The 258440-nt window shown below is 43.7% G+C and overlaps 1 protein-coding gene and 2 long non-coding RNA genes across 4 annotated transcripts; 2 read left to right on the top strand and 1 right to left on the bottom strand.

Moving 5' to 3' along the window:
* Positions 1–25676: 25676 nt before the first annotated feature.
* LOC309538908 lies at positions 25677–103481 on the top strand. The gene is made up of 4 exons (XR_014222486.1): positions 25677–25719; positions 31324–31461; positions 101551–101624; positions 102847–103481. It is a non-coding gene; the product is annotated as an uncharacterized lncRNA (long non-coding RNA).
* Positions 98170–251486, bottom strand: CDH20 (cadherin 20). Of its 2 annotated transcripts, none has more exons than XM_082234332.1 (12): positions 251414–251486; positions 143390–143766; positions 130539–130833; positions 127743–127862; positions 124847–125014; positions 121687–121874; positions 117468–117721; positions 112995–113131; positions 110542–110663; positions 108245–108362; positions 100587–100838; positions 98170–99778 (listed from the first exon to the last, which is right to left on the bottom strand). In XM_082234332.1, exons 2-12 carry the CDS (start codon positions 143642–143644, stop codon positions 99279–99281), a joined length of 2409 nt encoding a protein of 802 aa, XP_082090458.1. In that variant the 5' UTR covers positions 143645–143766; positions 251414–251486; the 3' UTR covers positions 98170–99278. The 2 variants fall into 2 exon arrangements, with proteins under 2 accessions (XP_082090458.1, XP_082090457.1); XM_082234331.1 differs by lacking the exon at positions 251414–251486 and adding an exon at positions 249463–249701.
* Positions 180271–180747, top strand: LOC309539875. The gene is made up of 2 exons (XR_014223018.1): positions 180271–180462; positions 180621–180747. It is a non-coding gene; the product is annotated as an uncharacterized lncRNA (long non-coding RNA).
* Positions 251487–258440: the final 6954 nt, after the last annotated feature.

The raw sequence follows: 258440 nt of genomic DNA, 5'->3' as shown, positions 1-258440 counted from the left end.
TGACCCCCCTTTTTGCCCCCCCCATGTTTGTTCCTTTGTGATCCATTTTTTAAATATACTTCATGGGTCCTGCTTTCACCATCCTTTGTGTCATTCCATGTTCCTTGGATTCCAAATGACTTGGTACTCAGACGTTTTTACTCCCAAACACCACAAACCTGGAAGTGACTGTTCTGGTTTACGAACGTTCTTTGGAACCCGAACATCCATTGGGGCTTCTGCGGCTTCTGATTGGCTGCAGGAAGCCGCGCTTCGGTTTCCGAACATTTTGGAAGTCGAACGGACTCCCAGAACGCATTCTGTTCGACTTCCAAGGTATGACTGTATAAGCTTTTCCCATGGAGTAATCTTACTTGTGTTACTCTGGAGGAGGCTCAAACAGATTGGTTTTCCCCAACTTTGAATCAGCCTAGGCAATTGGAAGAATCGCATGGTACCATTCTCATTGGGCTCAGGACACTTAGGACTGCAAGTGAGGGATCAGGTCTTTTGGGGGATCACACATCTCATTCAGTAAACTTCTTGCCCGTAACCAGCCTCAGTTGCCATAATAATAATAATAATAATAATAATAATAATAATAATAATTCATTATTTATACCCCATCCATCTGGCTGGGTTTCCCCAGCCACTCTGGGCGACTTCCAACAGAATATTAAAATACAATAGTCTATTAAGCATTAAAAGCATCCCTAAAGAGGGCTGCCTTCAGATGTCTTCTAAAAGTCGAATAGTTGTTTATTTCCTTGACATCCGATGGGAGGGCATTTCACAGGGCGGGTGCCACTACTGAGAAGGCCCTCGGCACTGGACCTCAGTGTCCGGGCAGAACGATGGGGGTGGAGACCTTTTGCTCTCCCAACACAGTCCTGTTATCTGTGGAGCTCCGAAGCCTGCTTGCTAAGCCGTCACCATCAATAGTGTGTGTGTGTGTTTCACCACCTCTCCCAACGCTTCCTTGGCTATTCTCCCTTTCTCGTATACCCAAAGGGGTCCTAGGATAATTAAAGTTCCACAGCTCTTATCTCAGTGGTAAGAACTATCTGCAGCTCATCAACATAGTGCCTGTATGGCATAAACTGGCAGGACTAGGAGGTGAGGGGTGCAGCCAGAACTGGTTGCAAGCAGGAGGCGGGGAAGTACTCACAGAGTGACGGGGGATGGCAAGGAGATGGAGGTCAGTGCACAGAAGCCAGAGGGGCCCCTGTTTCCAAGAACAGGGCAGGCTCTTAGAATCATAGAATCATAGAGTTGGAAGAGACCACAAGGGCCATCGAGTCCAACCCCCTGCCAAGCAGGAAACACCATCAGAGCACTCCTGACATATGGTTGTCAAGCCTCTGCTTAAAGACCTCCAAAGAAGGAGACTCCACCACACTCCTTGGCAGCAAATTCCACTGTCGAACAGCTCTTACTGTCAGGAAGTTCTTGAGGCATAGGGAGCAGGGGGAAGCTAAGGCAGACAAAGGCCCACAGCCCAGCTCCCCAGCTGGCCACAGGTGGGGCTCGCTAACTCTGGAGGGCTGTGATTCCTTAGCTGGAGTAGGTTTGGAACAGGTGAGGGTCACCTGCCTCATCAAGCCCAGGTGCGGCAATCAGCAGGCAGCAAAGTTGAAGCAGAGCTGAGGAGCTGTGTCTGCTCAACTTACCCATGTTGAGGGACCTCGGCTTGCAAGCCCCAGGATCTCTGTGGAGACTGTGCTTCACTTTGGGTACATGGATTGACTGGGGACTTGACATACTGACTTGCTGCCAGGTAGGCCCAGAAAGTGATTAAATGGCATATTGTTTCCTTGCTTACTCTGTATAGCATTAGCAAACACAGAAATACCCAGAGAACAGTTTCACTAGGTAAGAGAGTCCTGACTATTGGGTTCTTTAATGGGAACAGTTGCATTAATATGTGTGCTATGTCTGTGGTTCACTATGGGTGGTCTGCATAATGCACCCGGGGGTTAGTGGCACCATCCACATAACAAAAACTACCATATAGATCCCCCCCCCAAAGTAAGGGGTCCATTGCTTGGCTCAGTACTTAACTAAATGGGAAACCCTGCTCTATATTGGTGGGCAACTGCTCCTTATTTCAGATCATTAAGAAGTCTCTGGGGTTTGCTTGCAATGTATTTAAACTTACATTGGTTTGTAATTTATTATATGGGAATCACAGCTCTATACATCCATTCTTGAGCCTCAGTTTTGTAACCCACTACAATTCACTTTTGCTCCCTTCAAACGGTGGTCTAATTCAGTTTGCAACCGAAACCTGCAGTGGACTTTCCATTACCTATAATCACGTTTGCCAGGATAGCTCCACTTATGTATGCCACACCTCATCGCTTTTCTCCACAGGCCGACGTCATTTTCAAGAGCGTGTGGTGTTAAGCAGGTTTCGCGTGTAGGCTTCTTGCCAGAGGGATTGCAATAAGGAGATGTTCTTCTAATTCCTAATGCAGCGCACATGAAATGTTAAGTTCCTTTCATGTTGAAAAAGTCATTTCCATATCCTTAAGAGAAACAACAAAAAACCTGAAAAGCACCGTCGCTTAGCTTGCATAATATTTTAAAGCATGGGTACGGAACCTTGGGTCTGACGTCTGGATGCAGCCTGTCTAGGCCTCTCTAGCTGGGCTTCAGGACTGTTGCCAGCCATATACCTTATTCCCGGGCTACACCCCCTGAGCAGCACTGCCTGGCATTCTGGGTGCTTTTTCTGGCTGGAATGTCTCCTTGAACTGTGATAATGTCTCTTGTTCACTTGAATGGAGTAGAGATAACCTCTTGTGGTGGTAGACCCTCTGACCTGTGTAGGTGGAATACAGTCCACTGCACAGAGGGACCGACCTCTGCAGCTTCCCCACACCCGAGTTTTGAGGGATGGATCCCGGAGAGGATTTGTGAAGCAAGGCACGCAGGTGGCGCTGTGGTCTAAACCACTGAGCCTCTTGGGCTTGCCTATTAGAAGGTCGAGCTCCCGTTGCTCTGTCCCAGCTCCTACCAACCTAGCAGTTGGAAAGCACACCAGCGCGAGTAGATAAATAGGGATCACTTCGGCAGGAAGGTAAATGGTGTTTCCATGCGCTCTGGCACTTGTCATGGTGTCCCGTTGCGCCAGAAGCGGTTTAGTCCTGCTGGCCACATGACCCAGAAGGCTGTCTGTGGACAAACGCTAGCTCCCTCTGCCTGAAAGTGAGATGAGCGTCGCAACCTCATAGTCTCATTTAACTGGACTTAACTTAGCTGAAGCTTTTCTCTGCAGTTGGGTGGAGAGGAAGAAGCTGGTTTGTCATTTTCTGAGGTCGAGAGATTAGTTTGAGCAATGCTTTTGCATACCTCTGTTTCTAGCCTCTTTGACATGTTGTTTCCTGCTTCAAGAATGAGCTTGGGCAAGCCTTGGAGTTGCATGCTGCCATATCTGCTGCGCACACGCCCAGAGGTTGACATATAATGCTGTTGGTTTTTTAATTTAAAAAACGGCTAACTAATTTCAGTTCCTCACTGGATCCAATTTTGGGGAACTGTGACCTGTTTAAACCAAGAACTGAAACTGTGATTTGATCCTGTCTTGAACTCACAAGTCATAGTTAAATCAGTTTTTTTGTACACCACTTATATATATATATTTAATATATCAATCAATCAAAAGTGTGAATGCAGTTGGTCAGGGGGCTGGGAATTGGCTGTGGGTTCCCTTGTTGAGTGGACCCAGTGACCAGTCTGGATTTCTTACTGTATGTAATGTGAAATGGGCTTGTTGTAACTAAACTGGTTTGGGGCTTGGCTTAAGGAAGGGATTTCACCTAGGAATCTCACCTTGGCTGCTCTGTGGTCCTCTTCCAGTGAGGGTGGGGAGCAAGAATAAAGGAATAAATGCAAAACTTGCTCCCTCCTTCCAAATCCTCGGTTAGAAGTCTGGCATCCAACTGAACCTGAAGAGTCGGAGACAGGTGTCAGGCGGTATCTCCTGCAGCTTCTCTTTTTTGACCTTTTCAGATTTTGTTTGTCAAGGCATTTCTTTGGGAGGTCAGCTGAAGAATCTACAATTTTTACTTTGTGGTGAATGAAGTCTTTTCCAAGCACAATAGGGATGTATGCACATAATCTGGAGGTTCTAAAGAGAAGTATAGACGCCTGCCATAAAACTCTTAAGGCGACACATGGTTGGAGAAGCTTCTCCAATGCTTGCTATGGCACAGGATTAAGCCCCCCCCCGCTTTGAACAAACGAATGGTGTTTTTTGTTTTTTTTAAAAACCCTTAGATCGAAGTATGGTATTTACAGGTTCTGAGAATTAAGGTGCTCTGAGCTACTATGCATCCTAAGGCTGAGGCTTCATGCTGAAATAAATTCCAGGATTTTATCTGCCAGAAATGAAGTATAAGTTAATATAAGGCTGTGTACACACCATACATTTAAAGCACATTGCTTCCCGCAAATAATGCTAGCAACTAGTTTATGTTCACAGAGCTATTGTTCCCAGCACCCTTAACAAACTACAATTCCCAGGATTCTTTGGGGGTAGTCGCGTACTTACAATGTATTAGTGCGAAGGCAGCTTCAAATGCATCAGAAGAACGGTGGTTCTTTACAAATGTTTATTTCCCTTGAAGCTTATGACCAGTCCCGTTGGTGTAGTGGTTAAGAGCGGTGGACTTGTAATCTGGTGAATTGGGTTCGCTTCCCCGCTCCTCCACATGCAGCTGCTGGGTGGCCTTGGGCCAGTCACACTTCTCTGAAGTCTCTCAGCCCCACTCACCTCACAGAGTGTTTGTTGTGGGGGAGGAAGGGAAAGGAGAATGTTAGCCGCTTTGACACTCCTTCGGGTAGTGATAAAGCGGGATATCAAATCCAAACTTCTCCTTCTCCTCCTCCTCCTCCCAGATATTTGATGACTCTGTCTCCGCAAAGATGTATGAAAATCCTAAGTGTCTTTTTGAGATACAAAACTTGAAAATTTCCTTCTCCTGTCTTTTCTTTGGTCCATACAACTATGGCTTTATAAGAACAGACAGACAGACAGACAGACAGACAGACAGACAGACAGACAGACACAGACACACACACACACACACACACACAAACCGTGCTCCTTTTCACTCTTTCAGACAGTGTGATAATTCCCTCCCAGAAATAAATGTAGTGGGATTGTAACTGCTTTAGGCCTCATTTGGTCAATTTAAGAAAATGGCTAAATAAGGAGCAGGAATGTTTCAAAAATGGTGGTCCCTGGGTGATGCCAGGGGTGTGTAGTGGGGTATCTTGGTGTGGGGCAGGAGACGGAATTTCATGGAGAAGTGGGGTCTGGGACTGTTTTCCCAGTCCCAGCAAAGTACGACTGCTTTGTTACCACCTATACTGCCTCTGTCTGCTAACTTGGAGGGCAAGGAGGTTTGTCTGAAGAAACCTCATGCTTACATCCTATCAGTCATATAGCAGTGCGCGAAATGTGCTGGAATGATAATAGAATGTTGCAAACTCCTGCAAGGGGGGGCATTCTGACAGCTGGGCAAAATCTTAAGAGCTGCAGCTTAGGAAATTCAAGAGTTGGAGTATGCCTGAGGGCTCAGCTCACAGAGAGCACTATGTTCGTCTCAGATGCACAGCCATTGCATCTACTCCCCAGTGCCCTTCTGCTGTTGCCCTACCTACCCACTGCTTGTCTCATGAGCTCCTGTTCCAACCAAGATACCAGGGAGAACCAGAAAGAAAACGGAGACTTGTCCCTTGAGCAGTCTCTGGCTTCCTGCCACCCCGACTGACTTGCGCTCCTTGGGGACGCCTTGTTAAAATTTATTAGTGTGATTTGCTAACACTGTCATTCTTCAGAGTTCATCTCCCTCCCCAGGGAGTTGAATACCCGAGGGGGGAGAGGCATCTTGTCTCCCAGAAGCGCACATGCGCAGATCATTTTACGTGCTGGTGGGCTCACTCTGAATGGTTACTTAACAGGCTGCTCGACAGTTTTCCTTGCTGCACCTCCTCTGTTACCTAAAGAAACGGTCTTGGGTTTTCTAAGAAAAGCAGGCATGTTCATGCAGAATACAGAAGGTGCAATACAGCCATCAACAGTGTGTAAAAAGTGTGCATGGCCACATTCACACCATAGAGCACTAGGCTACTGCTTGTCATGGCTTCCCCCAAAGAATCCTGGGAGCTGTAGTTTGTTATGGCTGCCGAGAGTTGTTAGGGCAGGCACAGGCAAACTCCGGCCCTCCAGATGTTTGGGGACTACAATTCCCATTACTCCTGACCACTGGTCCTATTAGCTAGGGATGATGGGAATTGTAGTCCCAAACATCTGGAGGGCCAGAGTTTGCCTGTGCCTGTGTTAGGGGACCCTCTTATTCCCCTCAGAGCAACAGCTCCCAGAGTTCCCTCTGAAAAGGGATTGAGTGTTGAACCACTCGGAGAATTGTAGCTTTGGGAGAGGCCTCCTTGTCTTCAGAAAGGATATCACTCCCCCCCCCCCCACACACCTTGAGCTACAAACATTCCCTGGTGAGCACAACAATACAGGAGGATATATATCTTGCTATACATCCTGCTATTTTTAAATGAAGCAAAACAATTTTTTAAAGCATGTTACCTACTCCCAATATCAATAATATTTTTTGCTCCCAGGGATTGCGAATGCATTTGTACCTTTGTGTGTGTAATTTAAATTTTCACGCAGTTGCATTGTTTCCTTTTTATTTCAATCAATATGTTATTGAGTTTCATGTTTTGATTTTATACATGGTGGTGACAATGCTACTGCAACTGCTCAAGAGTTAGAAAACACTGAGGTTAGAAAGGAAGGGGAGGGAATCTTGCCTGGTATCCAAGTACAATGATTTTTAAGGAGAAGAAGAAAACAGGAATGGGAAATGAGAATCTTAGTTCTTTCCAGTAGGTTAGCTGGTAACCCTGCCCTGTGCACATGTAAACAGCCACCCTAAGCCTGCACGCGCAACTAAATGCTGATTTTTACCCAAAAGGCATCGCATGTCTTCCTCATTTGGAGCAACGAGTCCAAATTTCTGTCTTCTGTATACAAACCCATGTATATAGCTGGCAACCGCTATATGAAGCCTGAACTTCTGAAGCTTGAAAGGGGCTGAATGTGATGGAGATGCCTGGCCTTACCTGATCTTTATTTGAAGGATTGTTCCTTCTCCAGGTGTAGGGCTAAGGCCACAATACTAGACCAAAGGCAAAACTCCCTGAGATTGGCTCCTGAGAGCGGCCTGCAACGAGGCAGCTTCCAACATGGGGAGGAGGCCTTGACTGAACGCTGTCTGGGATTGATACAGCCAGGATGTCCCTTCCCTGGTAAGGATGCTCAGCTTGGGCAGAGTGACCCTATGAGATGCTCATTTAGGCAACAGAACAATGATCCCCGTTGCTTCCCTAGCTTGGACCTACCCTCTTTTCCCATTCGGTTGCTCCAGTTGTATGGATCCATGAATCAGAATGAGGTGGTAGACTCCTAAGGTAGTGCCATGTATTGAACCACCTTAAGAGTGAAATTGGCGTAGTGGTGTGTGTGTGTTATACCACTTATGCTCTTCTAGAGGAAAGAAAGAAACTCTGGAAGTAGAAATGCACCACTTTAGGGCCTCATTCAGTCTTCTCCCTGCTGTATTAGTTTTTCGATTTTAGGAAGGTGGTATTTTAGTGCAATGGAGAGCATTTAGGATTACGGTGGTACCTGGGGTTACATATACTTCAGGTTACAGACTCCACTAACCCAGAAATATTACCTCGGGTTAAGAACTTTGCTTCAGGATGAGAACAGAAATCGTGCTCCGGCGGTGAGGCAGCAGCAGGAGGCCCATTAGCTAAAGTGGTGCTTCAGGTTAAGAACAGTTTCAGGTTAAGTATGGACCTCCGGAACAAATTAAGTACTTAACCTGAGATACCACTGTACAGTAGGGGTGCCAACTTGAATAAAATATTGGGGGTACATAATCGAACACAAGACATTTGAATGGCAATGCCCATCAATTTTGGGGTGGAGGGGGGTTGGTGGTTCACTCAAATATTTTATTGGGGAGGTGAAGGGACCTCAGCTCCTAGGAGATGGCTCCTATGAATGTGTGGTACATTCCATTACTGCTCCAGGTCTCTGCTGCCTCATTGAATCCCCTGCTATTGTGTTGCCCGTGTGAGGAGCCCATCTCAGAAGCTGAAATTTGGTCTGTCAGGTATGATTGGCAAGCCCTGTTTCCCTCAGCTTCTGTTACTTTATAATGCAGATGAACACATGGCGGGCCTAACCCCTGCTGCTGTCCCACACATTCTCGATGTGACCCTTTACCATCCCAGTTAGATTCGGCTCGTTAAAAAATGTGAGCTTGCTTTTTGCAAAGGATTGTGCGGGAGATTCAGTGCATGACAAGAATATATATTCCGAAGTCATCATTTCTCTCTTGGCTCCCAGTTTTTTTTCCTTTTTAACATGGTGCCTTTTCTGTATTGCAAGGCTTGGCAGCAGAACACGTTGTATAGTGCTCATTAGTTAAGCTGTGTAAAATATTCAACATGTCTCTGTTAAAGGGGGCATGTCTACTGTCTTCCTCAAATTGAAGTGAGCCTGGCTGTTGGTTACACAATATTGTCTCTTGGAAGCCAGACAGGAGGATATGTAGCAATCTTATTTTTAGTTACCGGTACTTGAGAAATGCATAGGTGCAGTTCAGTTCCTACGCCATGCGGCAGGCAACTGTAAGAATTCTTCTTGTACAAACAGCCTCTTGTTATATTGTATTTATCAGGCTATGAATCTGTTGCAGTGGAATTTCAGTATATTAGTGACCTTTGCTTTGATGGCATACAGTCCTTAGGCTTTACAAATGATGATGTTCACTCGCCTTTCTCCTTCTGTGTTTCTGGCTTTTCTCTATACAAACAAAATGCAGCAACAAAGATTTTGCAAGCTTGTATTGACCCGAGTCAGAGCAAATTGCACCACACCTCTTCCAGGTATTGGATAAGCCGGCATTTCATGTGCACTTCTTCACATCTTTATGAAGGATTTATTTCGTGTTTAAGCAACAGAAATGTAAAGCCTAATAAATATTCAATTTCCAATCATACTTGAAAGCATTTGATCAAATGCATGTGCAGTTTTCTTATTTTTAGAAATGTTTTTTTTTTTAAAAAAAAGACTTTGCTCCTGTCTCTTCATCAGGAACATTTCCTGGGATTACGTATGATTTGCATCTGAAAGAAAAATGTTCTAAGGTGCCAGATATACTTCCCCCTGCTTTTCTTCACCATAGCTGCTCCAACACTGATTGAAATTCTGAGGCCACTCTTTTATAATAATAAAAAAGAACAATGAAGCTTTTTAAAAGGGTATTATAGATAAAACACCAGACATAAGGCGACTAGTATTTACTAGTAAGTTGCTTGAGGCCAGTTTGAATGCAACAAGTGAAGCTACAGGGAACCAGGCAGAGGGTCTTCTCAGTAGTGGCACCCACCTGTGGAAAGCCCTCCCATCAGATGCCAGAGAGATAAATGATTTTAGGACTTTAAAAAAACACATGAAGGCAGCTCCTTCAGGTATACAGGGCCGAGGCCATTTAGGGCTTCAAAGTTCAGCGCCAACACTTTGAATTGTGCTTGGAAACCTACTGGGAGCCTTTAGGACTGGTGTTGTATGGTCCTGGCAGCTGCTCCCAGTCACCAGTCTAGCTGCCACATTCTGGATTAGCACTCTGTAGTTTCCAAGTCGCCTTCAAAGGCAGCCCCACGTAGAGCACATTGCAGTAGTCCAAGCAGGAGGCAGGTAGCATCTCAGCCGGCTTACTAGATAGATCTGGTAGACAGCCACCTTGGATGCAGAATTAACCCGTGCCACTCTGGACAGCTGTGAGTCCAAAATGACCCCCAGGCTACACACCTGGTCCTTTGGCAAAACCAGAGTCCTGAGTTTCAGTTGTGTGCCGGACAGGGAGACCCAAGACAGGTGGTTAATAGGACTGGATATATGTTGGTTAAAAGGAATGTGTGTGCATGTGGTGAAAGAGTTTGGGGTCAGCACTTTGTCACGTGATAAAGAAAGGCGGGAGGAGTCGAGAGGAACCCAGTTGCTGTGTTGATACACTAGCAGCTTCTAACACACAAATGTGGTAGAACGTTTTCAGTGCTTGAGCTCACGAAAGGTCTGTTTCAGTTAACCTTCTGTCTGGATTATTTGTGTTTTTACTGGGTTAGATGGAGCTGTTTGTTATTTCCACTTAGCAAGACGTCAGCAGCTGCAGAATATTTATAATGTAATGTTGGTGGCGTACAAGATAATTGCATTACTGTTTAGGAAAGCAGTCGTCCACGCAGGACAAACACAGCAAGTCTGTCCAAATTTTCTCTCTAAGCACTGCTTCAGTTGTGATACAGTCTGCATTTGTTACTGCTGAGGCATCTGCCATTTTTTCTTTTTCTTTTCTTTTTTTGAGCATGTGTACTTCTGTCTTCCACAGCGAGGTCAGCTTCAGAAGATGCTTATATGATTCCTCATTGTGAGACGGTAGCTGCTTGTCTCCATTTCTTCTCTTGTTCTTAAAAGCCCTGATCTTGCAACTTCCTCCCTGTCACGATGAATTACACACAAATAAGCAGAAAGCTTGTTTCTTTGAAAAGCTTTGGATGCTGGAAGTTAAGCAGCCAGCAGTTCAGTGCAGAGCAGTGGATTTTTGCAAATACGTTTCACAGAGATCATGGCTCACCAAGCTTTTATTTTGTTTTTCTTTTTTGCCGTTTTCAGCGCCGCACTCCCATTATGCATTTTTGTCTTTGGAATCGTACGCCCTTAATTTTACAAAGTAAACCAGAGAGCGAGAGCTATTTTTCAAAAGCTGCTAACACACAAAGTGACACTTTTTAGAGAGCTGGTTGGCAAATATATATCAGTGCTCTCCATTTTGAGTGCTTTTGGCAACTAAGAGCTAAACCAAATGTGACATTATTTGTGCAATAATAAATTGCATGGTTGTTTGGGTGGATTTTGGAGGGGAGGGAATTGAAGTCACTGGGGGTGGGCAGGCAGAGAAACCATATTGGGGATTTGCCCCTTTCCTTTGCTGTCAGCCCAGCCCTGATAGATGTGTTCTTCCAATGGCCGCTGTTTGCTAGAATAAGCCAATCATGTAATTGATGGTTGTGTAAATGCTCTCGCGTATAATCTGGCCCTGACTTAACTCCCCTTGCTTTAAATAAGGTTCAGTCACAAATAACCTTTTAGCTAAATGGTAGCCTTACTGCTGTAGGCAGGGATGGGGAAGAAATTTGATTCAGTTCGCATTCAAAGGCGGACCTACTGAAATCGTGCATTCCAAAGCAGTATGCTGACCGAAATGCAGCAAACTTTCTAAAGTCGCCCTTCTCTGAATTTTGCAGCGCAGTTTTCCAGCCATGAACTGTGCACACAAAAAAGGAAACGCCTTGAGTAAAGGGGTCCATAATTACTTTAGGGGAAATTGCTTTGCCAAAAGATGTGTATGTTGTGGGGAATTGCACACAGATGTGCACGTTAAAAGAAATTCTCGCTGAAATGCTGATGAATTTTCACAGGGATTTCTTGCTTTAAAAATTGCATGTGGAAAACTGAACTTCAGATTCGAAAAATGAGCAAGCTGAAATGGACTTATTTGCTCATCCCTAACTGTAGGGGATTGGGCTGAATTGTTTTGGTTGCTGACTAATTTCCAAATGTATGTGTGGACCCCTGTGTCAGATTCCTTGCCTGCCTAACTTAATATCTACCAGTGAATTTTCAGGGTTTTGGGCTGGGGTATTTGCACATCACTTGCTGCTTCTCATCTTTTCACTTGGAGTTGCAAAACTGAGGTACACTTCCTTTCCCAAAGTATGTACAGTGGTACCTCGGGTTAAGTACTTAATACGTTCCGGAGGTCTGTTCTTAGCCTGAAGCACCGCTTTAGCTAATGGGGCCTCCTCCTGCTGCTGCTGCCATGCTGCTGCCACACGATTTCTGTTCTCATCCTGAAGCAAAGTTCCTAACCTGAGGCACTATTTCTGGCTTAGTGGAGTGTGTAACATGAAGCGTATGTAACCTGAAGTGTATGTAACCTGAGGTACCACTGTACTTCTAACGATCTGTGGGGGGGGGGGAGCCTGATATCCCAAATCATGTTGAATGAAATGAATGAAAGAACATTCCATTTTCAAATGGAACACAGAATGGAATTCAGAGGCAGGGATGTCTAAGCCTCTGCATGATGCCGCCATGGGGTATGTCTGCCTCATATCCTTTGAAAGTGAAATGAAAAATGGGCATCTGTCACTGCAGCTGCAAGTCTGCAACGGCGGTTGCATCCGCTGAGGGTTTGGACATCCAAGTTGCCCAGAAAACTCCGTTGGGAAGCCTGCATCTGAAGAAGTCTCTGTGTTAGTCTGCAAATTGGCCGGCTGGTTAATGTGAGCTGTGTGTTCATGAGCAGCTGAGTTATGTAAACTGCACCTTGTGGATGATAGTGGTTTGGGTGCAGAGTGCCTGGTGAAGTAAATTAATGCATGGATTCTACATTTCTTAGAAGTATTTTTTCTGCACTCCGGCCAAAATAAATGAACAAATAAGGCTCCCAGACTGGCTTACAAATAGCAACAGCAATAATACATCCCTGCCCTCAAGCTTATAATTGCAAAGACTCATCATAAAAGGAAAAGGGGGTTGTGAAGGAGGAAGAAAAGAGCAAACGTAGGTGCTCGTTCTTAGTTAAGAAATCTTGTCATCACCAGCTGGAATGGAGAGAGTTCAAGGAGAGTAGCCAAAATCTGCTAGCCTGACTGAAACTGCATCTCTGAGAAGTGTGATGCCCTCCATCAGCTGGAATGAGAGAGAGTATTACCAGTCCCTGGGTGGGGTGGGGAAACTTCAGTGCTACAACATGCAGCAGAGTTTCTGCTAACCTTCACTTTCTCAGTGTAAAGGCGAGAAGGGGGATGCTACCTGCATCCAGTTGGACACAATTAGAATTCTCCACATCATCAAGATTCTTGGTTGAAAGGAGATTTTGGTGAGCAGGGAGAGTCTGTGGCAGATAGAAGTCCAGAAGCAGAAAAGGACGAAGGTCAAGAGGTAGAGATGGGTCAGGCTGGTGAATAGTCATGAGTGTCTCCCCCTCCTGCTGTGACAAGCGCCCCTCTCCCCTGGTATCCCAGGACCAGGAGAGGTATGAAGAGGATGGAGCAGAGACAGGCATATCAGCAGAGTCTCAGATTGCTTGGGAAAAACCCTGGAGAGAGAATGAGACTTAGGTAGCTGAGGGAAGGTGAGGACCTTTAGTCTCTGCCTTATAGGGGTAAGACATACTGAGAAGAGCGGCTGTGCACATTAGGCCTGGCACCCCTGAGCAGGCCTTGTTTCTTCTAATAAAGAGTTAGCTTCCCTTAGTCCATGTGATTTTTATTTTTTGCTGGCTGGCTCCTTGACAGGTAGTGGTCCTCACCATTGGTTCCACCTCTATCATCACATGTAGGAAAGGAGCTGCTCACAAAGCTGGTCTAAATCTGGTGTGGTCTTTGCTCCTCTCTGCCGCCTCCTGACACTACAGCAGCAGCAATGGATTGGGAGAGTTTCAGGGTGGGTGAAATTGAAAGTAGTGCCTTCTTGCATTTCACAGCAACTCTTCCTGCAGCTGCCATTGCCAGGAAGGTTGTAGGAGTGGGCTTACTAGCCCTAAACCGTCACTTTCACTGGGGAGGCAACTATTACAGAAGGTCAACTAAACCAGGTTCCTGGCAGGTGGTGGCATTGTTGCAGGGAACAATGCCACTTAAGGGAGCCATCTGAGGAGCATCTTCCACATGTACCCCTAACCATTCAAAAAAATGCATCCAAGAAGAAATGAAATTGGCCAACTTCTTTAGGTCCCTGGCTCTATGAACTAACAGAAGTAGAGTTTGCCATGGTTTTAGAGCTGTCACCCAAGCCCTCCCAGATGTTTTCGACTAGAATGTATGGATAAGGCTCTAGAGTTGCAGCCCAAACATCTGGAGGACCCTGTTTTAGCAAAAGCAGACTTGGAGGGACCAGTTCTGAGACCTTGCTTCATGTCTGCATTGCAGATACACAAAGGGCCATTTTGCAACATCCCTTATGTCCCTGCATGCAAGCAGCACTCAATCTTTGACCCTTGAACCAACACTGTGGTCTAGACTCGTGGTCAACAAAGATATATGCAAACATGTTGGCAAGGTATATATCTGTGATACCATCTGTGCTTTATTGACCATCTGAAACGACATCCTTTGCCTGGCAAGAATGGATGCGCCATAAATTGACTCCACTGGAAGCATGTAGAACATCATAAGAGCCTGCTGGATCAGGCCAGGCCAGTAGCCCATCTAGTCCAGCATCCTGTTCTCAGTGGCCAACCAGATGCCTGTGGGAAGCCTGTACATGAGTGCAACAACACTCTCCCCTCCTGTGGTTTCTAGCAACTGGTATATAGAAGCATTACTGCTTTCAACTGTGCTCGAGTGTTTCATTCATCCAGTCCGCTCTGGGCAGGCTGCAGAGACAACACAGGCAGGAGCCCCTCCCTGACTTCCTGTCCCAACATTTCCTGTTTCTAGGTCCCGAGTCTCTCCACTTAGTTCTAATACGCCTGATACATAGAACATAACAGAAAGATGTTGCTTATAGCTTTATTCATTTAAAATATCTGTTAATCACACCTTCCATCAAAAGATTCCAGGGCAGTGTATAAAAGTGTGAATAAGAGACACTGTTTTTAGCAGTTGTCTCTCCTGTGTGTTCCCTCCGCTAGTCTTGTCTTTCTTCTTCTGCTGCTGCTTGTTCCCCTCCCCTCCGTACCCAAGAAGAGCAATATGCACTGGGGAGGGAAGGGAAGGTAGAGACAAACAAAGCTATTCTTAATTCAGGTCATGCTTGTGCCATCTGCTCTGTATCTATTTAAATGCTATCTGAGGAAAGCGGCGGTGCCACATTTTCTTCGTCTGTGTTTTCAAGTGTTTGCCCCCATAGGATCTCCGTTGAAATGATTGAACTCTATTTTGTGTGGGTGTTTTGGAAGTTGGAAGATTTCAGACGGCTGATTTCAGCTTTGATGACCTCACATCTTTAAAACTGGTGTTTGGGTGTAAGGCTTGGGTGCTAACTCAGGGGTATCAGTGTGCAGGCTTTGCCTGAAGAAAGATCTCAAATTCTGTTCCCGGCATTCCCAAGTAGATGTTTCCAGGTGTCCATTGGACATTCATCTTGATCTATTTGCACCATGTTTGCTTTGCACTTGTATGATGCTCAGCCTTTCTTTGCCATCATACCAGTGGAGGACTTACACAACTTCCTATTTCCTGCTACTTTTGGGGATGCTATTGCAAGGTGTGAACAGGGAATCCCTGATCAAAACTCCACATGCATTCCATAGGTCCTCCATACCACAATGGAGCTGCTGGATGAAATAACTTGGCAGTGTATTCAAAGTTGTGTGTTGGTGGTATTATTGCTGAATGAAGGAGGAAGAGGAGGAGGAGGAGGAGTAGTTTGGACTTGATGTCCCACCTTTCACTCCCCTTGAGGAGTCTCAAAGCGGCTAACAATCTCCTTTCCCTTCCTCCACCACAACAAACACACTGTGAGGTGAGTGAGGCTGAGAGACGTCTGAGAAGTGTGACTAACGCAAGGTCACCCAGCAGCTGCATGTGGAGGAGCGGGGAAGTGAACCCGGTTCACCAGATTACGAGTCCACCGCTCTTAACCACTACACCACGCTGACTCTCCCATCATAGGCAACTTCACCTAAGATAACATTTAGAACATGTTGGGGAACGACAGATCCATCTGTTTCCATGCCAGTGCCGGATAAGCTAAACAAGCTATAGCTTAGGGCCCCACTTTCTTGGAGCCCCCCCCAAAATTTTAAAGGAAAAGAAGCTGGATGTACATTTCCAAAATATAAGATAAAAACAAATGAAATAAAACCTACATACAGCAACAGTGTTTTGTGTTGTGTATGGACCTATTAGGTCCATAAATTACCATATAGCATATATTCAACACAAAAAACAGCAACAATTTGTTGTTGACAAAGGACAGCTGGACATATAAAGGGCCCCATTACCTTCAGTAGCTTAGGGTCTCATCAAACCTAAATCCAGCCCTGTTCCATGCCATTTGTGTTCACTCACAAATCCATTCTATCCTGTTTTTGCATTGATCTGTAATGTTTACAATATTTGCCTGAATATTCTTATGTACCTGCTTCATCTCAAAAGTGAACTTAATCTCTGTGTACGCATTTCTAAATGCGTTTCATTCTAACATATGATTTTTGAAATGCCGTTGGGTATGTTTTTCGGGCTGAGAACCATGTTGCAAAATTATGTTCTGATCAGCACATGAGCCCAGGAAGCATGGATCTGGTTAGTTCACATTGGAATTCACAGAGACTGATTTCCTGAAGCATTCCTAGATCAGCCAAAGATAACCATTCTGTGGGATTTGTTTTTTAAACCTGTGCCTACCCTCCCATTGAAATTTATAGCACGTAAAAATGCTCAGCCTGGGCTGGATTGTGGCCCAGTATTTCAAGATGTTAATTGTGCAGTCCCAGGTATGTATTCTTTAATACAGGGATAGGCAACACGGTGCAATCTGGAAGTTGTTAGACTCTGACTCCAACAAGTCCTATCTAACAATGCCAAAGGCCAGGGGGGATAGGAGTTGTAGTCCAACAACATCTGACTGGCACCACATTAGCCAATCTTTCTCTAAATCTCACTGTCTCCTATGAAGCTTAAAGGTAAAGGTAAAGGGACCCCTGACTGTTAAGTCCAGTCATGGACGACTCTGGGATGGCGGCGCTCATCTCACTTTACTGGCTGAGGGAGCAGACGTTTGTCCACGGACAGCTTCCAGGTCATGTGGCCAGCATGACTAAGCTGCTTCTGGCAAACCAGAGCAGCGCACGGAAACGCCGTTTACCTTCCTGCTGGAGCAGTACCTATTTATCTGCTTGCACTTTGACGTGCTTTCAAACTGCTAGGTGGGCAGGAGCAGGGACCGAGCAACGGTAGCTCACCCCATTGTGGGGATTCGAACCACCGACCTTCCGATTGGCAAGCCCTAGGTTCAGTGGTTTAGACCACAGCGCCACCCACATCCCTCCCTATGAAGCTTTGTTGTTGTTGTTTAGTCGTTTAGTCGTGTCCGACTCTTCGTGACCCCATGGACCAGAGCACGCCAGGCACTTCTGTCTTCCACTGCCTCCCGCAGTTTGCTCAAAGCTTACTGCCTAGTAATTATGTTTTACAACTGCAGCCTAAATAATGGTTTTTGCCATGCTTCTTTAGCAAAACACTTCTAAAAAAATGCATTTTCTACTTTCCTCAAAAACCTTGCTTTTATGTTGACAGTTCACGTAGCCTGCCCACCCTTAAAACACCTACATTTCCAAAGACCCTTTCAAGCATTGTTGGCTGGCAAATGATAAGTTGTGAAGGTTGATACTAGCTTGGGGGCACTCAAAGGATGGCTATGTGTGGCATCTCGCCTCATGTTAAAATCAGAGGACGCGTTTTCTTCCTCTCGGTCTGTATATCTGTGTCTCTCTCACTTCTGTTCATTTCATAATAGATACAAAAGGATTAGGCTCATACTCCTGGATGGCTGTCCATTGATGTCTTCGATGTGTTTCATTTGCAATAATGTATGTAATTTATCTTCATGTGTACCTTTTTTTTTTTAATGGTCAAGGGCTAAGTGGCCCTGCAGATATATGAGCTGTTGGACTGTCTTGACAGAATGCTGCCAAATATTGACACTGTAAAGTGTGGTGGGGAAGGGAATATATCAAATGGCTGCTTATAAATCTGAATGTCTAAAACACATTTTCTGCTTGTTCGTAAGTAGTGTCTGGAAATCCCAACAAGCTTTTTTCTCCCAGATATTTTAAGATGATGGTATTTTTTTGTATGCCTAACTTTTACGTCTTGTCCTTCATATTTGGTGAAAATGATGGCATTTCTGAGAACTGTTAGATACGTCCTTTTGTTATGATTAAATTTCTTAAGAATGAATAGGCTTCTGTGGGATTGTTATTTTTTTACAATGGAAGAATCTTAGCTCCATGTGGCCCACTTATTCCACTCGAGTGTAACAAAACTTTAATATTTCTTAAAGGTAAAGTTAAAGGGACCCCTGACCATTAGGTCCAGTCGTGACCGACTCTGGGGTTGCGGCGCTCATCTCGCTTTATTGGCTGAGGGAGCTGGCGTACAGCTTCTGGGTCATGTGGCCAGCATGATTAAGCCACTTCTGGCAAACCAGAGCAGCACATGGAAACGCCATTTACCTTCCCACTGGAGCGGTACCTATTTATCTACTTGCACTTTGAGGTGCTTTCGAACTGCTAGGTTGGCAGGAGCTGGGACCAAGCAATGGGAGCTCACCCCGTTGCGGGGATTCGAACCGCCGACCTTCTGATTGGCAAGCCCTAGGCTCTATAGTTTAACCCACAGCGCCACCCGCATCCCTTATAAACCGCTTAGAGGTTATCAATTAAAAAGTTAAAAACATGTCGTTCAAAACCAATTAAAATCAGCACTAAATTACAAAACTATCTTATGGTGGAAGGTGGAATACAAACTGTGTAAATAAAGTAACCTATTTTTTCCATACTCCCAGCTGGCCTGTTCTGACAGCTCATAGAAGGCTGCAATCGGTTTTTGACTTGAAGTATGCCTTCAACCTCATTCTTTGTATCGTTGGTGTGATGCAGCTTTCTACATTGTCACTTTGTTTGCTTTTACATCACCAGTGACACATCTCCCAGTATCTGTACATGACAGGAAAGAACAAGGTGTTTAAATTGCCAAAGAACAAAGCCCTCCTGAACAAAGGCTTTATTTATTAGCAAAGCAAACTAGCATCAGTAATCTGCCACTCATGGCTGATTAGGAGGTATGTGGTTAGCATTCAGGTAGCATGGTTTTTCCTCGGCAGAAGGATATGAGACTTCCTCGGCAGAAGGATATGAGACTGATGTTTTGGGGATCTTGTTAAGGAACGAGCAGATATCTGCTGCCCCTGCTCCTGCCAACCTAGCAGTTCGAAAGCACATCAAGTGCAAGTAGATAAATAGGTACTGCTCGGGCGGGAAGCTAAGCCGCGTTTCCGTGTGCTGCTTTGGTTTGCCAGAAGCGGCTTAGTCATGCTGGCCACATGACCCAGAAGCTGTACGCCGGCTCCCTCAGCTAGTAAAGGGAGATGAGAGCCACAACCCCAGAGTCGGCCACGACTGGACCTAATGGTCAGGGGTCCCTTTACCTTTACCTTGGCATCTGCCTAGGAACTGCCACATTCCGCAGATGGAGAAATATTTCTAGAGCAGGTCTGGGCCCCTCTGTGTTCTCCCAGATCCCATAACTACTCTAAAAGGGAGTTAGGAGGGCACCTCTACCTCTAGGGTGGTTATGCGCCCTGCTTTACAGAGGATGGTTCTCTATTTGAGAGCTGTCCAGTCTGGTTTAAAGATAAAAACCCATAAAAAGTCAGAGCAGAAGCCCATCAACAGTTTGCAGCTAGCAGCAGCTGGTCAGCAGACATGGGGTAGTGCCTGGTGATCGGCTTATTGAGCATTTATCCTGATTTGCTTGCAGGGAGGTTAGATTGGGGTTGCCAAACAGTGTCACTTAACTGTCTGGGAAAATCTGGACGTATGGCAATCCATGTCAGAAGTCTAGATTTTGGCGTATTTCCTTAAAAATAGCTCAGAAACTTCATTCAAGCTCAAGAACTTTTGTGTCCAGATTTTTCATTTTTGAAATATGGCAACCCTGGGTTAGATGACATTGTCTCAATGCAGATTCACCCCAGCAGTCTCTATCTCTTGCCTATTTCACCTTTTGCGTAGCCATGACAGTGTAAACTGCTAGTCTCTTTTTATATCATTTTGCATTGTTTGTCCTCGTTGGCTGTGTGATTACTTTAAAAATATTTGTTTTTACTTGTTCCAGGAAATCTCTTCCTGGTTCCTGTATTAGTGATGTTAGATTTTTCTGGGTTCAAGGTGATTTTGACATTTTTGGATGTCGAGACGCTGTTCTGATCTTTACTCCTGTGAAATGCCAGAACGAGAGGACACACTCAGTGGTTCCGCTCTGTTGCTGTGAACAAGTAGCTGCGTGAACAAAGGAGTTTATACATGTGGAGATTTACCCTTTTGTCAACAGCACCAAAAACCAGACTCTGCTGTGCCTTGATATTATATAATAGCATGCTTGGTTGTCCTATGTGATAATACCTTATTACTTACATATTGATCGGAGGGTGCTAGTCCTAAGCTGTGAGTTTGCATTGATTTGTAGCATACAGTACAGGCACCCTGAATATAGGATATTGCACCAATCTGTTTCAGTAATGTTTACCGGGGAGTTCGTGCCAAAAATGTAACTGAAGAAATGGTAATTATTGGTATAACTCAGCAGACTGAAACAAACTAAACAGCAGGAATGGATTTGGCACAGCATTTCCCCACTGCAAGGGTGAGAAGTAAATTCTGTATTACAAACCTGTTGGAAAGGGAACGGTGGTGAAGGAAGGATTGCATTGTTTTTATTGATTTGTAAAATGGGTTGGAACACTAGAACACAAATTGCTCTCAAGATGATCCTCGGCTCAGACTAATTAATTGATGGCAGGTGAGGCTGGAACATTAATTGCAAACAATATATCACTGATTCATGGTCATTCTTACTGCAGCTGCTGAAGCAAAGTGTGGTTTTCTTCCAATTCCGCAAATAGCGCAAGGAAGTCAGGGTGGTGAGGTTGTTTCAGTGTGTCAGACTAGGATGTGGGAAACCTGGGTTCAAATCCCCACACGGCCATTGGATGAAGCTGACTGAGTGACCTTGGCGAACCCTCACACCCTGACCTCCTTCACAGGGTGGTTGTGAGGATAAAATGATGGTGTGTGTGTGTGGAGAGACTGTGTGTACCACTGAGCTTCTTGGAAGAAAGGTGGGATATAAATGTTATAAGCAGTTTAAAAACACAAGTTGCCCCAACTCCTTTGTAACACTATTTCACAATTCCCCTCTAACATTTATGCAACTAACCTAACACTTATCCATGACCTATTTTGACCCTATTAGAAAAAGAAAATGACAGCAACAAATTTATTCTTAATGGCCAAAGACGAAAGGTTCAGGTGAAAGAGGTTGGAGTGTAATGTCCCCTAAGCCATTTAAAGTTTTTTAAAACTTGGGACTTGCCTCTGTGAAGCAAGGATCTTGCCTCAAGTGCCATAAAAAGTCTCTCTCCCACTCTCTCTGTGTGTTTAATATAATCTGATACCCACTCAAATGCAATAGTTTTCTGTGGTGTAGTTCAGTGTTTCCCAACCGGTGTTCCGCGGCACACTACTGTGCCGTGAGACGTTGGCTGGTGTGCCGTGGGAGGGAGGCGGGCGAGTCGGGCGGTGAGAGGCGGCGGCGGCGAGGATCCGCGTCGAGCCGGGGGCGGCTCCGCGGTGGTGGTGCTGAGCGGCGGGGCAGCGCGTGCAAAAGGGAGGAGCGCGAGACAGCGGAGGAGGAGGAGGCCGGCATGTCCGGGCAGCAGCAGCAACAACAGCAGCAGCAACTCCCGGCGACGGCTCCTCAAGCCCCGCCGCTGCCCCCTCCTCCGCCCGCTATCGCCGCCACCACCACAACAGCCGCCGCCGCCTCAGTTGCCGCCGTCCCTCAGTCCCTCGCTCTGCTGCCTCCTCCCACCCCCAAAGCTTGGAGGTTCCCCGGCAAGGGGGAGGGAAAAAACTTTCACTTTCGTGCGTCCCTCCCGGCGTGACGCTGCGCGCTGACGTCACGGGGCTGTAATGGTGGTGTGCCGCGAGATTTTTTTCAGTAAACAGGTGTGCCGTTGCCCAAAAAAGTTTGGGAAACACTGGTGTAGTTGAAAAATTTGGCCGTAACATACTGAGTGATGTGTACATATAAGCATGCCAAAGTAGCCTTTTATTTCCTTCCTTTGAATTTCCTAGAATCATAGGAATCATAGAGTTGGAATAGACCACAAGGGCCTGCTGTGGTCCAAGCAGGCAGTTTGCTCTCTGGCAATAGTATGCATTATGCACACCCCACTGTATACTGTAATAACACCTGTTTATCCAACTTTCATTATTTCACATGAACTTCTTGCCATGGTGTTGCAGTATGAGCCAAGGGGTTACGGTCCCAATGCAAATATGAACAAGCAGCACTTGTGCTACAATGGTGCTTTTCTGATGCCAACACCAAGCTTGGAGCACTTGTTGTTGTTGTTGTTTTTGCACATTTCCATCCTTTTCATAATTCCTGGCACACAGTCTGGGAAGCGCTGACTTAAATGGACTTCCCGCTATTGTAACTAGTCAACAAATCACTCTGTTATGATATGATTTTGTTTGCTCGTTTGTTTGAGGCGCATCGCAGGTTTACAGATAAAGCAATTTGAGATGAAATCTAAGAAACCTTGCACAACTTTGGAAGGAAGAAACCCTGCTCCTATTCCAGTGGGGAGCACCTGCAGGATACGAGGATGAATTTTGAATGAGTTCCTTAAAAATGGTTTGAAACAGTGTCATGCATTATTTAACTCCATAAAGCATTTTTTTAATGTGACTTTTAGAAAAGATACTAAAGAATCAAACTGTGTTTTAATGGCCTGAACTGTGCATTACCCCCACCTATGAGAACATTTTAATGCCTTGATGAATCAGTCCGAAAGCAAACAGTAGTAAAAGTCTCAGGCTAGACATGATTTTGCTATCCGCTCTGCTAATGTATGTAGCAGCCTTAATGGACTTATCTTCATCTCTGACTAGGCATATATAGAGCTATTACAGAAGACATTAGATAATCCTAGGTTGTTAACAGTTACAGCTTTGACTTTATCCTAGTAATTTTGCCAGTTATTAAACAAGCACCAGCATGGGTTCTTCCACATTGGCTGGGGTGTACATTGAGATTCATAATGATTGCCAACCAAACGGCTGCTGTAAAATCTGCAGCAACTATCTCGGAGAATATCCTTTGGAGAGAATGAATAAATCTTGATTCTTTTTAGGAAACCTGTAGATTAAACGAATAGATTACAGCATGATGAATAGATAGCCTTACATGTGCATTCCAAAAGCCTCCATTTCAGTCTTACTGTCTCACAACCCCCTTTCTCTTCCTTCCATGAATTTGACACAAGTGTGGAATTTATTGGCTTGGGGGTTGGACTAGATGACCCCCAGGGTCCCTTCCAGCTCCACAATTGTATTATTCAAATATCACTTCAGCCATGAGCTTGGTAGTCAACCTGACATAAGATACTCTCCTCTCACCCTTGGCTACTTGGTACCTAAGGCTGCATAAACACAATATATTTAAAAAATTGTCCAATAGCACCTTAAAGGTAAAGGTAAAGGTACCCCTGCCCGAACGGGCCAGTCTTGACAGACTCTGGGGTTTGTGCGCCCATCTCACATCTATTGGCCGGGGGCCAGCGCTGTCCGAAGACACTTCCGGGTCACGTGGCCAGCGTGACAACGCTGCTCTGGCGAGCCAGAGCCGCACACGGAACGCCGTTTACCTTCCCGCTGGTAAGCGGTACCTATTTATCTACTTGCCCCCGGGGGTGCTTTCGAACTGCTAGGTGGGCAGGCGCTGGGACCGAGCAGCGGGAGCGCACCCCGCCGCGGGGATTCGAACCGCCGACCTTTCGGTCGGCAAGCCCTAGGCGCTGAGGCTTTAGCCCACAGCGCCACCCGCGTCCCTTAGAGACCAACTAAGTTTGTTCTGGGTATAAGCTTTTGTGTGCATGCACAATATATTTAAAGTACATTCCCTATCCCCCAAGAATCCTAGGAACTGTAGTTTAAGCACACTGGGAATTATAGCTTTGTGGGGGACAAGCAACAGGGTTTGGGGGGTCAGGGATGTGCTTTAAATCAAAGCAGCCAATGTCTGGGAAGAATAACACTATAAAGATGACCGAGTGTGATGTGAACCACATAATCTATTTTGAATATGTCTTCCATGCCTTTTTCGTTGAACGACTGCCAAGGCGGCTTACAATAGATTGCAAAAATACAAGAGAAAACAAAACAGAAACTTCTCCAAGATGCACACACACAACGCAAAAAGCCACACTGGACATGAAAACACATGGAAGGGCACATAGATTCCTCAGGAGTTACCAAAATATCACAAAGTCATTATGGGTAAGCTTCCCAGTTCTCCAAATTTTAGCTAGCTATACATAGAGCAAAACTGAGAGTAGACAGCAGGCAAGGAGAAGCTTGGTATAATACCAAAGCCACACGGCCTGCAGCTTTCAAAGCTTTAAAATGGAGCACAGGCAGTGTTGTGGAGACTTAATGGTGTTGGCCCCTGTGGAGCCATTCAGCCTTCAGTGTGTGCAGGGCAGTGGGGCCAGGAGATGAGGAGCAGGGCCAACAGGTTCACCCTCACTCTTCCTCATCATGTGAGGGGTAAAATGCCTGAAGAGGGCATTGATGTTTTAGGAGTTTAGGCCTCCCCCTACCCTGAGAATCCAGGAGAAGATGCAAGGGAAGGAGTGCCGTTGCCCGTGCATAACTTCTGCAGGCCCACACCAACCGTGAAGCAAGCAAGCAGGGTGTCCAGAAGGTAGCCAGTTTGCCACACCTCATGTCCATTGCCCAAGACACTTTGATCAGTTTGCCTCATGAGCAGGCGGACCGTGGTCAGGTTATGCCCCGTTAAGGCGTATCCCTGGTTCCCACTAAGCTCCAGTCTAGCCCTTCATGCTTCCCCCTTTCTTCCAGACACCTCCACATGGGGTCCGAGACCTGGACTTCTCATGGGGCTGGTGCAAATGTGTTGTGATAGTGGATATTCCCTGTGCCAGTTTTCCCAGTGGACATAACTCCTGGATAAAGGTAAAGGTAAAGGGACCCCTGACTGTTAAGTCCAGTCGCGGATGACTCTGGGGTTACTGCGCTCATCTCACTTTACTGGCTTTCAGGTCATGTGGCCAGCATGACTAAGCCACTTCTGGCAAACCAGAGCAGCACATGGAAATACTGTTTACCTTCCCACCGGAGTGGTACCTATTTATCTACTTTCAGTTTGACATGCTTTCGAACTGCTAGGTTGGCAGGAGCAGGGACCGAGCAACGGGAGCTCACCCCGTTGCGGGGATTTGAACTGCCGACCTTCTGATTGGCAAGGCTTTGGCTCTGTGGTTTAGACCGCAGATTTAAGAGAGTGATAAATTTACCCAAAATGGGGAAACTAATACTTGGTTCATTCTCTCTCTCTCTCTCTCTCTCTCTCTGTGTGTGTGTGTGTGTGTGTGTCAGACACAGGGCTTTTTCCCCAGCCAGAACTCAGTTTTGGCACCTCTCAGGTGGGCGCGGAGGGGGCAAGGCAGGGGCACGGCACAATTGGGCACCGCTTCCCCAGGGGGCAGCACTTACCATGGGGCCTGCAGTGTGCCCGAGCCATGCGTCTCTCCTGGGAGTGACTGGGTGACTTGCGCACCTGCAGGCACCGTGCCCCTCAAAAGGGTGGTGTGGGGCTCATGTTTGCCTGCCGCCTTCCCCTCAGCTGGAGGGCAGCTGAGGGGGAGGCGGCAGGTGGACTCCATGCAGGCTCCTCCCAGAGTGCCCTGCCCCTCCCGGGTGCCTGAGCGGCTAGGTACACCGCTGGCGCCGTTATAAGAGAACAAGGGAGGCATTCATGGTGGGTTCTGGCACCTCTTTTTCTAGAAAAATAGCATGTGTGTGTGTATAAGTATATGTATATCTGTGTGTGTAGAGAGAGAAAATGGGGCTGGGGGAATCCCATCTGTGCTATACTTTTAAAGTGGTATCATATCACTTTAAATAGCCACAGCTCCCCACAAAGAAACATAGAGTAGTTAGGGTGTTGAGAATTCTTGAGCGACGCCATCTTCCCCTCTCAGAGCTGCAATTCCCAGAGTGGTTTCACAATCACTCCTTCTCCCAAGGGAACTCTGGGAATTGGAGCTCTGTGAGGGGAAGAGATGTCTCCAAACAACTCTCAGAATGCAAGGAGGCAGCCTTTAGCTTTTATTTTTTATTTTGACAAAGTAATAATAATAATAATAATAATAATAATAATAATAATAATGTGCACCCCACTCCCAAGACCATTCCATTGTAACTATCCAACCTCACAAAATTTCAATACTGCTTTTGATGGTTTAACCCTTTTCCGTTTTAACAGTACAAATTCTACAAACACCCTCCATATCGCCTCAAACTCATTTCTCCTGCATTTTCCCCATCTTACCTTAACAGCACATGTTAACTTATCATTAATAGCTGTGTACCCCACAGCCTTTAGCTCTTGGCAAAGGCTTCTTTCTGGTGTACCTCGGTGCCACCTATTCAGAGAATTTAGTGCAAGGTTTGCTGCCGCTCAACGGTTTTGTCTACTGAAATAACCATGGGGTGAACCCTGCTGAAGTGAAGGCCTTCTAAGCGAAAGCGCATGGAGGTTATTTCTTTGGTTTGCTTTTTCCAGATTTAGCTCTATGTGAAGCTCCTGTCTGTAGCTGGCTATCTCTCTCTCCTTGATTAATGTGAGCTCCTCTCTTGCCGCAGTGCTCTTGGCTCTTCTCTCCTGAGCCTGTCCAAAAGACTGCTGCTTTAGTAATTTTCCTCTTCTACTCCCCTGACGGTCACTTCTCTTCTGGTGGCCTTCTTTTTTTTTGTTTTTTATCCTTGAGACAATAAAGCTCCTCTTCCACCCGCTGTGCAAAACGTTTTCCTCACAGTGATGGATGCCCTTTCCTCGGAAAGATACTTGGTACATTTTCTCCATCTTAAGAGTCAATAATAGCCCTTAACAGACACCTGACCAAGTCAAAGGAGCCTGATAACATCACTCTCATGGATTTGACCACACCTGCCAAATTGTTGCGTACATTTATGGACCCAACGTAAGTATAGGACCTGAGGTAAACCACAATCATTTTCCTCATGAGACATATATTCTCAAAACAGAATGAGAACATTGTCCTGGGTAAAATCAGAGCATCTAAACCAGGCATGTCCAAAGTCCATTTCAGTATACAATGGTACCTCTGGTTACGAACTTAATTCGTTCTGGAGGTCCGTTCTTAACTGAGGTGCCACCTAGCTAATTGGGCCTCCTGCTGCCGCCGCGCCGCAATTTCTGTTCTCATCCTGAGGTAAAGTTCTTAACCTGAGGTATTACTTCCGGGTTAGCAGAGTCTGTAACCTGAAGTGTTTGGAACCTGAGGTACCACTGTATGTCCTGGGGTAAAATCCTAAAACAACGTAGATCGGCCCTCAACAACGTTGATCGGCCCTCACGCATGTTCATTTCGTCAAATCTGGCCATCTTTAAAAAAAGTTTGGGCACCCCGATCTAAATCAAGGCTCTCCAGCTGTGGTCAGCAGGCCATGGGCGTTCTGTGAGCTTCATTCAGGTGGTCCATGGATTTGTGCTTGAAGATGGAAAGTGGCACATCTGTGGGATTAAAAATTTATATATTTTTAATAGCTATTGCCTTTTTTATTTTTATTTTTCTGTATTGTAATTTGAATTCCAATTGTCATGCAATATGGAAGAAGAAAAAGAAGCATTAAAAATACAATTAAAAACCAAAAACATCTAGCACAGTGCATTACGATTGCTACATCAGGCTGAAAAGCCATGGGGGGGGGTCTTCCAAGACCCCCAGCAATTCTCAAGTGGTCCATGGGGGAAGAAAAGTTGGGGAATCGCTGATCTGAATGAATTTTAGTAGGCTGTGCTCCCTGAATGAAATAGGGACCAGATGAAAGCTCCAGAATTGGGTATAGCTGAAGACTTAAATCAAATAGCTTCTCCTCAACCTGCCAAATGCAGCAAATGTCATGTGTTTAGTGACTCTTTCCTCTTCGGTTTGGGGTAGGTCTGAACTCATCCTGTGATGTACCCCTTGTAGAACAGCAAATACTCTGGGCCATTTTGCAGGTAGCACCCATAGAACAGAAGTGAGAAATTGTTGTTGACAATGAATGACAAATGAATGTTAAAAAAAGGGGAATGTAAATAAGATTTGTGAAATGATGCTTGTAGAGGCCACTTTGCTCATGCGGAAACCTTGGTGAACTACCACTTTGTCATTGTCAGGAAGGAACTTTTGATCTACGAAGCTGTTTCTGTTCTTATTGTCTTTTTATGCTCAGCGCTTCTGTTCTGGGCTCCTGAAGCCCATCTCTGTGTTACAACCCTGTGCTGGTTTCACTATCGTGGCTCCTCTCAAAGAAGCCTTGGGGTTTTACTTTTATGAAAGCGATGCACAAGCTTAGTCAGGCTCAGACTGCATTTTTGTTGTTGTTTAGTCATTTAGTTGTGTCCGACTCTTGGTGACCCCATGGACCAGAGTACGCCAGGCACACCTGTCTTCCACTGCCTCCCGCAGTTTGGTCAAACTCATGCTGGTAGCTTCGAGAACACTGTCCAGCCATCTCGTCCTCTGTCGTCCCCTTCTCCTTGTGCCCTCCATCTTTCCCAACATCAGGGTCTTTTCCAGGGAGTCTTCTCTTCTCATGAGGTGGCCAAAGTATTGGAGCCTCAGCTTCATGATCTGTCCTTCCAGTGAGCACTCAGAGCTGTTTCCTTCAGAATGGAGAGGTTTGATCTTCTTGCAGTCCATGGGACTCTCAAGAGTCTCCTCCAGCACCATAATTCAAAAGCATCAATTCTTTGGCGATCAGCCTTCTTTAAGGTCCAGCTCTCACTTCCATACATCACTACTGGGCAGATTGCGTTTACTTTGCATTAAGTCAAAATATTTCCTAAAAAAGAAGAGAATGGGGCGGGGGGGGGGGGAGAGATAAGAACCAGGAAAGATATTGGCTTAATCTGAGCCGACCCTATCCACCCTACATTTGAAGTACTCTTATTCCACTTTAGAATCATAGAATTGTAGTGTTGGAAGGGATCCCAAGTCACATCTAGTCCACCCCCCAGCAATGTGGGAATAATAATTCCTCGAAAAAAATCCTGAAGCTTGTAAAAGATGCTGAGTTTGTAAAGGGCACTGAGAACTTTAACAAACTACAGTTCCCAGGATTCTTGGGGGACAGCCATAATGGTTAAAGGTAAAGGGACCCCTGACCATTAGGTCCAGTCACGGATGACTCTGGGGTTGCGGAGCTCATCTCGCTTTATTGGCCAAGGGAGCCGGCGTACAGCTTCCAGGTCATGTGGCCAGCATGACGAAGCTGCTTCTGGCAAAACAGAGCAGCGGATGGAAACGCCGTTTACTTTCCCGCCGGAGCGGTACCTATTTATCTACTTGCACTTTGAGGTGCTTTCGAACTGCTAGGTTGGCAGGAGCAGGGACCGAGCAACGGGAGCTCACCCCGTCGTGGGGATTCGAACCGCTGACCTTCTGATTGGCAAGTCCTAGGCTCTGTGGTTTAGACCACAGCGCCACCCAGGTTAAAGGGTGGTTAAAGGGTGCTTTAAATGATTGGTGTGGCTCCATATCAGTTTGGATTTCTTCCCATTTGATCCCATCCATCCTTCCTTCCTCCAATCCGTGGCCTTGCTATCCATGCATCCACTCAAGATCTTTCGAACCACTTTCATTCCCTCTCGCTCACTTTCCTTTCTCCCACCGTTTCTCTTGCCCATTTCCTGGGACGTTGCTACACTCTCTGTACTTTTCAGATTAGTTTTACTGGATCGAGCTCTCGTACTTTTACTCAGATCCCTTAGAAAAGCAAAGTGAGCTTTCGTGTTTGTTTTCTCTCTTTATGCCTGGGGATGGGGAGACAAGTGAACAAAGTACCGGTGACCCACGGCACTCACTCAGAACTCCAAATGTGCCCATGGAGCCGAAAAGGTTGCCAGCTCCTCTTCTGCATAATCACTGGCAACATAAATGTGAAGAAGACAAGCAGAAAACCGAACAATGAAGCGTTCTGCTCGCTACAACTTTTGCTTGCTTTCCAGTGAGACTAAGAACAAAGCCCTTTGTCTGAATCTGACAGGAGTATCAAGATTTATTGATCTGAGAGAGAAATCTTTTTAGAGATAATGTTTCACCTTGAGAAGTAATACAGTATAGCATTTTACCAACAGAAGAGGCTGTTGCATATACTGTTACATAAGTTCAGGATTATATCCATTTGAGCAAATTAGGCTGGCACATTAGTTAATGGGAAACCAGACTAGCTCTTAAAAACAATGTTCACAGGGGTTGTTTATGTGATCGGGGACTATTTGGAGGTTGTTTAAATAAATTTATGACCTTCCAAGTTGGCAAATAATTTGTTATCCTGCTGTGATTTCCTTGCGCGTGTTTTTTGAAATTAGGTTTTCCAAATTGCTTATATTTTGGGATAAAGCAACGAAAGGAGGGCAGCACCAGAGAATGGGACTTTGTTGGAAATAAAATATGATGCTATACCATAATAGTTCAGAGTCAACAATAAATGTGTTACATACAGGAGGCTCGATGTGTTTACATTGTTTTTAATGCATTTAATCAACAGTAATCAAAACTGTATGTAAAACTTTATAGGATTAATACTTTGCCATCAATACTGTCCAACTTTATTGCACCCCTCTAAGGTTGGTCATTATTAACACCATTTTACATTTGATAAGAGAGGAAAGGTTGGCTATGACATGTTTTTGGGTTAAGTTTAACTCTATATCTGCTGGGTTACACTCGCTTTTTTCAGTCGGAACATTAATTATCTGTATAGATGTTTCATGTCTTATTCTAAATTTAGTGTGGGAGATACCATATGATAATCAAGCCAAAGCAATCTGCAGCATGTAATTATTTCATTGAGGGGTAATCAACATAAACAACTTCTGGGAAATGTTCAGGTGTAGATCTCCAACAGGTGGACCCAATAGTGCGAGGTTGAATCCCAGAAATTTGGGATTTGTCATGTTGCATGAATGAGACAGTCAAAAGTAAAATCTGTAAAATCTTGCTTATTGTGGTTGGCCCTCAGTGCAGATGTATTAAGGTATGTAGGGCCTTATAACCCAACTATATGCACATTTACTCGGAAGGAAGCCCCACGTGTTTTATTGAGCCTTTGTCTCAAGTCAGTGTGTTTACGATTACCACCTGAGCTAGTTACGGCTTTAGAGGTTAACACTAAGACTGTGACAAATGTTTGCCTGTTTCAGTTTTCAGGTTGAAAAGAGCGCTTTGGGAGGGTGAGGATATTTTCTGACACCACCATTAATGCTAACTTTGTCCCCTAAAATGGTTCACTGCCCTTCCCCTACTCTTTGCACATAATTATTTGCTTCTTTCTATTTTATTTCTATTAGGACTTCATCCAGTCACGGGATCTCACCCAATCACAGTCGTGGTTCATATTATGAACATGATGATGTCCATGATGCTAAGCAGCTAATCACACTGGGCTTGTGCTGATGTTGCTGGGGGTACGCACAGCCAATTTGCAGGTAGGGAGATGCTTCCTGGACTGGTCATATGGGCAAACCTAGCCAACCAGGGTCAGGAAGGGCAACAAAGATCTATTTAGCTGGAGGGCAGTGCTTCGTGAGCAGCCAACCTCTCTCCTTTTCAGTGCTAATGAAAGCATTCCCCCAAATTGCCCTTTTGCCCAGCCATGCCCTTGCTAAAACCAACACCTTGAATTGCTGCCACTGCATTTTGGGAGAGCTGTAAAAAGGATGGCCCCTTGGCTGGTTCATGACCTTAAGTTTATGAAGGCATATATATGCAGGACCTAAAACTGTCCGCTATTCCCACTAGCAACAGTCCGAATCGTAAAACCAGGAAGACGGATTTCAAGTATGGTTTATTTGCGCTGTCTGTAACTTCAGTAGCGATCATGTCAAACCAGTGAAATATTCTCCTTATAGGTGCGAACGGGGCCACAATGCCATCATCCCTGTCACATTGACACAAGCTGTATGTTTAGGAACGCTTAATGAATTGCACTCTTTCCCCCTCTTTCCCTGACTGACACATCTTATTGTCACTTACCATTTCAGGAAGTCCCATAACCTTGGGCCCTCTACTTGAAATGCCACTGTCTTATGATTAATGAACATAATGTGGCAATTTCTGTTATGGAACATGTTCTGCGAGAGCCAGCCCTTACTCCCATAACAGTGGGACAAAAGTGCATCACTCAATACATTATCTATGAACTGTATTATGACTGATTTTAGTTACCAGCCAGGATTCTTAAATGGCAGTGATTTTTGAAGATTAGCGTTTTAGGGTTGCCATCGTTGGTTTTACTAATACTGGATATCTGGGTGTGGCTCAGGATCAGACCCAGTGCAGACAAACGCAGCTGGGTCAGGGGCAGAGCCAAGGCAAAACCTTGTGGGTAAGGGAAAGAGCCAGGGCAGGATTTTGGGTGTCAAGGTCAGAGAGCAGCATTTGGCAAGTATTTTCAGAAGCAGAACCTGGATTATCCGATTTCTACACATTCCGGTAATAGTTAGATGACAGAAGATGGTTTTAGACTAGCAAAATACTGGTTGGTTGACAATCCTTTTTTTTTTTTTCAAGTCATTCCCAATGGCTTTATTCCAAACCTGAAAAAGAATTACAAACATCAAATTCAAAATCCATATTCATTCTGTAACATAAGCCTATTACATAGTTGACTAGATTAAAATATACCTAATTACTATAGACTTCCCTTTTCTATATATAAATGCAACGTAATTAGAAATATTGTATTAGAAATTTTTATAAATTCCCCTATACCCTCCACTCCCCTTCACCCATGTGTGATCTCAATAATTTTTTTTTTTACTTCTTCCATCTTGTTGTGTTGTTGTAGTTTAATAATTATCCAATTATTCAATTGAGTATTTTGATTCTTTTATTACTTCCTTGCTTACCCCTGCACGTTTTACACATTATCTATTAATATTCCAGTTCCGGAACCATATTTTTGGTTGGTTGGCAATCCTATGAGCATGTTGCTTTAGCAAGGATGATCCATACAGATCTCTGTGAATGGCTTGGCTTGGGTCCTGCATTTGCAAAAGGGTGAACACACCCACATCCATCACTCTCAGTAGTGACTGAAGTCTGGTTGATGACTGTCTATAGCCTATATAAATTGGGCATTGCCAAAATTGACCATGTGCCTTGGGATGGGCGCTGTATCAGGACCTCTTCCAACAGATGGTTTGTTCTGTCAGAGCTGGTTGCACTGCCAATATATTTAGCTGAACCGTGTACGCTTGTGTGTGAGAGGATCTGTGGATCTTTTTCTTACTTATGGACTTCATTGCAGCAAACTGCTCACAACCGATGTTGGCATACATGACTTTGAAGGGGAATTAGGCAGCTACATGGAGAATAGGGCCACCATTGGCTATTGGGAGCCAGATTCAGAGACATTACTAGTTGGTGCTCAGGAGGAGCATCAAGAGCTGACTATTGTCTTCTAATCTCTAGGTTAGATTACTGCAACGCATTATACATAGGGCTGCCTCTGAAGATGGTTCAGAAACTTCGCCTGGTGCAGAATTAGGCAGCCAGGTTGCTCATCGACGCAAGACGGTTTGAGCACGTAATGCCAATACATTAGTTTCCAGGCCCAATTCAGAGTGCTGGTTTTTACCTATACGGCCTTAAATGGCTCAGGACTGCAATATCTTGAGGTCTGCCTCTCCTCATATGAACAGACCCTGACCTTACAATCATTATCTGAGGCGCTTCCTCGTGTTCCTGCTCCGTGTGGGTGGCAACGCAAGAAGGGGCCTTTTCTGCAGTGGTTCCCCGTTTGTGGAATGTTTTCCCCAGAGAGGTCCGTCTGGTACCTTCATTGCATATGTTTAGGCACCAGGCAAAAAACACTCCCCTTCTTCCCAGGCCTTTGGCTAATTAAAAAATCTATAGCCTTTTAAACTGAGAGGGTATTGTTTTTGTTTGGTACTCTGTTAAGCAGTTTTGTATTTTTATATTGTAAACCACCCTGCGGTCCTTGGATGAGTATAGAAATTTAATAAACAAATGAAAAAGAAAAAAATATCACGCACTGCTTGTGGATTTCCCAGAGCCACCTTGGGTGGCCATGGTTAGAAGCAAATTAAACATAGCTTTCAGTAGATCCAGCAGAGCTCTTCTAATGTCCTTACGATCAATGCCATAATGTTTTGCCCATTTAAAACAAACACTTTCTTTTTTACACCAAAGGTGCTCCGTGATTGATGAGTGGCTATTTAGCTTCCTAGTGAAGCATTGAAATGTAATGTGTGCCAAGTAACCAGCACCCCCCCCCAAATCTCCTGCTACTACTGAAAGAAGCAATTCTCACAGCATACAGACAATCTTGTTTTACAACGCCGGCCTGCTTGGCGTTAAATGGTTACGACCTTGAACAATTTTAATTGGGTTGTTTGGCGGTCAGTTCACATGGGAAGGAGGGAAATTCATGCAAAATTATTACGATGTTGTAGTAAAACCTCTTCATTAAGACTGTAAGCAACATTCCAATGTAACAATCACTTCTCCAGTTTTGATAAAAAAAGACCCTTTCTGTACAAAGTTCCCACTGGTATTCCACAAGATTCTTCTTATGCCACAAATGTAAACAACACACAAAATTTGAAATTTGATTATAGTTTGGAGACTATCTGTTCCATTGACTTCTAGCTTGGATTTTGGAAGTTCTGTTCTTTCAAAAACATGGGGGGAAATGCACTTCAGAGTCAGAATGATTATTCATTTTTTAGGGGCACAATTCAGTGTGTATACTTATCACACTTAGTACCTGGCACAAAATAATGTGGTTTATTTTATTCAGCTCAGATCGGTGGCAGGGTCGAAGGGCCAATATTTATATATGTACCTGCAAGTGAATGAGTGAGCTCTCTCACGATGCCAACTTATCCATTGCGCTTCACGGACATTATGCAGTAAATCCAGCCCTGTCACCATATAAGGCCAATCGGAACACCAAATCCCTGCACACTGAATTTTTTTGAAGTGAATAAACATTGTTCCAACAGCTACTAGTGCATTAGAAAGATTGCTATGGCGGAAACCATGGGTATGCTCACATTTGTGGCTTGAAACATTGTGAGTTTGTTCCTCCAGTTGCATTTTCAAGTTGCTTTTTCCTGCCAAATTTCACACTGAAACGGGGTCAGGAAAGTCATCTTGGGTTGCCATATGTCCTCTTTTCCCCGGACACATCCTCTTTCTAAGGATTAAGGATTTATTTCTTTTTTAAAAAATATATTTTTATTAGTTTTACAAAAATTTTTAAGACAATACTAACATATAAAAAGACATACAAACATGTATAGTTTCATAGATAAATTTTCATGAACTTCGTTTCTCAGACTCCCCCATACCTCCCCTTTCTGCATCCCAATGCCCAAAGTTTTTCAGCAACTTCTAACAGTTCTGTCAAGGATATGTCTTACTAGTATTTCCTTCAATCTAATATTATCTCGCTGTAACCCTTTCATTCTGAAAGCCTTGACATTTTAACCCTCATCAAGTTTATAATAGTCCTTTAAGTAAGTTTTAAATTTCTTCCAATCTTCCTCCGTCGTCTCCTTCTGCTGATCGCGGATTCTGCCAGTCATCTCGGCCAGTGTCATATAGTCCATCACTTTCATCTGCCATTCTTCCAAAGTGGGTAGATCTTGTGTCTTCCAATACTTTGCGATGAGTATTCTTGCTGCTGTCATAGCATACATAAAGAAAATTCTATCCTTCTTTGACACCAATTGGCCGACAATGCCCAAGAGAAAGGCCTCTGGTTTCTTAGAGAAAGTACATTTAAGTACCTTTTTCATTTCATTATATATCATCTCCCAGAAAGCCTTAATCTTCGGGCACGTCCACCAAAGGTGATAAAACGTACCCTCAGGATTAAGGATTTATTTCTGGGCAGATTTTTAAAATTTGACAAAATGTCCAGGTGTTTTTTTTTGTTTTTGTTTTTTTGTTTACAAGAAACAAATTCTAGTGCATTAGACTCAGATCTAAGGCACTCTGCTAAGCTAGTCTGCAGCAGAGAATCACAACAGTGCAGCATCTTAAACTAGCTACATACTATAGAAATCCCTTCTCCTGTGGCTGAACTAAAAGGACGCTGACTCAGCTACAAGATCTTGGAGAAGGAGTCTGGGAGGGCAAGAGTTAACACTGCCGCCCCCCCGCAATGTGAACATGAGCCCAAATGCTTTCATGTGGCAAGGGAGGGAGCAATATGCATTTTTATTATTTTGCTGTTGAAAGTTAAGAGCATTGCTACTACCAATATATCACAGCTTCAATAGCCTACATATAGTAGGGGTATTTAAAATGAGCGTCATCACAGCAATCTGTAGTTAAAAGTAAAGTAAAGGTAAAAGAACCCCTGACCATTAGGTCCAGTCGTAACCGACTCGGGTTGTGGCGCTCATCTCGCTTTACTGGCCGAGGGAGCCGGCGTACAGCTTCCAGGTCATGTGGCCAGAATGACTAAGCCGCTTCTGGCGAACCAGAGCAGCACACGCAAACGCCGTTTACCTTCCCGCCGGAGTGGTACCTATTTATCTACTTGCTTTTGAACTGCTAGGTTGGCAGGAGCAGGGACCGAGCAATGGGAGCTCACCCATTCAAACCACTGACCTTCTGATCGGCAAGTCCTAGGCTCTGTGGTTTAACCCACAGCGCCACCCGCATCCCTCAGTAGTAAAAGTAGAATTTGGCAAATGTGTCCTCTTTTTTGCTCTTCAAAATATGGCGACCCTAAATTGTCTTCACTTGATGATTTCCTTCCCTGGGATGAACTCCAGTTCTCTGCATGCCCCAAAGCCACCTGAACTGTTCACCCCACAGTGTAACTGCGGCTTCTGTTTCGAATTTCCATGGAACCTGGTTTGATATCAAGTACATCGAAGAGTGGTATTTCTCTAAAAGCTACAGGACTTTAATGCTCACCTGCCCCATTCGGTAGAAAGGTGATGAGCAGGGTCAGCAGCCCTGTGTGTGTCTATGTATTCAAAATGTTTTTACCAAGAAAAGCTGAAAAGATACAGGAGTATAGAGATGAAGGCAATCTTTCTAGAAGTGACTCATTTTTATAAACGAATGTAAGTCTGCAGGGTATTAGCCGGAGAGTTTTCAAAGCAAAGAAAAAGGTTGGTTTTGCAGATACCAAGACCTAAATATTAATCGAAACCTAGCTGCGATTCTGCTGACACACATAATGAAGTTTTCCAGCTGTCACTCACTTTTGCTCCTGACAGTTCTAATGAAATGCTGCTGGCATAAAGGGTGTTCCTCAAGGGCCTGAAAAACTGAAACAGGTTTCTGGCCTTTAAAAAAAGATAAATTGCCGGCTATCTGCCCATTTTCTTCCCGTCTAGAAACTCAGAACGCTTTGTGCGTGCACTGGGCCAAGAAGCAAAAATGAGAGGCTTTGTAATCCAAGATGAGTTTGAGAAACCACACATGCCTACCTCGGTTTCTGCTCCTTCAGAAGTCCTTATGGAGGGCATCGGGAATAAACTGCGAGTGTGGTATTTAGAGCACAAGTCTAATTAAGGAAAGCCATTTTTGTTTCCTTTTTGAGAAGATGGAAATGTCACAGATAATAGCCATTAGTTAAACATTGGCAGCTGGTGGTAATAACACACCAGCCGCAAGGAAATATTGTCTGGGAAAAGGTTGCTCTGTAACCGAACTGCGTTAGGAGCAAAGCGTTGGCTGCCTTGAAACTCTTAGCAATGGGGTATAATCTCAAGCTTATAACATGAAGAAGGGCAGGTACATATAAGCAGCTGTGACAATCAATCCGGTCCTAGGATTGTACAGAACGAAGCAGCTGCTTTAGGCACGTGATTTTGGATTTCATGATCAGATTGTTGGATGCTTAGTTTATTACTGTTGTGGTTTTACTCCCAGGGAGTGGAGAAGAGGCATTTCTGGTGGTGGTTGAGGTGTGGAGGTTGTCTTATGACTTTCTTCTTCTTTGGCAATCACTTGTAGCCGGGTAAGATTGCCTTCTATTGTTGTTGTTTAGTTGTTTAGTCATTTAGTTGTGTCCGACTCTTCGTGACCCCATGGACCAGAGCACGCCAGGCACCCTTGTCTTCCACTGCCTCCCGCAGTTTAGTCAAACTCATGCTGGTAGCTTTGAGAACTCTGTCCAACCATCTCGTCCTCTGTCGTCCCCTTCTCCTTGTGCCCTCCATCTTTCCCAACATCAGGGTCTTTTCCAGGGAGTCTTCTCTTCTCATGAGGTGGCCAAAGTCTTGGAGCCTCAGCTTCAGGATCTGTCCTTCCAGTGAGCACTCAGGGCTGATTTCCTTCAGAATGGAGAGGTTTGATCTTAGAATCATAGAATCATAGAGTTGGAAGAGACCACAAGGGCCATCGAGTCCAACCCCCTGCCAAGCAGGAAACACCATCAGAGCACTCCTGACATATGGTTGTCAAGCCTCTGCTTAAAGACCTCCAAAGAAGGAGACTCCACCACACTCCTTGGCAGCAGTCTTTTAATTTCGTGGCTGCTGTCACCATCTCCAGTGATCATGGAGACTTCTATAAACACAGTTTTAACAGTGATTCTGTAAGTGACTGTGGAGGCCAGTTCTGGATCCAAACATCCTTCCACAGTGGGTACATAATTTCCCGGCAGGAGCTGATCACAGTGAGGGTTTGCCAAGTGTGCCTTCCTCTTAGCACGTTTCTCCTTTTCGCCCTGAGTTTGAGCGTCTTCAAAGCCCACGACACTTTTGGTAAAGGCTGTTCTCCAGTTGGAGCACTCGCAGGCCAGTGTTTTCCAATTGTCTGAGTTTATACTAGATTTGCCTTGAAAGAGTCTTTGAACCTCTTTTGTTGACCACCAACATCACACTTACCATTTTTAAGTTCAGAATAGAGTAGTTGCTTTGGAAGACAATAATCAGGCATCCGCACAACATGACCAGTCCAATGAAGTTGATGTTGAAGAATCATTGCTTCAACACTGGTGAGCTTTGGTTCTTCCTGTACACTGGTACCCATGACTGAACTTGCAGTGGAGGCATCCTAGTGTGCTTCCAGACTGTCACTATTGTTGGGGTGGGATTTAATCACATACTGGCAAAATCAGGTCGTGCAGTTATAGATGATTGGGAGGCCTTGTGCCAACAAACCTGCTTCCCCAAAAGTACGGGGTAACATTTGCTCTGATGCAGTGTCATCTAGCCTCCCGCTGCAAACAAATTGGAACAAAAGCTCAATCGCTAGCAACATCGTCTAATTCTTTTGCAAGATCGATAAACAGATAATCGGGAAGCTCCCCTATTCAGCATTTAATAACTTTTAATGTTTGGTCTGACCAATAACATCATCCCAGTAACTCTCATGGTCTGGTTGGATGCAGAGGAGTGCTAAGAGGAACGAGCTGGGGAGCCCCAAGGGTAGAAGGGTCAGAGCTCATGGATTGGTGGTGGGACAATGGTGAGAGGGAGAAGACTGGGAGGAGGACGTGTCGGATGCTGAAGTGGTGGCAGGGTTTAGTGAGCAGGAAGAGGCTGTGGCAGAGAGCAGTCCAGAACCAGAGGCAGAAGCAGAGGCTGGAGAAGAGGGAGGCCAAGAGGGAGAGATGAGTGAGGCTGGTGAAAGAGTACAGGGATCTCCTGCTTCTACCACAACAAGCTCCCCTCCCGCTGGTCTCATAAGACCAGGAGAGACATGAAGTGGGAGCAGCAAAGGCAGGCACACCTGTATAGTCTGATTCCTTGGGGAAAACCCTGGAGAGGTGGAGACTTAGGCAGCTGAGGGAACCTTTAGTCTCTGCAACTGCCTTGTAAGGGGCAAGACGTACTGAGAAAAGTTGCTGCGCTCATTAGGCCTGGCACCCCTGAGTAGGCCTTGTTTCTTCTCAGAAAGAGTTAACTCCACCTACTCTGTGTGAGTTACTGCGGGCTCGCTTCTGACAGCAGCAATCAATTAACCTAGATTGTTATAACCTGACTTGTAGCATCACATCTGTGGTATCTGACATCACCTACAGCTGCATTACACACTGTGATTGCTGTGGCAAGCCTTTATGCATCAAATATGTAAAGGCTGAAGTTAAAAACACAGAGAAATGCACTCCCCCCCCCCAACACTCTGGGCCAATCAGTTTTCCCAGACATGAGTACATGGGTGTTTAAAGATGTTCATACACAGCCTTTTACTAATACACTTGACATGTTTGTTGTCGAAAAACACCGGGCTCTGCAAATGGCTGCAACAATGATTAGAAGCAAAATGAACGGTGCATTTGGAAGTTGAGCATAGCTTCTCCGTTCTCAACTGGAATATCTGGGCGGCACAGCCTCTCTTCTACAAAATGAAAAAGTTATTAATTTTTAAAGCGTATTAACATATAATGAAGTGCATACATAATTCAGCTCGGTAAGCTCTGCTGTCCATGCCTCTTAGTGGTTATAAAGTACCTATTTAAATATACTCGGTTTTACATTTGGAGGCTGGACACATTCCTGCAGATGTCACAGTTCTGTTTGTGTTGTTAAAGCTCGTGCAGAACTGGAAATATTGGTACATATAATGTGATTCCCAGGGTCCTGGTGCATTTGTTTGTTCACTAAAAATAAACACAGAGGTTCTGGTTTTTACAACGACCTTCCTACATGGAATGTAAGTTCTCCCATCTCCTCTAATGTGGCTGCCATTCCTGCTCAAAGGTAGTAAACATCTCAGGGTGTCTAGGGAGTCTATTTCCTAGAACAGGGGAAACCAATCAGGATAGAGATAGTGGAGAATTCCAACAGGAACAGAAACGGCCGTGGAAATTGCCAGAATTCCAATGATCATCCAAGGTGTGGAACACAAGCAAATACAGTCGTACCTTGGTTGCCGAACACCTTGGAACTTGTACGTTTCGGCTCCTGAATGTTTGAAAAGCAGAAGTGAGTGTTCCAGTTTTCGAATGGTTTTCTGAAGCTGAACGTCTGGTGCGGCTTTGGTGGTTTCCAATTGGCTGCAGGAGCCTTGGTTTCCAAACAGTTCCGGGAGTCGAATGGACTCCCAGAACGCATTCTGTTTGAGAACCAAGGTACGACTGTATGACTGGTACAGTGGTACCTCGGGTTAAGTACTTAATTTGTTCCGGAGGTCCGTTCTTAACCTGAAACTGTATACAAAACTTCAAGTTTTACATAATTATGTTACATAATTATAAAGACTCTTTTGTGCCAACTAAGGTCTGAGGACTAGGCAAAGGAGTAAAAAGAAGGGCGGAACCTTTTCTTTTTCAAACACTGTCAATTCCAAAGCTATTATTCTAGCACGAACGCCTTCCTTGTTCTTCTATGATGGTAACGGTGCCTCCCTCAGAGGTTCCGGAACTGAGTTCCAGTGAGTTTGGGCTGAAAAAAAGCCCTGTGTGATTCTATGATTCTATATTTTGGATCCAATAGGAAAGGATGGATCCATTAAAGTCCAGTCTGTATCATTTCTGCATGGAGACTGGACTAAGTCCATCCTGTCCTGTTTACACACAGATTTTTAGCAGAACATCTAAAATCAGCATGGAAACACTTGTGCTCTGAGGGCCTCTGCTCTTGTCAAATACATGTTCCATGCTCTTCACCCCCTCCCTTGGGAATATTTCCTGAGCTGAAAGCTGGACCATAAAGAAGGCTGATCATCGAAGAATTGATGCTTTTGAATTGTGGTGCTGGAGGAGACTCTTGAGAGTCCCATGGACTGCAAGAAGACAGCCCTGAGTGCTCACTGGAAGGACAGATCGTGAAGCTGAGGCTCCAATACTTTGGCCACCTCATGAGAAGAGAAGACTCCCTGGAAAAGACCCTGATGTTGGGAAAGATGGAGGGCACAAGGAGAAGGGGACGACAGAGGATGAGATGGTTGGATAGTGTTCTCGAAGCTACCAGCATGAGTTTGACCAAACTGCAGGAGGCAGTGGAAGACAGGAGTGCCTGGCGTGCTCTGGTCCATGCGGTCATGAAGAGTCGGACACGACTAAACGACTAAACTCAACAACAACAAATATCACGAAGCTTGCATGCAGATGTTGCATAAAACATCCTTGAATCTAGATGATCCTCAGAGTCCCTTCCAACTCTACATTTCTACACTTCTACGACCCCCCACCCCATTTTAGCGGCAGCTGAGGCCTGCCGCATTTGTGTTCCATTTCTAACTGCATTCCAGAAGAAAGTTTCTCATGCCCAACTTGAGTGAGGTGGCTGTCTAGTTTAGCCTCGTTTAGTACAGCTCCATTTGCATTATTTTGTAGCAATCGTCATGATAAGGAAGGAAAATGGAAAATTTAATACAGTACTGGCTTTTTTTTCTAATTGCTCTGCTCTAACATTTGTTTTGCCACGGGCTATTTCCAGCTGTACCGAAGTTCGGCAGCACACTATCGCATTATCTAAATTTAGAATTCTGCTAAGATAACAGAGTGCTTAAGCACTTTTAATTGGACATATGTCTCCCTGTGTCTCCTTGTACTGATAGCACACTCTGAAATTTCCCTTTTCGCAAGGAATCAGAGGAGAGTGGTATGACCTGCCTTGCTGCTTTCAATTTAATGAACAACTTCTTTACAAAAAAAAAGGGAGAGAGAGATATTTTTGTGTCATTTTCAGTAATGTTCAAATCATATTTCATCTAGGCCAATAAGTGAAGAATCCTTGGGTCAAACACAAAGGGAGTCATTCACTGCGAGATTATTGCATTGCATGGTAATGTAATATAATGTAATGTAATATAATGTAATGTAATGTAATATAAACCACAGATGATGATGATGATGTTCCTTTCTATTAAGAAATAGTAATTATGTCAGAATTTCCCTAACTACATATAATATATGTAGTCCTTTGAAATAATATATGTAGTAGCTTTGAAATAGGCCAGACAGGAGCTGACATTGACTGCATATACAAGTTTGACAGCAGTTTGAATCCCCTCAACAGGGTGGGATCCCATTGCTCTGTCCCAGCTCCTGCCAGCCTAGCAGTTCAAAAGCACACCAGTGTAAGTAAATAAATAGGTACTGCTGTGGCGGGAGAGTAAACAGTGTTTCTGTGAGCTCTGGTTTCTGTCATGATTGTGCCAGAAGTGGTTTAGTCATGCTGGTCACATGACCCGGAAAAGCTGTCTGCGGACAAACACCGGCTCCTTCGACCTGAAAGTGGCGATGATCGCCGCACCCCATAGTCAAATTCGACTGGACTTAATCGTCCAGGGGTCCTTTACCTTTCCCTATAAAAGTTTGTGTAGAAGTAAGTCCTATTTGGGACGTGGGTGGCGCTGTGGTCTAAACCACAGAGCCTAGGGCTTGCCGATCAGAAGGTCGGTGGTTCGAATCCCCATGACGGGGTGAGTTCCCGTTGTAATGTCCCAGCTCCTGCCCACCTAGCAGTTCGAAAGCACATCAAAGTGCAAGTAGATAAATAGGTACCGCTCCAGCAGGAAGGTAAACGGCGTTTCCGTGCGCTACTCTGGTTCGCCAGAAGCGGCTTAGTCATGCTGGCCGCATGACCCGGCAGCTGTTTGCAGACAAACGCCAGCTCCCTCAACCTATAGAGCAAGATGAGCGCTGCAAACCCAGAGTCGTCCGTAACTGGACCAAACGGTCAGGGGTACCTTAACCTGTTACGTCCTATTTATTTCAATGGGCTTTTTCTAAGGTGAGTGGTTTTGCTCTGTAGGTGGCTTGACTGTGTCCACCCAATGAGTTCATGTCTCTGTTGAGATTTAAATCAAGTTTGTTCAGGACTTGTTCTCTTAATGATAATGTTACACTATGGCACTAAACCACAGTTAGCTCAGCACCATTTGTTTGCAAATCTACTTCAACCCATGGCTTGCAATTCTGGTTTGCTGGCTGACCATGAGCTATGGATTAGCCAGTTCAGGCACCACCCTTTCTTCCTTGTTCAGCATGTTGTCTCAGATAAGCCACAGTCTTGCAAGGTGCTCTAATTTTGAATTAGTAATTTGTTCTTCTGAATTTTCTCTATTCACTTGTAGAGGTGCAGGTTTGTTTTTTTAATTGAGAAAAACAAGTGACAGAAAAAATGAAAAAGCACTGAGTTACCATACTGGCCTCAATATTGTTGATCACTCAAGGGCAAAGCTGGTTAGTATGTGCTTAACTCCAGGCTGGATAGTGAGATAATTAAAAGCACTGAATTAATTCATATAAGTGAAAAAAAAAAGGTTTCAAAAAAGAGCCTTGGACAATACATTTTATGTTCTGTGACTTATTGTGGTTATTTTTTTTTTTTTTTTTACACCAGCAGTAGATTTGAGCAAGGAAAGAAGAAGAAAGAAAAGAAAATATTTTTGGATGGTTCTTTCTGCTTTGTCCTGGTTCTGCCATGTGCAACAAAACAAACTCATTTGTTACTCTCACAGCAAGGGATGTATTTGTAAGGCGTGACACCGAGAGTACATTGCTGCTGCTCCCTTCTAGTCCAGCAGTTTGGTGTTCTTCCATCTCTCTCCAGAAAGCAAAGGCAGCCTGGGTAAAATTATTAGAAGAAAACAAACCTATTAGGATTTTGCTTGCGTCCTTCTGAAGGGCGGAAAACAGAACTCAATGGCCTTGTTGACATTAACCTCAAAGGCTCGGCTGGCTTTTGTTCAATTCACGCTTCAATCAGTTCAAAAGGAGGGTCAGTCTCCTGCTAGGGTAAAACCGTGCACATCTCTTGCATAGGTAGTCTTGTTGCCAAGAATCAAGGAGGGATGAGTGTGAGACCCTTGTCTGGGCTTTGCTTGGGAAATTAGAAAGACAAACAAGCCTTGAGAAACTGTCTTGAAATTTTGCTTCTCCTAAAAGCTAATGAGCACACAGTGTTGACTGGCATGGCAAGTTTTATTAGTTTAGAGACAGTATGTGGCATCAAAATTCAGCAGCACTGATGAATAAAATAAAGCAAGGCATTTCATCACCAGCTGACGACATGGCTCCCCAAATCTCTTTTTTGATGAGAGCAGCTTTTGCATCTCATAAGGAAACCAAGGACCCAGAGTCTGGAGGAAGAATGGGTAGGCACACAATGCCAGATGCTTGAAGTCCAGTGTGAAGTTTCCACAGTCTGTGTTGATTTGGGGAGCCATGTCATCAGCTGGTGTTGGTCCACTGTGCTTCACTGAGTCCAGGGTCAATGCAGCCGTCTACCAGGAGATTTTGGAGCACTTCATGCTTCCTTCCACAGATGAGCTTTATGGGGATGCTGACTTCATTTTCCAGCAGGACTTTAGCACCTGCCCACACTGCCAAAAGTACCAAAACCTGGTTCAGTGCCCATGGGATTACTGTGCTTGATTGGCCAGCAAACTCGCCTGACCTGAACCCCATAGAGAATCTATGGGGCATTGCCAAGAAAAAGATGAGAGACATGAGACCGAGCAATGCAGAAGAGCTGAAGGCTGCTATTGAAGCATCCTGGTCTTCCATAACACCTCAGCAGTGCCACAGGCTGATAGCATCCATGCCACGTCGCATTGAGGCAGTAATTGATGCAAAAGAGGCCCAAACCAAGTACTGAGTACATATGCATGCTTCTACTTCTCAGAAGTCCAATATTGCTCTATTTGCAATCCTTTCACCTGTATATTTCTACAACAGATAGTTTGTTCTTCCCACTCAGTTCCTGTTTCCACTGGCTCAGTTTTTCTTACAAAGGCTTCAGTCATGACCACATTTCACTGGATATCAGGATTAGACACCCACTCAACCCTTCTGGTCTGAACAGAGGAGAGGTGTAAAGCACTCCTCTCTGAGAGCAAGTATGGTAGGTGTTTATGTAGGTACCTTTGGCTATATACACACTAACCCATATGTAGCACAAAAAATGCACCGTATACAGGACTTCCGGGTTGACGCGATCTGGAAATGGCGGATTCCCTCCGAGCTGCGGAGGGAATCGGCTCAACTGAGGACGGGTCTTGCCGCGCCGGCGACGCGGGGACCCCCAAAAACCGCAGGCGCTGAAGCCTGCGGACTGAAGACTCGGTGGGCACCTTAAGCGCCCCCCGATTCACGAAGAGCCTTTTAAAAGGCTGCGGAGAGGATACGGAGGGTGGCGTGGTGCTGAGAGTCGATCGCTACCTCGGTTGAGCGAAGCCGCGAGCCATAACTGGAGAGCGCTGACTCCCTTCCTTGAAATTCGGACTGAAAACAATAATCCGTGAGTAAAAGGAAATTGGACTTTATGAATATTTTCCCGTGAATTTGAGACGACCGGGGTGTGTGCTAAAAGGAAGTCCGCACCCCCCCTTCTTGCAGACGATCTAAAGCAACAATATAAGAACTAAGCTGGAGTGCCTACCCTTTGTGGGTAAGTTGAAAAAGACATTAACTTCCAAGATTTGGCAAAAAGAAATTTTGAGCTGGAGAGTGGAGTGTTGGAAACTTTCTTTCTGTTGTAAACAACCCCCCCCTCCCGGGCCCGGGAGCATCCTGCTTTTGAGCTTGTGGAAGAGGTGCGGAGTTTGACAGCTGTCAAAGCTGTCAAACCGACAGTTTAAGTGGAAAAATTGTTACTTAAGATCCCTCTGGACTAAAATGAGTTACAATTGAGTTAAAATTGTTGGAAACAAAGTAATAACAATAAGTTGGAGGATTGTTGGAGAAAGATTACCAAGTAACCAGATTCCCTCTAGGGGGAAGTCTGTGAAATTACAATGGCTGTGGATGGAAAGTTACTAGTGGAAATCGAAAGAATGTTTCATCTGGTGGGAATCTTACAAGAGCAGAGTCTGGCTATGAATAAACAACTCATGACCTTGACTTCTGGAACAAGCAGCTCTGCTGAATGTATTGAGGACCTGGATGAGAAAGAATCCACAGCTGAATTGGAAATGATATCTAAAGAAGTGGAAGAGACTAAACAAGAAAAAGAGAAAGTAAAGTTGGAAAGCACCAACCAGGAGCTGGCATCTGTGGAATATAAACAAGGAGACTTTTGGATTACATCTACCACAAATCTGCGAAAGATGCAAAAGATGAAGGAGGAGGCCCCGGGAACTTATGGAATACAGGAACTTAAAATAAAGAAATATGATGGGGGCCTCCACTTTGACTTTGACTCTGAAGATGCAGACTTTGTGGAAATTTTCCAGCAGTTGCTTCCAAATGTCCTTGTGGGAAGAGAATATGGTTGGATGGTGACAGAATTTTTTCAAGATTTGATGACCGACATAAAGGATTACCAACAAGACCGGCGGAGAGGAACTGAAAGAGACTTGAAAGCCTCGGACGTGAGGAATCCAGGCTAAGAACTGATATTTTGGACATGTATTGGGAAGGGACGAAAACCGGGGATGGGAGGGAGGGAAGAATAGAATTGTAAAAACACTCAAGACCTTTGGGTTTAGTTAATATGACTCTTATTTAAGACAAATTGGGAAATCAATGGAAGAGAATCTGAGTCCAACTTAGAAAAAATCTAATTTACTTTTCTTTATAAAAGAGGTAACTTTAAGACGATTAAGAAGAGAAATACCAATTTGCTGACATAACTTTGGGAATTGGGATGCATGAAGGGGGGTGGGGGGAAGTCAGGGAACAAGGTTAGGAAAGTAGGATTTTCTGAAACTATACATGTTTTTGTCTTTTGTCTTTTTTGTGTGTATTTGTCTTTATAAAAGGTGAAAAACCAATAAAAATTTCTATTAAAAAAAATGCACCGTATACAGTGGCACCTCGGTTTAAGAACAGTCCTGTTTACGAACGATTCGGTTTACGAACTCCGCAAAACCGGAAGTAGTGTTCTGGTTTGCAAACTTAATTTTGTCTACTATGGAAGGGCACCGGCAGCGGGAGGCCTCATTAGGGAAAGCGCGCCTCAGTTTAAGAATGGATTCGGTTTAAAGATGGACTTCAGGAACGAATTAAGTTCGTAAACCAAGATACCACTGTACTTCAAATAGCAGCTGTTCTCCATGGTCTGTGGTGAATGAGCACCCCCAGCCCCACTTCCACGTATCTTTTAAACAGGAAATCCTAAGGACTGAATTATCTTCAGCATGCAAAATAAGTTCTTTGTCCAGTGAGATACCAACCCTCTCCCTGAAAATTGAAATACTTTATTGTCATTTGTACAACTTGTATACAGTGAGATTACACCCCCCACTCAGCATTCTTAGTCTTAATTCCCCTCGTTTACTGACGCACACCCACCAAACCCGAAAGTCAGTTGCCCTGTTGTTATCTTTTCCTTCAGCAGCCTAACAGCCCACGGATAGAAGCTGTTCTTTACCCTGTTGGTGCGACTAATCATGCTTCTATATCTTCTGCTTGAGGGCATGAGATCAAGAAAGTGCCGGCCAGGGTGTGAATCATCCCTGAGAATTTTCCTCACTCTCCTGAGGCAACGTTCTTCCACTATTTCATCCAGCGGATTCATGGGAAAGCCCATAATATATTGTGCTGTATTCACCACCCTCTGTAGGCACTTCCTATCAGATGATGTCAAACCAGCGTACAACACCGTGATGCAGTATGAAAGGACACTTTCTATTGTTGACCAGTAGAAGGAGATCATCAAATGTTGATTGACATCATTTTTCCGCAATACTCTGAGGAGATGGGTTTTCTTAACCAGCTGGGTTGTATTTATTTTCCAAGTAAGGTCTTCACTGATATAAACTCCTAGGAATTTAAAGGAAGAGACTCTCTCCACACAGCCCTCCCCGATGTACAGCGGGGCTAGTTCTCCTCTCTTCCTCCATCACCATCTCCTTTGTCTTGCTGATATTAAGGTGCAAGTTCTTCCCTAGGCACCATGTAGATATTTTTTGGACCTCCCCTCTATATGCTGATTCGTCTCCACCTGTTAGTAAACCCTTTATGGTGGTGTCATATGCAAACTTAATAATTGTAGTAGACGGGTCAGATGATACACAATTGTATGTATACAATGAATACAGGTAGGGACTTAGCACACATCCCTGTGGTGTGCCAGTGCTGATTTTTAAGGAATTAGATGTTACATGTCCAATCCTCACTGTTTGAACATACCTGCTCAAAATTCTTCCATCTGGATGTTACAATTCATCAAAGGAGGCCAAAGCTCCATCTCCAGATCTTTCTTTGGTTCTACCCTTCCTGATGTGAGTGACACTCCTGGGATGCAGGCTTCCATCTCTGATACAGTTTGCCAAAGGACGTGCCAGAACATCTTTTGGAAGCATCTCAGGTTGTATTTGTTTGAGCTGGCTTAGGTAGGTCAGGGTCCAGCCTGCAGAGAGCTAAGGGCTTTTGATGGTATTGTAATTTGATTGGATCTTATTCTGTTGGAGTAGGATTTTAGTATTTTAAAAAATGATCTGCCCTCAACCTTCAGGCTGGGAGCGAGTGATAGCTCTCAGAAAATCGTCATTTTAAAAAGTAACACTTGAAGTTGATGTAATCGCTGACCTAAGCCTTATCTGGGTCATCTTTGTGTCCTCAGCTAGACTTTTTTTTGCACATTTTCATCTAGCAGATCACTGCCTTGATTGCTGCAATATGAAATTGCATCCCTTGAATCGCAGTTGACTCCCCGCACCTGCCTTCAACGAAGACTTCTCTTCGCTAAAAATCCCAGAAAAATGACAGTGGTTGCATCAGGATTTGGGGAGCCCTTGGGCAATATTTTCCCCATTGGCTTGCCTTTCCTGGATGGGACCCACTCTTTGCCATGGTTGCCATTGCCCTACTTGCAATCACCTTTGAGGAGACTGATTATTTAATTTTTATACTGCTTCATATATTGAAGGTACCTTGAAGCGGTATATAAAAAACTGAAGCAACAACAGGCAACTTAGACAAAATATTACAAAAATCCACAGTTGCGTATAAAAATGTTACATTAATATAAAGTTACTAAAATATATATACATTGGTATCGATTCATTTTCCTTCTGGCACACCTTCCCTCTCAGTCCAAACTAACCCTCAGCTCACCGACAAGTATCACAATGTGAAGAGATCCTGGAAACAGCGGACATCACCCTAGTCCCCCACTCTAGACTTGCCAGTGTAGTGGTTAGGAGCGGTTGTCTTGTAATCTGGTGAACTGGGTTCGCTTCCCCGCTCCTCCACATGCAGCTGCTGGGGTGACCTTGGGCTAGTCACACTTCTTTGAAGTCTCTCAGCCCCACTCACCTCAAAGGGTGTTTGTTGTGGGGGAGGAAGGGAAAGAAGAATGTTAGCCGCTTTGAGACTCCTTTGGGTAGTGAAGCTCAACATCAAAAAAACGAAATCATGGCCACTGGTCCCATCACCTCCTGGCAAATAGAAGGGGAAGAAATGGAGGCAGTGAGAGATTTTACTTTCTTGGGCTCCATGATCACTGCAGATGGTGACAGCAGTCATGAAATTAAAAGACGCCTGCTTCTGGGCAGAAAAGCAATGACAAACCTAGACAGCATCTTAAAAAGCAGAGACATCACCTTGCCAACAAAGGTCTGTATAGTTAAAGCTATGGTTTTCCCAGTAGTGATGTACGGAAGTGAGAGCTGGACCATAAAGAAGGCTGATCGCCAAAGAATTGATGCTTTTGAATTATGGTGCTGGAGGAGACTCTTGAGAGTCCCATGGACTGCAAGAAGATCAAACCTATCCATTCTGAAGGAAATCAGCCCTGAGGGCTCACTGGAAGGACAGATTCTGAAGCTGAGGCTCCAGTACTCTGGCCACCTCATGAGAAGAGAAGACTCCCTGGAAAAGACCCTGATGTTGGGAAAGATGGAGGGCACAAGGAGAAGGGGACGACAGAGGACGAGATGGTTGGATAGTGTTCTCGAAGCTACCAGCATGAGTTTGACTAAACTGCGGGAGGCAGTGGAAGACAGAAGTGCCTGGCGTGCTCTGGTCCATGGGGTCACGAAGAGTCAGACACGACTAAACAACAACAAAGCGGGATATCACATCCAAACTCTTCTTCTTCTTTTTATGGGCAGGCCCAAGGTGGATGGTGCTTCCTCACACTGCCCACGGGTGTGTCCCATTCAGCTGCTCTTTCCACACCCAGTTTCAGGAGTTTGGGCTGCCTCCAGTTGCTCCAGGGGAGGACGCCCAGAATAAGAGGACAGTGTGAGTGGAGGCAGCTAGTACTTCTTCAAAAGCCAGTGAAATGGCACTATAAGTGGAGTCTCTCCAGGATAGAAGTGAAGCAGCAGCAGCCAGACCATCAGGCTCCTTGGGTTGGCAGGGGACCCCTCTGCGGTGTGGACTCTAGCGGGCGAACAGTGATGCTGACACTGGCCCTGATCAGTGACATCTCTCTGCCTCTTTAAGACTTGCTTACATAATTATAAATGGATAATGGTTACTGACCAGGATGCTTGGCAGGATGTGAGCTGCATGACATTGATAGTTAAAGCCAGCCCAGCCCAGTTAAGCCCAGTACTTTGAGAGAGTAGAAGGACTGGCTGTATTCTAGTAAGAGAGGTCTAGTCTCAAAGAAAGCAATCGAAGAAAGCAATCTTTCTGAGCTTCCCCTAGCCCAGTGGTGGCCAAACTCAGCTCTCCAGACGTTTTGGGACTACAATTCCCATCATCCCTGACCACTGGTTCTGTTAGCTAGGGATGGAGGGAGTTGTAGTCCCAAAACGCCTAGCTTGTTCTCCCTGGTTTGTTTCTTTATAGCAGAGCTTTCATACCTCTCTCTTCTAGATCGGAGCACAGGACAGCTTACAACACAACATATAGTATAGGTAGTTAAGGAAAACAAAACAAAACAGCACCCTACATCCATTGTAAAACCAGAGACGCCAAGCCTCAAGTCCACCCATTATCAGCATCATCAGGTTCAAAAGTGTTGTGCAAATAAATATATGTTCATCTGTGGTCTAAAAATAGCCAATGTGAAGGAATGCCCCATTAATGGTCTCTGTTTATACTTGGCTAATATTAAAATAGTGGTAGCACCAGTGCAGTCCTAATAATAATAATAATTTAATTTATATCCCGCCCATCTGGCTGGGTTTCCCCAGCCACTCTGGGTGGCTTACAGCATACATAAAAACACAAGTAAACATCAAACATTAAAAAACAGAATATTCTATGCAAGCAATCACGATCAGTTTGAAAACATTCCTATTTACCCAGGCATTGTATGGCTGGAGAATACTGTTCCAGGCAAACTCAAGATCACTGGATGGAATTATATGTTTAACTGTAGCTGCTATAGATGTTTTTAACTGTATATATATATTTTTGGAAGCATTTTAATCTTTTTTGAATTCTTTTTGGTTTTGCTTTTAAGTCGTATATCTGTTTGCCGCCCTGAGCTCTTTGCCTCTTCCAGGAGTCAGCAAAACAGCCCTTTAAATGGGACACAATATTTAACGCAGGTTTTATACCCTATACAATCGTAAATAACTTTTCAAGCCTTTTAGGCTCCAGTCTTCATGGAAACAGATATACAGATACAGATGAGGAGAGATCTGTAGCAAGAAGCTTGTAAGCATTAGCTTGGTAGCATTAATCAATAATACCATATATTGAGGGTACGTTTAGATTAAATCATTTTGGAAAGCGTAATATTAAAGTGGGGCTGAAGCCGTAGATGGAGAGGAAGGGAGGGGGGGGCGAGATAAAGTTAATCTTACAGGCATGGAAGCCCTTTAAAGGAAAAACCTCACTCTAGTAGGGTGAGATTGTCCTGAAATAACCATCAGGGACTAGAATACAAGAAGGCTAGGTTAGAGACACTGAAAGCTGTAAATAACAAAAAGACTAGAGTCCTAAGCCAGGGAAAATAATGAAAAGGGTTTCACATTCTCTTCAAATTTTTTCATTCCACAGAGATATAAAAATAGCCAATTTTTCTATGAAGTTATTGCGTGACCAGGCAGCGACAGCCCCAGCCCCCAGGGATCATAAGGAAGGAATAAAGACTGTGGCAATGTTATATGGAATTAAAATTAGGCCACAACTTTATTAAACTTCCGAATGTAGGAAGACCTTGGCTTAGGCCTTGGGCGTGTATCCCCCCCAGCCCCCCAGCCAGGGGGAACAGGGGCTCATCAGGGTAAATGGAATATGGGGGTCATCTGCGAGACGTAAGTGTAGCAGGCAGCCAAGCCCATATTCCCACACGCAGAGTAGTTCACTGACGACCTTTCAGTGTATGGCCAGTGACACCCATATATATAACCCCTTTAAGAGGGGGACCCTGGAATTGCTGCCGCAGGGGGGTGAGTCACCACTTCATGCGCCCCCCCCCCAATAGGGAAGAAAAGACTAAAGGATTCCACCCAAGGCCATAACTGCCAAAGTTGTGACAAATTGCTACGGGGAAGACAAAACCTTCCAATGCAGGAAAATTTATTCCCGGTCCTTCAACAGCAACCAGTCAAAGACCGTAGCAGCGCCCGCTAGGCAGGGAGAAAAAATGAACCTGCAAACAAGAAACAAAGGAAGTGTAGGAAGGCTGAATCTCCAGAGCCAACTGCCTGGCTATTGTCAGCTCTAGCCCCTATTTATAAATGGGGCTGGCCCCACCTCCCAGCAAGAAACTTGATTAACACTGAGAGGCAATCCAGCCCCTGTTTGCCAGTAAGCTCCCTGGGAACTGTAGCACCAGGCGCAATCCTGCAAAAGGCACCCACAATGTAAAGTGTGAGTGCTCACTCTCATATATTGCATGGAAATACAGTGGTACCTTGGGTTAAGTACTTAATTTGTTCCGGAGGTCCGTTCTTAACCTGAAACTGTTCTTAACCTGAAGCACCACTTTAGCTAATGGGGCTTCCCGCTGATGCTGCGCCGCTGGAGCACGATTTCTGTTCTCATCCTGAAGCAAAGTTCTTAACCTGAAGCACTATTTCTGGGTTAGCGGAGTCTGCAACCTGAAGTGTATGTAACCTGAAGCATATGTAACCTGAGGTACCACTGTAATAAGCAAATTTATACAAAACTGCAGCGATGGTAATTCTACCTCCCCCACCATGTTTAGCTATTGTCATTTTTTGCTGAGATAAAGAGAACAAAAAGCATTTCATATCCACAGTTTCAACATATCCTTCCAAATAATTTAAAAGTATATTTATCGGATCTACGGGTAATTCACAATTTGTCCCCACTCAGTCATGAAGTTCTCCTTGGGTCAATCGCTGTGTCTCAGCCTGACCCAACTCACAGGGATTTGAACCCTGGTTCTATATTGTAGTGGCTCTCAAAATGGAATATTAAGGAAATGACAGATTATGAATTTCATCCATGCCAGTGTGCTCAGTGTGACACAACAGTGGACGTCAGTGGACACCTCGCTGCCATTTATGCATGGGCATGCCTCTGTCCCCCCCCCCATGAATCCCCTGTGAAAACGGTGGGGAAATTGAGTCCTGGTGCTGAAATCCACTCTGAATGTCAAGCAGGTATGGTTTGAGATTTTAGACTGATAGCTGCACGGTAGCTGAGTCAACGTACAATCAATCTTTAGTACAACCAGGAGGTTGGTAGGTTAAACCGACGTTCTGATTGTTGAGACTATTATGAATTGCTGTGTCAAGCGTTTACTGAATGACATGCTCATAGAGGAATCTGAAATGCAAATTATAGTTCCAAGCTGTTCATATTTACACCCTGCTGGTGGGCTTTCGCTCAATTAGCGCTGGGGGTTTCTCTCAGTGTCGTGTGTTTCGGAGAGGACGGTGGCCTTTCTTTTCTGCTTGGGACAGATAAATGAGCCTCCACCAAGGAGAGCAGTGTTTATTACATAGAAATGCGCCTCTTAGAAGCCTGTTTTGCACCAACGTGAGTGTAAGCCTCATAATTCACCGAAGTTTTGTGTGCGTTTCGCCTGACGCAGCCTTAGCTGGGAAGATGCATCTCTGAAAAACACCCAGAGCTGTTTGCTAAATCATTGAGGCCCATTCTGCTGAAGCCTTCAGTTATGCCTGGCCTTTTCAGTTATGCTACCCTTGATATTTAATTAGCATGGTACGTGAATGGCCTGGATTCTATTGTGTCTTTGCTGAGTGGGAACCTTGTTGCCTGCTCATCCTCTGCAAAACACCCCAAACCTGGAAATACGTGTCCCGGTGCCAGAAAGTGAGTGGCACCACAGTCATTGTAATATTGCTAAATTGTGGTAGTCCTTTATTGTCTTGACATGTGACCTCTTTGGTGCGTGAACATGGTAGTGACCAGGAAGTGTCAAGGACTCAAGGTCAACCCCTGGTTATGGCCACCTTAATCTATGTGGTCAGCATGACTAAGCCGCTTCTGGTGAACCAGAGCAGCGCACGGAAACACCGTTTACCTTCCCGCTGGAGCGGTACCTATTTATCTACTTGCAGTTTGAAGTGCTTTCGAACTGCTAGGTTGGCAGGAGCAGGGACCGAGCAATGGGAGCTCACCCCGTCGCGGGGATTCGAACCGCCGACCTTCTGATCGGCAAGTCCTAGGCTCTGTGGTTTAACCCACAGCACCACCCACGTACTTAGTCTTAGAAGACACCTAAAAGCACCCCCCCAATTGTCTTTGTTTTCTGGAGGAATAATCACAGAAGGAATGTTTCCTTTCAGCCTCTGGAGGGTCCTTCTGTAGCGCTTTTGTATAGTGCTACTCCATCCCAATTTGCAGTGGAGATGAATGAGGAACTGACTCACGTTGTGTGATTGTCCTTCTGTTGCTGGCTAAGCCTTCACATTTCCCCTGCAATTCCAAGGGATCCTTCTGTCTCCAAGTAGCCAATTACTCCTGGACAGCAAGCAAAAGCACAGCGTGTGCCACCCATGTATGCCATGTACGCATTTTGCTTCCATGACCTATTTACGGCACTAACCACATGCCATATGTTTTCCTTAGGATAGATTAGGAGAAGGGGACGTATTAAAGAGTCAGGAAGGCCATAGTGTATCTTAGATGCCTTTTTTCCTGCCACAATCTTTGTGTACTGAGCAATGCTTAATGCAAAATTTCTGCTTTGTAAATACACTTTAGCTATACTTATTTTATTTATTGCACAGGGAAGATAAAGGAGTAGTTCAGACACTTAACTGTGAGCCTTCTTTTTTTTGGGAGGGGGTTTACGGCCACACACACACACACACACACACACACACACACATTAACTTCCTGCCATACGGACATGTGCAGTGCATGTCTACGTTCATTTAGTTATTATTTGCCCTCACAAGACAGTTTACAAAACAAAATACTTAAAACTAATACTGTATTGTTGTTGTTGTTAAATAATGCTGTTATCCATGAAAGTGCACCAGATTATTTTTTTTAATAGTGAACCAGACACAGAACCTTCTTTCCTTCTTTTTAAAAAGGCTTGATGGGAGGAAAGAAAGTTTCCAGGATCCATCTAAAAACTGCCAGACAGAGGGCTAAACAAACTTCTGAGAGGAAGAATTCCAGAGATTGAGGGTCCACCACTGAAAAGGCCTTGCCTCTGGTATTTCCTTAATGGCAGACAGGGATGTTGGAGAATTCTGAGGGAACTGGGAGCAGAAAATGTTGACGTTCGCTTATTCACCCCGTGTCTCAATTGTACTTCAAAGTGGAATGTGTAATATGCCTGCTTTCATGGCAAGGCCATAAACCCCTCAAACTGCTGTAGCTGCACATAACCTATCTTGGTCTGCACCAGTATGAAAGTAAGGACATGGGGCTTCTTCTGATGGTGAAAAGCTATCCCTCAAAGTGTTGTGCGGGCAGATGACTCTCTCCCAGAAAGTGACAAAGTCACAGCCACTGGGGGTTAGTGTTCATGCAAGGAAAATCCTGCCCCCCCCAAAACACCTGTTTCCCCCCCTCTGCTGGGAATAAGTGGTGCTGGAGAACAGGAAAGGTTCAGTCAGGCCCCTGAAGCACAGCAATACCCTTGCGGAAATGGGGTTTGGACAGGAGAGTTTTAATGGAGCCAGACGTACGGCTAGAGAGAGACTCCCTTAACAGAAGTTGCCGGGCAAGTTTGTCTGTTAAGAGAAATTACAGGTAAGTGGCTTGGGAAGGCTAAGAGATGGTTGAGGAAGATAACATCCTTGCCATTCCCACTCTTACCAGCTAGAGGGAAGGGGCGAGGTAGGAGTGTGAGCATCTGTCAAAGGAAACAAAGCGAGACAGAGTGCAGAGTTGGGTGGTGGGCTCTGTAAGTTAACATTGCCAGGGGGTGCCACTCTCTAGACATCTGATATGGGGAAATGGGCTCTTCACTGGAGTTTTAAAATTGAATGTTTTCACCTACGCTCAGTCCTTTTGTTTGCAAATGAATTCAGAGGGAGGAATTCAGTGCTACACCAGCACAAGTATTTTTTGCTGAACTCTCTCTGCTGTCCTCCCCCAGCACTGTTCTCCCAACTTCCCAGAGCCAATTGGAGAGGTGGGGAGCACAAAAATTATAGTAAAGGCAATGATGACTATAATCATTGCGTATTCTAATTTTTCTGAAGAAAGAGCAAGTCTAATGTCATGTTAAACTTTCTGTGCACCAAGGTATTTATGGATCGGCAGGGACACAAAATCGGCTTCCAATGACACACTTGGCTGACAGGCATGGGCCAGGAAGTGTGTCAAGTGTGCTAGGAGTGTAAAAAAAGAAAGAACAAGGGAGATACAATTAGAAAGTTACGGACTTCTGTCCGTATGCTATAGCTAACCAGTGTAAGCTAGAAAATGCAATCACAGACCATTGTCGATTATTCTGTACAGTATTTGTTTTCCCATTTACATATTTGAGGCTTCCCCCTTACTTCTTCTCCTCTCTTGTTGTTGTTTAGTCGTTTAGTCGTGTCCGACTCTTCGTGACCCCATGGACCAGAGCATGCCAGGCACTCCTGTCTTCCACTGCCTCCCGCAGTTTGGTCAGACTCATGTTTGTAGCTTCAAGAACACTATCCAACCATCTCGTCCTCTTCGTCCCCTTCTCCTTGTGCCCTCCATCTTTCCCAACATCAGGGTCTTTTCCAGGGAGTCTTCTCTTCTCATGAGGTGGCCAAAGTATTGGAGCCTCAGCTTCAGGATCTGTCCTTCCAGTGAGCACTCAGGGCTGATTTCCTTCAGAATGGATAGGTTTGATCTTCTTGCAGTCCATGGGACTCTCAAGAGTCTCCTCCAGCACCATAATTCAAAAGCATCAATTCTTCAGCGATCAGCCTTTTTTATGGTCCAGCTCTAGTCTTCTCCTCTCTAGACAGCCTTAATCACCCTGTGATTCCCAGTTCAAAGACTTTGTATAATGCCTCCTGCAGCCGAGGGGACATGGAGTATTGCTTCCTGGGAAATTAAGTTGATCCAACTCAGAAATGCTAGGCATTAGGTTTTGTTGATTCTGAAACTCGTTGGTAATCCTACTGCTGTATGGGAGTTCTGAGAACAGCTCCCCTTCCCTCCTGGCGGCATTTGCTACAGAAGCACAAGTTGCTGTTGGTAATCAGTATGTAACTACGCAATCATTTGTACTTAGGAGCAATTATTTTACACAGCTACATAATGGCTATTAGGAGAAGCAAAGCATGCAATTGGCCTTTAACTGAGAAAGATATGCTTGGCTGGGTTTTTTTACCATGTTGCCTTTGCTGGTGGTAAATTCAAAGTACGTGTAAAGAAAGAGACAGATCCTAGCTTGTGGATAATCCAGGCAAAATCTCATTTGGCAATGCCTTATTTCTCATATGAAACCTACCGGTACCCATCAAGAGGCAAATCTTGTCTTTTGAGAGTCCTTCATTGATTTTGGCATTGTATATTTTCAGTGGAAAACAGGAAGTAACTCAGGAAGTTGGGTGCTCATTCCCATATTACCAAACCATGATGTTATAAGAAAATATTGCTTCTTTTCCCTTATGGGGTATCCAAGAGCCCGTATAGAGTCCTTAAGTACCCTATCGGAAGGAGAAAATAACAGAGGCCAACCAGAGAATATTAAGAAGCGAGGCAGCTAGTAAGCCTGATCTTCATTAACTGTTGCAACAGGCAAAATAAAAAAATTCCTTCCAGTAGCACCTTAAAGACCAACTAAGTTAGTTCTTGGTATGAGCTTTCGTGTGCCTGCACACTTCTTCAGATACGATCTTAGTTGGTCTTTAAGGTGCTACTGGAAGGAATTTTTTTATTTTGACTATGGCAGACCAACACGGCTACCTATCTGTAACTTGTTGCAACAGGGTCCTCACTCACCACATGCAGGAGGGGAGAGGGACCCAGAACAATGGTGTGCAAGCCCTTATATAGACTTTTGAAATAGCCCACCCTGTAGCTCAAGACCACCCCCCAAAACATCATACATACATCACAGAAGAAGGCGGACTACAGCAGAAATATATCACAGGGGGTGGTCTACAACAGAAATCCTGTTTGGCAGGATACTGATAATGGCCACATGATTGCTTTACAGCCTGGCCATTCCTTTTGAGTTGCTAAATACTTAGTTCCTGAATCCAGGTCACAGGCTCACCCTATTCATACACAAATACGCCCTAAAGACAGGATTTGTAAGCAAAAAGACAATGGGAAGGCTTTCCCCATTTCCTTCCTTACTGCAGAGGAATATTTGAGGTCACTGGGGGAGTCAAAATGGTTTCAGGATTGCTCTCCTGTACTATGTCAGATACGGGGTTTATATACTTATGTATGTGTTTGCCTTGTAAATTTATGACCATCATATATATATATATGACCTTAGAATTCCTATAACAGTGGTTTAATGTTGAATTTAAATTATCAACAACCAAGCAGTTTTTATGTGTTCTCAGAGGATCTGTTTCCTGTTTAGATTGGAAAATGAAATGTAGGGGCATGCTATAAAAAAAAAAATTCTAGTTGGCGTGTTTTACCCAGCCTGGTATGTAAAAATTATTTGTCCCCCTGTGAAAGCTGGATATATTTTACTGCCACTTTTGCCAGGTGAGAGTAGAACTTTGATTAAATTTTCATGGACGAGTGGGTGAGTGAGTGTTCATCTCTTTCTCTTACTTAGAATAGTGTAAGTTAATGTTTAAGATTATTGAATGTTCATTAAACAATCAACAGCTTCCTGGAATGGCTGTTTGTGGATGGAAGGTGCCCCCAGTGGTTGGGGCAACCCAGTCAGAAGGGTGGGGTACAAATATAATAATAATAATAATAATAATAATAATAATAATAATACAGTCATACCTTGAATCTCGAAAGCTTTAGCTCCCGAACAAATCGGCTCCCGAACAATTGAAACTTGGAAGTGAGTGTTCTGGTTTGGAAGCCGAATACCTGTCATGGCTTCCGCAGCTTCCGATTGGCTGCAGGATACTCCTGCAGCTAATCAGAAGCCGCGCTTTGGTTTCTGAGCATTTTGGAAATAGAACAGACTTCTGGAACGGATTCAGTTCGACTTCCAAGATAAGACTGTAACAACAACAACAACAACAACAACAACAACAACAACAACAACAACAATATACTAGCCTTCCAGAAGACCATCTTTAGAGCACTGAAGAACTCAGTTTGATTTTTTTTTAAGCAGAGCAGCATAATATTTTATTGAAAATTAAATGAAGCTTTTCACTAATAAAATAAAATAAAAATCCTGGTTACCCAGAAGGTTCCCCATGTGAAAATGTTGCCCTTGGGCTGTTAAAGCATGCCTTGCTATAGAAAATAAGTGAGTTTAGATTGCCATCTCAAGACATGATCCAAATAGCTCCAGCCCTCCAGGGCCTTCATATTGTCTTCTGCCCAAAGAAATGCACCATCTGTTCCAGAAGATAAGTACAGAAACAAGGGAAGCTGGCCTCTATCAAGTGTTCTCTACTCTGACTGCCAGCAGCTCTCCAGGGTTTCAGCTCCCTGGAGATGCCCAGGGATTGCACCCAAGTCCTTCTGCATGCCAAGCACCTTCTCTGCCTTCCCCAGCACAGTTCTCTGTGCACAGAATCTTTGCCTGTGTTAAGCTCACCCTCTCCCAACATTTCTCTGGCGAAAACAGGGACGTCCCAAAAGCTTTCAGTGGTGTATTAGACAGCTGAATCACAGCATTAAGCTGTGATAGAGTGGGCGGAAGATTAAGAGTCTTTAAATATTTGAATTAAGTTTTCAAATACTGCTCTATGGCGAGCGATAAATACACATGGCAGACAATGACAACACATTCTTGCAGATCGTTCTGACGCAGGGAGAAAAGCTGCTCCCAGATTCACAAAGAGAGTTCCCATGCTTTTTTTGTTTAGTTTGTCTTCATCTTGGTCATGCTACAGGTCTATCCGGACTCGATAATATTTCTGTGGTCTTTTTTTTTACTATCTTTGTAATTACTATGTAAATTACAGACTACGCTTGAATGTTTGAAGGGAGGCATTACAGATAATTTCTGGGATGCAGGTCCAGTTTCTATGGCAATCTGAATAATTATGAATTAATTGCTGGCTGCTGTTACGGCGCTTGGCGGTAATTCCAAGTTGATAATATTGTTAACCTACAGGGTTATGCTTTATTCATGTCTTCGGTACCTGTCAACATGCTCTCTAGGATTCTTCAGGAATCTTTTAAGACTCCTAATTGGGATGTTTAAAAAAAGATAGTGAAATTATCCCCAAAAAGCAACAAGCAGCCAGCTGGCATATAACTTGTTTTCTCTAGGCCAGATGTAAGTTTGATGAAGGCACGTGAAGCCTTTCTAGAGTAACAGAGGCTACATTCACACTATACATTTGAAGACCCTTCAAATGTGCCTATTTTCCAGGGACAGTCCCGGATTTCCAAAAGCCATCCCGGTTTCTCATTTGAACCCGGAATGTCCTGCTTTTTTCCTTAGGGACGTCCCTATTTTCATTGGAGAAATGTTGGAGGGTATGGAGTTATGCGACCCCCGAGACAAGGAGATCAGTAACTATGCAACCTTTATAAGACATCTGAAGGCAGCCCTGTATAAGGAAGTTTTTCAATGTTTAATGTTTTATTATGTTTTAATATACAGTGGTACCTTGGGTTAAGGGACGCGGGTGGCGCTGTGGGTTAAACCACAGACCCTAGGGCTTGCCGATCAGAAGGTCGGCAGTTCAAATCCTTGCGACGGGGTGGGCTCCCATTGTTCGGTCCCTGCTCCTGCCAACCTAGCAGTTCGAAAGCATGTCAAAGTGCAAGTAGATAAATAGGTATCGCTCCAGTGGGAAGGTAAACGGCATTTCCGTGCGCTGCTCTGGTTTGCCAGAAGCGGCTTAGTCATGCTGGCCACATGTACGCCAGAAGCTGTACGCCGGCTCCCTCAGCCAATAAAGCGAGATGAGTGCCGCAGAGACCTCTGGGAAGAGCCATTGCTCTTGAGATTGATGCAGACATAGACTTTTAGGGGTGTGCAGATAATTGACTTTTAGGGGTGATAGTTTAGAACTGGTGGAGTTGTTCCTTCCCACTCCACACCAGCAAATCCACAAGAGACCCCCTGTCATGATCTAGAATCCTTTCATGAAGCGAACCTCCTAGGAAAATTTATGGTCCAGACGTGCATCTTAATCCAGGAGAGACATAATAAAAAATATTACTATCCATAATTTACAGAGCATTTAGCATGCAATGTGTGTTCGTTCTTATCTTCACAGGATTCCCATGTGACAGGTTAATTTCTCCCTCTATTGTACAAATAAGGAACTGGGGCTGTGAGCTCAGGCCTTAGCCTGTAGTTTAGCTGGAATCTGAACTCAGATTTTGGAGATTAAAACCATCTGTTTACATGCAGCAGGCTTCAATGGGGCAGGTTTTCTTACCATTCAGAATGGTAAGATATTTCTTTCATATTTAAATATTTCTATTGACACCTATCTCTGCATACAGAAAATGAATTCACCAGGGAGGTTAAGCTAGACTAGAGTCTACACAAAGGATATTTGGGGGGAAAGGGATTAAAAAAAAAAGAAGCTGTCTCCCTTGTGATTTTGGTTTTTGTGTAGATTGCAGATTGCAGTTGGCCCCTGTTGACTAGTCATGTCACCCTAAGAAACTGAAAATTAAATCTGGGTGCTTGGATTGGTCTTTCACATGATTTTTGGTTAGCCCAGAGTGGCTTTTCCTTGCACTGCTGTGGGCTCATAATGTCATATTTTGGATTCACAGCTGTCCATGGAGGCGCAGGATAATTCTGTGTCCAGGGCAGCTGTCTACCAGCTCCACCTGGTACTCAGGCTGAGACCCTATGTACCTGCAGACTGTCTCGCCAGAGTGGTGCATGCTCTAGTTATCTCCTGCTTAGACTACTGCAACACGCTCTATGTGGGGCTACCTTTGAAGGTGACCTGGAAACTACAGCTAATCCGGAATGTGGCAGCTAAACTGGTGACTGGGACTGGCCACCAAGACCATATAACACCGGTCCTGAAAGATCTTCATTGGCTCCCAGTACGTTTCCGAGCACAATTCAAAGTGTTGGTGCTGACCTTTAAAGCCCTAAACTGCCTCTGTCCTGTATACCTGAAGGAGCGTCTCCACCCCCATCATCCAGCCTGGATACTGAGGTCCAGCACTGAGGTCCTTCTGGCAGATCCCTCCCTGCGAGAAGTGAGGTTACAGGGAACCAGGCAGAGGGCCTTCTTGGTAGTGGTGCCTGCCCTGTGGAACGCCCTCCCAGCAGATGTCAAGGCAATAAACAAGTATTTTACTTTTAAAAGACAACTGAATGCGGCCGTGTTTAGGGAACTTTTTAATGTCTGATGCTGTATTATTTTTAATATTCAGTTGGAAACCGCCCAGAGTGGCTGGGGAAACCCAGCCAGATGGGCGGGGTATAAATAATATATTATTTATTATTTATTATTCTATCTAAGAGACCACCTCCTTCTCAGGTGTTAAGATAAACAGAGGGGTCTGTCTCTTGGTAGTTCCACCTCCCTCAGAAGTTTGTTTTTTGGGGGGTGGGGTGGGGAGAGGGTGCTGGCCCTGGAGAAGGGATTCTCTGTGGCAGCCCTTACATTGTAGAATTCCCTCTCCTCAGAGATGTGTCTGGCTTCTTCGGTACAGTTACAGCTTTCTTCGAATGGAAACAAAAAATAGAATGGGAAGAGACCACAAAGGTAATCTAGTCCAATCCCCTGCAATGCCGGAGTCTTTTCCCCAATGTGGGACTTGAACTCACAACCCTGAGATTAAGGGTCTCATGCTTATTGGCTGAACTATCCCAGAGTTCCCAAAGATAAGGCTCTTTACACTGGACACCTGGGACATGTGTTTTCAGGACGAACCCTATCTCCGTGACTGTAACCTGTTTTAGCTGCTTTTAGTTCTGAGTGTTAAATCACAGTAACCTGCCCCAGGGACATGCTGGTGAAAGGCGGGTGATAAATTACATACAACTCTTGTACCTAAGTGCTGTTTCTGGCTTTGCACTGAGCAGCTGCTTTTCTGGGCTGAGTTCAAGAAATGTGTTTATTATCGATTCAACAAGAGGTGTTTTTATGGCTGTGGCAGTGCAGGGCGAAGCTAACCAAAAGTTAACCCAGCAGTACAGAGGACAGCTCCCTGTTTGAAAGGTTGTTCTAGCCAAGTCCACTTTATAGACAGAGAACCATAAGAAGACAAAGAAGACCCTTGACTTGACTATTAACACTTTGCACTTGAGCAGGAACACCAGACACCTGGTCACCAGGTCTTCCCTGGTATGGTGAGATGAGGAGGAGGATAATACTAATATTATTATTTATGGCCCACCCATCTGGCTGGGTTGCCCCAGCCACTCTGGGCGGCTTACAGTACATATAAAACACATTAAAACATCAGACATTAAGAACCTCTGGATACAAAGCTGCCTTCAGGTGTCAAGGGAGGGGAGGAAAAGGCTATCTGTTTTTATTCAGTTAGTTCTGTGTTAAAGTAGTAGTAGTGCTGCTAATAATCATAAAGTAGGAAGCTCTGCTCTTCTAGGTAACCTTTGTTGGGATCTCTCTGTCTCTATTCAAATTACAGCCACAATTTCTGAATTTGGAGGTCTCCGTCACATTTTGGCCTGGCGTGCATAAAAGCAAGTTGCGAAACTTATTGAATGCCAAAAAGTTATCAAGTGTCATAATTTGAGGCCCCCTTTGAGCCTGAGGCACCAGGCCAAATGGCGCTTCTGGCAGCAATAAATAAATAAATAGTATACACCCCTATACCCACAGGTCTCAGGGCGGTTCACAACATAAAATCACAATATAAAAACACAAAATACATAATATAAACATGTCAAGGCCTGGTTAAAGAGGAATGTTTTTGCCTAGCGCCTAACGGTGTATTATATTTCAATAAGTTGCATCTTGCTTATCCAATCCTGGTTCTTTTATGCCTCATTCTTAGGGTTTTTTTTAAATTTTGCATTGATATTATTGTTTTGTTATGGCTGATGTGATGGCCAATCAGTTTCTTAATTAAATTTTAAAATTCTCTCTGTGCTCTGAGGTAAAAAGCGTCAGGCAGACCAACATAAGTTTCCAAATAAAAGGAGTCATGATTACTGGGTATGGGGCCATTCTCTCTCCTTCTATTCAGCGATTATATTCTATGTATTGTAAGTTTTTTCTTCCTTTCTGTTGGAATTGCTATTTAGAGTCCCCCCTTTTCATTTTTATTAAAGGTTGTTGTTGCTTTTTTAATGGCAAATGGGGGCACAGCTGGGTGCTGCTGCCCTACTTGCCAAGTATAGGATAGTACTTTAGCTGCCGTAGCACAAAACACACACACTGATTTTGCTTGTTTGTTTGCTACAGCAGTACAAATTGATAAATAGCATGAGGTTGTTAGTGGTTATTTATTTCTCTTTCACTCTTGCCATTAGAAATTAGTTTATTGTATAAAAACATTGTGGAGCTTAGAAAGTTCATTCTAAAAAGGAACTAGTTCTAGTTCAACTTCGACACGTCCCAAAAGGAACTAAACCAAGTTCAGATTTGTCCCTTTGCAAAATGAACTAGTTTGCTTCAGGTTTAGCTCACAGTTCAATTCAAGTTCATCCAAAGGATCCTCGGTTCAATTTCCTTCACAGGATTTAGAATATTAGCAGCAGCTGTGCTGAAGTATAAAACATACTTAATGACACTAAGAAAACACACTGTGGGATGTGAATTGTTTAATTTGTTTTCCACAAAGCTTGAAGCGTGAAGGTCCATATTGTTTAAAGCCTTGAAATGTAACATGTAAGAAAATAGCCCTGAAGGAAAGCTAGAAGTTGTTCAAATTTCTACAGCAAAACCAGCTTGATTCATGTTCAGTTCAATTATGGGAACTTCTTTCCGGTGTAGTTCAGAGATTTTTGAACTTCTTCAGTGAACTTTGTTTGAACCAAGCTACCGTAGTTCTTTCCAAGCACTGAGGGAATTGACATTATTCTACCTTTTAGGCGGCTTTGTGCCACATCCTTTATTGGAATTTGCATGAAGAAAACGGATGTCTGAAAGGTTGTAGCAACGTGTCCCGTCCTCCACAAAAAAAACACCAATGTGGAGAGGCCTAAAGAGAAGAACACATTTGTGTGCTTTTTTGGTCACTGTTGTGTACTTTTTAACACCCTTCTTCTCACACTGCATGCTATGTTAAATACACATAAGTCACACACAAGGAGTGGGAAACTCATTTGATTTTGAAGGAACAGCAACTCAGACTAGATGAGGCTCCTAATGCCAATTTCTTGCTGAAAATAGCTCCCCCCCATTTCCTGGCTTCTGTTTACCCCGAACAGCCTTTTTTTCTTGCAAACAGCATTTTTGAGGGCAAAATAAATAACAAGAGGCAGGCATGGGGAAGGGTTTCCTGACAGAAAACCTGGTCTAGAAGGAGAAGGAGACACAGAGGCCTCAACTGCCTTCTCTCCACTAATGAATAATGCTTTCTACGGCCATAGCACCCTCTGCCACATGTTACTTTTATTAGGCCTCCTTGCTAGGGCTGGGTGATATATTGATATATCGCCCAAAACCGGTTTGAAGTCCATATCATGATATTGGTTTTATAAATTTTGACCTGGCTATATATCACAAATCATAGTGTGTGTGTGCTATGCAAAAATCACAACGTGGAGAAAAACCGTGAAGCTAGCCCTAACCCATCCTTAATTCAGACATTGTGATATGTCGGAATATCACGATTTTTAGCTGGCCACCTATATCGCAACGTTGAAAACCAGATATCGCCCAGCCCTACTGCTCGCCTCTACGTAGCTCCATCTTTACTTCAGACGTTGTAATACATCAATGTATCAATATATTAAGCTTGTGATATATTGTGATGTTGTAAAATCTTCAATCTAAGGCTCCCTCCAGTTTGGTTTTTATTGTTAAAGGTGTATTCTGCAACATATCATTGACTCAAAAATAATGCATTGGTGGTGGACACATTCTGCTTTAATTGTTGTTCTGCACTACTTCCCCTGCATTACTGCATTATTGCTGTTGCACTCTTCCCACCCTGGATCAAATCTATGCTTCCAGGTGCCATAAGAAAGCTGCAGAGATAGCGCAGGACAGTGCGCACCCCGGAAATGATCTCTTTCAGCTTCTGACTTCTGGAAGAAGGTACAGGGTTATAAAGGCTAGGACCAGCTGCCTGAGAAACAGTTTCTATTCAAATGAGATTTTGGTTTTAAACGCAGTGTAAGGAGTCTCTATGGGAGTATATTGTATTTAATTATGGGGTATCAGAGTTTTTAGGGGCCTAACCAGGCTGGGATAGCTGGGATAGCAAGCTTGAAAGTCTTACGTAATTTTTTCAATTTCATTGTTCTGTATGGGACAATGACAATAAAGATTATCATATCGTATCGTATCATATCGTATTGAACCGTACCATACCGTATCGTTGGAGGAGGTCACTTTTGTGCTATAGTGAAACAAAACCCACACCCACCCACAGTGTGGAACATTTGTGGTACGAAATTTTCAGCGGGGAGCAGTGGGGCCTGCAGCGACTGGGAACAAAGCAAGTCTGTCCACTTTTGCAGGCGGAAACAGTATCGAAGGCAAGATCACATATAACTGCCCTGAGATCACCAGGAGCACAAATCATGATAAATGCACAATAAAACGAATGTCCGGAGGGACCTTAAAACCATTTCCGTAGCTACACGACCAACCCACCTGCCAAATAACACTGATCAAGAACCAAAAGGGGCACCCTTAGGGCTACTGGAGGGGTGGTCCTGCCAGCAGCCACCACAATTTCTAAGTTGGCATTGCTGTTAAGCCTTTGCCCCCAGGAAACCGAAGCACGCTGATGTAAACAGGAGGCAGCTAGCCGGAAATTGCTGTGTCAAACTGGTCTCCTCTAGGAGGCCAGACTCCCTTGGAGAAGGAAGCACAGGTGTAAGGCAGGCAAGCGGCAGATGGCCCAGCATGCACTGGGCAGGTGGTCTGACGGTCTCCATCTCTGACTTGAGTGTGCGTGTTCTGGACTCTCTCTTATTCCATTCAAAGCCTCTTCGCTCAGAATTTATTTGGAGTACTGCCTGCCTGCCTGCATGTGTGTGTGTGTGTGTGTGTGTAAATACAGTGAGGGGAAAAAGTATTTGCAGGTTTACAATCTTGTCCCTGACATCCTTGGACAGCTCTTTGGTCTTGGTCATGGTGGCTATTTTGGAATCTGCTGGATTGATTGCTTCTGTCGACAGGTGTCTTTTGTACAGGTACTGTAATGAGCTGGGATTATAGGTAAGACCTCTCCCTTACAACACGTGCTTCTAATATCAGTTCGTTTCATACAGTGAAGATACCAGGTAGCCTGACATCGGGCTGGTTGATAGGGGATCAAATACTTATTTCACTCATTATAATGCACATCAACCTGTGGCTTTTGTCTTCTGGGTTTCTGGGGGTTTTCCTGTTGTCATTCTGTCTCTGACAGCTACAATAAACCTACTATTAAAATTATGGACTGGTCATTTCTTCGTCCGAGGGCAAACGGGCAAATTTAGCAGGGGATCAAATACTTTCCCCCCTCACTGTACATACAATATATAAAGCAATAGTATTCTCTTCTCCCATCCCCAAGGGATACAGGCATTAGTGAGAATGGGGATCAGCTGCACGAGACACTAAATTAAGTCAGACTTTTCTTTTCTTTTTAAAAAAGCAGTAATAGATATCAAGGGTTGTTCTTAACCCTTCCCACTCCAGCCTTAGTCTTGACACCTAATGCTGCTATTACTGTATTGGCCAGAATATGAGCTGCACTCCCCCTCCCCCCCAATTCCGATCGTGAAAAGTGCGGCTTAAATTCGCGACCTTACAGAAACGGGCTTTTACGATATCACTGCTGAAACATACATATGGTAAAACGGAATGGGTGTGAGCGCCTGTGGAATTTTAAGGGAACAGCTTATATCCGGGTATTGTAACAACAACAACAACAACAACAACAACAACAACAAATTTATTATTTATACCCCACGCATCTGGCTGAGTTTCCCCAGCCACTCTGGGCGGCTCCCAATCGAGTGTTAAAAACAATACAGCATTAAATATTAAAAACCTCCCTAAACAGGGCTGCCTACAGATGTCTTTTAAAGATAGGATAGCTGCTTATTTCCTTCACATTTGAAGGGAGGGCGTTCCACAGGGTGGGCGCCACTACCAAGAAGGCCTGCTGTCTTTTTTTCTCCCCCCCCCCTGAATTTTAAAGGTGTGGCTTATATTCGGGCCAATACGATAGCTTTAAGTGGGGGAGGGGGGGACTTCTATCAAGGCCAGTAGAACCTTTTTTCCTAATTCCTAATTCCATTAGCCACACGATTTTAATAAAGATCAGCATTGTGAATAGAAAGGATAACTCTCCCCCTTCCTAGTTGTTGAAAATCAGCCCTCTCTATCTCCCTGGTTTATTTTCTAATGTTGCATATAGTGTCAGATGCTGTTTAGCCCCTGGGACACAGGCAGACTTCGGTCTTTCTAATTTCAGCCCAAAATTTGGCACCCCCCCCATTTTCTATTCTGCTCAATTCACTACATCATTGTTGAAACATCCTGTGACACCCCCTAGGCTTGGTGCCCAGTGTGGCAGAACCAGTTGCGCTGCCGTAAATCTACCTCTGCCTGGGACATTAGGCATCTTCTTCTCTTTTATTATTTGCATTCAATTGAACTTCATACGAAAGGTCAGACTCTTGCTGCTTTAATCTGAAAGGAAGAGATTGATATAGAAGATTGAATTGTACCTCTAATTTGACCTGTGATCTTTCAAGCTAAATGCTTTCTTTGAAGAGCTTTATCAACAAATGAAGTTACGGTGTAAAACAGAAACATTGAAAAGAATGTGGATGGTGATTAACAATCTTAGAAAGATAAATTGATGCGCCAATTAACCGGCAGAGAATCTGAGAGTGTTTACTGTCTGGCATCTTTTCTGGGAGCTTTCGTAATGTCGGGGGAAAACCAGATATGGTGACTTAGGGATAGATTTAACTTCTCTTTATTCAAACAGATTACCTCGCATAATGAGATCCTAGTGTTTATGGACTGCAGCGCACAACTATAGTTGAACTCTAACCTCTATCACTGAAACAATCCATGACTGATATTGAGGCAATCCTTTTGGAGTGTTTGCCAAGATCTTAAAAGGATTGAGATAAAAATTGTATATTATAGTTAGGGGGAATAATTTCTGAACCTTCAAAGCCACAGATCCCATTTGGGTATGTGAGTGAGTGAAATCCCTCACCCTCATTTGGGAAAGTAGAGGTTTAGAACTGTATAAAGGTAAAGGGACCCCTGACCATTAGGTCCAGTCGTGACCGACTCTGGGGTTGCGGCGCTCATCTCGCTTTATTGGCCGAGGGAGCCGGCGTACAGCTTCCAGGTCATGTGGCCAGCATGACTAAGCCGCTTCTGGCGAACCAGAACAGTGCACGGAAATGCCCTTTACCTTCCCGCTGGAGTGGTACCTATTTATCTACTTGCACTTGACATACTTTCGAACTGCTAGGTGGGCAGGAGCAGGGACTGAGCAACGGGAGCTCAGTGAAATCCCTCACCCTCATTTGGGGAATAGTATACTCAAAGGTTTGGGTTAGAACAGTATACTCAAAGGTTTATATTTCACAGCTTTGCACATGCACCAAGATAGTGCCCGACTTCATAGTTTCATGTAGATTCACAGCAAACAAGAAGAGCTTCCGTGAGAGCCTCCGTGAAAATTAGGGGAGGAATTCAGTGTAGCGCTAAGTTAAAGTCACTTGGTGGTATACTAGTTGTGCTAGCAGAATCAATTGGGCAAGAGAAGCCATCGTGGTTCTCGTGGCTGGTTACTCAACAGATTTCACTAGCCCCAAAACTTCCTCTTGTGCACACCCTCCAACATTTCTCTGATAAAAATAGGGACATCCTATTCAATTCATTGAATCATAGAATTGTAGAGTTGGGACACCAAGGGTCATCTAGTCCAACCCCTGCCAATGCAGGAATCCATGTATACTACCATGTAATACCATGTATACTACCATGTAATACCATGTGGTATTATTACAGTGGCACCTCAGTTTACGAACTTAATTTGTTCCAGAAATCCGTTCTTAAACCAAAGCGTTCTTAAACCGAGGTGCGCTTTCCCTAATGAGGCCTCCCGCCGCCGGTGCCCTTCCATTGTTCGGCTTTGAGGCAAAGTTCGCTAACTGGAAAACCTACTTCCGATTTTGTGGAGTTCGTTGCCCGAATAGTTCATTAACAGGACTGTTCGTAGACTGAGGTACCACTGTTTTATTTATTTATTTATTTATTTATTTATTTTATTATTACACCTCACCCATCTGATTAGGTTGCCTCAGCCACTCTGGGCAGCTTCCAACATATGTAAAAATATAATGAAATGTTTGAAAACTTTCCTACACAGGGCTTGCCTTCAGATGTCTTTGAAAGGTTGTATAGTGGTACCTTGGGTTAAGTACTTAATTCGTTCTGGAGGTCCGTTCTTAACCTGAAACTATTCTTAACCTGAAGCACCACTTTAGCTAATGGGGCCTCCTGCTGCTGCCGCCGCGCCGCCGGAGCACGATTTCTGTTCTCATCCTGAAGCAAAGTTCTTAACCCGAGGTACTATTTCTGGGTTAGCGGAGTCTGTAACCTGAAGCGTATGTAACCTGAAGCGTATGTAACCCGAGGTACCACTGTATAGTTACTTATCTCCTTGGCTCAGGGGTTGCGTGACTCCATTTCTCCAATGAAAACAGGGACCTCCTAAGGAAAAGCAGGACATTCTGGGATCAAATCAGAAACTGGGATGGCTTCCGTAAATCCAGGACTATCACTGGGAAATAGGGACACTGGAGGGTTTGCTTGCTCAACCTGTTGCACAACAAACTTCCATTAGCATAGCTGTTGCACTGAATTTTATTTTGAGCAATGTGATTCTTACCTATACACTAATGTAACAGACCTTGCTAGTCAAGAGAACACTGAATCTGGACTCAGGGGCTTACATTAAACCACTTCTGGTCATGCACCTACAAAGCGAAGTGATTTTGGGCCTCCCAGTCTGCCAAATGCTCTTAAAGATGCACACGCAGAATCTCACTTTACAGTCTAAGCAGAAGAACAACTTATTGGTGGGTGGAGGTACATCTGACTTGTACATCTGAGCAATACAAATTTCTGTCCTGTACCGGGTAATTACGAGCTGCAGCAACATTGGTAGATGTAATTAGAAGAGCAGTAATGGAGGCATCTGAGCTCCACGCCAATTGGTACCGTCAGAGGGGCCCTGTTTTCTAACTCGGTAAGCACTAGGTTCTTAAAATGTGGAGTGGGCCCCATTATTGCGGAGCACAGGATGTCAGGGTGGGGTGGGATTTTGAGGGTTGGAGAGGATCCCGAGGCAGGAAGCAGCGGTGTAGCAAAGTCAGGTGGTACCCGCTGCAGAAAATTTCTTGTCCCCGCCCCCCCGTTTAATTTTAATTTTCTTTTGCCTGCATGGTTTGACTTTATTTCAATATTTTCTTACAAAGGAATGTGGATTCTGGGCCTCTGATAACAAGTAGGCGACTGTGGATAGATACTTAAATCTACAGGATGTTTTGGCTTGTGTTATTTTATTTATAGCAGGCATGTCCCAAGAGACTCCGATCTACTCCCACTATAAAAAAACCGGCAGTGATTCACCAAAGTTGTTGAGCTTTTTTGGGGGGAGATTATGTGCCTTGCAATGAGCAGTCTGCCTGCTGCCCTACAGCTGAGGGGGACCATTTTGGCAGCGGGAATCATGATGCATGCGCTAAAGCCACAGCGTCTTACAGATGTTGAGTGGCTCACAGCATTTTGTCACCCCCCCCACCGCCCCCAAGTTCCCCTGGCAGGAAGAATAAAAAGGTAAAGGGACCCTTGACCATTAGGTCCAGTCATGACCGACTCTGGGGTTGCTGCGCTCATCTTGCTTTATTGGCCGAGGGAGCTGGCGTACAGCTTCCGGGTCATGTGGCCAACATGACTAAGCCACTTCTGGAGAACCAGAGCAGTGCATGGAAATGCCGTTTACCTTCCCACCAGAGCGGTGCATATTTATCTACTTGCACTTTGACATACTTTCGAACTGCTAGGTGGGCAGGAGCAGGGACCGAGCAACGGGAGCTCACCCCGTCTCAGGGATTCGAACCGTTGACATTCTGATCGGCAAGTCCTAGGCTCTGTGGTTTAACCCACAGTGCCACCCGCGTCCCTCTAAATATTTGCCTTTAAATATGGCACATTGATTCAAAATAAATAAAGCCTAATTGGAGAGCAGAAGTATAAGTATAAGTACTTGGTATACTTACTGTATCATTTATTTTTTGCATTAGAGCAGGATGCTATGTGGCAGCCTCTTTCATGTAGACATTGACTGCACCCGTAATCCTTCAGATTACAACAATGTGGTGCAGCCATCGAAAAGAACAGTAATTTTGCATCCGTCCTATTGCCCTGGTATGTACCTGCAATGTTCTGAAGTACTACCATCTAGTGGCAGCACTGAGCTTCTTGGTTTGGAACATTATCAAACTGAGAATCACATGCCCAGATTTCTTTCCTATTTTTCAGCATTTTTATGCAAAAAATTATAAGGGAACCAGAGCATTATGTACCAATACAGAATGTGTAGAGTGATTTAATTCTGCTATGTATTAATTGTTTTTTTAAGTGCAACTGAGTTCAGAGAAGATTAGTCTCTGACGATTTCTAGAATCAGGTTCGCACTCCTTTTTAAAAACACCTGGGGACACCCCTACCCATGTTAATGTTTATTATTTTCTTTGTTAAGCATATCACACCATTTCCAACTTACTATGTAAGAGGCCCAGTTTGGCTAACAAAGTACAGAAGATGATAACTGTTTGTCACACTCATTTTTTTTTTATAATAATTTTTATTACATTTTTCCAAATTACAGAAAGAACAGAAAGAAAAAGCAGAATAGAAGAAAAAAAGGAAAAAGAACAGAAAATCACATCCATTTCAATAGCTTATTTCAAATTTCCATTGGACTTCCCCACATCTCCCGCATAATGCATTCTTGATAATAAAGTCATCAGCAAATTATACCCTTATTTCGTGTGTTTCTTTATATTTTCAGTTGCAATTTAAGTTTAGATCTCTTATTCTCCATTTACTCTAAAAATATCATTTTTACCCATTTAAACTTTGATTCTTTCACAAATGTTAGCAATTTCATAGATAATTAAATTTCATTGCTGGGGCTAACGTTCCAAATCATACGACGTCTTATGTTTCATACAGCTTATAATACTTTTGCAAATAGTCTTTAAATTTTTTCCAGTCCTCCTCCATTGCCTCTTCTCCCAGGTCTCGGATTCTTGCAGTCATCTCGGCCAGTTCCATGTAGTTCATCAATTGCGTCTGCCACTCCTCCAGTGTGGGCAAATCTTGGGTCTTCCAATGCTTGGCGATAAGAATTCTTGCTGCAGTTGTAGCATACATAAAAAAAGTTCTATCCTTTTTTAACACCTTCTGGCCGACAATGCCCAGAAGGAAGGCCTCTGGTTTCTTGGGAAAGGTGTACTTAAACACCTTTTTTAACTCGTTATAGATCATTTCCCAAAAGGCCTTCAATCTTGGACAAGTCCACCAGAGGTGAAAGAATGTCCCTTCAGCCTCCTTGCATTTCCAACATTTATTATCAGACAAATGGTATATCTTAGCGAGCTTGACTGGGGTCATGTACCACCTGTATACCATTTTCATAATGTTTTCTTTCAAGGCATTACATGCCGTAAACTTCATACCGGTGGTCCATAACCTTTCCCAGTCCTCAGACATAATATTGTAACCAATGTCTTGAGCCCATTTTATCATGGCTGATTTAACTGTCTCATCCTGAGTGTTCCATTTAAGCAGCAAGTTGTACATTCTCGATATTACCTTGGTCTTTGGTTCTAACAACTCTGTCTCAAGTTTCGATTTTTCCACCTGGAATCCTATTTTTTTATCTAGCTTAAAAACCTCATTAATTTGGGCATAATGTAGCCAATTTTGCACCTTATCCTTTAATTTTTCAAAGCTCTGCAACCTCCAATTACCTCCAATGTTTTCTATTATTTCCCAATATTTCGGCCAATATGCCTCCATATTGGATGTTTTCCGAGCTTTGGCCTCTATTGGTGAAATCCACCTCGGGGTTTTACTTTCCAATAAGTCTTTGTATTTTTTCCAGACCATAAATATTGCTTTTCTGACAATATGGTTTTTAAACATTCTATATGTTTTCCCCTTGTCATACCACAAATACGCATGCCATCCTAACGAATTATTAAAGCCTTCCAGATCTAGGACATCAGTGTTTTCCAATAAAATCCAATCTTTCATCCAGCAGAAGGCCGCAGCTTCATAATATAACCTTAAGTCCGGCAGGGCAAACCCCCCCCCCTCTCCTTTGCATCAGTTAGTATTTTAAACTTTATTCGGGGCTTTTTGCCCTGCCAGACAAATTTAGAAATGTCCTTCTGCCACTTTCCGAAACAATCCACTCTGTCCACAATCTGCAAGGCCTGGAACAAAAACAACATTTTTGGCAAAACGTTCATTTTTATAGCTGCAATTCGGCCTAACAAGGATAGTTTCAATCTTGACCAAATTTCTAAATCTTTTTTGACTTCTGACCAGCATTTTTCATAGTTATCTTTAAATAGATTCAAATTCTTAGAAGACAGATTGACCCCCAGGTATTTCACTTTTTTAACAATGTTTAGTTCTGTTTCCTTCTGAAACCCCTCTGTTTCAGTAACCGTCAAGTTTTTCCCTAACACCTTAGTTTTTTGTTTGTTCAGCTTAAAACCCGCCACCCGACCAAATTTCTGAATCAATTCCAAAACTCTTTTTGTACTAGGTTCTGGCTCCTGTAATGTTAAAACCAAGTCATCTGCAAATGCTTTCAGTTTATATTGTTTCGCTCCGACCCGTATTCCTTGTACCTGCCGATCCTCCCTTATCATATTCAGCAAAACCTCCAGGACTGAAATAAACAACAGAGGGGATAGGGGGCACCCCTGGCGTGTTCCTTTTTCAATATGAAGTTCTTCTGTCACCACATTGTTCACTATCAACTTAGCTTTTTGTTCTGAATAGATTGCCTCTATTCCATTCTCAAACCCCCTTCCCACTCCCATCCCTTCCAAGTTTTTCTTCATAAATTTCCAAGAAATGTTGTCAAAGGCCTTCTCCGCATCAATAAAGATTAACACTGCTTTGGTGTTAATATTTGTTTGTAAAAGTTCCAGAATATCGATAATGTTCCTGGTATTATCATACAAATGTCTACCTGGGAGAAAGCCTGCTTGGTCCTTATGGATTACTTCATTTAGTACTTTTTTAAATCTGTTAGCCAAAACATCCGCAAATATTTTGTAATCCACGTTTAGGAGTGAGATGGGGCGGTAGTTCTTGAGTTGAGTCTTTTCAGTTTCCACTTTAGGTATCAGTGTGATGAATGCTTCTTTCCACGTATCTGGTGCCCTCCCTCCCCCCATAATCTGGTTGCAAACCTCCATTAATGGTTGTATCAAATAGTCTTTTAAAATCCTGTAGTACTTGGAGGTGAGTCCATCAGGACCCGGAGATTTGCCTAGTTGCATATTCTGAATGGCATCCTCGATTTCCTGTTGTGTTGTTTTACAATTCAAGATTGATCTCTTCTCTTGAGATAATTTTGGTAGGCCGTTATCTTTCAAGAATTGTTCTATCTCAGTTGCTTCCTCGGATTCTTGTGTGTACAGTTTTTTAAAGTATTTCTGGAAACACCTTCTAATTTCTCCCGGTTTCTGAATGTTTTTCCCTTCAACTTCTAAGTTGGTGACATAATTTAATTTTTGTCTCTTTTTCAACTGCCAAGCGAGCAGTTTCCCACATTTGTTCGCAGATTCAAAAGATCTTTGTTTCATTTGTTTGATTTTCCATTCCACTTCTTGGTTAATCAATTTCGCATATTGTGACTGGTGAAATTTGATTTCTCTTAAAGTCTCTTTTGATTTTGGATTCACTCTTAATTTTTTCTCTCCATCACTTATCTTCTCCAATATCTTGTCTTTTTTACTATTCCAAAGTTTTTTCTTGATTGTATTCTGTTGTATCAGAAACCCTCTCATAACAGCTTTGCTTGCGTCCCAGATAATTCTTTTTTCCACCGAGGTATTCAAGTTAATTTCAAAATAATCCTTTAAAGTTTTTTGGGCCTTCTTTACGATCTCTTGATCTCTTAACAGGTTGTCATTCATTTTCCATCTGAAGGAATCGGCAGTAGTAAATCTCATTTCCATTTTCAAGGCGTTATGGTCGGAGCAAGTCTTTGGGCAGATTTCTATTTTTGTAGTCTTAGGTGCCAGCCCTCTAGTTGCCCAGATTTGGTCGATTCTTGTCCATGACAGGTGGGCCTCAGAAAAGAAAGTTCCTTCTTTACCTAGGGGGTTTCTCGTCCTCCATAAATCAATTAGGTCCATATTGTCAGTTAGTTCAAAGAAAGTTTTTGGTAGTCTTCCATCTTTAGTCAGATTCTGATTCTGTGACTTATCCATCAAAGTAGAGACGACCCCATTCATATCTCCCATCATAATGATGTTGGAATAGTCCAGATAGTCCAGTAGTGTCTCATGCAGCTTCTTATAAAATTCTGATTTCCCCTCATTTGGTGCATAGATTCCTAATATCAAAACTTTTTCTCCTTGGGTCGAAATTTCAATAGCCAGGGTTCTTCCTTGTTCATCTTTAAACAAAAATTTTGGTGATAGATTCTCTTTGGCATAAATCACCACGCCTCTCTTCTTGACTCTATCTGATGAAATAAATTCTTGGCCTAATCTTTTATTTGTTAACACCTTCCTGTGTGACCTGGTCACATGGGTTTCTTGCAAACAAATTATATCCAAATTCTCTTTCTTTAGGATGTGGAAGATCCTTTTGCGTTTTTCTGGGGAATTCGCGCCGTTAATGTTCCAACTATACAGCTGCAGAGACATCCTGTGTCAATCTGTTGTTACTCTTGTTGGGTGTCTTCTTTTTTGTCCAAATCCGAAGGTGGTAACTCTTTTCCTGACTCTGGTGGTGGCCAAATAGCTGCCGCTCCTTTCTGCAAGTCTTCTCCGTGGTCGTGTAGGAACTTCTGGCTATCCTCTTTCGTTTTGATTTTTATCTTCTTTCCTTTGTATTTGAATGAGAGGCCTTGTGGGAACTCCCACCTGTAAGGTATTCCGTTACCTCTCAAAAGTCCAGCTAGGTCAGTGTAGTTAGATCTTAGATCCAGTAATTGTTTAGGAATATCCTTGTAGATTTGTGCTCTTCTTTCCTGGATCACAAGTGCTTTATTGAAATGTAGGTCGAGTATCTTGTCTCTCTCCTGCTTAGTCCTTAAAATAATCAAACAGTCTCTAGGTCTGTCCTTCCCGGCAACCCTTCCCAGTCTAAATGCAGTTGTTATTTTGAAGTCTGTATCTTCGTTTATACCCCAGAATTTAGAAAATTCTGCTGTTAAAAAGCCAATCAAGTCCTCTTTCTCAATCTCTGGGATAGAGCGTAATCTCAAATTATTTTCCCTGTTTCGCAGTTCCACCAAAGACAGATAGGCCTGCTGGTCAGTAATATGTTTATGGAGCGGCCTTACCTCTCCTTTCAGTTCCTCCACTTCTTTAGTTACTGCTTCTACTTTTTCATTCGCAGCCTCGGCAAATTTTCGATTCTCGGATACCACGTCCTTTAGGTTTCCAATGTCTTGTGAATGCTTAGCCACCTGTTCAGAAAGTTTGGTAATTGAGGATGTGGCTAAGTCAATTTTTGCAGTTTGGTCATCCACTTTTTTGTTCAAAATTGCAAATTGTTGTAGCATTTCCTCTAGGAGAATGTTGGATCCCCCAGCTGCCATATCTTCACTTGTTGATTGTTCTGATTCTTCAGCTGGGGTTGTTGGTAATGGTACAGCCTGTAGTACCGCAGGGACTGAAGATCTGCGGGCCTGGGAAACCAAAGTTGTTTGTACCAATTTGCCTTTCCCTGCTTTCGACGCAGCTCTTGTTTTTGGTTTACCACTCATTCCACACTCATTCCACACCTGTCTTTGGATTCAAGGTCAAGCTGTCAAAAGTTCCATGGGAAAGACAGGCCTCAGAGTGAGTAACCAGACCACAGAGAGACAAAACAAAGTCAGTTCTCAGGAAATTGTAAATCCCAAACTCCACTAGGGGGAGTGTTGTTCAGTTCATGAAAGAAGAAACAAAGTTTCAGTCGCCATTAAAGTTCCTACAGTTAGTTAAATTAATCAGTGTCTTTAGAGAAGATCTTTTCTCTCTGGCAGAGCCCTCTCAGTTTTGCCACAATAGTTTCTTAAAAGGTGCAAAATACAGTTACTTAATTGTATCCACCGGTAATGCCTCTAAGTATCTGTTTCAGCTTTGTAAGTGTATCCGCAACACAACTTTTTGCCCGCTGCAAGTCCGGGACTAGGGATTTTCAAGTCTTTAAAGTTTCTAAAGGTTTTAGCGGAGAAGAAACCCCAAACAAAATAGACACGATCACAGAAAAATAAAGATAACTTGCCTTTCCCTTCAATTTCCAAACTTCTCCAGACGTATGCTGTCTCTCATTTAAAAACCCTTTTGTACTGCTTCCAGCTTGTCAGTTCCTTTGCCTTTGATCATTAAGCACCTCCGGGAGACGGACTTCCTTTTTCTCGTCTCCCGCTTTCAGCCGAATTCACAATTTGTAATCCAATCTCAAATAAATCCTACTCACGAGTAGTTAATTTGTAATCCAATGTGAAGGAAGAAAGGTCGGCGCTCATCGGTAACAGCCGCGCGGCTTCACTCCCGCAGAAAGAGCGATGAATCCACAGCACCGCTTCCCCTCCGCGCTTCCGGAGCCCCTTACGGGGTCCCTTCTTCGTTTTGGGGGTCGCTCTCGGTGCCCGCCGGATCCCACGGCCACGAGCTCACTCTGCTCGTGGTTTAACTTAATGGGTCGTCGCTTCGCCGTAGCGAACAACCCTTTCCTGCGGAGCCCCTCTTTGCTGCGCAAAGAGGACCGCCATTACTCGTTTCGCGCCGCCTCCGGAAGTCCAACTGTTTGTCACACTCATGAGTAGATTCCTTGAAATCAATGGGTATAAGTGCATTGATTCCAGTTTGTCAACTTAGGCTAGGCACACAATGTACCTTTAAAACACATTCTATCCCTCAAAGAATTCTGGACGCTGTAGGTTATTAAGGGATGTTGGGAATTTGTAACTCTGTGAGGGACAGCACCTAGAGTTCTTTGAGGGACAGAAGGTGCTTCAAATGAGCTTTGAAGTGCTCACACAGCCGAAGTTGGATATTACTCTGTAATACGGAACTATTACTTTACATTAAAATGAATACAAAATTAGTCAAAACCTCACTGCGTCAAAAACAAACCAAGATGTATTGAGAAATGTTTTGTTTTGTTACACTGCATACAGAAATGAGTGTCCTAGGATACATGCCAAAAGTGACTATTTTATGTTAAAACATGTACAAGAACATGTGAGCTTTTTGCATGCAATTTAAATAAATTCACAGATGGATGCAGAAACGCAGTAGGCAATGGACATAAGAATGAAACAGAAATAAAAGTACTAGAATGAACACATGCAAAACTGATGGGGACCAGAATAGTGATGAAAGGACAGTAAATAGTAAAGTATTTATTATTTGTTTTATGTTGCCAAGGAGGGGGGATTTTCTGTCTCAAGTGCCAAAATAACTTGACCAGTTTTGGGTGATATGCACTTTGATTTGTGGGTTGGGGGGTCATTAGCTGCTCCACCCCAGGCAGCAAAATGTCCCAGGCCAGCCCCCGCAAGAACTTCATTTACTTCAGCTGAGTGGGCAGCTTAGTGTTCAGAAAGGGATTCACGTGAGGAGCTGCCCCTCCACTAAAGTGAATGGGGACACTGATGCACAGAATGGGAGAGATCATCAGGGGGTTTGGGCTGGGTGTCCATCAATATGCGGATGATACCCAGCTCTACCTCTCTTTTAAATCAGAACCAGTGAAGGCGGTGAAGGTCCTGTGTGAGTGCATGGAGGTGGTTGGAGGTTGGATGGCGGCTAATGGATTGAGGTTGAATCCTGACAAGACAGAAGTACTGTTCTTGGGGGACAGGCGGCAGGCTGGTGTGGAGGATTCCCTGGTCCTGAATGGGGTAACTGCCTCTGAAGGAGCAGGTGCGCAGCTCCTGTTTATCAGCTCCATCTGATACACAGGCTGAGATCCTACCTGCCCACGGACTGTCTCGCCAGAGTGGTGCATGCTCTAGTTATCTCCCACTTGGACTACTGCAATGCACTCTACGTGGGGCTACCTTTGAAGGTGACCCGGAAACTGCAATTAATCCAGAATGCGGCAGCTAGACTGGTGACTGGGAGTGGCCGCTGGGACCACATAACACCGGTCCTGAAAGAGTTACATTGTTTCCCAGTCTGTTTCTGAGCACAATTCAAAGTGTTGGTGCTGACCTTTAAAGCCCTAAACAGCCTCGGCCTGGTATACCTGAAGGAGCGTCTCCACCCCCATCGTTCAGCCAGGACACTGAGGTCCAGCTCTGAGGGCCTTCTGGCGGTTCCCTCCCTGTGAGAAGTGAGGTTACAGGGAACCAGGCAGAGGACCTCCTCGGTAGTGGCAGCCTCCCTGTGGAACGCCCTCCCATCAAATGTCAAGGAAATAAACAACTATCTGACTTTTAGAAGACATCTGAAGGCAGAGTTTTTAATGTCTGACATTTTAATGTATTTTAAATCTTTTGTTGGAAGCTGCCTAGAGATGGGTGGGGTACAAATAATAATCTATTATCATTATTATTATTTATTCGAATTATTTTAGACTGAACTGCATGTCCAGATGTGCATATGTAGTTGTAGAGTACCCATTTTCTCCAGGCTTCCCTATGGGACTCAGCCATGAATTCATTGAATTGCTGTGAATAAATGTGCCTCTCAGTCTCAATTCCTCATTGGCAAAGCCGTATGATTCTAAAAAGTAGAACCAAAGTATTGTAGAGTTGGAAGGGAACCCCAAGGGTCATCTAGTCCAACCCCCTGCAATGCAGGAATCTCAGCTAAAGCATCCATGGCAGATGGCCACCCAACCTCTGCTTTAAAAAACTCCCAAGGAAGGAGAGGTCTACAACCTCCCGAGAGAGACCGTTCCACTGTCAAACATCTCTGTCAGAAAGTTCTTCCTGATGTTTAGTCGGAATCTCCTTCCTTGTAGCTTGAATCCATTGGTTCGAATCCTACCCTCCAGAGCAGAGAGTATTTTGGCATATATATAATTTACAGTTGACAAATGTTCATTTCACATCCACCATATGGCAAAATGTGTGCAGCATATGGACAGCTTGAAGGTAAAGGTTAATAAGGTGCTAAGTGGGTTGACGGAGTGATCTCTTTTTTTTCGGTGGTGTGGGAGAATCAAGTACATCATTTTGTTCCTGTGCCGAGCTTTGCCATCAAAATTTTGAGCAATGACATGGGTGTCACTGTCAGACAAATGAGAAAGGATTGCCTGAAAAACTCAGGAAAACTGTGAGTGACTCTTTCCCCTTGCTACGATCTACATAGCAGCATTGCTTCATGGCAGAGAACCCCAGTCTCTAACCTTGATTTCTGACTGTGAATCTAGCTCAGCCCTATGCCTTTTATTACTCTTCTCCCTTTGGCGATCACTCGTGGCCGAGTAAGATGGTCTTCCATGAACACGGTCTTAGCAGTGAGTCCATAAGTGACTGTGGAGGCCAGATCTGGATCCACACATCCTTCCACAGTGAGGACATAGATTTTCAGGCGGGAGTTGATCATGGTGAAGGTTTGCCAAGCGTGCCTTCCTCTTAGCATGTTTCTCTTTTTCGCCCTGAGTTCGAGTGTCTTCAAAGCCCATGACACCTTTGGTAAAGGCTGTTCTCCAATTGGAGCGCTCGCAGTCAAGTGTTTCCTGATTGTTGGTGTTTTTGACTTGAGACAGTCTTTAAACCTCTTTTGTTGACACCTTTGGTAAAGCACTCGCAAGCCAGTATTTCCCAGTTACTACCTGAGATCTGGCATTCATGGTGAAAATATAAAACTCCAGCTCCCCATTTGGAGCAAGAGCTATCCCAAGCCATCTTAGGGCTGCAGTCCAGTCTTGCTAGTTTGAAGTCTTGGAATTGTGCATCTGTTTTATGAAGAGGAGGCCAGCTCAGGCACAGAGCACATACTCACACGCAGAAGCTTTGTTTTTACAATTTGATCACAGAGGAGCTGCAATTCTCAGAGTGGTTCAGCAGCCATTCCCTCTTCACAGGGAACTCTGGAAATTGTAGCTCTGTGAGGGTAATTCTAACAACTCAACAACAACAATTTATTTATACCCTGCCCATCTGGCTGGGTTTCCCCTGCCGCTCAAGCATCAAACATTTAAAACTTCCCTAAACAGGGCTGCCTTCAGATGTCTTCTAAAAGTCAGGTAGTTGTTTATTTCCTTGACATCTGATGGGAGGGCGTTCCACAGGGCGGGTGCCACTACCAAGAAGGCCCTCTGCCTGGTTCCCTGTAACCTCACTTCTCACAGTGAGGGAACCGTTAGAAGGCCGTCGGAGCTGGACCTCAGTGTCTGGGCAGAACGATAGGGGGGGGAGATGCTCCTTCAGGTACCCTCAAGTATCCTTCCTTAGCAAAATGCAGTTCCCAGGAATAAATATTTTACAATAAAAATTGTAAAATAAAATACAGTGGTACCTCTGGATGCAAACGGGATCCGTTCTGGAGCCCTGTTCACATCCTGAAGTGAACATAAGATGTGACTGTGCATTTCGCCACTTCTGCACATGTGTGTGATGTCATTTTGAGTGTCTGCTCATGCGAGCGGCGAAACCGAAAGCAATGTGCTCCGTTACTTCCGGGTTGCCACGGAGCGCAACCCGAAAATATTTAAGCTGAAGTGTATTCATCCCGAGGTATGATTGTAAAAAAATAAAACAAACATATATTTTGAGAGAGTACATCTAGAAAAGTGTTTTTTGAGGGAAAATAATTAAAATTTTGTGTTTAGACAGATAACACGTTTATTTAGATGTTAACCCTTTCATGCACACATGTGAGAGTCAGTAACTGTATATTACAACACTCCGTTCGCTATCAAGACTGTATGGGTGGTTGGGGAATGTACTTTCATGCTCTCCCACATGTGCAATTTACGCTAAGAAATTACTCAGTTTAGGGAGTGTAAATGGAGTGTGTTGTAATTTGTATATGCATGAATGAAGGTGTGCAGGAATGTATATATGAGCGTTGGCGCCACTTATATTCCCAAGCCAGATGTGCATACATAAAATGATAAATATGCCATTTTATTTCTACCTATATTTAAATGCTCTTTCTTCTCTTAATCCTTTGTATGAGATAATCCGTTGCATCCCCTGGGCACTTATTCATCAAAGCAACTTTAAACTTCTTCTTCAAGATCAAATGGGCTCTTTAATCCATCTGCCCACAGCTCAGTGTGCTATAGAAATTAATCAAAAGTATCAGTTAACATCTGCAGCACGCTTCTTCCTCTGAAGCACTGTAACATTGTTGTCGCCAGTAATTCTCCAAAGGATAGGGAAAAGAAGAAGGAAAGGGGTGGGTGGGTAAATCTTCTGATGCCTTTGGCCACCTTTAGCCATTATAATTGGTCAACTTCTTCTGAACAATTTACAGTATATCTAGCTAATTCTTGATGTTTACTTCTCTTTTACAAAGGTTAAAATTTGAGTAGGGGAATCAATTGAGTGGGGGGGGGGGGAGAGAATCAATTGACTGTTGAAATAAAATGTTTCTTCTCTAGCACGGTGAATTGTCAGTTCTGTTGCTACCCTCAATGGCGGCCTCATTTCCAGTCACAGTTTCCAGAGTCTCAGATGGAAGCAGGAGCTGCTTCCTTTGAAATTTAAGGGACATCATTTAAGGGACATCCATCAATAAGGGACAGCAGCGGGACATGTTGCTGGAATAAGGGACTGTCCCTTCAAATAAGGGACACTTGACAGCTATGTGTATTAGCGGTGACCTCCCCAGGGTGCATGCCTGGGAAGTGTGTATGGAGGTCCTGTGCTGCCCGAATGACAAGACCCCCCTCTTGGTTTCACTGATGTGGTCCAAAGGAAAGCAGAGTGATACATTTGGCACCAGCTTGGCTTCAGGAGTTGCCGGAAAGAGGCGTACAAGACACCATCCATCCATCTTAGGGGGCTCTACTTCCAGATTTGTGTAGGGTTTACTCCTTAGGCGTTTCTTGTCCCGAAGGTGCCCCACAAGGCAGCGGGTAAAAATGTTTATTAGTGTAGATATAAATCAGATAAATGCACCTTCTGTACAAAAAGCAATGAAAATTAAAATAAAATTAAACACCTCCTTAGATTTAGCTTGCTCGGATGATGTCAGATAATAGCCAGGTATTGAAAGCGTTATTTATTGGAACAATGTAAGCACCAGAGATAATTTTTCTAACTGCAGTAGCTGTAGCTTTCTAGAATCTAGAGGATCCAGTCCTATCCAGAAGGTGTACAAAGCCACATGGGACTCTTCTCCCCACACAGATACAATGGGCTGAATGGTAGTCTTGGCATTCTGAGCATGTGCAACTTGTGGCATGCCACATTTTGTTTACAGACTTTCTGGCCCCATGAAAGAGTTCCAGGACATAAGGGTGAAAAGAACGTGCAGAGTATTGACGTCCCTTTGTGATGGTGATGTTTTTCTTGCGTTTATTGTGATCTGGTGCCCTGTGCTCTTGTAGAAGCTACACTCCTTCAGAGGTGGGAGATTGTAGCCACAACCGCCACTGACCCTGCCGTACACTCTCCCCAAGCGCTTTTGCCTGGCTGGACTGTGCCCTTGAATTATGATCATGCTTATCGTTTGGCTGGATGGAGGATGGAGTAATGTGAAGCAGAGTGGGACATTCGTGTGTAGAAAACTTGTGACTTTTATGAGGCTAGAACATAGCCTGTCTGTACAAAGGGAGGAGTCACAACTGTTGCTCCTCCCACTTGGCTTTCTGGCCCCTCCCACCATTGGGAATAAGCCTCCAGATACTTGTCCACAAAGGGATATGGCCTTTGGAGTGAAAAAGGGTCCCCCACCCCTGATTTATCATCTTGGAGGCACACCCATGCGTTGTTCTTCCCATTCGCAGCTGTTCACCTTAATCACGCTGCCACCAGCTTAACCAAATGGTTAGACTTGATTTAAAGCAACACCCAGCGATGCTGCAACTGCAGCTTTAGATGGAACATAATGAGAACGAGCCATAATGAGCAAATATTTATGTCAATCATGTGGTGCCTCAAAACAATTTCACAATATCCACCTCACTTCCAATTACTTATACAGCCGAGATGTAACGACGATTGAGTAGCTTCTTGTTATAGGGTAATGATCTGCCGATGTCAAAATAGCATTCGCGGAAATTACTTGTGTTGCGCCAAGTGATTAATGAGATAGGCATAGCCCGTTTCCTCCACTGAATGTTAATGGGTGCATGAGAATTTTCCCACAGTGTCATTATTGGAAAGCTGGATTCTGGTGGGCTTTTTTGTACAGGTCATTTTGCATCACAGCCAATCCGATGCCACGTCCATTCATTAGGACACTGTAGCTGTCTGCTGCTTAACTTTTCTTTCCTCGGCCTGCAAAGATATAGAGTCTGGATAAAATGCTTCTTAAACCTTGTGTCCGCCAGTAAGTCGTTCGGCACAATCAGGCTGCATTTTGCAGAAGTGCTGATCCAAGCCTGGCGAAGGCAAGATAAGAAGACGCAACCCAGAATGTGAAGTAAGCAAGCAAGTTAATGACACCTGCTAAACAGTCCCAGGTGTTCCTTAAAGCAATGATGGTAAAAGTGCTTTTGAAAGGTTCATGTCATCATCATCATCATCATCATCATCATCATTCATGTCATCATCATCATCATCATCATCATCATTATTATTATTATTAGAATTATTATTATTGCCCCAGCCACTCTAGGCGGCTTCCGACATATATAAAAACATATTAAAATGTTACACATTAAAAGGCTTCCCTATCCAGGGCTGCCTTCATATGTCTTCCAAAGGTTGTTACTCATCTCCTTGACATCTGATGGGAGGGCAATCCACAGGGCTGGCGCCACTACCGAGAAGGCCCTCTGCCTGGTTTCTTGTAGCTTCACTTCTCTCAGTGAGGGAACCGCCAGAAGCCTTTGGAGCTGGATCTGTGTCTGGGCTGAACGATGGGGGTGGAGGCGCTCCTTCCAGTGGATTTACTCTGAGTAGGACTAACATTGGGTACAACCCATGGCCACTGACCCTTTAGCCCAAGCAGGATTCGGATGTGTCAGGCATTCAGAGGTTGTTGTAAGGGCCCTAGATGGTTAGGGGCATATGCTGGCTGAGTCCCCATGTATGCCCTCACCTCTTTCCCCAGTGAAGGGGAATTCTAACTACATTCAGTTGGATGTGGTTGGAATCCTCCAGGTGATCAGGAGTTCTACACAATCGGGGGGGGGGGGGATCCTAACTGCATTGAACTGAATCCTCCACCAGACCTTTGCAACAATGGATGAAGGTTGAGAATGGAGGGGGCTGAAGTTTTTTGGGGGTGGGCACATGTCCCATACAAAGAATCTCACTCCAGCAATGCTTCTTTCCCCTTAAATGCATGAAATTAGCCCGGAAAAACACACAAAGGGTCCATGCATTTGCTTTACGCCTAAGAGAGGCAAGAGACAAAAGTCTACTGAGAGTTAGTAGTTGAGATGGCTGAGATGTTCATCATCATAATGTCCCACCATGAAGCAAAGATGGGAGAAGGCTGTTGCCTTCTCAACCTCCTTCTTGGCTTCCCACTGTGAAGAACAGAATGGTGAACTAGATGGACCTTCAACGTAACCCAACAGGACTCTGAGGATGTCTGAGGCATAAGACTTTCTTGAATAATCAGCAGATCAATTCAACACCAATCCTAAATGTCCTCAGTTGCTATGTATCATAGCTGCTGTGAAACCTGCTTGAATGTGTCACAACCCTTATCTGCTGCTAATAAACATATAAATACAGTGGTACCTCGGGTTAAGTACTTAATTCATTCCAGCGGTCCGTTCTTAACCTGAAACTGTTCTTAACCTGAAGCACCACTTTAGCTAATGGGGCCTCCCACTGCCGCCGTGCTTCCAGAGCACGATTTCTGTTCTCATCCTGAAGCAAAGTTCTTAACCCGAGGTACTATTTCTGGGTTAGTGGAGTCTGTAACCTGAAGCATATGTAACCTGAGGTACCACTGTAATGCTAAAAGATTCTCATTTGTGGCTTTGTTGAGTGATGTTATATGTAGTCCCAGTGTTGTTTTCCGATCTCCGAAAAGTTTTCCAATGTTTGTCCACGAAGTTGAGGCTTCATTGTATGAATTCCAGACAACCTGTTCCTTGTTTCTTTGTGGGGAGACCAGATGATGTTGACCACTTACGGAGCATTCTGATTGGTTTGTGGGGGAGGTTAGATGACGTTTCATCAAAGCAAGAGTTCCCTTGTGTTTCCCAGCACATTTCCCCATCACTTTCCTTACTGCAAAAAGTCTGATCTCTTTAGGAGGCGGGTTTATTTTTCAGGACCTCCCAATCAACTGTAGTTGTGGCAACCTGAATTTGCAGGTGTGTGATCAAATCCCATCTGAAAAATAATGACAGTCTGGAAGCACCCAGTCTCTCTGCATTTTCTTTATCCCCCAGAGTAGCATGAAAATGTGTTACTGAACCAGCCAGATGGTCACTGAAACCAGATGAAGTATTTTTTGCAAGCATGTTGTTCCCGTACCCAGTTCTGTTACTACTCAGCTTATATATACACTTAACTTCTTTAAATGAACTTTTCCCCTTCATGGGTTGAGAGGCACATTATACAGCTGTGTCTCTTTTAATTACAAATGCCATTTTTTAAAAAAATAAAAAAAATTACTCTCCAGTGCCCTAGCAAGCAGGAAAACAGCAGGTGAAGCCACATTTGCTGTGACTGCATGACTCAAATTAGTCTTTTGGGGTAAATGGATATAAAGCAATTAAGGTTGTGGCTGTAGCAGCAATGCACGTGTGCCAAGAAAACTCTTTGTGAAACAGATACTGATGAGGAGAAAAAGGTGGAAGGTTTGCAGATACTCTGGCCATTATTCCATCTAGCTCAATATTGTGGCTCTCCAGGATTCCAGACAGGACTCTTTGCTATCTGTGGTTGGAGATGTCAGAGATTGAGACTTCCTAAGTGTAAGGCTCAGTGCGAGAGCATCTACCTTGCATATGGAGGGGCCAAAGTTCAATTCCTGGCATCTCCAATCTGTCCCAGTCTGAAACCTTAGAGCAGGGGTCAGCAAATTTTTCCAGCAGGGGGCCGGTCCACTGTCCCTCAGATCTTGTGGGGGGCCGGACTATATTTTGAAAAAATATATATGAACAAATCCCTATGCCCCACAAATAACCCAGAGATGCATTTTAAATAAAAGCACACATTCTACTCCTGTAAAAACACCAGGCAGGCCCCACAAATAACCCAGAGATGTATTTTAAATAAAAGGACACATTCTACTCATGTGAAAACATGCTGATTCCTGGACTGTCCACAGGCCAGATGTAGAAGGCGATTGGGCCAGATCCGGGCCCCAGGCCTTAGTTTGCCTACCCATGCATTAGAGAGATGCTGCCACTCACTCAGAAGCCAATGTTTCTGCCAGCGAATGGTTCCATTGTCTCCTTGTCTTTATGTAGTACGATTTTGTTGAGTTAAGGAATGACTAGTGATAGTGGTTGGTGATCGGGTGGGAGATATTGGAAGAAGAGGATTTGGATTTGGATTTGGATTTGATATCCTGCTTTATCACCACCCTAAGGAGTCTCAAAGCAGCTAACAACTTCCTTTCCCTTCCTCCCCCACAACAAACACTCTGTGAGGTGTGTGGGGCTGAGAGACTTCAGAGAAGTGTGACTGGCCCAAGGTTACCCAGCAGCTGCATGTGGAGGAGCGGGGAAGCGAACCCGGTTCACCAGATCACAAGTCCGCTGCTTTTAACCACTGCACCACACTGGTGATCGAGTGGGTGGTGTGTTTATGGTGGAAGTGTGGGAATAGAATGGGATGTGTGCTATTGAATGATAGCCTGGAAAGCTCAGTGGGTTAGAGCGTGGTGCTGATGGCTCCAAGGTTGCAGGTTCGGTCCCTGTATGGGACAGCTGCATATTCCTGCATTGCAGAGGGTTGGACTTTGATCATCCTCAGGGTCCCTTCCAACTCTATGATTCTACAATTCTATGAGTTGCGGGTACAGTCATACCTTGGTTCTTGAACGAAATCCGTTCCGGAAGTCCGTTCGACCTCCAAAAACATTTGAAAACCAAGGTGTGGTTTCTGATTGGCTGCAGGAGCTTCCTGCACTCAATCAGAAGTGCGGAAGCTGCGTCGGACATTCGGTTTCCAAAAAACGTTTGCAAACCAGAATACTCACTTTCGGGTTTGTGGTGTTCGGGAGCCAAAACGTTTGAGTCGCAAGGCGTTCGAGACCCAAGGTACGACTATATTGTATTGTGCAGATATAAGGCGGCATTTGGATGCGACGTGTGTATTAGTTAGTGGGGCAACTCTTGCATTTTGTGGGCAGGATGTGGAATCACTGGCCCTAAACATGTTTCACAATGTGCTGCTATGTTTTCGTTTTGGGAGATTGTATTGCATTGCATTGTAGTTTCACAGTTCCATGATTGTATTTGTTTTTCATTGTTGTATTTGTTTGTTTTTGGTGAACTGCTTCGAGACTATATTAAGTATTACGCAGAATATATGAATATATTAAATAAGCAAACATCCTATGCATATTTACTCAGAGGTCGGTCCCACTACGTCCAAAGGCTTTTACTCCCTAGTAAGCTCGCTTAAGAATGCAGTCTTAGGCTGTAACCCAGTGTACACTTCCCTGAATGTAAGTCCAGTTAAACTTAGTGAAATATTTCTAAGTATGCATGCATGAGCTTGAGCTACATATCATTTCCTAAACCTTCTCCTGCCCGTGATGCAAAATAAGTGTTTTAGATTCTTCTTGCTTTTACTATCTGTTGTTTTATTAAATTGTGACTTGGGAAATCTATTTTGGCAAGGAGTTTCACTTTTTGTGTACTTTCAGATCTGCCTTGAATGCTCTTGCATGTTAATGCGTTGGGCAGGCTACGCTTGAATTCTACACACATCTCAAAAAGAATGTAGTCAATATGGTCAGTCTGCAATTGCACCACTGGGTGGCACTGTGGTTCAGCAAAAAAACCCCACGATATTGAAGTTCACGGAGGCAGCGTTTTGAAACAGACTGAAATACACCTTGCATGTTGTGAGACCAATCTACTTGTACTTTATATGAACCACCCGCTTCAGTTCTGTACTCATGTGGGGTTGCCAAAGGGGATGTGGTGGCAGAAAACAGATGTGTGTGGAGTTAGGTCCAGATGAAAAGGAGCAAGGGAAATAGGGGCACTTCAGCCCCTTAGATTTTGGATGATGGATTCAGCATCATCAAAAAGTTTTCTTATGTAGCCTAAAAGTGCTATTCAGTATCCTGAGTGACTGTAGCTGCTGAAAATGGTCTGTTGGTGGCTCAGTTCTTATGTAATGATGGGATGCGGGTGGCGCTGTAGTCTAAACCACTGAGCCTCTTGGGCTTGCCGATCAGAAGGTTGGCGGTTCAAATCCACACGGCGGGGTGAGCTTCCGTTGCTCTGTCCCAGTTCCTGCCAACGTAGCAGTTCAAAAGCACACCAGTGCAAGTAGATAAACAGGTACAGCTGCAGCAGGAAGATAAATTGTAGAGTTGGAAGGGGCCATGAGCATCGTCTAGTTCAGCCCCCTGCAATGCAGGGATCTTTTGCCCAATGTGGAACTTGAACCCACTACCTTGAGATCAAGAGTTTAAGTTAGGAATGTGATATCCAAAAAGGCCAAGCATTTATTTCATCGAAATCACTTAAACACACACATCTTTTGGTGTGAAGTGGATAATTTTCCTTGCCCATTTCCCTCCCACAATGCAGGCCACAACCCATAGATCCAGGACAATCAGTCTCATCCAGAAATGTCTGCAGTTGGTTCCATCGCAATCAGTTTCTGCAGGAAGGCAGTGTTTATGACAGGGCAATAATTGTTGCAATCCATTGAGTCTAGGGCTGGCTTTTTCAGTCGTGGCTGCACTACTGCCTGCTTGCTTAATGCAAGGAAGCATTTGCAGTTCCCTGGAAACGCCTGATCAACCTTCCCTGGCTCAATTTCACCAGCTGTGATGGCTGGGATCAAGAGGCCATGGTTGTCGATGCAACGCTCATTGGTGTCTGTACACCTGCCAATGCCTGCTTTGGTGCCCACAGAGGCCTTCCTCCTGTCCATTATACCTGTAGAAATGTGACTTTCAGCTCTTTGTATAGCTCATACTCAGCTTTGGCTGGACACCAGGACTATTAGATATCAATTGTAATCGGATGCCACCCTTTCCTTCTGTTATGGTTGCCACACAGACTGCACAAGGAGCGGAGAGGGACCTTAGTCTTCGCTGAGCAAGTAGTGGTAGATCGAGTATGTGAAGGATTTTGGGCTGGGGGGGGGGCATGAGAGAGAAATCTGGAAATGAAGCCCCCCGCATCCAGCCTACTTGGTGCCCTCATCTGTGGCAGCAGATATGTCTTTGAGTGACCTTTTGAATCAGATTGAAGTGGGCTTTTAAAAAAATTGGAAGAAGGGGGGGCTGAGGAACTGATGGGAGAGATTCCCCCCCAAGTCCATCTGCCTTTACAGAAGCCACTTCTCCTGGCTGAGAGGGAACAGTTAACTCTTCCTGCCTGTTTTGAGGACAGGGGCTTATAGCAGAACGCATAAACCCCTCCTTTTGAAGCACCTATCACCACTTTCTCTATTTGTCTGTCTGTCTGTCTGTCTGTCCGTCTGTCATCTAATGGCTTCACAGTAAAAATGATGCTGCCTTTCTTCTTCTTATAATCTATTTATGAGGTCCTTTGTTTATTTGAGGATGCCTCTGGGAGGAGCTGTTCTCCTGATTTCTTTTTGATCCTCTGATGGTACTGCTACTGTCTGGAGCAGTTTTGGAATAACGAAATACGTTTCCAGTGCCTCTTGCTAAGAAGTTAAATACAACCATACAATGATACAACCAGGTTTGAGAGGGTAGCATGCTGTAGTTACTATACAATAAAAGCAGTTGGCTAATTCCCCCTCTATAGTAATATATTTGTGAATATTTTGTTGCACAGATTCCATGCATATGTTCCCAGAATTCTACTGCAGGAATCGCAGAACGTTTCTCATAAACAGTAGGATAAATTGCAGTAGCTTGGAACCAGAATGGGCTAATGAGAAACAAGATGGAGGTGTTAGCGATTTTGGGGGAACTCCAGGGTTTTAAAAAGTGCAACGTACAACCCAAGGGGAAACCTCTCAAAAAAACTTGATTGAGGATTAGCAGGTTCAATAGCCACATACTGTAATAGCATGTCTGTTGGGAATTGGGGGGTGGGACACACATAGAACTCTTTGGGGTGATAGCTGAATGGACAATGTTGGAGGAAATCAAGGCTGGCTGGAACCCTGAGCAAGAGCTTCCTCTGCTAGGTGGTGAGCATATGCTGCAACATTTTATTGCAGACCTAGTCATGGGATTTCAGTGGGAGATGCTGGAATGTTTGGAAATGTTTTTGGCTTGGGGACGCCCAAGAGTGAAAAGAATTTATGAAGCCCTTGCATACTCAATGGACAGGGGCTAGGGGTGTTCTGACAGTACCTCGGGGTACTGTACCTCGGGTTACATAGACTTCAGGTTACAGACTCCGCTAACCCAGAAATAGTACCTCGGGTTAAGAACTTTGCTTCAGGATGAGAACAAAAATCGTGCTCTGGCGGCGCAGCGGCAGCAGGAGGCCCCATTAGCTAAAGTGGTGCTTCAGGTTAAGAACAGTTTCAGGTTAAGAACGGACCTCTGGAACGAATTAGGTTCTTAACCTGAGGTACCACTGTAGTGTCTTTGCACGTGGATCAGAGTTATGGGCTGGATCTAGACACACACACACACACACACACACACACACACACACGTTTCAGGAAAACACGTTGTAAACCTCATAATGGGAAATCATGTTGGTGAAAAACTCCACAGCGCCATCTGGTGACACGGTGTTATAACGCATTTAAATGCATTTTCTTTACTGATGTAGCTGACTCCATAGTCCAAATCATAGTATGGTCACTTATGATTTAGAGGTTCCGGAGGGAAAACCCCACCCCTACCATTGCTAATCATGGTGGAGGAAGCAGAGTAGCTCATTCAGGTGAAGGAAAACTCTGGTCCTAAACCTCCGCTGCCTTGTGGGATATATTTGGGAGAAGAAAAGCCTAAGGAGTAAACCCTACACCAGGCACCCCCAAACTTGGCCCTCCAGATGTTTTGGGACTACAATTCCCACCATCCCTGACCACTGGTCCAGTTAGCTAGGGGTGATGGGAGTTGCAGCCCCAAAACATCTGGAGGGCCGAGTTTGGTGGTGCCTGCCCTACACAAATCTGGAGTGGAGTCCCTAAGACAGTTGGATGACACCTTGAACACCTCCTTACGGCAACTCCTACAGCCCAGCTGGTGACAAACGTCTTGCTCTGATTTACTCTGGACCATGTCAGTGAGGCTGAGAGAAGGGTCTTGTCATCTGGGCAGCCCACAGTAGCGTAGCGTGGGGGGTGCAGGGGGGGCTGGCCGCACCGGGCGCAACATCTGGGGGTTAGGGTTAGGGGGCGCAAATCCACGGGTTAGGGGGCACAAATTACTTGCCTTGCCCCGGGTGCTGACAACCCACGCTACGCCACTGGCAGCCCAGGCCTTCCATACACATTGCCCGGGCTTGTGCCCTGGGGAGGTCATGCTGGTGTTGCAGCCGTTTGACTTCACCCCCAGAGGCACACTCCATTGTCTCTTGAGACAGATGGGTGCCAAAAACAACAAGCAGAATCAGCTAGCAGTTAGGCAAGTCAGAGCTATCACTGTGCAACAGCGCTTTGCAACCCCTTCCAACCAGAAGTACCCCCAACGAAGAGAGTTATTTTGAGTTGCATTCCTTTTACCATCCCTGATTAGAACAACATCTGTGAGTGCCTTAAGAAGAAGAGCTTATGAAACAGAAGTATCAGACAGCGAATAGAGAATTTGCAGCGCCAGGAGTCTTGAAGCAATTAAGAATATACAACTGCCGCTTTAGCTCCCACTTGGAATATTTTATAATAGCTGTGTTTTCTTCAGCCCCTCTCCCCAATTTCGAGTTGCATAGGAAATGGCAGTGTGCAAAATACTGCAAATTGCTATGCTTCTGTACTCAAACATAGTTTCTAGCAGAGGGGAAAATCCTTGTCTGACCTTTGTGTGGTTGCGATTCATTTCCTTAGGGCAAACATCTGTTTGGTAGCAGTTGCTGCCTTTGAATATACTGATGCGACAGTGTTCTAAAAAAACAACAAAAACCCCCACACAAAATAAATGGCACACTCATCGTTGCAGTAACTGCAATAACTGAGTCTAGTGAGCCAGAATCTTGGATAGTGTAAAAACAGGCATATTGTCAATACTGTGTGACATCAAATGGTCGTTCCTCTGCAGCGTTTTGTAGAGGGATAGGGCATAGGCAACGGTCTTCTCTCAAGGCCGTGTAAGACTTTTGACAGATCTCATGATGACAAGCGGAGGGGCAGATTGCAACGGCCTTTGGAGTTTCACTCCCTCTGTAATATTAGCCCCATTCAGGCCTTTAGCCTGATCCTTAGGGGTCTGGGAATGTATATACTGCCCCCATCTTACTTCCTGCCATGCACAACATCCATGTGTTTCTTATTAAGGTGCAAAAGGAGCTTCTATGCATGCTTACCTGGGTGTGTAACATTACTGCAGTCAAACCAGTAATTCATGTTTTGCCAGATAGGCACACGGAGGGGCTGAGGCTCACAGAGCCTTCCTGTAAATTTCCTAGAAATAACTTTGGAGATCACTTCCTTTGTCTTCCTTGGCCGGAAGCTGTAACACTACATAATTCCTGCCTGCCTGGGACTCCTCCCCTTCCTTCATCATGCTTCCAAGGTGATCACATGTGCATCTCTGAGCCCTGCAGCTCAGACACCTTTTTTGAACGTTCTGTTACTTAAAGGTAAAGGGACCCCTGACCATTAGGTCCAGTTGTGGCTGACTCTGGGGTTGCGGCGCTCATCTCGCTTTATTGGCCGAGGGAGCCGGTGTACAGCTTCTGGGTCATGTGGCCAGCATGACTAAGCCGTTTTTGGCGAACCAGAGCAGTGCACGTTTACCTTCCCGCCGGAGTGGTACCTGTTTTTCTACTTGCACTTTGACATGCTTTCGAACTGCTAGGTTGGCAGGAGCAGGGACCGAGCAATGGGAGCTCACCCCGTCACAGGGATTCGAACCGCCGACCTTCTGATCAGCAAGTCCTAGGCGCTGTGGTTTAACCCACCACGCCACCTGCGTCCCTTTTGTTACTTACCTGATCGTTTTAAACCTGCCTTAATTTTGCTACTGTAACTGCTGCTTCAAGACCCTAGATTATATAAGCAAGCACTACTTTAGTTGCTTCGTAAAACGACGTGTGTGTGATTATTGTTTTTAAGCGGGGGAAAAGGAGTAATACTAGGAAAATCCAGTCTGCCTTAAAGCATCCTGGATTATTGTTTGAAGGTTAAATCAACCTTGTCTCAGCTTCTGAGTTTAAGCTGCCAAGGATGGTACTCACAAATGTGACTGAGGAAGAATAACATCCTCTCCCTAGTGCCTAAATCCATTCCTACAGTGGGGACATTGAAAGTGAGGCTTGTAGGTGTCGCCCTGCACCTCTGAACTCTTTTAACCATTGTGTGTTCAGGCTAATGCCCCAAGACAGCTTCTGACTTGGGCAAACTAGGCCAGAGGAAGTGTGAAGCAGCTGTTCTTCCTATTCCCTACCCACCTTTGCAGTGGCATGATTCAGACACCAGCTTATCACCACCGTAAGAGGAGGTTGTGGAGGCTTCCTTTGTAGCAGAAGTAGCAGCTTTGATGAGGGAGTTGTTGTTGAAGACATTTGCTAGGAGAGAAAGAGTTGTACTTGCCCTCAGTGACCCCAAGGTCACCTCAGTGTCTCCTTCTTTGGAGGTCTTTAAGCAGAGGCTTGACAACCATATGTCAGGAGTGCTCTGATGGTGTTTCCTGCTTGGCAGGGGGTTGGACTCGATGGCCCTTGTGGTCTCTTCCAACTCTATGATTCTAAGGCCTCTCAGCCTTCTGGTCAGCTGCTATTTGACATTGTCAAAAAACTGTCATGTTAATTGTGTCCACACTCCGATTTTATATCACCTGAGGCTGACCCTTTCGTTAGACAAACGGAGGTAATTGCTTTAGGCGGTTGGGGCTCATGGGGGCAAATTAGCACCCTGCTCTATCTACCTAGCTCCCCATTGACTTGGTTGTGATGCCATCGCTGCCCAGCTCTTGTAGGGCTCTCTAGGCAGGTGTTTATTGTTGGGAGGAAGCACGTGGAACTGAAGGGAAGTGCTGTTTTAGACCTGTGTTTCACATACGGCATTCACCTATGCCACCTTTTGAAAGTGTGGATTGCGTAAGCGTTTTGTGACATTGCATACGGGAAGGAATATGCAGGGTGAGTTGGAGCGGGCTGAGCCTTGAAGCTCTTTGGGTCTCAGACATGGTTGATAAAACATCCAAAACACCATCTTCATATATATTTTTCTTTCAGTTTAACTTTTATTAAAAGAGGTTCTAAGGTACTGTACTGTATCCAGCACATTATATTTATTACCAAAATTATTAACAAATATACAAAACTTATATATGGAATATTTATTACATCCATTTATTCCTCTATAATACTGCATTTGTTCAAGTAGGTTACCTACAGTGTAAACTTCCCTCAGTTTGATCTCGCATAGTTAGGGAAAGCCCCTCTTAACCCCATATGGTTATCATATAATTTTCTTTTATTTATTTGGCTTTCACTGGTTGTATCTGATTTTCACATTTGGCACATGGAAGAAACATCGACAGTGCAAAAAGAGGCATCTCCCCCCCTCCCCCGGTTTAATTCCGAGTCACAGTTTTTAAAAGCCGAGGAGACTCAAAATACATTAATTTGATATTAGTATTAATGCATATGACACACAGGTCAGTTGTTATTCAAGCTGAGTGCATTCAACTGCTTCCCACATCCCATCACTCAGACTCTTCTGCTGTGCAAGATTGCAAAAGCCAGGCCCCTTTTTGGGGAGCTGAAGGGCTCTTGCTGGTGACAGAAACCCCCCAGTTTCATGTTTTTTGTTCTATTGTCTTGTGCCTTCTTGAATTTGCCAGCGAGCGACCGCTTTGTAAACCGAGTTAGGAAAGGAGGGCATCCTCCACTGGGGAAGGCTTTCTGCAGACAATTTCCTCAAGAACTGAAAATTACGGGTCTTTGCACCCAGATGCAAAGAACATAATAAGCTGTCATGGTTTTTTTTTAAAAAAAAAAATCTGCAAAAGAGAATAGTGTCATTCTATTTCAGGAGTGCAGCTTTCAAGTGTAGCCATTAAAATAAAGAACCACCCAGGAAATGCTCCCACCCCACCCCTTTCCTTTTCTGTTTCTCGTCGTTTACAAATGTAGCTTAATGTAACTGAATAAAGCTGATCCAGAGAGAGCTCTTACTTATTTCCACTCCTCTTCCGCATTCTCCCTCAAGCACCATATTGCTATTTGTAGGAGGCCACCGCGCCCGTGTCCTCAATATCTGATTGAGTACAAATTCGGATGGCTGCGCCGAGTACCCGAGTAGTACTCTGCCTTCGCCTCTTTGTTACCAAAGGGCCCCGTTTCCTTCTGTGGCGCCGTACATTTCGGCCAGCTTTTTGAAGCGGGGCCCCCAGTCCGTCAGATAGTCATAGCTCTGCTCTGAGTCCGTGGACGCAGACTGCAAGGAACTGAGCGACTCGGCCACAGAGCCGTTGCCCTCAAACACGTACGTCTGGAGAGAGTCAAAGGGAGGGGCCCAGAGGTCCATGTCGGCTTCGTAGAGCTTGGCCAACACGTAGCTATGAACGCTGCTGTCCACCGTGCAGGCTTGAGGAACGTATCTGGAGAGGCTTTCGATTTCCGGCATCATGTCCTGCCTGCTCTTCAGCACCACTTGAGCCTCCCTCGGGTTCCACAGGGCCGCGATGTCAAAGGCCTCCGTGTCTTCCTCCCCACCCCCCTCGTCGTCGTACCGAACGATGTTCTCGTGGATGTTCTCATCTTCGTCGATGATATATGGCTGCTTCCGGTGCCTTCTCATGGACAAGATCAGCAGTACCAGCACTAGAGGGAGCAAGCCAGAACGCAAGACTTTTAGAGCGCAGTCAGCATCACAGTGTCCCTCAGCCAAAGCTGAAGGCCTCCACAACAGATGCTGCCCACCCTTGCCCACCGACCATTCTTGCCCTTGATGTAGCAGCAGCATCCATGGTGGCAAAGGACAAAGCAAAACCAAACAGCATGTAAGTGGCAGGACTGGGCAATATTTTAGGATGGGTGCACAGCATTAGACTTAAAGCAAGCAGTATTGAGGGATGCAGATTTTACCCTGGGGGTATCTGCTACCTCATTCTGTGCTAAATGCTAAGGGAGTGCTTGCTGCATTTACCTTCTCAGTTATTATCTAGTTCATGGAAAGGTCAGTTGAGTTTTGCAGATCGCTTCTAGTTCCAAGCAGGCATTTTTTTGAAGGTCTCATTAACACTGTGAACATAACCCAGTTTTCATGAAAAGGGAAATGTCAATTGCAGCTTGAAAAACAGGATGCCCAAAATGCCCATGGCCACTTTCAAGGCCAAACAAGTCACTTGCCACCCCATACAACGGTGAATTATCGTAGCTATTGCTTAGGGTTATGGTAGCAAAACTGTACCTGCAAGTTGCTGGAACATGCCCTAAATCAAATACAAGTCAAATCAACTAAGAATAGTACTTTACACAAAACGTTAATGAGAAAGCCTTTTTGAAAGCTTGCCTATTTTTAGAACATTGCATTTATTGGCACTGCATTCTAGTAAGCATGGTAGCCGCCTCTATTGTGCCTGAAGAACAGATGGTGTTACTCAATTTAAGAAACGGTACGTATATTTACCTAGCAAGACAAAGATGCAGGCTAGAATGGCAATAAGAGCTCCTCTACTCAGGCTGACAGGGAGCACATAGGCCTCTGCATTGCAGGACATCACAAGACCCTTGTCGTCGCAGCTGCAAACGTGAATGGTTACCGTCCCAGTGCTACTCAGCATGGGACGTCCATTATCAACTATCAGGATAGGAAGGTAAAAGATGTTCTGCTCATGCTGCCGGAAGCCTGATCTCCTGGTTAAAATCCAAGCTGTGTTGTCTAGAAGGCGGGGACAAATAAAAGATGTCAATATTGATTTGCAATGTAAAAAAAAAAATCAATTGGAGGTAGATGTTATTAAACTATTTTGCTTTGGATCCATACATTTAGAATACTAGATTTACTTTGGCCTGCTGCTGCTGCTGTGCGTACCTTGTGTGAATGTGAATGTGGGCAGAGGAGAGAAAATGAAGCATGTGACAAAATGCTAGAGAAACACACGGCTCTAAGATACTAGGATTTGCACACTGACATGCACACTAAATTCAGACCCTTTTCTCTCTTTACTATCAAACGTGTGCTTCCACTTTCTCAGACGTTGGAGGGTGTACATTTGACCGAAGTAGAGGGCTTGGGGTTGAGCTGGAGTTTAGCTAGATTTATTGTCAAAGTCTCCTGGTGGCTAAGCAGGATGAAAAGCAAACCAAGGTGGTTTCGTAGAGGTTAGCAGCATTTATCCCTTTCCATCCCTTTTATTTATTTTTTTGACAAGCTTAATGTCAGGGCAGGCATCTGGTGCACCGACCGCTATGGAAATTTCCAGGCTTGTTGACAGATTGACAATTCAAGTGCAATGCATTTGTGCCAAACCTTGTTTGCGCACGATAAGATGCCACAGTGATTTGATGCCATAAGTATTGTTTGCAAGTAACATGATGGGATAAGACATGGATGTCAGAAATCTAAGCACTCTCTCTTTTTTATGTTTCAGCACTGGATAGCGGCCATTGCAGTATTCTATCACTTAAGAGAGACAGACATTCCCCTACCGAATTGGCATGAAAAGTAGGTATCTCTAAATACTGTATATACGGAAATCTACTCTGTTGGAAAATGTTTACTTGTGCCAATTCTGTACCCATACATACACTGCCAAGACTGCTAGCAAAACAACCTGCTTTGGCATGGCCAGGTAATAACAGACACGAGTGCTGATCATATAAGTCTTGTCCAGAGAGCATAAAGTTACATCCCTTGCCAAGAGTGGTCAATAGTGGCAGTAGCTCAGCACTTGCATACACTGCTGCAGTGACACGGATCCTGACCGAAGGGAACTAGCAGTTTGGTGGCAGACGCATCACAGTGGTAATGCATGACCTGGGCGGGCAAATATACAAATGTTTTTGCGAGCTAGAATGATCGTTCTATGCATCTGAAAATTTATTTTTGTTTCTGGCAAAGTCAACCCTGGCACTATTGGTGAGGGCCAGTCAGTGTATATGCCCACTTTATAGTGATAGTTATTGAAGAGTATTTGCATTGTACAGTGCAGGGTGCAATCCTACAGGGCCTGGGAGTTCTTGAGTTCATAGAATATTTTGGACCTCTCTATGAGGGCAGAGGGGGAGGTCCTGATACCAGAGGTCCTCTCTGGTTAGCAGCAAAGGTTTCCACTGCCCTGCCTGTCCTGGGGCTGAAAATGGGGTGGCTTGGTGACAGTGTTGAAGACCAGTCTGGGGCCAGCAAGGATCTCTAGGATCCTAAATTCCTATATCAGCCTAAGAGATGGGGGACTTATTTCCCTCCTAGAGGGAGAGAATGTAGAAGGGGGGGGGAGGCACAACCCACCAAGACTTAAGAAATAGTGGGAGTTCTACCACAAACTCTCCTGCCCCGTTTTTTTGAAAAAAATAATAATTAAATTTTATTTTAATTGCTCTACTGATTATAAAGTAATAAATACCAAAGTTTCTATTTTATTCTGACATCTAGCATTTCTAAAACCAAACATTTTCCTGATTCACAGTTCTGAGATCCCCCCCCCCATTTAAAAGATGACAAGGGTTCAATGTTTAAATGAACATTTAAGTGCCACAGGTCGGGACCAATATCTGCTCTTGTGACTGATACAATGGCTGTGCTTGAAAACTGGTCTTCAAAACAAAACACAAGGAACAGCAATTCACTCATTGCTGTCACTCCAAATTACACCACTTGTTTGCTTGGTGGCAGTAGGAAGTACATCTGATGCTGAGAATTCTCCCCAAATTTCTCTCTCTCAACACAGTGCCTCAAGGTTGAAGTGAGCTTAGATCACCCAACGCTGTAGTGGTGGTTTCTTTCAACCTCATCAGCAACGCATGTTCAAAAAAAGGAAGACAAGGTCACAGTGTGTTCTAGCAAGGCAATGCCCTGGAAACTCTGACAGCTGTTTCAAAATAACTGATATAGGCAGCTTAGTGCTAGAACATGCTGATGCAAGAAGACACCTCTTACTTACTGAAGTAGATTTTCATTTTGTTATCTAAGGAGAGAAGATCTGCTAATATTCAGAATTTTTCAAAAGATTTAATATGCAGATTCCTCTGAATAATTAGATTATCCCTTTGTCCCACCGAATGCCCAGGTTTCTACAATGAACAGGACTGCATTCATATCTATCCTCTGAATTTAAGAGGCAGGGGGCCAGCCCAAGACATTTTGCTGCCTGAGGCAGAGAAGCGAGTGGTACCTTGGGTGTAGTATGCAAGGCTGGCCAAGTTGTTTTGGCACCTGAGGCAGAAAATACCAGAAATGCTTCTAAAACTCTCTAGCAGTTAAAACAAAAAACAAAACAACCATCCCCTAAATTAATTGTTAATAATTTTGTTGCCCTTTCTTGACTTCCAAATACAGCTGCCTGAGGAAGCCAACTTACTTTGCTTAATGCTTAGAGGAACCCCAAATAGAGGACCAGCTATGCTGGGGAGGGACTGGGTGAAAAGGAAGTGGAGGATCATTAGTGTACAGCAGTCACAGTGACATGCTGATCAGCCTTTCAGATGATGTATGTAATAGAATCACTTTATTGCAATGGGCAAACGCTAAACGGAATAGCGCTCTAACAATCCAAAGAAAAACTTATCTGTGTGAAAATTACATATCTGCTGTTGTGAAGAAAATATCCTGAACATTCTGTGTCACTTTTCAGCAAGGTGAACCGTGATTGGATGTACATGGAAATAACTGGAGGCTTCATAAATCTCTATTCCCCCTGTTTTTCCTAATGTTACGAAGATTGTTTTCACTACTAGGTGATGCTAAAAAAAGGTAAAGGACCCCTGATAGTTAAGTCCAGTTGTGGACGACTCTGGGCTTGCGGCGCTCATCTCACTTTATTGGCCAAGGGAGCTGACATTTGTCCACAGGCAGTTTTTCTGGGTCATGTGGCCAGCATGACTAATCCGCTTCTGGCGAACCAGAGCAGCACACGGAAATGCCGTTTGTCTTCCCGCCGTAGCAGTACCTATTTATCTACTTGCACTTTGACATGCTTTTGAACTGCTAGGTTGGCAGGAGCTGGGACCGAGAAACGGGAGCTCCCCCCCCCGTCGTGGGGATTCGAACCGCCGGCCTTCTGATCAGCAAGCCCTAGGCTCAGTGGTTTAGACAACTGGAGGCTTCATAAATCTCTACTCTCCCTGCTTTTCCTAATGTTTTTACCACTAGGTGATGCTGCAGCGCTGTTTATTTCTATGCCACCCCAAATGCAATTCTCGGAGTGCCAGTCCTTTTAATAATAATGTATCAGGTGCTTCAGTTTTTGCACCAAGTTCCCTTTTGCTGTGTTTGAATTGTTTTCACTGGGGTTTGGTGCTGGTTTTAGTTTGTTTTGCTAGGCTTCTGTGATTTTATTTCGGGCTATGTATGAATTAGCAGTTTAAAATGCAAGTGAGGCAGTTTTCCCCTGCTGAGTTTCAAGTCACATCTGCATATGGTTGCATGCACTAAAGAGGGGGTGTGGATGTCCTCACCTGGTGCACATTACCTGTTGGGTTTCCCTGTACCTGCAGCCCCCCCAACTCTTATTCGTGAAGTTGTCATCTCTGTGTGTGCTGTCACCTGCACATTACACAATGACTGTCTCAAATGCACGCACCTCAGCTTAACTGTGCAGGGAGTGTGTTGCTTACGTTTTCAAATCGGATGGAACCGAGGAAAAATGCATCCAACAGCAGTAGATATGAACTGTGGCTAATGTTATGTTTTGCATGGCAGCAGTGGAAGCTGGTGTAAATGGAGATGTGTGTACATGGCCTTAAGTGTTCTGTTGTGGATTTTCTTTTATGGTTTATGCAAACTGCTCAGAGAACTTGGCTGGGTGGGCGATATAAAAGCATAAGAAATAAGTAAGTCTGAAATGGCACTATCCATGCATCAGGAGCAAAGTATCAAATTATACTTGAAATTATTAATAATATATATATTGTAAAAAAAGGAGTCAAAACACCCTCAAAACAGGCCACTGATGACTGAGCATTCTGGTTGACTTGCACTGGGTGGGGTAAAATGGAACAGGACACTCCTAAGGCATATTATACGGAGGTCCTCTTGCGTTCTACTTGCCATTCCAACTGTATGCTTCTTTCTACACATGCAGTTGGAAGTACAGTGGATGCTCGGGTTGCGAACGTGATCTGTGCGGGAGGCACGTTCACAACCCGTAGCATTCGCAACCCGCACGTCCGTGGGTCATGATTCGGCACTTCTGTGCATGCACAAAGTGCAATTTAGTGCTTCTGTGCATGTGCAAGCACCGAAACCTGGAAGTAACCCGCTCCGGTACTTCCGGGTTCGGTGCGGTGCGCAACCCGAAATTGCACAACCTGAAGCGTCTGTAACCCGAGGTATGACTGTATCTGCTCACTGGGTCTGGTGGTGGGTGAGGTTTGTGGCCCACTGTCATCTTGCAGCCACGCTGCTGTACCCCACCCCCTTGGTCGCCACAGAGTTTTTCTGGGCTCCCGCCAAAACCCCCTTTTCAAATTGGCCTCTCTGTGGGATGGGGCAAGAGGAGTGGACCAGGACTGAGCAGGCTTCACTCCAGTCTGCTCCTAGAGGATAAAAGGGGCCTCGCGCTGACGCCTGCAGCACAGTCAGCCCCAGAGCGTCACCCACCCAGCTCTTTCTCCAATATTATCTTTTTTTTCCCAGGCTGACCTTTTTCCTTTCCAGGTCCAGGGGCATTGCTACGGTCGGATTGCTGCTTTTCAGAGCCGTGAAGATATTTCCCCTGCTCTTCAGGTTTTGTCTTCCTGGTAGCAATTGTCACAAATTTTGTGGTTTTAGGCCTTGGGTGGAATCCTTTAGTTCAACAACCAAGGAAGGGGTGTCGTGGTGACTCACCCTTTTTGGTGGTGGCAATATCAGGGCTCCCCATTAGAGGGGTCCTGAGGGGAGTCTCTGACCACAAGCACACAGCAGTCGGCCACTGAGCTCCCCTCAGCAATGCGGGAGGGGGCCAGCTGTGTAAAGGCAAGTTTTGAAGGGTCCCTAGTGCCGGATTTACGAAAAAGCTAACGCTCTCTTAGGGCCCCCCAAAAAAATTTACAGGAAAAACACACCTAGATGTACATTTCCAAAATATAATATAAAAAAACAAAATAAAACCTACCATATTTTTCATCCCATAGGACGCTCCGTCCCATAGGACGCACCTGGTTTTTTTGGGGGGAAATAAAGGGAAAAAAATTCCCTTTATTTCCCCCCCAAAAGCAGGTTGGGGAAACAGAACCAGGTCGAGGAACAGCGGGATGGCGGCGCTGCGCCTCCCTGCTGTCCCCCAAGCTTGTGGGGCTGGCCGATGTCTGCCCCACGCGGGGGGCGCTCTGCTTCAGGGCGCCCCTTGCGCTGGGCGGCAGGCTGCTATCTGCAGCGTGGGGAGCCCTGCGGGACCTCCCGCAGGGCTGCCTAGGCTGCGGATGTCTTCCTGAAGCCTGGAAAGCGAGAGGGGTCGGTGCCGAGCCCTCTCGCTCTCCAAGCTTCAGCAAAAGCCTGCATTCGCTCCATAGGACGCACCCAGATTTCCCCTTCATTTTTGGAGGGGAAAAAGTGCGTCCTATAGGGCGAAAAATACGGTACATGCAGCAACAGTGTTTTGTGTTGTGTATGGACCTATTAGGTCCATAAATTACCATATAGTATATATTCAACACAAAAACCAGTGACAGTTTCTTGTTGACAAGGGACAGCTGGACATATAAAGGGCCCCATTACCTTCAGTAGCTTAGGGCCTCGTCAAACCTAAATCTGGCCCTGAGTGTCCCCACATTCCCAATTGACCCTGTCTTGCCTCAGACCCCAGCTGGGGGCTGAGAGGGCTATACGCCCAATGCCTAAGCCATCTGAAATTTAATAAAGTTGTGGCCATTTTAATCCCAAATATGTTGTCATGTGTTTCCCTTGAACTGAGATCTGGCTCCCAGAGTTAGGTGGGAGACAGCATCTGGGCAGGCAAACTCCTCGCTTCTTAAGTACCGTATTTTTCGCCCTATAGGACGCACTGAGTTTTCAGGGGGGGGGGAATCAAGGAAAAAATATGATTTCCCCCCCGCAGCTCTGGGAGCAGCGGACAGGCTGCACGCAGCCTGTGCGCTACTCCAAGACCTTCTCCCTGCTTTTGCGGGAGGTGGCGGAATTTCCCCATCTCCCCCAAAAGCCCGCAGGAGCCCCGCATGACTCCTGCGGGCTTTTCGACCAGGAGGGAGAAGGGACTGAAATGGCCAGTCAGTCCCTCCTCCCTCCTCGGGGAAAAGCCCTCAAGAGCGGAGCGCTCTTTAAAGGGTGCAAGGCTCCTGCGGGCTTTTCTAGGAGGTGGGGGAATCCCCCCCCTCGTAGAAAAGCCAGCAGAAGCCGCGGAGCCCCTTTAAAGAGCGCGCGGCTTTTGCCTGCTTTTGCGGGAGGTGGGGGAATTCCCCCATCTCCCGCAAAAGCCAAAGGAGGGTTGGAGAGTAGCGGCAAGGCGTCACGCGCCTTCCTGCTGCCCCCCATCCTCTGGGGCTGGCGATGGGAGGAAGCGCTGCCTTCCCCCACCGCCAGCCTCAAAGAGCAGACTCTCCTGGCTTCAACAGACGGAACGTGAAGCCTTCGGAGCGCAGGCTTCGGAGGCTTCGCGTTGCTATCGCTGAAGCCAAGGAGCCTGCATTCGCCCCATAAGACGCACACACATTTCCCCTTCATTTTTGGAGGGGAAAAAGTGCGTCTTATAGGGTGAAAAATACAGTACCTAGGAAATGCTGTTTTCCGTGCTCTGGGTGGGTGCGGGGAAAGAGCCAAATAATAACCCCCTAGATTTCCCCTGCAATTCCAGTTATAAGCCTGACCTTTAAAGCATTTTGAGCAGGGCAACATTCAGAGAAGGTGCCCACGAGCATGACAACAAGGCTTGAATTTGCACGACATTGGCACATTTCCTCAAAATAAGAGAACCTGTCACTGAGAAATATGTAGACAGGGGGAAATTTCTGGATTGACTGTTCAAAGTGTAAAATAATATGTCATTTTATTGCTGCCCTTCAGGAGCAGGTGTCACTTGGCATCATTTGCAATGGCAGTCTCGTGACGCAGTGCTAAGTCCAAGCCTCCCAAGACCAACTCACTGCAGAAGACGTTAGTTAGCGAAACAAATGGGTGTCCGCTCCAATTACCTTGATTGTCCCTTAGAGTAAAGTTGGGGTTGTTAGCTGCCTCGGGAGCCAAGCTATAGTAGAAGTGCTGTCCCTCTTGTGGGTCGTCCTGGTCAATCGCGCTCACTGTCTGAATCAGCTGTAGGAGGGGAGAGCAAAACAAAGGGTCTGATGAGAGCTCCAGTGCAGGAGAAAGCTGTGTTTCAGGATTGCAATGAAAAGCCAAGCCCAGATTCATCTTCTTGAGGGAGCAGGGATCTATGAAGGCAATCAATATGTTGCCAGAATCAATGGTGAGTGAAATGATTAAAAACAGAATGGGCGAACCTAAGCTGGCTAAAATATGAGAAGGGCAAATTAACATTTGGATGTCCCATAGACAGGAGACGGAGCGTATGCTTTGTGTGTAGGAGGTCACAGGTTCAGTCCCTGGTATGCCTGTGAACCTTCCCCAGCACGCCCCCTTTCTGATAGTTCAGTGGGTAGAGCTTGAGACTCTTAACCTCAGGGTCATGGGTTTGAGGCCCATGTTGGACAAAAGATTCCTGCATTCCTTGTGGTCCCTTCCCAGCTCTGCAATTCTGAGTCTATGACACTGGAGCTTTGACCTTGAGAAGGAAAGAGCTGCTGAGGTTATGGAGTGGGAGGCTTTCAGAATCTGTCTCCATCTCTCAGGGAGGAAGATCTGAAATAGCCTGTGGCCCTGAAGATGCCCACCAGGATCATAGGACTAAAGAAACTTTGCATGTAGCTCTAGGAGACATTATACCTCCTAGACACAACTTCTGCTTCAAGAAGAGCCTTGCAAATCCAAAGGGTTGTACCCAACGGTTGTATGAGCATGAAGGCACCTCGTGCAACTGAACTTTCTCTTCCCCCCTCCTGCCCTGTGCCTCACTACAAACCTTCTTCTGAGGGTCCAAGGGGGGCTGAATGGTAGGGCTGGAATTAAGCAGAGAGATCTTGCTCCAGCTCTGCTGCTATGAGACCTCTCTGTTTATTCTCCAGCTTTCTGGAGTTGGATTTTCAGGCTGCAGGAGGTGAGGGTGAGGGGAAGAGAAAGACTGGTTGGATGAGCTGCCTTGGGTTAGTGCATCCACTGGATGCAACTCAAATACTTGCATGCTGCCAAAAATTGTAAGAGAAAGAGGGAGGTAAATCACTCATTCTGTATTTTCATATGAAGGATGCTTGCATGGTCAGATTTGTATTTAATTGCATTTTGGACTGGAAAAGGAGAAAAGAAAAAGTGCTGTTTCAACTTGTATCTAAATATAAAACAGGACCATGTGGGGACACCTTCACAGTAAACATTAACCACGGAGAATGTCAGAGAAAGGTTAATATATGTGATTTCTTGCAGATGTAGCTGTGAATGAAATATGCAGAACTGCACTGGGTAGTGAGAAATGAGCTAAAATGGAGTCAAAACAAATTCTCAATAGTTCTTTGGACTCAGGAACACAGGTAGCTGTTAAACAAACTCCATGCCCTGGCCGTACCTGCACCCCAAAGCCTGCATAATAACCCTGGAAGTGAAAAGGACACAATGATTTAGCTGATCCAAGTTAAAGGGTCTTCTCTGGCATTCTGCTAGTTCACCCACCATTATTTCTCAACTCAAAGGTAGCTCTGAAGCAGAAATATTAAGAGTCACTACTATGCTGGCATGGGACGCGGGTGGCGCTGTGGGCTAAACCACTGAGCCTTGGGCTTGCCAATCAAAAGGTCGGTGGTTCGAATCCCTGTGATGGGGTGAGCTCCTGTTGCTCGGTCCCAGCTCCTGCCAACCTAGCAGTTCGTAAGCACGCCCAAAAGTGCAAGTAGATTAAGAGGTACCACTCCAGCAGGAAGGTAAATGGCGTTTCTGTGCGCTGCTCTGGTTTTGGTGTTCCATTGTGCCAGAAGCAGCTTAGTCATGCTGGCCACATGACCTGGAAAAACTGTCAACGGACAAACGCCAGCTCCCTTGGCCTGTAAACCGAGATGAGTGCCACAACCCCAGAGTCATTTGCGACTGGACTTGACTGTCAGGGGTCCCTTTACCTCTTACTATGCTGGTATCGCACAAAACATGAATTCATCAGTCCGCACAGTGCTAGTTTTCTAGAAAAAGAGGTGCTGGAACTCATCTTGAATGCCACCCTCTTTCTCTTAGAAAGGCAATCGCACCCACCTGAGTTCAGGCGAGTTCTCCCTGGGGAAAAAAACCCTGGGTCCACAGGTAGTACCCTTAAATCCCTCTAATTTTGTAAGCTCAGGCTATACAGTGGAGTGTTCACACAGAGGATGGTGCAGTTTTTCTTAGCTTCTCTCACCTGTCCGGCTTTAGCATTTTCACATACAAAAGCCTCGTAGAACCTGGAGAATTCTGGAGCGTTGTCATTCACATCCAGCACTCTTATCGTGACAGAAACACTGCCAACCTGCGAGGGGTTGTCTGAAAGAAGATAGAACGAAGCAAAAAATAAAGATAAAAATCAGAGTGGCTTGGTCCTGGTGTAAATTAATCTTGGTGCCATGAATTACATTTGAGAGTTGAGGTTGCCCGAGAAGAGCAGGCAGACCTGCAGTGCGTTACAGCACATGTTGCGCTCTTGAGGCTCTGGTTTCATTACTTGATGTGTCTAGAAGGTCCGAGCCCACCAGGGATGGCTGTGGGCAGAGGGATGGACCAGATGACCCTCAAGGCCCCTTCCATTTCTGCAATTCTGTAATTCTATAAAATTTTTCTAGTGTGTTCAGAGGAGTAACTAGGCTCCTTTGCACGCTTGGCAAGGAGCTGTATCAGGGTCCCCTTGCAAGGACCTGTGTTGGCAACCCCCCTCCCTTAAACCCTTGGCAAGGAGAAATATTGGTGTCTTCCCCCAAAGAGCAGAGCAGCAAACTGGAGAACGTTTGGATGGCTGGGCAGGCTCCAAGCCAGAGTGGAGAGGCATGATTTTTGCACGCGCGCACACAAGGCTGCGCCCTTGGTGAGTGCCAACCTGCCCAGTCCCCAGGAATGCTCCTGAGTCGTATAAGTGATAATGAAATAACGTTAGTGGCATTTAAAGAAGCTCTGTAAAAACCCAATAAATATTGTGAGAAAGAAAAACAGGTGTGGAAGGGTATGTTAAAAGGCAATAGAAAATTTAGGAAATGTGCAATCAAAAAGTCTAATTCGGACGATTGTCAGAGAGGCTGAAGGAAGTCCTAAAATGAGAAAATTTGTTAAGTTGTAATGTGGTGCGATATGTATTTTGCTTGATGAAAATTAATAAAAATATTGAATAATTAAAAAAAAAGGAATGCTACTGAGTCTCTTACACAAAGTGCTTGTTGCATTTATGTATGAAAATTTGAAGAGCCAAACGTCCTCACAATTTCTGACTCAGATTGATAGAAAAGTGTTCCCACAACACAATTAGTGTTGTTGAAAGTGTGAATTGCTTAGGTTCATTTTAAAATGCAAACCAAACTAATTTCCTCCCCCATCGGATGAGAATGTGACACAGATAACTTTTTTGTCTGCTGTAATGTCTATTTCCAGCCAGTGTTTCATCCACCGAAACTCTAAATATGTACGGGGGCAGAAGGTTTCTCAGAAATGCCATGGTAGTTCTCAAGCAACAGTGACCCCTACGTTTCGGTACATATCTGAGACCCTAGTAAGCAGCTTTCCCTGCCCTAAACACGGGTTTATTACAAAATTATTTCTAGAGGCCACTAAAAAAAGCAAGCAAGCAGATGGTGATAACAGTCGCTTGCTACTGGCTCAAGGAGGTTTTGAACCAGTGACCTAGAAGTGAAAGGCTCTGAGCTCATTAGCAAATCCCTGAGCCATTCAATCCTTCCTGATAATGCTGCTTTCTACTCTGATAAGCCCTGTAATATTCAGAGCATCTGTTTTTGCTACTAATAGTTCTTGGGGCGAGAGTGCGTGTGCTAGCTCTTATCTGAACAGCATTTTTTTTTAATTTAAAAAAAGCAAGAAAGAGAAATTAAACAACAATTCCCTTGAATGCTAATGGTTTGAGTAAACATTTCATTTGCAGACCTCCCTAGGAGCGTAAAAATTAAATGCTACTTTCATTCCCTCAATCAGATGCAAAGCGTGGCTTCCACTGCAGTGCATATAAATATGCATGTCATACGGCTTGTGTAGGCTGAACTCGGGCTGTTTCTTAACTGCAGTGAAGTTATCGAGGAAGCAGTCCTATGCCCACGAGGCTGGCGTAGAGCAAGCCAGTGTAAAGTTGCACCACATCCAAACCCCATCCTAAGCCCGGCAGAAGGAGAACAAGCCTTTAAAATAAGTGTTCTATGCCAGGTTGCCAAGTCACATGACTGAGTTGAATGGGATTATGATCCAGCCTATGTCTCCTCTCTCTGGTCCTACCCCAGAATATGCCCCCTTTTGGGGACTTACGCTGGCCTCAGCTCAGCAAACTTTGGCTGAGCTGAACAAGTTATGTTGGCTTTGGCTGAGCCGGGGTTGGGGTCTCTGAACCAGGAATTAGCCAGCTGAGCCAGAAATCCACAGTGGATCTTGCCATGGGATTGGATCACCCCAAGAGTCTGCCAGAGTTGGCTTTAAATGCTGGTTAAATTGGAGCCCCAGTAAAATACATTTGGAGATAACTGGGGTAAGGAACGTGCTTACTGAACTCTTGTGTTTCCATATTAACAAACAATAAAACATAATTGAAAAGAGGATAAGGTGGAGATAAATGTGCAGCAGCCCGAAATGTTGAAACAAACATATTTGCATGGTTTTTGTTCTCCTTACTCAGCTCCACGGCCAGGACGGTGATATTGTGCCACAAAATGTCTTCCCGATCCAGAGGTCTTGCAGTCATCAGAGCACCTGTTGCAATGTCGACATAAAAGAAGCGCCCGGGATCACTGCTTCGATCAATGGAATACCTGTAAAAAAGTATACATTTAGAAGGCATTACTGTATATGCAAGGAATAAATCATTCCTAATCAGGTTCATTAGTAACTTTTAATTCTCTGGTCTGCTTCTAGTTCAGACACTAAATTTAAAGCATGGCTTGATAATTTGTTTGATTGCTTTTATCCAATAATAGTTTTTTTTAATAAAAACAACAACTAGAATAGCAAGAAAAGTTGAAAACAGTTATAACTGACAGTGAATAATAAATACAATGCTCTGTTCTATTATACTACTGTATAATAGTTATTTTCACCTGATCTGAAAATGAATATAAGAACTGAAAAAGCTACAGAAGTGAAAATGAATAGGGATATGTTGCAACTTCATGTGAGAAAAGGCAAGAGAGTATGAGACTTTCTTTCTTTAGTTTAGGAAAATAAATGACAACTAAGATGGACAAGGACTTGCGGGTGGCGCTGTGGGTTAAACCACAGAGCCTAGGACCTGCCGATCAGAAGGGTGGCATTTTGAATCCCCGCGACTGGGTGAGCTCCTGTTGCTCGGTCCCTGCTCCTGCCAACCTAGCAGTTCAAAAGCACGTCAAAGTGCAAGTAGATAAATAGGTACTGCTCCGGCGGGAAGGTAAACGGCGTTTCCGTGTGCTGCTCTGGTTCACCAGAAGCGGCTCAGTCATGCTGGCCATATGACCCAGAAACTGTACGCCGGCTCCCTCGGCCAATAAAGCGAGATGAACGCCGCAACCCCAGAGTTGGCCACGACTGGACCTAATGGTCAGGGGTCCCTTTTCCTTTACCTAAGATGGACAAGAGTGACGTTTACCAAATTATGAATATTTGGGGAGCAGATAGGACATTTTTTCCTACACCAGACCCAAATAAGCCAATTGGCACGGCAGGTTGAGGACAAAGGGAAATACAGTCACGTGGTATCATATGTGAAGATTCAGTTCTAAGGGCCACACATATGCAAAAATTCCATATAATCAAAATTATGGGGGTCTCTTCTGTGTCTGCTGTCTCCCCTCACTCCTCCATGCGGAAGGCAAGAAGAGGGAAATGAGCAGAGAGACACAGAGGCAGAATGGATCATTCAAAAATATTAAATGAAATCGGATCCATTGTACTGGGGTTCATCTGTGTTAAAATGTGTATCACAGCTTGATTGCCTGATGATTTTTTGAAAATCCATTTGACTGCCTGAGCCAGTCTCCCTAACTAGCAATATGAGAATCATAAAACTGGCCTACCCTCTGGTGTTGTTATAAGGACTGACCCACTGTTGCATCTGGTAGGGCGGGGACAGATGCAAAGTATGTTGACAACATTATATATCTTTAGGTGCCAGGCAAAAACTTTCCTCTATAACCAGGCCTTTGGCCCTGAACTATCCGTGGTCTTTTAGCAGTGGGTGGGAAGATTTTCATGCAACCACTACCCCCAGCTCGGTTTCAATGTATCTACGTGGGGTGTGTTTGTAAGTTGCTTTGGGTTGCCTTGGTCAAAATCAAGTGACCAACACATTTAAATAACAACAATAAGTAGAGAGAGAGAGTGCTATACAAACAGTGAGCTGCAATTTGTGGCCAGTGCTGCTGCACAAGTGGAGTTCTGCTCACACAATGGGATTCCTCTTTGCTCCTGTTCCTTGCATGACCCCAAAATCTGCCCCACAGATTCTCCCAACTCTTTGGAGAAGATTTTGAGGGTTTACAGAGAGCTGGGGGAGGGGAGGGTAACGTCCCATTAAGGAAGCGGAAGTATGTTGTGCAAGCAGAAGACCTGTGTGGGACGCAACCCAATGTGTTCTAATTGTGCAAGGGAAGCACGCGGCAAAGGAAACGCAAGGCACACAACATTGTTGGACTGCTTTCAAAGAAAGAAGCAGCTTTGTTTAGTCGAAGAATAAGAAGAAGGGAGGAAAAATCATCATTGTGAATGCTCTCTCTCATTTTTAAAATAAAGATGTATCCCCCCAGTCTGCTAGATTTATTAAGGAAAGCCACACAAAAGCTTTAGATTGTGAAATAATGATCTGTCTTGCAAACACCCATTAAAAAAAATTCTCCTCTGACAGTTTAGGGCTAACTTGTATCTGAAATTGAATATGGCCTTGTGATTAGTGGTGCAACATTAATCACTGGTGTCATGCAGCACAGGTGGAGTTTTTCTACTGCATTCTTTGCACATGTTTGCCTATTATTAATAATTGGTTCTCAGCACTCGAGCCCATTGAACTGTTTACATAATCTCCCTTAGTCATTCTGAATTAATCAGGCCATGCCTTCAGCAATCAGCATCTCCCAATGTGGGCAATCCAGATGTCAAGAAAGGCAGGGATAAGAGGATTTGAGAGTTTCTGGTGCGTTCGGTGAGTATTCTGGTAATATGGCCCACCTTTCTGAAATTCCGTTGACAAACATAGCATTGCCCTTATTTATTGAAATAACCACTGGAATCCCCGAACATTTTCCGGTGGAATTGTGTTTATGGGATGCCCGCAAAACCAAATTATATCAGTTATAATTCAGCTGTGTACTACTGGCATATCATGGGGTAAGACTAAGATCTATTCATTAAACCATCTATAATACTAAAATTGTAAGTAGCCACATTGGTCTATTGGGGGCGGGGGCAGAGAATCTAATAGGGCAGACTGAAATATCAGAAAGTTGTGAGCAAGCTTTCAAGTTCTCCAGAACTCTTGTTCACACTGTCTGTATTTAATAAAACATCCTGTGAAGGCTGTTGGAGGCTTCAAACTTTGAGGATTTTACAGGGTAGAGCACAATATTTAGCATGTAGAAAGCCCCAGGAGAATATGTGGTGGTGGTGGTGGTGGTGGTGGTGAGAGACACAAGAGTTTGTTATTTTGAAGACACAGAAACAGAGACATCAGGGGGTTGCCAGAATGTGAAGTGCTTTGGTGTGCAAAGTATGTCTGGGCATCTGATGCAGATTTGCTACCTTGTAGGAGTTCCCCTTTTTTCCTCCCTGTGCTATCTGGTTATATATTTATAAATGAAGCAAAAATGTCCTAGGCCCTCAGTGCTCTGTCACTCAAAGGAAACGAAACCCCTGGAATGTGTCACTCCCGCCCCGGGGCAGCTGGAGAGTGCATAACAATAGATCACTGTGCTCACCAGACTTTCAAGAAAGAAATTCCCTTTATTTCCACATCTATATGAAGACCCACCTATCCCAAATCTTCTTTTCTATCTATAGCCCATGAAGCTTTAAAGAAACTATAGCAAGGGCTGCATATTAGCACACATCCCCTTGGCCAAAGTCTCCTGCTTCGAGAGGAAGATGAGACATTGTGGTAAGATTGAGAGACCTGAAGAAAGGAGAGCACGTTTCCCCTCTTTTCACATAATAAATTATCACACAATCATTACTCAGTTGCTCTGGACAGTTCCAGATGTCTTTCCTCAGGCAAAACTTCCATGACAAGGAGCTTCAGTTTCCTGAAATTTGTGGGAGGCCTAGACTGGGCCACATGTTACGCTGGTCATGTAAATACATACTGATGAACATTTACTGTTCCCAACTCGGAAAGCCATCTAATTAGATGCTAATTTGATCCTGACTTGTTTTTAGGAGGTAATTTAATTATTATTTGATTTTATACAATGTTATGTATTTGATGTTAGCCGCCCTGAGCCCAGTCTCGGCTGGGGAGGGCGGGATACAAATAAAAGTAGTAGTAGTTATTATTATTATTATTATTATTATTATTATTATTATTATTATTATTCTCATTATTATTATTCTCAGAGTGTAACAGGGTAGAATGGGATTATTTTGAGCAGGGATCACCTAAACCATCCTTTTGTTGCCTGAATAGTAAGCTGCAACCTCCTCACTGACAGAGACTCAATACCATCTCCTCACTGACAGAGACTCAATACCTAAATTGATAATGGTTAATTAACTCTGGATGCACTGGAGAGAGCCAGTTCTTAAATCTTGCCTCTGATTCACAGAGGACAAGTAAATGGTGATTTTGCCTGCACAAAATAATGTATAGCCTTGCTAGCATCTAAGGTTAAGCATTTATTTGAAACTGGCAGATTAATTTTCTTCAGCCTTTTATATGTGTCTGTGGGAAGGGGTGTGTGTTATTGTTTCATTTTAATTATTTACTTGTTCTAATTCTGTATTTCATTCTGTGAACTTGCCCTGAGATCTTATGACGAAGGGTGGCATATAAATCCTATTAAATAAAGACTAATAAATTTCTGAATCTGCATTACTCCCCTAAAGCAACAAGAACAATCCTAGGAGTTAACATAGTGGATATTTAGGATGATGGGGGGGGGGAGAGAAACAAGGAAAGAAAGGAACCTGATGGAGTTGTTGGTCACATCCGGGTCCTTGGCATAAATCATTTGTATGGTGGTCCCAATGTCCACATCTTCAGGGACTTCCACGAAATAAAAGCTAGGCTCAAAGAGTGGGGGTTCTTCCACATCCTCAACAGTGATGTGTACAGTTGCCGTGTCACGGAAGGGGCCCAGGTTCAGGAAGCGCATTTCTAAGTGGGGATTGGCACCCTCCACCTTTAAAGTGTAGCTCTTCTTACTCTCAAAGTTCAAGGGCTGAAGACGAAGAAGAAATAAAGCATTAGAAGACCTCCTCTGAGACTGGACAGAACATCTTGAGCCATACCACCCAATTCCTTTAAAAGAAAACATTTCCCGTTTAAACTCGTATCACTTACATTGTATGTAACCAGCTGGATGAACACGACAGCCCCACAACTTTGCTGCTTTCATTTTAACAAAATGCATCCCAGATATTATTGTAATAATCAGGTGAGGGTTGTGCAAGCAGTCACAGAGGATAGCCAGGTCTAGCATGTCATCTTGTGCCCCAGTCCAGTTCCAGCAGTAGCCAGGATTGGGCGCCAGTATATGTGTCCACCACACAAATCCAAATAGGAACAGCAAGAAGAAGGCTTTGCTCTTTTGAACTCAGTTTTTTTTGTTTTTGTTTTTTTTGCAAATTAGGCCCTTCTAAAGATACAGAGCTGCTACAGAGAATTCTTGAATTCCCTTATGGTGGAATCACCAATAGGGTACCCCCCCGTAGAACTTAATTCATGGACAGGTTGATACGGAAGGAGTCAGTCTTTCAGATATTTGGGTCCCAAGCCACTTGTCAGCATAAGCACCATGAACTGGGCTCAGAAACTGACTCGCAACCAGTGCATTTTTTCAAAAACACTGGTGTTGCACAAGTTCAACCAGCTATTCCCATCCGCTCTCTGGACACTGCATTCTGCACTTGCTGCAGCTTCCAGACAGTCTTCAAGAGCAGCCCCATGTAGAGTCTGTTGCAAAAGTCCAGCCTGTAATTTGCCAGAACATGGGCTACAGTGGTCAGGTTTTTTCCTATTCAGGAATGCCCATCGCTGGTGAAGCAGCCATACCTGAGAGGAGATACTCCCTGACACTGGAGCCACCTGGGCTTCAGGTGACAAAACCGGATCAAGGAGCACTCACTCCCCCAACCCCCCCCCCCATATACCTGCTCCTTCAAGGGGGTGCAACTCCATCAAGGACAGGCTTTCTGCCCACATCCTGGACATGGGAGCCCACAGTCCACAGCACCTGAGTCTTATCAGGATTCAGTTTAATACCCCACACCTAGCTATGTGTGTTAAGCACTTTGAGCATATAACAAAAATGTTGTACATAATGCATTTAATTATATTTTAATTGCTATAATTCAGCCAGGGTGAAGCACCATTAATTTTATTTATTTCAATGTGGGAGAGTTAAGCACATGGCTTAGCTATTCCACGGAAATTAGCGACATTCAAATGTATTCTGTTTTGGCTGTTCTTCTAAGTCCTTTATTATTATTGCCTAAACGTTAGAGGGAGGGCTTTATCACAAAGCGAATCCGGTAGTGAAAGGCAACCGTGCTAACGTGTTCCTCTTGCAGAAGACATTCTTTTTTTCCATGCTGGTTTTTCATGCCCTTTCTTGATACAGTTTTACATGCGAAGGAAATTGATGCCGATAATTGTACTGCAGTGATACTTAGCGTGCACTTTTTATGTATAACAATAAAATGATAATTGAAAAGAATCTTAGCGGCAAGAGCAAAGCGAAGCCTAGGAATGTCCAAAGAACCTTCATAAAAGTGGATCTAGAAATGGTTGCAAGGGTCTTTTAGAGCATTATGAGGCCTCCTGCTGATAATTTAATTTCCAAGAATACAATGGTTATACGCTCTTTACTTTTACATAATGGGTAGTTTAATGCTGAATATTAGCAAAATGGAATCCTTGTAACTGGCACAGATTTTGATCAAAACAAAATGTGTGCTTCTAAAGCTGTCGTCTTGGTTTTAGAGGCAAACGCTATCTTGGAAGAAGTTCAAATCTGTTTTCTGAACTGGGTTTTTTTTTATTTTAAGCACAAATTGATAGTTTATAGTTACTTTAATTTTGGGGATTTGTATCTTCTTGAGGAAGGCATATGCTGAATGGAGGAATGCATTAATTAACATAGTCAGCAACAGCTAATCCCAGTTTGCTAGCAAACACTCAGCAGGGAACTATGCCAGTCTAGGAACATCCCTCAAGAACAATACATGATACATGTTGTCAGAGCTGCTTGAAGATCCTAGCTCACAGAGGATCACGCTAGCCAGCGATCATTTAGTAAAAGTCTTTATTGAATTACAGTTTCCATTCTCACGCTGCTGCGCGCAACTCTACGTCTAGTAGCTAGATCGACGAAGCTCCGTCTGAGTCTCCGCCCCGTGCGCACCAACTTAATATCCTAGCCCTGCTCCACCTTTTCCGCCTGACTGTCCTCCTCTGGGTCCCTCTACCCCCCGGGGCTTCTTCCTTCCGGGATTCTTCTGACGCTGACCCGGACCCTCCTGCCTCCTTGCGCCGGGCTTTAGGACCTGGCTCCCTTTCCGGGCTGCTTACTGCGCCGCCTTCCTCTGCATTTGAACTTGGCGCGCGCGCCCAACCTTCCACTTTCCTCTTAACCGTTTCTTCGCTCCCCGATGGAGGTGTGGCCACTCCTGACTCATGCCCTCCCTCCTGTGGTGAGCTGCCAGCGCTTGCCCCCTGGCTCCCTTCCTCTTCCCTGCTCTCTGGCGGTGACGCTGGTCCCGATTTCCAACTGCTCTCCTCTGAGTCCCCTCTGGCTCTATCTTCCTGAGGTGCCCCCCTAGACTCCCCCCTTGCCCTGGCCACTGGTGCTCCTTTCTGTGAATCCTCTGATTCACTGGAAAGACTCGGAGATCTCGGGTCGTCGTCATCACTCATCTTTTCTTCTGCCTCCTCCCCTTCGCTCTCTGTTTCCTCCCTTGCCCTTGCCTCTGCTCCTAAACCCCTGACACATGTGTTTGCAGATAGATAGATGATAGATAGATGTATATGTGTGTGTATTACATTTTTGGTATTATGCATCAAATATCTTACATGTCCAAGTGAAAATGTAATGGCCCACTGAAGCCAGTGGAAGAGAATTCATTCCAATGGGACTTCACCTGGAACAGTCCGAATGAGTGAACAAGAGATTTTTTTCAGACTTTAGAAATAATTAAAATTTTAAATGAGCAGACAAAACTGAGTAATGGCACAACTGAGACTGTCAGAAGGATGGTTCACATGCTAGTTTCTTTCGGAGCAAACTATTTGCTACATTGCAACCACATGCAATGAATTCCTGCTGGCATGTTTCACTTGCAACGTGTCCTCCGGAAAGGGCCATTAACCTTTCCCCCTAAAACTTCCCCCTAACACCCCTAGCTTCTTTTAACTTGATGTTCTTTTAACTCTGCCTATGCCAGCCTCTCCCAGAATGCGAAAGATGCGAGAATGCTTTTAATTTGTACAACTGATTGCTTCCCCCTTCTTTTAAAAACCCATTTTAAACTGATTTAAGTTAGGATCCTATACTATATTCCCCAAGTTGAAAATCCAGACAAAGTTTTCCCCAGACATTTTGCCAATTTCCTGCCCAATTCCCAGATGTATGGCAGCCCTATCCTAAACTCAAGAGTAGGTCCCATTGAACTCAAGAGAAGTTACTTTTGAGTACAGTGGTGCCTCGCAAGACGAAATTAATTCATTCCGCGAGTTTTTTGTCTAGCGAATTTTTCGTCTTGCGAAGCACAGTGTCGGGAAAGCTTTGGAAAAGCTTCAAAAATCACCAAAAAACTCAAAAAAGGCTACCACACCGCGTTCTATGAGTTGCTCCTCGAAGTCAAGTCGCAACTTATTAACGGTGTTAAGAAAAAGGAAACAAACTTGCAAGACGTTTTCGTCTTGCGAAGCAAGCCCATAGGGAAATTCGTCTTGTGAAGCAGCTCAAAAACCGCAAAACCCTTTCGTCTAGCGAGTTTTTCGTCTTGCGAGGCACCACTGTAGACATGAATAGGATTGCACTATCAATGGACTTAGTTGTATTAGTTGTAGAAATGGTATGCAAAGTAGTAATAAAAGTACGGTAATTACAATAACAATATTTTATCGCAACGGAAATTGCATTTACAGTAATGGTTGCACATTGCGGAGGAATGAATGTGTTACCTTTCTCACTGTGATGACACCAACTTGGCGATTAGGCTCGGTGGTAATATCAAAGACATCCAGTCCATCCCCATCCACAAAGCTGTATTTCATTTCAGCATTAATGCCTTCATCCAAATCTTTAGCAAGGACACGGCCCACAGTAGAGCTAACTGGAGCAGACTCCAGAACACTCATCTGATAATGTTCTGGGGGGGGGAGAAATGTTAATTGTGAAATAAAATAAACAAGTTCAATAATATTTAAAAAGAGAACAATGCCGTCAAAATTAAGCCTTTGCAAGCTCCATGCTGATTTCAGTGGAAATCAAATCATTTAAAATCAAAACGCCTGAAAAATGCCTAACTGGCTGAATTCTTTATGCCCTAAATACATTACAAGACTTACACCATCCTAACTATTTCTATTCAGTAGGATTGCAACCTTAAACTCTGAAGTTCCTTACACTGGGCTGTGGAAGCACATGGTCAACTCCAGTGTAGAAAAATCCAAACAAATTTAAATCCCCCTTTCTGAGTTTCAATAGCTCTCTTGACATATCGGGGGCATATTTAAATTGTTCGTATCAAACCATCCGTTCTTCCTGTGGCAAAGCTGATCTGAGAGCAAAACTTATGCATAACCAACAAATCTACAGAGTAAAAGGTTCCCCTTTGCTCCTTTGAATACACAGTAGCTTCGATTAATTCCTTCCTCTTGCAGCAGTATTTATTAACTCAAGAGTTGCACTTCAGACTAGCGCAGCAGGAGGAAATGGCAGTGTGTAATTCTTTGACTGAAAAGTAAAGTTGGTAGGGACATGAACAATGGAAGGCAACACCCGCCCCCCTCAAATGCAAGTGCTTAATTAATTGATGAGCAGTGTGATATTTTAAATTTTAAAATGAGAGGGAATTTAGAAAGTACGCATGGAGCTTTCTAGGGTATCACAGGAGTGTTCATTTTGTTCACCATCACCAGTGAAACACGTCAAACATTTCACAAGATAAAAGATGGAAGTAGACTCCAGTCCTCAAGAGCTGATGACACAGTAAAAGCACAAACCTATGACAACAACTCAGAAGTAAGGCCCATGGAATTTAATGAGATTTACTCCCAGCTTTTAAGATGAAACATGATTCTTTGCTGTTGCTACAATGACTATCGTAGGTACCAAACCAGTCTGAAAGTTATCAATCCTGATGAGTTGGGATGGGGAACTCACAGCACTGCAGGTGCTGTTGGACTACAACTTCCATCTTCTCTGACCACTGGCCATATTACTTGGGGATGAAAGGAGTTGGGAGTCCAATAACAGCGCCACAGGTCCCCCAACTCTGATACGGAGGGAAGTTTAGGTAGGAAGTGAAAGTCATTCTGTTGACTCGTACAAGACTCGTTCCAAGATCACCTTCATGAGAAATCTGCTGGAACAGAATCTGAGAGCCCAAATCTGTTGATGTTGTTTATTAATTATCGCAATATACTTGCAGGTTGAAAGGTTTTATGAGAATCAATGAATCTTCATAGGAATGTAGCCAGTATCTAGGGACACAGTGAAATCTACCCAGTATTTAGGCTGTTGACTATTTCTTAAACCTCTGAACTGAAGTTGAGCCTCTGTAGCAGCTGTGAAAATTTGATGCCTCCTGAAATGGTTTAAAACTGCATGAGCAACTTAAGGTTATATTCTAATAACAGGTCTGCATCTTTTGGGCCACATTTTGTGCTGCTATGGTTTTCCCAGCAGTGATGTATGGAAGTGAGAGCTGGACCATAAAGAAGGCTGATTGCCGAAGAATTGAAAACTATTTTATGTTATCAGAAATGAATTTAGTTTGATACCCTTCATTTAAACATGCAAAGGAATACACCCAAGTAAAGAGACAAAGAATAAGAAGAGGAAAGACCATTAAAAAAAAGTACAACACTTTTTAAGGAATCCTCAGCATCCCTTCTTTGCCTTTGAAGTCTTACTAAGGCTGGCAGCCACTAATGCTTCCTGGTATCCACTTAAAGCTTCATTCAGTACTAATACTGGAACTATCCATTCCTGATTTCTTCCCCACCATTCGTCTTCCATTCTGCTCTCCTATACCTCCATCAAACCTCTCCTTCCCCTTCACCTTATCATACATGGGAAGCTGCCTACCCCTTTGCCTTGATGCCAACATTTCCTTTTGTTCCTCCTCCTGTTGTTCCATCATGGTCCCCTCAAGTCCATCCAGAACTCTGTTGCCAAAACCATTCAACTCTCTGATCGCTCTGAAAAGCTCTAGATGTTTATCCTTAATCTCCAATACCCTTCGCAGGGTTCTCACTCCCTTATTGCCCTGGTGTAGTAGCCCTATATTCCTCTGCCTGTATATATGTGTGCTCCTCTACCCCCCACAAACACCACCATCCTCTGCTGTGTGAAGATCTCCTGTTCCCTCAAATGACTGTCTCCCTTGCTGTTTCCTTTGCCCAGAACTGCCTCTCCAGATCTGCACTGTTTCCAAAGCCTTCCTCAGAACCCACCTTTTCTGTGAGGTCTATGTGAGCTCTTTAGTTCTTATCCCCTACGGCAACTAATCCTAAGTACTGATAAGTGCAGAATCTTGCCCTGTTTGCCCCTGCCTCCATTTTCTTCGTGTCTCTCTTCCACTTCACGTCAGATGTTAGACTGCAAGCTTCTTGGGGTGGCAATCTGTCTTCTTGATTCTTCAAACCATCATTGTTGTTACAGATAGGTAGCCGTGTTGGTCTGCCATAGTCAAAATAAAAAAATTCCTTCCAGTAGCACCTTAAAGACCAACTAAGTTAGTTCTTGGTATGAGCTTTCGTGTGCATGTTTGATTGGTATCTGAAGAAGTGTGCATGCACACGAAAGCTCATACCAAGAACTAACTTAGTTGGTCTTTAAGGTGCTACTGGAAGGAATTTTCATCATCGTTGTTGTTGTTATTGTTGTTATTATTGATAAGTAGTAAAGCACATATTTACTGTGCAAATATTTTGTCACATCTTTTTATTTGGGCAATGTGCCAGAGATCTGCATATTGTGATGGACACTTATTGTGTGGAAATCTGGATAGCAACAAAACAGCGCACCAGGGGAAGAATACCCTGGAATTAAGAAATGTCCATTGAGAAGCTCCGCCCCCCCCCCAAATGCTGAGACATCGTGGCTGAGACTTACTCTGTGGAAATCTGGGTGGGTTGTCATTGACATCAGACAGGGAGATATTGACTGTGGTCGTCCCAGCTAATCCTCCCAGCTGTCCGCCCATATCTTTGGCCTGGATAATCACTTCATAATATTCTTTTGCTTCTCTATCCATGTTCATTAGCGCTGTCCTAATTAAGCCTATGAAAACGGCAGGGAAAAATAAAGACACACACAAAAAGACATTTAATTGAATAATGCACACAAAGTAACACATTTACTAACCCGAGTATTCAATGGGAAATGCTTCCTTTTCAAGACGAAAAGCAAAGTTTATTGGGAGCCACCCAGAAAGGCATGCCTCTTTGCAGAATCAGAGTGGACTATACTCTCAAGATACCCGGAACCAGATGCAACGCTGGTCCGCAGCCATGTCGGTGGAGTAATTTGTCATTCACGGAAGGAATTGCCATGAACAGATCACTCGGGAGTTAGTGAAAGAAGGGCTAGAGCCTAGTTCTTCCTTTTGCTTCATACAGAGATTACAGTAGGAAACAAGTACATCTTGTCTTCTTATATATTCTAAATTTGAGTAATTTGAATTAGCGAAAAGACACATTTTAGGTTGAGAGATAAGGGCATGCCTGTTTATTTTTTCAGGGCTATTTTAATTCTGCAACAGAGAATACAAAATAAAATGTTAAAAACAACCTTTCCTCCTAACATTGACAGCTAGCTGCTACTTCTGCCTTTCTTTCTTTTTTTAGTTATTTCAAATTTCCTTCAGTATTTTTTTTTAAAGGGCACCCTGTTGGTAATGAAAATTAATCAGTTATTCATTTGAAAGGCAATTGATTAATCAGTTAGAATCCTCTGAATGGTGTGAAGTTCAAATAATTACTCTTCTGTGGTCATGCTATCATTAGGCGCATATCTGATTTTGTGCTCTTGGTATTAGAATGCATATTTGCTGTTGCAAACAGGTTATAGCGGTGACTGAAGCTCTAATGTAATTAAACCAATTGTGCATGGCATGCAAAACAATGGTTCAGAACTTCATTATGCTTCTTCAAGAGATGCCTGTGCTTTTGAATGTGGAACATGATGTGTAATTAAGCTAATTGCAATTAGGGATATGCATGCAATGCATGACAGTGAATCGGAGCTACACTGCAAAAGCTGCACACGGAAACAGAGGCAGGATTAACTACCCCATAGTTAACATCCAGGGTTGTTGCAGTTAGTTTCCCTTCCTGAGAGTTTTACTGAAATAGAACATGAGGTGGCAGCAAGGTTTCTCTGATAAACCTTGCCAAAAATGTCCGAGTTCAGCTGCTACCTTTGCTGAATACTATTGCTCATGGTTGTAGAAGAATGGACCCCTAGGGCTAAACCTCTCTGGACTTTTAGGGTAATATTTTATTATCTTGCTTTTTGTCTTTTCCTCAAAGGACCCTGGTGGAATAGTCGATCTCTTTATTTTTATTCTCAGCTTAGCATCTGACTTCTTTCTCTCTGGATTTCAGATTCCCTTCTTTAAGAAACAAAGACTATAACAACAAAACAAAAGCACTGTGTTTGGCTTTTAGGGGACACAACACTTGTGGTAGTGACAAAACAACTATTATCATACAAGGCACTGTAATCTTACATGCTGGTAAATTTTTATAATCATATATAATGCAGTTCGTCTTGTCTACAGTAACTATCATATCTACAGTCTTTATAATTCCAGTCCTTTGATGCTTCAGCTTAACCTTTGCACTTCACTGCATTAAAAGCAGATGCATGCACTGGATTTCCATGCTCAGCCACAGAGTCCCCCATTCCAGCACGCCTAAGTGCTGAGTGATAAAATGAATGGACTCTGCTTAGTGATCTGGCCAGGCTAAGTAGATGGCCATGCCCCGCCCCCCTCCCAGGCCATTGCGGATTGGCTCATTTGAAGGATGGGTTTGGCGGGAACCCGTGAGCCTCCACGGCGGCCAAAGGGATTGGGGAAACATTCTAAAATGGCATTGTGGATCTGGGCGAGAGAGGAGATGCCGTGTCGGGCCGCAACCGCTGCTCACTGGCAAGACGGAAAGCGGCCATTGCTTGCTGTTTGATTGTTAACACTTCTTATGTCTGTGAACAATCATTCATCCAAGGAATTTACAGGGTTTTGTTTATTAAGCGTCACATCAACACACAAGGTGGCTTAGCCTAAAGGACAGTGAATAATCACAGATCACCCTGGCAGCTGACCTGGATTTGAATCTGGCTTCTCCCCCCCAATACTCATCATTGTGGCTATATGGGGCATCCTCACACACTCATAAGAGTGAAAAGTTGCTACGCAGCTTCATTCGCATCTGGCTGACATCAGGGTCACATTAAGTTTTCCAGGCCCTGTTCTCAGTTTAACCCACAGTATGGTGCTGAAACTGTAGTTTTTGGTTTGGCTGGGGATCTTCACCTAGAGATTGATGAGGTCAATTTTTTATCATGTTCTTTCTATTTTACTTTTCTACAGACTTTGATAACATTGACCCTGAGGGACCGCTAATACAGGTCACAAGATTGTTCTCTGAAGCCCGTATACAACTGTTAACTTTGCTGATTTCCCCCGACATTCATTCAATCTTATCTCTTTTGCGTATTTCTTCATTTTATTTATGTCATTTCCCACACTTAGGATCCAATGCAATGTCCACCGAAGTTAATACTTCTTTTTCCTTTCCATCGCACCAGCCTACAGTTGCTGCTGGACTCGACACATCATTTCTCATTCATGTTTTTAACGCTTCTTGGTGCTTTATTGAGAAACAATGGGTTGCATAGTCTTTGATGACTTGCATTTTGAAGATGAAGCCTAAGGTGAATACTGAATGAAAGTTAATGGGAAAATGTCACATTCTTGGCTGATTTTTCTCTTGAATGAAATTACCTGTTCTGGAGTCCACAGAGAAATATGGCTGCCCTTGGAGAATGCTGTAGACTACCCTGGCACTGTTCCCGTAGGTAGGATCGTCAGCATCTGTTGCTGTCACTTGGATAACGGAGGTGCCTGACAAAAACAGTGTAGAACCTTGTTAGATTTGTAGATGTGGAGAGAGGACACAGATCTAACTATGTTCAGTGAATTATAAATGTCCTGCTCTACAGAGTATTTATTTAGGAGCCTGTTCTCTTTCTAATGCTTGAGGAATTTACGCACATAGCTCTTAGCACTAATGGGGGTTACAAGCACAAATCCCACCAGACATCATTGGATCAGTAAATAATCTATTGGATAACAGCACTTGTTGGTGAACTGTTAAGACCCACAGGGTGCTAAACTTATCACCTTCTTTCTATTCTATAAGTCCTTCAGCTTTAAAATAAAACTTTAAATCATACTCGGTACTCTGCTACTGAAAAAAAGGATTATATGATGCGGAAGAGAAGAACAATATCATAGGAAAAATGAGAAAGTCCCTTTAACAAACTGCGTTCCAGAAACATCAACGAAATATCTTATGAAATCTGAACAAAGAATCATGACTATTGTAACAACCAAATTACATCTGGGCAATTAAATTGCATTTATCTAAGTAATGTCATTCCCAAAAGGCGAAAATGGATTGTATTTGCCAAAAAGCTTAATATTTGGGTGCAGAATTCTGAGAGTTGAAAATCTTAATTGGAGGTGCGGTTCTTTGTCTCATTGTTCTTGAAACCTGATGGCCCTGGTACAGGCTTCCTCAACCTCAGCCCTCCAGATGTTTTTGGTCTACAACTCCCACAATCCCTAGCTAGCAGGACCAGTGGTCAGGGATGATGGGAACTGTAGTCTCAAAACATCTGGAGGGCTGAGGTTGAGGAAGCCTGCCCTGGTAGTTTTTATGCATGAATACTAATATAACATCCATGCAATGCTACAAATACCATAGGGCATGATCTGGCCAATATTAAGCAGTTTTGAGTCTCACTAGTTAATGGCAGGGTTGGGCATGTTTTAATATGTTTCTTTTCAATTCAACAGGCCTTAAAATACTTAGCTGTGGCTGTGTGAAGTGGGAGTGTGTATCACTAGTGTATTTCTTAGCATACTTCCCCCCACATTTATCTTTGCAGTCCTGGGGATTAGATTGTTTAAAAAGATATTGTTATATATACAAAACAAGAAACTTGTCTGGTGTATAATAGAGCTATCACACATTCACCATTCCAAAGAACTTGTAGGTTTATATGGAGGGAAAAAAGCAAATGAAAAGATGGAAAAGAGAAATGACACATTGTAATAGAATTCAAGAGCAAATGCATATATGCTTGGACAATGTTATTGGGAACAGAAGGATGGTGAGAAAAGTAAGAACCGTTAATGAGGATCTATTAAATATATTTCAGATCTGGCTCTTTATATGATATGATATATTCAATGTGAACGATATTTGTGGCTAGGATTTGAATATTGTTTAATAAACTGCAAAGAGTCAGGAGGTTACATTTTGTGCTATACATGCTCCTGCAAAAAGACCAATGGATTTCTTATCTCATAAACCTTTCCAAGTTTAAGGTGCTTTAAAACCACCTTTGCCTTTCTCTGATCTATGGGCAGTCAAAGTCCTTTTTAGCTCCAGGTGTAAAACTGGCCAGTGCTCATGACTGATCTAATTTACACAGGCTGATGATGGGCCCCTGGGGACCACAGCACAGCTTGGAAATCGATGAAGCACAAGGCTTGTTGCCACAGGTCTTCATGGCTCTGTGCTTATGGCTCTTTCTTTGCTCTTTGTAGTGGGCATATGAATGACAGGTAGCAAGCAGCACACCTTGGTGTAGCAGCAGAGGACTCCCCTAGCACCGCTTTTACAGCCACAGTCTACTGCTGGCCTGCACAACTTCTGAGCTACACATGCATGGTGGCCCACTGATTGCCATCTGTTGGGTACTGTAGGATAAATATCTGGCTGTAGTCCTGTTGCTATTAAGGAAGTGCAAAAGGGGCAACTGGATGAAACGAAATCAAAACCGGTAAACAGTAAACTAGGGAGGGAGGAATTGACCCTGGCACAAGATGCTGCGAGAACAAAGGGGCTCAAATGAAATTTGGAGGTCTTTAAGCAGAGGCTTGACAACCATATGTCAGGAGTGCTCTGATGGTGTTTCCTGCTTGGCAGGGGGTTGGACTCGATGGCCCTTGTGGTCTCTTCCAACTCTATGATTCTATGATTCTATGAAATTTAATCCATGGGCCTTTCAGAGCAGCCTGCTCAGGAAGCTACCAATATGTGGGTGTTGGGCTGTGTTCACCTTGGTAGGGGACAAGCCTCAACTACAGAATCTGCTGGCAAACAGAGCAATTGTGCCAGAGCTTCTACCTCTGGAGTGGTTTTCCACTTCAGCAATAAACAGTACAAAGAAGCAAACTGCGCAGCCAATGGGAGGGAAGTTTCACGAGAAGTTTAAGGGTCATACATTTCCTGGTTTCTTCCCTAGACAGCTAGGAAAAACAGAATATAGGCTGAGGGGAAAACTAGACAGATCAAAGAAGGTTCCCTGCCACCTAGGAATCACTGTTTTATAACTATCCTACGCTCCACATAGGCTGAAATTAAAATCTAAACTGTAAACCCAGTTCCCGCCCTTCCTTTTGCAATCTTTCGGCTAGGGAGCTGGAATAAAGGCCAAATATTTCTTTAGCATACTAACTGGCTTGTTTTCTATATATTGAAAGCATGTTCTCAAAAGTTCCACTTACCTACTGGTGACATTTCTGGTACCGAAGCAACATATGGTCCATCCAGGAACTTGGGTTCATTGTCATTGATATCTTGGATTTTGATGATAAATTCAGATTCCGGCTCCATCGGCCTGCCAGTCAGTCTATCCAAGGCTTGAGCCCTCAGAGTATACTGGGATCTCTCTTCTCGGTCCAGCCTCTGAATGGCATGGATATCTCCAGTTGCGTCATCAATGGTGAACACAATGCCTGCTCCTTCTCCCGACAGTATGTATTTGATGGATCCATCTCCTCTGTCCATATCAGAATGCAACTGCAAAGAGTAACCATATGTAGTTGGAACTTAGCTCACAGTAAATGTGAAGAGCTATTTAATGCATTTGGTTCAGGGCATTTTAATTTTGTGGTAGAGAAAGGCAAACAACTTCCGATTACCATCCCCACCACCAACTATCACCATCATCATTAGTGCGCCATGTGTTTTAGTTGAACAAGCTGCTTCTTCCTGCCTTGGTTCTGTGGGACAAAGTAAACAGGTTGCAGTCTTGGGGTTTAGTTGAGGCAAAACTCACTAGGAAGAGTAAGCAGGTTTGACGAAGGTCTGTCATTCACTTCTATGGGGTGAAATGAAGCACTGCACTTAGGAACAACTTTGTGGTTGGGGCAAAACATGCCCAATACCCTTGTCAGTGTTATGTGTGTCAAAGAGTGAGCTGGCAGTAAATCACACCGATCAAAGTTAGAGTTAACTCTTTATTAGCAAAAACACAGTCTTCACAGACTAGGCTGAGTGTCAGGCTTAATGAACACAACAGCCCATCCCTGGTAGGCTTTACCCCATGAATCAGTTGCTGAGACTGAAACTCCCCATCCCAGCACCGCCATTTAAGTCCCCCCCCCTCTCCATAACTTTTTCCAAGCAATTGGAGACTGCAACTGCATGAAGGCCTCTTCTGGTTCTGGGAGACAGAGGATGGGAGCTTTCATAACAGGAGGGGGAGACATCTGTGACTCTCAACCAGCCTGACTAATCTCTTCCACTTGCCCTCCTTCCTTCCTCATCTCCTGCTTCAGCTTCTTCCTCTGATTCTAGACTTCTCTCCGCCACAAATAGAGGACAGCCCTCTGCAAAGTAGGGCATATAGCCACTCTAAAAAGGACTGTGACTCTACATCCCACCCACCCCACTCCATTTCCCCATGCCACAAAACTTGAAAGGCCCTTAGCTAGTGAACCCTCATACTACAAAACACATTTTAATGTCTAGGAAAGAAATAAGACCGCTGGTTGGCCTGCATTTTTCATACAAAAAGCAACTGCTTCTTTGCATATTTCATGATGGCCCCACACCCCAAATTAATATTTCATTATTAACCTAAGATTAAATTAAAGCAGGAAAGGAGCCTTATGGCAGTGAATTGATTTCATAGAGATTCATGGTGATTGCAGGAGGAAAAAAGACACAGCTGAACTATTAGGAAATGAAAAAGTTGTAACACAGCTACTGTAAAAGAATAGGGCAAGGTAAGCAGCTTGGAACATCTGAATCATACACTCTAGCACAGCTGGTGCAGACGATAATGCACCCTAGAATATTAGAGGGAATTAGCGAATTAACACACTGCATGGCGGCTAATTAGTTCTGAGTAGGCATTGATAATTTGGGAAGCAACAGAACATAGACAAGCAAAAAGCAGTATCAATTATCTTTTACAAAAGGCAAGAAGAATGATTCAATTAGTTACAAGTCTGCTAAACACCTTTGCCTTGTGAAATAATTGAAAAATATTGAGGGCAAAATCACCCGAGGCTCAATCAAATGGCTTATGGGACCGCAACTGGCAACAGTAAGAAAAAGCTTGGGAAGATTCCTTGCCTACCAAAACCTGCCTGCTTCTTTTGTTTAACCTCCTGTATGGGAATAGGGAGGGACGCGGGTGGCGCTGTGGGCTAAAGCCTCAGCGCCTAGGGCTTGCTGATCGAAAGGTCGGCGGTTCGAATCCCCGCGGCGGGGTGCGCTCCCGCTGCTCGGTCCCAGCGCCTGCCCACCTAGCAGTTCGAAAGCACCCCCGGGGGCAAGTAGATAAATAGGTACCGCTTACCAGCGGGAAGGTAAACGGCGTTCCGTGTGCGGCTCTGGCTCGCCAGAGCAGCGTTGTCACGCTGGCCACGTGACCCGGAAGTGTCTTCGGACAGCGCTGGCCCCCGGCCAATAGATGTGAGATGGGCGCACAAACCCCAGAGTCTGTCAAGACTGGCCCGTTCGGGCAGGGGTACCTTTACCTTTACCTTTTATGGGAATAGGAAGAAAATAGCCAGGAAACTAGTTGAGCAGGAAAGTCTCACACCCCAATACTTACGGTGTGGACTCAGATGTAAATTCTACCAAGGTCTATGGGAGTTGTGTTTTTCAAAGATTGCAGCAGCTACAACAAAACGCCAATAACCACTTACAGCACTTCAGTGCTTCAATGCAACATTTGTCCTTCCTGGAAAAGATTTGGACAATGCGTAATGGAAATGTTAGAATACTGAATTAGGATAAGAGAAACCCAGTTTCCAATGCCTGCTCAGCCATGTTGTTTTGCTGATTGACCGTGGGCCATTCACTGTCAGCCTAAGCTACTTCAGAAGGTGATTCTGACGGTTAAATGAAGAGAGAGGAAAGCCAGGAAGCCCTTTTGAGGAAAATCACAATATAAAATGCAATTATTGTGGGTGGAGCATACCCCGGTGGGAGTGATTTGGGAAAACACACACCGTTGGCTACTCCTACATGGCCTTGTGTCTTCTGATGCAGTGGCTCAGAAAAGGTGTCAAGCACATCCGTATCCCACCCTTTCTCGAAAGAGCTTGGAACAAAGGAGTTATTCAATCGTTTTTATTATCGCAACAAAGTAGATTAACCCACACTCTGTGAACCACATGCTCCAGTGGCTCCCATGTCATTAAGGCAGCATCAGCAGGGGCCCTGACAGTGAAATCAGGGGACCATTCAAGCATGATGATCGCTTAAGAACAGACATGAAGGCAGCCTCCTGACACTCAGTGAGCCAACTGTTGCCATGCTAGGAAATGTCAGGAAGCCAGAGATACGGTAATGCTCATCAAGCTGTTTGGTTGGAGGCTGCAAATGTCCGGCTCTCTGTGTTCTTAGAACTGTTGCGTTCGGTCAGGTTTTTAGCGACAGGTTCCGACATTATCTCATTGCTTTAGGAGAGTTGCCGGCTTCAGCACAGTTCTTTTCCACGATGCTTTGGTAGGCTTGAAGTCACCTAGGGGGAATTGATGACATAGCTGCTTCCTATGCCAGCATTGCCTCACCTCCTGGAAAGTGCAGTTTCTCTTTTAGTAGCACACAGCAGCAGAAGCTGTGAGATCTGAATATCAGTAAAACACATCACTTGGGAAGACAGGAGAACTAATGCTAGCGTACTAGAAGAAGCAAAGATCACCAGTGTCGAAGCAATGATTCTTCAGCATCAACTTTGTTGGACTGGTCATGTTGTTCAGATGCCTGATTATCGTCTTCCAAAGCAACTACTCTATTCCGAACTTAAAAATGGAAAGCGTAATGTTGGTGGTCAACAAAAGAGGCTCAAAGACTCTCTCAAGGCAAATCTAAAAAAATGTAGTACAAACACTGACAACTGGGAAACACTGGCCTGTGAGCGCTCCAATTGGAGAACAGCCTTTCATAAAGGTGTCATGGGTTTGAAGACGCTCAAACTCAGGACGAAAGGGAGACGCTTGGCAAACCCTCACCAAGATCAACTCCTGCCCATAGACCTATGTTCCCACTGTGGAAGGACATGTGGATCCAGAATTGGCCTCCACCGTCACTTACGGACTCACTTTTGAAAACCGTGTTTATGGAAGACAATCTTACTTGGCTACAAGTGATCGCCAAAGAAGAAAAGAAGGCTTGTGAGTGGATGCTAGTCTGGACCAACCCTCAGGGCTACGTTGCAGAGTCTCATGGATGCATGTGAGCCATTTGATGGAGTTCTACAAATGCACAGAAATTTTCCATAACTGAGGAAGTCATGCTCATGTACAATGGAAGTGCTTCACTGAAGAACAACCTAAAAGAGTAAAATGGCTGGTATAAAATGTGATTCAGACAGTCCCACCTCCCAGTCTCAGCAGAAAAGCAAACATAGATTTGTGTGGCCTGTCTAAAAGAAATAACTAACCTGCAGCAGAAATCTCCCTTCCCAACCAGGATGTGGTTCCCTTCAACAAGTAGGAGCTTGTTGGGAATTTTAATTTTGCCTGGTTAGCTGCTATGCTGAGTGGCTGTCCAGTTGTTCATAAATACATATTATAGCACACCTGATGAGGTTCTGCTGACCCCTGCTGCATCCAGGTCTTAGGGCAGGCCTATTGCAAGGTACCTTCACACAGTAAGTACTATTCCCCAAACCCATGGGATATTACAAGCTTGTTAGGCCTACTGCCAGTGCCCATTATTTTAGCTAGGATGCCTCTTAAAAACCTACTATGTATTGGAAAACAAACAAATGAACAACTCCACTATCTGAGTGGTATTATAGGATCCAGAATAGCTGTAATCTATAAATTAACATGTGCAAATTGAATTTAAATTCATTAGGAAATTGGTCTCTAGTGTCCACCAGTCTAATCAATCTTGATAGTGGACATTTGAGCTGATATTAAGGCCTGGGAAAGTTCATTTGGGTTGCTAGTTTGATTGTCTAGAAGCTGGCACCAGTCCAATTTGTGTGTGGAAGTATGCTGGAAGTAAAGGCAGAATGGATGCTCAGTCCTTTGCATCTCATCTAATAATAAGCTACCATATGACAGCTTTCTACGTATTCTTAGAAGAGCACACTGCCCAGAATACATGAAATATAGATAAGGAAGTGAGAGGTAAATCCATACCAGTTGTACATTATGGAAACACAGCATACCAAAGAGATGTTGAAAAACACACACCAAGCAATGTGAAAGAAAAGAATTTTGTACAGTCTTATTTCTATAGTGCTAGAATAGAATAGTGCTAAAAGTGTTGGATAATTTTCCTGATTCAAAAAACAATAATGGACTGCACCACGCCTCTTTTCTGATCAGCCTGTTCTGTGTCAGTGGGGCTTTAATGAATGCAAGAGGTGAATGCAAAGTTTCACCAAGCAGAAGGCCTGACCTTATGACTCAGTGAATCTTTGGGGAATGTTGTTCTTCCTAACCTGTCAACGTCCTGATTTTGGCCTACATAAAACCTGCTCCTGCTTTTATTGAATTCAGAAGATGTTGTGTAGGTCACAGTCTGAATCAGCAATACTGCAGCTGTGATTGAGGAAACATATTAGAAAACTCCATATATTTCTGTTTAGCTAAGGAATCTGTTCTAAGCTCATTGCCACTGCAATGAATGGATCAAGACGACTAAAATGTCGAAATAAGAAAGGAGAATCAGCATTTTGCTCTCAGGGTTGCAGCGTAATATGAGGTCTGTGTTCCAAACAAGAAAGTTTGGTTGAGTTCAGGAAGAATGAGAGTAGGTGCTTTAAAAAACACCACCACCTTTGGCTTGCACATTTCCTTACCAGATATCCTGCATATATGAAAATCGAAGGAGGATTAGGAAGTTGCCTTATACTGTGTCAGATCATTGATCTGTGTTAACTCAACTAGCAACAGCATTCCAAGGTTTCAGACAGAGATGAAATATTAAACTAAGAATCTTCTGTGTACAGTATCTGTGCTTTACCATCAAGCTACGGTACTTCTCTTTCTACCATGCTTCATGTTTGCTGTTGTATGAATTTAATCTGCAAATGGAACCACTGAGCGTTGTGTTTGGCCATCAGTAAGTGCACAGCTTTGTTCATGGGGGAGAAAAACAACGGATATATTCAGAACTATAAGTTCAGCCAAGCAGAACTGGCTCTAAAGTTCAAATCTTAATCATGAACATCTGGGCTACAGTATCAAGTAAAAAAGAGGAGCAGGTGCAAGGCACAGATGGAGATCTGTATTCCATTCCTAGATTTAGATTTGCCATCCTCTTCCATAACAGAATTGGTGGCAACTTTGGACCTGACAGCGAGGAAAATGGCTGTCCCCAAACCACCCCCATGTTTTTATGATGATGTCTTATGTTTATGTTAATCACTCCTCTCTACCTTCTATGAAAATAGGGGAGGGAAACATTGACTGCAATGATGTCACATCATGCATCTTTTGAACCAAGCATTACCAGCATGATGTGGGTTGGTGGCAGCAGTGGCGTAGCGTGGGTTGTCAGCACCCGGGGCAAGGCAAGTAATTTGCGCCCCCTAACCCGTGGATTTGCACCCCCTAACCCTAACCCCCAGATGTTGCGCCCGGTGCAGCCAGCCCCCCTGCACCCCCACGCTACACCACTGGGTGGCAGCAACCGTGAATTACAATGCCAAGTGGGAAGCAGTCTACATCCGAAAACTAGATCCTAGAGCTTACAAAAGGGAAAGGCCACCATGTCTTGCTAAGGAGTGCTGTATCATTGCTGTTGGAGACAAAATAGTAGATTAGATGGGCTCAATTCTCATTCATCAAGGCAATTATTATATTAAGGAATATTTTGATAAAATGAAACCAGGGCCATCTTAAGCATATCCGGCGCCGTGGTGCGAAGATCCCTCCTGCGTCCCCCCCCCTTTCCAGAATTGCTGGCTTTTTTTAGGGAGGACAGCACTGCCGGCAACGCGCCCAGCTTTGCGGGGCTGGAGGAGACGGGCAGCGGCTGGAAGACGGCTCCTCCGGTGGGGAAGAGGCAGAGGCTGGCTGCTTTGTGCCATGGTGGCCATGGCAGGTGGAGGCTCCGGGTGCGGTGCTGCTTTGGTGTGGCACGGCGGAGGCGGGCGAGGGCGGCGAGCTGATGCCGGGAGGCATTGCGTCCAGCCTCCACCTCTTCCCCAGTGCTCTCCAGAACTTGGCGCCCTGGTGCCCTGCGCCACTAGGCTCTATGGGTAAGACGCCCTGAATGAAACTCAAGGGAGAAATGTGCAAGCTTTGTCTTTCTCCCTGTCTTTCTCACCTTCAGTTGTAACTATCAAGTATGCTCCTGTGCCCTTGGAAGTGCCATAAACATGACTATGGGGATGGGAGAATGGCATTATTATTAACAGAGATGAGACAGGACTGGTTTTTTCCAAGTGCCTAAATACACTACCCTACATCCTGGTCCACTAAAACTACTGCAAAACATATTACAAAGGGTGCTGGAAATTACAGCCAGGGAGAGCTGTGCTCACAGTTGTTTATCTCCTCATTGCAAATTCATCCCATTTTGAACCAGCAAACTAAACTGCAGTAAATTAGCCAGCGGCATAGACGCAGGTTGTGAATCTGTGGTGCTATATAGCCACACAAGATACATTAGAATACAAACTGCCCTGTGTGTAGGATACAGTGCCTTACAATTAGCGATGACTTTGCAGTGTGGAACTGGAGAGCTTGCAATGGTGAACTTGTGAATTTGTCCCTGTACTAATTAAGCTCAAACTTCAAGAAAGTTCAGGCTTGGCTCCCAATAAGCGCACGCTGTTGCCATAACTCCCTCACATCACAGCTATCTGTTCTCTTTGCCACAAATGTGGCAGGCATCACCTGAAGTGACCGGGAGAGCTTCATTACTTCCTGTCATCTGAAACTGAAATTGCAGCATCCTTGGGCCATGAATTCATGGTCCATTTTCCAGGGTGCTTCAGAATTTAGAAAGGGCACCAAGGCACCCTGGAACCTGCATGTCCCAGCAATTTTTCTTGGTACCATTTTCCCTCTTCTCCCCTCTTGCCCAAACTGTTGTTTAAAATGATTGACTGTGGAAACCCACATGACTTCATGAGTATTTATGACAGTATCATGTCAGATTTAACTTCATGGTATTACTGACAAAATTTTATGTGTCACCACTACAGCCAGCATCATTGTGGGTAAATTGAGGCCAAAGGCTGAGAGGCAAAGGAGACGAAGGCAATGAAGGACACTGAACAGCAGCACTGAAACAAAAAGAAAGTGTTTTATCAAAAAGTGGATGTGCTTTTTGAGTATGATATATGATAAGCAGCTTTGTATCAACTGTATTTTAGAAGTACCGAAGCTTTTAGGGTTAATTTCTTTAGTGCTGAATGAAAATGCTGGCAAAATAAAAAATTGGATGAGCTTCTTTACCAGTATTAGCAAATGCTCTTTATTTGCATGCACAAGTATTGCTACAAAATGGCAAGAAAAGCTATGTTTGCAAAAAATAAATTCATGCATGCTTATCTACAAAATTGCTTGTTAGAGCAATTCTGATTCCATAGTAGAGTCCATCTGTGAATTTTTTAAAAGTCAGTATGACACCCGCCCACCCCAGAAAATACTTGAACTTTACATATATAGTAGTTTAGAAGGTTTAGATGCTGCATCTTAATAACTAAAGCAAATAGACACTGCTGATCTGCCCCAGAACAGAATTTAAAATCAATGAGACCACTTGGGAAGTAATCTGAGGAGAGCATACGATGCATTAAGAAATATGATCAGATTTGCCTTCTTGTACTGAGAAACTTTAAAAGCACTGTATGTTCATTTTAACCAAGCCAGCCATTGACACTACTGAATGCATCCAGATAAATTAAGAGTTTTGCAAGTTCAGAGAGGGCTCTTTCTCCTGCCACCTGAATTACTTTTAATTGGAGTCACTAAGGTTGGGACTTGGGATTGATGTGTAAGTATGAAGCCACTGTACTGAGTGAGGCCATCAGCTCATCTATCCCCCCCCCCAGCCATGCAACCTGAAATCCTTGTAAGTGGAGGAGCCAAGATTGAAACTGGGGTCTTATGTAATGTCATTGAGCTATGACAACTCCAATATATTATGCATGCAAAGCATATCACTGAGGAACTCTGGGAGTTCTCATAGGGTGCATAGAGTTCTCTCTCTCATGTACAAAGACACACAGTTCTCCGGGTGGAGAACAAGAAAAGCATTCTGGTATATCCTCACATAACTTCACTAAATATAATTTTTCTTTGGGGGCGGCACCAGTAAAGGATGGCTTCCAGTCTGAATTATTTTGCAGGCTCCAAAAAAACAATTCCACATAGGCAAATCCCACTTGGCTTTCCCAGACCCAAGCCCATGCTTAAAGTAGCTCTTTGTATCTCATCTCTTGCATACTGATAGTATATAAATAGAGAAACTATCATTTTAGTTCATATTCTGATCCCAGGATGTGCAGATAATAAGAGTGCAATGTTTATTAGATTATTGTTCTGGCAAACGTCAAACAAGAATGGACAACAAATGATGTAGGTTCTAGGACAATAGTTGTTATAAGAATAGAATGATGGGAAAAAGTAATTAAGCATGCCAGTGCTCTATGAGACAAGAATGGAGGCTGGTAGACTTTGATGTCAAGAAGGTACAAATGGAAGCTGTCTGGCAAAAAAACCACACCCAAATGCATACCCTTTGACCAAAATGTCTTCTAAGTAATATAGGAAACACAGCTAAGTGTGTTTTCTCCAGGTCTCAAACAAAGTTAAGGTGGAAAATTATTCTCAACTTTGCATGTAGCCAAGAAAAGCAATATTGTAAGTGATGTAACTGACTTTACTTTTACTGTCATAAGAATGCAGACATTCATGAAAGACAAAGGCAGACTAGTGATTCAGGCTATCATATATTGTGTTTATTTTTTGCTGCCTGCTAGCCATTTGAGAATTCTCCCCACTGCCTGTTTTTATATAATGTGCCACTGAAATTACATTTTGAGTGTGTTTATACTGCTGTTCTAAGTCGGAACTTAATCCACGACACCCAAACTCAAGCCAACTTGAATCAAAAGAGCCATCGCAGATGGAAAACAAGAACAAAAAGGTGAAAGCTTGAGTTATAGGCATAAAGAAGTCACTCTGAGGAGACGCTTCACTGCCAAAAGCCCTTTTCAGGCATTACAAGTTTCTTACCTGGAGAAATTCATGCTGTACCTGTTAGAAAAGTCACTTAAATAATGCAGACTCCAGAGAGAAAAGCCCTGATAACACCAAGGAAAACTGAACAAAAACAGTGTACAATTGAAAAAGAAATGAACGGAGAGGTTTTTACTTTCTTACATTAGGCCTTGAACATTCAACCAAAAATACAGGGGCAAAGTTCCCTCAGAACTACACAGCCAATCAGGATATTTACCTTGGTGAATATCATGTGGCCCTGCTTGGCTGCTAAGCCACACCTGCAACAGTCCCCCTCTTGGCTAGTTGACTTCAGCATTAACCAAATTAACCATTCAACCACAGAATGAGCTTCTCTTCTGCATCTCCAACAGTACCTACCTACTGAATCCATGGGCAGGGAGCTATTCAGCAAGTGCAATGTCAGGGGGTGGGGCTCTTTGGGGGGGCACTCTCTTCTCCTGTTCTGCTCCATGTGGAAGCTATTCATGCCTGCATGCTCTGTAACATCTAGGGCAGGCACGTTCAACTTCCAAGAGACTGCGATCTACTTCTGCTATAAAATAAACTGGCAGTGATCTACCCGTTGGATTGACCAGAGTTGTTGAGTTTTTTTGGGGGGGAGGCTTCACCAAAGATGTTGAGCTTTTCTTGGGGGGAGGATGAGCCAAAGTTGGAGAGGAGGATCCCGCACTTGACCATGATCGACCACAGACACATCACGATTGACCGGTTGGACGTAATAATAATATAATAATTATTTATTATTTATAGCCTGCCCATCTGGCTGGGTTTCCCCAGCCACTCTGGGTGGCTTCCAACCGAATATTAAAAATACAATTCAGCATTAACTGTATAATTACAGTAAAAACACAATACAGCATAACATCCCTGATCTAGGACAACTTGCCCAAATTGGGATGTCAATACGTTATGAGTTTCCCTACTTCTGCTGTCCATGGTTGCCTGCCCCTGCTAAAAGGCAGGGAAATGCAAACTGCAGTGACATGAGGATAGTGGTGAGTTATCCCACGATATGTTGTCTTCTGTTGCAACTGCACATTTAATATAACATGCCCACTTGTACCGTTGCAACTTCTTTTTCCCACCCTGCCTCTCTCTCCTAAACCAATCCCTTCCGTATCAATATAACCTGCCTATGTTCTGAACCCGGAGCTCTTCCTATAAAGACTGCCAGAGAGTTTCTAAGGGTGACATCAATTACACCAGGTAATTGTTAGTGCTGATCTTTTGGAAAAAGGCAAATCATCGATAGCCTTTCAAAACAGACATTATTCACAGCTCAAGGTGACACCCGTCGGAAGCTCTTAGGAACTGAAATAAATTAGGTGTCCACCAATACACCGCCTGAAGGAGAACAGCCTGGAAAACCTGTGTGGTGCCAAATCTCCTCTTCTTCCAAATTCCACCTCAAAAACCACCTCTTGGGTGGAGACTTTGGCTTAGCCTCTTAGTCCTACCCCAGAGCCAAAGCTAAGTGCATTTGTGCATAGCCATCCTTTTACCTTCGTCGGTTCCAGCAATCAAAATTTAGATTGGAAGATCCTCAGGAGAAAGTGTGTGTGTGTGTCCTATTATATATTTGCCTAAGGCAGCAGTTTGGCACTGCAGACTACAGCTGCACCATCACAGCAGCAATGGAGGGCTGCAGTGGCAGGCGGCCCAGGCAAGCCACAGGGCAGCTCCTCAGCAAACATCCTGCTCTGCCACTGCCGGCGCCGCTGCCCACCTCGCCAATGACAGTGTTTCAGCCTCAGCAGAAGGGGGAATGTGGAGGGAGAGCTGCCTTGGCCTGTTGCAACTGTCTCACCTGGGCTGCTGTCTGCCACCCATCTCTTTAGACCTCATTTGTAGGTCTAAAGGAAGTGGTGTGGGTGGGTTTGTTTGTTTGTTTTTTGGCAAAATGGGAGCAGGTGGGAGACTTGGCAAGATCTACATGATCTTGGAGGCTGAGGAGGTCTAGGGGGCACTTGAAATGTTGGGGAGGTAGGCGGAGTTCACACTCCTTTGTACCCCTGACATCAAAGGTGGAAAGGAAAAGCGGGGGGAGGGTCGCCAAAGGTTGTAAGGGCAGGCTATACAACCCTTACCGTTTTCAACCTCCGATGGGAGTTGGGCAGGGCAATGAGACAATGATGTGATGTGATTGACATGTGGGTTGTTCTGCCCGCCTGTCAAAGTTGGCTCATAGGGTATGAAACAAAAATGTTCCCCATCCCTGGTCCAACGGCATAGTGGTGTGGGATTTGATGAGAGTTGGGTGGCTGCTAGCAGGTGAGGCTGTAGGTAAGGCTCCTGAGCATCATGTCTCCGTGACTTCCCACACTGTGGAATGGAAACATACACCATCATGTGATAGACAACAATCTCATGACTGAAAACATGGAGCAGGAATCTTAACAGGCACAGCCCTGTGTGTGTGTGTGTGTGTGTGTGTGTGTGTGTGTGTATCTATATACGTATATATCTGAAAGGAAGCAGGGATAATACCTGAAGGAGCATTTCTACACTCAACATTTAGCCTAGACACTGAGGTCCTGCTCCGAGGGCCTTCTGGTGGTTCCTTCACTGTGAAAAGTGAAGGTATAGGGAACCAGGCACAGAGCCTCCTCGGTAGTGGCACCCACCCTGTGGAACACCATCCCATCAGATGTCAATGAGATGACACCTTTAGGAGACATTTGAAGGCAAGTATAGGGAAGTCTTTTAACGTGCAATGTTTTATTATGTTTTTATATATGTTGGAAGTTTCCCAGAGTGGCTGGGGCAACCCTGTCAGATGCGTGGGGTGCAACTACTACTAATAATAGTGATGGTGATATAATAATAATAATAATAATAATAATAATAATAATGTACTACATACATAGTGACACCTTGATCCCCCCCATGCCACTTACCTTTCCCACATACAAAGGATCCGTTCCAGTGTATTCTTCCAAAACGAAGAATTGGTTCCACACCCAGCTCCTCTTCATTCGCAGATGCAGAAGCAAGTTGTCCGAGAGGCTGCCTTCTTGGCCTTTGCTGGGTGGCCTGCTGCTCCCAGATAACACAGCTGTAATGAGGTTCATCATTAAGCAACAACTTAAAGATATACTGAGTCCGAGCCACTTCCTCGCTCTGTCCATTTTACACGAAGTCCACGTTGCCATACCAGGACTGTTTCCAAAAGTTGGAGCTGGGTCCTTTAAAGCATCCAACAGAAAGGCCTCTGAAACTCCCAAGCGCAGTCTTTCAGTGCTATGAAGCCAGCCACGTTAAGGACAGTAGTTTCCTGTGAAGTAAGAAAACAAACACCAATCCTACTGTTCAAGTTTCCATCAAGGAGTTTTGAGAGCATAGTTTCTTTCTTTTTTTAAAGAAAAAAAGGGTGGGGGTGGAGAAAGAAATATGTTTCATGCAGTATTTAATCCCTCTCATAAAACTGTGATAACAAGTTAATCCTCTTCCAAAAAAAGAAGGCTCTTTGCTTATAGCATGCATACTACACTCCCAAATGAAGGTAATGTTTGATTAGCTAGAAAAGAAGACTCTGGCGGTAAGCTAAGGTAGGTGTCAGATCTCACTATATAATTGATTGGCTTGAGTGAACAGAACATTTTTGAGAGAAATATTTATGACCAGACAGCACCGGCAGTATTTCGAAGGAGGATTCACTTCATAAAAGTTATAATAGATACCGATTTGACTCTCTTTTTTCCCTCCCACCCAGCATCCTTCTGCAAAATTCTGCATGTCACCTCACAAGTATATGCATGCACACAAATATTACAGACACGTGCAATGCTTTGATTCAATTTTAGCAGCTGCAAATTATTTCTCACTTTATTCTTTTAGCACCCAACCTTCCTCTGCTTCAAGCCAGGCTTCACACTCTGCTGCCTGCTCTCTGAGGAGTTGGCCACCGCAGCTAATGTGACATTTCTAGAATTCTGAATAGCCAGTTAATCATTATATCTGTCACAAAAGGTCTCAGGATGCTGATAGCCACATGCTACCGTAGCATATGCCTCAGTGAGTCAAGCGAACAACTCCCCCCCCCTTCCACCTTGAGCCTGAAAGACTCATTTAGACCAAGGAATGTTGACCTCCATCAGAGGAGACTTTCTCATCAGTCAAAGATCTTTTGTTGTCATGAAGTTAGATTAGCTGCTGACCTCACTCAGGCCATGTTTTGTAGCAGTCTTTTCTTCCCCTGTTTTGCTAAGTTTAATGAGGTGGCACTGCACTTCGCTACTCTTGTCAGTGTAGTTAGCAAACATCCTCTGTGTGTTTCAGATGTTCATTTTCGGGAGGGGAGGGCCCTTTGTGTCCTCTGAGGGCAAGTGAATTCTTTACAAAGCCTAATATTGATCTTTTTTTAAAAAAGAAGTCTTTAAAGTCTATTACGATTTCACTCTACTGTCCGTTGTGAAATTAGGTTGCTGTTTTGACAGACCGCTTAATGTTTTTATCTAAAGATGATGATTTTTTTAGAATTAAAAAACCCCCTGAACACCCCACATACGCAGCAGGAGATGCAGCCAGGCTCATCAAACTCATAACAGAAGCAAGGGCTATTATGAAATGATTATGATGTGCAAAAAATATGTAAATATTAGTGGAAACTTATGAACATCCACAGATCTAAGCTGCTCCCCACAGCCTCTCTGTATCCATCTCCCTCACCTCCCAGTCACACAACTCTTCCTTTCAAAAGCAGATTGGTATCTACAGCAGGAGCTAGGAATCTTGAGGGTGATGCTAATGTGAAAGTAGTAGAGGGGACATGTTTTGGTTGTGAGCCCCCAGAAGCACCTATCTGACTGGCTGTTGTTTAATGCAGGACTGGAAAGGTACGTAGGCTAGTTGGACAATAAAGTTGGTATATTTTCTCTCACACATCCCCGATCACACTCAAGTGCATATGCTCGCCACTCATCCTATTGTCCCTAGACATTATACTGCATATTACCACAGCATTCCATGTAGGGTTCTCTGACAGCTTCTATAAGCTATTAGGTGTCAGGAGAGAGACACACAGGGAATCCAGATGTTGCCTTGTCTCCTCAAGTGACAGCCAAGTCCAATGTCTAGAGAGGAGTTGATTGCAAACAATATTGAGCATGGCTGAATTTGTTTTGTGAAGGGAAGTAATTCTGGAACAATTAGCTTGCATTCCTGGATGCCACCTGGAATTCTTATCCTCTCCTGCTTCATGGGTGATTGATGAAGATCTTACAATACAACATTCTGTCCGTGACTCAGGGTGAGAGTTCTGTACGGTGGCATGCAGCAGAATTTGTGTCCTGGATTTTGAGGGAGAAAGGTAGAAATGTCCAATCTACAGACTTCTTGAGTAAGCAAGGTATGTTGAGCCATGCGTGCATGAAGTTTCAGCTTTCTATCTGTTGTGAAAGCGCCTTAAGAATTTTGATATTCCTGTCAGCAATGTGAGTCAGTGAGTTTCACAGATTCTCTTACTGACAGCACTATCAAAATTCTTAAGTATGATGATACTGATACAGCTATGGATATATAGGCTGCTGTATTTCATCTCCTGTGGAAATCTATGTCAAAACTTCCATCAGCTTTGATGGGCCCGGACTATTCTCTTTGTGTTCCCAACAGACACTTGTTCAAAGGTTTGCAATCAACCCTTCTACTGATCCCCATGGCAAAATGATCTTTGAATATGAGTCACCAGAGGTTCTGCTTAAAGTCATCTTGCAAGCAGTCTTGTTTACTGAACATCTGTGATCGTCAGCAAAGCTTAGGATAATAAAGAAAACAAATGATCAAGCATTAAACCCATTCTCACTGGAAACAGTTTGCTCATGCCAGTAAAGTTAATTGTAAGATCATTCTCTGTGCATGAATCCTTATGCAGCCAGAACACCACCATCCATGCACAAGAGGAACAAATCAGCAAGGTTTTCAAAAGTACAATACTGTATATCTATCTCTCTCTCTATCTATCTGGGGACACAAACAACAACAGAGCTCAGTGAGGACTGAGAATGCTTTGTGGGCGTGGAATGCTAAATACCTGTTGTGGGAAAAGATGGAAAAGTAGGAGAGAGGGGGAATGAAATGGAGTATCCAGGATAAGGCCATGACTGGTTGGCTGGCATCCAGAACAGCAGCTGCCAGATTCTGACATATCTTCCTCCCAGTCTGCTCCCTCTGACCACTCCTTGTTGTCCCACCACCAATCCCCTGGCTGTGAGCCTTCTTCCCTTGGGGGTTCCCTGGGGGCCCCCCATCTGGTGCCTCCCACCACTCCTTGGCATCCAGCCAGTCCTGCTATTTGCTGGAGCACTTGTGCAGTCCAGAGCCTGGCCTCAACACCGCCCACCAGTGAGGGTGAGTGGACTTCTCTAGTGAATTAATTTATGTACTACTACAGTATAAACTGGGGGTGCGGGTGGCGCTGTGGTCTAAACCACTGAGACTAGGGCTTGCCAATCAGAAGGTCAGTGGTTTGAATCCCCGCGACGGGGTGAGCTCCCGTTGCTCAGTCGCAGCTCCTGCCAACCTAGCAGTTCAAAAGCACATCAAAGTGCAAGTAGATAAATAGGTACCACTCTGGTGGGAAGGTAAACGGCTCTCCGTGCACTGCTCTGGTTCCCCAGAAGTGGCTTAGTCATGCTGGCCACATAACCTGGAAGCTGTACCCTCAGCCAGTAAAGTGAGATGAGCGCTACAACCCCAGAGTCGTCTGCAACTGGACTTAACTGTCAGGGGTCCTTTACCTTTACAGTATAAACTTGGAATATCCTGGAAACAAGGATTAACACTTTACTAATTTTTCTTTGTAAAACAAAGAAAATAAATGCATTTTACTAAATAGGATAAAAATAGCATAAAACCTAACCCCCATGACAGTTTTCCCAGCAGCAGCTGTTCTGCCATTCTAGAGATTGGGGAAGGATGTGAAAGGGTGGCAACGGCGAGGATGGGCTTTGCCATAAGGGAATTATTGGATTATGGGAGCCCAGGATCAGGAGTTATGGCTTTAGCCCTGTATGTTCGAGTCCATTAACAAAGTTGCTCCCCATGAAATCTAGTTGCTGACAAGGCCAATCCACCGAAAAGCGCCATAGAAACAGCAGCAGCACTTAACACCACCAATATTTCTCAATAGGGAGAGGAAAGCCTTCAATTTTCCTGGAGGTCATCTAGATTAAGGCTGAAATCCTATGCACATTTACCTGAGAGAAGTCCCACAGTGGGACTTGCTTCCAAGTAAACATACATAGGATTGCCCTATTAAAATACAGTAAGATATACCGTATTTTTTGCACCATAACACTCACTTTTTTCCTCCTAGAAAGTAAGGGGAAATGTCTGTGCGTGTTATGGAGGGAATGCCTACAGGTGGCATGCCTACAGATTTTCCTCCTCTAAAAACTACGTGCGTGTTATGGTCAGGTGCGTGTTATAGAGCGAAAAATACGGTACATTTTACCATACATTAATAAAAAGTCTTACTGATTCCTTAAAAATAGAACCTGCCTTCACACAAAAACAACTGCATAATTATTTTTTTTGGCATTCATCAAGAGGAGATCTTATTGGAAAGGGCATAAGTACACATTGGTTTTGATTAACTGGATTACACAAGCCTTTTGAAAATCATCTGTCTCGTGTGTGTAGTATTTGCTTATTCCTGCCAAACACCCAGTAGTTTGTCCATTGCATGTTAATGCAGACTGGTGCAGTAACTTGGGGGAGAAGCTTTCAGTGCTTCGGTGTGGATTAGATGCAGAGTACCCAACAGCCTTATAGGATCGTGCTCCTTCATCAGTATTATTACTATTTTTAGTTGTTTTGATTAATTAGCAGAGCAAAGGTAAGATGCACTCTGCATGCATGCATGATTAATATAGCCATTTAGTTAGGTAGTAAAAAGCAATTATAGGTCAATACATACACTCTTATAATCAGTTGTTCTTTAAAAAAAAATAAAGGCACTCTTTTGCATTTATGCGGTATGGTAGCGGATGAATTAGAGCTTTGCTAAGGGAGGGTGTAAACATGTGTGAGGGAGGAGCAGCATCAGTTCCTGCAATATTTCCAATTTGCCCATTTTCAGCAGATCATTATCACATATCTTTTGGACTGGGAGGTCTGTCATTATATAGAATTGAATCTAACCATTAATGATAATCCCTGCCTTATTTGGTATGGGGGGAGGCATTTTTTTTCTTTTCAAGTTAGCAACGCAGTAATTTTTTGGTGCAATTCATAACTGGAGGAATTTTGCTCAGCTCTACTGTTGATATCCCGTCTCGTCAGTCCTGCCACCCTCACTGGAATGCTTGGTGGGTAGAAGCAGTTCTAGGGGGCTGTGAGCAGTGTGGTTGCATCAGACCCAGAGCAGACTTCGCCACTATTACTCCAATGGAAGGCAAGAGATTTTGAGTGCAGTTCTGTGTATGAAAGCTATTTCCAGGAGGGAATCAGGAGTGCCATATTGGAAGAATTGTTTCAGTTCAAATACTCTTTTAAGCAGCTTGAGGGGTTTTTGTCACAGCCCCATCCTCCTCAAATAAATGCATACATTTCATATATTTAAGGTTGACATTATACAAATACAGGGTGCTTTATAATGAAGAATACAGTATACATCATTATTAATCACCCTGTATATCTAGGAGCAAGTCCCATTGAACCCTATAGGGATGACAACTGAGTAGACATATAGGATTGTGATGGAACTCCCCACTCAAATGTTAACAGAAGCCACCAGTTGCACTGGTTATATACCCCCCCCCAAGTGCCTGCATTTCAACTGAACTCTTCAAAATTACCTCTACACCCAAGTCTTTCTACCCCCGCCACATCAACACACACGCATTCTGGCAAAAGTGGATGGTATTCTACGGTAGTCCTTAGACTAGACTCATTGAAGTTAATAGACACAATTCAGTTAGGTTCATCAATTTCAGTGGGTTTTCTCTGAGAAAGACTTAGCTGAACACAAAGTTAAATACTCCAAATATAAATCAAAAGCATTGGGGGGGGGAGTGGCAAAGAAAACTGTATAGGATAGCAGAAAAGATGTCCAGAAGCCACTTAGTCACTGGAAATATATTGATATTATCGTTGGGGACTGGACAAAGCTGGACCATCCCTTTGGAGGGTGTTTTTTTTTGGAGGGGGGAGGTGTTGAGAAGCTTAGCAGGGCTATGACCCTTTTTGCCTGTAAGACAGAGGGGCATCCCTTAAATGCTCCTTTGCCCCCAGTAACCAGTGTCCCTGTGGTCTCTTCAGTACAAGGATGACATATATAACAACAACAACAACAACAACAACAACAATTCTGCTCTGGAGGGTAGGACACAAACCAATGGCTTCAGGTTACAAGAAAGGAGATTCCGACTAAACATCAGGAATAACTTTCTGACAGTCAGAGCTGTTTGACAGTGGAACAGTCTCTCTCGGGAGGTTGTGGACTCTCCTTCCTTGGAGGTTTTTAAGCAGAGGTTGGACGGCCATCTGTCATGGATGCTTAAGCTGAGATCCCTGCACTGCAGGGGGTTGTACCAGAAGACCCTCGGGGTGGTCACCTTCCAACTGTATGATTCTATGGTTCTTTGATTCTATGAACCTGCCCTTCACCCTAAGGACCCAGGGTGGGTTGCAACACTAAGACACAACATGAAAGACAGTATAAAACAATTTACAATCACAGAGCGATTCGATCTAGAGAGGTCTCCAGTTGCACAAGTGCTGGACATCCTTTAATTATATAAATTACCACTCTGATATGTAGGGAAAGTTTGAATGTTAAAACTAACTCAGCTCTATTTTAGTGATACAGGGGGTGGAGAGGAGCAGAGTTATTGGTTTGTTTTTGTTCTATTTTTTATTATGTACTTTGTGTGTTTTTTATCTTGTATGTTTGTGTTGTGAACTGCCTTGAGATCCATGGATGAAGGGAAGCATACTAGCTAGCTAGCTAGCTAGCTAGCTAACTAACTGAACAAACAAACAAACAAACAAAAAAGCAAGCAAGCAAGCAAGCAAGCAAACAAACATGAATGCTTTTAGAAATGCGGATGGCAGTTGCAGAAGGGCCCGATCAGGTTGGGGCTGTGTTGTGTGGCGGTGGCAGGGAAGATGGAACAGGAGTTGTTCAAACTTCCCGATGAAACAGTCTTCCCAACAGTCCCACCTAAAGCTGCTGACTGTATCGAGAGGGAATCTCCAACTGCTATCAGTATTTGAATACTTCCCCTGGATCTGTGTGCAGAACATTATGGGCTTTGGGGTGGCTTTGCGAGAAAAAGCAAGAGGGAAGGAGAAGGGGTTATGTGCTCGGCTGAGTCAAGGAGGAGAAAGAGGGATGCAATCAAATTTATAAAATTGCATATGTATGTATCTATACTTAGATTTGATTTTTATATATATTTACATAGCAAGCAGTTTCTAGCTGCGCGTTCCCTGTTGCAGGAATACATTAGTGGAGATTGACTTCCGTGTGTAATGACTTCTTTTAAAAAGATTTTCCTCTCCCATCCTTATCCTGCCTTAAAGAAAGCAAACAGCTTGGTAATGAACACAGTAGGAAGAAATTAAAGCAGAGTGCAGAGTATGCTTCAAGTGAGCTGTTTATTTTGCCTTTTAATTTGTTGTGATATTTAAAACTGAGAGCAGGGGGTAAGTACTTTTCTTCATTAAAGGGCTTAATTTTCATGCTTTCTTTACTTCTGCAGTTGTCCTACTTACTCTTCAGTGCTCGCACCATTGTCCTGTAATTCTAACCTGGAAGCAGACCCCCCAAGAGCTCTGGATGGGTAAAGGAATCAATTGCAATGTTCCATGCTTTTGAATGTCACCAGTCCAATCCATCCAATCAGGATGGTTCTGAAAGTGTGTATTATGTCTCATCCAGAAGAATAAGGAGTTTGTATACACTGCCTTATGTCACTGTGCTATGCCATAGCAAAAGCTGGTACTCCTCACACCAAATTCCAGGTAAATTCACAGATCAGTGCCATTTTCTAGGTTCGGTTTGTGAAAATGAGCTCACCAGTAGTTGTTGGAAAATTGGGGGCTGGGGAAGTTTTGCTAGATATATCTTACAGTACTTGTCATCTCCAATTCCTCGAAAGATTCCATCAATGGTATCGCCGAAAATTTTTACACATCACTTGGGAAGGGAGGCGAACTACCGGTAATATCAGTGTACTGGAAGAAGCAAAGATCACCAGTGTTGAAGCAATGATTCTTCACCATCAACTTCGTTGGACTGCTATGGCTGCTGAACACACTCTTTGGCTGGTGTATTATTTAGGGGGTATTGTTGTGGGGAGAGAAGGGTTGTTGCTGTTATTGGTATTCCTTTTTGTGTCTTAGTCTTAGATTAGATTTATGTGGAAAGTGCTCAATTTGGACACGTTTTATTTATTGTTTATGACTACTTCTGTTACGTTGTAATTGTGTATTTTTTATGTTGTGAGCCACCTTGAGCATGGTTTGAAGTATGGAAAAGTAGCACAGAAATATAAAGGAATGTATGCATGTTTCCCCCGATAAAGCTTATTGTGCTTAGGTTACTGGGATTCAAGGCGGAGGAAAGGGGGCAACAGTATGGCAATGCCAATCTTTGTTGGACTGGTCATGTTGTGCGGATGCCTGATTATCTTCTTCCAAAGCAACTATTCTGAACTTAAAAATGGAAGCGTAATGCTGGTGGTCAACAAAAGAAGTTTAAAGACTGTCTCAAGGCAAATCTAAAAAAATGTAGTATAAACACAGACAACTGGGAAACACTGGCCTGAGAGCACTCCAATTGGAGAACAGCCTTTACCAAATGTGTCACGGGTTTTGAAGATGCTCAAACAGGACGAAAGGGAGAAATGTGCTAAGAGGAAGGCATGCTTGGCAAACCCTCACCATGATCAACTTCTGCCCAGAAACCTATGTCCCCACTGTGGAAGGACGTGTGGATCCAGAATTGGCTTCCACAGTCACTTACGGACTCATTGTTAAAACCATGTTTATGGAATACAATCGTACTTGGCTACGAGTGATCGCCAAAGAAGAAGAAGATTCACGAGTAAAGGAAGCTTTCATGCTAACATGAAAGTCCCATTGAACTGACTGCAATCCTGTGCATAATTGCTCAGAACTCCTATCTTAAACTAAGGGCTCGTACACAATCCTACTTGTCCAATGCATAGAAGGCGCAGGTCAGAGAGGTTTCCTGCTTGCCCTGTGCTTTCTTTCTAGGCAGTGGGTCCAAGTGGTTTTCATTTGCCCTGCCACTTGCTGTTTACCACTGAATCAGAGCAAACGTCAATCTGCAGGAAAAAAACCGATTGACTTTCCCTCCGATTAAACGATAAACAGAAAGTTTCCCCAGGGAAAGCAGCAGGCAAGCAGGACAAGATTTGCCAGATGGAAACTGGCCAAGAAGAGGTGGTGTTCGCCCTTCTCACATCAAAAACAACTACCTGGCAATTACGGATGGCACAGTAGGGCAGAGGCACTTACCTGACCTCCTAGCAGGTGGGTTGCTGCTGGTTACTGGGAAGGAAAGGTCAGTGCAGCGGAAATTCTCCTGTCAGTGCCCTTGCATGTACATCCCCTCCCCATTGCCTCACTCCTCTTGGTTAAGCAGCAGCAACTTACCTGCTTGGAGGTCAGGCAAGCACCTTCACCCCACCCATGCCATCTGCTCTTGCTACCTGGTGTTCTCATATCATCGGATACGGAAGCCAGTGTGGTGTAGTGGTTAAGAGCGGTAGTCTCGTAATCTGGTGAACCGGGTTCGATTCCCCGCTCCTCCACATGCAGCTGCTGGGTGACCTTGGGCTAGCCATACTTCTCTGAAGTCTCTCTGCCTCACTCACCTCACAGAGTGTTTGTTGTGGGGGAGGAAGGGAAAGGAGAATGTTAGCTGCTTTGAGACTCCCTAGGGTAGTGATAAAGCGGGATATCAAATTCAAAACTCTTCTCTTCTTCTTCTAAATGTCTTGGCTGGATGGATGCTGTACATTTGTGTGAGTTTCTTTTTAAAAAATGTGTCCTAGGGCATTTGTTTTCATTATTGAAAGAGACTGGGTTTTAGGTTTTTAACTTTTTTATATATATATTAAGATCCTGGAAAAATACAATGAAACTTGACAATGCACCATATGGTGCATAAACATTAACTCAAAATACAATCCAGTGTCACAAAGTTATAACCACAGATCAGTCAGCAGGCTCTCTTGGGACACATCAGCAACTCATTTCACTCAACATTCAAAGCATTTCATCTTTCTTTTTCTTTTTTTAAGTGGGTGGGGGGAGTGAGGAAGAACACCTCTTACAGAATAACAGAAAAGCTCTGTCCTATAAATCCCAGAGGAATACTGACAGGACCATATGCAGATTATTGTTTCTCTCTTCTTAAAGGTGACTCGTACAAAGCCATGCCAGCAACTTTCATAAGGTGAGAATCTTCCTGCAAACTTTCTCTAAAAGGGCACTAGATGGGAAATATATACCACATTTCTTCTTGTTTAGTTGTTTAGTCGTGTCTGACTCTTCGTGACCCCATGGACCAGAACACGCCAGGCACTCCTGTCTTCCACTGCCTCCCGCAGTTTGGTCAAACTTATGCTGGTAGCTTCGAGAACACTGTCCAACCATCCCGTCCTCTGTTGTCCCCTTCTCCTTGTGCCCTCCATCTTTCCCAACATCAGGTTCTTTTCCAGGGAGTCTTCTCTTCTCATGAGGTGGCCAAAGTATTGGAGCCTCAGCTTCACGATCTGTCCTTCCAGTGAGCACTCAGGGCTGATTTCCTTCAGAATGGAGAGGTTTGATCTTCTTGCAGTCCATGGGACTCTCAAGAGTCTCCTCCAGACCATAATTCAAAAGCATCAATTCTTTGGTGATCAGCCTTCTTTATGGTCCAGCTCTCACTTCCATTCCATACTGGGAAAACCATAGCTTTAACTATACGGGCCTTTGTGGGCAAGGTGATGTCTCTGCTTTTTATACCACACTACAATGAACCAAATTTGCAATTCATTTGGCTTATTCCCACCACCGAAGTGAATTCAAAAGCATACACTTGCAAAACCCAGCATTCACATAGCATCTTAAAGCCTCATTTAAAACCTCCACATGCATTCACTTGTAATCCTCGAAACAGTTCTGTTAAGGTAGAAAGCTCTCCCTTTCCCAACCTGGTTCCCTTTAGAAAGTTTTAACTACAGTTCCCACCAGCCACAGCCAGCATAGTTAACAGTCACGGACAATGGAAAATAGTCCAACAACATCCGAAGGGCACCAGGTTAGGAGAGGCTGGGACCAGTTTACCTATGAGATTGCCTTACTCCACATGTGGCCACTCAACCAATTCAATCAACGGAACTGGCACTACTACAGGTGCCACGAAATACCTGTTCCGCATTTGCAAGAACTTGATCGTTCTGTGTGGCAGCACCTGCACTTTGGAACTCCCCGCCTTTTGAGATCAAGCAGGCACCTTCACTGCACTCTTTTCAGTACCTGCTAAAAACACTCCTGTGCTTACCCAGCCTACCCAGATGCTTAGAAATTTGAGGTAATTCTAATCTGTTTTGGTATTGTAACTTTTGTTATGTTTTGCAGCATGGCTGCAAATTTTTCCTAGATTCTGTTTTATCTTGTGCAAACATATTTGATACTTTTTACAACCATGTAGTGTGTAAATTTTATGAAATAAAACAAACAATCAATTTCCAGACAGGATTTGTTTTGTCAACTGGTTTGTTTTTCGTTGCTGGTTGTTAATGTACCGCACACAACTAAAACAGGTAAATGTGTGCAAGGAGGTTAGCAGCCTTTGTAGACTAATTTGAAAGGCTGAACCAGAATGCTGGTTTTCCTGCAGGAGTGCAACACTATGTCTTCCCGGAGATCACGCTTTGCAAATCAGGGACCAGAGGTGGGGATGTTTGCTTCATCTCCTTCCCTCCCTCTGAGAATGCCCCCCTTCCTTTCTGCGTTGGCACTGACTATGTCTTAGATTTTCATTCTGTGCAGTGACACTAACAGAACTTGAAGTCGTGGTTTCACGTGGCTTTACGAAGGATGGTTATGGAAGAACCTGGTTATTGTTCACCATTTACATCTTGCCTTTCTGACCTAAAAAGGGGGCCTGAAGGTAGCTTACATTTAAAAACAGAGCAGCATCTATTATTAATTGCCCAGTTACATGACAAGAGCAGAAAGCATTAAAAACAACAGTGTAACAGAACTAACCAGCAGAAGGGAAGAACTCAAGTCCAAACACCAGGCACGATTTTTAAAAAATGTCTTCACCACTTGCCTGATGAGCCATGATTAGGATTGGTGCACATGCAATCTAGGCTAGGGTAGGCAACATGATACTCTCCAGATCTTTTTTGGGCTACAACTCCTGTCAGTCCCAGCCAGCATGGCTAATAGTCAGGGATGATAGGATTTGTAGTCCAGCAACATCAGAGGGCACCATGACATTGGCTGCAACTGTTCTTAACCAGGGCTTGTTATTGGATATTGGGACGGTTATATGCCTGACACTCAGAGAAGAAATAAAGACCTCATTACATGAGCCTGAATGCTTTTGTGAAATTTACATTACCTTTGGCTACCTTACATTAATGCCCAGAAAAACCAGTCCAACGGAATACAACACAACATCTTAAACTTTGGGCTGCATGGGTTTACATGTGGCAACCCAATGAATCATACACCTGCAAGGAATGATCCCACCATTGGTTGCCTGTCTCTCCACCCAGGCCAGCAGGAAGGAAATGTGGGCAGAGTTTACAATGGGGCTTGAGTGTGACAGAAGAAGCCATTGATGCATCTTCCCTGACAATTTCACAGCTGCTAAAGTAGGGTTACCAGACGTCCCTGGTTCCCGGGGACAGTCCCTGGATTTGCAAATCTGTCCCCGGACAAATTCTGTCCCCAGATCTGCAAATCTGTCCCCAGGAAACATGGCAGTGGCAGCCTCAGCAACCTGGAGCCAGCCTGTTAGCACAGTTGGCTCTGGCTGGCTTCAGGAGCTGCTTGCTGCTTCCTGCCGTGGTGCCCACCATTTTTCCTGTGCCACAGCAGTGAGCAGCTCCTGAAGCCAGCCAGAGCCAACTGCACTACCAGGCTGACCCCTCCTGGGCAATGGCCGCCCGTCCGTGACTCCCGAGCCTCCCCTGATCGGGGAGGAGATCGGGGAAGGCTTGGGAATCACGGGTGGGCGGCGCGCCGTTGCCCAGTTTTTTAAAAAAAAACTCTGCGCATTTATGTTTCGCAGGGTGCGAAAGAAGGGCTTTGCACCTTTATACAATATGCATGTGTGCTTGGGCCCAGGGTCTTTTGCCTCACCATCCCCACTCCCTGTTGCTACTCAGCTTCAAAAAAATAAAATAAGTGTCCCCGGATTCATTGAAAAAAATCTGGTAACCATATGTTAAAGAGAAAGAAAGGTTCTCTGGGTGGCAGCCCTGGTCCCAGATCTGCTAACTACCTAACGTTTCTGGGAGGGGAAAGAGTGTGTAAGAAATTGCTTTTATTTCTGAAACTGTAAACCTGCCAACAGTTTATCCCCATCTCATAACCTGCAGGTACAAGCGAGCCTTCAAGTTGTGCAAATGTATTGACTTTTTATTTTATGCATTTACATTTATATGTAGGGCAGGTGCAGGGAACGCAACGCGAGGTTTGATGCCAGTTCACCCTGTAATGCTTGCAATATGTGGTAACCCAAGAGCTAATATATCTCTTCTTGGTACTGACATTTATAACGGCTAGCTAGAAGTGACATCTATACTATCCGGTCCTGACCTTGCTGATTGCCTCAACTCCATGAAGGAATACTATTAGCTAGCAAGATAAAGAACATTTTCGGCTGTCTGTGAAATCAAACCAGGAAAGGAAATAAGAGTCTTTCAGTGTATGTATAACTATTTGAGGTGCTACTGAACTGTCTACCTTGTTCTTATAACCAGGCTTCAAAGGACCTCTGGGAATATGAAATATGAGTCCATGGCCTTCACAGCAGTCGTTCTGGCTAAAAGAATAAAGGAAAAGGAAATAAAGACACCTCCACACCTTTTGTCCCACAACGGTCCAAAATGCTACAAAAATGATGTTCTTGGAGCTTCAAATGCCACCTCAAAATCTATGCATTTTGCTCCTTCAGCTCAATGGTGGCCCCACTCTAGAAGAAAACTGTGAGGTACCATACAACTGACCAAGTCAAGGCTGCAAACTATAAGAACTAACAATGTACTTCAGTGTGAATATGCCACAATCCAGGATTGTTTTCATTGCCAAAGATAAGTACTGTACAGCCTTCTTGTCTTTTCCCCAAGGCCACTCTCTCTCTCTCTCTCTCTCTCTCTCTCTCTCTACACACACACACACACACACACACACACACACACACATATGCCGTCTGTGTGGTTTTGTTGTTGTTACAGCACAAGTGTTTTAAGCTGGGACTGCATGAAGTTTGTTCACAATAAATGTGTGTTCTCAATAGAATAGTTTCCCAATATACTGTATTTTTCCATATATAAGACGCCCCCATGTATAAGACGTGATTGGTGGGTGCTGCAAGGTCCGCTGGCTATTGGCTGCTGCAGCAATTGGGCAGGCAATTGGTGTTTGATTTCGGGACTCCAAATAAAGAGAATGGGGGGGGGGAGATTGCCCACAGTTGCTGAGATTTTTTCGGGGGGGGGGGAGAGGGGAGAATTGCCAAAAATCACTCACCTGCAGGAACGCAACAACCAATTGCACTCACATCGGCGTAGCCACCAATTGTCTACATGCTTGCCGAAAGCAAACACCAATTGCCCGCCCAACTGCCACAGCAGCCAATAGCCAGTGGACCTTGCAGCACCTGCCATTCACCTGCAAAAGTGCCGCAGACAATATCCTGCTCGCGGCAGCCACCAATCACCTGTCCACCTCTCCACTATCTGTGTAGAAGACGACCCCAAGTTTTTAGCATAATATTTTAATAAAATAACCTAGTCTTATACACGGAAAAATACGGTATAATGTAAACAAGGTATTGATGTGCATACTAGTTGCATGAGAACATGGAACATCAAAGCAATACTGTGTGGATGATTGCATTCTCTCTTTTCTAAAAAACTGGCATTTAATTGCATTTTCTTCCAAACACAAATCCAAAGAAGACCACATAGTCACATTCTTAAGCTCCTTTCAGCTGACTGGCTGTTGGGCTCCAAGTGTTTGACACTGCACTGCACACCACAGTTACACACTTCATTGCATGTCTGCAACTTGCATAGATGTGTTTGAATTTAAGGCACATCTGTATCTGCAGGTGTGTGATAGAAGGGGTTTATGGTGGTGGGGTAGACCCTGCCACCATCCCACCATACAAACATTCATTCAGTAGGCCTAAACATCTGCACAGAGCTATACTCTGAAGAGTATGTGAAGGCTAGTCACATTAACTGGGGGTGACCGAGCTCAGGATTATTAATTATTTCAGAATTTAATTAGGACTGCAGAATTAGTCACCAACTTTATACTCAGAACTGCCCTGTGAGTTAGCTTATACTGAGAGACCATGCCTGGCCCTAGGTCATTCGCTGAGCTTCATAGCATAGCAAAACTTTGAAACCAGCTCATTTCCTCACCTGTTTAAAACTCTTCATTCTCCGTAGACAATACTGAGTCAGATGAAGCAACGTTTGACTTAGTCTAAGGCACTTTCCTACTTAGAAACCCATCAAACAGTTTAGTTGCCCCGACACTAAACTGGGGAACGCGGGTGGCGCTGTGGGTTAAACCACAGAGCCTAGGACTTGTCAATCAGAAGGTCGGCGGTTCGAATCCCCGCGATGGGGTGAGCTCCTGTTGCTCGGTCCCTGCTCCTGCCAACCCAGCAGTTTGAAAGCACATCAAAGTGCAAGTAGATAAATAGGTACCACTCCGGCGGGAAGGTAAACGGTGTTTCCGTGCGCTGCTCTGGTTCGCCAGAAGCAGCTTCGTCATGCTGGCCACATGACCCGGAAGCTGTACGCTGGCTCCCTCGGCCAGTAAAGCGAGATGAGCGCTGCAACCCCAGAGTCGGCCATGACTGGACCAAATGGTCAGGGGTCCCTTTACCTTACACTAAACTGGGTTCCAACAACAAAGAATCTGAACTGTAGTGATTGTTGTCTAATAGTTCATAGGATTTCACAGAGCTAAACAAAATTTGCTGGAGAAATGAAACATGCACACACTAAACGACAAGCTGTCAAAAAAGAATGTGAGAATATTTCTTGCACGGTAGTCTACTTACCTGAGATTTTCACTATTATCACGCTCTATTTGTACACTTCATCATCATTTATACACTTTATGCAACTATTTTTTTAATGTTTCATATTTGAAGATAGAGTAACCCTATGCATGCTTACGCAGAAATAAACCCAGCTGTGTTAAAATGGAGTTTATTTACGGGCAAGTGGCTATAGGATTGTACCTGTAATGGTACTTACATTTTTCTACTATAGCATTCACTAGAAATATAACTGGATAGTAAATTAGCTAACTATGAAAGTGGCCAAGAGATGACGCGTGCATTAAACCAATCTATGTACCGAATAAAATGGTACTACTGAAGACACAGATGGATTTCACAGTGGCAAGCTGGATTGCCACAAGAAACAAGGGCACAAATAATGTGTTTTTGAGAGTTGGGATGGCAAAATGATAACACCATCATTACCTCTGATGTACACACTCATTTATTTTGTCCCATTGTTACCTCCAGTCAAAGAGGGTTTACAAGTATCTGAAGCATTAGTACAACATATAAAGCCTGATTGATTAGAGATAACAGCTCGGTGAGTAGGCATAGCATGACATGGGCGATGATGATCTCACACATTCTATCTTCAACTCTCTACAGCCCCAGTGTCTTCACAAAAACAATGTAAGGATGTAATAGAAATAGCCATGCCATTAACAAGTACCGTATTTTTCACTCTATAAGACGCACTTTTCCCCCTTCAAAAATTAAGGGGAAATGTGTGTGCGTCTTATGGAGCAAATGCAGGCTCCTTGGCTTCAGTGATAGGAATGCGAAGCCTCTGAAGCGCAGAGGGAGAGCTCCCCCCGCACTCCGGAGGCTTCGCGTTGCTTTCGCTAAAGCCGCCTGAAGCCCCCGGAGCACAGTTGCCTGAAGCCTGGAGAGCTAGAGGGGTCGGTGCACACTCTTGCTCTCCAGGCTTCGCTTCGCTGGAGAGGCGCTGCACAGTTTCCCCTCTCTGCGCAGCACCCCTTCAGCAAAGCGGAAGGAGAAATGGAAGGGGCTCCGTTTCTCGTACCGCTTCGCTGAAGGGGCGCTGAGCAGAGAGGGGGAGATTTTTTCCCCTGTTCTCCCCCTCCTATGGTCTGGTGCGTCCTATAGAGCGAAAAATACGGTATTTGAGCACGTATAAATATATCAGTGGTACTGAGGATAAGAAGACAACACATTCAAGTTTGAAACCTGGCACTAAGATTAATGCAGAATATTCCCGTTTTCTTTTAACAAACCATTTTCCATCAGACTCAACAACTACAACTTCTCTTGTTTCTTTCCCACAGGGTGCAACATATTCCTTCACCTGTGTTTTAAAATGTGGATTAAGGGGGAAAGCAACAAACACCTCCTGTTCCATTGTGACTGCTGCGAGCTTCTTTTATTCGGATGGATGGATAATACGTAGACAGGCTTCTTAATAATTGCCCTAATCTTCCCTAATGTATTGCCAGTAGAAATGAATAGAAAAAGTCTATAGTGGACATTGTATCAAGACTTCTTTGTTTGCAAGGTAAAATGCCCTGATTTCTGAAATCTTTAATTGAATGGCATGGGGGTTTTTGGGGTTTTTTTTTTTGCCTATAATTAATTACAGCTATGGTGCCTTTAAAGCCCCTTTCATAAAACATTAGTTCCTTGTTTGTCACCTAGTGGCTTGCTTTATTTCTAACAATTATCATTGTGTTGCGTGGAATGCACTCTGGACATGTAATTGTAATGTCTGGATCACTGTAAGCTGCCTTAATGGAGTATTAAGTAATCCTCAGTGTGATCATCTTTATTAGACAGATGTAGCTTTTATTGAGAAAAGATTCCTTCCTTTTCCAAGGGCTGGCTGAGATCTCTGTGAAAGATGAGCTGAAAACTCCTAAACACAATCTTTTCCTCACAGCAATATGAAAGTATGCATTATGAAAGCACTGCGTTTTTTAAAAAACCACATGTATTTTATTGAATGTTTGACATCCCACCCACCTCCTCTAAGTAATATGAACTAAAAGCAAGCAATTTAACAACATAACCTCTAACTTGAGTATCGGAGAAGGTTAGGCTAGTTTAAGAAAAGTGAAGTCCCATTGAGTTCAATGGGGCTTTATTCTTCTCAGGAGATTCATGGGATTGCAGTCTCTTTGCTATGATCTTATACTTGCTTGTTCTTTGGTGCTAAATTTTGGAAATGTCTATGAAACAGTGTTAGGATTAAAGTGCAATCTCCGTTTTCACATGCTTCCAACAGCCTTTATTTCTTTAAGAAATAAAAGTAAAGGTAAAGGACCCCTGATGGTTAAGTCCAGTTGCAGATGACTCTGGGGTTGAGGTGCTCATCTTGCTTTACAAGCCGAGGGAGCCAGCGTTTGTCCGCAGACAGTTTTCCCGGGTCATGTGGCCAGCATGACTAAGCTGTTTCTGGCGCCATGGAACACTGAAACCAGAGCAGCGCAAGGAAATGCCGTTTACCTTCCCGCTGGAGTGGTACCTATTTATCTACTTGCACTTTTGGGCGTGCTTTCGAGCTGCTAGGTTGGCAGGAGCTGGGATGGAGCAACAGGAGCTCACCCTGTCATGGGGATTCGAACTGCCAACCTTCTGATCAGCAAGCCCAAGAGGCTCAGTGGTTTAGACCACAGAGCCACCCACATCCCTACTCTTTAAGAAATACTATGTCCCTAATTATGAAATATAGCTCTTGCTCTGACTAGCAAATTGTTCAGATGAGCAAAGGAAAAGAGGAGCAAAAGCTGCAGAAAGATAGAATGAATTCATTCTATCTCTTCAGGACATTTAGAAATCATGGGGATTTGATTAATTTATATGCCAGTAATGATGTTCAAGTAATAGTAGACTGACCTTGATTGAATATCATAGGCCTCATAAAAAGAACTTCCATAAGGGTATGCAAAGCATTACAAGAAAACAGAGTTGTATCTTCAAAACAACGCTTGTGTAAAATCACTGGCAATAGTCTTATCCTTATTTCAGTTAAGGCCTGCAAGGCAAGGGCTCGGATTAGAGTTGTGCTTCAACAAAACTGCTTGAAATCAAGAGGACAAAATATCAGGCTTCCTTTCACAAACTTGCTATGTTTCTACACGTAGATAGTTACTTGTGTGCTTGTATCAAAATATATAGCACCTTGCCTGCACTAGCTTCAAATAGTAAAATCAAGACAAAGTTGTACTTGCTAATTCTGCTGATTATACTAATTTGCTGAATGAGGTGCAGCTTTACGTGCCAGTGGATTCAGAAGATCACTAACCTTTCTCTCCCACAGTTAATCAGTCAATTGTAACCTTAAGGTGTGAAAATGGGTCTAGACAGCAGAACTGGTATTATCTAGAATGTACTTATCTCAGTATTTGACTAGAAGTGAATCAATATATTTTTCTGTACACTTCTGTCTCTCAGATATGAAAGAGCCTCCTTTTCTTCTCAATCTCTCATGGAAGTTGGCACTGTCAAAATATGAAAGACGGGCCGCAAATCACACGTAGTACTTAACTACTGTATGTTCATTTACTTGATGATTTTTAGCGGATGTCTACAATTTGTTACTGTCAATAGTCTCTCTACATTCAAGTTATTATAAAGCACTCTGAGAGTGCAGTGATAGGGTAGAATATAAATACTTCAAATAAATGATAAACAACGTGTTGTACAGGACTTTACAAACTTCTGGGATACTTCACAATGCATCCACGTATGTCATTTATAGATGGCTGTGTGTGTGTGAGAGAGAGAGAGATAGAAGCCATCACACACAATAGCACCTCAGGTTGGACTTTCGCATCATGCCTCAGGGACCATCTTATTCAATGGAGTCCATTCACATATTCAGCTGCCAGTTATGAAGGGATGGCTCACCCATTCATGATCCTCACAATTTCTCACCATTTGGTTGCTCACTGTGTGAATCAACTCCATTAACATACACGTGTGTCTGAAAGTTCTGTTTCCGTTGCATGATCTGTCTCGGCTCAATCATACATGCAAGGCATCATCATTAGTCAACTGTTGATACATACAAGCTCCTACTGGATTCCTTTCTTAAGCTCCCTTCCTGCATTGTAAGCCTGCATACATGTCTCAGTTTAATCCACACCTACATCTTTAAGTGCATAATCCAAACATTGAGTGGTCAGAAACCCAAGTGACGTGTGTATATATGTGTGTGAATCAACTCTCAGGGACTGCCTTCTCAGGCTCTGTGCCCCACTGGTTTTATAGTCCAATGAGACTGGTCCCTTAATTGGATCTTCTGTTTAAAAATTAGGAACTGGCAGGGCACATCCAACGACTTCATGGTGAACTCCTCCTAATTCTGCAATTATGTCATACCCAAAGCCTGGGCCTAAATATCTCCCAGTAAAAAAAATGAAACAAAACCAAGACTAATCTAATTGCAAGTTACATTTTAATGTTTTGACCAGGGTTTAAAATTTCTGTTCGTTACCATGAGCTAAATGGGAAAGTGTAGGAACGAACACAAAAATAACACATTGAGCTCTAAAACAAAGTTATAGGAAAGTAAAACATTTCTCTGAACTGTTTTATATTTATTTCGGTATGTCAGGACCAGACGAGTGCCTAACATTTAATTAGCATAGCAGGGCTCCATTCAGTCATTGTAATTTGTCTCTCTCTTCAAAGAAATACATACATTGTTATAGATCCCTCTTTTCTTTTGCTATGAGGCATATATCAAAAGAGCAAGCACACTTCCATATGCAGTACCATATCAGCCTGATTATATCCTACATAACAAGACATGCCCCAAGATAAAATAACACTCAGATATTTATTTGGAAGGACTACTTTGATGTTAAGTGAGCTAAATAATTTTTTAAACTCGAAAGGCAAGATGGAGAATTTTTTGTGTCATTGCAATCAATCTAAATCTACAGTAGAAGGCAGCGCTCTTTTACAAGTTCAGCCGTTACAACGTAATCCAGTTGGGATCTTCCTTTGTCCTGTCCCCGTTTTCTGAAGTGCAACCTGTTCTGAAATTGCTATGCACGCTTCTAGGAGGTTTCGAAAGCATCCTGAGTGAATTGGTGGCAGTGGAAAACTGAAGAAGTATGGATACTTAACCTCTGCTCGTACAAGTGAGACTGAAGGATCCCAGAATCCCATTGAGTGGTAAAGAAGCAATCTTTTCCCACCACCATGCATCTTCCCAGACTACCCTGTGGATATTTTCTGGTTGGTTTGGGGCCTTTCGTATGAGGTGAGGCTGACAGTGGCGTAGCGTGGGGGTGCAGGGGGGGCCGGCCGCACCGGGCGCAACATCTGGGGGTTAGGATTAGGGGGCGCAAATCCACGGGTTAGGGGGCACAAATCCACAGGTTACGGGGCACAAATTACTTGCCTTGCCCCGGGTGCTGACAACCCATGCTACGCCACTGGAGGCTGATATACCAACTGCTGCCCCTCCTGGGCAGAAAGAAACTAGCCACAGTAACCCATGCCCTGAGGTTTGGAACAGCACAGAATGTGGTTTATGTAGTGAGACAGGAAGGGGGATTGAACAAAACGAGAACCTTTGTTTCGTGAGTGGGAGTGCCTTTCTACTTGCACAGGGACTACTGGACCCCAGCTTTTCGGCTTATCAAATTTGATTCCTATGTATAGCCCCCTAGCACACCAAACCGGAAAGACTTTGTCCCAACCACTGACTGTTAACTTGCCTCAAATTCCTCCATCTAAATTGTAAACGGAACTGTGGAATACATACAAGCTCTCTGAAAGTATGGAGGAACCTCCATTTAAATAATTAAGCGCCAATTAATTCATGTTTTAAATTTCAGAACTTAAAGTGATCATAACACAAGAGTTTCAATTCAGGTATTGTTTAGATAAAAAAAGGAAAATTAACTCACACTTAACTTTTCAAACCATAACAGGAACTTAGGCATATTGGTTTAGGCACAGCTAACTTTGGATGAACATTTTTGTGTATTCTATTGAAATAAAGTTTTGTAGCTCTGAATTCTGCATAAAGCAGAATACTGTATATTATGACTTCACTTTGCATATTAAATATTATTTCTGAAGCCAAAGGATTTTACCATGTGATAATAGATAGAAATATTTGTTTTAGTTGACTATTTCCTCTCCAAGAAAAATTTGAATTAAAAGAAATGACGTGTTGAAAAGTTCCAGAAGTTGTACAGTTTTATTCTTAAAGCTTTTAGAACATTTAAGGCTGCAGTTATCTGCACACACTAACTTGGGCACAAGACTGATGGTGGAACTTACATTTGAACAAATATACACAAACTCAGCTTCCATGAAAGTTAAAAAAAAAGAAAAGGAAAACTACCTGCAGCTTCTTTTGGATTTTATATCCAAAGCCATTTATTTCTGGACAGCTGGCAGAAATTCAGCCAGTTGCCTTCTGGAAAGAGGGGGGGGGATTCAGAACACATCATGCAATACAAAAATAGCATTGTATCATACCTTCCTTTTTCTTTTACTCATGTCACTGTGTTGGCCTTTCCTCTGAGCTCCTGTCACTTACTGCTGCAGCTGAGGTTATAGGTAGATACTTCATTCAACAGCTTCTCTGGCAGGAGCCTCTGCAATTCTCTCCTTTTATCATCACACTGTAGCTTTAACCCATAGAATATATATATATATATATATACATATACATATATATATATATATATATATATATATATATATATATATATATATATTAGAAAAGATAGAAAAAGAGTGTTTCATTTGTAATTTAAGATTCCACCTTCTCTCAGGCAGGAAATATAATCTTGAACCTGCAAGAGAATTTTTATTCTGGTTGTTTTTTGTTTGCTTCTTTTTCTGCTCGAAGCACTAGATGCTGAATACAGCAAGGCCACAAGGCAAGGTATTACAGAAGCCATTCACAAGGAAGACGCTGATGCTACACAAGCCACTCGGATGAGAACAATAGGACACTGTTTTATGACAAGATGGTCCGGAATGAATAATGCATGGATGAGGATAACGGCTACCCGCCTTGACTTGGGGGGAAAAACAATGAACTGGGGCATCCCAAGAATTCTTGATGCAAGCCCCTGAGCCAAGTTGAAAATAGCTTACACCACTCTGCATTTCGCTCATGATGAGACAGCAGTAGCAAACTGTTGGACTGAAAACTGCGTAGTAGTTAGTTCTGCAGTCAGTATAACAGAAAAGCCCTCTTGCAGTATAGGAGACTAGATGCAGTCGAGGCAGGTCGCCTCTGCCACCAACAACTGTGCAGAAAGGGGAAAGTCAACACATGCAACTTTTATCACCCCTTCCTGAGAAGATGCACATCTAAGGATTCTACCTTTCCCACATCTATTGAACAGAACAACTCGGCTCTCTAAGTGCATTTGGCCATTCTTCTCGTGTATAAAAAACATACCTACCAACACATAGCCTGAAACAAGTACAGTGGAACCTCGAGTTATGTACTTAATTCGTCCCGGAGGTCTGTTCTTAACCTGAAACTGTTCTTAACCTGAAGCACCACTTTAGCCAAGGGGGCCTCCTGCTGCTGCCACGCTGCCGGAGCACAATTTCTGTTCTCACCCTGAAGCAAAGTTCTTAACCTGAAGCACTATTTCTGGGTTAGCGGAGTCTGTAACCTGAAGTGTATGTAACCTGAAGCGTATGTAACCTGAGGTACCACTGTATGTGCTTGTTTCTGTAGCTACAATTTAAGTTGCATTCTTGTCAGGGGAGTAGGAAGGGGGGTGGACCGCCCCCAGTGTCATCACTGAGGGGGGTGACATTTGGCGTGATGCCCACTCGCAACTCCCAAGCCCACCTCGAGCCGTTGATGTGTGTGTGTGGGGGGGGGGGTTGACAAAAAAATTCTGCACCGGGTACCACCTGACCTTGCTATACCACTGATTATTGTCCAGCTAGCCTACTTCACTAAATGTAGCATTTCAGCTGAACGGCCATTCAAAGTGTTGTTAATTAAGTAAGGCTCCCTGAGAAATCTCTCATTAACAGCAATGTGGACTGAGCTGCTTTATTTTGTCCCCCCCCCCTCCAGGCTCTTGGAAGCTTTAACAAACCAGCTACTAACATCAGCATCAAACTTTATTTCATCCTGGCTTTTTCTTGCCTTTTTTTTTTTTGGTAACTGCTGCATAAAATTCTTTCCCCAGCCGGAATCATTGCTGTTTGCACAACTTGACCAAGGGATAAGTCAGAGGGTGGAGTCACTGGTGGTTTCCCATTGAAATAGTTTGTTTATAGGAAGAGCGAGGCTGTACTAAGTTACAATGGCATGAAGCACTGTACTGTACTGTTTTAGAATAGTACAAACTCCCCCCCCCCCGGAAAGGGTACAGTTCCAATGTTTATCCTTCTAAACAAGGTGCCTGATTGAAGTTTCACTTGTCACTTCAGAAGCCTTTGGAAGAGGTCACTTTCCTAGTGAGGTGTATTCTGTTTGTTAGTTTTCAGTTCACATCACTGATTTTCCTTTGAAATGTATGTTATTAGCACAGTGGGGGCCTGTTATTTGTATGTCATGAACCTAACTTTGACATCTCTCCCTAACAACTGCTTTTGGGATGTCATATGGCTAGAACCAATTTTCAAACTTGCTAAACACAGAAAAAGTAAGGAAAATTCAAGCAGAAACAGAACAAACTAAGAATTTTAAGTGATTTCACTGGCAAAACCCTTTCCCCCGCTCTTTTACTTAAGAGCTGAGAATAAGAAGAAGTAGTGGGGGGGAAGCTCTAAAGGAAAAACCTACCCTTGTCATCACACTTTTTAACAGCACTCGCATGCCAATTTAAAAAGAACTGCAGCCTCAGCGATTTCTTAAATAACCTGTTCCTTTCTTCATAATCATCCAATATATTAGCTTCACCTTTTGACTATTTCAAGGCTTTTTAATAAAGTAAAATACTTGGATTTTGCCAGAATTATATTTTAGAAAGCTCAGAAATATATTATCCTTACATGCGCTTTTAAAAAGATTGAATTAATGTGGAATTCTGATTTGTTGAAAGAAAAAAAATTGGAAGAAGCCAACTTGTAGCCTGCCTTCCAAACAGACTTTTCTTCTATTCACACTCTCAAATTAATCTTACAGTAACCTTTATCAGTAATAATAGAATAATTCATTTATCTATAAATAACACACAAAAGCATTACAGTAATCTACGGAGGTAAATACACAAAACGGATCCTACCCTCATCGCACCAGCTCACAATTTGTGCTCATCTCTCCAATTTTGGCTCTCACTTGATAGCTTTTATTCTTTTCTTTTTGAGGTTCTCCTCTCTCTTTCCTTTTCTCTCTCTCTCTTTTTCCCATTAGGATTCGAATGGGCTGGTTCTTTAGCCAATATGTCGATACATGCCTGAATACACTTGTAGAAAAGCAGCTTCTCCTTTTGTGTGGGTCCTGTATGGGTGAGCGTCCTTCCACACCAATAGGCAATGGCTTCCCTCACAGTGGGAACTTTCCAATAATTGCCAGAACAAATTAAAATGAAGCTTATCTGTTCCCTTCCCCTTTCAGTTGGAAAATGGGGGAAACTGAAGAACAAGCCCAATTTTAACTGGTAACAATATAGCGTAGAAATAGATTGGATACAGCTAGGGCAGAGTCATGTTGTGGACATGCTGGTTTTTTTTCCATGGGTGAAATGCTGTTGCATCATGAGCAAATCAAATCTACAGTCTCTGCAATCTAATGAAGAATATCAAAGTGTCCTTGTAGGTTAACTAAGAATCCACCCATTCAAAACTGTCTAAGGCACCCATAAAGGGTTTATTATTATTTCATGTAACATGTGACTGCAAACAGTGTACTTGAGGGCTTGGCATATTTTACTATGGGAAAATAACAGTGTGAAGGCCACAAAGGGACAGATTTTGATACTGTAATTATGCTAATTTTAGAACTGGGGCCCTAGTCATGAAAAATGTTAGCCATTCAAATAGGCATTTGGGTGTAGCAGGAAAAAGCAACACTACTATATTCCCAGGAGCAAATGGCATTGAGTATTTCTATAGCTGTGTTATTGATGAGTTCTTTATTCTTGTTTTCTGTTTACATGCATGCTAATACACAAATACCTAAACTGTTCCTCCCCAAAGAGAACCAATTACCTCATTTACATGCTACTGTAAACCATAGTTACAAAAGAATTACAGCTTACCATGAACAAGGAACACACTGGTTCACCTTATTTAAATAACTTCTGCACCACTTCTACTTTGGGCAAGTGGGAAGGATAGAGACACCCATGCTTGTCTAGCAGTACGTGTGAACTAGTGCTCATAGGTTGTTTCCTTTACAGATAAACCATGACAGAAAAAGCCTTGGTTTTGTTCTTGGCTTCCTCTTGTGAACTGTTTCAAGTGAAACAAACAATGAGGGCTGGAACACAGCAGACACAATTTAAGCAGCATAAGCAAGCACTCTGGGCTGTATGGGGTGTTAGGGGAGGAGTAATTTTATCAAACAACACACATACAAAAAGAAATTAAAACAAAAGAGATGCTCACTCTCCCCATAAATTAGTGCCTAGATATTGCAGACTTGATGGAGTGCATGTGGTGTTAGGGGAGGGGTAGTACATCTGGTGGGGGACATGTCGTGCTCCTTCTGGAGTAGTTTTTCCATCTTTGGTCCTCACCCTGCAGTCAGCTCCCACTTGTGGCTCCTAGAAGTTGGTAGCTTGTGGCAGTAGCCACATCCTGGGAATGGCCAGCTAAACCAGGTTGGGATAGGTCGTAAACCCTCAGTGAATTGGGGGCTTATCTGTCCCCTGCATGTGAAGACAGGCTCTGGCAGATTGAGCAGACGAGATCAACAGTGGGTCCAAAGGTCAGGAAGGCAGTTACTGCATGTGCTGTTAAGGGAAATGGGAAGCAGATGGGGCTCATTGACCTGGGAAGGTAGCCCATCTAGGAGAAAGACAACTCTGAGCTTAAACCTCCACTGCCTTGCAGCTATACCCATTCATGAGAAAGACTTCAGGGGTAAACCCTGAGGAATAATCCATATCCACTGCCTTACGGGACAAATTTGGGAGAATAAAAGGGCACCTTGCATGCCTCCTTCCAGCAACTCCTGCAGCCAGGCGGTTGCCAAATGTATTGCTTTCCTTTCCTTTGGAACAAATCAGTGAGACCAAGAGAGGGGTCTTGTTGTCTGGGCAGCCCAGGACTTCCATATACACTGCCAAGGCTTGTGCCCTGGAGAAGTCACTTCGGTGCTGCAAATGCAGCAAAAACAATGAGGGAGGCAGCAGTTATGAGTTATAAGTTCAACCTGATTGGCAGAAGGTACGAGACCTACAGGCTGCCTTTGTCGGTGGGAGAGATCATCGTGTGTCACTGGTCAGTTACTGCCTTCCTTAAGCCTCTGGTCAATAAAGTGCCAACCTTCTACTAGGCCTGTTGGCAGACCAAGATGTCTACAAACTTGACTTGAAGGCTGGCAACGTGAACTCTGTTGTGTGGGATTCCCTTGCAGATGGTATCAGGGCCCGGAGACAGACAATCAGGTCTGGTATCCAGAGCAGTGACCAGAGGAGGAATTAGTGCAGAGAGAAGAAAAGCCTTTGTGCACCTGTAGCTGCAAAACCAGATGCCTTCATCTGTCCCACCTGCAATTAAAATATGTACCTCCCATATTGGACTCCAAAGCCACAGCAGGCACTGCAACCTTCCAACAGTTTGACTTCACTGCCAAAGGCGCACTCTTCCATTGTCTCCCGAGACAGACAGATGCTAACAACAACAAACAAGCACTTGGCTTGATCCTGCTAAGCCATATGGCTTACTGTTACATGAAGATGGGGCCAGTGACATCATGTGGAAGTTATTTCAATGGGTTCTCCCCAGTGTCTGTTTTTCTGTCATTCCATCCCAGCCAAGAAGCATTTACTTCTTCCTTGGTTATGGCACTTCCTGATCTTGTGAGTTTAAGCACTCTATTGGCAGTACAAACAACGGCATGAGTGCATATTTTTCCTCCTTCAATGACAATTCAACATTACCACCCTCTCCTAGTAGGCCATACCTTTGCCCAATTTTCCTTAGATGCTAGAAGACAGTTCTGAGATAGGTAAGGTTACTTTGGGAAGTGATAAAGAGTTGCTTAAAGGTAAAGGTAAAGGGACCCCTGACCATTAGGTCCAGTTGTGACCGACTCTGGGGTTGCGGTGCTGATCTCGCTTTACTGGCCAAGGGAGCCAGCTTCTGGGTCATGTGGCCAGCATGACTAAGCCGCTTCTGGCGAACCAGAGCAGCGCACGGAAACACCATTTACCTTCCCGCCAGAGAGGTACCTATTTATCTACTTGCACTTTGACGTGCTTTCAAACTGCTAGGTTGGCAGGAGCAGGGACCGAGCAATGGGAGCTCACCCCGTCGTGGGGATTCGAACCGCCGACCTTCTGATTGGCAAGTCCTAGGCTCTGTGGTTTAACCCACAGCGCCACCTGCGTCCCTTTAAAGAATTGCTTACATTTTGCAAATATATGACCCTTTAGGAAGAAGTACATATTTCCTTTTGTAATATGTACAGTAGGTATCATATCATCTTTATACTGATGTTGGTGTGGCCACATTTGGGATATTGCATACTTTTCTTGTTTGTCATAATGCTGGGAAATTATACAGAAAAGAGGCAGCCGAAATGATACAAGGGGTTGGAGTAGCTCCTCTAGGCGGAACTCCAAAAACATTTCAGCTTTTTAGGTTAGGAAATAAGAAACTGCTTTATACCAGGGGGTGTGTGTGTGTGTGTGTGTAGCATTCAGAACACTTATTTATAATTATATTATTACAACATAATCATATGCATTGTTAAGTAAATATTATTACAGCACAACTGTACTCATTGTGAACTACTGCAAATATTTATAGCCTGCTTTTCTGTTGAAACAACATCCAAAGTGGCTTATGAAAAAGTCTATAAAACGGCAGCAACAAGGGCAATAAGTACACAAAAGCCTGAACGGAAAAGAAGTAAAGTTCAAATGAAATCAAAATAAGCACAATAGGAATTATAAAAAGGCAAGCAAGCAAGCAAGCAAACAAACAAACAAACACAAAACAAACACAAAACAAAACAAAACAAAACACTAAAGGTCTTGGTGAACAGAAAGGGCACTACAGTAGATGTATTTTCTAAAAGACAGAAGAGTTGGAATTCCTTTTACTTCTCGTGGAAGCCCAACCCTCAAATGAAGTCTCACCCCCCAAAAGCCATTCATACAGTTGCTACCCACTTAACCTCAGTTTATAGGAGTAACTGAAGGAGGAACTCTAATGCAGGTCTTAAGTTTCAGGCAGGTTCATATGGGAGAAGATGGTCTATTAAGTATCCTTGCCTCAAGTAAATTAGGGGTTTAAAGGTTAAACGAGCACATTGAATTGAGTCTGGAAGTGCAGTAGAGGCAAGATCACATTTTTAAAGATGGGTGCTGTTTGGTTAGATCTATCTAGGAGAGACTGTAACTGGAAAACCAGCCTAAGCCAATGGATGGCCATCCATGCTACAGATACCATCTGGGCATCCAAATTAAGGGCCAGATCTAGTAGCACTCTTAAATAAGAAGCTTATTCCTTAAGGAGAAGTGCAACCCTGTGCAGAATTAGTAACACCACCTCCTGAAACTACTGAACTGTTAAATAGCAGATCTCTGTTTTGCATGGAAAGATTTTTTTGTATTATTAGCCCTCTTCCAGTCCAGGTACATGTTCAACACAATAGGATCCCACCTGATGCTGAAGTAAAGGATAAATACAGCTGCTTGTTATCAACATAGACACCTCAGCCCAGAACTCTGGGCACCTTCTCTCATCTCTCATTTAATACAGATATTGGATACCAGAGGCAACAGCACAGAACCTGCTGAACACAATAGCAAAATCCAAACTAACATCTGCCAGCCCACCTTCTTGTTGTTGTTTAGTCATTTAGTCATGTCCGACTCTTTGTGACCTCATGGACCAGAGCACACCAGGCACTCCTGTCTTCCACTGCCTCCCAGAGTTTGGTCAAACTCATGCTGGTAGCTTCGAGAACACTATCCAACCATCTCGTCCTCTGTCGTCCCCTTCTCCTTGTGCCCTCCATCTTTCCCAACATCAGAGTCTTTTCCAGGGAGTCTTCTCTTCTCATGAGGTGGCCAAAGTATTGGAGCCTCAGCTTCAGGATCTGTCCTTCCAGTGAGCACTCAGGGCTGATTTCCTTAAGAATGGATAGGTTTGAACTTCTTGAAGTCCATGGGACTCTCAAGAGTCTCCTCCAGCAGCATAATTCAAAAGCATCAATTCTTTGACGATCAGCCTTCTTTATGGTCCAGCTCTCACTTCCATACTGGGAAAACCATAGCTTTAACTATATGGAACTTTGTTGGCAAGGAGATGTCTCTGCTTTTTAAGATGCTGTCTAGGTTTGTCATTGCTTTTCTCCCAAAAAGCAGGCATCTTTTCTTCCACCTATCAATCAGGTGGGGATGGCACTACCATAAAACTGTACCCTCTACCCCCTTCCTGAACAGGTGATCCAGAAGGGTACCATGGCCAAACAGACTTTAAAACTACTGACAGAGCCAAGATCACCAACATCACTTCCTGATGTTCTCCCTTCTCAGGTGATTCACTGAGACAATACAAGCAGACAATAAAACCAAATTGAAATGGGTCCAGATAATCAGTTTCATGCAGAAGTTATGGAGTTGTGTGGCAACCATTCAAATACACTGTCCAATTTGAGATAGGTTGTTAGCTTTTAATCATCCAGGTCCAAATCAGGCTCTATAAGGAGTACAGACATGACCCTCCTTATAAATGACGGTGTTTTCACTGCGAAATAACTTCAATATGTTTTATGGGGAGCACTTCATAAATGGAATCAAAATAAATAAATAAATGATCACTCCTGCTCATAATGAGGCAATAATTACCTCTTAAACTCAGCTGGTTATCTCTCCTCAATTACATGAGATCAATTAAGAAGGAAAGAGTCATGTGAACAAGTGGTAGGCTGCATCCCTGGGGCTGGCCAGGGGGTGCTTCCCAGGCCTCTGTGGGGCAATGTGAGGAGGCACCTCTATTTGGGATGGGGGAGCAGCTCAGATACCAGGGACAGCAGCTGCAGCTACCCAGAGAGCTCCCAAGGAGAGGGGAGAGGAGAGGAGGCTGAGGGAACACTGCACAAGGGAGGGTGTTAAAAAAAGGGGTAAGGGGCTGTCGACTCTGCAGGCAAGGGCTTTTGAGCCCCTAAGGGATGCCGCAGAAAGAATGCAGTTGGTCAAGGGAGAGGTGGACTCAAAAAGGTTGAAAACCTCTGCTTTCAGCAACTGAACAAGGTGATCAAAATGGACTGTACCACTTCAAACAGCATGTGGGGAGATACCACTTTTGCATACTTCTCCTTGCACAAAACTCTTAGCAATCAGGAAAACAGAATATCAGGGAGAAAGATCCCAGCCCATCTATTTGCCTTCTGTGCTCTGTTTGCAGATATTTTAATATAAGGTAGGATCCAAACACAGAGGTACATTCCCCTCTAATATCTCTGCAGTTTATCAGCTTACACTTCTGCATGGGTATACCACAATCATAATGTGTAGAAAGCAGCGATGCTGGAAAGGCTTCTGTTGACAATAGTCAGTGTCATCACTAATACAGTGGTACCTCTGGTTGCCAATGGGATCCGTTCCGGAGGCCTGTTCGCAACATGAAAAGCCTGCAACCTGAAATGCCATATCTGCGCAAGTGCACGGCATGACCTGGCGCTTGTGCACATGCGCCAAGTGTGATTTAGCGCTTCTGCGCATGCGTGAGCGGTGAAACCCGGAAGTAACCTTTTCCGGTACTTCCGGGTCACTGTGGGACACAACCTGAAAAAACATCATGAAGCAAACATAACATGAGGTATGACTGTACTTGGTAACAACACTTGACAAATTTCACCGGGAAATATAGCCTGTTTGGTAGATCACATAAATTGGCTTTGTTCATTCTTCACCAAGCCATACAATAAGGTTGGTTTGGGAGGCAGCCCCTCCTTCATCCAAGCACTCTGCAATATAGAGACATACAAGGACCAAGTCTTCCTTTTCACTATCATTTGCAATTCCACAAGGACACTTAGTTTGACATTTCTATCAAATCTATTTGCATACCGGATGGGAAATAATGAAATGAAACTCAAACAGCTATGAGGAAAATAATCTGAAGAGAGAAATAGATCACATTAATTAAACTATTAAAATTTGATCCTAGCCGCATTCTCTTTTATGTCAACACACATAAAATTTAGGCACACTCTTAAGGTGCTTTAATATGACACTTGGATATTAAGCACTATTATAAAATTACGTGCTTTTTATCTAGCTATAAATCTACACTGTTGCCTTAATTTATGGTTACAAAATATACAATATATGTATTGTATAACCTCTTAGGAGAATTCTTTTTCCAGGCAGGGAATTAAAAAAAAAAAAAAGGTAATTAAAATGGCCATTGGTTTAAGCTAATAATAGAGAAGTCCAATGGATATCTAGTCAGGCATGTCCCAATGAATTCAGTGAGTCTTACTCTCGGTTAATTGTGTATAGGGCTGCAGTCTAAAGTACTTTAAAAGAAGGATTTTCCCTCTAATAAGGGTGAAATCCTATGGCCACTTACCTAGGACTAAGGTTGTAAACCTACACAGCATTACCTGGGAATAAGTCTCATGAAACTAACTGAGACTTGTGGGATAACCAGCCTCATATAACCAACATGCTTAAGTCTAATTAATGCAAGAAGAGGTTAATACCACAGAGTAAGCTGTCCAGCCAGGCTTAGCTATGTCCACTTCAGTTCACTTGGGAGGAACTAAGTAATCAAGCCTTTGTTCTCCTCAGTCTATCTGAGAAGCTCAGCATGTGAAAAGGTTTGAGCTGGTTGCTTCAGCTCAACTGCACGGCTCTCACAAGCCAATATTGTGTTCCTTTACATATACCGTAATATTGAAACTTTCACCACTTTGTAACTAAGTTAAGTTTTACTGCCTGTGCAACGTTTCTGAAGCACATGAACCTGACCTTTGAGGAGTTTGTAAGCAAACCATTTTTTAACTTACCAAATGTGTAGTCTTTTTCCTATGTAGGGGGGAGAGGGAAACTTTGGAAGGTAATTTTTTAAGGGTTTATAGCTTCATAACTGAGAAAAGAATTGTCCAGTATGAACATCTTCTATTGGTTCATTACTTCCAAGGAGGATTGGAACTTTCTCAGGAAAACTAAATTCTGGCTAGCGTGTTGGTAATTAATGGCTTTTAACCAGCTTTTACTGTTTTCTACCAAAAAAAGTAGGGCATGAAGGGCTGGATGAATCCCAAGCCAGAATTAAGATTGCCGGGAGAAATATCAACAACCTCAGATATGCAGATGACACAACCTTGATGGCAGAAAGTGAGGAGGAATTAAATAACCTTTTAATGAGGGTGAAAGAGGAGAGCGAAAAATATGGTCTGGAGCTCAACATCAAAAAAACGAAGATCATGGCCACTGGGCCCATCACCTCCTGGCAAATAGAAGGGGAAGAAATGGAGGCAGTGAGAGATTTTACTTTCTTGGGCTCCATGAACACTGCAGATGGTGACAGCAGTCATGAAATTAAAAGACGCCTGCTTCTTGGGAGAAAAGCAATGACAAACCTAGACAGCATCTTAAAAAGCAGAGACATCACCTTGCCAACAAAGGTCTGTATAGTTAAAGCCATGGTTTTCCCAGTAGTGATGTATGGAAGTGAGAGCTGGACCATAAAGAAGGCTGATCGCCAAAGAATTGATGCTTTTGAATTATGGTGCTGGAGGAGACTCTTGAGAGTCCCATGGACTGCAAGAAGATCAAACATATCCATTCTTAAGGAAATCAGCCCTGAGTGCTCACTGGAAGGACAGATCCTGAAGCTGAGGCTCCAATACTCTGGCCACCTCATGAGAAGAGAAGACTCTCTGGAAAAGACCCTGATGTTTGGAAAGATAGAGGGCACAAGGAGAAGGGGCTGACAGAGGACGAGATAGCTGGACAGTGTTCTCGAAGCTACAAACATGAGTCTGACCAAACTGCGGGAGGCAGTGGAAGACAGGAGTGCCTGGCATGCTCTGGTCCATGGAGTCACGAAGAGTCGGACACAACTAAATGACAACAACCAAAAAAAGAGGATAATCAAAATTGTTCTAATAGACTAATGAAAATAAATGATCAAACCTTATTATGAAATTTGGCAATGGTTTGTAATTATATGTTTGATTTAGAATACCAAGAGCCTCAACTGAACCTGTACCTCAAAGAAACTGTAAATGAACTTTTGATAGAGAAAATGGCTTGTTTGGCAGTGCAGTTTAGCATTAAACAAGGAATGGGGAGGATTATGGTTAATGGCCATATTAAGCAAATGAACAGCATTCAGACAATTCCTTTTCTCTTGGAACGCTATTCCAGCCAGTAACAGCACCTCAGTTGCTAAATGCATGCCTTGGCCCTGACCACTTCAAATCCACATGATGGAATGTTATCATTATGAAAAAAGAAAGAATTGCAATACACAATAAAGCTAGCACGTCAGGAAGATGGCTAGGCTAGAATCCTTCTTCCTGATATCCAGTTTTCGCTGCCCGTGATTTACTTTTGTTTTTTAATTCAGAGACAGTGTTCATTCATGTGAACCAACACTGGCAGTCTGAACTGGTACAGTTCAGACACAGATTTATGACCTCATATGCTATTTGTGAGAACAAGGCCTCAGTGAGGATAATGAATCAAATCAAAAGTTTTTTTCTCAGGGCGCCAATTGGAGGTCACGAGCTCCCAGATCATGCACATACTGAGAAAGTTCATGTGCTTGGCAAAGTGTCCAAGGGCTATGTGCCACTTTGTAGTGGATTGTTGGCGCTCAACTATATAATACACACAAAACTGACATATGTCAGATAACTAAGATATATGTATGTAAAATCTCTGGCTTTCCATTAATTCCCCCCCCCCCCATTGGATGAAAAGGTCTCTTGCCTTAGGTGTTAATTTTTTATTGCTTTTAAACCCATTTCCAGTTGTTTTGTACTGGTTTTTTTTAAAAAAAAGCATTTTAGCTGGTTTTATGATATGACCGGATATCACCTTCAAAAAAATGTGTAAAAGGAGATTCATAATTAATAATACGAGCAGACAAAGAATTTTGTTGCAAACATGTTAAAGGGGATTTCTGCCGATCAAATCTAACGTGACATGCACTTGGTGCTTGTTTATTGACTAACAAGTACAATCTATCTATCTATCTATCTAAATAAATAAATAAAAAACTTGGAGTACATGAATGGAAGATGCAGAAGTTAAATACACAGATGCATAAAGAAGAAAAAGGAAGTTTGAAAACAAACTGTTAAGAAAAAGATTGTACTGAAAAGAACAGACACTGGGAGCACTGGTGTCTTGTTGGGGCAACTAAAATCAATTTTTGAAGACAGCAGACAGGAATATATGAAGCTGCTTTATGCTGATCCAGATGTTTACTGAGCTAGACGCAGCATTGCCTACACTGGTGGGAAGCAGGACTCTGGGGTTTCAGGTGGAGGCTTACCTGGAGATGCTGAGACCTTCTGCATGCAATGTATGTGGCTTCATCACTGAGACATGTACCTTTCCTGGGCAGACGCAGATAAACTGCTTTGATTTTGATTTTTTACATTCAAATGGTATATATTTTTTATGAAATAAATAGAAATAGAAAGTGGTATTATTTGGAAAAGTTCCAACCAATTCCTTACTGTAAACCAGGCATGGCGAAACCTGGCCCTCCAGCTGTTTTGGGACTACAACTCCCATCACCCCTAGCTAACAGGACCAAGGGTCAGGGATGATGGGAACTGTAGTCCCAAAACAGCTGGAGGACAAAGTTTGGCCCTGTCTGCTGTAAACTTTCTTCAAACCACTATTGCAACAGTCTCAGACCCATCAAATGCAAAGTATTCTGGGTGCCAAAGAGAATCAACCTGGAATGTGCAAAAATGTGTTCATTGTTTTAATATCTCCATGCGTAGGCAGAAACCAGATGATGGCACTTACAAAGCCAAAGATGCTCATGAAGGAAAACACATATGGAATACTTAACTACACTACAATCTTTCTGTCACCAGGTTACGCAATTTTCATTTCCCCAGGGATTGTGTGGCTGTCCTCTGTCCTACCTCAACAGTTGTGTATTATTTTTGTTTGAAGGATATTATGCTGATTTCTTATATTTTTTTATGATTGGACACTGCACTGGGCATCACAAGAAGAAGGGTGGTCTAGAGTTCTTTTAGGTAAATAAAAATAAAGATCCACTGAAAGCTATGCAAAACTAATATTAAGAAGACCACTGCTGAGCAAGGTTGCAAAGTAACAGTAACATAGCTTTCATTGTGACACATCATCCAGCTGGGTGACTTGCCACAAGTCTTTGGTGAAAGCATATCTTTGAGGGGAGTTCGAAGACAGAGGAAGCAGAGGGAGGGAGACAGAGAGTCAGGACGTTATTGAATTAGAGAGTTACTGCATAACAGAATTATATAATTAGTTAGAGTGTCATTTTATTAGCTAGAGACTTATAGTGTTAGAGAGCTGTACTGATTAATAAGAGAGGGAAGGAAAGTGTACAGAAAATCATTGTACCTTTTAAAAAGTAAGTAGAACTTCTTAGTGGTTTCTGAATTTTCTATCATTATCCGGGAAGGTTCAGAATCACAGGGGACCATCCCTCCCCAGGCTGGATTATTTTCAAAACATTGTTGTCAGGCCAGTTTAAATGCTTCAGGTGATATGGCTTGCCTTTCATTTCAGGGGCACATTCAGAATGAGGACATATCCAAGTTCTGGAGGATGTTTTGACAAGATGTTATCAGTTCCTCCAGCTCCTTTGCTGCACTCTCTGCAAGTTGCTCATGACAATAAATCCATGTCAAGCCTGGAGGTGTCAGCTGCCTTGAGTACAGTGCAGTGATACAGAGCATGGAGACATTACAGTCACAGTTTCTCAACTTTTCCCTCCGTTGGGTTGCAAAAGCTTTGGGAACTCTTAACAGAGAGGCATGCCAATGATGAGTCATTTAAAGCATGGAGGATCTGTTTCTTAAGCAAAAATGAGCTTTGCAGAGATGGAGGAGGCAACCAATGTCAGGCATTGCTGCCAAAAGTGTAAAGTCCACCCCCTGGCCTGGAAGAATGAGCCTCAAATTCATTTCATTTTTGAGCAGCCCAGTGCCCTGGGGATGGATAGTGCTGGCTCTGAATTTTCAGGTGAGGAATTCTCATCTGCGCTGATGGTGAAATGCCGTAAGGCCAGTGAGAATCTGGCTGATTGGATAAGAAGGAGGCGTATCTCTGATTCAGTAAGACTTCAGGGGAGGGCAATGGCATCCTGTTTGAAGAAATGAGATAGTAATGTCTCTTCACTTCTGTCCTTCCCTGTTGTTTCAGGAGCAAGGTCATTTGATTCATCCATTCATTTGCCACTGGAGGTCATGGGCGTAGTTGGTGTGTGTGTGTGTGTGTGTGTGTGTGTGTGTGCACGCACACACACCAGGTGGTCAGCAGCCCCCCCCCCAAATCAAGTAAATAAATAAAAAATACTTAGCTAAAAGTAGAAATAATCAGAATGTTTGAAATTGAAATGCTGACTGACGTCACTTGGATGATGTTGTGGACATTCTAGTTTTACAAATGGCAACCCAACTGGGCAACAGACGTGTCTTCCGTGAACTGACCAATCGTTTCACAGGTAGCTCAGTTCTGGATGCTTCTAATAGCTTCTGGCATTTTATCCTGAGCGTGCACCTGCAGCGACTATCTAGGAACAACTGAAAGTTTCCCACAGGCTATTTATACTGCAGAAAGCCCTGGGGCTTCAGTCAATGATATAGTTCAGCTTATTCGGTTTATTTGCAAAATACAGTCATACTGTGGAAGTCAAACGGAATCCGTTCTGGAGGTCCGTTTGACTTTCAAAACATCAAAAGCTCCTGCAGACAATCGGAAGCCGCTGAAGTTGCACTGGATGTCCGGCTTCCAAAAATTGTTTGAAAACTGGAATATTCGCTTACAGGTTTTGATCATTTGGGAGCCGATTGGTTCAGGAGCCAAGGTGTTTGAGATCCAAGGTATGACTGTATACTTGTTAACCACATGAAAGGTACTCCCTGATGTTAATTTTTTTTAAAAAAAGACATTCTAGTTTTCAAATGACTGAAGATTTTGACAGGTTTTTCTGAACATTTGGGGTCAAAAGAAAGTAATTCAAAACATTTCATTCTGAATCTGCTAGACAGAGCCAGATAGAGGATGGTGACAGGGGGGTGTCCCCCCCCCCCGCAACATTTCACTAATATCTTCATTTTTATGTACACTTTCCCCTAATATATGCATTTTTGTAAACATTGTTTGAATGGAGAACTGCACCAAAAATTCAGATAAGTGTGATTTTCAAAGGTTAGCTGTGTTTCAGTTCACATAGAGTTTCTGAGAGTGTGAAATTGACAGCTCAGGCTTTAAATGCACACTGAACTGAATTTCTTCCCCACTCCCCACGTATGACTAATATCATGCACACACTTGTCACAACATAAACCTTGTCAAAAGAAGAGAATGAAGATGAGATTGTTTATTACACTACCTTAATACACATAAATGGAAATGAAATTGTTGTTTTCCTTGTTTTCTTAGTCATTTACCATGAGATCTAACAACTTTTATTTTTATTTTTTTCCTAAAGAGGTTTTAGAAGCCCTTTTGGCTTCTAAAGCACTGGAACCAGATATTTCAAAGTGCCCAAAGATTACAGAGTGCCACTGTCTGTTTTGGGTGTAAAGGGCATATGAAAACAATGAAGGCATGCTTGGTGCACTAAAATTCCAGATTGGCTCAAAATACAACATTTGGCACCAGGACTAAAGCACAAACCTCTGTCAAGCCTCCTGACTCCTCCCAGAATGGCCAAAAAGTGGAGAAACTGGACCAATTGCTATTTTTCTTGATAAGGTGTTGGAGTAGCTGACTCCACTTCTGAAACATTAATTCTGAAGTCATGTACAAACTGAAATTGCCACTGAACTCAGTGGGACTTACTTCTGAGTAGACATGCAAAAGATTGCCCTGTAAGTCTAACTGGTGGTACACTAACAACCAACCAACTCTCTCTCTCTCTCTCTCTCTCTCTCTCTCTCTCTCTTTCTCTCTCTCTCTGTGTGCGCGTGTGTGTGTTTCTAATGTAAGTAATTTAGCTGGTGCATAAAAAGATATGACTACCCCACAGCAGAGTTTGTTTCATGGTTGTGACTCCTGTTCTCTGCCCTGCAGGTCTTTTTCCAATTGGTCTGGGAGGGCAGAATCCTGATTGACTCCAGCTACAAAAGCTATGGCTGCTGAACAGACTCTTTAGGGGGTATTGTTGTGGGGAGAGAAGGGTTGTTGCTTTTTGTGTCTTAGTTTTAGATAAGATTTATGTGGACATGTTTTATTTATTGTTTGTGACTACTTTTGTTATGTTGTAATTGTGTATTTTTTATGTTGTGAGCCACCTTGAGCATGGTTTGAAGTATGGAAAAGCAGCACAGAAAAATAAAGGAATGTATGCGTGTTTTCCCCGATGAAGCTTATCGTGCTTAGGTTACTGGGATTCAAGGCGGAGTAAAGGGGGCAACAGTATGGCAATGCCAATCTTTGTTGGACTGGTCAAGTTGTGCAGATGCCTGATGATCGTCTTCCAAAGCAACTACTCTATTCTGAACTTAAAAATGGAAAGCGTAATGCTGGTGGTCAACAAAAGAGGTTTAAAGACTGTCTCAAGGCAAATCTAAAAAAATGTAGTATAAACACTGACAACTGAGAAACACTGGCCTGCGAGTGCTCCAATTGGAGAACAGTCTTTACCAAAGGTGTCATGGGCTTTGAAGACACTCAAACTCAGGATGCAAGGAAGAATCATGCTAAGAGAAAGGCACGCCTGGCAAATCCACACTGTGATCAACTCCCCCCCCCCAGAAATCAATGTCCCCACTGTGGAAGGACGTGTGGATCCAGAATTGGCCTCCACAGTCACTTACGGACTCATTGTTAAACCGTGTTTATGGAAGACAATCTTACTCAGCTACGAGTGATCGCCAAAGAATAAAAAGAAGCCAATCTATATGGTTGATTGCCATAGTTGATGTGGCCTCCTTCATGCATGAGGCTTGGGGTAATTTTCCTCATCCCCCAAAAGGTTATGCCCCAGACTACTTCCCCACACTTAACACTGGCTCTCAAGTCCACACTTCAGAACAGTTTCATCAGAACAGAATGAATTACTACACTTCCAATTTCTTTAGACATTGTATTCCATTTAGTTACTCAAACAATCGATCTCAAGTATGGAGGAATTTTTCTTTTTCTAACCATACTCATTCTAGCACCCTCCCCCTTCAAAAAAATGGTTGCATCCGGGGGAATTCTCTCCTGTCTCTCACACAGACTGCAAACAAATAAGTGGAAACGTGTGATCACATCTTAAGCTTGCCACCACTTGAATGAAACCCTTTGACCTTGGAAAAAAAATCTGTTGTGACTTGTGAATTTCACACAGAAAATGATTGTGTTTGTAAAACAGTCTGGAAAGAAGCTAATTGCCCAAATGAGGCCTATGGTTTTAGATTATAATTTTTTTAATGTCTCTGGAGAAAGGCAAAACTCAAATTCAAATCATTTTCATTACCACATTATGAAAGCATAATGAATTTTGAAAAGTTATAAAAGATTAGTTCAATGCAAGTCCTGAAAGCTGGATGCGAAGTTTTGTTCAAAAACATGGTGATGATGTGCTAAAGACCACGAACACAAATCCCAGTTTGCAAAACAGATTTTGTGACAGTCAGAAACCCAGCTTTAAAAACACACACAAAAAAACAACAACCTGTACTATGGAGTTTCCAGCTGCATGGTCAATTTTGAGTCACCCTCTATGTTAAGAATGGAAAGCTCAACTAATAATTGATTAGGAAATGTGTGATGGCTTTTTATAAGTAATTTGCTCTTCAATCCAGATTTGGATTGCAAGGAAGGTAAAGGGTTAGGATGGAAGTCAACATTGTGCTAATATGTTCATTCTGTCAGCACAAGTCTTTCTGCTTGCTAGATGGAATGATCTTTCCCCCATGCACTGTTCTGAGGGTTCCCCTCACCTATCCAAGCTGATTTCAGGGCATAGAGGAGGGGGAAAGCCCCAGTACCTTGCCATACACAAAGATTTCAATCCAGATCAGGTAAGATAATAAAATAGACCACTCCTAGTAGAGAGTTTCAAGATGCCTGATATCATCAGCTGAGCTGACTTTTCTGACTTCCCCTGTTGTTCATATCATGGTTTGAGGAAACCAATTAAAAACCACAGGCTAGCAAATGACACAGCTATAAATCAAGGTTGAGGAATCTGTGGCCCTCTGCTAGACTGTATCTAGACAACGATTTCCATCATCCCTGACCATTGGCCATTCTGACTGGGGCTGAAAGAAGTTGAGTCCACAAACATCTGAAAGTTCTGCATTCCTGGTATAAATGTACTGTATATCTTCAAATATGGCTTTTTTTCCAGAATAGCACATTTGTTATCATGCAAGCTCAGTAGCAAAGTGCTTTTGCAGATTGTGCCACACAAGTATCTTCAAGGAATACTTCCAGCTTGACTAAATTCCCACTAGCTTTCCAGTGACATATGTTTTTCTAATGATATTTCCTGCTGCAAGCTATGCATGTTTATTTTCATGTGAAACTCATCAATAATTCTCTTATTCCAAATGTGATTGGAATTAACTGTTGAACATGGCGGTCTTCTTAGATCTGCCCTGGGAGATTTTAAGCATGAGTGGTTGCATCAATGGCAGATACAAGTTTACCACGAATCAGCGCTGTTATTGCAATATTAAGTTGTCTTCTTTGTTCTGTACAAATCTCACTAATATGCAACTTCATTTAAAAAAAGAAATTCTCCCATTTTACTTTTAACAGGAAGGAGTGAACTTTACAACTCAGAATCAAACTAGGAGGCTATTTTTAGTACAAATTTCTTCACTACTCTATAATGAATTAAGAGATGAAAGATGCAGATCAAACCAATAGTGCTTTGAGAGGCTTCTGAATGAGATTAACGAACAGTTAAAAGTCAACCAATATAAAGGTAAGTTAAATGACCCCTGGATGGCTAAGTCCAGTCTAAGGCAACTATGGGGTGTGGCACTCATCTCGTTTCAGGCCAAGGGAGCCAGTGTTTGTCCACAGACAGCTTTCTGGGTCAGGTGGTCAGCATGACTAAACTAAACAGAGGACTGTGATGAGTGCCAGAGCACCATTTACTTTCCCACCACAGCAGTACCTATTTATCTACTTGCACTGGTGTGCTTTCAAACTGCTAGGCTGGCAGGAACTGGGACAGAGCAATGGAGCTCACCCTGTTGCGTGGACTCAAACTGCCAGCCTTTCAATCATCAAGCCCAAGAGGCTCAGTGGTTTAGACCACAGCACCACCCATGTCCCTAATATAGTACAATATGAGTGGGAAATGGATGTTGGATTCTGTACATGTTAACTGACCACTCACGGTTATTGCAAAGCCCGTCAGAGCTGCTTAGATATTTGTTGTTGTTTAGTCGTTTAGTCGTGTTCGACTCTTCGTGACCCCATGGACCAGAGCACGCCAGGCACTTCTGTCCTCCACTGCCTCCCGCAGTTTGATCAAACTCATGCTAGTAGCTTCAAGAACACCATCCAACCATCTCATTCTCTGTCGTCCCCTTCTCCTTGTGCCCTCCATCTTTCCCAACATCAGGGTCTTTTCCAGGGAGTCCTCTCTTCTCATGAGGTGGCCAAAGTATTGGAGCCTCAGCTTCACGATCTGTCCTTCCAGTGAGCACTCAGGGCTGATTTCCTTCAGAATGGAGAGGTTTGATCTTCTTGCAGTCCATGGGACTCTCAAGAGTCTCCTCCAGCACCATAATTCAAAAGCATCAATTCTTCGGCGATCAGCCTTCTTTATGGTCCAGCTCTCACTTCCATACATCATTAGCAATAGTTAAACACTTATTACTGAAGTTTAAATAAGTGTCTTGTTTCCTACAAATTCCCAAATCTCAGCAGAACTACCCGGCATTATCAAGTACTCACATAGATATTTGATGGATCTGTTCCAGGAAGCTGTGTATTTGCAAGTCCTTATATTTTTAAAAGTGCATTTACAATTTTTCAAAAAAATAAATAAATTGCTTAGTGTTACGGAACACAGTGAAACCAGTGATCTATATCTTTGGTGAAGCAGCAGCAAATTGCTACAAATAATAGCCATGATTTTACACACTATTATCAAGCAAAAATACTATTTTTAAATAACTTTAATTTTTAAAAGTGAGGACCACTTGCTAGCATATTATTAAAAAGGAATGAACTGAAATTCTGGAGACAAATTTCTGTTGTGACGCTGGCTTTTTCTTAAGATAAGCCACTGTGTTAAATCTGCCCTATGCTTTCAAGCAATCAAAAAGTGATGACCACTGTGGTCATCACCTAAAGCCTAAAGGACATCCATGAGAATGAGCAGAGCTACTCTGCCCTCTTTCTCCCAACATGCATCAATCACCAGAGTGATCCAAGTCAGTTTCTGTGCCAAAATCAGGCCTGGAACCAGGCTGAAACGGATCTAAATAACCAGTCATTTGAGAGTGTCTTGAAGCACCTCTTCCAACTTGCCCGAAAGGGAATATCTGTGATCAATTGTTTTAATCCTCAGGATCCCATGAGGGTTAAAAATAATAATACTAATAAAGATTTTCTTGGCTTACAAAAGTACACGCGTTGTCTCTTTTTTCAATGAGGGCCTTTAAAGTGCAGACTCACAATTGCCTCTTTCAAGGCAGTCGGGGCCATCTCCTCTTGCAAGGAGGTGTCTGCAGTGGCGTAGCATGGGTTGTCAGCACCCGGGGCAAGGCAAGTAATTTGCGCCCCCTAATCCGTGGATTTGCGCCCCCTAACCCTAACCCCCAGAAGTTGCGCCCGGTGCAGCCGGCCCCCCTGCACCCCCCACGCTACGCCACTGGGTGTATGTAACCTGCTGGAGCCATTCCCTTCTGCTGAACATTATTAGCCACGAAGGCCAAACCAGAATGTGGACAAGCCACACTCCTGCAAGCAACTTGTCCATGCTGGCAGCCTTATCCTGCAGTAGCCTTAAACCCTGGGTTTCCTACAGTTCAGCAGTTCAGGCAAGAGATGTGCAGGCAACAGCAGCATGATGTGTGGAACTGCAGACGCAGCCTCTGAGCACCTCAGTCAATGCCACTTACTTGGAAGGTGTGTGGTGTGTAGCAGGGTAGCAGCAAAGCTGGGGCTGCGTGGTTGCACTAGCATAGCTAATCTGTAGCCCCTGCTGGTGCACCTCTACAGCCCAGACCTCATCACCACTCTGCCCCCACAACATCCAGATAAGAAGCACCAACACTGGTGACATGAGAGCAGCTCCACAGCAGCACCTCGCTATGCCACCTTACTTAAAGGTAAAGGTTAAGGAACCCCTGAACACTAGGTCCAGTCGCGGACGACTCTGGGGTTGCAGAGCTCATCTCGCTTTACTGGCTGAGGGAGCCAGCGTACAGCTTCCAGGTCATGTGGCCAGCATGACTAAGCCGCTTCTGGTGAAGCAGAGCAGCGCACAGAAATGCTGTTTACCTTCCCGCCGGAGTGGTACCTATTTATCTACTTGCACTTTGACGTGCTTTCGAACTGCTAGGTTGGCAGGAGCAGGGACCAAGCAACGGGAGCTCACCCAGTCACGGGGATTCGAACCGCCAACTTTCTGATTGGCAAGCTCTAGGCTCTGTGGTTTAACCCACAGCGCCACCTTACTTAAGATTCCTTAAATGAACTGCAGAACTGCTGCAAGTCCTGGATTCGGTTTGCCACTTTGCTTAAGAGTTGAGGAACTTACAAAAAGCATTAGCAGAGAGAAAGTGTGATTGTATCACAATATCTGATGCCCACTTATTCCCACACCATATAGGAGTAGGGAGCTGGAGTTCATCTAAGTGGGGTCCATGGAACGGCTCTTAAACTTCTTGCGGGACATTTAGGCAATGAAAAGTCCAGTCTGATCGAGAAGAGAACAGCTTTATTTTTCTATATTTTTTAAAAGTACTGTAAAGCTAGAATTTTACCCTTTTCACCTTCAATCCCCTTCACATTTATCATCTATCACAGCAAAAATAGGGACCCGCAGCCTGAAGGGGACTTCTCTGTGTAGCTGTAATAGGTGGAAGTAAATAATACATAATAAGCAGCAGTACTCATACAGAGGCATATAAGCTATGCTACCATTTCTCTTTATTTATAACTTCAGCAAGCCAGATATCCCTGTATGGTTTCTGGTTATGACCTTTTCGTGGTGACAGCTCTAAAAGACATTTTTGAATAATTACCCATGAAGAAAGATCTTTTTATATGATTTTATAGGCATCCTACAGTGAGGTGATCTTTCACAGAATCTTCATTCCCATTCTAAAAAAAACCCCAAAAGCAATTAATGATTCTCTTTAAGTTTGGGCTGAAAAATAATGTACAACTTTAAATTCATGCCAACCATTTCCTTTTGGGGTGCTGGGCTCCTATTCCAACTCTCAAATTATCTCAGCATTGGGAGTGATGAGAGTCCTTGAAGGATGTTAAGTGCAACAGGATAACTTTTCAAAAGATGCAGGAAAGGTCAGATTAAATAAGCCACAATCAAACCAGCTAAAAAAAAGAAGCCCTTATTAAATTGTGTGACTTGTGGTAACAGCTCTACACTGTTATCCTATGAATGCCAAAGACTAAACATGAATGTGATACATTCATGTGGGTAGCTGATGTACCAGATCATCATGTGACTCAGCCAGGTTATGTTAAGGGGAATGTGAGTTGATCAGTTAATGTGCGTAAAAGCAGCCATTGTGTACACTTTAACAGGCCTCATGAAAAAGGTGCCACATATTTCTTCCATGAAGATGGAGCTCTACACATTTCCTGGACAGTATACATAATTCACAGCAGGCCTTGGGGAATTTGTTAAATATATAACAGCATAAAATGCAATGTTTGTATGCACTGTGTTTGAATACATTTTGCAAAGAGATGTTTGCACTAGGTACAGGAGTTTTCATTATGGCAAAAGCAGCAGCAAAGGTTGGATGCTTCAGTTTCAATCTTTCGGCTAATTCATGACTCATCCTGGCATCAGCAATGGACCCGCTGCAACAGCAGTAGTGGCTAAGTTCCATGATGGTGAACAAGAAAGTTGGGACCAGAAAGAGAGGAAAAAGTTTATTGAACTGAATTAAGGACTTAAAGAAGACTGGACCTCGTTGCTTGTTTGTTTAAGAGCAATGTATTACTTTGTATTTTGCAATGTTTTAAATTTAAACTGTTCTGCAGTAAAGCTTTCAAACTCATTCTTGTGGTGGAGAGCAAATTCTTTTCTACTCTATGCAAGGTTCCATTGCAGCAACTCCTCCAGAATGTATTAAATTTTGTACACTCTCTCACTGTTATGCAAAATATCCAACAGGCTTTGTGGAATACAGATATGTAGACTGCATTTTGTACAATCTGTGGGCAGTATGCACATTCTCTGATCAGTATGTATAGCCTCCAATTTTTTAAAAAAAATATTTATTGTTCAAACGTGCAAACTGTATGCCTTGGGCTACATCCTGGCACACTGCCTAATCTTACACAGCCCACAACATACCTTCCACTCCCAATTTATCAAACAAACAGCAGGGAGGGAGGGGGCTCCAGATAAATATTATGTATTATTTATTCAATCTATATCCCACCTTTCCTCCAAAGGAGCCCTTTTATTCTGCCGCCCTTTTAACTACTCTCAGTTGTTCCCCAGTCAGGTGAGCATAATCCAGGAACAAATTTGTAAACAAATAAGGCTGCAATTCTATATGCAGTTACATGCAATAATTTCCATTGAATTCAATGGGGATTGTTTTTTGAGTAGTAGTAAAGGATTGCAGTGTAAATCATCATCTCAGCTGCACCTCAACCAAAGTCTGTTACTTTCCTCTCTTTCAACCCAGCTTCTGCTGCACTCCTTCTGATTGGCTCTACTTGCCTATCTTGTGCCCAATGAACTCTTTACTTGCACTTATCCCCTTTTTGTTAGACCTTTCCTGTCTCTTATGAAGAAAGGTCCTCTTTACTTCCTTTGCCTGTTATCCCTCTTGAACAGAACATACACACACACAAACACACAGGCAGAACTGGGAAACGTGTTTTTAAAAAAACAATTTCTGTTCAATCTTTCAGGAAAAACATGCCCCCCCCCTAGATAGCTCTTTAGGTCTGTCCTGTGTTAAGGGTGATGCCACATATTCCAACTGGCTGTTTGAAAAGTTTGTATGTGTGTAAACCTAACAAAATGTCCTCTCCACCCCCCAAATAGCAATAGCATGCATGTTTAAGCTCTAGTTATGCTTTTGTGAGAAGCCACTGAGGTGATGGACTACTCATAATTCATTTCATGAATTTGGCATTATTGCCTTTCTGGATTAAGGTCAAGCCTAGGTGGATGTAAACCCTTTTAATCCACAAGAGAAATCCCAGATCAATATGCAGTGCCTTCTTCATTTCCCTGCACTTTTGGAATGACAGACAGAACAGAGAATAGGACAGAGGAAAAGCAATTTATCCATAATACCCATTACCGACAAAGACACCTATATTCATGAAAAGGAATCTGCATGAGGCAGGTTGTATTCAATTATTATTATTATTATTATTATTATTATTATTATTATTATTATTAAAAATACTTTGATCATTTAATCCCTAGTATAGTGATTCTAACACCAACACACACATTTCCAGAAGAATGTTACCCTGAAACATTAGAGAAGCGACTCTGTGAAATTCAAATAAAATACTAGTCTTTGAAAACTTAAAGAGCTTCAAACCCTAGTCACACAACCTTTACCATAACTGATCAGATGTATTAATGACTTCAGCAATTTATCGGAGCATACTAAAGAAGATCATGAATGAAAGCTGATGGTGGTGTTGTGCAGTGGTTAGTAATGTGAGCTCAAATGTCACCAGTTCAAATTTCACATTCCAGCCCCCTCTCTCAGTTACTGTTCTCCTCCTTACTCGAAATATTATGGCTTTTGTACAAAGCAGCACAAACATTAGTGCTGTCTAACACTATTAATGCAATGCTACGATTGCGTGTGTTAAATGCTATAGAGACAAAGTCACCATGTAGTAATTGTAATAGGATATTTATATTTTGTTTAAAAATTGCTCCAAGAACCCATGGTGGGTAGCAATCAATAAAAGACCACAATATGCAACAGCAACAATGAATCCACACGGTCACAAAAGAACAAGAATTACACAATAAATATCTAAACCAATCAGCCAAATGAAACTGGTGGAAAGCAAGCACCAAGCGCTGACCCGAAGCAACTCATAACAATTCAGCACAAATGCTTTACAAAAAGCCAGGTTTTAGCTTATCACTGGAAGCTATATAAAATCGGGGCCTGATGGGAGGGCATTCCACAATGTTGGTGCCACAACTGAAAAGGCCATGCTCCTAGTGAGTCCCTGTCCATCAGGCAGAGGCATACAGAGCACGTTCTCAGATGGTAACCAGAGTGCATTGGGCAGCACACAAGGGAGAGGGCAGTTTCTCGGGCCCCAAGCTTGTCTTGAACCTGCATGGTGAAAAAACAGCACCTTAATGGGACGCGGGTGGTGCTGTGGGTTAAACCACAGAGCCTAGGACTTGCCGATCAGAAGGTTGGCGGTTTGAATCTCCGGCGACGGGGTGAGCTCCCATTGCTTGGTCCCTGCTCCTGCCAACCTAGCAGTTTCAAAGCATGTCAAAGTGCAAGTAGATAAATAGGTACCACTCCGGCGGGAAGGTAAACGGCGTTTCCGTGTGCTGCTCTGGTTCGCCAGAAGCGGCTTAGTCATGCTGGCCACATGACCCGGAAGCTGTACGCCAGCTCCCTCGGCCAATAAAGCAAGATGAGCACCGCAACCCCAGAGTCAGTCACGACTGGACCTAATGGTCAAGGGTCCCTTTACCTTTACCTATGAACAATGCACATCCACAAGCAGCACTGACCTGCTCTCAAATTATTGGATTATCCTGGCTGAAAGGATTAAGTAAATGGCAGCTATATTGTCTATATACAAATAAAATGTATGCCTCTACCTAAATTCAAAGCACCAGCTCTGTGTATGCATCATTTTGGCTGCTCCAGTGAAGTTAATGGAGCACAGGAGCCAACTCGTAGGAGCCGAGGGGTTCTTTGGCTCCCCCCAATAAAATGTTTGAGGGGGCTGCATCTCCCCAAAGTTAATGGGTACTTACCAGCCTCCCCCAATACTTTGTTCAAGTTGACACCCCTGAAATAGACACAACTGTACAAAAGTTTCACACGTGTGTTAGAAAGCACACAGAGTTCTGGAACAGCCACTTGAATCTGATATGTTCACCTCTAGTCAGTGCTTCCCTCCCAGCTGAGCAGACTTCGTAAGACCCCAAGTTCCCTTTAATTAAGATACTGACAGGTATACTTTGCCTGAATTTATGCCAAACGATTTATTTAATCTCCTTCTTTTATGCTTTCCCATACCACAGAAATGGGGAGGGGGGGACCTAAATCCTCCCATGGCAGGAATTCCCTGACTTGCTTCATAATGATATTGAAGACCATTTTTTAAAAGTTACATTTTAAAAAAGGGAAATATAAAATAAAAGCAGTATTTTAAAACACAGACTCATAGAGCTGGAAGGGACCTTCAGGATCATTTAGTCCAACCCCTGCAATGCAGCTGTCCCTTACGGGGATCAAAACCGCAACCTTGGCATTATCTGCACCATGCTCTAACCAACTGAGCTATCCAGCTACTAAAATCACATGCCTGGGTAGGCTTTGCTGGAACAAAGAAGTTTTTAGCAGGTGTTTTCTGAAACAATGTGAGGACCAGAACTGAGCCATTCTCTGAAGTCCACATTTTTCTGAATTGTGGCGCAGCTCTCCAGCCATGTATTGTGAAGAAAATATACAACAACAAAGTATGATTAAAAATGGATATATTAGTGACAATCATATAATACATTGTATTGGTGGCTTGCATACAAAAATGTGTGCATTAGGGGAAATGTGCAAAAGAAGGGCTGATGAGGTTGTTTTTTTTTTAAGAATTCAGAGAAATGAATTTAAGAATGGGGAAATGAGAAATTGAAATTGAAAAATTTGGCCATATCTAATGGGCAGAGAGCTCCAGAACATAGCTGACGCCAGACTAAAAGATCAACTTATTTTAGGTGTGGAATGAATATTACATGGCACATGTAAAAGTACCAGTTCTACAGTGGGCACATGTGGCCGCACAGCTAAACTGGTCCCATGCTCTTGAATTAGGCTTGAATAGTACCTATGAGAGCGAATACTCTACTCTCTCAAAAATCTGTATGGCACAGTCATTGCAATTATCAACATAAAAACAGCAAGATCTCAGTTCATTGTGAGTAGACACAGCTTTCTGAAAAGTAGCAGAAGGTCTTGAAGTGTACACATTATTTTCTGTTTTTGAATACAGTATATGGGGCATCTCCCTATAAGTTTCATTTTTTGTGTGTCTCATTTTTTAGTTAAATCAAAACTGTGAGCAGTCATTTTTCTCCCTTTCCTTTCAATCATCTTTGAGATTTTTTTAAACAAACAAACAAACTTTCTCCTTTTTTGTCTCTGTTTAATAATGTACTCATTAGCTCACCTTATTACCTCACTGTATTCCAAACTGTGTTCATTCAGGCAGAAATAGCTAAAGAATGCCTGATACAGGTTAGAAAATAGTCAGCTTTCAGGAAGCAGGCCTGTTTTCTCATCCTGCTGTCTCATCAGTACTGAAAAACCTACTTTTGTTAAGAATTCTGGTTGTGCTTTGCTTTAATTAAGTCCAATAGCAACATGTCTTGAGTCAGATGGCTTGTCTTTAAGACTCTAAAGGCACAAATAGAGAGCATTATCCCATTCTTTACAAGAAAATAAGGATTCAGCATGAGCTAATTAAAAATAAAACTAGGAAAAATTCAATTCAGTTAAACGTGGCAGCATAATGCAAGGAATCAATGGTTTTACCATTTACCATCCCATTGTACATGTGTCTTAACTTGCTTTAATCATATTCCTTAACAATCTTACTTCACCAATAAAATATGAAACAGAAACACTGATTTAAAGGTCATAATAAATAACAAGATGAAAAAATCTTTTTTAATAATTCCAGTGGCACCTTTAATATCAATTAATAGCTGTCTTATTGCAGAAAATTTTTAGAGAAGTTGCTGAATTATAACTCATTACCAAACTAAAACGGGACGCGGGTGGCGCTGTGGGCTAAAGCCTCAGCGCCTAGGGCTTGCCGATCGAAAGGTCGGCGGTTCGAATCCCCGCGGCGGGGTGCGCTCCCGCTGTTCGGTCCCAGCGCCTGCCCACCTAGCAGTTCGAAAGCACCCCCGGGTGCAAGTAGATAAATAGGTACCGCTTACCAGCGGGAAGGTAAACGGCGTTCCGTGTGCGGCTCTGGCGCGCCAGAGCAGCGATGTCACGCTGGCCACGTGACCCGGAAGTGTCCCCGGACAGCGCTGGCCCCCGGCCAATAAATGTGAGATGGGCGCACAAACCCCACAGTCTGTCAAGACTGGCCCGTTCGGGCAGGGGTACCTTTACCTTTACCAAACTAAAAACTACGGAGAGACCTGGTCTAAATAGAGATATTGGATTTATGTCGCATTATACATACTAAAGCTAATTTTGGTCATCTATCCCTTTAAAAATCCCTTGCCCTTCCCTGTGCAACCAACTGCCCTAACAGTCATCAACATTTATAAGGTTGAAGTGATAAAGTATCTGACAAAGTGTGTATTACACATGAAAGCTCATACAGTACCTTGAAAGCTTATATTTAGTCTATGACAGATCAACACAGCTATCTACCTGAAACTGACTTAAAGGAATAGTTTGCATGATTACAGTACCATCAACCCAGCTGCTTCTTTTACCAACATGTTATCTGCACTGGGTGCAACATAATAATGATATAGACATGCACCTGAGTGCATGGTATAGTAGTGCGAAGAAAGATAAAAGTTCAAATGTGTACAGTGTAATGCATGAGTTTCAGCTCAGTCTCGTAATATCTTCTCAGAAGTAGGTCCTGTGAAGTTCAATAGGACCTAATACTAGGCAAACATGTATGGAATTGCAGCCTCAGTCACTCAAACCAAATGCTCCTGGCTGCTTTAACGTGATAAAAACTAGCAGTTGCATCTCTCCGTCTCACACACCGACCCTACAATTTTCGCTCCCTCCCAAAACAAAACCCACATTCCAATTGTTACACGACTTTTAGGGAGCAGAGGGGGGAGGGAAAGTCATTTTCGTGGCATAAAATGAGCTTCACTTTTAAACTTAACATAGGAACAGAGGAAGCTGCCATGTCTAATACAGAAGGTCGAAACATATTCTAAAATGTCGAATCTCCAAGATTTATGGATTTCAAAGTGTTTCAAGGTCGATATAAATCCAGAAGGTTAAAAAACTACAGTGGTACCTCGGGTTAAGAACTTAATTCATTCTGGAGGTCCGTTCTTAACCTGAAACTGTTCTTAACCTGAGGTACCACTTTAGCTAATGGGGCCTCCCGCTGCTGTCGCCGCCACACAATTTCTGTTCTCGTCCTGAAGCAAAGTTCTTAACCCAAGGTACTATTTCTGGGTTAGCAGAGTCTGTAACTTGAAGCGTCTGTAACCCGAGGTACCACTATATTCCATAGCACATAGCACACTGGCTATTAACCCAGATCCTGGTGAATTAACTGACATCAAGGCAGAATTCCCTGTTTTTGGACATACAGTGGTACCTCAGGTTAAGTACTTAATTCGTTCTGGAGGTCCGTACTTGACCTGAAACTGTTCTTAACCTGAAACACCACTTTAGCTAAAGGGGCCTCCTTCTTCCGCCGTGCCACTGGAGCACGATTTCTGTTCTCATCCTGAAGCAAAGTTCTTAACCTGAAGCACTATTTCTGGGTTAGCAGAGTCTGTAACCTGAAGCATATGTAATCTGAGGTACCACTGTAATAGGAACATGGGAAGCTGCCTTATACAGAGTCAGACCACTGGTCCATCACCGGCCGCACCTCTCCAGAGTTTCAGATGGGGTATCTCTCAGGCCTTCCTATGATTCTGGTGATTCATTCTAGGACTTTCTCTATGCAGAGCAAATGCTGTGAGCTGCATCGCTTCCCCGGAAATTTAAATCTAACAATGTATGCATTTCGTTTGTCCATTGGCTCTAAACATTTGGAACTCTCATGCACTTTTCTATGTCACTATTCATACTTTTCTCTCCCCCCCTTTTTTTTGCAGAAGACATCAGTAAGGGACAGGATGCAAGGAGTAATCTCACAGACTAAGTAAATTAAATACAACGTTAGATGTCAAACAAGTGTGCAGCGGGAGAAAATATATAAGCAGAAAGACAAACAGTCTCACAGACTGAGCTGGATTTACATTTTGTTTTTGCCCTGAAATTGAAAAGGGAGGGAGAACACCTCTCTAGACATAAAATTGACAGGTGCCTGGGTAGCCGCGGCTGATCACAGGTACCTGGGTGCAGGTCTTCACGTGCATGTACCTTTCAAAATTATGTGATTATGACACTGAATGCTGAAGTATCTGAACTGCACAGTAGAGTGGAAAGCAATTATTAGCTGTAAATATGAGTATCTGCTTGCCATCAGTTTATGCTAAATGCTTAGGTATTCAGAGATATTTCTATGCCTGGCTCTCCTCTTGGAGCAATAATAATGAACTTTAGCTTTCTTCTACCAGTCAGATCAAATTGGTAAACAGGGGATCTCAGAGAGGCATTGTTTTATTTTGGAGCAAAATGCTAGAAAGTGAGATTTCTCTAATCAGCAGAGATATGCCTTCCTTTGCAGGGGGAAATAGGTGAGGGGGCTACTACTTTGGGGCAAGGCGAGCTTGACTGATCCCAAAGGTTTGAAAAAGGTTAAGGCCAAACAGATTTTAAGATCTACAAGTTATTATACTCAATTTTGTCACGCATTTAAAAAAAACTTCTGCTTCAGAGTCTATCATGAAATATAAATGAGAATTTTCATTTATTGTTTCATGGGCCAGTAATTTCTTTTCATTATGATTGTTTCTCTAATGTCAAAAACTCTGCCCATGATTGGGTGAACACAGGCGCTTAATGAGTCAGTGTGTTTCTATATCTGTGCCTCCTCTGAGAGCAATAATCATCAACTTCTGCTTTCTTCTAATCAGTCAGATCACAAAGGCAAACAGTGGATCCCAGAGGGCCACTGCTTATTTTGGAGAAAAATATTAAAAAGTGGGATTCCCCCCCCCCCCAATTCAGGCTACCTTACAAAGCTGCACATCACATAATGGCAATATAATATACACCCCGCCTGACTTCATCACAGCACAAAATTTAATATGCAATAAATTAGTAATGCAAGTGCTTAACAATACACACCACTTATCACACAAATTAGCAAACCACATTAGCTGATCCACACTGCGTTATAAAACAAAAACTTGCCTGTTAATTCAATAAACGCATGCGCTCACCAAAAGGCACTTTTACACACAGGAAACAGGTAGAAGTACGCCAGGATGCCATTCCCATTCTTATGTTTTTGGATTGGATGTTGAGCCTAACTCTGTGCGGGAACAAAATGGACTTGAGAGGAGCAAAACAGTTGTGAGCTGCTCTCACGCAGCCTACACATTTGTACAGTCCTGGGAAGCGACAGTTTGGCTCATAGGAGCCAACTCCTAGGGGCTGAGGGGTCTTCAGCCCCCACCCCAATAAAATACTTGAGGGGGCTGGGCCTTCCCCATAGTGGATGGGCATTGGCATTCAAATGGTGTGAATGCACCATGCCATGTGATTATGTGGGACAGGGCTTACCTAAAGGTAAAGGTAAAGGGACCCCTGACCATTAGGTCCAGTTGTGACCGACTCTGGGGTTGCGGCGCTCATCTCGCTTTATTGGCCGAGGGAGCCGGCGTACAGTTTCTGGGTCATGTGGCCAGCATGACAAAGCCGCTTCTGGTGAAGCAGAGCAGCGCACGGAAATGCCGTTTACCTTCCCGCCGGAGCGGTACCTACTTATCTACTTGCACTTTGACACGCTTTCGAACTGCTAGGTTGGCAGGAGCTGGGACCGAGCAACGGGAGCTCACCCCGTCGCGGGGATTCGAACCGCCGACCTTCTGATCAGCAAGTCCTAGGCTCTGTGGTTTAACCCACAGCGCCACCCGCGTCCCTAGGGCTTACCTACTACCCCCCCAATATTTTATTCAAGTTGGCACCCCTTGGTTTAGTTTGTGTTGTGCAAACTAGGCTCTGCACAGAAGATTCAGGACAGATGGTTGAACTATGGAAATTGCTCCCATGAAGGAATTGATGGCCACCAACGTGGAAGGCTTTAAAAGAGGATTAGACAAATTCACAGAGGATAAGGCTGTCAATGGCTACTAGTCATGATGACTATGCTCTGCCTCTGTGGTTGGGAGGCAGCAGTGCTTCCAAATACCTCTTGCTGGAAACCACAGGAGGGGAAAGTGCTCGTGGGTCTCGCTTGTGGGTTTCCCCACAGGCAACTGGTTAGCCACTGTGAGAGGATGCTGGACTAGACGGGTCATTAGCCTGATGCAGCACGTCTTATGTTCCTATTAATATATGTTGGGGTTTTGGTCGCAAATTTGAGGGTACCTGTCTATTTCAGATGCACTGCTCCTTTTTGCAGTCTCTGCAAAATAATAATAATAATAATAATAATAATAATAATAATAATAATAATAATAATAATTTTTTATTTATACCCCGCCCTTCCCGGTTCAGAAAACCAGGCTCAGGGCAGCTAACAACAAATTTAAAACACTTAATTGATGCAGCAAAAAACAGCATAAAATACAGTATTTTAAAAAACACGTGAATAACAATAAATTCAGAATTTAACAATCAATTTAGGGGGGAAATCCATCCAATAAACATTAGATCATCACAAGGGCTACCTGGCTAAATTAGTCCTATTTGGGCCAGTGAGGAGACCAGGGGAGAATTAGCTGTGGGATCCCAGAGCGGGTAATCTTTATGAAAAGGGGAGGGGGAGGGAAGGGAGGGGAATAAAAGATCAGGCTAAGATCAAATTGAAAGCCAGGTGAAATAGCTCTGTCTTACAGGCCCTGAAAAAGGAAGTTAAATCCTGTAGGGCCTGGTCTCATGGGACAGAGCATTCCACCAGGTCAGAGTTATCACTGAGAAGGCCCTGGCCCTGGTATGGGATAGTCTGACTTCCTTAGGGCCCGGGACCTCTAAACTATGATTATTCATGGACCTTAAGGTCCTCTGTGGGACATACCAGGAGAGGCGGTCCCGTAAATACGAGGGCCCTAAGCCACAAAGAGCTTTAAAGGTCAAAACCAGCACCTTAAACCTGACCTGATACTCTACCGGGAGCCAGTGCAGCTGGAAAAGCATTGGGTGAATATGCTCCCATGGCAGAGACCCTGTGAGGAGCCTCGCTGCAGCATTCTGCACCCGCTGGAGTTTCTCCTCTTACCACCCAACTCTTAAAAGTGGATGGAATATTTCTGAATGCAGGGCATGCTACACCATAATGGACTTGTGAGAGATGTGCTCCTAAGAAAGGCAGAGGCATAGCGTAGTAGTGGTAACAGCATCACAAGGCCCAAAATGTTGAGTTCAGCATGGACCAAAGAGTTCAGCTGATACTAGCTGTCATTCAGGGCTCGCTCTGAAAGCCACAAGCACCGTCGCACAGTAAACTACATGATGTCATCAGCAAGGGACAGCTCTGTAATTAAAGCACTTGAACAAGTCAGGTCTGCCTCTGCTCTCTTAATAAGACGGGCACAAGAATAGTGAAGTAAGAACAAAGAACTTGAGAAAACTTTTGAAAAACAAATGCCACACAGTATTTAAGCAAATTGACTGAATGCTTAAACCTGTTTAATTTTTGAATCATCTCATTTCATATAATCTACAAGTTGAAACAGCTGAAGCATAAAATGTGTTTGAAATTGAACAAGTTTAAATATTGAGTCAATTTTGTCACAAATGTGTTTGCATATTAAGGCATTAAAATGAATTCCAGCTCCAATACTGAGCTGATGAAGAAAGAGCTGGACCAGGGGAGTGGGGAAAAAATGATTAAGGGCGGCCAATAAAATTACCAAACATCAAATGCCAGAAAACCCCAGAGTTTATTTAATCTTAGCAAGGCTGCCCAAGCAAATGAATAAGAGGAAACTCAGTAAGGCAGCATACAAGCAGAAGCTGACAGTAGATTTGATATCATGAAATACCGAACACTCAGCTCCAGGAAGTTGGATGCATTTCTCAAAGGATTCAATGTTTAGTCTTCCAGCAGAGCATCAAGCTGGAAAAGGTAGCAGGAAAGTCCAAGTATTCTTCCAACCTTCAGAAAGTAGACTTGATGGGAGGCTGCATGCAACTAAGTTCTATTTCCATTTGAATAGTCAAATATATTAGGGAAAGGGCCATAATTTGCTGGTTTGGCATGTATTTTGCATACACCAAGTCCCAATTTAACCCTATTAGGGCTGGCAAAGCTTCCCCACCCTGAGAATCACAAACGCATGGGCTTGGCTGAAGTAGTTTTAGATTGCAACCACTAGTCCAATGTGCAACAAACTTACTAGGAACTTATTACACAGTCACAGTTAGGAACTGACAAAATCTGCCTCTCCCCACCCCCTCAGTTTCTTGTTTTCCCCCCATCTTGCATTTTTTTTAAATGGTCCTCACGAAAATTCTTGCCTGAGACATTAGAGTGCATTTTTCTACAATGACACTTTGGTCAAGAGCGGTCAAGAGGTCAAGGAGAATGAGCTGGATCACACTCCTTCCCCCACCTCTGTCCTGGCAAATGTCATCAGCCAGAGTGACCAACGTTTCTTCAGGGCCAAGACTGGTCCTGAAATAAGACCAAAATGAATTCAGGTGTTCAGTTTCTTCCAAACATGCCTGAAAGTCGGCTGCCACCACCTTGCCCAAAAAGTCACCAACAGGAAGTAGTTGTTAAGCACTTCTGGTTCTAAAAAAGGCCCCCTTAAGAAGGGAACACACGTCACTTTCTTCAAGGCAGATGGAACCTATTCCAATGAAACATTAATCTCTCAAAGCAAGCATGAATATATGCATTTTTATGCACACTTTCCCTAATACATGCATTTCTGCACACATTATTTGGTTGGACTATTGCACTGCAAAATTCAGGGAAGTGAATTTTTTTGACAGAGCTGCATTTTAGTCGGTGTATTATTTAAGAAATGTGAATTGGATAGGTTTGTATAAAACTGTGAACTGCCCCAAATTTCTCCCTCCATCTTTAGAGGCAGGAGAGGACTATTTGGGCAGCTGATGTGGAAGCATGTCCTAGTGCTCATTTTATCCACAATGGTCTTCATAGATGCCCTTTTAGAAGATGATGTCCATGCCCACCCAGAGCTACCAGCCAACCACACAAAACAAAATGAACCATATTTGTTCAGGTTCAGCATCTCTCTCTCATATCACATATTCCCTTTAGAGAGTGTATCCTGCACTTCAAGAAGAGTATTGGTTTCTTTTTCTGGTGGACAAACAAACTGGTACTATAGTCTGGAAAAAAATCTCAACACATGCAACCATAGTTTAATAAATGTAATAGATATAAATATTGATATGAGCATTTCCCCTTGCCCCTCCATCACACATAAAGCAACATGCACATGTATGTTTCAGCTAACCAAAGTGTCTTCTGTTTAAAGGTTGAGGGACACTATGTTACCATTCATGCTTTCTTGACTTGCATAGGATAAATTGCCATGGTTACCTCTTCCACATTGTTAAGACTTTGAAATACATCTCTAGTTCACTTCACTTTTCCAAGTGCAAAGCTAAACTCTTAACAAATTTAGGAAGACTTTTCATAAGGATACTAATGTGTCTCCCCACCACACAAAACGAAGAAGCTCTTTTGAATTTTCTTAATGCCTCCAGCTTCCTTCCATGCCTGCCTAAACCAACAGTTGCAGCAAACCTCCAAATCAACAGCCTTGTCAGAAAGAATAATCTAAAATTAATGTGCGCTTGTCGACACGTATTACCACTCCTGACAAGGATGCTTTGCCTGCACTGGCTACAAACCGACAATCTTTCAGAAGCTGTTTGCTCATTGCCAAGGTCTAACAGCTGATAGAGAGCAGAGATAAAGCAGGGAGTCTGATTTCAAATGATAAGCACAATGGTTCCTGACACGTAAGACTCTAAGTGAATTTTCAGAAGCTTTTCAAACTGCTTACTCCCCCCCCTCCTTCCTATCATTGTTTGCCTTATTCTCACTGCTGATTGTTATCTCATTTATACAATCCACTCAGAAGAAGCGTCCTGATCAGTTTTCAACATCTTTGTTCAACACCGTTAAAATGTAACTTGCCGGGATTTAACATGAATAATCCAAAATATGGTAAGTCTCAGACTGCACAGTTACTTTATGCGTTAGCTTTATACTTTATGTTTTAGCTCTGTTTAGAATTCAAAATAAATATTTGCTGGAAGCTGAATCACACCGGTGCCACACTGCAAAGCCATTGATGCAAAGTGAATTTCAACTACAGTTATGAAGGGTACAAAAATAATACGTTATACTGATAAATGGGTCAAAATGTTCACATTACAACATGTTTAAAAAGAGGGAAATGGGTATATGTGAGAAAATAGCATGTTCATGAAAGCAAAAGATTAGTTCATCTGAAATTAAATCATAAACCTAAAAAAAAAGTTCCCAGGCTTTTATATGTTAACACATATAGATAGGTAGCCGTGTTGGTCTGCCATAGTCAATAGTAGATAGGTAGCCGTGTTGGTCTGCCATAGTCAAAATAAAAAAAATTTCTTCCAGTAGCACCTTAAAGACCAACTAAGTTAGTTCTTGGTATGAGCTTTCGTGTTCGTGTATCTGAAGAAGTGTGCATGCACACGAAAGCTCATACCAAGAACTAACTTAGTTGGTCTTTAAGGTGCTACTGGAAGAAATTTTTTTTATTTTGACATAAAATGATGATATTCTCATAATACTCATTAAAAGTGAAGAATATCTTAGTTCGTTCTTTGTTAGAACAAAGCACAACAATCACTAGGACTATTTATTAAATAAATAATTCGTAAATAATTGCATGTTGCTTTAGGAAAGAGGTAGCAACACAGTTTCTCATATATGCAATTTACAATAGCATTTTTTTCTTAAGGAGCCCAAATCACCACCACCACCACCACCACCACCATCATCATGTGAGATAAATGTCAGCCTCATAGTATATGCTTAGCAGTCTAGTTAGTACATGAAGGGGTTAAGACCATAAAGTAAGCAGTCCTGCCAGACTAGGTCATGCCTCTTCACTTTGGGAAGAAGGATAACCAAAGCCTTTGTTCATTCTCTTCCACCATTTGAATCTGATCAGAAAGGACGTCTGAGCTAGATAGAATCTAATCATCATCATCATCATTTTTATACCCTGCCTATCTGGCTAGGTTTCCCCAGTCACTCTGGGAGGCTTACAGCATATATAAAAAATTGTAAAACATCAGACATTAAAAATTTCCCAGTGCACAGCTGCCTTCAGATGTCTTCTAAAAGTCAGTTGTCCTTGACATCTGATGGGAAGGCATGCCACAGGGCGGGTGTCACTACCAAGAAGGCCCTCCAAGATTAGACTGCATGGCTTTAGCAAGCCATTTTTGTGTTTCTATAAAAATAATTTAAAAACTCATATCTTTTCGAAACTAAGTTGAACTTCCTGTCTTTTCTTGCTGCTGTATGGGAAAGCACCTTCGAAGACTTTGTAAGTAAACTATTTTTAACTTGCCAAACATGTGGTCTCTTTCCATGCTAAGGGAAGTAAGGGGAACTTTGGAAGAAACTTAAAAGGTGATATTTCCATGCTTTCTTTTGCTTCATGTTTTGTAATTTTAAATCTATCCTGGGGCTCTCTCATCAAGAAAATATTTGCCCCAAACCTGGATATAGGCATCCAGGTAATTTTCATTCTATTATTCTACACCAATGACAAAGCATTACAAACCAACACATGAGAGGCTATATCTATGCTATAGAAATAATTATACCGAAATAGAGCATTCAAACCACTTCACACATATTACTCATACACTGCATACGGTGATGCTGAAAAAAAATTAATTCAGGCCCATGAGACAGCCAAGATTCAAACTAAGAATTTCCTAAGTCATGGCTCCATGTCTTAGCCACCACAGATTTACCATTCCCTCTAATAGTGTACTCAGGTGGTTGAGCACTGACCCTACTGGAGCCAAAGCTTGGCAACTCAGAGGTAAAACCCCCAAAGTATATAGAAGTGCACATTTCTCTACACATTTTTCTTAAAAGAACAAATAAACCCAGACCAATGAGAACTGAGGATGTGCAGTAGCCTTCAATAACCATAAAATATTGTGTGTCGGTTGCAAAACACACACACATACAGAAAAGTGTGTGGGTGTGTGGGTGGGTGTGGGTGTGGTGTGGGTGTGTGAATGTGCCTGCCCAAGTCTTTACCAGCTTTGTGACATTTGTTGGAGTGTTACCTGGATTTATTTGATAGTAATTCCTTCATTATAAGGAATCCTGCCTAGTTCCATGAGACGGGCTAAGACTAGTATAGTGGATGCTCGGGTTGCGAAAGTGATCCATGCGGGAGGCACATTTGCAACCCACAGCGCTGCGTCTGGGCACACATGGGTCATGACTTGCGCTTCTGCGCATGCGCAATTTAGCGCTTCTGTGCATGCGTGAGCACCGAAACCCAGAAGTAACCCGTTCCGGTACTTCTGGGTTTGGCACAGTGCGCAACCCAAAAACGCGCAATCTGAAGCGTCTGTAACCCGAGGTATAGTACAGTGGTACCTTGGTTCCCAAACTCAATCCATTCTGGAAGTCCATTCGACTTCCAAAACGTTTGCAAACCAATGCATGGCTTCTGATTGGCTGACTGGCCCTGGAAACAAACAGACGTTCACCTTCCCAAAAGCCTTCACAAACCAGAACACCTACTTCCGGGTTTGCAACGTTCGGGAGCTGATTTTTTCGGGAAGCAAGGTACCACTGTATCCCTAATGAAATTGCCAGCATACTCACCAGATGACAATTCCCAAGTTCCCCGGAGTGGCAGCCTTGATAGTTAAATGGATATAAACCTGATATGAATTTGCAGTACTGTATGCTTGGAATGCGTTTTCTACCTGGTGATGGGTTGATGTGCTGGAGGGAAGTGAGGATGCAGGGAGTTCCATTCACTCTGCACTAACTACACAAGAAATTGCCGCTGGCATCTCTGTGCACAACACAGCCTTATGCTCAACACGAGCCATCACTGGGTGGTTTTCAAGTGTTTGTAAAGCACCGTCTGCTCTCCATTGATTTGTGCCAGATGGAAAGAACATACTATGCCTGGGAAAGGAGGAAGCGAGGTGAGTGGTGCTAAATACTTATGCTTTATTTCCTATGTAACAGAGAGATGGATGCCTCGTTCCCCCAACCCAGCAGGAAATATCTGCCAGTAGCGACTCCCAGCAGATCCAGAAATAGTTCCAAGGTTTTCAAAATGTCTCCCAGAGAAATGCTGCATGTCTTTACCAATACTATGAATATGTGTCAGGCTTCCTGCCCATGTTTGCTGCTTCCCGCCAGCAAAGAGCTTAAAGCCTAGCCTCCCAGTATCTTTCTCTTTGCTGAAGCACTAGGCAAAACAGCTCTAGTAGCTGATGCAAGCAAGGCAATGGATTTTTTCTACTAGTTGCCTGCGGTCACAAGGGACTGCTGAATAACCATGAAAAGAACAGTCCAAGAGAGGGAGTGTTTCGGGCCTTTTCCACATAGTCAATTCAATCAGTTTTGGTTTAATTCATGTGGAAGAAAAGAAATAAAAAGAGAGCTGGTGTAACACAAGAGCTACGAGTAGGAACCGGGAAGTCTCCACTTCAAATATCCCTCTAGGATTAAACTCACTAGGTAGCCTTAAACAAGCCACCATTTCTCAGCCTCGGTCCCTGATATGTAATATGGGGACAATCCTGCGCTGACCAACCTGCTCCGACTTTCAGGATTTCTGAAAATATTGCTGAGATTATGTGCAATTCAATGAACAAGCAAGGTATAAATCATGTGAATAGTAATAATGCTATTGGCATTCCTCTGTCTCAAAAGACAATGGAGTGCGCCTCTGGGGGTGAATAATAACAATACTATTATCATCGTAACAGCACGATGTAAAATACCCAACGATACAGGCTGGAATCCACAGAAGTCTTGCATGAGTGGAAATGTACTTCTGTTTGTAGGAGGAAGCCAAGCCAAATTCTTTGGATTTTCCTGTTCCACTGCAGACCCCCCTGATCCAAATAAATAAAGATAACAATGACTACTGCTGTGCCAGAAATGGCACAATTTTAGGAAATGCATATATGTTTAAATTTATTGTACAGCATCAGTTGAAACATCTAACATCAACTGCAGGATTCATAGGAGAGGAGCATGGCATGACACATGTATCAGAAGAACCTGCCAACTGGTAAACATCCACATTAATTTTGCAAAAACTAGTAGTTAGCTGTCCACACGTCACCCATAATTTAATACTGCACACAAACTGGATTACAGAGTCTGACATGACAAGAAGCTAACAGCACCAGCAGACCTTTTAAATAAACAAAGAGCATCTGCAGGAAGAGTTGCAGTGTTGATACAAGAGACTCGCTCATAGTAACATGTACATCTAATTAGAGGAGGAGAACACCACTGCTTTGAGATTTTATTTCTCTTAAAAGCATAAAGTGGTATAGAAATGAAAGGGAGAACAATAACAATCAGGATCCCGCTTTAAGGCTCCCACTCGTGCATTGGCAGCCACATCTCTACCTGCCCCACACCTGATGTCACATATTTCAGCTATGGGAGAAGGTTGATGTGGTTTGGGGGAAACAAACTTCATTTTAACCCCTGGTGGAGCAGGTCTGGCTCACAGACCTGATGTTTGCCACCTCTGGGTATGTTGCTGATGCTATTAGTAATTGCTACTTAGTGTGTTATTTATCTGTTGTGTATTAATAAGGACAGTGCCATTTTTATGAATTCCTTTTTGTTATATTGATGTTGGGCTGTATCTTATAAGGGCATTGTGCTTGTGCAATGGAAATTCCCCTCCTTCAAATCTGCTCTGGGAGCAGATTTAGGTGGGCATGGGAGGAGGGGAAATTCGGTTGTACAGGTAGAAGTCTTTGTTTGACCGTAATGACCTTGTTGGAAACAGCCTTGTGGCTTGTGCAAAGGGCAGCATATAAACCACATAAACCAACAGATAAATAAATAAAAATTCAAGGCAGGGGAAGAAGACCCCAAGTGTTTCAAGTAGAGGATTTTGAGACTTCTATCAAGTGGTATGGTGAAATGTGTCCAGTCTGTGAAGATGCAGACTTTAACTGTTCAAGTAAGTCAAAGCCTAAAGCAAAAGAACAAGGCGAAACCTGAAATCTGAAAAAGATGAAAGAGCAAATGCCCAGTCCTGCAGTTACAGGAAAGAAGGCCAAGCCCGGAAGTAGAAGGTAATAATAGCACCATGCCTACAGCTGCAAGGAAGAAATGGAAGAAGCCAAGCTGAAAGCTAAACCCTTGAAGCTAATGATTAGCAAAGGGGAAGCCTCAAGACACAGAATCAAGCACAGTATATCAGAGAGGACTGCCTGAAGATGACATTGCAAAGCTATTTCAGAAAGTCCAGAGGTTTCAACAGCCTATAAATCACAGTGTGTGTCATATCTATACCTAAATCTATATTTGTATCCGTTTCTATCACTCCGGCATGCTGCACGAATCAAATGGAAAGGTGATGAAATATTTTGTACTTTAGGAAGGAGAGGGAAAACAAGAGTGGCATGATGCAACCAACACTGCTCCCAAGTATTTGCAAGAAACCGGAAGCCGGATCATAGAAGTGATTGCATCTGTCCGAGGTACGGATAGCTAGAATTCATTTGGTTAGTTTGGTTAATTGCCTACATCAGAGGAAGAGGTGGTACAGTGGGGCCTTCTCTGTGAGCTCAGCTAAAAGGCCAGCTGCCTTTTTATCCCATCTCTGCTCCCTAAACTCTTTCCATGCAAGCTGATCGTTATTTATACACACCGAGCTGTGTAACTTCTAGGAATTATTCCATGACTTTGCTTGTTTCCTCTTTCCTTCCCATCCCCTTTGTCTTTTATGTTGTTCCTTTTAGATTGTGGGCCTGAAGGGCAGAGAATAAATTTCATGCAGCAGAATTATTGACTTGTTTTTTTAAAAAAGGAATAATTCAGTTAGTAGCTATGGATAGCTAGCACAGGAACTGCAGGAAACTAGGGATGCCATATCACATACAATTTTTTGTTCATTTAAAGGGGTAGGGCAAAGAGGCAGGGGGGGGTTGAGGTGGAAGGGGCCAGGGGCTCCACTAATAGCCCAACGACCTCCAGAGACCCAAAGTAGAAAAACACCCCTTAAAGCTGTTTTTGACCAGGTTGTTCAGCACCTTGGAGACCTGTTGGGTGTATCCTAATATTAAGTGTACATTGTTCTCCAACTTGCCAGAATTAATCTAATTCCCCATTCAAAGCTGGTTTTGCATGACTGCTAATGTGCATCACTCATAAGAGAGAGAGAAAAAGGAACACAAAGCTACAGTAAAAGCAGATTGGGAATGCTAGGCAACACACACGAGGTCATTCTCCACCCCCAGAGATTGCGAGAGGATGTCTTCACCTGATGCACAGAACCTGATTTGCTTCCCCACACCTCCAACACCCTGTAGCTCCTATTCAATGAAGCTGTTGCTTGTGCATATGCAACGAACATCTCAAAAGTGCACACCTCAGCTTGACTTTGGCTGATTTTTACATCTTAGATGGAAGCCGGTTTGAGGGAAAATACACTGAACAGCAGTATTTCTCAAGAAACTACAGGATACATAAGGATTATGCCTAATGTAGTATGTGCTCGGCTTCAAACGCCTGGTGCAGGAACACACTGGAGCAATTGTAAAGGTAAAGGTAAAAGGACCCCTGACCATTAGGTCCAGTCGTGACCGACTCTGGGGTTGTGGCACTCATCTCACTTTACTGGCCGAGGGAGTCGGTGTACAGCTTCCGGGTCATGTGGCCAGCATGACTAAACCGCTTCTGGCGAACCGAGCAGCACACGGAAACGCCGTTTACCTTCCCGCCGGAGCGGTACCTACCATATTTTTCGCCCTATAGGATGCACCGTCTCATAGGACGCACCTAAATTTTTTTTTGGGGGGGGGGAATAAAGGAATAAAAAATTATTCTCCCCCGCAGGTGCGGGGCTGGGGCGGGGGAAGCTCAGACTTCCCCCGACACCAGCCCCCAGAACAGAACCCACAGCGATGCCGAAGCTGCGTGCAGCGTGGAGCTTGTGGGGCTTCCCCCTCCCCCAGCCCCCAGAACGGGACCCAGAGCCCGAGTTTGCGGGGCTGGCGACGGGGAGGAGCAGGCTTCTCCCCCCCCCGCCAGCCTTCTAACCAAGTCGGGGGACAGCGGGAAAGGCGCGCTGTGCCTCCCCGCTGTCCCCCAAGCTTATGGGGCTGGCGGTGGGGCTCTCCTGAAGCCTGCATTCACCCCATAGGATGCACACACATTTCCCCTTCATTTTTGGAGGGGAAAAAGTGCGTCTTATGGGGCGAAAAATACAGTAATTATCTACTTGCACTTTGATGTGCTTTCAAACTGCTAGGTTGAAAGGAGCAGGGACTGAGCAATGGGAGCTCACCCCGTTGTGGGGATTCGAACTGCCGACCTTCTGATAGGCAAGTCCTAGGCTCTGTGGTTTAACCCACAGCACCACCCGTGTCCCTTTCAGGAGCAATGTGTACCCAGCCCTAAATTATTTCTGGGAAATCTCTGCATAAAATCATGATACAGAGTACAGTGTAGGGCAGAACCAAGTTATGGGAACAGGAAAAAACCCAATAAATTAGTACCTGCACCTCAGGCCAGTCAGCCATCTTGTTGGCTTCTCTGACTTGTCTCCCATACTTCTCAATGACTCCTGGTCACAGTTCATCCTTATATTAGGTCTAGTCCAGGCCTTCAGAAATTTAAACTCATCATACCCAAAGCACACCAGGTGCTTATCAGCTTCCTGCATTTCACAGTCCCAAGCATGCAGCAAAAACAGGGGCTTTATAGCAAGCCTCTGGTGGGCTGCCATAAATAGCTAGTGGATTGCCTTCAGAATGTAGGTCATAAATTGTGCACACCTAATAGGTTCTGCTGCCCACTATATCTTGCTAATACTAGGGTCTGTTTCTCATTTCTTCCTTGCATTTCTGCAATACCCAGTCCTTCAAGCTTCATTCTCCTTAGGCAATTTCTGAATAGAAGCATCACATGCACCCAAAAGTGCTACTAAAGGGCCAAATGCTTATCTGAATCTGGTAGGAAAGAAACAGACCATTGACTATGCTCTAGTTCCCTCACTTCTGAGGCATAAATGCTGGTTGTATCACTTAGATGTTCAGCTGGTATATACTTGAGATAAGAAGTATAAGCTCTTTAGCAGCACTTTTTGGTGCATGTGATGCTTCTATATCAAAATCTGAACACTAACCTTGCCTTGAACTGACTCACAACTAACATAACCAAACAAGCAACTCCCCCCCATACCACTCATGTTTCTATTGGAATTTATGTGGAAGTCACTAATAATTCAATTAGATGGTTTACAGGAATCAAGATTCTTAGGAGTTGTCAATCCCCATTCAATGTTGTTGTTTTTTGCAGCAGGACATCTTGTGGACTGCACAGAGAAGGTGGAGAAATGAGGTAGTGAGTAGGGAAAGCAGAAGCAATTGTCAATTAAGTCCTCCCCCCACTTATATGGCTATAACCATATCCTCAGAGCCAATAGCAACCTGAATAATAATAATAATAATAATAATAATAATAATAATAATAATAATAATAATGGTATCTGAATAATTACAAGGGTTCAAGGCAAGCTGTTATTAAAGTTCCTTCCTATAAACATGAAATGTAATAAACTAGCAGCATTATACAGTGGTACCTTGGGTTACAGACGCTTCAGGTTACAGACTCTGCTAACCCAGAAATAGTACCTTGGGTTAAGGACTTTGCTTCAGGATGAGAACAGAAATCGTGCGGCGGTAGTGGGAGACCCCATTAGCTAAAGTGCTACCTCAGGTTAAGAACGGACCTCCAGAACGAATTAAGTTCTTAACCTGAGGTACCACTGTATAATCTTACTGCCTCAGATGGGTGCAAGCTCCCCCCAAGTCATTAAGATCAGCTTATACTTCTCATCTCAAGTATATACCAGCTGAACAGCCAAGTGATACAACCAGCATTTATGCCTCAGAAGTGAGGGATGATCTTCTGGCTGAATGCCTACAGAGATAGGTTTTCCAGTGCCTCCTGATTTTCTGGAATAGAATGAAAAAACAAAGGTGGCCGTTCTAGGTCTAGCTAGCTGGTGCATGTCCAAGGTATGAATATTATCCATTTTGCTATCTGGGTACTTTAAGCGGCTCATAAGAAACATGGGTCTCACTTTGTTTGCAGGGAACCCTTATTGTTTTAGAATCAACCCCTACACTGAGTGTTGCTGCAGCCAAAAAAGCAGAGGTAAAATTCCCCATAAGCTATCCTATTAAGCACTAAAGCTATATATTTCTATTGCTTTGTAAAGCTAATGTATTTATTATGGTAACTTGTGCCTTCCAAATGCCCCTTAGTCCTTTGAATAGGCCTTTCTGAGTAGGAGGAATGACCAGGGAATTTCCACAGCACAAGAAGAGTAAGAATTTTAAAAAGGTGACAGTTGTGTGTAGTGAGCAAACTTAAAATATGTAGCAACTCTTTGGCACAAGGGATCCTGGAGGGGTGGATTTGTTCCCGAAGTTTGTCTCAGAAGTTTTTTTGTTGTTTTTTTTGCATATGTTAAGAGTTGCCTTAGGTCAATTTTAACTGAAGTATGCTGAATTTGCTCACTTTTTGAAAGGGAATTCATGCAAAAAGTTCAGCTGTACTTTAGGCAGTGTTTTTGCTATACCTGAACTAATTTTTTTTGTGTGCCAAGAAGCACTTCTTCTGAGGTGAATATCTCCAACCAAATATAACAGGTGAAACCTCCAGGGTACACATCACTGGGTTTAATATGAGAAGAAGACAGGAACCATTTCCCCCCCCAATTAAACAGCACAAAGCCCTCTTATTATTCTCAGTCACCTCTCACATGGAAATCATTTGACATAAATCTCAAATGATTTCCCACCCCCACCCCGTATGATAGCAAAGCTCTTAAATTTTAAAAATTAGGAACTGATTTTACTTGCATTTTTATGAACCTCATCTGTAAATCCAAATGTAGTCTGTTGTGTTTTAACATTATATGACAAGATTAGACACAAGAACACAAGGCGAGCCTTGCTGGGTCAGGCAAAAGGCCAACTTAGTCAACTTAGTCATCCTGTTCTCACAATGGCCAACAAAACACCTATGGGGATACAGCAAGCATCCTCCCCACTTCTGATTCCAAGTAAATGGTAGTCAAAATCTTACTGCCTCTGGCAAGTGGAAGTAGAACATAGCCACCACAACTAGTCTCCATGAATTTGTCTGACCCTATCTTAGTAAAGGTAAAGGGACCCCTGACCATTAGGTCCAGTCGTGGCCGACTCTGGGGTTGTGGCGCTCATCTTGCTTTATTGGCCGAGGGAGCCGGCGTACAGCTTCCAGGTCATGTGGCCAGCATGACTAAGCCGCTTCTGGTGAACCAGAGCAGCACACAGAAACACCCTTTACCTTCCCGCTGGAGCGGTACCTATTTATCTACTTGCACTATGGCGTGCTTTTGAACTGCTAGGTTGGCAGAAGCAGGGACCGAGCAACGGGAGCTCACCTCGTCGCAGGGATTCGAACTGCCGACCTTCTGATCAGCAAGTCCTAGGCTCTGTGGTTTAACCCACAGCGCCACCCACGTCCCTAACCTTCTCTTAAGCCCATCCAATTTGCTAACCATCACTACAACTTGGGGGAGCAAATGGTAAAGTTTAACTATTATCTCCAGCCTGAATCTTCCAACATTCCTCTTCACTGCATGGGACCAGGTTTCAGCGCTACGAGAGAGGCAGAAAATGGATAATCTTACAGACTTCTATCCTGTCTCTCACCGTTTTTTCCTAAAAGACCCTCAATGCTGCAACCTTTTCCCACAGGGGAGTTGCTCCAACCCTTTGATCATTTTGGCTGTACTTCTTTGAACGTTTTCCAGCTCTACAATATCCATTTTTGAGGTGAGGCAATCAGAGCTGCACACAGCGTTCCACATGCACAGATTTGTATGTCGGCATTGTGATATCAGGCAGTTTTATTTTCAATCCATTTCTTAGCTTGATACTTAGCATGGAATTCACCTTCTTTCCCCAGCAGCTGCCACATACTGGGTAGACAGCTTTATCTAGCTATCCACTCTGACCCCCAAGGTCTCATTCCTAGTCCGCCACTGCCAGTTCAAACCCACAGTGTCTCCAAATGCTTTTGGCATATGCACATTACCCTGTGGTGTTTTGGCCTCTCTGAATTGCAGTCATGTGTCCCTGCTTGCTTCCACCTCTCTCCCCTGTTTGAATAATCACACACTTTTTCCACACAAAAGGTGGTAAACATATACCATCAGTCCTGGAAGTGTTCCAAGCTAAACCCCTAGCACAGTTATTATATGGGGCTCGGATTTGGACAGGCACTCACCTTGGATCAATGGAAGCTATCCAGTCAATGTTCTTAAGGCAAATTTTCTCTGTACCACCCTGTGTCCCAAACGCATCAGTGCGCCTAGAGGCTAATCTTCCCTTGGTAGAATTATGGATCTGGCACAGGACACTTAACTATTGGCTTTGCCTAAACTCAAATCCCCCTGGTCTAATATCCCTAGTGCTGCAAGATTGTTACAAGAGTGCCTCCACTAAAATTGTCTATCAAAAACTTCACTCTTGTAGCTCATCACCACAACAGCTACTCACTTTGGGTTTTAGTAAAGCAAACAGTCTAATTTGTCAGTGCCTAAATGATATCGAGCATCATAATAATAATAATAATAATAATAATAATAAATTTTATTTATATCCCGCCCTCCCCAGCCGAAGCCGGGCTCAGGGCGGCTAACAACACTAAAGAACAACTTGGCCACAGTAAGGAAATTTTGCCCGTGGTATGACTATTTTCCACCTTCCCATTTCGACTCTCTGGCGCCCTATCTGCATAACCTAGCAATTCTAAGATATAGACGTGCTTCTACTCTCGCAAGATTGAATGTCTTGCCCTCGGCTGTACTTGAGGGACGATTCCAATAGATTCCACAAGAAAAACGCTTATGTCCCTGTGGAGATGACAGTACCGAATCGGTGGCGCATGCCCTTCTGGCTTGCACTCTTTATAAAGACTTGAGGAATGAGGTTATCACCCCTCTTTTAGTGTCCATTCCAGGTCGCCCAACCACTGCCACAGTGTCCTTTCTCTTGGCACATCAAGATGAGCAGGTGACAGCAAAGGTTGCAAGGTTTTTAGCTGGGGCAATCAGAATAAGATCCACTATTTGACTATTGATTCAAAACCCTAAAATGTATTTTATATCATTGACTTTTTTTATTTCTATCCGTTGTATATCATATTGTTGTTTTATTGCTATGGCCGATGGCTGATGCAAATAAAGATTCATCCATTCATTCAATAATCACAAACATTCTCATCCTCAGCTTTCATTGATGATTTGCTCCAAACCAGACATTCCACTGTTCCTATCCATTTTTGTGTGTTTTTTAAGTGCCAAAAGTCAGGTTCCGTCCTGGTTCAAATGGAGCCTTTCTCTTTTGTATAGCCCTGGCTTGACCCAGAACTTACCCAATGCCTAACAAACCCAATTCCCTCCTCCCAACACCACTGCCTCACCCACACATTGATGCTGCACAGCTGTGACTGTGCCCTGCGCATGAAACTTGTGACTTCCAACTTCTTACCTAAATTTTGCTTCTAGCATCTCCCCCACATCATTGGTTCTGGCATGTACCATGAACTGCTCCTCAGCACTAGCTAGATGACGATTCATGACATCAGCAACCCTTGGCACCAGGCAAGCAAGTCATTGTGCAGTCTGCAGGTCCATCACATATTCAGCCATCTATGCCCCTAATAACTGGATTGCTTTACCAGGACTGCCTTCACCCCTGCCAGGAGAGTATCCTTGGCATGGAAGCATAACTGCTTATCCCCAAAGGAAAGGGGATCATTTCCCTCTTCCTCAGAGTGACATCCTCCTTCTCTGAGAACTGCAAATGCATGACAGCAGAAGAGCTATGCAGCTATCATGACATGACCCTGAAGGTTTCATACACCAACCTCTCTGCCTCTTTCTGCTTCTTCAGGTCAGTCACTCCACAAAGGAATGTACTAATTCCCTGAGGGTCAGGAGCTCATTGCATTGAGCACACGCTCATAATTTGGTGAGGAAAGTGTAGAACCCTTTCTTCCCCAAGCAGTGCAAGCCTATGCAACTTACTCAGATGTAAGCCTGATTTAGTTCAATGGTACTTACTCCCATGTGCAGGATTTATGTTTTAGCTAGTCTTATTGTAATTCTTTCTTGCTTCCCTTATAATCTATGCATGTTGAATCCCAGCAAGGACCTCCAAATTTCACTTTAGGCAAACCTGGGTGGCACTGTATCTGCCAGGTACAATTTCCTGATTTCTTTTTCTGTTAGTGCTAGAAATTGAACCAGCCATATGAATTATTCAAGCTACTCTTCTAGCAGTGTGAAATCAGGAAGACAATCCGCCTACTGTTGCAATTGTTTATTTTGAGGCATTTGAGATTATTCAACAAGAAGGGGGAATCAGGCTGGAATTTAGTTACAAACTTTTGCTAAACCCATGGCAGCAATTGCCAGACCAGACCCTGTCACAGATCTGGAAGGCTTCACTGATGCAAGAGACATGCTTGATTGCACCATCACAGCATGCTGGTGTAGTAAGTGCATCCATGGCATGGCTTCCTACAGGGATAGAGAACCAGTGGCCATCCAGTTGTTGTTGTTTAGTTGTTTAGTCTTGTCTGACTCTTCATGACCCCATGGACCAGAGCACGCCAGGCACTCCTGTCTTCCACTGCCTCCCGCAGATTGGTCAAACTCATGCTGGTAGCTTCGAGAACACTGTCCAGCCATCTCGTCCTCTGCCGTCCCCTTCTCCCCAACATCAGGGTCTTTTCCAGGGAGTCTTCTCTTCTCATGAGGTCGCCAAAGTATTGGAGCCTTAGCTTCAGGATCTGTCCTTCCAGTGAGCATTCAGGGCTGATTTCCTTCAGAATGGATAGGTTTGATCTTCTTGCAGTCCATGGGACTCTAGAAGAGTCTCCTCCAGCACCATAATTCCATACACCACATGGCCAATGGGCAGGAATGATGGAAGCTGTAGTGCAGCAACCTAAGGACAGCCACAGGTGCCTCAACCCTGCCTGGCTGAACACTGAGGAGTGGTGGCAGGATACTGATGAGAGGGCAACAGGAGAAGTGGGGTTAGAGATTGGCTTGGAAGAAGGGGTCAGTGATCTGGGGGAGCCTGTAACAGCCAAGATATGGGAGTCAGAGGCAGGAGAAGCTGTAGGATTGGAGACAGAATAACAGGTACAAGTGGAGGAAAAGATAGGTCAGGCTAATGTAGAGCCAAGGCCTTCCACACCTCCTCCTCCTCCTGCTGCTGCTGCTGCTGCTGCTGCTACTGTTCCCACCTCGCCTACTCCACTGCCTCTCAGGACTAGGAAATTATTGAAGTGGGAGGAGCAGAAACAGGTCCTAGGTTCTATCCCCAGCATCTCCAGATAGGGCTGGTAAATATTACCTGTCTGCAACCCCAGAGACCCACTGCCAGTCAGTGTGGACAATGAAGCAAGAGAGACCAATGATCTGATGTATAAGGTAACTTCCTATGTTCCTATGATGGCTTGAGAGGGTTCTGTAGCTACAAAATACTGACTAGTAGAGAATGAAAATCAGGAGGAAGGGGGAATGGAATGCCTGGTCTCCTGAAAAAGAGGACTTCAACATTTTGTTGCAGATCCCACTTGAATATAATAGCACAAAAGGAGCAACGCATCACACAAAATCCTTTAATATTTCATGCTAACTTATCATATTAGCTGGTCCAAGAAGACACTTCAATAGTTTAAGCAAAAACAGATGAATAAACCCACTCTAAGTGTAAATGTTAAGGCTTTCAAGGCAATCTTAGGTATAAAATGTCCATGTATAACATTTAAAGATGCATGTTTCTGGTCACAGTGGCCAGCAAATAAAACGGCATGATAGAATCCTACTGTTTATCTATTTACTTCCTCCATGAAATAATGCAACCGTTTTGCTCTTCTCCCATTCCAGGAAAGAGAGTCCAGTTTGTCTTCTACTGATATTGTCAAGTGTTATAAAGCAGCGCAGTCCACCTAATCTATTACAATTTATAAGGCAGATGGAATGACTGTGAGAGACCATTTTATATAGGACATGACACAGTAGAAAGGCATACTCTTTACTGTGTAAACTACAGACTTCTTTCTACTCAATAAAATATCTTTATTAGCGGGGATGTTCTCTGTGGCGGGTAGAAAAAATACGCCCAGCATGCTTCAAGAAAGGTTGAATAAAACTTTATAGACCTTTCTTATAAATGAAATCAACAATCTACACCAAGCCATCACTCACAGATTAGGACACAGTATTGATTCTAGAATGAAAAGGTGTATTTCTTTTAACTTAGGTCAGAGCTGGAAGTGTGCTATGGCTATTTGGCAAACAGGACTAAGAAAAGTTATGGTTTCATATCTTCATATTTGTTTCTCTGCCTAAAAGCTCTTTTGTCTCCTGTTTCTTCATTGCTCTTTCATACTAACCAGGTCAATACTTCCCACCCACCAAGCCTCTTAGCACCACATTGTGTATTGCAGTTTAACATTTTGAGTGATTGTGGAAGTGGTTTCATTGTGAGAAGCCAGCTTACTCTAAATAAAACATGGTTAATTGCAGGGTGGCCCTGGAAATTTCCTAAAGCTACTGCATCTCCCCAAAGTAGTACATGGAACTTGAAATGAAAATCCTAGTATTTTCCTTGCACATAAAGTTAGGCTGCTGGTAAACATAGAACTCATCACCCACAATGCAGAGACTAGCAGTATCTGCACAGACAATAACTTATCACAATAATGAGATGCCAAGAGTAACAAGAAAATAATCAAGAGTTTTAGTGCATGGGGTTCAAAAAATTATTCCAATCGTTCAACTAATGATACCTCACCTATTTATTGATCTGCACTCCATCTTCCTTTTGCAAGATGAATGACATTATACACCACAGATATTTTCCAAGCCACTTGTTGACCACACTCTTGATGGCAGAAAATGGGGGAAGAAGAGCAGGCGAGAGACTATACTTGCATACCCCTCACTGCACATTGCATGCTTAATTAGGATTTAAATCCAGATTAAACAAATGGTCACTCAACCACCATGCCTTTCGATCACTCCAGATGGACTTGACCTGGAGCTGCCTCAGTCCACTCTGGGAAAATTCCTAGATCAACCCAAATCAGCCAGATTCAATTTGGGATCTGGGGTTTCTCAAAAGCTAGAACACAGCCATAGCTTTTGCAATATTTCTACATCCAGGGTTGCCATATTTTAAAAAGTGGAAATCTGGGTGCAAAAGTTGTTGATTTCTGAAAATTCTGCCTGAACGTTATTTTTGGTGGATGAATCCCAGATATATCCAGTAAATTCTTGAGGTATGGCAGCGCTACTACATCACATGCCCTAGACTATGCTCTGTGACCTAGTCATGTAACGACTCCCTAGACCTTTATAAGTTTAATGGTCTATCAAAAGAGAGAATTTTGAGCACGGCAGCTGGCTACTGCCTAGAAACTGAACAAACCATTCCATTATTAGGTGATTTACTATATAGTCAGTGAAAATGAAAATGTCATGTATTTTTAAAACCTAGAGTCAAAGTGAGGAGTTCAATAAGTAAGAGCACATTTGTATGGTAATTATTGCCATTGGAAGCAAGAAAGGATGTGAAAGATCTATGAAAGAATGGAAAGAAGAAGGGTCGAGATCACTGCAATGCACAGTGTTCTTGCTACTGGAATATGTAGGCAGGGCTTTTGTGCTTATTACAAAGACCCTCTTTCAGTGAATTGCATAGGTGTGTTGTTGGGTAGCATGCAAAAGAACTACTGCAAACCAGATGGAAAGCTGGGGATTCCCTTCATCTGTATAGAAGTCCATAGTAATGTCTCATAATCCAGTCTTCAGCTCAGGGATGGAGAAACTCTCCCCTATTAAACTCATAGGAACCCCACATTCCCCTTACACTTACAGTATGAGGAAGCCTCAATTCTATAATAAAAATACAGAAACATAACTTGATTGCGCCAGTAGGCAATAAGCATCATTACGCAATTATGTAATAAAACCCTTTGGCCACTTGTGGAGAGATAAATTACCTGCACTGGATATCAAATCTTTTATGAAATAATTTAGCATCAAATAAAACTTTACACTTCCATGAAGCTGGCACATGCATCATTAAAAAACCCTGTAAATTCCAATTGTGGTATACATTTCCCTACAAAGTCTAGGGCACACAACCCTCCTTCAGACAATATGACTACACACATGTGATTGCCACAAATTGATAATAAGGTCTGAAAAGAGCCCCCCCCTCCAAGTACCACTTGCATATTTAAGGCTTCTCCAAACAGCCAGAGTGCCTGCAGACAGTTAGTTGTAGGCAGTGATGTGGGCTCTTTTCAGACCTTACTCCCAGTACATTTCTGAGCACGATTCAAACTGTTGGTGCTGAACTTTAAAGCCAAGAACAGCCTTGGCCCTGTATAACTGAAGGAGTGCCTCCATCCTCATTGTTCAGCCTGGACACAATCCAAGGGCCTTCTGGTTGTTCCCTCACTGTGAGAAGTGAAGCTACAGGGAACCAGGCAGAGGGCCTTCTCAGCAGGGGCACCCGCCCTGTGGAACGCCCTCTCATCAGATGTCAAGGAGGTAAATAACTTTTAGAAGACATCTGAAGGCAGCCCTGTAAAGGGAAGTTTTTAACCTTTTATTACGTTTTTGTATATGCTGGAAGCAACCCAGAGTGGCTGGGGCAACCCAGTCAGGTGGGCGGAGTACAAATAAAATAACAATAAATGCATAGAGGTTCAGTGCATGCAATCCCACTTTCACCCTCCACACATTCCTTTAACACCTAAATGTAGGTGCATTTCTACATTCAAAGGTCACAAACACCTGTGGTTTCTAGTTTGTGATGCTTGTGATGTCCACCAGCATAATAAAGCATTATTATTTTGGGACAACTGACTGATTCTGAGAGCGTGTGCCACTGTTTTCCACACTCTCTCTGCATACAGAAAACACTAGAGAAGACTAATGGAGACTCCACAAGTACAATTAGATTAGGAAGTTGATTTCAACTGATTAGTTTTTTTAATGTGGATTTTGCTTCATTGACTATATATTACATCACCATAAGGAACAATTAGTTAGTTAGTAGGTGGTCACCAGCTGCTGTGTTGAACGAGTGGTAGAAAGTTGTAAGGTCCAGGGTAGGGCAAGAAAAGCAAGCGGTCTTCCCAAAGTTGTTGTACTCCCATAGTCCTTGACCATTTGACCATGCTGGCTGGGCCTGATGGGGTTTGTAGTCCAACAACATTTGTAGGGCTCTGGATTCTTCATGCTTGGACCAGTGACAGGTGATGTGACTACAACCCTCAGCATGGTCTAAAGCAAAGGAGGTGAACTCATTGCCTTCCAGATATTTTTGGACTACAACTCCCATTTTCCCTAACCATTGATGGGACAGGCAGTTTAACTACTCCTGATATAAAGCTACATGGTTAAGCTACCTTTGAAGCTGACCCCGGAAACTCCAACTAATCCAGAATGTGGCAGTGACTGGGAGTGGCCGCCGAGACCACATAACACCAGTCTTGAAAGACCTACATTGGCTCCCAGCACGTTTCCGAGCACAATTCAAAGTGTTGGTGCTGAACTTTAAAGCCCTAAATGACCTCGGTCCAGTACACTTGAAGGAGCATCTCCACCCCCATCGTTCTGCCCGGACACTGAGGTCCAGCTCTGAGGGCCTTCTGGCGGTTCCCTCACTGCGAGAAGTGAGGTTACAGGGAACCAGGCAGAGGGCCTTCTCGGTAGTGGCGCCTGCCCATCAGATGTCAAAGAAATAAACAATTACCGGTATCTGACATTTAGAAGACACCTGAAGGCAGCCCTGTTTAGGGAAGTTTTTAATGACTGATGTTTTAATGTATTTTTAACCTTCTGTTGGAAACCGCCCAGAGTGGGTGGGGTAGAAATAAATTATTATTATTACCCCACTCCCTTTAATGCTGTATTTTTGAATTTTACTATCTGGGGATGGAAAGAGAGTGACATATTATTTTGTGTTAACTGCAATTATGCTTTCACTGCCCAGAGGAAGAGTCCCATGTTTCTTTTAAGATACACTTTCCCCTTTAGAGGCTCATTTTTTGCAGTTTTGGGGATAACCTTGTCTGGCCCCAGAATTTACAAATATTGCTTTTAAAAGCCCGATGCCAGCCTTACCATAGGATCATCTTGGAGCAAAAGTAATTCAAGGTAGGGCTCCAAATATCAAGCGCTGATTTCTTTTGCATAGCCTTCTGTTCTTTATTTCCACATTGCTGCATAAACATCCACAAAGCCTCCTAGCCATTACATAATTCAGGTATAATCCATTTCGGTCTCTGTGGAGAAAGTAACTTAAGTCTCTGCGACATGTTACAAAATATATTACTTTGAATGCAAGCAATAGATAAAACAAGGAAAGACAAACTAAGGTCAGTGTCTGTAGTTGGGGTTTTAAAGATTTGTTGACACTTCTGCATATCATATCTGACAACATAAATGGTTGGTGTTGCAATTTTATTTTTTTATGTGCACATTGTTTGAAGAAGATTTGACCAATAAAAGCAGCATTTCCCCAGCAATCTGCCAAAAGGGAAAGAAATAAAACAAAAGCCAAAAATTGAAATTACGCACAACCCAAAGCATCCTGTGCAACCATCAGCTGGATTTCACTGATAGAATTAAAGAGAGAATTTGGTCTTTTGTGCTAGGAAACAAAGCCCTCTCCAGTTGGTTAGACGCAGAGATGCAGATCCCCATCTGACATGGATTTCGAAGACCATATGCATGTTTTGGCTTGAACTTCTCCCTAAGGAATCCAAGGCCAAACAACGCTTGTTTTACAAGCCATCCAAACGCAACAGGGATATTCAAGCAGAAACTGTAAATCATACGAGATGGTATTGAAACTCTTAAAGAGAATTGCACAACTGATGGTTTTGTTTAGGCTGCTCTCAGTTTGGATTTCTTCATATTGCAGCACTGACTAATTTCCGCTTGATTTGTGATATTTTAATTGTGTTTTATAATATACTTTTATTTGATATATAGGAAACTACTTTGTGTGTTAAAAAGAATGAAGGGCAGAAGTGGCTCAGTCTTGTTATTTGTGGTTAGTTATCTTGGGGTAGTCATAAAGATAAATTAGGATTAAGCATCCCTACTCATGTCAGTAACTGAAAATAACTGGGTATGATCCAAAATTTAAGTGTGGGTGTTACTCAGTTAAGTTTTACTAAGAGTAGGGCCACTGAAATTAATGAACATGACTAAGCTAGGTCCATTGATTTCAATGTGTCTACTCTTGAGTAAAATTTAGTTGAGTATCATACTGTGAAGTCCCATTGATTTCTGAAGGACAGAATTAAGCATATGTTTTAAACTGCAAACCTGTACATACATATGTACTTTCCTGGAAATAAGTCCCATTGAAAAAAGTGGGTCATACTTCTGAGCAGGGCATGCATAGGATTGCACAGTGAATGCAACCCACTGAAATTAATGAGCTTTCAAAGTTCTTAATTTTAATGGGATCACTCCCATATTTCGAAGGGAGTCATTTACTGTTCTCAAACTTAAAGTTACCCAACAGTGTAAAATAATAAAAACACATACAAAATGAAATGAAAATCTGTAAGGCACCCTTCCAGATGAAGCCATTAACACAGGGGTTGGCAGGAAATTTGTTGCAGTCCATCAGTGGGCCACATGCCATTTTTGGTGGGTTGTTTCCCACAGCCATGGCTGATCCCCTGAAACTGCACAATCCCAGCAGCAAGACACGGAGAGAACCAGTGCCTTCTTTGTAGAACCCCAAACCATGAGTACATCAGGTGCTTTGATTTATGACAGTTTTTGGCTTCATGGACTTTGATGGAACTAGCTGCAGCAAATTCTTCTCTTCCGGCACCAGTGAGGTGTGAATCATGCTGAAACTTCCTTGGTTGTTAAAGGCTGAAAACAGGAGTGTCATTCCTATTCCCACTATACCTAAGCCTAGCAACGGGGGCGGGGGCAGGGGGGAAAATAATAAAACTGACAAATCACAAATCGGCAAAACCGGAGGTGGGGGTAGGAAGAAGCATGGCAAAGTCTGAGATAATTACTGCAGGCTCTAAAAACTTTCCTCTCTTTTATTATTGTAAATCACAAACTCTTTTTTTATTGATGCATATTTTATCACAGCACTCTTGCCATATGTGATCTGAAGATTCAGAGCTTGTCCCTGGGGACAGCAGTCCTGATAAAGATAATGAAGAATTCCTTTCATGCTCCCCTCTCAACATAGGCAGAGCTCCGACTGAAATTAACATCTCCTTACAATGAAACACCAATTTGCTGCCACAACCAGAAACGACAGCTGTAGAGTTTATCCAGTTACTCCCTTCAACTCTCACTCCCCCATTATGGCTTGCGAAGATGTGTGCGCTGTAATATAAGCACGGGGAATGGTCGCCCCGAATGCGCAAGAGGAACAGAAAAACGTGCATACACACAAACATTTATCCACTGAAGAAACTGTACTATTCAAAATATAAATGCAACGCCGTTTTTACAGGGTTAAAATCAGAACCAGGCTCCAAAGCAGCCTTGAAAATACGCTCTCAAAATTTACCAGCCTGCATAAATAAATAAATGCCCAGCCTGCAGCAGTCCAATGCATTTTTATGGTGGAGGATGGTAGTACAGAGCCTGCTCATTTGCCTGTGTGCAGTTCCATATAACGCTGTGCCAAATCCCATTAACCAACTTCAAAAAAACAGTTCCACCCTAACCACACCCCCCCCAATAAAATAGGCAGTCACTTTTCTGCTGCTGGGGGCAGCGGGAGTGCAGAGTTTGGTGAAATATTATGAGAGGGGTTGGGTCGGCACCTTCCTTAATCATTGCTACAAAGCTGCTAGGGGTGGTCTTCCTTTTAATGTTGTTAAAAACCAAAACACTCACACTGATCTCCCAGTACTCTGCAGGCAGTCTCCCCTGGAATACCAAGGGGAGTCTTAGGTGCTAGGATTCTCTCTATATAAAATAAATAAAAGGAAAACCAGCCTTCCAGGGCTGGTCCAAGGCATTTTGGCACCTGAGGTGAACCACAAGATAGTGCCTCCTTCCCCTCCCACCAGGGAGTGATCTAAATTGGAAACAAGGGGTGGGAATGAAATCAACCTTACCCAACAGTTGAAGTGGCGGTTGCTTCACCTTGCCTCGTGCATGAGCCAGACCTGCAACCTTCAGACAGCTTGCAATGTTCATTATTCAGGTAAGTGCTACAGCCTCCAACCCTTGCAGCCAAATTTATAGAATTCTCCCACCTCTTACCAAGTTTGGGAAGCAATCTATTTTTGCACTTCCTCCTGCAATTTGCCAAAGAAACCTATCAGCTCAGCACTACTAGTTCCATGCAGTCACTGGAACCCCTGCACTCATTCCATGAACTTGCAAATTCCTTGTCACCTAGAGGTGCACCAAAACAAGGATTGAAAACAAATGTTTCATTCTCCACGCTTGCATAGGTGGTAGCAGGGCAGCTTCCTTGTGAGGAGGAAGCACTGCAAACTTGTTATGGCACCCTTTGTAGTATACGTAAAACAAGCCAGTGATAGTTTTCTAGCTGCTACCGTAATATCTGCACATGCTCACAAGAGTTTCCAAAGTAGCATTCAGTGATGGACAAGCTGCTCATCCTTGCTCATCATGTTTATGCTTCCGTACTATCTCTCCAGGATGATAGGTTTTCATACACAGTCGTGCCTCAGAAATCGAACGGAATCCATTCTGGAAATCCATTCAACTTCCAAAACGTTCAGAAACCAAGGTGTGGCTTCTGATTGGCTACAGGAAGCTCCTGCAGCCAATTGGAACCCACGGAACCTGCGTTGGATGTTCAGGTTCCAAAAGAACATTTGCGAACCAGAACAGCACTTCCAGATTTGCAGTGTTTGGGAGCCAAAACGTTCAACTCGCAAGGAGTTCAACTTCCAAGGTATGGCGGTACAGTGGTACTTGTGGTTGCGAATGGGATCCATTCCGGAAGCCCGTTTGCAACATGAGCAGAACACAACCCGCGTCTGCGCATGTTGCGACTCGCTGCTTCTGCGCATGCACATGATGTCATTTTGTGTGTTTGTGCATGTGCGAGCAGCGAAACCCGGAAGTAACCCTTTCCAGTACTTCCGGGTCGCCGCGGGACGCAACCTGAAAACACTCAACCTGAAGCAAACGTAACATGAGGTATGACCGTATATGCCCTCCTCCACGTTTACTAACTTACAAGTAACAAGTGCAATAATTTATTTTTCTTTAAAAGTTACATTTTCTGCTTCCTTTCTTTTTCATAAACATTGACTTGGGCCTCTTCACACCACTTGGCTTAGGCTTCCCCACCCCTACTTTTTATAATGCTTCTATAGCAAATTAGTTAGAATATTGTTAATGGCCAGGTCAGCAGAGGATACGAAATTTGAGAATGTGGGTTTGCTCTTTCCTGACCTCATTATGTGGACATAGCTGAGTTGGCAATGCCGCTTTTTTCTACCCATGCTGTCCAACATGTGCCGTAACAGCTTGAGTCATTGTGTGACACATTGCAGAAAACATTAGGAACCCGGCGAAGAATAGATGAAATCAGAAATGACAAACTAAGGTCAGGTTTGCAGGAGGTCTGGGACGGGATCCAGGGTCAGCAAACCAGTGCATATTAGGTTTTGCTCTTAGCAAAAGAAGCTGGTAACTGGGCTGCGGCCAGGAAACATGAAGCTGGGTTCGGCCTAAAGCACAAATATACCTACCAAGCTAAGCTTTGAAGAGCAAGCACCATCTGGCACCCACTGAGGTCTTACAAGGGAGGCTGTGAGAAGACTACAGGGAATGAGAAAACGGGAACCAATGAGAACAGCCACAAAGTGGGGTTTTTTAATTTTTATTTTTGCCTACCAGGGGATTTGCATGCTAAGTATAGAAGACCTGGAAATGAGCACGAATCTGTGTATGGTTGAAAGGCCAGACTAAACGCCAGGAAAGAGAGGTCCCCATGTCATAAATGTAGCCACTATTTTGGTCAAGAGTAACAAGCCATATGGTGAAATGTTAAGAATGTAAAGAGAGAGGATTCCCCCCCCCCACTACAGTTACCAGGATCCTTTAGGGGAAGCCATGGTTGTTAAAGTGGTTTAGTAGTGCTTTAAATATCTGGTGCAGATGTAGCCTCAAAAGCAAGCAGCGGTGACTGGCACCATTTTTGTCATGACACGAGGTGGCCATCTCCTGCCTTCCTTCAAGGGTTAGGAAGCAGAGTAGCAAGGGGGAAAGGAAAGGCTTTTGTAGTTTTATAATTTACAGCGTTATCTGATTTATTGCACCTGCGCTTCAACTTGCAGACTTTACTTCTATTGTGAAATACAGTTTCCATTCTGCAGGAAGCTAAGGACCATTTCTGTCTTATTCCTATGGTGGGGTCCAATGCTTGTGTTAAGTGTGCTATTACCTATTGGCTTCAGAGTTAATCACTCTTGCAACAAAAAGCAACATTGCACAGAAGCCACATAAATACATACCATGTAATACAGTCAATATTGTCTAGTAGTACTTTGCACTGCTTTATTCTTGAAATAATATCCTTTGCCTCATAGAATGTTCTTAAAATGTTATCTGAACAGAGATGTGGCAGCATGCATAGTTGTTTAGAAAAGCTTTTTTTCTGATGGAGGGGAAAAAAGACTAGACAGCACTTTTTTGTTACTCCAAAGCTTGTAAGGCAAGCCTTACGAATCAGGGCAGATGTAATGCTGGAATAAAGGAGGAAGTGAAATGCTAACAGAGCATCTTGTTGTACTGCACAGCTTATCTCAATGTCTGGAAAGTTACTTCCTCAGTTCTCAGGGGAAATGTGTAGGTCAGCAAAGGCTCAGTCTACATATATCTAAAAAATAGTCTAACATGGGTTATACTTGTTTTGATGATAGGCATTTTTTTCACAAAAAACGCTTTTGTATGAGCTTGTCTGAGACACTTACTGTTTTTGAGTTGTTGTTTTTTCCAAATCCATCTCATATTTGGGTGAACACAGATGACCATTTACCAAGTAGTAATTTACTACTCTGGTAGGTAATTTATTGCAGTCTGCTTTTAATAATTACTTGGTAAACCAGTCATCTGTAGAGGGCTACTTGGGTAATCTATAGAAGCTGCTCTGCCATTCTCCTTCAAAGTTTCAAGGAGAATCTCAAACTTCCCTAAATATCTGATTGAGTGCAAAAGTGACTTTGTAGGATATCAAGAGCCAATGCAGATGACCATTTTACTACACATCTGCACCTGATGGGTGGCAGGAGACAGGGACACCTTGTCCAGTTTCACCACCTGAGGCAAAATGGGAATTGCTACCTCCTGCACCATCAGGACATATGGCAAGCATTTCCACCTCCTCTCCTCCATTTTCTTCTTTCCTGGTCCCTTTCTGACTAAGGATAAAGTCCAAGCTGAAGGCAGCTCCATGCAACAACCACTTCTCTCTGTGCGTCAAAATGTGGGTTGAGAAACCACAGGAACACCCACCCACCCCTGAATGACACAGTTTGAGTTTTTTCACTCACTGGGATCACAGCAGCATGAATATGGGATTGTACCTCCACACACCAAAAACCAACTGCAATCACTTCCCCACCAGGAATAGCTGTGTGAATCTGCTGTATGTCTCTGGGGAGGCAAAGCAATGAGGACAAGAATTGCTGTTCAAGTTTCAGCTGTGCTATTTAAACACAAGTATTATTTTTTTTAAGAATCAGAGTTGGCAGTTTGCTAATTAAACTGTACTTAATCTGAGTATGTGATATTATGTAAACGGGGTCAACCCAGTTTTCAGCTTTCAAAAGAGGTTCCACTAAATACAATAGGACAGATATGTGTTTCTTCTCTTAGTAGCCTTCTTCTTCTTCGGCGATCACTCGTAGCTGAGTAAGGTTGCCTTCCATGAACACAGTCTTAACTGTAAGTCAGGGACGTGGACTTATAAAAAATATTGGGGGGGGGGCCGGGAAAGCTCATGAATAATAAATAAGCTCATGAATATGCAAATAAAGTGGCACCGCCTCCTCGTGAGCGAATAGGGGAGAGCGTGCTGCGCCTATTAATCAGCTCCAAAGGAAATTGGGTGGAGCTTTTGCTCGGGAGGGAGGGCAGGAGGCATGCAGGCAGCCCGACCCTGTGCATTTTGTCCTGAGTTTGATGGTCTTCAAAGTCCATGACACCTTTGGTAAAGGCTGTTCTTCAACTGGAGCACTCACAGGCCAGTGTTTCCCAATTGTTGGGTGTTTATACTACATTTTTTTAGATTTGCCTTGAGACAGTCTTTAAATCTCTTTTGTTGACCACCAACATTACGCTTACCATTTTTAAGGTTGGAATAGAGTAGTTGCTTTGACAGATGATAATCAGGCATCCGAACAACATGACCAGTCCAACAAAGTTGACATTGAAGAATCATTGCTTCGACACTGGTGATCTTTGCTTCCTCCAGTACACTGGCATTAGTTTGCCTGTCTTCCCAAGTGATGTGTAAAATTTGCAATGAACTTGTCATTTGCACATGTACAATGGCTGCCTCAAATGTGGACGCAAATATATAGGGCTGGGAAGCTGAAGTTCAGAACACTTAGCAGATGGTTTGAAGTGAATTCATTATTATTTTCTCAGTTTTACGAACAAACCAAGAAGAGGGGGGGGGGTTAATGTGCTGACCTAAACAAAATAAATATTTACTAGGGTATCATTGCATCAGTACAAAGAAATGAATACAAAACAAAACCTTGTTGCTTCTTTTCAGCAATTGATGCTCACAAAAATAGCACTCACCAATGCACATTCAAAGGTTACAGGTTTTAATCATTTTTCCTCTACTGCTTAATAATATCATTTGATTACTTTGTGCTCGTCATGGATCAGGTTTTGTTTCGCAACAAAATGTAAATGTATGTACTAGAAATAACTAGGCATTGCCTAAAAAAAAGAAAAGAAAGAAAAAGTGAAATTGTGTTTGGTTTAATTAGTTTTAGTCTCAGACCATCAAGTGCCAAGCCACTGAGAAGCATTTTGCAGGGATCTTACAATGCAAGTCTTGAAGAGATAAAGTATTCTACAGATCATGAACGCTCATGTCAATATTAAGACAATTCAATAATAAACGTCTCTGGATAAATGCTTAAAATGAGTTATTTTCATTTGTTTGCTATTGTAAGTCTAGATTTGCTAAGAAGCATCAGACAATGGCCGCTTGAGAAATAGTATGATCTGTTTCCCAGAGACCCCATCTCTTAAATGCATTTTCTAAAGTTCTTCAGATAGTCATAAACTCTGGGTTAGAAAAAATCCTATTTCTTTATCTTATTTTTTCCCCCTTGACAGTTTTTGTCAGTCTTTTAGAAATGCTAGGACAGGTAGACTAGTGGGGAACTAACAGAGGAAATACATGATCCTCCAAAATTAAAGGGGCCCCTTTCCCACATCTCTTTCCATGATTTTCGATTTCCTGCCTACCCTTTGTGCAGTGCAATCCTATGCATGTCTATTCAGAAGTAATAATTGCAGACTTATCCATTAAATTTTAAAGGAGTGCGATATTTTTTAGATGCTAAAATAGATTGAACAGCGAGCATAGTAGGGCAGTTGTTTGAATTTTAAAAGGAATTGCTGGCGGAGTCTTCATCTTAAAGTGATACACCTTAATTTCTTCCATCTGTTCTTATAATGAGAGAGGAATTCAATCTCTGTTGAAGCCTTAGTTCACACCATTAAATTTTCTATCAGTTCTTGTTCCACTACTTCACGAACCATCCATCCACTTGAATTAATTTCTCTGAGGATAGCTACTTGGAAGCCTGTGAATGAATGGCCACATAAAGTTAAAGTGTTCATTCGTGGACTTGTTGATATTTCTGCTTTTTATGTCAGATTGGTGAATTTTCATTATTTTTCTTAAACAGGAACAGCTCTGCCTGAAACTGCTGATGGACATCCTTGATAAGACATCGTCCCACTTCACATGGCTAAGCTTTAAGACAGGCTTCCTCAACCTCAGCCCTCCAGATGTTTTGAGACTACAATTCCCATCATCCCTGACCACTAGGGATCATGGGAGTTGTAGGTGAAAAACATCTGGAGGGCCGAGGTTGAGGAAGCCTGCATTAAGAGGATAAGCCACCATGAACCTTTAGCTTACAAGTTCCCACACCTCCAACACTGTTGGGAGGAGACTGGGGCTCCCATTTTTACTCCCATTTTGTAAGTTTCTAAAGCAACTTACAAAATGATTGAAATCCCAGAAGACATAGCATATAAAATATTGGATTTCAATAAAAGGTTTTGAACAAACCCAGCGGAAAAACAACAAAAAACTCTAAGAAGGAAGACTCTTTCCCTCTGTATGCCATCAGCAAGCCTGACATAATCCACCAAATGCCCAGGAGAAAGGAAAGGTTTTAACCTGGTGCTTAAAGGATGCTGATGATGGTTGGCAGGTTGGGACCTTACTGGCAAAAGCATTCCACAGACAGGGATTCACAGCCAAAAAGGCCTTGTTGCCACCCTCCAAATCTCTTTCCAAGGGCTGCCAGAGACAAAAACCAAATGGTCTGGGTAGGTTTATATACCAGGAGAGGTGCTCTGAATGTGCACCATATAATTAAAGCACTCTTATTCCACTTCAGGACATGGGAGAAAGCTGGGAACTGCAGTTTATTAATGGTGCTGGGAATTGTAGGTCTGTGAGGTCAGCACCCTTAAACTACATCTCCCAAAATTCTTTGGAGATCCACCTCTTGAGGTGGTATTAGAGTGCTTTAAATGCATGGAGTGGATGAGGCCTCAGAAATGTGCAGGAAATCAGTGCTGCTCTGCCAAGGTCAGCAACATGCTTCAAGTCTGTCCACAACCGCATGACTGCATTCTTCGTTCTGAACTGCCCTGTAATCTTATGATGAAGGGTAGTATAGAAATCTTAATAACAATAACAATAAGGCACTAGCTGCAGTTTCCAAACCATTTTCAAAGGCATCCCCATTGCAGTAATCTAATCTAACCTTTAAATTGTCAGAACATAGATTACTGCAGCCAGGCTACTCCAGCATCTTGCTGAGCCCTGAAACAGTGTTCTCAGCATTTAAAAGGGCATGGCTGTTACTTTGGTTCACCACAGGGTCTTGTGACTTGAGGTAGACGCAGCATAATAGAATTCCATGACCATTTAGTAAGGAATGTGATCTGACAGATGCTTTCATTCATCAGAAGAGTAGATGAATCAACTGGGCCAGGGTGGCCCTCCCAGCAACTTGAGGAAGATTTGCTAGTTGCAAGTGGTCACAGAATCTTACCATTTTGTCTCTACTATTGACAATATGTCCCCGCCGTCATCTGATTGCCAGTCAGGACTAATTTCAAGTTGGGTGGCTGCCTGTAGCCTGTCATGGATCTACCATCTACTGCTTCTCAGTTGTCATCACTTTCAAGGATAGGCTGCATGTATTGACGATTCACTTCAGTGCCTTCACCTTCAAGATATATGTAACAAAGGGAGCCCCGTTTTCTTATGTGGGTTGTTTTTGTAGAAGGCATTCCAGTGCTGTTCTGGACTGGCAGCTGCAAGTGTACATTGCCTGTCTGAATTCTTCCAAAGGTTAGGAATACAAATTGTCAAAATATTATTATGATTTATTACCCTCCCTTTACCCTAAGTGCCATGGTGCGTTTAATTAAAACACGGTGCGGTTTGCATCTGAACATGCCATTATTTCATTAGCAGACTGTAAGAGAATGGATGTTGTGATGCATTGCAGCTAATAGCTTGAGGCGTAAGGGTAGATAGGGTTTCCTGTATAAGTTGGTCTGCATTGCTCGCGTGACGTAACTATGGGATCCAGAAAGTTGATGTTAATGCCTTATATGGAAGGCAGTATGCTTCTGAATACCAGTTGCTGGAAACCGCAGGAGGGGAGCGTGCTCTTGTCCTTGCGCATTTCCCACAGGTATCTGGCCTGATCCAACAGGCTCCTCTTATGTTCTTATGGTGGCAGGGTGGGTGGCACAGGTAGGGGAAGCAGCAGTAGGGCCAGGCAGCACTTCTGTAGAGATGAATCTGTGTGATGGGTCAATGCACAAGATGCATGCCAGTAGGATTAAATCTAACCAAAAAGGTTGTTCAGGATTGGAAAGTACCGCTCCAAGATCAGATATTAAGCTGTTAGAAGACCACAGTGCAAAGCACTGCAGAAGACATGGCAGGCTTAGTGCCACTTGATAGGAGAGAATGAAAAACACAGATTCTAAATTATTGTCTTGCTGGATTCTTAACCCATTTTGAGCAATATCCTTTTCATATCTATAACATGACCCTCTTTAAAATGCCCCTCTAAAGCAATGTTTTGCCAGTGCTCTGTTAATTTAATATTATATGACAATGATTGCACCTATTCAAATGGTGCTTGGCTCATTATTCGCCATGATATATCAACAAGATTTGCTCTTCTATGTGCTGATATGTACAAGAATGTACGCTCATCTCGCTTTACAGGACGAGGGAGCTGGCGTTTGTCCACAGACAGTTTCTGGGTCATGTGGCCAGCATGACTAAGCCACTTCTGGCAAACCAGAGCAGTGCACAGAAATGCCATTTACCTTCCCGCTGGAGCGGTACCTATTTATCTACTTGCACTTGACGTGCTTTTGAACTGCTAGGTTGGCAGGAGCAGGGACTGAGCAACAGGAGCTCACCCCGTCGCAGGGATTCGAATCACCGACCTTCTGATCGGCAAGCCCTAGGCTCTGTGGTTTAGACCACAGCGCCACCCGCGTCCCACAGCACCACGCGTGTTTAGTATTATCTGTGAATGAGGGCATTAGTTCAGCCACAATGCAGCAATGTTTAACTCCCAACTTAAAATTCTTTGAAGCAAAAGTATTATCATACTGCTGACTTGGGCCTCATTAGAATCTATTCTCACTTGTTAGATAGTTGTGCAATTGCTCACTGATGTTTTCTGGGTGGTTTGAACAATTTGTTTGGAGGGACCACGTTTATACAAGAAAGTACTCAAAATGTGCTAGTCAAAGATAGTCCCCTATGCCCTCTGATGGCCCTAACACAAGCTCCAGTTTTCAGATATGTCCATGGATGATGTCAAAGATCCAAAATGGTGAGAATAACAAAACTTTTTATATCAATTTAGAAAAAAATAAACATGAAAACGTTAAGCAGAGCTTAAGACTATATACTCAATTTTTAATAGTAGTTACAACCTGCTTTCTGGGGTTACGTATGATCATGTTTGAAAAGTGAATTTCTGCATCTATTCTGTATTTCTAATGCTATGAAGCCACTCTGAGTGCACTACAAACAGAAGAGTGGGGTGTAAATAACTTACAGAGTTTAACTTTTATATGTAAGCATCGCCCAAGAAGCATCCATGACTGACTGATATTTGGCACTTAATTTTTATGATTGTGCTAAGCTACTCAAGAGCTTAGCTTTGTTTCAGAAATGCTTCAGTGCCATTTTACACCGCTAGGAGGCAGGTTAATTTGCCCTATTATTGAGGTGTCGTCACAATGCTCTTCCGTTGAAACATGTCAACTCACTTGCTCCCTCCCACCGCAAAAAAATAATAATTAAAAAATGTTCTTCGTTCTATCACAATTCTTCACAATTTATACAAGATGTAAATTCATTCTGGTCTGTATGTTTGGGATTACAAACATTCATCTTGTGTGTGTATGCTTGGAAGCCCCATGGAGAGTGCTTGCTTATTTAAATAACTGAAAGTAAATAACCCACTAAAGAGTAATGCAGGGATTCTAAGCCTAAATACACATCTGACTGCATAGCTTGATCTCACATTTTTAAAGTTACTCAGTTTTTGTGTTTGTATTACAGCATAAAAGGTAAATCTGAACATAACTGTTATTGGAATTGTGTGAAAAGTTTGTTTCATCTGCAGAGCCTTGAAACGAGAAAAAAATATTGCCTTTTCTCCAGTATTATTCATGTCAATATGTACCTAGTGATCTTTATCAGTGGATTAACAAACTGAAACCCTCTTGTGGCATTTAGCCAAGTTGGTAAAGTTTTAGGATGAATTTTTAAAGCCATAAATGAAAGTTCTTCATCCAGCACAACTTTTGAACGGTGTTGTTACAAGTTTGCATTGTAACAACAAACGGAAAGTTTTATTTTAAAAAGTCAAAATATCAAACGGCTTCTGCAGTATTACCTACATAAAGATACTTCTCTCTATCTTTGAGGGTGAATACAGATCAATATTTACCTGGAATTAATTTCCCATAGTCTGTTGCTGGATCTATATAGCTACAGTCTTTTCCCAGATTGCTTTTCAGAGGTTTGTCTCTAGAGGGCATCAGGAGAAAGGAGGAGGTTGGGGGAGACAAGAAATGGTGGGAGAGGAGACATAACTATAAGCTTCAAGAGGTGAAACAGATGATTTGCATCCCAGCAGCTGACTAGCTCTTTCAGTGATGGTTTTTAGGTGGGAAGTCAATACATTATTTTTTTTCCACCTGGTTTTAAATAGGTTTTAACTGTATCTTTACTGGGTGTTCTTTTTCTTTGTTACATTTTAATACTAGTTTTATTGTGCTTAGCTTTTATTGTATCCAGTTTGTATCTTTATTGTTGCAAACCACTTTGAGGGGTTCTTATAAAGGACCAAAAGGCAATTTATAAATGTTTCTATAAACAGACAAACAAAATAGCCCTGTTCCTGAAACGCCTTCCTTACCAAAAACAAGATACAAAACAAATAAGCAATGTGTTTTTTTGACCTTATTTTGGACTTCTTATTTTTTATCTTATCTGTTGATGGGTCCTCTCACCCTTGTGATAAGACTGCCTGTCTCATAATCATCCTAGTAAGAAGGATTTCAGCACACACCACATACAGATGTGTGCAAAAATTGCTGATTGTACCTCCACGGTAAAAGCAACCATTCCCTGGGGGAGCAATTGTGTGCACGAAAAGCTGGCATAATGCAAGCCAGTGTAAATTAAACCAATTTAAAGCTACACCAGATCCAAACTATGTTCAGCAGTGGGGCTGCTGCTGCTGCTGCTTCTGATCTGCTCTTCCCTGGCAGTGGGAAAACAAGCCTTCAGAATAGTGACAACTACACAGTGTTGCCAGGCCGCATGGTTGAGCTGAACAGGCTTAAGATCTAGCCTAAGTCCCCTCTCTCTGGTCCTGCCCCCCAAATGCCCCTCCTCTGGGGGACCTACACCAGCTTCTGCTCAGCCAACTGCATCCTGGCTCAGCTCCAGATCAGCCAGGATGAGCAAATGACACTGGCCTAAGTCAGAGTTGGGGACTTAATGCCAACTGAGCTGGCTATCAGCTGGTGGAGCCACAGATTTACAACATCCTAAGCTGCTCATCTCATTGGATCTCACCATGTGATTGGTCCCTAAGTGGTGATTTGTTGCAGAGAGCCAGTGTGGTGTAGTGGTTAAGAGAGGTAGACTCATAATCTGGGGAACCGGGTTCGCGTCTCCGCTCCTCCACATGCAGATGCTGGGTGACCTTGGGCCAGTCACACTTCTCTGAAGTCTCTCAACCCCACTCACCTCACAGAGTGTTTGTTGTGGGGGAGGAAGGGAAAGGAGAATGTTAGCCGCTTTGAGACTCCTTTGGGTAGTGATAAAGTGGGATATCAAATCCAAACTCCTCCTCCTTCTACAGATAAAACCAATAATAGAAGAATAGAGCTGGAAAGGACCCTGAGGACCATCTAGACCAGCGGTTCTCAACCTGTGGGTCCCCAGATGTTGTTGAACTACAACTCCCATCATCCCTGAGCCTTGCTAGCTAGGGGTGATGGGAGTTGTAGCTCAACAACATCTGGGGACCCACAGATTGAGAAAGGCTGATCCAGTCCAACACTCTGCAATGCAGGAATATGCAGTCATCCCATACGGGGATCAAACCTGCAACCTTGGTATTATCAGCACCACGCTCTAACCAACTGAGTTATCCATCTGTAGTACCAGATCACATGATGGAGAATTTCACGATGACCTCATTTCCCTCCATTCCCATTCAGTAGTGACCTGGAGACTAACATTCCCCACGATGTTGGCAGATCAGCTGGCCATGTGCTTTTTTTGATGATTTTGTATCTTGTTCCTGGCAAGGAGGACACAGTCTTGGATGCAAGCAATCAAGGCAAAGATGGTAACTGCTTGTCATCCAGAGCACCCAATATATGAGCTAGAAAATCTGCTATGAATGGTGCATATATCTGCATTGCTTTTCTCTGCAGTACAAATGAAAGTGGCAATCAGAAAAACTCCAGCCCATACTTTGCATATTGTAGAGGAAAGTGACAATTCACAACTGAAACAATGCAAATGTGTTTTGTATTCAGTTATCTACACCCAAGTACAAAGAGTAAATTGTGAATCAGCCCTCAAAATCTTATGGGTTAATGGCCAATACTGTTCCCAGATGTTCTGCACAACTGCTGCAATCATAATTTGTCGTGTTTGACCATTCAGCCATCTGCCCAGTGTATTCTGCTGTGACAATCAGATGTAGACACTGCCATGGAATAAAATTATCGTTTTATTAATTACCCTTTAATTAGTTGACACAGGCAGTATTTTAGCCATAATTGGCCTGAGATGCAATACATACAGGGATGGAATGTGATTGTGAGACTGCTTGTCATGAATAACAATGATGCCTTTGACAAAGCAATCTCATTATGAAGATGTACTGAACATTTCAGCCCCTTCTTTGCACAAGATACTTTTGAACTAAAAGCTGCAATTTATTGGCATAGGTAAATGCAGATACACTGTATATATAATTCACGCTGGAACGTGATTTTGCAAGGATTATCACTGCTTTTAAGCATGTCACTTCCATCATTACTATTTATAGGTACTAAGTTGTAGCTATTTCAGAAACAAGTATTAAAACTCTTTCCAAAACAACTCTTCATTGCTCAGAGCTATAAGCCACTACAAATCAGTACATATAGAAATACAAAATACACAGAATCAAAGAATTATAGAGTTGGAAGTTGGAATACAAATCAGCTTAACATATTTCATCAATCACAATTTCATCAAACACCACACATACAAAAGGAACAAAAGTAATTAAATTAAAATTTATCCAGAACAAAAGAGACAAACTCTCTCCATTAACTAGTGCCTAGATACTGCAGACATGATAGGGTACGTGGTGTGTTAGCGGAAGGGTAGTATCACATCATGCTTTTTCTAGGGTAGCTTGTCCACCTTTGATCCCTCATCCTGCACTCAGCTTTTGCCTGTGGCTCCTTGAAGCATGTGACAGAGGCCACACCCCATGAATGGCTTTGACTGTCCTGCTAAACTAGGTGAGGGTGGCTAATAGCTCTCAAACCCTTGGTGAGTTGGGGACTTTCCTTGCATGCAAAGACAGGCTCTGGTGGACAGAGCGGATGAGACCAGTAGTGGGTCCAATGGTCAATAAGGTGGTTTCTACAGGGAAGTGAGGGGCAGATGGGGCTCATTAACCTGGAAAGGTAGCCCATCTAGGAGAAGGAAAACTCTGATCCTAAACCTCAGCTGCCTTGCAGGATATCTTCGAGAGAAGAAAAGGCTAAGGAGTAAACCCTAGACAAATCTGGAGTGGACTTACACAAATCTAAGATAGTTGGGTGCTACCTTGTAGGCCTCCTTCCAGCAACGCCTGCAGCCAAGCTGATGCCAAACATTTTGCTTAACGTGGATAAATGTGTAAGTTCTAGCTACATTCTCTTCCCTCAGAGTAGGTAGGGAGGTAGGTAGAGAAGGTAGGTAGAACTTCCATATTAATCCACAAAATGTGCAGAGTAGCCCAAATTTACCCAAGAGGTTTTTGCCTCAAGTTTGCAGTTGAACTAGAAAGAATTATTTGGGCTGTCAGGAATCCTTCAAATCAGCCAGTACAAGTCAGTATGTTGGCTTTTTACTTATTTTCTGCCCTTACAAGAGGCATGGGTGTACCTTTGAAGGACAGCTAACAGGAATCTCAGGGGAGAATTCTGTACCGCCTAAATAGAAACATTCATATACAGTGGTACCTCGGGTTACATACGCTTCAGGTTACATACGCTTCAGGTTACATATGCTTCAGGTTACAGACTCCGCTAACCCAGAAATAGTACCTCGGGTTAAGAACTTTGCTTCAGGATGAGAACAGAAATTGTGCTCTGGCGGCACGGTGGCAGCAGGAGGCCTCATTAGCTAAAGTGGTGCTTCAGGTTAAGAACAGACCTCCAGAATGAATTAAGTAAGCAAACAGAGGTACCACTGTACCCCCATATCTCTGCAGCATACATTAGGTGTGAAAGCTTCTTCTTCAAAGATACCTCAGGAAAAAGACCACATAAATTAACCAGTCTTTAGTGCTGCTTCTTGTATTGGGTGACCAAAAAAGACTCAAGTTGTGGTATGAATTTAAGTAAGGAAGAATGCCAGAGACTGAGCCCAATATACCAAAGGGACCACCTCCTTTCCTGTGCCACATCACATTGCCTTCTTAATAACCCCATCTTTAATAACCTTGCCACTGTCTACCAGCAAGCCCCATGGTTGAGTCTCTCGGTGCCAGCCCCAGCAGCCCCCACCAGGCTGGGGGGGCCTCACCCTGGACTGCACTCTCTTGGCTCTGACCTCCAACCACAATTCTAGTGACCTTCTGGTGGGGGGCAGTGCTCCACCCCCCCAGCATTTTATTCAGGTTTACACCGCTGCTACAGCCACAGCAGGCACTGTAACTCCCCAGCAGTTAGACTTCACCCCCTACAGCACACTCTTTCACCGTCTCTCAAAACAGATGCATGTCAACAACAATTATTTCTGTCTCACTCTGCTACTCAAAAGGCATTCAGAACCACTTCTCAACACAAGAAATACAAACAAAAAACAACGGGCATGAAAGAGAAGCAAGAAACATTAAAAATGCACCAATAATGAAATTAAACTAAAAACACTGATCATCTATGAGAGGTGGGGAACAGGCTAGAATCCGTTCCAACAGGAGATGAGCTCTGTCAGTGTTCCTAGCATCCAATGTGTGATTGGCGATACAGGAGAACCGTTCATAAACTGAAGATTTCTCATCATGGCATCCTTTTGAGCACATGGCACAACACTCAGCCTTTCAGCAGATCTTTTTATCTGGTACGCTAAGCATCATGAGCAGCCTGGTCATATTAACTGAAGGTAACTATAGCAAAGCAAGCAGTACCTTATTCAGATACAGTATTCTGTTCTTGTCAAATTGCACAAGTACTTTGGCCTAGAAAACTAAAAAGCCCGCCCCTGTGCCAAAGAAAGCTACTGCTACCAAGTTCTCTAATAGGAAACATTTATTTAAGACTTTCCTTTTAATCAGAGAGATTCAAGCATCCTAGCTCATTTCGAACGGGGTTGATATAAGGATGCCAGCCTGCGCTAGCTTCCCAGAGGTTTTCAGCATCACACTATATCACCAGCTAAACATTGTGATATACCACAATGTCTGAAATAAGGATGGAGCTATGTAGGCATTGGCTGGCTTCACAGTTTTTCCAGCATCGTGATTTTTGCTGGCGTCTGCTCTTGGGATTCGCTTCCCCCTGCATGAGCCAGGGAAGAGCTGAGCTGGCAGAGTTGACAGAGGCTGCAGGGAACTGAGAGAAGCATTGGCTTCATGCTTCATGGTTCCCCCAGCCTATTGTGATTATTGCACAGTACACACGCACATCATGATTTGTGATATATTGCCCGGTCAAAAATTATGAAACCAATATCACAATATGGACTTCGAACCAGTTTTGGATGGTATATCGCCCAGCCCTATCAAATGCATTCCCACATATGGGAAACCTCAGCTTACCTTTCGGTGGAACCTTCTAAAAGGCATTTTCATTTAGGCAACTCCACCGCCCATCTCAGAACGTTAACCTCATATTTAAGGATTAACCTCCTCTGTTATTTTTCAGCCATTGACAGCAAGTTAGGGACTTCTGCCTTCTTCCTCAGTTGAGAGGAGACATGATATATTATAGAATATAATTTCATTTTCATCATTTAAGATTAAATATATGTTTTATTAGAGATGCATAGCTTTGTTAATGTTTTGGTGACGGGGTCATGCCCTATCTATCAAATCAAAAGGAGAGAAAGAGATAGAAATACCCGCTGGAAACATATTTCCATAGCTGATAGACATGCACATTGTCCAAGGTTAAAACACATTCAGATTTGGGAGACCAATCCTAAGAAGGGGCTGAGAGGCACATAGCAGCATGTTCCCTGCCCTGTGTGCAGTTCCAACCAGCGGTCAGGGGGAAGGGGAAGGGGGACACATCTATTTTTAGCCGCCCCAGCTCTTCTCCAGCAAAGAGAGAGAGCTGGATTTGATTCTATGACCTTGTTCACATCATTTTGTTATGGGACCTTAATGGCAACCACCACTGGTGGGAACCCTGCTAGTGGGAGGCTGCACTTTCAACAGGCATGGTGGGAGCCTCTGCAACAGAAACTCATCTCCCAGCCTAGATGAACTTGGTAGCATTCATTCACCTAACAGCAACAACAACAACAACAATTTATTTATACCCCACCCACTCTGGGCAGTTTCCAACAAAATATTAAAATACAACCGTCTATTAAACATTAAAAGATTCCCTAAACAGGGCTGCCTTCCGAAGTCTTCTAAAAGTCTGGTAGTTGTTTTTCTCTTTGACATCTGGTGGGAGGGCGTTCCACACGGTGGGAGCCACTACCGAGAAGGCCCTCTGCTTGGTTCCCTGTACTGTAACTTTGCTTCTCGCAGCGAGGAAACTGCCAGAAGGCCCTCGGCACTGGACCTCAGTGTCTGGGCTGAACAATGGGGGTGGAGACGCTCCTTCAGGTATACTGGACCGAGGCCGTTTAGGGCCTTAACCCTCTCCAGCCTTGTTGAACAGGGGGCTAGGAGTGCAGCCTAAGGCATGAACTGTATTTTATGTTTACACCCCACCCCATCCCCCCAAAAACCCCTTGATTCAGATTACTTGGCTTTTTCTGGTAGAGAGTACAGAGCAGAAGACTGCCTTGAAACGGTTTGCACTTAACAAAATGAATAACAAGCAAGAAACCCAACAAAGTTTCCTCTCCTCTCCAAATATGGTGTGTACACACACAGAGAGAGTTAATTTTGTCCCTTATCACAGTTCTACCCCTCTTACCCATTTGAACATAGCAGTTCAGATAAATGGCAGCGTGGTTCTTTTTCCAAAGGGCTTATCTCTTCTCTACATGCTTCATATCCCTTCTCATAATCAGGCAACCCATTGTTTTGTAAAAACTTCTCAAGCTTTGTGGAATTCTGAATATACAGGTCACACTGCGTGCATTGTTGCTTTCGTTGCTTCGGGCCAAGAGCCTGAAGGAAACACTAGAGTTATTCCCAAGACAATTTGTGGCTTTCCCAATTCTCTAGCATACTGAACAGTGTCAAAGTTCAGTTGTGATAAAAAACAACAATAAAACTTATATTCCAGCTGCAAGGTGGATGTGTGCCTGCAGGCTTTCTTATTTCTTTCCCTTACTGGTGACTTCTTCCCAGTTTTCTAATGTATGACAGTGACAGGTATGACAACTCTGGCTGTAAGAGAGATATACAGATCTAGATCTACTGTAAATATAGCTATAGATCTATAGATATAGATATGCTCCCTGAATTTGCACTGAAAGCCAAATTAATCCCTGGCATAAAATCTTGCTGCTCACTTGCATCATACTACAGATTAATTGGCCCATTTTTGACATCCACTTTGAAACAATCCCATTTATTTATTTTTAAAAAACTTTGTTTACAAGATATTCTGTGATCATCCATTTCTACTCACATCAACCTTGCTTTGTACATACCTAATAGAAACTAACAAATGGTTCTGTTAGTACAGCCGCCATTTTATTTCCATTCTCCCATGCTATACATTAAAAAAAGAAAATATTGTTAAGGTCGCAACCCACCTTTCAATCAAATTATCGGGGCAGGTTCTCCTTGATCTCACACCTATTTTCCTCTTCTCTTTTTCATCTAACATTACATTTAGTAATGTAAATGGGAGGAGTTTGTCAGTACAGTGGTACGGTACCTCAGTTTACGAACTTAATCCGTTCCAGAAGTCCGTTCTTAAACCGAAACCATTCTTAAACCGAAGTGCGCTTTCCCTAATGAGGCCTCCCACCACCAGTGCCCTTCCACTGTTCAGATTCCGTTCTCAAACAGAGGTAACGTTCGCAACCCGGGACACTACTTCTGGTTTTGCGGAGTTCGTAAACCAAATCATTTGTAAACAGGACTGTTCTTAAACTGAGGTACCACTGTACCAAGTTCTGGAGGAGGCTAGGGGCTCTGTTTGCCGTGGTTTGTTGGATGCCCTCCAACTTGTTGGCTCCTAGAATGTGGATCCTTTGAGATCTGTGACTGATAACTTATGTCCTTGGAGCCTTACACATCCTGATTGGTGAAATCATCACAGTCCACACATTGGCTAGTAAAGTAGTAAATGCTTCCACGAGGGAGGATTTCGTAAAAAATAAAAATCTTTAAAAATCACATATTCTGTCTATTTGAATAACTATTGCCCAGTGTCAGGTGCAAGCTCTGTGAGTAGGTTGTGGTGGTACAACTCCAAGGACTTTTGAATGAAATTGATTAGATCCCTTCCAGAGTCTGGCTTTTGGTTTGGTTTTGGCATGGAAACTGCTTCGGCTGCCTCTGGTGGGGTGGTTTACATTGGAAAATGGACTGGGAGACTACTGCTGAATCCTTCAGCAACATTTGATACCGCTGTCCGTTATATGCTCCTGGGCTGCCTTCAGTAGGCATTAGGGGCAATGTATCTAACTGGCTCCACTCAGTTCTGAGAGAAAGGAGCAGGGAGGTGATGCTGGAAGACTGTTTTCTTCCTCTTGGCCAATAGGCTCCATTTTCCCCACCCTGTGCTGTTAAAAGAAACTACCAGTATAGGTCACCCAGATATACGGGTTCCAGGGTCATCAGTATTCTGGTGACACCCAATGTCCTAATTTCCATCAGATCCCAGGGAAGCAGGTGAAAGATTGAACTGTAGTTTGTTGATGGCAAAGGATGGGGTGGAACATGCTGACTCCAGACAAAACGGAGATATTGCTGTTAGATAGACCATATGATCCAGGTTTGGGTTTACAGTGTATCCTGGATGGGGCTGCATTTGCCCTGAAATATCAGGTTTGTAGCTTGACTCAGCACTCTTCCTAGATAGGCAAGTAGTGTCTCTGGTGAGGGGTGCCTTCTTTCAGCTTTGGCTACGGCCCTTCATAACAAAGCTAGACTTCTTTCACAGCAATTCATGCCTTAGTAACCTTCAAATCAGAGGGTGCTCTTGCAAAGCAAAAAGCTGCAGTTGGGATTCTGATAGCTGGCTTGTTTCCAGGCTCAATTCAAGGTGCTAGTGTCGGCCTTCTAAAGCCCTTAATGGTTTGTCACCTGTATACCCTAAGGAATTCCTCCTTCCGCATAAGCCTGCCTGTATGCTCCAGTTATCCTCTGTAGCCCTGCTCCAGTAACCTCACCACCACAAGGAACACTTGGCAATGACAAAGGGTAGGACCTTCTCTGTAGTGGCACCATCCCTGTGGAATGCATTACCATGTGAGTTGTGTGCCAGCCCATTCACAGTACAGTTTTAGAAAGCTGATAAAGACATGGCTATTTAAAAACACCTTTGGCTGAATATTTATTCCCTCCCCTTTGGTATTTTGATCTTTTAATTGTGATGGGTGTTTTGCAAACTCTTCTTGCGGTCTTGTTTTAAATGCTAATATTTTGATTTATTTCATATGCCAGTATTTTGACTTATCTGTTTGAACTGCAAATTGGTTTATATTTTATTCCTGTTGTATTTTTTTTTTGCCCTGAAATCCTTCTGAAAAACAGGTGGGATATACTTTTTGTATCCAACATAAACATGCTCTCCATGAAAGGAGATTTGGTTTTATATTAAGAAGGGGGGTAATTAAGCTTGCAAAAGGCATGGCTTGCCTGCAGGCTATGGGCTTTTGAATGACACGTTCTTTCTGCAAATTGGTCAAGTGGTTCCAGAGCCTTGTACTGCCATGTTGATGCCCACAGGCAGATGACAGTTATTGCTTATGAGGTAGATCAGGCTACCATCACACTGCTGGGGTCCCCCCTCTTCAGTGAATGTCAGCAAGTCACAGTATAGTATATGAAGTGCAAGTTCTCGCTTCCTTAAAATCCTTTCTTAAAGCCCGCCTTTTACAAAAGCAAAAAGCCCTTGTTTATTCACCCCCTAAAAGTCACCATCTCCAATCACACCTAAAGCTGAAGTCTTAAACATACTGTACTTAACTAACACCCAGTCTGCACATCTGGATAGGATCACACAAGCAGGGGACTCTGCTGTCATGCTGCAAGTTGAAGAAACCACAGCAGAGGCAGTGTGCTACCACCAGTGGTCCCCCCCCCCCAACAGTAGTAACTGGTGGGGCATTAGGATATTTCAGGATGGAGCTAGATCCACCGGATACTAACATCTGGCTCCAGCTTGGGGTTGGTGCAACAAAAAAGGGTGGCTACAACTGCCTCCACCTTCTGCCCTGGCTGGTGCAATTGACAAGGATGCAGTAGTGGCATCACAACTCAGTTCTGTCCTTCTCTTTCCTGGTCATAGAAACTCATAGAGTTGGAAAGGACTCTGAGGATCATCTAGTCCAACCAATATGCACCCATCCCTTATGGGGATCGAACCTGCAGCCTTGGCGTTGTCAGCACCACGCCCTTACCAACTGTGCTATTCTGTGGGCCAGAGCAAGGATTGCTCTGCTCACCTCACTGAATACAGTGAGAGCTACTTCTGCACATAGGAAGGCACTGCAGTTATGGGTTAACTGATTTTTCTCACATTCACCCTTCATGATCTTTTCTTCTCACCTCCCTTTGGTTCCTCTCCACTGTCTAATTTTACATTTCCTCAGGGTTGGGACTAGTTTGTTTTTTTTTAAAAAAAAAAAACCACACCTTATGCTATAAAACACTATGCACATTGATGCTATGTAATTTCCACGATTTAAAGTCATCCTGAGGCACCAGCAACCATTTCACACTCCGCATAAAGTCACATAGGATAGCTAATACTATAAAAACTTTTTATAATGCCAGTTGAGCATTTGATAGAGCAACGGGTTGGGTTTTTTTGTTTTGTTTTTGTTTTTTGGTAATGTAACTTGCTCCAGACACAATAATTACAGTGTAAAAAAACCCCACAGTTTACAGCTCCACTCTAGCAAGCCTGCTTGAAGAGTGTCAGAGCAGCACAAAAGCTGGCACAATTAGCTTTCATCCCTGCTGAGTTGGCAATAAAGTGAGCACAGAAGAATATATTAATTGGTATTAGTCAATCCATTTAAGATGTTCATTCTATAGTCACCTTTGCATTTTTTTTCCATTAAAGAGAGAGAGAGAGAAACACAACTGTCACATCAAACTGAAAAGGAGTAGATGCAAGATTCTTTTTTTTAATCCCATTGCATTCCAAGATTTACCTTTGAAAGAAATAAAAAAACCCACCAAGTTCAGTTTCCTGGGTTCTATAACAGATGGTAAATATGACAATAAGTGATAAATATTGCAAGTTACTGACTTGCCTTTCTTTCTCTTTCACTTGTTGCTATTTTTTTTAACTATGTATTGCTGATTACTGCACCTTTGAATCAGAATGAACAATTAACTGACTAATTATTCTAGTCACACCAACCCACAATGAAATCTTTATTCAGTGTTTACAGCAATCTTTGGCAAAGAATGCCTTGCTGTTTTTAAACTAAGAAGAACTGCACCCTTTGGCTCCTTTCAGCATCAGCTGCCTTGGTTTCAGTGTTGGATGCCAATAATCAGTCGTCTTCTTTTTCTTTCTTCTAAAGTGGGCACTTTTTATAAAAAAAATATATATAAAGGAGTGAAAAGAACTATTCTCATCAATGCCCCATATATTCTGCCTGATTTATGTCCCAGTCACTGGATCTCTTCCTTCCGTATCTTTTTAACATTTATTTTCTCTACCTCAACTCCATCCTCTCCACCTCTTTCTCTCTCCTTCATATATACTAGGAACAAAAATGGGCAGATTCCTGAATCTGAAGTGCCATATGAAAGGGACATCCATGACCAGCCAAATGTGACCAATTCAGCTGGTCAGAAAAGAACACAAACCTCTTCTGGGAAGAAGGAAGAGAAGCATTCACTTTGTTTTAGAACACACAAAACAAAACAAAAACTAATTTTTACCTATTTACAGTGAAACTGAGGTTTTGGGATACTTTCTGTCCTGCTGATGCTTCTCAACCTGCTTTCAGCGCTCTCACAATTCACTTCCTCTACAGACCGCTCTCCAATTAAAAGTGATGCTCTGCTACAGTTCACCACATATTTATCCATACTGTCACTTACGGAGGTTAAGGACATGGCATGGTAAAAGATCCCCCATCTCCTTAGAGTCTCTCTGAACAGAACTCACAACTTCTGCGAAAGCTCTCTGTATGTAGAGGACTCTTTGCTTTACTCTGCCTTGTGCAACACTCTTAAAAACCTATCAGGCTCCTGTTTTTAGATCCTTAAATGCATACAGCTCCTACTATCCTCTGTTTGGTCTCCATCTTTATAAAGCTTCCCTGTGCTCCCTCCACCCCCTCACAGAGGTCTTTCTGTAGCAAATGTCTCCACTGACCATGGAAGGGCTGCCTACTGCCCGAACCCCCCAAATAGGCCGCTCACACTTGCCACAGGTACCACTCTTTCCCCACTGATGCAGAACTCAGCTCCCATTTTCTCAAAACAGCTGCACCACTGAGTTACGTTAAACTTCCAAAGCTCTGTTAGAAAATTCCAGATCTGAATTGCCACCGTAGCCACACCAGAGGGTCTCCTCCTTCCTTCTGTGTTCTAGCCATGTGCTTATAGAATCTTAGAGTAGGAAGGGACCCCAAGGGTCATCTAGCCCAACCCCCTGCAATGCAGGAATCTCAACTAAAGCATCCATGACAGATGGCCATCCAACCTCTGCTTAAAAACCTCCAAGGAAGGAGAGCCAGCCACCTCTGGTGGGAGTCTACCCCACTACCGAACAGCTCTTGCTGTCAAAGCCCCCCCCCCAATGTTTAGCTGGAATCTCCTTTCTCGCAACTTGAAGCCATGGGTTCGAGTCCAGCCTCCTCTCTAGTTCTGCTCCTCCACCTATAACTCTCATTTTTAGCGTGCCTCCCTCCACAAACTTGTAGGGGGGCGGCCCCTGCTTTTAACACGACTCTCAAAGGGTGGCAACCCCGAACCCCCAAGCCTTGGTCCCTGGATGCCTCCACTGAACCTTCCACCTTGGGTCAGATCCAAGATGACAGCTTCTTTATTAACCCGGGGTAAGCCGCCGCGCTAACTACTCCGATTCCCTAGCTTGGGACCCAGCGCCCTGTAACTCGGGGCGGGAACTTCGGACCGAACATGGGACCAGACCATGAAAAAGATCTCGGTGCCTGGGCGCTGCTCCTTCCCCCTCAAAACACGCTGGGATCCCTCCCTGGCGCAGGAGGAAGCGCCATCCGCAGCCACGTGAAAAACCAGGCACGATCGCGCGGACCTTTCCTCAATAGGCGTCCCTTTTAGAGTCGCCGTGCGCAGTGGCGTAGCGTGGGGGGTGCAGGGGGGGCCGGCCGCACCGGGCGCAACATCTGGGGGTTAGGGTTAGGGGGCGCAAATCCACGGGTTAGGGAGCGCAAATTACTTGCCTTGCCCCGGGTGCTGACAACCCACGCTACGCCACTGGCCGTGCGTCACTTACCCGGCGAGGTGCTGCTGCTGCCGCCGCCTCTTGTCCAGGGATAAGTTGGCGGGAGATGGTAACGCGAGTCTCTCTCTCTCTCGCGTCCCTTCCAGCAAGCGGCGAGTGGCCTCCCCGCCGTCGCAAGGGCGCCCCGCTCTCTGTCACCTCCTCTCCTCGCAAAGTCCCGACACAAACTCCAGCTCGCCACCGCAGCCTCCAGAAGCCCCCGCCGCGAAGCTCGGCTCCCCGCTGCCGCCGCCGCCGCCGCCTGCCCACCGGCGTCGCTGTGACCAACGCCAGCGCGTCCTCCTCCTCCCCCGCTTTCCCTCTAGCGGCTCGTCAGGAGTTTCCTTCGGGCTTCCCCTCCCCACCGCCCCTCGGGCGTCGAGGCCGACCTGCGCGCTGCCGAAAAGAACCAACAGCTTTCTCCGGCCGGGAGAAAAACAAAATAAAAAAGCCCGCTCTCTGACGCGCCAAAAAAATAAGTCGCGCGGCGTCTCTGGCGCTCGCTTTCCCCTCAGAGGTTTTCTGCCCCTGAGGTGAATGTCTCGCTGTTTCGCCTCAGGTCAGTGGCGGGAGGAGAAGCGAGGCTCATTCGGCACCAGCGAGTTGGGGACAGGAGACTGGAGGGAAGCTGTTGGGGACATTATTATTATTATTATCTATAGGAAGTCGGGCTTCTTTGCTGCGCTTTTCGCGCCGCCTGCTCGCTCCTGTTCCGAGCGGCCGCCGTGTGCCCGAGCCGCCGCCGCCGCCGCCGGGGCTCCTTCCTCCGCTCATGAATATTCTGACGGGAGCGAACGCCGCGGAGGTAAATGGAATTAGCTGATTGGTGCCAGGAATGGGCGCCCCTTCCTCGGGGTGGGGCTGCCTGGAACCCCACCGGCTGAAAGTAATTAATGGCCGGTTGGCACCTTGAGGAGCAGACAGAGGAGGAGGAGGCGGCGGCGGCAGCTCTCAATAGCAAGAAATACCTTCCCGTCCCAAGGATTATCCAGGACTAGAGCCGGATACTCCGCTTCTTAAAGCGAGCGCTTTTTTTTCTTTCTTTCTCCAAAACTCATCTCTTCAATGACTAATTTATATCCCCACTCCCTCCCGTTTCCATTTCTCTGTCTCAACTCCACCCTCTCCGCTGGTGTAAATCAGAAGCACAGCATGTGACCCCCATCAGGTTGATGGATCCGGAGTAAACTACCACGCATCCTAGTTCCGGAACGCAGTGCCTAATACGGAGTTTGGAGTCCCCACCATGGGAGCCGGCGACTCCCCAATAAAATACCGTGGTACCTCGGGTTAAGTACTTAATTCGTTCCGGAGATCCGTACTTAACCTGAAACTGTTCTTAACCTGAGGTACCACTTTAGCTAATGGGGCCTCCTGCTGCAGCTGGAGCACGATTTCTGTTCTCATCCTGAAGCAAAGTTCTTAACCCGAGGTACTGTTTCTGGGTTAGGGGAGTCTGTAACCTGAAGCGTCTGTAACCTTAGGTACCACTTTATAAAGCCCCCCCCCAAAAAAGTTGATGGGCATTGCCATTCAAATAGCCACGTGATCGATTGGGCGGGGCTTAGTGCCCCCTCCCCCCCATATTTCATTTGACTTGGCACCCCCGATCCTCGCCAAGTCAGCTTGCGATTAAACGAAAAGCGAAGTCCACCTGCGCGCTTTCAAAAGAAACACTCCAATTAAGAGGGAGGACAAGGGGCGTCGAAGCGGGCCGATTTACCTTGTGAAGCCCCTGCGCGCTCCTTTAGGTCTTTAGAAACTCTGGGACTTTCCGACGAAACAGACCAGGAGACCCCAGTGAGACGGCGACCCCGCCATCTCAACCCCCCTCCCCCCCGCGCACCTTCCCGGCTCCATTCACAGCTTCACGTCGAGGACTCCCACGCGCGGGAGAAAACTCCTTATCCAATAGCCAGCCAGCCCGCGCATTCCATTTCGAACCCTTTTGCTCGCGGCTTACCGGACGTGGGGGCGCCTCCCCCTCTTCTTGCCCCGCGATCAGTGGCTGGAGGAAGCAGAGCGAGTCTCTCTCTCGCACGCGCCTCCTCTCGCTTCTTCCCTTCCCATAGACGCCGCAGCTTCGCGCTCATTCACCCAGCCGCGCCGAGAGGAGCCTTTCTGGCGCCGTTTCTCGCGCGTGCGCACTTTCTCGCAAGGTCCCGGCGCCCAACTCCGCCGCGAGCCTCGCCTCTCCAGAAGCGCCCAAGCCCAAGCCAAGGCAGGTGGCTTGTCCAAGAGATCAGATCAGAAGAATCTTCATTTGCATCAGCCATAGCAATAAAATGAAATGTACCGAAGATAGAGGTTAAAAACTCAACTGTACCAAATACATTCTGGAGCTTTATATCAATAATAGATCTTATTCTAATTGCCCTAGCTCAAAACCTTGCAGTCCAATACTTGTTCAAGAGTTTTTGGCCATATTTCCCTCCATAATCCCGCCTTCATCTCACCCGCATTTTGGTTGCCATGCAGTTCATTCAGTTTCAGCTTTGTATTCTTGTTATATATAAAAGCGTGCCTAGACATTCTGTGGTTGCACCCATAACCTCGGTTTAGGGTGCCATTTAGCTCTTAGCTTTCATATCTCAGCTTCTAACACTGAGCAGCAGCCCCACTGCTGAACGCGGTTTGGATTTGGAGCAAATTTATGCTGGCTTAGTTTACACTGGCTAGCTTTCTGCCAGCTGCTTCTGGATAGGATTTCTCCCTGAGATTCTTCTCCCAGTTCTGTTGCCTTCTGAAAATGTACTCCTTGGGTCAATGGCTGGAGCATAGGGGAGGCTCCTTCCGCTTGATCTAGATTGTTTGTAATGGAAACTGGAGGGAAGCACTTATAAGCATTGTTCTTTAAAAGTTAGTATTTATGTTGTCTTCTTTTCTCTCTCACACTCCCTCTGCCTGCTTGCCCATGTTCTAAGTGGCTCCCTCAACCTCTGGTGCTCATTCCGCTGCTCATGAATATTCCGACACAAGCGAGGTCTGCTGAAGTAAATTGAATTAGCCAGTTGGAGCCAGGAATATGTGCCCCCTTTTTATGGTAGTAGGAATGAACTGGAAGCCCACCAGTGGGACGTAATTAATGGCCAGTTGGCACCCTGACAAGCTGATAGAGGTGGCAGTGGTGGCAGCTCAGTAGACTCCTCTTGCAATAGACAACCCCACCACAAGGATTGTCCTAGGATTTGTAGTTGTGAATGGTCTACCACTCAGGTTCCAGAGAATACCACAATAAGTTCAGGGGCTCAACTATATATGCAGAATATTATCTGAGATCAGCTTACTGTGCTGATGGATAAAAGTTCAGATTCCAACTTTTTTTTTTTTTAAAAAAAGCATGGGTCCACCTTTTTATAGTTGTCACTGACTTTTGCAGACTTTTAGAAAATGATGTTATCCAGGGCCTTGCCCCTTTGCCTACCACTGAACCTGTGCTGCATGAGGTCAGAGACAATTCCATGTTCCAGGTATGGAGTGGGGGGGAAGTGGTGGGGCCTTGCTAGTTTGCCAAAGCCTTCTGGCTTGTGTGACCTAGCAATGCAGCAGCCAAAGAAAGTATAGCTGCCTGGTCAACCTCTGGAACCAGAAAGAAGTTATTGGCTCTGCTGCTGCATGACCAATGTGCTCTCCTAATCTCAGCAACTCAATGGCCAAGGAAACCACTGGCCAGTTCCAGAGCTGAAAAGGATGCGGGGGCTCACTGGTTTGGCCAGTGAAGGTCTGAGGTCCTCTAGCTACCTTGGCAATGTAGTGGCCAGACAAGCTTAAGCCTTCCTCTCAGTCTTGGAACTAAGGAGGGGACAGATGTTGACAAACAGCTGCTGTGTGGATGCTTGCCCACCTCTGCAACTCCAAAGCTGGGAGGAAGGTTGGGGGCTCGTCACGTGTACCAGAGTCGACTTACTGTGATGAGCAGGGGAAATGAAAATGGGGAAGCCTGAAAAACTGGGAAATGATATATAATGAGATGAAAAAAATGTTGAAATATACATTTACTAAGAAGCCAGAAGCATTTTTACTTGGCATTGTAGGAGATGGTATAAATAGAAAGGATTGTAAATTATTTTTATATGCAATGATGGCAGCAAGAGTATTACTGGCACAAAATTGGAAGCAAGAAGAAATACTGACAAAAGAAGAATGGAGGATGAAATTGAAGGACTATGCAGAATTAGACAAACTAACAGGAAGAATGTGAAACCAGCGGGACCAGAGATTCACAGAAGACTGGTGTAAATTTACGGACTATTTGAAAAGTAATTGTGATGATCAGATTACGTTTGTAGGTTTGCAAGAAGTTTTGTGAGGTGAATTATTTGAATTATTGCAAAAATTGGTAAAGAGGAGAATTGTTAGTTAAGATAATTAAAGGCAATATGAATTTAAGAAATGCAGAAGAAGTGATAAGAATGGTGGATCATCAGAGGTGCTGATGAAAGTCCAAAAAGATTGTATAAGATGTGAAGTTTTGTTGTATGTATGATAATTAATGTGTGTGTAAGCCTGGACGAACTGATCTCCAGACCCATACTAAAAGAGGAGACTTGAGAGGAGACATGGCAGCCATCTTCAGATATCTCAAGGGCTGTCACATGGAAGATGGAGCAAGCTTGTTTTCTCCTGCTCTGGAGGGTAGGACTCGAACCAATGGCTTCAAATTACAAGAAAGGAGATTCTGACCAAACACCAGCAAAAACTTTCTGGCAGTAAGAGCTGGTTGTTTGACGGTGGAATGGTCTTCCTCTGGAACCTCCTTCCTTGGAGGTTTCTAAGCAGAGGTTGGATGGCCACCTGTCATTGATGTTTTGATTGAGATTCCTGCATTGCAGGGGCTTAGACCTCAGGGTCTAACGCTCCAATTCTATAATTCCAAGATTCTAATTCTACGTGATTCGAATTCTATGTGATGTGGCAATGCAGACAGAGTTTAAGCTTTGTGAGTTTCAAAAATGGTTTTGGATGTGTTCTTAGTAGGGACAGTTCTTCTGAGAAGATAACAAGGCTTATACCTAAAGCAAAGCCTTCTCATAGGCTTCTTGTGAACAAGCACAAGCCCTGCATCCCTAAAGGGTCCTTCATCTAAAGACCTTTGGGCACAAAGGAATCGAAACAAACATTGACATGATGATAATTTTATTTTATTTTATTTTGTAAAAAGATGTGCAGTAATTTACAGATATAAACATACCATAGAAAGTTTGGGGTTCAATTTCTTTATTAGCATCCAATATCAATTTTTAAAACTTATTGTTTCAGTACAAAACGATTCAAATGGAATCAAGGACTCTTTTCAAGCTATGGTGGAGTTTTGATTTTCTTTTATCTGACACTGCTCATTGCAAATGAGTTACGGCTGTGGCGAATGCACCCTTTCGTTTATTGGCAGATAATACTATTTCAGAACAGCGTTCCACTGCTGCAAATTTGTTTCTTGTGGAAGATGGGTAGTGCTACTACAATGTTGCTTTTTATTTTGTTGCTATTGGTATCCTAGTTACAATGTTGCAAGCGTGGCTTACCCATAATGGCAATTTGGCAAAAGAGAAAGTGGCCCACCAACAGCAGCCAGTTCCCTCAACCCCACCAGTCCCAGAACCCAACCAAACCCATCCTAACCCAGAACAAGTTCTTTCCTTCGCCTCTGTTATACCCCCCCCCACTCTCCACCTGCCTTCTGACTTGGGAGTTGGCATTGCTGTGACCTTCCCCTTACCCCATCACATTCTGGAAAGAGAGAGAGAGAGAGAGAGAGAGAGAGAGAATCCAAGAGTTGGAGCCTGAGGATCATCTAGACCAGTGTTCCCCAACCTTGGGCCTCCAGCTTTTTTTGGACTACAATTCCCATCATCCTTGACCACTGGTCTTGCTAGCGAGGGATGATGGGAGTTGTAGTCCAAAAGCAGCTGGAGGCCCAAGGTTGGGGAACACTGATCTAGACCAACTCCCTGCAATGCAGGGATATTCAGCTGTCCCATACAAGGTTCAAACCTGCAACCTTGGTGTTATTAGCACCATGCTCTAACCAACTGAGCTATCCATCGAGAGAAAAAGAGGGAAAACAACTTCCCTTCCCAAGCAATTTCCCATAGAAAATTCATGTTCAGGCAGGACCACAAGACAATTCAATCTTCCAGATATCACTGTTTCCTTGAGACTGGAAACACCTGATCAAATGGGAAATAGATATTTGTTGCAATTTTCATAAAGTGGTTCATTCCCAACGCCTACAACCAATCTGTAGAAAGCACTTCAGCATGTTCCTTTGCAGCTTTACTTTCCCTCTCTCTCCTCTCTCTGAAAATAAATAAATAAATAAATAAATAAATAAATAAATAAATAAATAAGAAAGACATAAAATTATTTAAGTCCCTGGACTGATTAGAATTCATCCAGAGGAACATAGGAAGCATCTGCATACTGTATGGAATCATACCATTGAGCCATCTAGTTTAGCACTGTCTACACCCGTGTTGCCCAAACTTGGGTCTCCGGCTGCGTTTGGACTACAATTCCCATCATCCCTGACCACTGGTCTTGCTAGCTAGGGATGCTGGGAGTTGTAGTCCAAAAGCAGCTGGAGACCCAAGTTTGGGAAACATTGGCCAGCCTATCCTGAGATTCAGCTGTTGTTAGACACCCAGATGTGTTCTTCACTCCATTAGCCTCAGCAGGCAGCAGCCACCAGTGTAATGCTGATAGAGATTGAGGAAGCCCAAGTTCAGATTCTCATTCACCCATGAAGTTCACTACCTTCATTGTCTCTCAGTTTAGATAACATGGGGGGGGGGCAGCCATTCTATTGCATTGAGCAATCTGGAGGAAAGGTTGGATATAAATGCAGTCAACACAGTTTACCATTTCACTGTTCTTTAAATGTTATATTCTAATGGAATATAGGCACTCTCTCGCCCTAGATGCAGTGATCTGTAAATCATACAACTGTTCTGCAAGAGAAGATTCTAAAACAAACCCACAAGATTTACAATTAGTTTTATGTGTTCTGTTAATATAGCTGTAAAGGGAACAAAATGCTATCCATACAAATAGGCTCTTCCTTTTCCAATGCTTTTGATGTGTGTGCTTGAAGCTTTGGTGGTAGAATAGATTGATCACCCGCATTTATGCAGATGATGGAAGCACCCTCATCAGAGGAAGTTCACAATGGTTAGAGCACGTGTATTTTCTGAATGTTTGAGAGCAGAGGCCCAGTGTGGGCAGTCAGTATAAACCTTTGAGTCCTGGACGTGCCAAGTAATTTTAGCAAGGCACTGTGGGTTAAACCACAGAGCCTAGGACTTGCCGATCAGAAGGTCAGCGGTTCAAATCCCCGCAACGGGGTGAGCTCCCATTGCTCGGTCCCTGCTCCTGCCAACCTAGCAGTTCGAATGCACGTCAAAGTGCAAGTAGATAAATAGGTACCACTCCGGTGGGAAGGTAAACGGTGTTTTCGTGCACTGCTCTGGTTCGCCAGAAGCGGCTTAGTCATGCGGCGACATGACCCGGAAGCTGTACGCCGGCTCCCTCGGCCAATAAAGTGAGATGAGCGCCGCAACCCCAGAGTCGGTCACGACTGGACCTAATGGTCAGGGGTCCCTTTACCTTTACTAATTTTGTAACCATATTTTATTTGGTTTTGAAAATGATCCTTTCTAACTTGACATGATGGGACAGCACAAAATACTGTACAAAACATCACAGCAAGGTTTACTGCAGTGGTTTTCAACCAGTGTGCCGTGGCACCTGAGGGTGCCTTGAATGGGGTGCCACGGGCAACATTGGCCTCTGTCCCTCTTTCCTTCCTTCCCTCCTCTGATGCCCTCTCGCATCTCTGCCTCCCAAAGGCTTGCAAAGCTGTTTGTTGCAGCAGCCCCAGCTACAAGCTCCCCAGGCAAATGGTGTCTATGGGGCTGGCCAGGGTTTGCTTCCCAGGCCCATGTGGGGCAGTATGAGGAGGCACCTCACTTTGGGGCAGGGGGGCTGCCCTAAGGACTCCCAAGGAGATGGGAGAGGAGGCTGAAGGAACGCTCCACAAGAGGGTGTTTGAAAAAAGTGTGAGTGGCTGCCAGCTCTGCAAGCAAGGGGTGACACAACTGGACTTCTGAGCCCCACCAGGGTGCCACAGAAAGTCAAGGGAGCCATGGACTCGAAAAGGTTGAAAACCTTTGGTTTACTGTAACTATTAAAGCAAATAAGATCCTGCATTAGTAATATTATAAGGAGCTATATTATTGAATAATGAATATAAAATATTTATATCAGTTAGCATCATGACTTAGCAGGCTTCTATCTACCATGTATGTTGGAAGATGGTTTTTCCATTTCTTTGTTATAGATTTAACCCCCTCTTGAGATATCATGGGGCAGTGATCAAAAATGGGGGCTATGATCTTTATTGATGCTTGGATGTCAGCTACCATTTTAAATCAAGATGGTAGACCCAAACATAACTTTGGTGTGACTTTCCTCATTTTTTTACTTTTTTATTTGCCATAGCTTTCACTGCCTCTCGAGATATCTTCACCAAATTTAGCCTGGGGGTTCCTGATATTGGGCTTGCAGTCTTGCTGGGAACAATTCTGAATCAAGATGGTGGACTAGTTTTTGGTGTGACTGATCTATGTATCCATTCATGGCAAAAATTGCTCAAAGTGATAAAAGTCCCTTTCTATGTATCAGTCTTTGTTCCCATTCAAATATGCATTCACAGGGAGCTGCAGTTCCCATATACAGTCATACCTTGAATCCTGAACGCCCTGGAACTCGGAAGCTTTGACTCTCGAATGCTGCAAACCTGGAAGCGATTGTTCCAGTTTGTGAACATTCTTTTGGAACCTGAACGTCTTGACAGGGCTTTTGCAGCTTCTGATTGGCTGCAGGAACTTCCTGCAGCCAATCAGAAGCCGCAATTTGGTTTTCAAACATTTTGGAAGTTGAATGGGCTTCCGTAACAGATTCCGTACGACTGCCTAAGATGTTATAGAAAGAAT

This window comes from Podarcis vaucheri (assembly GCF_965113315.1).
Source record: "Podarcis vaucheri genome assembly, chromosome: 8".
Lineage (NCBI taxonomy): Eukaryota > Metazoa > Chordata > Lepidosauria > Squamata > Lacertidae > Podarcis > Podarcis vaucheri.
This window is presented reverse-complemented; position numbering and strand designations above follow the sequence as displayed.

Coding starts and splice junctions, on each gene's coding strand:
- CDH20 (XM_082234332.1), bottom strand. CDS start 143,644: ATGGCAACGTGGACTTCGTGTAAAATGGACAGAGCGAGGAAGTGGCTC. Junction 127,863..130,538: donor ACCAGAAATGTCACCAGTAG/GTAAGTGGAACT, acceptor TGTTTTTGTCAG/GCACCTCCGTTATCCAAGTG. Junction 117,722..121,686: donor GTGTCATCACAGTGAGAAAG/GTAACACATTCA, acceptor CTTCGTCTTCAG/CCCTTGAACTTTGAGAGTAA.